This window comes from Panthera pardus, unplaced genomic scaffold (genome assembly GCF_024362965.1).
Source record: "Panthera pardus isolate Hobbes unplaced genomic scaffold, ASM2436296v1 HiC_scaffold_18, whole genome shotgun sequence".
NCBI lineage: Eukaryota > Metazoa > Chordata > Mammalia > Carnivora > Felidae > Panthera > Panthera pardus.
In genome coordinates, this window is record NW_026526743.1 from 11366457 (window position 1) to 11650001 (window position 283545).

The 283545-nt window shown below is 44.9% G+C and overlaps 14 protein-coding genes, 1 long non-coding RNA gene, 1 other non-coding gene and 1 pseudogene across 36 annotated transcripts in view; 11 read left to right on the forward strand and 6 right to left on the reverse strand.

Annotated features, from left to right (window-relative positions):
• Positions 1-515: 515 nt before the first annotated feature.
• On the reverse strand, positions 516-11416 carry LOC128772458 (zinc finger protein 416-like). Of its 3 annotated transcripts, none has more exons than XM_019436932.2 (3): positions 11162-11416; positions 8343-8469; positions 516-4066 (listed from the first exon to the last, which is right to left on the reverse strand). In XM_019436932.2, exons 1-3 carry the CDS (start codon positions 11192-11194, stop codon positions 2487-2489), a joined length of 1740 nt encoding a protein of 579 aa, XP_019292477.1. In that variant the 5' UTR covers positions 11195-11416; the 3' UTR covers positions 516-2486. The 3 variants fall into 3 exon arrangements, with proteins under 3 accessions (XP_019292477.1, XP_053762223.1, XP_053762224.1); XM_053906248.1 differs by lacking the exon at positions 11162-11416 and adding an exon at positions 7019-7076 and having other exon boundaries at positions 8343-8456; XM_053906249.1 differs by lacking the exon at positions 8343-8469.
• Positions 11417-12734: 1318 nt separating this feature from the next.
• LOC109259362 (zinc finger and SCAN domain-containing protein 4-like) lies at positions 12735-54265 on the forward strand. The gene is made up of 4 exons (XM_019436970.2): positions 12735-12822; positions 52243-52706; positions 53137-53302; positions 53394-54265. The coding sequence occupies exons 2-4, from the start codon at positions 52311-52313 to the stop codon at positions 54134-54136; spliced, it is 1305 nt and encodes a 434-aa protein (XP_019292515.2). The 5' UTR covers positions 12735-12822; positions 52243-52310; the 3' UTR covers positions 54137-54265.
• LOC109259372 (vomeronasal type-1 receptor 1) lies at positions 14877-15794 on the reverse strand. The gene has a single exon (XM_019436997.2). It carries the CDS (start codon positions 15792-15794, stop codon positions 14877-14879), a length of 918 nt encoding a protein of 305 aa, XP_019292542.2.
• A 13822-nt stretch (positions 54266-68087) lies between the features above and the next one.
• LOC109259371 (vomeronasal type-1 receptor 1) lies at positions 68088-71884 on the forward strand. Its single transcript, XM_019436996.2, has 2 exons — positions 68088-68971; positions 71569-71884. Exons 1-2 carry the CDS (start codon positions 68088-68090, stop codon positions 71882-71884), a joined length of 1200 nt encoding a protein of 399 aa, XP_019292541.2.
• A 4951-nt stretch (positions 71885-76835) lies between these two features.
• On the forward strand, positions 76836-113576 carry LOC109259357 (zinc finger protein 530). Of its 9 annotated transcripts, none has more exons than XR_008423392.1 (5): positions 76836-77088; positions 79691-79817; positions 81278-83856; positions 85036-85077; positions 113356-113378. XR_008423392.1 is itself a non-coding variant. In XM_053906286.1 (5 exons), the coding sequence occupies exons 1-5, from the start codon at positions 77056-77058 to the stop codon at positions 113574-113576; spliced, it is 1011 nt and encodes a 336-aa protein (XP_053762261.1). In that variant the 5' UTR covers positions 76836-77055. The 9 variants fall into 9 exon arrangements, 2 of the variants coding, with proteins under 2 accessions (XP_053762261.1, XP_053762262.1); XR_008423391.1 differs by having other exon boundaries at positions 85033-85077; positions 113356-113373; XR_008423390.1 differs by lacking the exon at positions 113356-113378 and adding an exon at positions 95633-95696.
• LOC128778102 (U2 spliceosomal RNA) lies at positions 107693-107878 on the reverse strand. The gene has a single exon (XR_008423482.1). It is a non-coding gene; the product is annotated as a U2 spliceosomal RNA (small nuclear RNA).
• Positions 113577-113645: 69 nt separating the features above from the next.
• LOC128778052 (zinc finger protein 211-like) lies at positions 113646-115238 on the forward strand. Its single transcript, XM_053906310.1, is given in 2 exon segments — positions 113646-113878; positions 113880-115238. Coding segments are annotated over 2 exon segments (897 nt in total). The 3' UTR covers positions 114544-115238.
• A 4615-nt stretch (positions 115239-119853) lies between these two features.
• Positions 119854-128456, forward strand: LOC109259374 (vomeronasal type-1 receptor 1-like). Its single transcript, XM_053906313.1, has 3 exons — positions 119854-120241; positions 121506-121682; positions 127776-128456. Exons 2-3 carry the CDS (start codon positions 121673-121675, stop codon positions 128360-128362), a joined length of 597 nt encoding a protein of 198 aa, XP_053762288.1. The 5' UTR covers positions 119854-120241; positions 121506-121672; the 3' UTR covers positions 128363-128456.
• A 6244-nt stretch (positions 128457-134700) lies between these two features.
• ZNF134 (zinc finger protein 134) lies at positions 134701-141528 on the forward strand. Of its 4 annotated transcripts, none has more exons than XM_019436976.2 (4): positions 134701-134960; positions 136954-137035; positions 139015-139114; positions 139752-141528. In XM_019436976.2, exons 3-4 carry the CDS (start codon positions 139075-139077, stop codon positions 140984-140986), a joined length of 1275 nt encoding a protein of 424 aa, XP_019292521.1. In that variant the 5' UTR covers positions 134701-134960; positions 136954-137035; positions 139015-139074; the 3' UTR covers positions 140987-141528. The 4 variants fall into 4 exon arrangements, with proteins under 4 accessions (XP_019292521.1, XP_019292519.1, XP_019292518.1 ...); XM_019436978.2 differs by lacking the exon at positions 134701-134960 and adding an exon at positions 135952-136573; XM_019436974.2 differs by lacking the exon at positions 136954-137035.
• Positions 141529-154529: 13001 nt separating this feature from the next.
• On the reverse strand, positions 154530-160183 carry LOC109259335 (ornithine decarboxylase-like; annotated as a pseudogene).
• Positions 160184-173574: 13391 nt separating this feature from the next.
• LOC109259350 (zinc finger protein 211-like) lies at positions 173575-225103 on the forward strand. Of its 3 annotated transcripts, XR_008423387.1 has the most exons (5): positions 173596-173913; positions 174472-174510; positions 175342-175468; positions 182988-185040; positions 224965-225103. XR_008423387.1 is itself a non-coding variant. In XM_053906263.1 (4 exons), the coding sequence occupies exons 1-4, from the start codon at positions 173881-173883 to the stop codon at positions 202647-202649; spliced, it is 231 nt and encodes a 76-aa protein (XP_053762238.1). In that variant the 5' UTR covers positions 173575-173880; the 3' UTR covers positions 202650-202730. The 3 variants fall into 3 exon arrangements, 2 of the variants coding, with proteins under 2 accessions (XP_053762238.1, XP_053762237.1); XM_053906263.1 differs by lacking the exons at positions 182988-185040; positions 224965-225103 and adding an exon at positions 202618-202730 and having other exon boundaries at positions 173575-173913; XM_053906262.1 differs by lacking the exon at positions 224965-225103 and having other exon boundaries at positions 182988-186975.
• Positions 202725-209212, forward strand: LOC109259363 (zinc finger and SCAN domain-containing protein 4-like). Of its 2 annotated transcripts, none has more exons than XM_019436971.2 (3): positions 202725-203117; positions 203638-203803; positions 203895-209212. In XM_019436971.2, exons 1-3 carry the CDS (start codon positions 202725-202727, stop codon positions 204635-204637), a joined length of 1302 nt encoding a protein of 433 aa, XP_019292516.1. In that variant the 3' UTR covers positions 204638-209212. The 2 variants fall into 2 exon arrangements, with proteins under 2 accessions (XP_019292516.1, XP_019292517.1); XM_019436972.2 differs by having other exon boundaries at positions 203722-203803.
• Positions 214167-214766, reverse strand: LOC128778068 (uncharacterized). Its single transcript, XR_008423455.1, has 2 exons — positions 214660-214766; positions 214167-214364 (listed from the first exon to the last, which is right to left on the reverse strand). It is a non-coding gene; the product is annotated as an uncharacterized LOC128778068 (long non-coding RNA).
• On the forward strand, positions 214612-220671 carry LOC128778050 (zinc finger protein 154-like). 3 transcript variants are annotated; one of them, XM_053906274.1, is made up of 3 exons: positions 214612-214873; positions 217054-217180; positions 218504-220671. In XM_053906274.1, the coding sequence occupies exons 1-3, from the start codon at positions 214841-214843 to the stop codon at positions 219889-219891; spliced, it is 1548 nt and encodes a 515-aa protein (XP_053762249.1). In that variant the 5' UTR covers positions 214612-214840; the 3' UTR covers positions 219892-220671. The 3 variants fall into 3 exon arrangements, with proteins under 3 accessions (XP_053762249.1, XP_053762250.1, XP_053762248.1); XM_053906275.1 differs by having other exon boundaries at positions 217059-217180; XM_053906273.1 differs by lacking the exon at positions 214612-214873 and having other exon boundaries at positions 216437-217180.
• Positions 225104-238406: 13303 nt separating the features above from the next.
• Positions 238407-247680, forward strand: LOC109260990 (zinc finger protein 551). Its single transcript, XM_019439488.2, has 3 exons — positions 238407-238637; positions 241418-241541; positions 243081-247680. The coding sequence occupies exons 1-3, from the start codon at positions 238605-238607 to the stop codon at positions 244748-244750; spliced, it is 1827 nt and encodes a 608-aa protein (XP_019295033.1). The 5' UTR covers positions 238407-238604; the 3' UTR covers positions 244751-247680.
• Positions 247681-261879: 14199 nt separating this feature from the next.
• Positions 261880-270041, reverse strand: LOC109260989 (zinc finger protein 154-like). Of its 3 annotated transcripts, none has more exons than XM_053906285.1 (3): positions 269972-270041; positions 266719-266845; positions 261880-265396 (listed from the first exon to the last, which is right to left on the reverse strand). In XM_053906285.1, the coding sequence occupies exons 2-3, from the start codon at positions 266750-266752 to the stop codon at positions 264009-264011; spliced, it is 1422 nt and encodes a 473-aa protein (XP_053762260.1). In that variant the 5' UTR covers positions 266753-266845; positions 269972-270041; the 3' UTR covers positions 261880-264008. The 3 variants fall into 3 exon arrangements, with proteins under 3 accessions (XP_053762260.1, XP_053762258.1, XP_053762259.1); XM_053906283.1 differs by lacking the exon at positions 269972-270041 and adding an exon at positions 269813-269925; XM_053906284.1 differs by lacking the exon at positions 269972-270041 and adding an exon at positions 269813-269919 and having other exon boundaries at positions 266719-266840.
• Positions 270042-278449: 8408 nt separating this feature from the next.
• The window catches only part of LOC109260991 (zinc finger protein 211-like), a 9677-nt gene continuing 4581 nt past the window's right edge, over positions 278450-283545 (forward strand). The window contains exons 1-2 of the mRNA XM_019439491.2: positions 278450-278699; positions 282664-282790. Of these exons, the coding sequence (XP_019295036.1) occupies positions 278667-278699; positions 282664-282790 (160 nt within the window). The 5' untranslated portion in view covers positions 278450-278666. The remainder of the gene's footprint in view (positions 278700-282663; positions 282791-283545) is intronic.

Below are 283545 nucleotides of genomic sequence, written 5' to 3' on the forward strand. Positions count from 1 at the left end.
GAAGTTATACAAGTGGCAAATACACATAAAAATCCTCAACATCATGAAACATCAGAGAACTGCAATTAAAACCATAGTGAGTTGCTATTACACTCCTGTTAAAACAGCTAAAATTTAAAAAGACCTGTGGGGCACCTGCGTGGCTCAGTCAGTTAAGCATCTGACTTTGGCTCAGGTCATGATCTCACGGTTCGTGGGTTCAAGTCCCCGCGTCGGGCCCTGTGCTGACGGCTCAGAGCCTGAAGCCTGCTGTGGTTTCTCCTTTCTCTGCCCCTCCCTGTCTTGCACTGTCTCTCTCGAAAATAAATAAGCATTAAAAAAAATAAATTTAAAAAGACTGACAATACCAAGCATCGGCAAAATGTGGAGGAACGGGAGCTTATGTACTATTGGTGGAACACAGACGGGTATAACCAGCTTAGATCAGTTGGCAATTTCTTAAATATTGAAACATTCACATTCTCTGACTTACTGGCGTAAGAGAAACAAAACACACATTCATATAAAGAATCATATGCCTATATTCACTGAAGCTTTATTTCTAACAGCACTAAACTGGAAACAATCCAACCGCCCATTAACAGATGAATGGATAAAACAAACAGTGGCAAATCCATAAAGTAGAATACTATTCAACAATAAAAAAATAAACATTCATATAAACAACATTGAGGAGTCTCAAAATAATTATGCACTGTGGAAAATATCAGAAAAGAGTAGACATTTTATGATTCTATTCATGTAAATTCTAGACAATGCAAACTAATATGTTAAAGACAGTACATCACTGGATCCCTGTAGGTCTGGTAAGAACAAGGAGAAATTATAAAAGGGCATGAGGTACATCACAGTTGTTCATTGTCATGATTATGGTGGTTTCATGGGTTTATACGTATGACAAGAAATTTCAAATTGTACACCTTAAATATGTGTAGATTATTGCATGTCAATTATGCCTCAAAATTTCTAAAAGAGTAGTTCAGGGGTGCCTGGGGGGCTCAGTCGGTTAAGCGCCTGACTCTTGATCTCAGGTCAGATCTTGCTATCAGGGTCATGAGTTCAAGCCCTGCTTTGGGCTCCATGCTGAATGTGAAGCCTTCTTAATAAATTGTTCAAAATAAAAAATCTGAATTGCCCACTTTTTGGAAACCAGCAGGTTTAACAACCTAATACTCAATGGACAATCTCCATTCTTTCATTTCTCTGCCTTTAGAACAATGGACGGCCCTTGAGGGCAACAGCTCAGGAAGACAATGAGAATTCACAAACTCTAGATTATTTGCTCTAACAATGACTTCAGCTACAGAAGACACACAGCTGTGGTGGTCCTGGAATTCCTCACAAGCATAGTCACTGGAACATGCAAGGATGCACTTTTAGAAGAGGCATACACCATCTGGTTTGCTGCAGGCCCCTCCCCTGCCTGTTAACCACATCAAGAATATTAGTACCAGTTATGGTTGAAGGCTGGCTCCTGTTGTCTGACAGTGATGCCAGTCTTCAGAGTTATAAACATCAGGACACTGACTCCTTTGTAGAACCTGGTGAAAAGCTTCCCCTCAACAGCACCCTCCAGGAGCAAGAGAATAGATTCACACCATTCCTAAAGGCACCGGAGCTTGGCAAAACAAGGGACCCCTCCTTAGAGTGTCCTATGGTCTCAGCAAGTATGGAGTCCACAAATTAGGACTATGAAGCACTGCACTGGTTCCTGGGTCTTGTGCAGCAATGCAAATTAGGCTAAAACTGGAATGAGAGCTACTCTCGGTCTTTATGTCGTCCCTGCTGAGGTGCACAAAGCTGGGGCCCCCACAAAAGCACATCCACAGAGTTCAATTCTGTTTTCCACTCACGCCAAACAGTGAACACCCCCCCCCCAAGATTAAAGGTACATTAAACAATAAGGCCTTTATTACTGCACAAACCAGAGCAATGAGGTAGATAGTTACCGGTTGATGACCTGAAGACTAGAAAAATCAATTACAAGTGTCATGTGAAACCAACAATTTCCATGAAGTAGGTAAGCCTTCCCTGCAAGTTTCCAACAGAGCCCACTCTTGGCCCAAACTGAGTCATATTCATACTTAACCAGAAAAGGGAAATGACTATAAGGGCAAAGACTACTCAAGATTTCCTCCAGGGAATGGGAGAGGCCATAGACATTTGCCTTGCCTTAGGCACACTGGGGTGACCGATGAAGCAGTGTACAAGGTAGTAAAGTGGGATGACTTCTACTGGAAAAACTGGCAGTGGTGGCATTCGGGTAAGGGCCCTGGGTGGTCTGGACCGTGCAGTGCAGCCCCCGTAAGCCTCACACATGCCTATAAACTGAGGGGATATTTCGCCTCCCTGGATGCTTGGAGGTATGAGGTTCAACTTCAGGCATGTGGCTCCCTCACACAACTATTTAGGGCCATTAGAGTGAACAGGGAGACGGCATGTTTCCTTCAAATCTAAGCCCATTTTCAAATGTGGACTTTCTGGTGTTAAACAACATTGGAGGTTGGAATGAAGGATTTCCCGTATTTCCTACATTCACGGGCCCTCTCCATGCTGTGAAATTTCTGGTGGAGATTGAGGCTAGAGCGTTGGCTAAAGGATTTGCCACATTTGCTGCATTCGTAAGGCCTTTCTCTAGTGTGAACTACCTGGTGTTGAATGAGAACAGATTTTTGCCTGAAGGATTTTCCACATCGGCCACACTCATAAGGCCTTGCTCCTGTGTGAATGTTGCAGTGTTGAGTAAGGCTGGTGCTTCGACTAAAGGATTTCCCACATTCATGACACATATAAGGCCTTTCTCCAGTGTGAATTCTTTGGTGTTTAGTGAAAATAGCTCTTCTGCTAAAGCGTTTCCCACACTGGCCACACTCAAAAGGCCTTGCTCTGCTGTGAATTCGCTGGTGTTCAACAAGGCTGTAGCTTTGTGTAAAAGATTTCCCACATTCAGCACATTCATAAGGCCTTTCACCAGTGTGACTTCGGTTGTGCCGATAAAGTTTGGATTTGGATCCAAAGGCTTTCCCACATTCTCCACACTCGTAAAGCCTTTTACTGGTGTGAATTCTCTGGTGTCTAATGAGAGCAGCTCTTTGGCTAAAGGATTTCCCACACTGGTCACACACATAAGGGCTTGCTGCGGTGTGAATTCTCTGGTGTCGAACAAGGGTGAAGCTTTGTCTGAAGGATTTCCCACATTCACTGCACTCATAAGGCTTTTCTCCAGTGTGTGTTCTCTGGTGCCTCACAAGATTGGATTTGCACGCAAAGGCTTTCCTGCATTCCTCACACTCAAAAGGCCTTTCTCCACTGTGGATTCTGCAGTGTTCAATAAGGTTGGAACACTGACTAAAGGATTTCCCACATTCACCACACTTGTACGGCTTTTCTCCAGTGTGAACTCTCTGGTGTATAATGAGGGTGGCCCTTAGCCTAAAAGATTTGCCACATTCGCTGCACTCGTAAGGCCTTTCTCCACTGTGGGATCTCTGGAGCTGAACAAGTGAGTACCTGCAGTGAAAAGCCTTCCCATATTTGCTAGACTCATAAACCCTTTTTCTAGTAGAGACTCTTGGGTGGTGAACAAGGCTGTGTTTGTGGCTGGAGGCTTTCCCACATTCACGTGATTTGGAATGACTTTCTCCACAAGGAAAGGCCTCCCCGCACTTGGTGATTTTGTTTGGCTTCTTACTGTTGAGAATGACCTGGTGCTGGAGAAGGCCCAAGGTGTCCGGGAACTCCTTTCCAACTTTCCTCCAGGTGAAGGGATTCCCTGACACATGGAATATGCAGCTCTTTATAAATGAAGCCCTGCCCACATCCCTCTTCTCTGCATTGTGATGCTCCCGAAGCTGGTACAGGTCTGCACATGCTCCATCTACATACACTTTCTGCCCAGGTAGATGGGCCAAGTGCAAAATGTCTTTCAGGATTGGGACACATTTCTCACAGGGGTGAGTCTTCTGGATGGAGGCACCTGCCTTTGGAATCCTGACCTGTGACAAAACTTCTATGGAAACACTCTGTTCAAAAGGTGTCTCTTCATCCTCCATTCCATGCCAACAAACTGAAAAAGGAGAAATACTGATGAGTCATGCTGACGATGGTGGGAAAGTATTAATCATGTTTGTTTTTTTTAAACTTTATGTATAACATGACGTTTTCTCATTTTACAAAACATTGATGGTAGAAAAGGTAGTGGACCTGAACAACACTACAGAGCAAATGGAGCTAATAGACATATGCAGAACATTCCAATGAACGGCAGAATACACATTCTACTCAAGAGTGCAGGGAACATTCTCTAGGATAGATTATATGATAGGTTAAAAAAAGTCTTAACAAATCTAAGAAAACTGAAATCATATCAAGTATCTTTCCTGACCAAAATGCAAGAAAAAGTAGAAATTAATAACAGGAGGATAACTGGGAAATTCACAAATATGTGGAAATTAAAGAACATACTCTTGCACAACCAGTGATTCAAAGATTAAATCAAAAGGGAAATCAAAAAATATCTTTGGGCTCCTGGGTGGCTCAGTCGGTTGGTCATTCGGCTTTGGCTCAGGTCATGATCTTGCAGTTTGTGAGTTCGAGCCCTGTGTCAGGCTCTGTGCTAACAGCTCAGAACCTGGGGCCTGCTTTGGATTCTGTGTCTCCCTCTCTCTCTGCCCCTCCCCTGCTTGTGCTCTGTCTCTTTCTCTCTCTCAGAAATAAAGATTAAACATTTTTTTAAATAAAAAAAAAAAATATCTTGAGACAAATGAAAATATAAACAATATACCAAAATTTATGGGATCCAGCAAAAAAAGTTCCAGAGGGAAGGCTATAGCAGATACATATCTATATTAAGAAAAAATGAAAGATCTTAAGTAAACATTCTACCTTTGCATCCCAAAGAACTAGAAAAGAACTAAGCGTGATGTTAGCAGAAGGATGGAAATTAAAAAGGTCAAAGTGGAAATAAATAAAATAGAGACTAGAAGGACAATAGGAAAGATCAAAGCTAAGAATTTTTTTTCAAAAAGATAAAACTGACAAACTTTTAGTTAGACTAAGGAAAAAAAAGAGAAGACTCAAAACTAGAAATGAAAGAGAGGACATTACAATTGATACCACAGAAATACAAGGATCATAAGAGATGACTATTAACCACTATACATCAACTAATTGGATAACCTAGAAGAAATGGATAAATTCCTAGAAACAAACAACTACTAAGACTTAATCATGAAGAAATAGGAAATCTAGACAGACTGATAATGAATAAGGACATTGAGTCCGTAATCAAAAACTTCCCCTTTAAAAAACAAAACAAAACAAAACCAAAACCTTCACCCAAAAGAGAAGTGCAGGATTTGATGGGTTCACTGATGAATTCTATGAAACACTTAATGTCATTCCTCATCAAACTCTTCCAAAAAACTGAAGGGAGGGAATACATCCAAATTCATTTTACAAGGCCAGCATTACCCTCAGACCAAAGCCAGATAAGGATACTACAACACAAGAAAATTACAGACCAATATCCCTGATGTACCTAGATGCAAAAATCCTCAACAAAACATTAATAAACCAAATTCAACAGCACATTAAAAGGATCATACGCCACATCCAAGTGAGATTTACCTCTGGGGTGCAAAGATGGTTCAACAAACACAAATCCATAAATGTGATATACTACATTAACAAAATAAAGGATAAAGATCTTATCATCATCTCAAAAGATAGAAAGGCATGTAACAAAATTCAGCATCCTTTCATAAACAAAAAACTCAACAAATCAGGTATGGAAGGAATGAATGTACCTCAACATGATAAAGATCACATATGACAGGCCCACAGCCAACAACATACTCAATGGTGAAAAGCTGAAAGATTTTTGGTGAAGATCGGGAACAAGACAAGGATGACCACTCTCACCACTTCTATTCAACATGCTACTGGAAGTCCTAGCCAGAGTGGGCAAGAAAAAGAAAAACTTGTTAAAATAAATTAATTCAGTAAATTACGTTGCAGGATACAAAATCAACACACAAAAATCACTTGCATTTTATACGCTCACAAAGAAATTAAACAATCCCTTTTACAAGAGCCTCAAAAATAATAAAATACTTAGGAAGAGATTTAATCAAGGAGGTGAAAGATCTATATGCTGAGAACTATAAAACACTAATGAAAGAAATTAAAGATACAAATAAATGGAAAAATATCCCTTGTTCATAAGAAATCACATTCTCAAAATGTCCATGCAACCCAAGGCAATCTACAGATTCAATGCAATCCTTTTCAAAATACCAAGGGCATTTTTCACAGAAGTAGAAAAACAAGCAAAATTAGGGTGGAACCACAAAAGACCCTGAATAGCCAAGGCATTCCTGAGCATGAAGAACAAAGCTGAAAGCATCACACTTCCTGATTTCAAATTATATTACAAAGCTATAGTAATCAAAACAGTATGGTACTGGCATAAAAACAGACACATAAGCCAACAGAACAGAACAGAGAGCACAGAAATAAACCCCTAAATATATGACCAACTAATCTTGACAAGGGGGCCTTGGGGAAAGAGGAAATGGAGGAGTGATGGTACAAAATTTCAGTTATTAACATGAGTAAGTTCTGGAGACCTACTATACAGCAGTTTATAGCTAACGGTACCGTAATGTGCAATAGTTCTCCCTTATCTTTGAGGGATACATATTCCAAGATCCCTAGTTGAGACGTGAAGCTGCAGATAGTACTGAACTCTGTCTACATTACACTTTTTCGTATACATGCACACCTATGATAAAGTTTAATGTATGTTAGGCCGAGTAAGAAATTAACAATAGTTAATTAAGAAAGTAGAACAATTACAATAATATACTATAATAAAAGTTATGTTAACGTGGTCTCTCTCAAAATTTCTTACTGTACCATACCTTCTTGTTGTAAAGATGTGAGATGATAAAATGCCTATGTGATAGGACAGACGAATGACACAAGCACTGTGACTTAGCGTGAGGCTACTACTGACCTGAAGATACATCAGAAGGAGGATCATCTACTTCCAGACTGCAGTGGACTGTGGGTAACTAAAACCGTGGAAACAGAAACCATGGGTAAGGGGGGACTACTGTATATTTAAAATTTGCTAACACACTCACACACACACATTCACACACAAATGATCAAGATAATAATAAAGGGTTGGGAGGAAATTTAGGGAGGGATGGATATGTTTATGGCTTTGCTGATGGTAATGTATTTATGGGTATATACTTATCCCCAAACCCATCAAATTGTATCCATAAAATATATACAGTTTTTAGACATGTCAATAATTCCTCAGTAAAGTGGTTTAAACATCATTTACTAAAAGGCACCAAAGCCGAAACCTCATCAACCTAATCATTACTGGGGCTCAAATTGTTATCTGGGGAATCCCACTACTTTTACACTGTACTCCTATACTCAGGAAAGTAACCAGATATAAAACAGAAACAGATATGCCTCATTTGAACACTAGCCTTTCCTAAATTTCCCAGTGTCTTAAGACCCAGAAATATCCCATGTTGGGCACAGATGCTCTAACATGATGAATACACTTAAATTAATGTAAGTCTCTGACAGAGATGGGCTCAATAAAATGAGATCCCATAGCCCCCCACCTCCAACCCAGGTAAAATGTTAATATGGCCCAATGTAAGTTAAAACAGGGCCTCCAGGGATTAAAACTTGTTATATAAAATTTAATAAATAAAAGAGAGTATCCTCACTACTCCTCTGTCCTACAACTCGATTGTACCTGTTCTTAAATCTAGAAAAATTAAAGGGTACCTCATGGTGGGCTACTGTAACCTAAATGTTGTTCTATCCACCAGGACCCCATATCCAACATCAATATCATTTGCCCTTTGTGTTTCACATTTTATAGGCATTGACAAAGGGATGATTACTAACTAAAGTCCACAGTTTACATTAGGGTTTATCCTTTGTGTTTTACATTTTACCAACATCAGTATTGTTAAAACCACTGACTCTATCCGTAATTAAGCACTTGGGACACAAGGTGCCATGGACACAGTCATCTTGCCAGGGAGAGAGCAAACAAAGTTACGGTGCGTTAGGCCGACAGCAAGACTCCTGAATCCCAGACCCTTCCCTGCATGCCTGGAGCAATGGGACTTAGGTCTTCTCAGGGCAGTGCCCACAACTATGGTCCGCCACATGACATGTGTGCCAAGAAAATGGCGAAGCGAGCAGGACCCATGGTTTGGCTGCAGAAAGGGCAGAGCTGCCCGGGAGGTAAAAGACAATGGACAAAAACCAGGATACTGGGGTGCGTGTGAAGGCCTTACCCAGCGAAGCTATAAGTGCCAAGTTCTCCAGCATCGCATCGTGGTACAGGCGTCTCTGAGCCTCATCAAGGAGCCCCCACTCCTCCTGGGAGAAGTCAATGGCCACGTCCTCAAAAGTCACACAGCCCTGCCGTGATGGGGACAGATCATTCCTTGATCAGCTTTTTTACGACTCTGAGTTTCTTCACCCGGACATTCGTTCCATGCTCCCTCTCCTTCCAGCGGTCCCCACTATGGAAGACATATCGGGCCCTGGAGCCAGAGAGACCTGCTCTCTTCTCACAGTATCATGATCATTGTCACTGCCCACAGCAGCAACCGGCATGTGGGCAGGGAGGTGCCATCTAAATATTGAGCCTGGCATTAGGACATACGTCCTCTTGTCTGGGGTCTCCCAGATTGTGCCTCCGAGACACAACCAAACACGGGCTCACTCTCCACCCTTACGTCCTCAAAGTCACGGCCCTAGGTCCTTCAGTTCATGCTCTCTCTCCATGAAACTACTTCCACCACACCTCTCTCATAGTCTTGCTCTGGAAACCACTTCTCCCCTCCTACCCAGAAGCATCACTCTGCTGATGGCAGGCATTACCTGCTTATGACATCCAGGTGGTGTTTGGCAAATTCCAAAAGGACCCAGCGCTACCCCAGACTTCCACTGATCCCTGCTACCGGAGGGGACAAAACCCGCTCGCAGGCCTCTCCACCCGGTTCTGCTCCTTGCTTCAACCCCAGCCACCAAGAACCACCTGCAGATCTCAGGACCCCAGGGCTCCCTTCCACTCGTGGTGCATGTGATGTCCCATCAGTCACTGCCTTCCTATCCATCAAACCAGCAAAGCCCAGCCCTGGAGGTCTCTTACCCCAGCCCCAGCGACGCTCCTAGATGATGACTTCTGCCCCGGTGCTAATTTGCCAGCCTGACTGAAACAGCTAGGATACACCAAGAGACACAATAAATTCCTGGTAAGTCCGCAGTACGAACAAACACTAGCGTGGGCCTCAGTGTCATCTTGTCTCAGTTACTCTTGTGCGCCTGCATTCCCCTTATGTCCATGCTTCCTGTGGAAGCCCTGGCCACCTGACAGGCTGTCCTCTCCCACAACCTTCCCACAGCCATTTCTCCCCCTCAGCTGTGTTTATGAGGCCCAGCACCCCACCCAGATGCCCAGGCATGACACTCAGTCACAGCTCCCAGCTTCCCCTTGCTGGGCAGCCAATACCTTTATCATGATGACAAGGATCCCCCTCCTAACTGTGACCCACAGCTACCCCCTGGTGCAGACACCACCACCTTCTGGATGTCTCCCTATCCAGACCTTTGTGGCCATCTACTAATTGTTCTCCACACGTGTTTCTCTGAAACATCTCCGAGTCTTAAGATAGCCAAAAACAAAACTCATCTCCCCAGTGAGAATTAATCTTACTACCAACTTTAATATCTTGGTTAAGGGAGTTTCCACCCTTCCAGCTGCTGAGCCCTACAACTCTTTACCTTTTTCTCTCTCTTTCTCAAAATCTGAAATTCTGGCCAGGCCTAATTTAAAAACTGATCCAGAATCCAACCAGCTCTCCCACTTCAACAGCCAGCACCCCGGTACAACCACCAGCACTCACCTCAAGGACTGCAAGTTGCCTGTTTTTCCCATCATCCCTGGCCCCCCCAAGGGTATCTGCTCTCCCTCTTCCAGGCTGCAGCCTCAGGGGTCCTGATGAGACCGAGGTCAGATCACCTCCCTCTGCTCCAAACCTCCTATTTTCCCCATCACCTCCAGAAGAGACACCGAACTTTTCACGGAGCCATTCCAGGCCCGACCCCTTCCCCTCTGCTCTCTGTTCTCTCTTCTCTCTCATGAGAAGAAGAGGAACTGCAGTTCCTTGAACAAACACACCTTCACCTCCTAGCATGAACATATTCCAATACCTCTGTCTGGAACAATCTTTTACCTCACTGTATTGGTTGCCAGCAATAGGGACCTCTCCGTATAACTTCCAGCCTGGATTTATGACCCTGGGTCTCCAGGCCCAAGAAGAGTGGAAGAGTGCCAGGCAAAGAGACTCAGGACACAATTCCAGAGACCAAGATGGGGGCTCAGGACCATTGAGGGCCTGGGATATCCTTCACTCACCTTCATACAGTCCATAAGTGCTTCTCTGGTCTTGGTAATCTGTGCAAGGAGGAGGGTCACCAGAGGGATGTAACCATGGCAGGGCTCCATGGGCTCCCCTGCACCCCTGCCCGGCCCTGGAGCCAGGTGACCTGGGATGACTGCATTCTCTCTGAGCCTCAGTCCCCAGTGCTGACTCTTACAACTGCGTGACCTTGGCCAAGGACTCAAACTCCCTGTGCCTCGGAATTACCATCTTCTTTCCGGTCTGTTCTAACTCTGAGTAACTTTTTGAAAACTTTGAGAAGCCTAATTCAGATCTTGTGCCTCTTCTATTCACAACCCTCCATGGCTCCCGGCATCCTGAGAATTAAGTTGAAACTCTTCATCTTGGCACTACAGGAGCATTTGCTCCTGGATCAATTGCCCCTGCAAACCGGTCTCTCTGCCTGTAACACTCTCACATCTCATCAACGGTGGCTTTCAGAAACGGGGACGAAGAAAAGAAAACAGAAGAGAAGAGAAGAGAAGAGAAGAGAAGAGAAGAGAAGAGAAGAGAAGAGAGAAAGAAATGGGGACGTCACACATTATCTCCCCACTGACCCGGACCCCTGGGCCTGGGCCGTAGGGACGCGAGCAGGCACCTCGTGTTCGGGCCTTTAGGGCCTGGGTGGAGGAAGGGCGGGGAGGACCCAGAGGCCGCGCGTTTACCTGAGTCGGGTCCCGGGGCGCGGCCGCCGCCATCCGACTCTGTAGGTACAGAGGGGTCCTAAGAGGTTGGCGACAGAGACGGGACTCGTGCACAGTTGTCAACCACCGCCTCCGACCCTAAGACCAGCTGCTGTGCAGTGGGGACAACCCCACCCCTACCGCCTTCTGGCTCTCACCACCGCGGACCCGACCGCACGCTCCTAAAAGTCCCAGATCCCGGCTGCCCGCGAAAGCAAAGCGACTGCAGCCTCAGGGGTGCCGGAAGTCCCGCCCCGAAGCTCAGGTCCACACGCGGAAACTCCCCTATTTCTGCGCGTTCATTGGCTGCACGCTCTGGGCACGCGGCACTGGCAATTATGGGTACTGTAGTCCCCACGGTGGCGCTCGGCACGAGGTTCGCGGAGCCCCGAGGCCACGTTTGCTCGCGGAGTACAGACACCGTCTAGGAAGGTGTGAGGAGAGGCCCCGGGACGGTCCCCTCGCGGAAGCTCGACCCGCACCCGGGCGCCCCTCGGCTGAGCGGGGTGGTCGTGGGCGACGTGGGTGGTCTACCCCGGGGAAGCGCCCAGTGCCGGACGTGCCTACCCCCTCCCCAGTCCCGGAGCCGCGTCTCAGAACGAGTTAAAAGACCCGGATCAGGCCCGGCGGCACTGTGTGCGCTTCCCGCGGGTCGCCCACAAAGGTCGGGATTTGGCCTCGGCGGGCACAGGTGCGCACTCTTCCCCTGGAGCCGCGCGGACGCGTCGCTGGCGGCTCAGGTCTGCGGCCCGAGGCGGGGGCGTTTTGCCCCCGGGATCCGCGGCGGAAATCCGGCGCCTGGAGCCTGAGGGCCCCGGAGGAGCCCTGTCGGGAGGAGCCCGACACCCAGGAACGTCCGCGCGCGCCCGCAACTCCCCGCTGTCCTTTGGGGGGCCCTCGGCGGCAGCTCGCGGCCCTCACCGCCCCCGGGACCCGGGCGGGCGCCCCCTGGAAGCCCCTTGGGTGGAAAGGGGGAACTCAGACTCGGGGGCCTCTGACGAGGTGCCCACGCCCTCTAGGTGTGTCCCCGGACTCCCGCGCTGCCCGGCCCTCCAGCCGAGCTTCCATGGGGCCCACCGGCACCTTGGGGTCTGAAGTTCCATCTCCGCTGTGCCCAGCCCACGCTGTCCCCGGTCAGATGCGACCTCAGATCACACCTGGCCCGCTGACCTGATGAGCATGTCTGTCTGCGGAGGGAAAGAATTAACCAGGTTCCCTCAGGGAAACAGGTGCACTGAGAGCCCCAAGCGGAATCTACCCTCAGCGTGGGCTCCTGCTGCATCCAAGACCCACCTGCGCCTGAGCCTAAGTCCATGCAAGCAAGGCCCCACCCGGGACAAGTCCCCGCCCCCCGTGCGGCTTCCCGCAGGGGTGTCTGGAAAGCAACCCAAAGCAATGGTGAATGCTTTTAAAACAGAAACTTGAAAAATACTTGATAAGTCAAAGGGTGAGAACCGCTTGTGGGGTAGTAGAATGGGGTGGCAACCTGAGTGTAAACAGCAGGGGGGTGATTGTTGCCTTTGTTCCCTGCAGGGTTCTAATAGCACCCTCACTGTGTGGCCTGTGCCATCTGCAGCGGTTCTCAGCCCCAGCAGTAGTAGTTCTTTGCCAGCCTTGTGAAGTCTCATCCAGCACCTGCACAGGTTAGTTTTTTTTTTTTTTTTTTTTTTTTTTTTTTTTTTTTCCAGACACCTTGGCGACCCCACGCAGATTACTGAGGTTTCTTCAGTGCCCATACCCCGTTCTCTGTTGGGCTTACGTAGGGATTCCAGACTCCTCCTCACCCTGAGCTCTGAGTACATGGAAATCCACAGAGTACAGCATGAAACTTCTAACCTATTTAAGGGCTGGAAGAAATCTTACTTGAAGTAGGAGCCGCTTCTAGAAGTCTTACTTGAGTTAGGAAGGTTATCTTTTGAGTTGAATAAAGGAGGAAGAAAATCCCAAAGTAACGGGCTCAAGCCATATATTACCTTTATTTCTAACAGGATGTGTCTGTTTCCTGTTGGGTATATATTTTGCTATGTGTAGTTTACTCACACTGGAAGAAAGATGGGTTTCCTTGACTTCATTTGGGGAATGGAAAAGAGAATGGAGGAGGGAATTTAATGTGTGGGCTGCAAGGTTGATTGGGATGGGCAGTGGGGAAGATGATTCTGGAGCATCAGGAAATGGAATAGAGCATTAAGGAGGTGATAGAAGCAAGAAAATTTTCCTTCTAGGTGTTAGTCCCTATTTATATACTGATGGAAGGTCAGTAGATAGGGGAAAATAGGTGAGGAAAGGGATCATGGAAAACAGCAGGTGTGAATTACTTAAAATGTTAACAGAATGGTTCATTAGGGAAATTTTATCCAGAACCATGATGAGGTATCACTCCACATCTACCAGGATGGCCGTGGGGCAGAAATGGTATTGACAAAGCCTTAGAAAAATTGGAGAAATTGGAGCCCTCATCTGTTGCTGATGGGAATGTAAAATAGTGCAGTGTGAGATTGAACAATGTGAAAACCAGTTTAGCTGCTCCTCAAAAACTTGAATGTGGAAATACCATTGGGCCTAGCATTTAACACTCCTGGTATCCAACCCAAAGAATGGAAAGCAGGACTCAAACAAACACTTGTACACCAATGGTCATAGCAGCACTCTTCACGATATCCAAAAGGTGGAAACAATCCAAGTATCTGTTAACACAGGAAAGGATTTAAAAAATGTGGTATTTTATACAATGGAATATTACTCAGCCACAAAAAGGAATGAAGTTCTGATACATACAACAAGATGGGTGAAACTTGAAAACATTATGCTAAGTGATTAAAGCCAGACCCAAAAAGATAAATATTATGATTCCATTCATAGGAAATACCCAGAATAGTCAAGCTCATAGAGACTGAACATAGGTTAGAGGTTATAAGGGCCTAGGTAGAGAGGGGAATGGGAAATTATTGGTCAGTGGGTACATATTTTCTGTTTGGTTTGATTTTTTTTTAAGTTTCACGTGTCCAGCTATAAAATAAATAAGCCACAGGGACAAAGATACAGCATAGGGAACAGAGTCGATAATATTGTAATAACCCTGCATGGTGATAGATGGTGGCTGCGCTTACGGTGAGCGTTGTGTAACGTATAGAGTTGTCAAATCACTATGTTGTATACTTGAAATTAACACAACTTTATCTGTTGTATTATTTTCATATATAAATTGTATTTTCACACATATATGTGAACTAGAAACAGATAGTGTTAATGGTAGTAGACACAGAACACTGCAGATTTACTTAATGCCACTGAATCGTATACTTGAAAATAATTAAAATGGAAAACTTTATATTACATATAATTTACTGCTATATATACACCAAAACACCTGCAAAGTGAGAGATTTTGTCTAAATCCCCAAACTCACAATTTTTCCTCTGTTCTATTTCAAAATTTCATGGATTTTTCTATGGATGAAGCTAAAACAATTTGAGTAATGTTTGTGTAAACAACTTACATAATATTCACGTGCTCCTATTATAGGGTTCATGAGTTCTAGGACCTAATTGTTTCAGTCTACACAGCATAATACTTTCTTATCAAAAATCTGAAAATTATTGATCCCTAAATATTAGCAGATGATGGAAAGAATGATTGAATTTCCCGTAGAGAACAGTCTTATGGTCTCAGCCAAATTAGCAAAAGCTGTTTACCTCGCCTAGCCAATAAAACAGAACCAGTTTTGCAGTTTACCAGTGACACGAGTATCACTGAAAATGAGCACAAAGGGACTGAATGTTGAGAAACATAAAGACAAAAATATAGAGGCATCCACCAGCCACTGGCCTGAAATAGCAAATAGAATCATCCAAACAGACAAAAGAGAAGACAGTGAGTAAAAAGAGAGAAAGCAGCTCACAAGGATCAAAATGGTGTGTGTGGCTCTGGCCTCGGGAGAAGGTCTAGGAGAATGGCTATTGCTGCGAATATATTGGACCTGTTGCCTGTGCCTGTGTAGGAAAATAACCATGGAGCCACTAGCCCAGACCATGAAGGCCAAACATGCAAGGTCAATTGTAGAAAATAGGGCTGTCACTATAAACTTTAAAAATCTGTCTGGATTTAATGAGGAGCAGTATTCATAATTTATCTTCACACTAAGGTTTTTACTGTGCGTTGGACCAGCCATTTTAATAGGAACAAAGATGCTTACCAAGAGATGCAGGATCCAGCAAAGGCAACAGCACAAGTAAATGCACTTTGAGGATCTCCTTCTGAGCTCCATCGAACTAAAGACATTGAGGCGAAGCCTAACGGCTTGGAAGCCACTGAGGAGGGAGGTGGTACTGAGGCAGACCCCCCTGGCTACTCTGTGGAAGTAGAAGAAAAACTTACATCCGGCCTCATTCAGGAAATATGTTGCTCCGAAAGCTGCCATTATATGAGGGATCCCTCTGGAGAAAAGCACCAAGGAGTTGGCTAAGACCAGTTGATTGAGAATCACGTCTGTGGGTCTCACCTTGTGTCCAGTGAGCAGAGTGAAGTTATAAAGACAAAGAAGGGAGGAGTTTCCAAGGATTCCCACTCCCAGCTGAGTGACTAAGGTAATCCCGATTTGCCACCTGACAGAAGCCATCACGTCATCTATGGAACATTGGTTTTAGTTGCAGCCAGAGGAATGCAGTTTGACAAACAAAAAGAAATATTTACCACCAAACCCAGTAGCCTCCAGCGCTAAGCTTAGCACATTCTTTCTAAATTTAAATAAACACTATAGGGGTGCCTGGGTGTCTCAGTCGGTGAAGCATCCAACTTCAGCTCAGGTCATGATCTCACGGTTCATGAGTTCGAGCCCAGCGTCTGGCTCTGTGATGACAGCTCGGAACCGGGGGCCTGCTTCAGATTCTGTGTCTCCCTCTCTGGCCCTCTCCTGCTTGCGCTTTGCCTCTCTTTCTCTCTCAAAAATAAACAAACATTAAAAATTTTTTTTAAAGAAAAAAAATAAACATTATATATGTATGCTTATGGGTACAGAGTCTATTCCTGAAGGTTCCACTTGGAAACAAATGTCTGTTCACCGGAACACGGTGAGTGATTTATGGCCCATCTGCACAACAGAGTTTTCCACGCCTGTGAATTGAGTGAGGAGGATCTCTAGTCTGTGCTCTGCAGTTATGAACTGTGTGTATTCTGAAGTGAGAAGCAAGGTACAAAACTGTGTGTAACGTGCTAAGGTTTCCCCAAGTGTGTGGAGGAGTGACAATATGGACACAGAACATATATAGGATGGGGCTAATTTTAAAGCCAGACTTGTAAGGAAGAAATGTTGTCATAGTGCCTTATATGTACAAATGTACATATTTCACATAATTATTAAATAATGTTAAATTAATTGTTTTAAAAGCACTAAATTCAAATGTTACAAAATTTGACTGGCTATCCACGTGGCTGTCCCTGTATGTAAAGGAAATACGAATAGGGAAATACATTTCAAGTGAATTGAAAATTAGAATTTTGAGTGTATATCCTGAACGGGGATAAATGGAGGCAAAACTATCTGTCCAAATCTTAGCTTTCGTCTACATATTTTACTATAATGTATTTGTATGGTATTTTGGGAACAAACATATTCATATAAATGGGAAATAAATCTTTCCCTGTAAGACAAAACAAATGCACATATGAAACCAAAGACTCTGAGTAAAAGTCCAAAGCCTACATTTGACAGAAATAATACCAACTCCTATAGTATTGGTTTTAACTTGCATGTATTTCATTTTTCTTTTCATTGAAAAAGATCTAGAAATTATAGACAACTTCACGACAGTGCCTAATTCTAGCGCCCAGTTTATGGACACCTAATACAGTTTTTCCGTATAAGAAGCAGTGTGGTTTAGGAAAAAAGAAAAAACTGACATATTCCAGATCTAGGGCAGGAACCTCCAAAGATCATCCCCAAACTTCTTGCTTGGCAAGGGAATAGAGGAAACCATCAGTGCTGAGGGTTACTTTGGGAGGTGGCAAGGTCTGTCCTGAAGAAGCTGTCACTGCCCCACTTTGGTGCAACGGTAACTTGAAAGGATTAGACATAGATAAACCAAAGGCATATATAGACAAGTAATGCAAAGGTTAATGCCGGAAGATGTTAGGGAAACAACTAATTATTCTGAAAACTGGTAAAGGGTGACTATCAACCGTTACCCCTGCATTAGCTGAACAGCCTGCGTTTTTCATTAAGAAATGTCTGTGGAGGCACACAAAAAAATGGCCTGTTTGGATAAGACTTGAGGATGTCAGATAAAAATATTTCATCATGGGAAAAGATTCAGAGATACGAAATTAAATAGTAAAAAATCAATTCAACAACATTTGAGGAGAGACTTCCTCATGAGGACAATCCCTTCTTCCAGAGTCACTGATGTTTCAGTCTTGGTTGATGAAGTATGAAGACTTCTTCAGATTGCGAAGACACAAAGCCAGCATGCTGGGCAGCAATTTACGGAGTCACGGTCTTCCTGGCATGGATTAAGGAGCGATAGCTGTAAGATAGGTTTCAAGTTCCGTGATTGAAAACTGAGATGGTTATACACTTGAGAAACATCGGAATTGTTAATTAGGATAAATCACATAATTTAGAATAGTCCCAAATCAAGACAGTTTAAATTTTCCTTTTTAGGCAATAGCCTTTTCCAAGGTGTCAGTGGATAGTGAAAGACTAGTGGAATTTTGGAAAACAACATTAAAATAAACTAATATGAGGGGAACATTGATTGAAAACCAGAAACTGTACTTAAGTCATACGATTCATTTTGAATAACAACAAAGAAAACCATCATCCTAGATGGAAATTTTTGGAATGTTAACAATAAAATTCACACTAAGAAGTATGTTACTGAATAAAATTCCAATGAAAATGTTAACATTTCTCTTTTTTTAATATTTATTTATTTTTGAGAGAGAGAGAGAGACGGGAGGGGCAGAGAGAGAGAGAGAGGGAGACACAGAATCCAAACTAGGCTCCAGGCTCTTAGCTGTCAGCACAGAGCCCAATACGGAACTTGAACCCATGAACCATGAGATCATGACCTGAGCTGAAGCTGAATGTTTAACTGACTGAGCCTCCCAGGTGACCCCAAAATGTTAACATTTCAAAATTTTCTCTATTAACATCAAACGTATGCAAAATTTTAAATGTTTAATGAAAAGAACTTTCCTTACTATATATAAAGTAAATAATAACTATGGGTTACTACTGGCAAAAACCAAATATGGAATAGAATAAGGAGATTACAAATTATCTATGTTTGCAGGTATTTATGAGATAAATTTATAGAAGTTTATATATGATAAAAGTTAATGCTGAACTATTTTGGACAAATGAGTTTTTTAATATATGGTAGTAAAATATTTGGAGACCTAGTTAAGACATCACAGGTATGTTTTTTGAGCTTTAATCTTAAGAAAATAAATAAATACTGGATCTAAACCTAAGAAATGTCTAATCTCTTAGCTAAAAATATGTTCTCTTTTTGAATTTATTTATTTATTTTTTAAAATATTTTTTAAAGAGAGGGAGTGTGTGAGTGGGGGAGACAGGCGGGGGGGGGGGGAGAGAGAGAGAGAGAGAGAGAGAGAGAGAGAGAGAGAGAGAATCTTAAGCAGGCTCCATGATCAGAGCAGAGTCTGGCACAGGGCTCAATCCCACGACCCTGGGATCATTACCTGAGCCGATATCAAGAGTTGGGCACTCAGCCGACTGAGCCACCCAGATGCCCTGGTAGTAGTATATTTTCATAATTTTGGCTGAGCCAAGTATTACTAAGCATGCACCAAAACTGAGGATTTAAAACATTTGTAGCACATTTGTATTTATGTATAGTTAAGGGGCTCCTGGGTGGCTCAGTTGGTTGAACGTCCAACTCTCAATTTCAGCTCAGGTCATGATCCCAGGGTCGTGGTATTGAGCCCTGCATGGGGCTGCTTGCTGAGTGTGGAGCCTGCTTAAGATTCTTTCTCTCTCTCCCTCTGTGCCTCTCCCCTGCATGCTGTCTCTAAAATAAAAAAAGATAATAATTAAAAGTGTTTTCATGCTTATACTGTTTTTTTACTGAAAGACCCCTCAAACAAATAGAAAAATGAAACTCAAAGCAAGCATTTGAATATGTAGAAGAAGCAATTATAATAATCTCGGTGCTTCTTTGGCAATGTAAATGAACAGGCAACTCTTAGAAAAGAAAGCATACATTATAAAATGTGTTTTTCTCATAAACATCAGAAAAAAACAAATTACACTAAAAATGACATTGTACTTTTTAAATGCACACATACTCTTGCTGAAATTTCATTAGGGTCGGTTTCCTCTAGAAAAATTGCATCATTTTTATTGCATATCAGAAAAGATACACAATTTGGAGTTTTCTTATTGGCCTGCTGTGTTACACATTTTAAAATGTGTAACTGACTGTGACCTCGGGATATTCAGATGCGCCAGTGGAATCCCCTTTCACTGTCTCCTGTGTACTCCACCCTGACCCTCAATAAAGGCGCTTGCCTAGAGGTCCTCCTCCGTTTCCTCTTCCATCCCCCACCTTCTCCACCTGCTTGGTTGAGTCAACCCCCTTGGCTCTTCCACCAATGACCCCCTGGTGGTGTGCCCGGACTCTGTCTCTGTAGGACCCGTGACTATAATAAACTGTTTTTCTGGCCCTCTCTTGTGTCTGGCTGAACCTGACACACCATGTCATGACAGATACAAAACAGCTGCAAATTTAAAATGTTTTGAAAATCATTTAGAATACTGAATACATAAAATTTTACCTGATATATTTTTTTCTCTTGTTTTCTGGAATGATTGTGCAGTTTGAGATTAAAGTAAATGCTGTGTAAAATACATTTCAATTCTATTTTAGTAACTGAAATAGAGCAGTTTGTATTTAAGTGTGGGGGAGACACCTCAGGCTTGGTAAACAACCTAATGGACTAGTGATAAGAGAGTCCGTGGGGTGAATAGGAGGAAAACACCTCACTAGTAAGTATCCATCATATTCCTTGGACATTGATAAATATGTTTCATAAAAGAATGCAGAAGGTGAATTCACTCAGCCGTAAATCAGCAGATGTGACTTAAGAGAGATCTTAGTGACTGAATATAAATTGGTCTAGAAGGATCCTCAACAAGTGAAGCAGGGTTAACTGTCTGGGCTGGGAAGGAGGAAAGGGGCAGGGGAGGGGGTGTCAGAGTGGAAATCCACCTGAAATTTATGCATGAATTGATTTCCTAAAAATTTCATGGTGAAATTCGTAGTTTTTAAATTTAAAATTTTATAATTAAAAAAAGTTTGTTTATTTTAAGAGAGAGAGAGAGAGAGAGAGAGAACAAGGCAAGGGAGAGAGAGAATTCCAAGCAGGCTTGGTGCTGTTAGTGCAGAGCCTGACATGGGGCTCGATCTCATGAACCGTGAGCTCATGACCTGAGCCCAAATCAAGACTTGGGGGCGGGGGAGGGGGGGATGCCTGGGCGGCTCAGTCTGTTAAGCATCCGACTCTTGATGTTCCCTCTCTCTCTCTGTGTCTCAAATAAACATTTTTTAAAACCCTACATGAGAGTCCTATAAATCTGAAATTGCCGTGGTTACTGATCATTCCAGCCCTTAAAGACTTCAGAAGTACAAAGGCAATAAACGATCTTGACATTCCCATCATCATAGGGTGTTGGGCAACAAAGGGAGGATCCAAATTAAGTGACTCCTGCTCTTAGCGAGGGGGTGTGAACTTCCCCGTCAAACAAGTTCTCCAGTCAGAATTTTATTTTATTGTTTTATTCTTATCTTTTTAGTTTGATAAACACACATCTTGGGGGGTAGAGAGAGCAATAGGTTAACAGCAGAAGGATGGGTTAACAGCAAGAAGCAATAGGTTAACCAGCAAGGCACTTTTACCATCCGCTGGATTACACAGCAGGGTAATACTACTATCAGAAGACTACTGAAGTCTCTGATTATTCCTCCCTCCCTGCTCCAGCCCCAAATCCTACAACCATTAGGCACAGTGTTCTTCAAATAATAATCTCTCTTAACTGGGAGATGAGATTGGTCTTTTAATTCTGTAAACAGAAGATAAATATTAACATTCTTCTGATGACAAAGTTTCAACCTTTGTCATCACAGCTTCAGTTAGTACAACAGGCTCACCAGAAAATCTAACAAGTAAATTCGTGTTCTAGCACCTGTCACGCAGACCCCAGGCAACTACTCAGAGGCTGGAGTTTGTTGTCATTATCTGTTGGGCACATATCTACTGTGTGAAGTCTTTAGAGGCTGGAGTTCATTGTCATTATCTAACTGTTGGGCACATATGTACTGTGTAAAGTCTTTAGAGCGTGTCCTATGATGTTCAGCATCTTCAGAGAGAAATGAAAGATTTCATAGAAGCTGTAACTCTGAGGAGAGAGGAGAAATGCCAGGTAGCCGTAAAGAAGGCGGGTAAAGGCAGGATGCCTGGGTGGCTCAGTCAGTTAAGCATCTGACTCTTGATTTTGGTTCAGGTCATGATCTCATGGTTCATGGGTTTGAGCCCCTAGTGGGACTATGTGCTCACATTGCAGAGCCTGTTTGGGATTCTCTCTCTCTCCCTCTTTCTCTGCCCCTTCCCTTCCCTGCCTCCTCTCTCTCTCCCCCACTTCCTCTCTCCCTCTCTGAAAATAAATAAACATTGAAACAAAAAAGAATGTGGGCAAGAGGGTGGTAGGTGTCAGATGTTCTCAGGAAATGTCATTTTTCACTAGACACAGAAATATGTTTGTGTTTCAACCCATAAAACATAGAGCAAGAGAGAGCATGTGTGCACTTTATATCTGTGTTTTTTACTGGATTTTTGTGATATAACTCTCCTATGAATCTCACACTTATCTAAAAAGAACAAAAACAAAAACTAGACACTTACCCCAAATAACATTTGGAATCAGGACGGCAGGTGTTCGGGAAGCATCTGTGCAGAGGTGGAAAGGAGCATCCGAACCCAGCATAAAGGTTTGGGACTCCATGATCTCATCTCCATGGTGTAAAGTAATTATCGTGTCACCAGTAATTTTGGTGACAATACCTGCACAGGGAGTTGAGATTTTCAATGAAAAACATTTGCAGGTTGTACAAATTACTGAAAGCAATTAATGTTGAATTACAAAGTTTTCTATCAAAAGTTTCAGGGATAACTAAGGAACAACTTAATTGTGAAACATTTAAAAAATAAATCTCAAGGAACACTAAGGAGGCCAGACACCATTGGGATCTCTTAAGTTGGAGAATGAAACCAAACACTTCATTATGCAAGATTATTAATCATTTTGGAAGTTTGTCTGAAAATATGATTCCTTTCCATTCCTGAGCTCACTGTGGGTACTGACTGAAATGAGTAGAGATTTAAAAAAAAAAAAAAATAGCTGGGTGGTTCAAATAAACAGAAATCTGTGATGTTACATTCATTAAGTGTTTTCCAAGATATTTATCAGAGTTCTTATGTTGGTTGGGCACTTTGGTGGCTACACTGGACCATCACTGTACAAAACACAGAAACTAACTTCTTTAAAAAGTGTTTTTAATTAATTTATTTTTAGAGAGACAGAGAGAACGAGTGGGGGAGGGGCAGAGAGGGAGAGAGAGAATCTCAAGCAGGCTTCGCACTGTCAGCACAGAATGGAACCCCACATGGGACTTGAACTCACGGACCATGAGATCATGACCTGAGCCAAAACCAAGAGTCGGATGCTTAACCGACTGAGCCACGCAGGCACCCCAGAAACTAATTTCTTTTAGAGAAACAACATTAAATAAACCAAGCTTTTAAATTCTTTTTTTTAATGTTTATTTATTTTTGAGAGAGAGACAGCGTACAACTGGGAGAGGGGCAGTGAGAGTGAGCGGGAGACATAGAATCCGAAGCAGGCTTCAGGCTGTGAGCCATCAGCACAGAGCCCCACGCAGGGCTTGAACCTGCGAACCGTGAGATCATGACCTGAGCCAAAGTCAGATGCTTAACTGACTGAGCTATCCAGGCGCCCCTAAATTCTTTAATTTATTATAGGTCATTGTGTTCTATGGAAAATGGAAAAGAGCAGAGCATGGGTGATGAAAAGTTCAGTGGTCAAGGAAGGGTGGCGACATTAAGTAGGATATTCATAGTAAGACTCTGAGGGAAGAAAATATTTTAAAGAGGTAAGGGGGCAGGTTTGATTCTTCCTTTTAAATCTTTCAGTGCAGTGTTTTCCCTTGCATTAGTGTAGCCACCCAGGTGCTCCTCCAGCTATTTTCTTTATGGTGAGGTCAGATATGTTAAATTATATTTAAACCTCTATCGAACTTATGTGTGCTACTTCTCTTTCTTGCTGAAAAGACCATTTGCATGGATTGGCATTTCTAACTTTTAATTTTGATGCAATTTGAAACGTACAGAAAAGATGCGGGCAAGGGAAAGAGAAAGTTTCTGTGCTCTTTAAGAAGATTCATACTGTACCTAGGGGCGCCTGGGTGGATCAGTCAGTTGAACACCGACTTTGGCTCAGGTCATGATCTCACATCTGTAGGTTGGCTCTGTGCTGACAGCTCAGAGCCTGGAGCCTGCTTCAGATTCTGTCTCTCCCTCTCTGTCTCCCTGTCCCTCCCCTGCTTGTGCTCTGTCTCTCTCTGTCTCTCAGAAAATAAAAATAAAATGTTAAAAAAAAAAAAAGATTCACATCCTAGGGGTACCTGGATGGTTCAGTTGGTTGAGCATCTGACTCTTGATTTCGTCCCAGGTCATGGTCTCATGTTTTGTAAAATTGACCCCCACATTGGGCTTCAGGCCGGTAGCACGGAGCCTGCTTTGGATTCTGTCTCCTCCATTCTCTGCCCCTCCCCTGTTCATGTTCTCTCTCTCAAAATACATAAATAAATAAATATTTTTTTAAAAAAAGACTCACACCCTCCTACTCCTACACTTCTCTCTTACTTCCCTTAATATTTTTCCAGCTTTATTGAGATTTAATTGACATATAACATTATGTAATTGTAAAGCATACAATGTAATGATTTGATACATTATATATTGCAAAATGATGAACAAAATAGCATTAATTAACACCTCCATTACCTCACATAATTACCTTTTTTTTGGGTGTATGTGTGATGAGAACATTTAAGGTCTACTCTCTTAACAACATTCAGGTATGTAATATAGTATTATTAACTAAAGTCACCATACTGTACATGGGGTCCCCAGAACTCATTCACCTTAAAACTGGAAGTTTGTACTCTGATCAACACCCGCCCCCTTCCCTCACCTCTCAGTTTGTGGCAACCACCATTCTATTGTTTCTGTGAGTTCAGCTCTGTTAGGTTACACGTATAAGTGAGATCATGAGGCATTTGTCTTTCTATGTCTGACTTATTTTACTTAATATAATGCCCTCAAGTTTCATCCATGTTATTGCAAAATTTTCTCACAGCTGGTTTTCCACTATATATATCTCTTTGAGATTCTGATTTCACTTACTTTGAATATATACCCAGAAGTAGCATTGCTGAATCATGTGTTTTAATTTTTTTGAGGAACCTCCATACTGGTTTCCATGGTACCAATATCCATCCCCACCAACAGTGCACAAGTATCTCTTTTTCTTTCTTCTGCTTTATCCATTCTGTTGATGGTCTCTAGAGCATATTCATTTCATTTATTGTATTCTTCAGCTCTAGAGTTTCTTTTTGGTTCTTTTTTTAGGATTTCCATCTTGTTAAACTCCTCATTTTATTCATATATTGTTTTCCTGATTTCATCGAATTGTTTTTTCTGTGCCATCATATACATCATTGAACTTCCTTAAAACACCTGTTTTGGATTCTTTATCAGGTAAATCACAGATTTGGGGTCAGTTATTGGAAAATTACTGTGTTCTTTTGGGGATGTTATGTTTCCTTGATTTTTCATGTTCCTTGAAGTCCTGCATTGTTATCTTCTCATTTGAAGTAGGAGTTACCTCTTCCAGTCTTTACTTGCTACTTCAGGAAATAAATACCTTCTGTCAGCCCTGCTAAGGATTCTGAGGTTTTCTCAGAACTTCTATAGGTACAACTCCCAACTCCTCCACACTTCTTGGCTCCTCTTGTAGCAGAATACTTAAACTTGTATGCCACCTCTCCAGCCTCTGTAGCCAGGCCAAGGTGCTCACAGCCTCCCTTTCGTTTTTGTTTTTCCAAGAGTTGTGCTAAATGCTCAAGGTTGTGGTCTCTCCTAGACCCACAGATTCACTGGCTTTCTGCTTGCATTCACTAGCGATCTGCAAAAGCTCACTCTTTCGGTTGTTGAGAGTGTGGCTCTCAGGGATGTGGCTTCAGGGTGGAGGTGTGCGAGTGAGACATGTGGATTGCTGGGGGTGGCTGTGGGTCAGTTGAAGGGCTCTTCGGACAACGCATCCCCAGCAGCTCATGGGAGGGCCTATTAATGAAGTCCAGGCTCAGTAAGGTCCCTGTCCCTCTTATACGTTCTGTCCTGACCCCGTGACCACTCTTCTCCCAACCTCTCACCACCCTCCAGTAGTGTGACTCATAGCTCAGTCCTCCGGATGGGATGAGAGACAGATGGGCCTCTTTGGCAGCATTCTGCACAGCTGTGGAAGCCAGGCACTCACGCATGTGTTCTCACTTCCCCCCATGGGAGAAATAAGGACCAAGAAGGGCTCTCTTGGCACTCAGCTGTGCCACCTGTGGGGAGGAGTGACACAGATTCAGCCAGTGTTCCTCTTACCCTATCCAGTGACTCCAATGCCAGATTTTCTTTTTTGGCTCCAATAGTGTGCTAGAACTTCTTCACTGGACCCCTGGACTTTTACAAAAGCTATCTCCTCCACATGTGGTTGTATAAATCAGTGTTCTCCAGGGGTTCCCAGGCCATAGCCAAGAGGGAATGAAGCCAGTTCATGGGCTACTTCAGGGTCCACAGTGAGACCGAGGTCTGTAAGCCCAGTGCACCAGTGGGCAAGACTCTGGTTCCCTTGGTGTATAGTGCTGGTGATGGAATCAAAGCTGAACAGGGCCGTAGCTGCGTCTCCAAAGCTACAAAGCTGTTTCTGGCTCTGTCTCCAGGACCATCGTTGATAAGTCAATTGCCCATGTGGGGCTGTCTCCTCTAAATGGCTCTCCTCATTCCTGGACTGCACTGGATTTCTCAGTCTCCTATCTGAATCCTACAGTTCCCACAAAGACACTTTTTTTCCATGGATGACCACCAAATTGTTGTTGAGGGGGCAGATGCGAGGTAGGGATGTCTCATTCTGCCATCCTGCTGACGTCACTTGCTCCCTTACATTTATTTGACATTCTCATCCATGAGAAGCTAAAAGAATGCTGGCTCGGGGCGCCTGCGTGGCTCAGTTGGTTAAACATCCAACTTCGTCTCGGGTCATGATCTCGCAGTTCGTGAGTTCAAGCCCTACATCAGGCTCTGCACTGGTGTTGCAGACCCTGTTTGGGATTCTCTCTCTCTGCCCCTTCCCCACTTGAGCTCTCTCTGTCTCTCTTAAAATAAACAAATAAAATTTAAAAAAGAATGTTGGCTTATTGTTTCATTAAGCTTTATATTTTAGAGCAGTTTCAGATTTACAGCAAAATTGACAGGAAGGTACAGACGTGTCCATTATACAGCCCCCTCACACACACACACATCTGCACAGACCCCCCACAGTCAAAATCCTGTCCCAGAATGGTACTTTTGTTACAACAGATAAACCTACATTGACACATCATTACTAACAAAATCCAACAGCTTACATTAGGGTTCTTTTTCTTCCCGGATGCCTTTCAGCATTGACTTCTGACAACTTCATTATAGTGTGTTTTGGAGATGTTCTTTTTGCGTTGAGATGGTGAAGTGATCTATTACCTTTGTGAATGTGTCTATCTAGTTCTTTCCTGAGGTTTGGGAAGTTGTCAGCTATTATTTCTTTAAATAACCTCTTTGTCCCCTATTCCTTCTGTTCTCCTTCTGGTATACTCATTATTTTTATGTTGGCTCTCCTAATGGAGCCTGATAGCTCTCAAATGGTTTCTTTGCCTTTTAAAAAATCTTAGAACTTGAATAATTCCAACAGTTCCATCTTCTAGATTGCTTATTCTCACTAAAATGAACTATTGGGACTTCATCAAAATAAAAAGCTTTTGCACAGAGAAGGAAACAATCAGCAAAACAAAAGGCAACCGACAGAATGGGAGAAGATATTTGCAAACAACGTATCAGATAAAGCGTTAGTATCCAAAATCTATAAAGAACTTATCAAACTCCACACCCAAAAAAACAAGTAATCCAGTGAAGAAATGGGCTAAAGACATGAATAGACACTTCTCCAAAGAAGACATCCAGATGGCCAACCGACACATGAAAAAAATGCTCAACATCACTCATCATCAGGGAAATACAAATCAAAACCACACTGAGATACCACCTCATGCCGGTCAGAATGGCTAACATTAACAATCCAGGAAACAACAGATGTTTGCAAGGATGCAGAGAGAGCGGATCTCTTTTGAGCTGCTGGTGGGAATGCAAATTGGTGCAGCCACTCTGCAAAACAGTATGGAGGTTCCTCAAAAAATTAAAAATAGAACTACCTTACGACCCAGTAATTGTACTACTAGGTATTTATCCAAAGGACATAGGTGTGCTGTTTCGAAGGGGCACATGCACCCCAAAGTTTATAGCAGCACTATCAACAATAGCCGAAGTATGGAAAGAGTCCCAATGTCCATCGATGGATGAATGGATAAAGAAGATGTGGTGTCTATATGCAATGGATTATTACTCGGCGATCAAAAAGAATGAAGTCTTGCCATTTGCAACTACGTGGATGGAACCGGAGGGTATGATGCTTAGCGAAATTAGTCAGAGAAAGACAAATATCATATGACTTTACTCATATCATGACTTTAAGACACAGAACAGATGAACACAAGGGAAGGGAAGCAAAAATAATATAAAAACAGGGAGGGGGACTAAACATAAGAGACTTTTAAATATGGAGAACAAACAAGGTTACTGGAGGGATTGTGGGAGGGGGGATGGGCTAAGTGGGTAAGGGGAATTAAGGAATCTACTGAAATCATTGTTGCACTATATGCTAACTAACTTGGATGTAAATTAGAAAAATAAATTAAATTAAAAAATAGATTGCTTATTCTCTCTTCCTGCTGATTGGATCTTTTCAAATGCATTCTTCATCTCATGTATTGAGTTCTTGAGCTCCAGAATTTGTTTGGTCCTTTTTTTTTTTTCTTTAGAATTTCAGTATCTTTGGCAAAATACTCCTTTTGTTTAATTTTTTTTTTTCCCAGAGTTCATTGAATTTCCTTTCCGAGCTCACTGAATTTTCTTCATAACAGCTATTTTGTATTCTCTATCAGTCAGATCCCAATTTCTGTGACTTTGACTTTTGGTTACTGGAGAATTGTCATTTTCTTTTTGTGATACCATATTACTGTGATTTTTCATAGTATGTGATAAAATGTGCCTTTGCCACTGCATTCGAAGTAGCAAACACGTTCATCACAAGTAAAGTTTTGTTTCCTTTGATTGAACAGTTCAACAGGTTGGTAATTAGAGGCCTTTCTTTTGTTTTCCAGCAGGTGACGATATAACACAAGTTTTTGGTTTCTCCTAACTGAGCTGCCACTGGGCTATACAGTAGACCCTTGAACCATTCTGGGGGGTGGGTGTTAGGGGTCCTGACCCCCACTCAAAGATTCACTTATAACTTTGAACTCCCCCAAAACTTAACTTTTCTGATAGCCTACTGTGAGCCAGAAGACTTACTGGTAACACAAACAGCTGATTAACACATATTCTGTATGTTTTAAGTATTATATACCCTATTCTTATAATAAAGTAAACTAGAGAAAAGAGGTTATTAAGATCATAAGGAAATACTGTATGGTATTTATCGAAAACATTCTGCACAGAAATGGATCCATGCATTTCAAACCTGTATTGTTGAAGGGTCAGTTGTATTTGGTAGTGTGCCCTTTTCCACCCTCCATCCACTGTGCCGGAGGGGTCACAGGCACTGCCACTGGTCCTGGAACATGCCTGGATCACGGGCACCAGCAACACTACTCCCCCGTTTCTGCTGCCTCCCTGAAGTCCAGTCCACCCACCTTCAAATGTACAGATGTGTGAATCTCTCTGGCATGCTGTTGTGCCATGCCGGGGAATCTTGAGTTATGGGTGAACAACTGGTTGTCAATTAAAGGGGAAAGACACGGGAATGGCTAATGCTTCTGTGATGCCAACTCATTCCCCAATTTTCTTTTTTAGTCTCTAGGTTCCTCTGAGTCAAATAAGAACAACCTCTGACATCTCTAAATTGATGAAATGGTTTCTAGTAATATAAGTTTGGCTCTTATTTTCCTCACTCAGAATGGAGCTGGGATCCTTGGAAATTCTTTGCTCCCTTGTCTTTATACTTTGCTCACTGGGCGCATGTTGAGACCCACAGACTTGATTTGTTTGTTTGTTTTTTAATGTTTATTCATTTTTGAGAGAGAGGGAGCATGAGTGGGGAAGGGGCAAATTGAGAGAGAGGGGGGCAGAGTATCTGAAGAGAGTTCTGCGCTGACAGCAGCGAGCCTGATGTGAGGAACAAACTCACGAACCATGAGATCATGACCTGAGCTGAAGTTGGACACTCAACCGACTGAGCCACCCAAGTGCCCTGCCCCAGTCTTGATTCTTATTCAGCTGGTCTTAGCCAAAAATTTGGTTCTTTTCTCTAAAGGGATCCCTCAGACAGTGGCAGAGTTTGGATGGAAAAATTTCCTGAGTGATGTTGGATGTAAACTTATTTTCTATTCTACAGAGTGGGTACAGGGTTTCCCCTCAGTACTGCCTGCCTCCTCAGTTGTTTCCTGGCCACTGAGCTGTGCCCCAGTATCTCTAGATGTATGGAGCTCAGAAGGAGATCCCCAAAGTACATCGACTTCTGCTGTTTCCTCTACCGGATCTTGAATCTCAGGTTAAATACTTTTGTTGCTATGAATGTTACTGTCCCAAAGAAAAACAAAAACATGAGTATGGAGAATATTTAGGGATACTGAGTGTCACCATTCCAGAGAGGTTTATAGCATCACTACCCACAGTTACATTCTCCGGATGTACTATGTTTGGGCCTCATGGTGTGGACCAATAGCTCATGGTCCGTGTCCTGCACAGGCACAAGCAGCGAGTCCAACACATTCACAGCCTTTCTTCCAAAACTTCCCATGAGGTTAGAGCCGCACGTCCTATCCTGGTCCTGGTGAGCTCCTTTGTCTCATTTTACTGTCTGTCTTCCCTTCTGACACATTCATTGGCCCTGATCGTAAATCCAAGCTGGTGGCTGTTGCCCATTTCTGTTCTGGTGTCTCCAAGATCCCCAGCGTTCAGCCCCTTTGTGCTCACCACTAGTGACACGCGTGCCTCTCGGTTCTGCTTTGCCTGCTTGGCAAGGAAAACCGTTCTGGTTAGACGCCTATAGGTTTTCTAAGCTCCGCATTTGGATCCATTGTCCATCATTTACAAAAATATTTCCAGTGAAACCTGGGTACCTAAAATCAGGCTACAAGTCTGTTATTCTGTGACAAATGAGAGCAATTAGTGGGGCGCCTGGGTGGTCAGTTGGTGAAGCGTCTGATTCTTGATTTGGGCCCAGGTTGTGATCTCACATGTGTGAGATCGAGCTCTGCAATGACAGCTCGGAGCCTGCTTGGGTTTCTCTCTCTCCCTCTGTCTCTTCCCCTCCCAAAATAAATAAATAAACTTAAAAAAAAAAAAGAGAGAGCAATTAGGGGTGCCTGGGTGGTTCAGTTGGTGAAGCCTCTGCCTCTTGATTTTGGCTCAGGTCATGATCTCACAATTTGTGGGATTGAGCCCCGCGCCCAGCTCTGCACTGACAGTGCAGGGCCTGCTTGGGATTCTCTCTCTCCCTCTCTCTCTGGCCCTTCCCCACTTCTACACTCTCTCTCTTTCAAAAATAAATAAATAAATAAACACTAAAAATAGAAGAGCAGTTATATTCATGCCATCTACAACTCAGAGTAGAGCCATCAATGAAATCATCTACACCAGTCGATCTCACTGTGCTATTGTATTCAGTATGGGAGCTTTGGATATATTTGAGATCATGTAAAGTATGATTTATTTATTTCACATAACCATAAATTTATTTATTTCACTGCAAATTCTTGCAAATTTTGGTGGAAAGAGTTGAGTTCCATTGTGTATTTGTTTTCCTTTTTTTTTCCCATGTTGTTACCTGAAAAAATTATGACTTTTTTTACCCCAAGTGGAGTCTAGCTGTTCCAGCAGATGGAAGATTGCCTGAACTGATGCCTGCATTGGAAGTCGTGTAGAGTCCTCAAGGAACTTGAGAGATCCAATGTTTTAGGGGTACTGATAGTGAGGGGAAAGAGGCAGGGGCACAGTCGGGCCTGTAGCTCCATCAGATGCTGTGGTAGGGTGAAGACCTGGAAAGTGCATCCTGAGAAATAGCAGGCCAGTGTCTGGATTCGGTCAAGCGGGTGACACAGTGTGTTCTGCTTATTGTACGTGACTCACACAGTCAACTGGAGTAAATTAAATTCTTTTATAAAAATGGGACGCCTGGGTGGCTCAGTCAGTTAAGCGTCTGACTCTTGGTTTCAGCTCCGGACGTGATCTCATGGTTCATGAGTTCAAGCCCCGTGTCAGACTCTGAGCTGATGGTGTGGAACCTGCTTGGGAGTCTCTCTCTCTCTCTGTCCCTCCCACGCGCTCTCTCTCTGTCTCAAAATAAATAAACTTAAAAAAGTTATTTTATAAAAACTCATATTTTCCAAACATTCAAATTCAAAGTCAAATGCTTTCATATTAAGTACAGTTTGAAAATGCTATATTTTCATTTTGTGATGGTTGAGCTTAGATGAACTTTTATATATTTATTCCTGATCTTATACACTGAAGGGCAAAACATCGAATGCACTTAAATTTCATTTTCCTTTCATCCTTTACTTGTAGAACCACAGTAAAAGCTGGTCTTTGCCTGGTTACTAATTGTATTCTAGTCCAGGCTTTCTTCACTTTGGCATAGTTAAGCAGTCAAGCGGTCTCCAAGCAGTATGCTAGTTTGGCCACTCTGCCATAGATGTCACCAGTAAAAAAGCAACAAAGCACATGAATTTAGACTTCATTACTTTCATAGACAGCATAAGCAAGGCCAGCATGTTGTCAGTTTCCCGTGACCCTTATGTCACAAGATGACACCCGATCAAAGGGACCAGATGATGGTGGTCTGATGAACAAATGAGTGATGGGGACAGTCATTGAGGAGCCTTTTCTATACTTAAAGTATTTCCAACTGCAGCTGTACAATAAAAGAAGGAAACCAGGCAGGCAGAAGAGGGGCTGTTCCATGACCAGTCACAGGGTGAGAAATGGCCTTGTGACAAATCCTTTCAAGACTGTCTGTCTTTCCATGGTGCTGGAAAGATCACAAGGTTTTTAGTCAACATGTGGGTCAGACTGCTGTTGAGTCTTTTCTAACGGGCTATGCAGATCTGTATAAGTTTGCCAGGGTGCCATGGTGCCACCACTTCTCCCAGACATTGTGTCCATTTGGGGCTGGATCTTTGTTTTTGTTTTTTTTTTTTTTTTAGCCTCTCTTGTGCACTGTAGAATGTTGAGCAGCAACCCCGGCCTCCATGCACTAGATGCCAGTAGCACCACCATTCAGTTGTGACAACCACAGTTGTCTTTGGGTGGCCCTTGCAAGTGGGGGCAAAATTTCTCCAAGTTGAGAACTCCTGCTCAAGTTAGTTAAGGCTCCTCATGCCTTCTGGAGGATTTTTAATAGAGTATAATTTTCATAAATGTCATCGTTATTTTATGCTACTGTTTTGGATTCCTGCATAATGTACGTGTTTTATTTATTTCACTGTCGTAGACTCTAAGTCTAAAGTTCTCTCTTGGCCAGCAAGAGCGGGATGCAGGATGAAAAACGAGAGATAGATAATGTCTGGGAAAAGACAAGAGCCCTGAATAAGGGGCCTTGCCCCGTTTTTATTAGGATCAGAAGGCTTACAAACATGGCAGTAGACGTGCACAGAGAGACAATGAATCTGTGAACATTAACTTGGGGACGTGAGGGAAAGGGGGTCTTGAAGATATTTGGGGTTAGGGGTTTGGGTTAATACAAAACAAAATCCAGGCACTGGGCAGCCTGGCGGAAGGTTGTTTACAGGGGATGTGAGGCAGCACCTCTGTTTATCTCAGCCTAGGGAATGAGACAGGTTGGACACGTGACCTCAGGGTTGACAAGGCACCTTTTCTTTTGTTAATCACCTCCGCTCTGGGCAGCTTCACCTGCAGCAAAGTGCAGTGGTCTATAGCCCAATTTGCCTGCTTACTTAACTTTGTCCTTCCTTCCTGTGAAAGCAGGTTTCTGCTATAGTATTCAATTGGGGGACGTTTTTGCCCTGCACGCCTAATCTTGCTTACCTCATATACCTTTGTATTGGATGCCTTTGCACCCCCTGTCTATTCTCGGTGCCTCTGCACCCCCTCTCTATTCTGGGTGCCTTCGCATCTCCCTATTCTGGGGTCCTGATCTTGTTTACCCAAACTCGGGTGGAGCATCCTGTGGCTTTGTGCTTCTTTATGCCTTGTTAACCCATTGGTGTAAGCCCGGGGGATTCCTAAGCTTATTCTCCACATTTCACCAACAGTTTGAGCTTATTAATGTATTGATGTCTAAATATTTTTTCTAATTTATTGATGTCTTATATTTTCCTTCGTTTTTCAATGCTATCATTAAAAAAACTTTATATATTCTGTGAACAATTATCGTGCTCATGTTTATGGATTATATTGTAAGGGAATCCTCTTTCCATGACCTCAATTCTCCCAAGATTTGGAAGGACAGTGAACTTTTTTCCTAAGTGTAAATAAAGCTCATTACAAAGCCAAGCCAGATGGGTATAATGATCAGCTTCTGCCTATTATAAATAATTTGGTAAATGTTCAGTTAAGATGCACTATCTAACTTAATAAAATTTACACTTCTCAATACTTAATTTTACCTTTAATTATTTTTTTAACTTTTAAAAAATGTTTATTCATTTTGAGCGAGAGACAGAGACAGAGCAGGAACAGGAGAGGGGCAGAGAAAGCAGGAGACAGAGAATCTGAAGCAGACTCCAGGTTCTGAGCTGTCAGAACAGAGCCTGATGTGGGGCTCGAATTCACAAACCACGAGATCACGACCTGAGCCGAAGTTGGATGCTTAACCAACTGAGCCACCCAGGCACCCCAGTTTTACCTTTAATTATTAAAATTTAATAGCTTATGGTCCTCTAAGAGAACTCATTCTTATTCCATAATGATTAACTTTTATTACCTAAATTTAAAATATTTTTGTCTTTGCTCAGATCACTTAACTGCAAACGTGAATGGTCTTATTTTTTTTCCCAGTTTTTATCATAGTAAACATTATTTCTCTCTATTTATCCAACTATTATCCTCCTCTTACTTTAAGGATGTTATAACAATTTTAAATTTTCCTTGCTACAACAGTAGTTTTATGGAAATGTTGTGTAGTTCATATGACACCTTGAATATTATTTCATTTCCAGAGAATGAAAAACCATATGTATTGTACCAGATTCCTACCTTTTTACCCCTTGGCCAAATGCTCTCCTTACTCCCTTCTCAGTTATTTTGTCACATATGGATCTTGGTTCCATTGACTCTGTGATGATCCCATCGTAGTGACACCATTCCTTCTCCACAGAGCTGAGATTTCATGTTGCATCACCGTAATGATTCCCTTGGAAAGAGACTCTAGAACCTTTGTCTCCCACATAAAAAAGTTCTGGTTAATCATATCTCAATCCTGTTGGACATAAACTCTCTGCTTCTTCTACTGCCATGCTGTAATGATGCTGTAAATAAACAGGCACCAGACTGCCTGGTTTTGATATAAATTTATGGAGCTAGATATCAAGTGGTATCGTAAGCGCTGCACACCTGAAAGTTCTCCCTGAAATGTTTGATACCAAATATTCTAAGAAAGTCCTCTCAGGTCTACTCTCACCACTCCCTTTATATTCCAGACATCCCTTATGCTGTAGTGATATCAAGATCTCATAATTCTTTGAGGATTTAAAAGCAGAAAGATAGGATTTTCCCATGTGTTTCTACCACCAATTGACAACTTACCTCTACCCACATTCTCTGTCTTTCCTTTTGTTACAGCAGAAAACAGATCTTTCTGTGATCAAGATCTTGGCTTCTCAAGGACTTTATACCTACAGCTAATTACCTTCTCTCTATACCGTTAACCATTTTTCCTCCTTGCAGGTTATTCCTGACAATGTTAAAACGGTTGCATCACCAACACAAAACATTACATGGGTATCTAACTTCCTCCAGCTGACACTGTACTTCCCCTACTTCTCATCATAGCGAAAATTGTACTGGAGAGTGGCCGTTGCTTGTCTCCTCTTCCACTACCCACTCCGAGGAGGTCTATGTCCTTTATAGTGAATATTCTCGTTCCCTAATTTATGGTTACACCAATTTATTGCTCAACAGGTCTTCAGCAGAATTAACGTTCTTTGTAAGCTTGACCCCATATTACAAATTGAATGCCCTTTACCCTTAGAACTAAATTCAAACTCCTCCTGTTCAAGAAAATCTTACACAAATTATCTTCTGCCTTTAAAAAATATCTTTTCTATTTGCTTAATCATTTATTGAACAGGTAGTTATTGAATGATTACTATATTCTGGCCCTGGAGATTCCACAGTGAACAAATAAGCCGAGTTCTTTTTTTTTTTAAGTTTATTTATTTATTTATTTTAGGGGGTGGGGGAGGGAGAGCACAAGCAGGGGAGGGGCAGAGAGAGAGGAAGAACCTAGAGCCTGAAATTTAGGCATTTCAGATTTCAGACATGCAAACATTTTCCCAGCCAGATACCAGACACTCTGCCTGCCTTGTCCTCACCCTCCTCATCCCCCTGTCTCACCACCATTGGGTCTTCCTGCCTGGTCCCTGAACTTCTTCACCTCCTACCACACACTTGAGGGCTTGAACCCCTGAGAACATCATAGCCTTTCCTGTCACAGGCTGGCTGCTCCCTTCACGGATGCACCCCCTTCCCAGGTCATCCCAATTTGCCTGCCTTCCTTTTGGGACTCCTTTTGACCATATGGTGCTCCCTCTGTTTCTATCTTCTTTCTTATTACACAATCATTATTGAGCACCAGTTACAGTTGTGGTGCTACTTCTAGGGATATAAAGATTTAAAAATATGTCTTCCTATGACAGGTTATATTTTTGGCTGTTTTGTGCTGTTTCTTTTTTGTTTCCTTTGATTTTTAGGTGTTCTCCTCAATCTGATCATCTATCTTGCTACTAACCTTAAAAATAGGGGCGCCTGAGTCAGTTAAACATCTGACTCTTGATCTCAGCTCAGGTCTTGATCTCAGGGTTGTGAGTTCAAGCCCCTCATTGGGCTCCACACTGGGTGTGAAGCCTACTTAAAAAAAATAATTAAGGCGTACCTAGGTGGCTCAGTAGGTTAAGCTCCCGAGTCTTGATTTGGGCTAAGGTCATAATCTCATGGTTCATGAGAGATCTAGCCTGGCATCTCTGTTTGGGACTCTCTCTCTCTCCCTCTCTCTGCCCCTCCCCCCCGCAACTAAATTAAAAATAAAATTTTTAAAAAATATTTTCCTTCTCTTTTTTTTATTATTTTTTTTAACGTTTATTTATTTTTGAGACAGAGAGAGACAGAGCATGAACGGGGGAGGGTCAGAGAGAGGGAGACACAGAATCCGAAACAGGCTCCAGGCTCTGAGCTGTCAGCACAGAGCCCGACGTGGGGCTCGAACTCACGGACCGCGAGATGGTGACCTGAGCCGAAGTCGGCCGCTCAACCGACTGAGCCATCCAGGCGCCCCAACATTTTCTGCATTTTTAAAAAACATATCTTCTTATTTCTGGTGACTTTTCCCTTTCCTTATCTCCTTAATTATTTTTATATGCTTATTTTAATGTCTTCATTATTCTTTTCCTCCCTTTGTTCCAAGTAGGATGTGTTGTTTAATATGGACTTTTTTTGGATTGTGCACTTCCTCCGTCTCTAGTTACTTACCCTGGTTATATGAAATCCTGTCTCCTGTGTGCGTACACAGGAAGGAATACAGTTCAGCGTGTGCTCTGTTAGATCTGGCTAGTGCGTAGTGACAAGGGGATCGGGGAAGACAATCCAGCTCCCTCCACACTGGGTGGCCCGGCTGCTCAGTTTTCATCTTTACGTGGCCCCAGGGAAGCAGCACTGGGCAGAGGTGTGTCCAACCCACGGTCATAGTCGCCCAAGTCGGCAAGCTGAGTAGGGATAGTATGGTAGCCCGGGGGCCACTGATCACTTTGACTTGCCGACATCCTCAAACCCCCTCGACATCACCATCTAGTCCGGCAGTAAAAGAGGTAGCTGCTGCCCCAAGGTGATTTAGGTGAGCAATTAAATTGAATTAAAGTGATTTTCTCAATTCCTCCCTTCCCTGAAGCCTTTGACTTCTGTCCTTTGACTTTGATTTCTAGATAGGCTTTGATTTCCCCCAGGGCTTTCTCACAGGCCTTCTCTAGTTTCTAGCATCTGAGTGTCCACTAGCGTCTCATTTCTCTGTGGTGATTTGGGGACATAGCCAGTCGCTCACGTGTCACTTCCCTGCAGCTCTCTCGAAATACCTACTCCATAATTCCCTCTGGTCCAGTCTGATTCTCCCCTCCCTATTGCTGCCATACCATTTGGGGGAGGCTTTTCACCTTCTCTTGCTGGAATATGCGTCTAAATTGGACACATACTGAATAGACCTCCCAAGTGCCAGTTCCGTGTAGACTGCTGATAGATACAGTGGCAACATAACAGATGAAAATCCCCGCCCTCTGTTTGACTAAATCCCATGGTGGAGGTAGGGGAGTGATAAACAAAAAATAAGAGAAATGGGTAGAATGTTGAGCTTGCCCAGCGGAGGTAAGGGATAAGGAGAAAAATCAGTGGATGGGGGAAAGGGGACTTTCAGGGCTTAGCTGCAAGTTTTAGAAAGCATGTCCAGCCCGTGAACAAAGACCTGGCAGGAATGCAGGAGGGCTGGGTGGGGACGGTGCACCCAGCAGAAGGAAGAGCTAATAGAGGCCAGCGATGGGAGCAGAGCTGCTGGATCCTGGACCCCGTGTGTGCCCGGTGAGGCTCAAGCAGAGCAAGGGGGCCAGAGGAGGGGCTGAGTTGGACAGGGCGCGGGGCCAGGTCACCAGGGTCTCCAGGCTACCGTTAGGAATCTGGCTTCTGCTCTAAGTCAGTACTCCTCAGAATGTGGTCAGAGGACACAGCCCATCTCCACTCTCTTCTGTCTGCAGCCAGGCTGGTGCAGAAATGGTGACCAATCATTTAGACACCGTTAGAGCAAGTTGACCGTGTGTTACATCTAAAGACATCAAAGGCCTTCCATTGTGGGTAATGGCTTTCTTGTTGATTTTATATTTCTAGTAAGTTATTTAATTGCATCTTGTGAAAGTGAGTCCATGACAGATGGGAAGGAGTCCCACCAGGAGTCCCTGGTGAAGGAGGGGGGCAAGTCCTTCACTGGAGGCGGTTGGGAAGTTCCACAATGATAGGAGGAGCCAGTCAGACTTGGTTATAACAGGGTCTCTCTGGTGGCTGTTTGGAGAATGGGCTGAAGACGGGCTGGAGGAGAGGCCGGTGAGCTGACCTCAATAATCCGAGAGAAAAGCGTAGGGGCTGGGCTGAAGGTCCTGGCTGTGAAGGGGTTAAAAGTCGCTTGATTCTGGATACAACTTGAAAGCAGAGAGAAGATGGCAATGATTATGTTGCCGCCCCAGTCCCTTGTTGAACACAATCCCTTTTGCTACCCAAACCCTCCCTCATCTACGAGATGGTCTCGTTCCATGTGAGTCAGGAAGTGCTGAGTTTCATAGAATCTCTTCTGTCGCCTTTCTTCCTACTCAGTGCAGGACAGACCCCACCAGCCAGAGTTTCCAACCAGGAGCCTCACACCAATGTAACTTCCCCTTCACACTGTCCTGACATGAAGTCTCTCAAATATGGTGTACTTTCTCAGCAGAAAATAAGCACCTGTCTCTCCCTTTCCACTGAGGTGATTTTTGTTTTAGTCCTGTGGTCTCTCTGCTCCACTAGGAACCCCACTTCTGGGGTCCCAGAGCACCCTCTGATTCACTAGCCTGGGATTGACATAGGGAGGGAGAATATTTAAAAAAAAAATTTTTTTTTTAACGTTTTATTTATTTTTGGGACAGAGAGAGACAGAACACGAGCTGGGGAGGGGCAGAGAGAGAGGGAGACACAGAACTGGAAGCAGGCTCCAGGCTCCGAGCCATCAGCCCAGAGCCCGACGCGGGGCTCGAACTCACGGATCGTGAGATCGTGACCTGAGCTGAAGTCAGACGCCTAACCGACTGAGCCACCCAGGCGCCCCAGGGAGGGAGAATATTAACCTTGTTCTCCGCCCTACTTGCAATCCACAAATCTCATAAAATTAGGAAGTAGTTGGGGCGCCTGGGTGGCGCAGTCGGTTAAGCGACCGACTTCAGCCAGGTCACGATCTCGCCGTCCGTGAGTTCGAGCCCCGCGTCAGGCTCTGGGCTGATGGCTCGGAGCCTGGAGCCTGTTTCCGATTCTGTGTCTCCCTCTCTCTCCGCCCCTCCCCCGTTCTTGCTCTGTCTCTCTCTGTCCCAAAAATAAATAAAAAACGTTGAAAAAAAAATTAAAAAAAAAAATTAGGAAGTAGTAGGGGCAGCTGGGTGGCTCGTCAGTTAAGTGTCCGGCTTCCGCTCAGGTCATGACTTCACGACTCCTGAGTTCGAGCCCCACGTTGAGCTCTGCGCTGATAGCTCAGAGTTTGGAGCGTGCTTCAGGTTCTGTCTCTGCCTGTCTTTCTCTGTGTCTCTTTCTGTCTCTCTCAAAAATAAACATTAAAATTTTTTTAAAAAATTAGAAAGTATTAGCAAGTTTGTAAGAGACTCACTTAAGACTAAACTTGGCCAGAATTTATGTGGGATTAATGTTAATTTTTTTTAATGTTTATTTACTTTTGAGAGAGAGAGAGTGCAAGAGGAGGGAGGGACAGAGAGGGGAACAGAATCCAAAGCAGGCTCCACGATGACAGCAGAGAGCCCGAAGCAGGGCCCATCAAACTCATGGATTGGACTGTGAGATTGATGAAGTTTTGGGGTGATGGGTTTGTGGGGTCCGGGGTCGACACCCAAAAAATAATTTTTTTTTTTAAATTTTTTTAACATTTATTTATTATTGAGAGGCAGAGAGACACAGAGTATGAACAGGGGAGGAGCCGAGAGATGGAGAGACACAGAATCTGAAGCAGGCTCCAGGCTCTGAGCTGTCAGCACAGAGCCTGACGTGGGGCTTGAACCCACAAACCGTGGGATCGTGACCTGGGCTGAAGTTGGATGCTCAACTGACTGAGCCACCTAGGCACCCCTAAAAAAAAATTTTTTTTTTAACGTTTATTTATTTTTGAGACAGAGACAGAGCATGAACGGGGGAGGGTCAGAGAGAGGGAGACACAGAATCTGAAACAGGCTGCAGGCTCTGAGCTGTCAGCACAGAGCCCAACGCGGGGTTCGAACTCACAAACCTTGAGATCATGACCTGAGCAGAAGTCGGCCACTTAACCGACTGCGCCACCCACGCACCCTCCCCCCACCAAATTTTTTTAATGTGATTTTATTAAATCATGGGGACAGGGCCCATGGGCAGCAAGTGTGTGTGTGGGGGGGGTGACCGTTTTATGGAATCGGGAAGATACAGTCAAAGGGAGTTTCCGAAGAGACTTTCGCAGGCTACAGACTTACTGGAGGCCTAGCTATTGTCAAACTAAGGTTGTTTTTCCCTCTAGCAAAGCATTAACATTAAGACAGTAGGGAGTTCCTGGACTTTAAGGCCAATTGATGGGATTGTCTTTTTCTTGTGAACTGGTGGAGACTCTTATTTTGTTTGTTTGTTTGTTTTTTGTCCTTACCTGTTTTGGCATAGCCGGGAGTGTCCAGGGAATATCATACATGTCCCACCTGGTGGGGGTGGGGTTTGCTGGTAGCCTGAAATTTGCCCTCAGCTTGCCCCATGCCCCTGCATCAAGACTGTGGCCTGAGCTGAGTCGGATTAACGGACTGAGCCACCGGGGCGCCCCGTGAATGCTCATCGTTGTACGCCCACTCAATTGCGAGTATTGTTACATTTCACTGCAGAAATATTAGTGTGTTTGGTGGTGGCCAATTGCCCCGCCCCCAGGGGTGTTGTGTAATAAGGTATTGGAGAGGTGGAGCTTAGGTCGGATGAAAATTCCATCAACAGGACGGGTTTTATCCAATCACATCTGTAAATGCATCCCTGACCCCAGACCCTATAAGAGGGAGGAGCCTCCGGAAGGCCCATCAGATGAGCCCTGTGCAGAGTGTGAGTCACACCGCAGCTCGGCGTTTAGCCCAGGCTCGCCCGGTTTGAAGTTCCGTCTTCCTCAGGAGGTGAGTTTCCAGAATGAAAGGGAAGTTTCCAGTTGTGTGCTTTTGTTTTGTGCATGTGTATGTGGGCATAATCACTGGGGGAAAATTCCTAGGTACAAAAATACAGGGCTTCTTCAGGCATTGGGCATGGTCTATTTTGACAGTTGCTCTGGCTCAATAAGGGCTTGATATTGTGAGTCTATGAAAGCCTGGTTTGACTGAAAGAGAGTTCTTCCTCGAGAAAGTCTTTTTGTATGGCTGTTGCCTTGTTAATTTTGTTTCTAGTAAGTCGTTTTTATGGCATCTTGTCAAAGTGTTGGTCCGCAGCACATGGGGGTGGGGGCTAAAATGTAAAGGGCAGCTGTCAGCTGTTTAGCTCACCTTACTGAGTACTTCCCTCTTGCTGGGGGCTGTTCGCGTGTTCTCCATATGTCGACTCATTGAGCTCCAGTGACAACTCTAAGAGAATTTTTTTAATGTTTATTTATTTTGAGAGAGTGCATGTGTGCATGCCCCCCCCTGAGCTGGGGAGGGGCAGAGAGAGAGGGAGGGAAAGAGAGAGTTCTCAGCAGGCTCTACACCCAGTGGTTCCATCTCACGACCGTGAGATCATGACTTGAGCCTAAATCAGGAGTCGAAGGCTTAACTGACTGAACCACCCAGGCGCCGCAGTATGAATTTTTTTTAAGATACAGATCTTTGAATTACTTACTATATATAAAATTGAAAAGGACAGAAAAATAAACAAATTACATGGAAAATAGATTTATTTTTTTTAATGGGGTGTAATTGAAGATTTACTCTCTCAGCAACTTCAAAATGTGCCCTATGATATTATTAACTATAGTCACTGTGCTGTATGTTATATCCCCATGACTTATTTATAGCTGGCAGCTTGTACTTTTTTTTTTAATTTTTTTTTACGTTTGTTTATTTTAGAGAGAGAGGGAGACACAGAATCTGAGGCAGGCTCCAGGCTCTGAGCTGTCAGCACAGAGCCCGATGAGGGGCTGGAACTCACAGACTGTGAGATCATGACCTCAGACAAGTGAGCCACCCAGGCGCCCTGAGGCAGCTTGTACTTTTTGATCCCTTTCATCCATTTTGCCACCCCTCACCCCTTCCTTCTGGCAATTACCCATCTGATCTTTATGAGCTTGGGTTTTTGTTTTAAAATGCCACATACAGTGAGCTCGCATGGTATTTGTCTTTCTGTCTCAGTCTGACATGTGTCATTTAGCATAATTCCCCAAGTCCCATGCGTTTTGTCGCAAATCACAAGATTTCATTCTTTGTTACGGTTGAATAGTATTCTGATTATGTATATTTATATATAAATATTGTAAGTAAATGTAAAATAAAAATATAAATGTATGTATCACATGTTTATCCACCCCTCCTTTGACACGTAGGTTGCTTTCACATCGTGGCGGTTGTCAACAGTGCTGCAATGAACATGGCAGTGCAGATACCCTTTTGAGTTAGTGTCTTCGTTTTCTTGGTGTAAAAACCCGGAAGCGGAATTGCAGGATCATATAGTAGTTCTGTTTAATTTTTTTAGGGACCTCTATACTGTTTTCTGCAGTGGCTGCACCACTTTACATTCCTACCAACCGTGCACCTTTTTTCCTCGTCTTCTTGACTCGATCTTCCAAGCATCGTGCCTATAGTTGCCCATAAAATGTGGTTTGCAAATAGAAATGAATGTCAAGTAATGGCAAACTCAATTTCATCTGTACTGGCTTCCACATTCCATTGGGAAAGGGCAGGGATCAGAAACACAGATAAACATAAATTTATAGCTTTGGTAAAAAGCAGTGAAGCAGAGATAAATGTTCACAAGGAACAGTAACTTTATAAAGAAAAAAACCCCAGCAAATGTAATAAGGGAAAGTTTCCTAAGGGATGTATCATTGGACTGACACGATGGTGTAGCTAGGGGTGGCCAGACAGACCGTCTGTGCATGATGTAGGAATTTTCAGCACGGGAGGAGTCATTTCTATGGATTTCAGCCTATCTCTTTTTTTTCTTCAAAATTTTATTTAAAATTTTTTAAATTTTATGTTTGTTTATTTTTGAGAGGGAGAGAGACAGAGCATGAGTGGGGGAGGAGCAGAGAGAGAGGGAGACACGGACTCCGAAATAGGCTTCAGGCTCCGAGCTATCAGCACAGAGCCCTATGTGGGGCTCGAACTCACAGACCGTGAGATCATGACCTGAGCCAAAGTCGGCGGCCCAACCGACTAAGCCACCCAGGTGCCCCTCTTCAAAATTTTAAATTCCAGTTATTTAACATACAGTTAGTTAGTTTCAGGTGTAGAATGTAGTGACTCCTGTAACACCCAGTGCTCATCCCAAGTGCCCTCCTTAACACCCATCACCTATATAACCCATCTCCCCCACCCACCTCCCCTCTGGTAACCATCAGTTTGTTCTCTACAGTTAAGAGTCTGTTTCCTGGTTTGCCTCTCTCCCCCCACCTCTGTGTTCATCTGTTTTGTTTCTGAAATTCCACATAGGAGTGAAATCATATGGTATTTGGCTTTCCCTGATGGACTTATTTCACTTAGCATGGAACTCTCTAGCTCCATCCACGTCATTGCAAATGGCAAGGTTTCGTTCTTTATGGCTGAGTAGCATTCCATTATATATATATATATATATATATATATATATATATATACACACACACACACACACACACACACACACACACACATATATACATACGCGCACACACACCACATCTTCTTTATCCATTCATCAGTCAGTGGACATTTGGGCTCTTTTCATATTTTGGCTATTGTAGATAGTGCCGCTATAAACACGGGGGTGCATGTAACCCTTTGAATTAGCATTTTTGTATCCTTTGGGCCTTTGGATAAATACCTAGTAGTGCAATTGCTGTATTGAAGGTAGTTCTATTTTAACTTTTTTTGAGGAACCTCCATACTGTTTTTCAGAGTGGCTGCACCAGTTTGTACTGCCACCAGCCACAGTAAGAGGGTTCCCCTTTCTCCACATCCTTGCCTGTGCTGTTAATTTTAGCCATTCTGACAGGCATGAGGTGATATGTCATTGTAGTTTTGATTTGTCATGATGTTGAGCGTCTTTTCATGTGTCTGTTAGCCCTCTATGTCTTCTTTGAAAAATGTCTGTGTCTTCTGCCCATTTTTTAACTGGATTATATGGTTTTTTGGGTGTCACTTTTACATGTTTTTTTAAAATATATTTTGGATACTGTCAGATATGTCTATTTACAAATATCTTCACCCATTCTGTAGGTTGCCTTTTAGTTTTGTTGATTGTTTCCTATGCTGTGCAGAAGCTTTTTATTTTGATGAAGTCCCAATAGTTTATTTTTGCTTCTGTTTCCCTGGCCTCAGGAGACATATCTAGTAAGAAGTTGCTACAGCTGATGTCAAAGACTTTACTGCCTGTGTTCCCCTCTAGGATTTTGATGGTTTCCTGTCTCACATTTAGGTCTTTCATCCAGTTTGAATTTATTTTTGTGTGTGATGTAAGAAAGTAGTCCAGTTTTATTCTTTGGCATGTTGCTGTCTAGTTTTCCCAACGCCATTTATTGAAGAGACTGTCTTTTATCCACTAGATATTCTTTCCTGCTTTGTTGAAGATTAATTAACCATTTAGTTGTGAATTCATTTCTGGGCTTTCTGTTCTGTTGATCTATGTATCTGTTTTTGTGTCAGTACCGTACTGTCTTGATTACTACAGTTTTGTAATGGAACTTGAAGTCTGGAATTGTGATGCTTCCAACTTTGCTTTTCTTTTTCAAGATTGCTTTGGCTATTCAGGGTCTTTTGTGGTCCCATAAAAATTTTAGGATTGTTTTTCTAGCTCTATGAAAAGTGTTGGTGTTATTTTGATAGGGATTGCATTAAATGTGTAGGTTACTTTGGGTGGGAAAGACATTTTCACAATATTTGTTGTTCCAATCCATGAGCATGGAATATTTTTCCATTTCTATGTGTCTTCTTCCATTTCTTTCACCAGAGTTTTATAGTTTTCAGAGTACAGATCTGTTATCTCTATGGTTCTTATCCTTTCTTTTATTAATGTGGTGTATCATGTTGATTTGTGAATATTAAAACACCTTGCAACCCAGGAATATATCCCACTTGATCGTGGTGAACGATTCTTTTAATGTGTTGTTGGATTCAATTTGCTATTTGAAAATTTTTGCATCCATGTTCATTAGGGATATTGGCCTATAGTTCTCTGTTTTAGTGGAGTTTTTGTTTGGATTTAGAATCAGTAATGCTTGCCTCATAGAAGAGTTTGAATTTTTTCCTTCCATTTCTATTTTTGGGGATAGATTGAAAGGAATGGGTGTTAACTCTTTAAATGTTCAGTAGAATTCCCCTGGGAAGCCATCTGACTCTGACTTCTGTTTGTTGGGAGATTTTTGATTACTGTTTCAATTGCTTTGTGTTATTGGTCTGTTCAAGTTTTCTATTTCTTCCTGTTTCAGTTTTGGTAGTTTGTACATTTCTAGGAATTTATCTATTTCTTCCAAGTTGTCCAATTTGTAGGCATATAATTTTTCACAATATTCTCTTATAATTGCTTGTATTTCTGTGATGTTGGTTGTTTCTCCTATCGTTTGTGATTTTATTTATTGGGGCCCTTCCTCTTTTTTTGATAAATCTGGCTAGGAGTTTATCAATTTTATTAATTTTTTCAAAGAAATCAGTTCCTAGTTTCATTGATCTGTTCTAATTTTTTTTTTTTTTAGTTTCTATATCATTTATTTCTGATCTAACCTTTATTATTTTCCTTCTGCTGGCTTTAGGCTTCGTTTGTTCTTTTTCTAATTCCCTTAGGTATAAGGTTAGGTTGTTTATTTGAGGTTTTTCTTCTTGAGGTAGGAGTGTATGGCTATATACTTCCCTCTTAATACCACTTTTGATGCATCCCAAAGGTTTTGGACCATTGTATTTCATTTTCATTTGTTTCCATGTATTTTTTTAATTTCTTCTTTGATTTCCTGGTTGATCCATTCATTGTTTGGTAGCATGTTGTTTAACCTCCATATATTTGTGGTTTTTCCACTTTTTCTTGTGGTTGACTTAAAGTTTCATAGTTTTGGGGCGCCTGGGTGGCGCAGTCGGTTAAGCGTCCGACTTCAGCCGGGTCACGATCTCGCGGTCCGTGAGTTCGAGCCCCGCGTCAGGCTCTGGGCTGACAGCTCGGAGCCTGGAGCCTCTTTCCGACTCTGTGTCTCCTTCTCTCTCTGCCCCTCCCCCGTTCATGCTCTGTCTCTCTCTGTCCCAAAAATAAATAAAAAAACGTTGAAAAAAAAAATTAAAAAAAAAAATAAAGTTTCATAGTTTTGCGGTGGGAAAACATGCATGGTATGATCTCAATTGTTTTGTACTTGTTAAGCCTGATTAGTGACCTAATATGTGACCTATTCTGGAGAAGGTCCCATGTGCACTTGAAAAGAATGTGTAGGGGCACCTGGATGGCTCAGTCAGTTAAGCATCCAACTCTTGATTTTAGCTTGGGTCATGATCTCATGGTTCATGGGTTTGAGCTCTGTGTCGGGCTCCCGCACTGACAGTGTAGAGCCTGCTTGGAATTCTCTCTCTCTCTCTCTCTCTCTCTCTCTCTCTCTCTCTCTCTCTGTCTGCCCCTCCCATGGTCAAATAATCTTTAAAAAAAAAAAAAAGAATGTATATTCTGCTTTAGGATGGAATGTTCTGAATATATCTGTTAAGTACATCTGGTCCAATGTGTAATTCAAAGCCATTGTTTCCTTGCTGATTTTTAGCTTAAGTGGTCTAAATGGGATATTAAAGTACCTTACTATTTTATTATCATTTCATTCCTTTATGTTTGTTTTTAGTTGTTTTATATATTTGGGTGCTTTCATGTTGAGGATATATTGTTACTCTAGGTTTCTTTTGATGTCCATTTGCATGATAAATGTTTCTTCATCCCCTCACTTTCAATGTGCAGGTATCTTTAGGTTGAAAATGAGTCTCTTGTAGGCAGCATATCAATGGGTCTCATATTTTAATCCATTCTGATACCTTTTGTCATTTGATTTGGAGCATTTAGTCCATTTACATTCCGAATAATTGTTGATATGTATTTAGTGTCATTTTATTACTTTTTCTCAGTTTCTGGAGATTTTCCCTGTTCCTTTCTAGTCTTTGTCACTTTTGATCTTTCCCACTCAAGGAGTCCCCTTTAATATTTCTTTCAGGACTGGTTTTAGTGGTCATGAACTCCTTTAGTTTTTATTTGTCTGGGAAACTCTTTATCTCTCCTTCTATTTTGAATGATAGCCTTGCTGAATGGAGTATTCTTGGCTGCATATTTTTCCCATTCAGTACATTGAATATATACTACCACTGCCTTCTGGTTTGCCAAGTTTCTATGGAGAGATCTGCAGGTGGCCTTATAGGTCTTCCCTTGTGAGTTAGACTCCTTTTGTCTTGCTGCTTTAAGGATTTTTTTCTTTATCGCCGTATTTTGCAAATTTAATTACAACATGTGTTGCTGTTGGCCTGCTTTTGTTGATTTTGATGCAAGTTCTCTGCACCTCATGGATCTGGATGTCTGTTTCCTTTCCCAGATTAGGGAATTTTTAAGCTATTATTTCCTCACACAAACCTCTTGCCTCCTTTTCTCTCTCTTCTTTGGGACTCCTATGATATGAATGTTATTACATTTGATGGAATCACTGAGTTCCCTAAGTCTATTCTAGTGATCTGTAGTTCTTCTCTCCCTTTTGTGCTGTTTCATTATTTTTCATTATTCTATCTTCTATATTACTTTTCCCTCTGGTTCTTCCATTCTTGTGGTCATTACATCTAGATTGTTTCAAATCTGTTACTGCTTTTCATTTGTTTTTTTTTTTAAACGTTTATTTATTATTGAGAGACAGACACAGAGCATGAGCAGGGGACCGGCCAAGAGATGGAGAGACACAGAATCTGAAGCAGGCTCCAGGCTCTGAGCTGTCAGCACAGAGCCGGATGTGGGGCCTGAACTCACAAACCGCGCACAAACCACGAGATCGTGACCTGAGCTGAAGTCAGACGCTTAACCGACTGAGCCACCCAGGCACCCCTTTAATTTCTGGTTTTTAACTTTTATCACTGTGGTAAGGGCTTCCCTGAAGTCTTCCATTCTTTTCTCATGCCTAGCAAGTATCCTTGTGTTTGCTGCTTTAAATTCTCCATCAGGCGTATTACTTATATCTGTTTCAATTAGATGTCTGGCCATGAACTTTTCTTATTTCATTTGGGATGAATTACTTCATCTTGGACATTTTGTCTCTGTCTCTGTCTCTGTGTGTTAGAAAAGCCTGTTTTGTTTTCTGGTCCTGAGAGTAATAGCTTTATGATAAAGAGGCTGTTTGGTGTCCAGGGGCTGACGCTTCAAAGAGTGTCCCTGGTGTGTGTGTGTGCACTCTGCTGCTGTGTTTTGGCTGCTCCGTCCTTCAGTCCAGTCCTCTGCAGATGCTCTCCTTGCCTGCGGTGGGCAGTGTTTGGGCCTTGGCCAGAGTGTGGGGGAGTTTTAACTAGGTGTGTTCCGGTCTGATTGTTAAATGAGACCTGATGCTACTTCCACTAGAACTGAAGCCTTGCAGAACTTTCTGGTTGGGAAGCATGGTGTGGGCAGGGGTTTCTGCTGGTCTTCTGGGGAAGGGGCCCACTTGGCTGGCCCTGAGGCCCACTTGCCTGAGAAGGCCAATGCAGGCAGAGCACAGTGGGGCAGGACGTGATGTAAGTATGTTAGGCAGCCAGTGTCAGCATTGTCTGGGTTACTGAAGTTGGCTTATGCTGAGGGGCAGGGGAGGGAAATGGGCCAGTTCCTTTGTCCCTGGAGAGGGGTCTCCGCGTTTGCTGCTCTTTTTAGGAAGCACTCCCAGAAGGGTGAATAATTTCCCTTCATGCATCCCAGTCATTTTTCAGATCGCTGTTTTCATACCGTCAGTCTCAAGGTTGCTTGCCTGCCTGGGGCCGCGCAGTGCACTTCGGGCTCTATCCCAGCCAAGCCTGCTGACTTTTAAAACTCCAGACTTTAGGGACCTGGTATGGCGGGGTCCTGTGCTGGTCTTCGAGGGGAGGGTCTTGCCATGTGGGGACTGAGGGAGGCTTGATGGAGGACAGGCACAGCAGAGTGCTGCTATGTAGAATTTGGAGCAAAGCAGGCTAGACAGCCAGTGTCTGGGTTAGTCACCCTCAGCAGGTGTCTCTGCCCCTATGCTGAGGGGCAGGGGAGGGAAATGGTGCCTGCCAGCTCTTTTGTCCCCAGAGAGGCATCTCTGGGAATGCCATCTCTCATGGATGGGCCCCAGGATGCCTGCCTTCTCTCCAGGAGTAGGGCAGCGCCCTCAGATCTCTATCCCAGCCAAGCCCACAGACCTCAAACTCCAGCCTTCGAGCCCCGCTGGTTGCAAAAACACAAAAATCAGCCCCTCCCACATTCCCAGCCAAAACAGCTTTGGGGAAGTGTTGTCCTTGTGCATGTGCACTCCACTCTTTCTTCTCCTCTTTCTCCGTGACCGGGAAACCACATCTCTGTACTTCCTACTTCCCGATGTGGCCTCCTCTCTCCCTCTAGTTGTGCAGTTTGTTCTTGCAGTCCTCAGGTCAATCTCTTGGGTATTCAGAATGATTTGATAAGATCCTCCTCCTACTTTGCCATCTTGGCTCCCCCACTCCTCAACCTATCTCATTTTATTCACCTTCTTTACTTTTTCTAATACCTTATTGTCTAACAATAATTGAAAGAACATGCTTTATACTAGATCATGGCCCTCACGTAATTATTATCACGTCAGTGTCATTTTTCACAAATCAAGTAACTGAATACGTCTCAGTATTGGACACTATTCTGTTACTTAAAAAAAAATTTTTTTTTTTAGCATTTTTTTCATTTTCTTGAAAGAGATAGAGTGCGAGCAGGGGAGGGACAGAGAGAGAGGGAGACACAGAATCTGAATCGGGCTCCAGGCTCTGAGCTGTCAGCCCAGAACCCAGTGCGGGCCTCAAACCCACGAACAGTGAGATCATGACCTGAGCCGAAGTCGGAAGCTTAACCAACTGAGCCACCCAGGCGCCCCTGTTCTGTTACTTTTTATCTGTCTATCTTTGTGCCACTATGCCACCACCTTAACTATTATAGTCTCATAATAAAATGTTATTTGGTTGTGTAAATCCTCCAAATTTATTCTTCAGAAATAAGTTGCTGATATATTAAATTTTTGCCTGTTGGTGTCCATGTATTTTAGAATTGCTTTGTCAATTTCTCTCTCTCTCTCTCTCTCTCACTCTCACTCTCTCTCTCTCTCTCACTCTCACTCACATACACACACACACAACATATTTTGGATTTTCCTTGAAATTGTATTGAATATATAAATCAATTTGGAGAGAACTGACATTTTCTATAATGAGTCCTTCAACCAATCCATAAATATGGCTTTTCCTTCTCAATATTATTTTGTAGTATGTGTGTAGAGGTTTTAAATATCTTTCATTACATATGTTCATAGGTGTTTGATGTTGGTCATTGAAGTGATAAAATTTTTACTTTAATTTTATCTGCTGTCTTATTAATAGAAATTTATTTTTGGAATATCGGCCTTGTATTGGGAACCTTGCTAAATTCACCCAGTCTAATATTCCTAGAATATTTTGGATTTTTCTTCTAATAAAATCAGGCCATCTATAATAGTTGATGTTGTTTCTGATCTTATTTCACTGATTAGGTACCAGTCAAATGTTACAAAGAGTTAATAATGGGCTTCTATTTCTCAATCTCAAGGGCAAAACTTTTAAGAATAATTTTTGCTGCAGTTATGTTGTAAGTGGTTTATCACACAATGGAAGTTCTCTTCTACTCCTAGTGTACTAAATATCTTTCTCAGGATTGAGTGCTGACTTTTATTACTTGCTTAATGTATCTACTACTAAGATGATAGCATATTCTGTAAATTCAATCGTGTGATAAATTACATTCCTTTTTGAGATTTAACCCAAATTGTATATAAAAGCTAAAATCCACCAATTCGTGATATATTATTTTCCTTATATATGACTGAGTTTGATTTGCAGATATTAAGGATTTTTGCATCTATGCTCAAGAGAATTATTGGCCGGTAGTGTTTCTTTCTTTAATGTACTTGTAAGGTTTTATTATCAGCAAGGTTAATTAACTTCATTAACTAAAAGAGAAGTGTCTTTTTCTATGATTTTGGTAAGACTAGCATTATTTCTTTCTTAAATGTCTCAAAATTCACCTATGAAGTAATATGGGCCTGAAATTTATACTTTTTTTGTTAAAATTATGCCAGTGATATGATTAAATATATATCTCTTCTATTTATAGCTTGCGGTTTTTAAACATCCGCCACTATGTAACATTTGACTGTTAGCTAACTAGCTAACTAGCAAAATAAGATGAGAAAATGTATCAAATATTATAGATGTCCCGATTTTGTCTTGAAACAGATCTCCAGAAACACAGGACTTCACAAACTGAATCCAGAAAGTTGAGTCTCTGATAAATATTACTAAGAATGGATTTAGATTTCAGAACCTCGTTTCTGTGTGACCCATCCATGGATAACCTTGGATCAGGAAATAAAGACTTTAAACCCAGCCAAGGACCTGCTCTCCAAAAGGCAGAGGAGATCTCTGAGCTCCAGGACACCCAGCACAACTTATTTCAAAATGGCAACAACTCATTTGCAAAGCAGGAACTGCAAAGACTCTATAAATCATTTTACTTGTGGCTGCAGCCAGAAAAACACAGCAAAGATGAAATTATTTTTCAAGTGGTCCTGGAACAGTTTATGATCAATCGACACTGCAGTGATCGGTCTACATTGAGGGAGAAGTGGGAATCAGGTGGCAGAAACCTGGAGAAATTCATGGAAGGTCTGAGTGATGGTTGCATGAAGCCACCTGGCTTAGTGAGTACAAAGTTCTTCCCCCTGGAGTGAGGGTCCAAAAAGAGTAAGGAATAAGTAGTAGGCGACAGCTGGAAGTAGAGAAGGAAGTTATTGTAGACCCAGTTATTAGTCAGATCACACTCTTCCTCACCAAGGGGAATCTTTACCAACCTATGTGAGCAAAAATAAAAAGTGTTACAGTCATTCCTTGTGGGACATATAGGAACCAATATATTAATTTATTTAATTGCATTTTATTGATGAGGTGGTAGGAACTCACTGAGAAGTTGTCAGTTGGGAAAAAACCTCAAAGGTGAGGAGAAATGCCTTGACAAGAGCTGCCTCTTCCCACAGAAAGCCTTAGTGTTCATCTTTTTCATTAGGGAAGACATACTAATGAAGATTATATAACAGTGATCATTGGTTTTTTTTGTTTTTGTTTTTGTAACAGGTCCACGTCCACATGCAGGGACAGGAAGCCCTCTTTTCTGAGAATATGCCCTTAAGAGAAGTCATTGTTCATCTCGCCAAACAGTTGTCACCAGGAACCCCAACAGGAGAGAATATGGGGACACCGTCCTGTACTCCCCAGGATACTTCCCTGACAATGGGACGAGGTGAGTGGGGCAGGCCAAGGTACCGGAGGAATGTTCTATGTGGACTTCTTCCTGGCTACAACTTCACTGAGTCACATTTTTGCCCTCACAGGAGACGAAGATAAAGAAAATGGTGGCAACATTGACCAAGTAAATGACGGTATTACTAGTCAAGGCAATGAAATCCCTTCCCTGCTCATCATCCAGGAAGAGGGCTGTCCTAGGCCTGAAGACGACAGTGTTTCTTTGAAGAATCCAGTCAGCTCTGGAAGAACAGGTCTAGCTATCTCCGGGTCCCAGGAGGGGTGCCCAAAAGGACCCCCTTATCAAGATATCCTTATGGAACTGGGACCAGGGTTTCTCTCTCAGCCAGTCAAGGTCACCCCTGAGCCTGTTCCTACCCACCAGAATGAGGGAATCTCCACATGTGAGGGACTCCAAGAAAGATCCCATGAAGCCCCCAAACCACATAGATGTGAAAAGTGTCCCAAGATCTTTAGGTATTTCTCTCAGCTAAAAGCCCATCAGAGAAGACACAATAATGAGAGGACATTTATTTGTGGTGAGTGTAACAAAGGCTTCTTCCAAGCATCAGACCTACGCGTGCACCAGATGACTCACGCAAGAGAGAAGCCTTTCACGTGCAGCACGTGTGAAAAGTCCTTCAGCCACAAAACCAACCTCCAGGCTCATGAGAGAATCCACACGGGAGAGAAGCCCTACGCGTGTTCCCTTTGCCGGAGAAGCTACCGCCAGTCATCCACCTACCACCGCCACCTGAGGACTCACCAGAAAATGGCCTTCAAAAGTGCTCCTTCCACACCAGAAGCTTCCTCAGCTGCAGCCCCAATGTAATGTACACAAATGTATATGCAAGTATGTATATTTCCATCGTACTTCTCTGTTTGGAAGATAATTTCTAATTTCCTGATCGTATTCTCCATTTCCTGTCTTACTCCATTAAAATATAACTTTAAGGAGGTCGGGGAATTTGTTTGTTCACTGAAGTATTTCTGGTACCTAGAAAAATGGCTGCCACATTTCAAATGACCAATGACCATCTATTGAATGAATGTGTAATATTGGTGTTTATTCCTTAAAATCCAAGAATGTTCAGCCCCGGCGGCTCCCATTGGTCAAGTGAGGCTTTCTCTCCTGCTCCCGTCCTCTGTCCACACTCTTTATCTCTTGTGGGCTGCATGCACCTAAAGACACTTTCCAGTGTGAAAGTGAACTTTTATATTTAAGTTATATAATCAGTTAATTTACTGGAAATGTTAATGGCTAAATGGACCTGCATAAGACTAAAAGTTGCAGAATGCTATTTGAGTGATAGAAACCAGAAAGGTAGAATGTTTTCCCCTTCATTTCTTCCAAAGATAGCAGGTATGGGGGGATAGGGTGGGAGTTATTTTCAGAACAGGTTTGAAAGTGTGGTTTGGGTAATAAGAAAGCTTTTTGTGCAACACTGAAGCAAAAGTGCACATGGTGACACGTTATTTTGGATACTTTTGTGAGCTATCGTCCTCCTGGAAATTGGAGTTTGGTACCCAAAGTGGGCCCACTCCATGGTGACTTAGAGAGTACACACGGTGGAGTTGCCACACATGGTCAACTTTATTTGTACAAACACGGACAGATCGACAATGATCCTCAGGTGTCCACCCAGCGTTTCTAGCCAGAGCTCGCGGTTAAGGCTTTCAGGGAATCTGTTTCTACCCAAGTCTTTGTAAATTTGGCACCGAAGGTTAAATTCCCAGCGTGAAAAGGTCAAAACGGAGAATTATGGGAGTTGTCTAGCCTGCGGCCCACGGTGCTCTCTGGGAAGCTCCCTCCTCGGTAGCAAAACCTGCGCAGGGATGGGATCTCTTTGGTTTGCGGAGGAAAGGGCACTCAAAGTGATTCCCCAGGTGGCAGCGAGCAGGGGCGGGGTTGGAGGCGGCGGCTGGAGGCCCCGCGGAATCTGGGGGAGGAACTGGCCGGTGAAAGTCGAGGCAGCACCAGGTTCTCCGAAGACTTCTGGGACTTGTAGTCCTGACGTCCAGCCGCGCGCTGCGCATTGGGTACTGTGGTCTCCGGTGAGCTCTGCGCAGGCACGCGGTGGCTGTGGCTGGGAATCTCCGCCCCGAGGGTGGGGGGTCCGGGTCTGAGCTCCGGGTTAGCCTGTGTCTGGAATTTCTGTGTTCAGAGAAAGTCCCCTGGGTGTTTGGCAGCAAGGTAAAATTAGGATGTGCAGTGCGCCCGTCCGCAGGTCCTCAACTCTTTGCAAGGCCAGAGGTCCCACTCCTTGAGAGTGACCCGGTGCCCCCACCCTCAGGCTCCTTCCCTGGAGCAAGCCCTGACTCCAGGAAGACTCACAGGGCACAGGTCCACGTCCCCGGGAGGGCCTCGCTCCCCAGGTCGGGGCCCAGGAGCCGCGGTTCGTGTGGGCTCTCCTAGAGAGAAGCTCGTGAGGTCTTCTGCACAGACGGCCTGTGCTTCAGGTCCCCGCAGCCACGTGGGATCCGAGGTCGCACGTTGGAGGCGACAGCAGAGGAAGGGGCAGAGTCAGGTCGGCGGCATGGGGAGAGTTTGGGAGTACGGACCACCACAGCAGGGATTCCAGAGGCCACGGTGCCACAGCACGGACCGCAACAAGCAACCAGGGGAGATACACAGACCGGAGGAGAAGCTTGGATGGTATTGGTAAGCAGCGCGGAGCTCCTAACAACGGCCCGGGAGGCTCTCTCCCTGCCAGTCCCTGAAGAGGTAATTCATAGTGAGTGGGGAAGACGGCAGCCAATGACCGAGGACATAGCTCTTCTAAAGTTTGCATCCATAAGTATTCCCAAGGATATGGGTGTGCACCTTGACAGGGGACAGAGTTTCAGAAGGTCCAGTTTTGTGTCCCTTATGACTCCGCCCACCGCCAGAGCAAATACTGTTGAGATTTTCGGAATGCCTATACACTTACCCGAAGACCCTTGATGCTGGTACAAGCAAACGGATTGAGGAGAGAGATCACGTATTTCAGGGATATGCCCTTTATGACCCAGCATTCCTTCCTGGTGACTGGAGAATATGATCGATTATTTATTTATTTAATTCAATTTTATTTGTTTTATTATTTTATTTATTTATTTTATTATGTTATGTTATGTTATGTTATGTTATGTTATGTTATGTTTGTTATGTTATTGCCACTAAGCCAGGGCTTCTTCCAAGACCTGAAGAGAGGGATGGTGAAATAAATGTAGCACTTTCAGGGGCGCCTGGGTGGCTCAGTCGATTAAGCATCTGACTTCAGCTCAGGTCATTATCTCACAGTTCATGAGTTCAAGCCTGGCGTCGGGGCTCTGTGCTGACAGCTCAGAGCCTGGAGCCTGCTTCAGATTCTCTCTCTCTCTGACCCTGCCCTGCTCACACTCTGTCTCTCTCTCTCAAAAATAAATTAAATTTAAAAAAATGTAGCACTTTCAGATCTTCTGGGTTCCTAAGAGGTATGGGAAATCCAGAATTTATGTGCAACTAATTATTTCAGAGCTTTATTGAGGTGAGATCGACAGGCAATAAACTTCATATATTTTATTGTGCAATTTTATATACATACAATGGTGAAACTATCCCCATGATCATTATGAACATCTATCACTCCCAGAGTTTCACCTGGCTCCTAGATAATCCGTCTCACCGTGCCTTCCATGACCACCCTTCCCTGGACAATCATTTGCTTTATTTCAGTATAAATTAGTTTGCCTTTTGTAGATTTTTTTACAAATCATAATTACTTCTCTTGTGGTTTATTTCATACTACATAATTATTTGAGATTCATTCTTGTCATTTGTGTGAGTGTGGGTTCCTGGGGGTCTACAGGAAGTCCAATCCATCTGTAGTATAGATTTGTAAGTCATTTTGAAACAACTCCTATTGTGCCCCTGTGCCACAGAAGGGAATGAATGCTTCACTATGGTGCATCCGGTCATCATGCACATGGAATTGCCCGTTGCAAGCAGGATTCTCTTCAACCAAATCATAAAGTCCAAAGGCCCTTGCTGTATTCCACTGTAAATTTAAAATGTACAGGTAGGGGGCGCCTGGGTGGCTCGGTCAGTTGGGCGGCCGACTTCGGCTCAGGGCATGATCTCGTGGTCCGTGAGTTCGAGCCTCGCGTCGGGCTCTGTGCTGACAGCTCAGAGCCTGGAGCCTGTTTCTGATTCTGTGTCTCCCTCTCTCTGACCCTCCCCCGTTCATGCTCTGTCCCTCTCTGTCTCAAAAATAAATAAACGTTAAATTAAAAAAAAAAAATGTACAGGTGGGATTGAGCCAGATGAGCTTCAGAAGACACAGCAGGCTGCACGATCAGGTACTTCAGACTTGCTGTAACCCGCCGCATCAGTGATAACACACGCAGTTGCCTCTCCTGGATGTCCTGGACAGCCCGAAGAAAGAAAAGGAAGCCCTGACTCTGTTGCTACATGTGTCATTTGGCTTATGAATAAAGTAAACATGGATACTGACTGCATCACGCACAATAGGGACATCTCTGAATGATGGGGCAGGGCTGCAGAGGCCTCTGTGGATTCCAGCTGGACCTCTTCCATGGCTTGAGGAAGTCTCCTCACTGCCCTTGGCTTCCACTACCTCCAGTCTGAAATGGGAACATTATCATTATCTCCCCTGTACTGAGGGAATTGGGGAGAGCTCAGTTACGATGTGTGTCCCCAGTGACAAGCATCTCAGTGCCTCTCTTGTGAGGTGGGTGAGGACAGTTCCAATCCTCTGCCCGTGTTCCCAGAAATATAGTCTGCAGTTGCTAAAATGGAGCTAGCAGTGACAATTATCAGATATACTTCACATCCTGGTTTCTGTGGATTCACTGGGATGATGGAGGACCATGAGCTGAGATACTTGTGCACCACTGCAGGCCTCCCTGTTCACAGCCAGGGGGAGCTGGATTTAACCAAAGGGATCTGAGTTTAAATCCCACATCAGCTTCTTAGACTGGGCACTCTGTGTGACTTGATAGTCTGCCTGAGCCTCTGGCCTCACATGACTGTGACGTGGAAATTACATTGGTGTTTACTGTGGGGGCTGTGGGTGGATTAATAAAGATAATCACACTGAGCGTTTGTCTTGGCCAGGCACTCCAGCATTTGCTTTTTCAACATTTAAATTTTTTTAAATGTTTATTTACTTTTTGGGAGAGAGACACACACACAGAGTGCAAGCAGGGGCGGGGCAGAGAGAGAGAGGAAGACTCGGAATCCAAGGCAGGCTCCAGGCTCTGAGTTGTTGGCGCAGAGCCAGACGTGGTTATAGAACTCATGAGCCGTGAGATCATGACGTGAGCTGAAGTCAGATGCCTAATGAACTATGCCGCCCAGGCGCCCCTGAATTTTCAACATTTTAAAATTCTCATAACACCCTGATAAAGTGAGAACTATTGTTATATTCATGAGGAATCGTGGCTCAAGAAAATCAAGTGACTTAAGGTGACACGGTAGCTGAGTGTTTAGAACAGATTCAAACTGCAGGAGTCTGGCTCCAGAGCTGAACACATCTGATCCCTTTACTACAGCATGTGAAGTCTTTAGTCTGTGAGGCTTGGTGAGAACCAGGGAGGCTCAGCTACCATTGCTGTGGTTCTCCTTGTTGGAATTATCATAATCATATTCCCTGTTCCTCTGATGTGCCAGATCACTTATTGTCTGCCCCCACGATCCTCATAGGAATGCCATTGTCCTCTCCAGTGGATTCCCCAGGGGAGGATTTTCTCTCAGCCACAACTGCGTTAGGTCTGAAGTCTGTGTCCTTCCCCAACTCTTGAGCCCAGCATAGGCCTTGGTGATCTAAGGCTGGGTCTCTCTACCCCTTCACCAGAGACTGACAGGCTCTGATCCCCATCCAACAGCACAAGGCCAATGCCACTACATCTGTTTGACTTCCCAGGTTTTGGATACCTTCAAATATGTGGCCATTACCTTCACCCAGGAAGAGTGGGGACAGGTGGACCTGGACCAAAGGGCCCTGTACCAGGAAGTGATGTTGAATACCTGCGGGTTTCTGGTCTCACTGGGGAAGGGCTCACCTCTCTACCCCTGGGTGGGGGGACCCCAGCCTTCTTGATTCCTGGCTGATAAATGTCACAGGAGCCACCCTCCCTCCTCTCCAAAGACCCTGCAGTTTTCTGGCTCCTTCTCTTCCTACCTGGTCTTCCTGTATCTGCATCAGGGATCATTGGGATAGAAACAATGTCCTTCTAAACACCAACCCTCACCCCAGTGCCCGGCATGCTCAGGCCTCAGCCTACAGTCCATGTTCTAGATTACACAGGAGGGAAGCTGACTGGCCCAGCCTGGTTGGGGCAGGCGTCCCAGGACCCAGTTAGCAAGGCTGCGAGTGATGGGCTGTTCTCAGAAAAGAACAGAGGACTGGGTGGTGAGAGAGAATCTAAAGACGTATCTCTGAAAACTCTTGAATAACAAGATTTAGAGACCTGAGCTGGTGAACACGATTGACTTTCTGGGAGGGTGGTGTGCCCAGGGAGGGCCATCCCCCCATAATTTGCCTAATGCATTGCTTCCATCTGGCTGTTCTTGAGTTGTAGCCTTTACAATAAGCCAGTAAATATAAGGAAAATTTTTTCCTGAATTCCATGACCTAGTCTCAAAAATTACCAAAATTGAGAGGCAGGTCATAAGAACCCTCAAATTTATAGCTGGGTTGGAAAAATGTGTGGGTAGCCTGGGGACTCAGGCCTTTTGACTAGCGTCCACGGTGAGGACAGTTTTGTGAGACTGAGTCTTTAAACCTGGGAAGTCATGCTGACTCCAAGTAGTATCAGAATAGGATTGACTTGTAGGACACCCAGCTGGTGTCAGAGAATTGTCAGCCAGCAAAGTAACTTCCTAAGGAGGTGCCAGATCCAATGGCCTATTGTGCTTCTTGTGCCTTATCAACTGCTCTTGATTAACCAAAACTAGCTCCTTGGTCTATGGATGGCAGTTCCAAAGTAAACAGCATCCTTTTTAGAAGGTGGCCGCTCTGATCGAAGACAGAAAAATCGGTGCACTAGGCTAAATTGCATGCTTTGTGCTTCTATACTTGGGTTTTTACCAATTCATGGGTGTGACCAATGGCATGATCCGCTGGCCTGGCCTGACCAGGCAGAAGGGCAATGGAAACATATCCTATTGAAGTGATTCCCATATGGAGCACACACCTGTGGTAATCTGCTCCGGACTGATTGTTCCTGCCCCCCAATTAGTAATTTAATAGTTTAATATCTAACCACCAATGTGGCTGTACAGAGAGAGGGCCTCTTCATAAACGTTAAGTGAGGTCATAAGGGTGGGACACTGGTATGATAGGATTCCTGTCCTTATAGGAAATGATACCAGAAAGCGTACAAGTGCTTTCTGCCCACCTCCCCACCCCCTTCGTGTCTAGAGAACCTCAATAGTATTCCTATCCGTTGTGGTGACATCTACTGAACTAATGTAATTTAAAAATGAACACATAAAGGTTCAAGAGGGTGGCCCCTCACCTCTTTAAAATATTTGCTTCAGTATCATCTTCCCTACGATTCTTACTATGAACATCAGATTTAATGTTGCAACCCTTCCTCGACCACCAAAGTTTTCATCATTCGGGCTCTGCGTTATTGTTTTCATTTTCTGTAGAACATAACACCTTCTAATAAACTAAAGAATTTAACAGCTTAATTTTTTTAATGCTTTCTTTCCCTCCACTAGAAGATGGGCTCCATGTTTGTGCACTGACGCTCCAGCGTAGCCACCAAAGTGCCCGACAGACATAAGAACCTCAGTAAATATCTTGGAGAATGCTTAATGGATAGAACATCACAGGTTTCTGCTAATTTGAAGCACCCAGCTATCCTTTTTATCTCTACTCATTTGCTGCTCTCCCTTCAATTTCAGTACCTGCAGTGAGCTCAAGAATGGAAGGGAATTATATTTTGAGATAAATTTTCAAAATGTAGAATAATCCTGGATAAGAAGGTGCTCAGTTTCATTCTCTAACTTGTCAGATCCTAATGTTTTCTGGCATTCTCAGTGTTCCTTGAGTTTTTTTTTTTTAACATTTCAGAGGCAAATTGTTCCTTCGATATCTCTGCAACCTTCAATAGAAAACCTTCTAATTAAACACGATCTCCTTCGATAATTTGTACAATCCGCAGATGTTTTTGAAAGATAATCTCAACTCCCTGTGTAGATGTTGTCACTGAAATTACAGGTGAAAGGATAATAATTATCCACCAAGGAGGTCAAGGAGATGAGATCACGGCACCCCAAGCATTTAGATCAGGTTCAGACGCTGCTCTCCACACTGGCACGCATCTTGCCGCAGCACCCATCGTCCTGATTGCAAATGTCATCTGGTAAGTGTCTATTTTTTTTCTTTTTTAGAAGAATGTCAGATTCATAGGAGAATTCTACAAAGTAGAGGGAAAACCACAGAATAATGTGTATGTGTACATGTATGTATGTTTTCTGGCATTGAAACAGTTTTGTATAGAGCGAGCAATGATTCTTTCTGAGAACATCTGCTACACACCATCCTTTTGCTCGCCTTCCGTAGGGCTGCCTGGCATCTTTCCTCTCTCCTCACAGTTACAGCTTTTGTGAAATCTTTTGTTCGCCCCTGCCTAAAGAGACTAAAGCTCACGGTGTTCACTCTACTATTTCCCAGTGCAGACCTATAAGGCTGAGCTCCCAGCCCTGAGTTGTTAACTGCAGTCTGTGTGCCAGGAGCTAGCACATTTAATTTTGTTATATTTTGTTATGAGCCTGTTGTACTAAATGGATGTGTAGTAACATAGGTCTAAACTTTCTGACATCGGTAAAAGAGAGTAAACATATATCTTCTTTTTTTTAAATTGAAGTTATTTTTTTAATGTTTATTTTTATTCTTGAGAGACAGAGTGTGAGCAGGGAAGGGGCAGAGAGAGAGAAAGACAGCATCTGAAGTAGGCTCCAGGCTCTGAGCTGCCAAGAACAGAGCCCGATGTAGGGCTCTAACTCATGAACCGTGAGATCATGACCTGAGCTGGTCTGATGCTTAACCGACTGAGCTACGCAAGTGCCCCACGTTTATCTTCCATTTACAGAACTAAAAGAAACTGAAGATTTCTGGAGGGGAGCTAGGTGGGGGATGGGTTAAAAGGGTGATGGGCAGGGACACTTGGGTGGTTCAGTCCGTTGGGCATCTGACTTCGGCTCAGGTCATGATCTCAAGGTTCATGGGTTCCAGCCACATGTCCGGGCTCTGTGCTGACAGCTCAGAGCCTGGATCCTGCTTCGGATTCTGTGTCTCCCTCTCTCTCTGCCCCTCCCCTGCTCATGCTCTGTCTCTCAAGAATAAAATAAAACATTAAACAAACAAGGGTGATGGGCATTAAGGAGGGCACTTTTCGGGATGAGCACTGGGTGTCAAACGTAAGAGGTGAATCACTGGGTTCTACTCCTGAAGCCAAGACTATACTGTATGTTAACTAACTAGAATTTAAATTTAAAAAATAAAAAATAAAAAAAGAAATTAAATTATTATTTGAAGAACACTGTGCCTAATGGTTGTAGGATTTGGGGCTGGAGCAGGGAGGGAGGAATAATCAGAGACTTCAGTAGTCTTCTGATAGTAGTATTACCCTGCTGTGTAATCCAGCGGATGGTAAAAGTGCCTTGCTGGTTAACCTATTGCTTCTTGCTGTTAACCCATCCTTCTGCTGTTAACCTATTGCTCTCTCTACCCCCCAAGATGTGTGTTTATCAAACTAAAAAGATAAGAATAAAACAATAAAATAAAATTCTGACTGGAGAACTTGTTTGACGGGGAAGTTCACACCCCCTCGCTAAGAGCAGGAGTCACTTAATTTGGATCCTCCCTTTGTTGCCCAACACCCTATGATGATGGGAATGTCAAGATCGTTTATTGCCTTTGTACTTCTGAAGTCTTTAAGGGCTGGAATGATCAGTAACCACGGCAATTTCAGATTTATAGGACTCTCATGTAGGGTTTTAAAAAATGTTTATTTGAGACACAGAGAGAGAGAGGGAACATCAAGAGTCGGATGCTTAACAGACTGAGCCGCCCAGGCATCCCCCCCTCCCCCGCCCCCAAGTCTTGATTTGGGCTCAGGTCATGAGCTCACGGTTCATGAGATCGAGCCCCATGTCAGGCTCTGCACTAACAGCACCAAGCCTGCTTGGAATTCTCTCTCTCCCTTGCCTTGTTCTCTCTCTCTCTCTCTCTCTCTTAAAATAAACAAACTTTTTTTAATTATAAAATTTTAAATTTAAAAACTACGAATTTCACCATGAAATTTTTAGGAAATCAATTCATGCATAAATTTCAGGTGGATTTCCACTCTGACACCCCCTCCCCTGCCCCTTTCCTCCTTCCCAGCCCAGACAGTTAACCATGCTTCACTTGTTGAGGATCCTTCTAGACCAATTTATATTCAGTCACTAAGATCTCTCTTAAGTCACATCTGCTGATTTACGGCTGAGTGAATTCACCTTCTGCATTCTTTTATGAAACATATTTATCAATGTCCAAGGAATATGATGGATACTTACTAGTGAGGTGTTTTCCTCCTATTCACCCCACGGACTCTCTTATCACTAGTCCATTAGGTTGTTTACCAAGCCTGAGGTGTCTCCCCCACACTTAAATACAAACTGCTCTATTTCAGTTACTAAAATAGAATTGAAATGTATTTTACACAGCATTTACTTTAATCTCAAACTGCACAATCATTCCAGAAAACAAGAGAAAAAAATATATCAGGTAAAATTTTATGTATTCAGTATTCTAAATGATTTTCAAAACATTTTAAATTTGTAGCTGTTTTGTATCTGTCATGACATGGTGTGTCAGGTTCAGCCAGACACAAGAGAGGGCCAGAAAAACAGTTTATTATAGTCACGGGTCCTACAGAGACAGAGTCCGGGCACACCACCAGGGGGTCATTGGTGGAAGAGCCAAGGGGGTTGACTCAACCAAGCAGGTGGAGAAGGTGGGGGATGGAAGAGGAAACGGAGGAGGACCTCTAGGCAAGCGCCTTTATTGAGGGTCAGGGTGGAGTACACAGGAGACAGTGAAAGGGGATTCCACTGGCGCATCTGAATATCCCGAGGTCACAGTCAGGAAAGGCAAGACGGGGAAGTTGTGGCAGGGCCCAGCCTTCAACTGATGCACCCAGTCACCTGGGTGGGGTGTTCGGACCCTGGTTGTGGAGATGTTGAAGCAGCAGCAAAATATTAACTTTTAAAATTTACAGTATAGCAGACCGATTTTAAAAGATCCATTTGTGAATCTTTTTTGATATGAAAAATGATGCAATTTTTCTATCAGAGGAAACTTATCTTAAGATGAGATTTCAGCAAGAGTATATGTATATTTGAAAATGTCAGTGTCATTTGCACTGTAATTTGGCCTTTTCTGATACTTATGAGAAAAATACATTTTTTAATATATGTGTTCTTTTCTCAGAGCTGCCTGTTCTTTTACATTTCCAAAAGAAGCACTGAGATTATCATAATTACCTTTTTTATGTTCTACATGTTTAATTTTTTAAGTTTTATTTTCTATTGGTTTTAGGAGTCTTTCAGTAAAAGATACTACAAAAATGAAAAGGCTTACATTTTTTATTAAGAAGTGTGATAAGGGGCTCCTGGGTGGCTCAGTCAGTTAAGCATCTGATTCTTGACTTCGGCTCAGGTCATGATCTTACGGTTTGTGAGTTTAGACTGCTTGGGATTCTCTCTCTTTCCCTCTCTCTCTGCCCCTCCCCTGCTTGCTCTCTCTCAAAATAAATAAACTTAAAAAAAGTGTGATAAAAATGTTTTCAGTTCTTAAGTTTGGATACATGCTTGGTAATTTATTCAGGCAAAATTAATGCAAACATACAATATTTTTTCTAAGAGATTTACATTCTTTATGTTTAGATGTAGTATTTATTTTCTCTAAGATTGAAAGCTAGAAATATCTTTAAGACTTCACCAAATCTCCAAATATTTTAATACTGCATGTAAAATACCACTTCTCCCAGCTAATTCATCATTTAGTGTTATCATACATAAGCCCCTATAAAAATATTTGCAAACATAATTTGCAAGCTCCTCGTTCTATGCCATGTTTGGTTTTCACCAATAGAAACCTCTGGCTATACTTTATATACTAAGGCAAGTTGTGTCATTAAATTGTGTGTATTTTTGACATTTGTGGAGGAAATTTAGAAATGTTAATATTTCTTTGGAATCTTATGAGACAACATACTTAATAGTATGAATTGAATTAGTAAGACTGGAAAGATTTTCATCTAGGACAACAGTCTTCTGATACTAAATGAATACTATGATTGATTTAAAATACAGTGTCTGGTTTTTATTGTTTTCCTCAAATACTTAGTTTTTAATATTGTTTTCAAAATTCCATTTGTCTTTCACTAATGCATTTTTGCTTATACATTTAAGAAGACCGTTGCCTATCTTAAGGGGAAAAAATGGCTGTCTTGATGTGTGACTATTCTAAATTATATTATTGATCCTAATAACAATTTCTGTGTTTCCAGAGTGTTTCTCAAGTGTGTAACCATTTCAGTTCGTGATCATGGAAACTGAAATACATCTCACAGCTGTTATTCCTGCCTTGTTGAAACAACCATGCCAGGAAGATGGTGACTCAGTAGGGTGCTCTACATCATGAACATATTTTCATGAACATGGACACATTCTTCTACTTTGTCATCCAATATTGAAACATTGCATCTGGAAGAAGGAATTGTTCTTGTGAGGAAGTTTCCCCTAAACTATTGTTGAGTTTTCTATTATTTTGTTTTGTATCTATTTTTACCATGATGGAAAATGTTTTCATTGACATTAATTAGTATCATTTAAAACAGACAAGTTTGGGGGGACTGCCCAGAGATTTCTTACTGTGAAACATAGTCCGTACTGCTATTGCAGGAGAAATAGTTGATATTCCCCTTTATCCATTTTCCAGGAATTAACTGCTTCCTCAACATCTTCCAGCAGTTTTGCACTTATTTTTATGTCATTTATATGGATTTGGTTTACATAAATCAATCATTTGGAGTTACACTGTTGTACCAACACTTTGCAAGGGCACCTTCATCAGGTGGAATCCTGTGATCTCTAAAAAGTGACCTCAGTGTTCTTTCCTTGCTTCCCTTTTATGACAAGAAGTTTCAGTTGTATCTTGGAAAGTTCCTGCCCTAGACCACGAATAAGCCCCCACTTCCCTCAAGACACTCTTTATGTACACAAGAAAATGGATTAAGAGACCATAAACTGGGTGCTAGAAGTAGGCATTGTTACAGCATTGTCCATAATTTCTAACTTTTTTTTCAGTTTGCGGAAAAAATGCATATATGTTTAAAATCAAATACTATATGAGTTAATATCAATTGTTCCTACCAAATACGTGTTTTAGTTTGGTTCAAGTTCTTAGGTTATATATTTATTTTTTTCTGACATAGAAAGCTTTATTTTCCATTCATAGTAATATATTTGTTTCCAAAATAGCATCCCAATACTTTTTAGTAAAATACATACACAGACTTTAAGATTTCCTTGCAGGTAGTTTTACCTTAATAGAACTTCCTAGGAAAATAAAGCCAATCCCATATTTTCAAGTCACTCAAAATGTGTCTTTGACATAGAAAGAAAGCCAATGGGGTATTCAGTTACTTCTTAACCTTTGAATTTTGTATTTTAAAACATTAGTTTGCCTTAAAATTGTTTAATAATTATATGATATGTGTACATATGTACAAATAAAACAGTATAACAAGATTTTTCTCTAAAAACTAGCTTTAAAATCTGCCCCATTCCTATGTATGTTCTGTGCCTACATTTTCATTCCTCCATATACATGGGAAAAAAACCTTTAGCATTCTCTACACAGAGCTCTCCATCTAGCTTTTCATTTCAGAATAGATACAGTTTATAACCGTAGGTCAGACTGTAGAGATCCTCCTCACTCAATTTGCAGGCATAGAAAACTCTATTGTGCAGCTGAGCCATGATGTGTTTACTCGGCTCCTGTAGGTAGACCTCCGAAGTGTTTTCAAGTGATGGTGATGGTCACATACTTCATTGTTTTAAGACTTTCTTTTCTTTCTTTTTTTTTTTTTTTTTTTTAGGAGTTTTAGGTTCACAACAAAATTGAGGAAAGCACAGATATTTCCTTTGTATTTCCTGCCTCCCTACATGTATAGCCTCTTCCATTATTTGCATCACTTACCAGGATGGTACTTTTTTTTTTCACCAAGGATGACACTACCTTGATACATTATAATCACCCAAAGTCCAGAGTTTACTTTAGAATTCATTCTTAGTTCTGTCAATTCTGTGGGTGGACAGTCCATTACTATAATATCCTACAGTAATATCTATTATTATAATATCACACAGTATATTTTCACTGCCCCCCAAATCCTCTATGCATGCTTATTTATTATCCCCTCCCCCTCCTCTCCAATCCTGGTCGACCACGGATCTTTTAATTGTCTGCATAGTTTTGCTTTTCCAGAGTGTCACATGGTTGGAATCCTACAGTGTGTAGTTTTGTTTTCGGAATGGCTTCTTTCACTTAGTAACATGCATTTGAGTTTTCTGCGTGTCTTTTCATGGCTTGATAGTTCAATTTATTTTAGTACTGAATAGTGTTCCATTGCCTGGATGCACCACAGTTTATCACACATTTTTCTTTTGTTTTTCTTGTACTTGAAGCCATTCATCTGGCTTCAACTAAAATCAACGTCTCGTAGGTATTGATGCGATGGCTGCCACCAAGTGGGAAATAGGAATCCTCTTCCTCACTCAGCTGGGAGTGGGAATCCTTGCAAACGCCTCTCTCCTGTGTCTTTATAACTTCACACTTCTCACTGGACACAAGGTGAGACCCACAGACTTGATTCTCAATCAACTGGTCTTAGCCCACTCCTTGGTGCTTTTATTGAGAGGGATCCCTCAGGCCATGGCAGCCTTTAGATCAAAATATTTCCTGAATGAGGCCGGATGTAAACTTCTTTTCTATTTCCATAGAGTGGCCAGAGGGGTTTCCCTCAGCACTACCACACTTCTCGGTGTCTTTCAGACCATTAAACTATGTTCCAATTTCTCTAGGTGGCTGGAGCTCAGAATAAGATCCCCCATGTTCATTGGTTTCTGCTGTCTCCTTTGCTGGATCCTGCATCTGTTGGTAAATATTTTTGTTCCTATCAAAATGATTAGTCCTATGAGTGGCAAAAATTTTAGTGTGAGAGTAAGTTATGGATACTGTTCCTCACTCAATCCAGACAGATTTCTCAAATTTGTGGTTGTAGCAATATTCTTCCTAACTGATTTTATGTGTTTGAGTCTCATGGCCTGGGCCAGTGGCTCAGTGGTCCTTTTCCTGCTCAGGCACAAACAGCGAGTCCAACACATTCACAGCCACAGCCTTGCTCCCAGACCTTCTCCCGAGGCCAGGGCCAGTTGTACCATCTTGATCCTTGTGAGTGCTTTTTTCTTCTTTTACTCACTGTCTTCTCTTTTGTTTGTTTGGATGACTCTATTTGCTATTCCGGGCCAGTGGCTGGTGGATGCCTCTATGTTTTTGTCTTCATGTTTCCCAACATTCAGCCCTTTTGTGCTCATTTTCAGTGATACTCGCATCACTCGGTTTTGTTTCATTTCTTGGCAAGGAAAACATATTTTCTAATCTGATTGTGACTGTATGACTCTGTTCTCTACATGAAATTAATCATTTCTTCCACCAGCTGTTAGTATTTAAGGGACTAAAAATTTTCAGATTCTTGATATAAATTTATTATTCTGTGTAGAGTGGGGCAGTTAGATCCTGGAAACCACAATCCTATATGAGTCCTAACACGAACATTATTTATGTGCTTACACAAAGAGTATACTGTTTTAGCTTCATCAGTGGAAAAGCTGATGACATTCTGAAATAGTATAACAGAAGTAAAATTTTGAACTTAGGAAGTGGATAAAATCACTCAGTTTGGGTATTTTTGAGAGGGGTGGGAGAGTCGTAAATTTTATGTAATATTAACTTTGCCATGTAAATAATTTTCAAGTATATAATTCAGTAGCATCAGGTAAATTTGTAATGCTGTGTATCTACTGCCACTATTTCCAATATATTTTTTTTTATATAATTTCAAACATAAATTGTGTATCCATTAGGCAATAACTCCCCATTCACCCCTCACTCCAGCCCCTAGGAATCTCTCATCATTCTGTTTTTATGAGCTTGTTTATTCTAGATATTAGTGTTCATGGAACCATATCTTTATCCTTCTGTGCCTGGCTTATATCACTTAGCATAATGTTTTCAAGGTTCATTCCTCTTATGGCATGTTTCAGCATTTTATTGCTTCTTACCACTGAAAAATATTCCATTGTTTGGGCATGCCACATTTTATCCATTCATCTATTGATGGACGCTGGGTTGTTTCCACTTTCTGGCTGTTGTGATTAACGCTGCTATGAACATGGGTGTACAAGTATAGATTTGAGTCCCTGCTTTCCATTTGTTGCAGTATATGCCCAGGAATGGAATTTTTTTTGGTCAGATGACCTATCTCTATTAAGCTTAATGAGAAGCCGTATTCTGCCTTCTCACTTTGCAACATTTTATATTCTCATAAGAAGTGTACAAGGGTTCACGTTTCTCCACAGCCTCGGCAACAACTTGTTATTTTACCCTTTTGAAAATAGTCATCTTGGTAGATGTAGATTGGTATCTCATGGTGGTTTCATTTGTATTTCCTTAATGACCTATGGTGTTGACATCTGAAGTAATTTACTCCTGCTGTTTCCATTGTCCTTTTCCTCATTTGTTTTCCCTCTCTTCTGTGTAACTGTATAAACTGTATAAACATGTACTGATACCTACTCCGCTCAGATGAAACTCTGCCTCCTTTCACTTCCTGAAAGCTCTATCCCATTTCTCAAAATGTCCCTCCCAGTCAGGTTTGCAGCACACACGTTAAATTCCTTTCCCCACTCTCTCTTCTGTTCTCCAAATGAAGTCAGGGAAACCCATCTTTCTTCCAGTGAGTAAACTCCACGCGGTAAAACAGATATCCAGCAGAAAGCTGACGCCCTCTATTGGAAATAGAGGTAATCTATAAAATGAGTGGAAGCTGTCATTTGGGGATTTTTCTTCCCTCTCTTTCAGCTCACAAAATAACTTCCCTAACTCAAGTGAGTCCTGTTATAGAAGGGGTTCCTCCTGCTTTACATAGGATTTTCCTTCTGCTTTAAATCAGGTCTGAGATTTCATGCTATATGGTTGACCCTTGAACAACACAGGTTTGAATTGCATGGGTCCAGTTATATGTGAATTTTTTTCAATACATACAGTACAGTGCTGTAAGTGTATATGTATATTTGTTTCTTGTTCGTTACTAACATTTTTTTCTCTACCTTACTTAATTGGAAGAATACAGTATATAATACAAACAAAAAAATGTAATCAACTGTTTATGTTATTGGTAAGGATTCTGGTCAACGGTAGGCTATTAGTAGTTAAGTTTTGAGGGAATCAAAAGCTATAGGGATTTCAACTGCCGTGATTGGAGAGGTGGAGAAAGTTGAGGGGCTGGGGAAATGGGAGTTGGGGGTGTCAGCGCTAACCCCTCCTCATTCAAGAGTTAAGTACACTCTGGAATTCCTGTGTGGTCCTGACAAAGTGGGGTATGGGCAGGGAAGAAGCCTTAGAAACCTGCATGAGGTCATAGAGAATTTGGCAGAAAACTAAGGTGCAGGGCAAGGCTGGGAAAGGATAGAAAACAGCTGGCAGGGTGCTGAGAACAGGCTGGAGGATGCACAGGCCTCACAGTGCGGGTAGTATTAGAATCCTGACCAGCCAGAGGGGAGACACCCCCCTGAAACACTCTAGATGGTCATTGGAGACCCTAGAAATGCCGCACTTTAGGTGTAACAGGGTGCCCTAATATTTATTTATTTATTTATTTATTTATTTATTTATATCATATATGTCATATCATCTATCATATATCATATGTATCATCCCTTAATCTGAAGAAAGTGCTGGGCTCTCACTGATCCCCCTTTCCTGAGGGAACCTGATTTATTCTTTCCCTCCGCGGACAGATATTCTCATCGGTCAGTGGGTCAGGTGTGATCTGAGGTCCCATCTGACCAGGGACAGCGTGGGCTGGGCACAGAGGGGGTGGAACTTGAGACCCCACAGCGCCACCCTCCGCCAGAGTTCCCCCTTTCCACCCAAGGGGTCTCCAGGGGGCGCCCGCCCGGGTTCCGGGAGCGGCGCAGGCCGCGAGCTGCCCCGAGGGCGCCCCGAAGGACAGCAGGGAGCTGCGGGGTCCTCCCGGCAGGGCTCCCCCGGATCTCTCAGGATCCAGGCGCTGGGTTTCCGCCGCGGATCCCAGGGGCGAAGGCCCCTCCCACTTCGGGCCGCATACCTGGCCTGTGTGGGCGGAGGCCAAATCCCGATCTTTGCGGGCGACCCGCGGGAGGCGGCTGTTGGCTGGGATCCGGCGAGTTCTCGGCCCCTGTCGGCGGGAACGGACTGTACACTTTGCCTAAGGCTTCTTCGAGCCTTGGTGCTCGACTCACAGGGGTCGTTTCCGGCCTGGAGGCTGTTCTCTCCCGTCCTGACCCCAGTCCCTAAGCGCCCGGGACTGACTCTGATGCATCGGACTACGGCCACATGACGCGCAATCACACGACAGTCGCTTGCCGTTGGGTCCGTGTGCACCTGCAGTCCCGGGGAGCATCCGAGCCCGGTGGAGTCTGAAGAAATACACGTCTAAACACTTCGGTGATCACCTGCCCACAAGACTCGCAGAAACTGGGTTTCAGCCCACTTGGGGAGCGGAGCTCAGCCTCTGCTCTCGGACAAAGCAGCGCTACTTCCCAGAGACCCTCGCGGGGCCGGTGACCTTTGCTCCGCAGTGACAAGTGCGGAGCGCCCCTCGCGGAGACCAGCAGTGGTCCTACACCATCCGAAAAAGCCTTCTGCCCAGCGGAGACGCTAAGCCAATGAGCGTTCCGGATGGAGTGCTTCCGTGTTAGACGTAGGCTGGGGGCGGGGCTTCCGGCGTCGCTACCGTGGTGTCCGCACGCACACGGCCTGCGGAGTGTGGGGTCCCGCCCAAGGTGCTGAGGCCCGAAGACCCGAGTGGGACTTAACTGAGCCACCAAGGCGCACCGAAGGCACAAACAGGTTTCTAAATCCCCTCGTGTCTTAAGACTTGTGTGGCATAAGTGCCTGACAGTAAGCATGAGGATTATAATGCAGGTTAAGCTTTTGATTGCCAAGGCATCCATTGCAAAGACATCCATCTGAAATACACATATTGCCTACCGTACAACACAGCTACTAACAAAACAACTAAGTTCCTCCTTTAGAAAGCCATGAATAACCTGGAGAACTGATTGCCTTTGGGACCTCGCTTTTCTCTCTTGAAACCCTAGTGTCCAGCCCATTCTTCTTCTTTAAATCCACCTGCAAAACCTGGGCACCCCGCCCTTGGGCACCAATAAAGGCAGAGCCCCGGGTCGGAGCTTCCTCTCTCCCTCTCTACCCTTGACCCGCTATGTGGCCCTTGGCATGACTTGTACCCTCTGGGACCTGTGAGGAAAAAATCTTGTCCTTTGAAGTTCCCTCATGGTTTTTGCTGAAGCGCAACTTGCAGTCATAATAAGAACTGTAAGAGCCAGTCCACCTACCAACATTGGCTCCATGGGGCTCACCACCAGTACGATGGCCCAAGCAAGGACCTCAGGCATTAATAGCAGTAGAGTCACTTTTGATAGGCTGAGACAGACATAAGAGACTTGTGACTGTCCAACTGAGAAATAGTTGGTAATTTTCAAATCTCTTTCTCTGTTTCTCCTTTCCACCCAAAATTAGTGTTGGGATTTCCCTGCACACCGGTCTATTTTCCTTTCACCTACTCCACCTGAAGTTACCCCCTTGGTCATCTTATCCAGTCTCATCTTTTCGATACTTAGAAGCTTACAAACTAAGTGTTCAGAGTTAATCCTGACAACACTGCTCTCGAAAATTCTCGAGATTTGCCTGCCGACTTGACAGCTATATTCACATGCTCAACAGGCATCTTGTACTTACTATGTTGGTGTCTGAATTCCCGATCTTCCCTCCTAACCTGTTTCTACTGCTTTCCCACAATCTCAGCTGATGGCAATTCCCTCATGTATGAAGTTTGAGAGTCATATTCTGTACCGTTCCTTTGCTCATGCCAATTGAGCAACCCAATTGAAAATCCCTTAGGAATGAAAAGAAATGACTTCAAAACACATCGAGTACCTAACGATACTGTGTCCAGTACTGCCCCAACTTTGATTGCAGACCTCATTACCTCTCACCTAGATGTCTGTGATAAGTCACCCGGCTAGTCATCTATCTGCTGCTAACCTTACCTCTTTTTAGGTTCTCAGCCTGCCTTCTCCTCATTTCTCATTCAGACACTTAGCATGATGTTCCAGTCCCTGTCATGATTCCTCTATCAACCAGGATAAAATGGAAAGTTCTTCCAGTGATCTACAGTGCCTTTCATGATCCAACTGTAGCTTTTACCAAGCCGTTCCTCACTCACATGCTTTCAGTTGCATTATCTTTCTTACTCTGACTGGAACATGAAAGGTCAGCACTGGCCCAAGGCATCTGTTCTAGCTGTTTCCTCTATGGAACACAAGGCTATACACAGAGTTCACTCCACGGTCTTCAAGGCATTCCTTAAATATGCTTTTATTAGTGGAGCATCCCACTCAATTCTCTTTTTCTCCAGCTTTATTGAGGAATAGTTGACAAACCCTCTTCGATATCACAACCCATCTGCAGTCACTCTCTTGCACTTCTCATCATTGTTATCTTTTTTTTTTCTGTTTCAAAGCACCTGTTCACTTAAAAGATAGTATGTTGTTTATATTTATTTTTATTAATATCCTTAATATGATTATAAGCAACATGAAATAGGGTTTGTTATCTCATTTGTTTCCTGACACATTATGCACACCCAATAAAAAGATTAATGCACCACGTATGCTCAGTAAATGTTTCTTTAATGTTTACTTATTTATTTTGAGGGAGAGAGAGAATCCCAAGCAGGCTCTGTGCTGTCAGCACCGAGCCTGATGCAGGGCTTGAACTCACGAAGCATGAGACCATAACCTGAGTCAAAATCAAGAGTGGGACGCCTAACCGACTGAGGCACCCAGGCGCACCACAATAAATGTTTATTGAAATAACAAAATGAGACACCACTGTCTCCTTGTTCATCTTTATTACCCTGGAAAAGTTTTTTTAATTCTCTTTCTCTATGTATCCCTCAAATCTGGTATTTTTTTAATGTTTGTTTTTGAGAGAGAGAGAGAGAGAGAGAGAGAGAGAGAGAGAGAGAGAATGCACAAGCAGGGGAGGAGCAGAGAGAGACAGGGAGACACAGAATTCAAAGCAGCCTCCAGGCTCTGAGTTGTCAGCACAGATCCTGATGTGGTCTTGAACTCACAAACCATGAGATCATGACCTGAGCTGAAGTCGGACGCTTAACTGACTGAGCCACCCAGGCACCCCTGAAATCTGCTATTTTTAAGCGTCCATGGGAATTGTAAAATATCACATTTGGAGAAGCCCTCAGGATGGCAGGAACCCAGAATGCAATCTGCTCACTATTTTACCTTGTTTCATAGAATGGAAGGTCCTTTGGTCACCTGCTATTGATATTTATCTCAATAATACCGGGGAGAATACATATCTTTAATTATTGAGATATGCAGTCTCATCAGTTAGAGGTGAAATGATAATAACTTCCCAGAAAGAGATGAGATGACAGATACACAGGCCTTTATTTCAAGGCTCATATACTTATTTTTACATGTATGTGGATACCACCATGACAACCACCATCCTGGCAGCAAATGGTGATGTGGTAAATACGATTTCCAGATAAGTGTCAAATTTAAGAAAGAACATATTATGAAAATAATAAAGAAATACTGTCTTGAAAATCAATACTTCTTGCTTGCGTTGGGACATAAATACAAGGAGAGGCACGTGGCTGGTGTCTGAGGAACCCAGAGACATGTCATCCTCTTCTACTTGCTTTAGGGCTACCTACTGTTCTGTGTTCTCTCTGATAGCCTGAGTTCATCTTTTGTCTCTGTCCAAACTGACTGATCCTCACAATATCCACTCTGAAGCCTTCGTTATGCATGAAGTGAGGATCAGTAAGAAAATGTGTTTAACTCACAGCTGCTCTATAGCCATTGTTGGCATATACATGTTTTTCTTTTCCGGGCATAATTTGCTGACGGAAGTTGGTAGGAGTATTAACTTTTTTTTTTTCTTTTTTTACCTTTTACTGATATTTTCCCAGCGCTATCCTGCCACTATCCCTGAATGACTACATAACCGTTATTAATGGGTTTCAGTGATTTTCATTTCACAACTGTTTCTGAGATCATCTCAACTCCCCATACAGACACCATCCCTGCAGTAGCAGCAGGAACGATAATAACTTCCCGTCAAATGGATGAGATCTTCGTGTCCCAAACCTTTACTTCATAGTCTGGTATCCTCTTTGCCCAGGTGCCTCTATATTAGCGAACACTATAGACACTGTCCTTTTCCAAAATGACATTTGGTAAGTGGCTCTCCTTTTATTATTGTTTTTAAGTTTATTTATTTTGAGAGAGATAGAGCATGAGAAGGGGAGAGGCAGAGAAAGGGAGAGAGAGAATCCCAAGCAGGCTTCGCCCTGTCAGCACAGTTGTCTCTTCTTTTAAATACTCGCCAGATTCCTAAAAGTAATTAAATGTGGCTAAGGATAGGGAGTAACAGATAATATGGATACAAACCCGTGTTCCTCAGTGAGTTGGACACAATCACTACCTATACGGCCAGCAGAGAGATTTTCTGTGGGAACCAACAAAAGAGTTCACCTTTGTCCTCCTGCTCTACGGCAGTCTAACACTTTGTTTCCTCTCTGTCCTGTCCCTGTGCGGAGTCTTTTTCTTTTGTTCCTGACCCAGCGTACTGAAACTCACAAAGCTGACTCTAACGTTTCGGGCTAGAGGCATTTGAAAAGAAAGAAGATAAACTATTAGGCTCCACGTTTTGGGTCTGCACGACTCTGTGGAATGGACTGAGTCACTGGGAGCATCTGATATACTACTTCTAGAATCCGAGAGAATGCTAAGCTTCAAGGAGTCCGAAATAACTTCTCTAAACACCTAGGTGATCAGTTGCACACGACACTCCTCAGAAATCTAAGAGCAGCCCCTTAAAGGAGCGAGGCCCCTCCCCCGCCCTTGGGAGACGGAGACACCACCTCTCAGCACCTCTCCCTCCTAGTCTGCGGGTGAGGGGCGCCCCGCGCCAGGGCTTTTCGTGCTGTGAGAACTACACTACCCAGAGGACGCTGCGCCGGGCGTCGTCGTCGTTTAGCCAATAGAGGCTCACGAGAAGGGCAATTCCGTGTGTTCCCATCGTGTCGGGGCGGGACTTCCGGCGTCCTCCTCGTGGCGGTAGTTTTGGCTGCTGTGAGCTGTATGTGCTGGGTCACGGACTCCTGAGGTCGGGTGGTGACTGAGGGGACCGAGGAGGCGCGAGGGGAGGCGCTGACCCCGCCGCGCAGACTGGCGTCCGCGACTCCTCAACGCCGCCCGGGCTTCCCCGCGCCGGGGCCGGGACGGGGACCGCTGGCCCGGGTGTCCGCTCCGCCCAGAGTCAGATGGCGGCGACCGCGCGCAGGGACCCGGCTCAGGTAAACGCGCGCCCCCCCGGGCCCCCCTCTCCCCCCCCGCCCCAGACCCTCCAGGCCCGAGCGCGGGGCGCCTGCTCGCGTCCCTGCGGCCCAGGTACCGGTGTCCGGGCCGGGGAGGCGCTCGCGTGTGGGGACCCTGTGTCTGAGCGCTGGCACGACAGGGTGCGGGAGCGGGCTGCAGGGGAGGGGTCGGCTGGTGCAGGGCTGCAGGGGGCGCCGAGGGGGAGGAATTGGGGGGTGTGGGGTCCTCCCTCTGCCCTCAGGGGAACAGAGGGTGTGCGGCGGGGTCACGGGGGGACTGGCAGGTGGCCATCAGAGGCTGGGAGCCATTGAGCATTGTGAACAGGAAAGGCCTCACCTGAATTAGCCTTTTTAAAAAGTTTTTACAAGGTGCTAAGGGGACCAGACCGGAGGAAGGATGATAATAGGAAGCACAGAGAGGTTTTGGTCCCTGTCCAAGGTCATACAGTTGTAAGACTCAGCTCTGGGGACTGAGGATCAGAGAGACTGTAGTTATCCCAGGTCACCTGGCTCCAGGGCCGGGCAGGGGTGCAGGGTAGCCCCGAGCCCATGGAACCCTGCCATGGTCACCTGCCTCTCCGAATTTTCCTCTTCACGCAGACCGTTATCAGTACTGAAGCACTTATGAACCCTGCAGAGGTGAGTGAGTGGATGGTGTTCCAGAACCTCACTGGTCCTGATTCCTCTCTTTATCTCTGTGATTGTGGTGTCCTGACACTCTTCATTTATCATTCTTCCAGGCCTGGGGACTGGGAACAGGTTCTAAGCCCAGGGTCCTCAGACCAGGCTGGGGGTTCTGTGGAGTGGTTCCTGTTGCTGGCAGCCAATAGAATGAGGTGTGGAGGACGGTTGCCCCAGTATAGTACCAGTGTCTGCAGCCCTTTGGAGGCGAGACTGAGCTGAACAAGGGTAGCTCAGTGTCCTTTCTCATGGGAACAGAGAGCACAGGGGCAGGAGTCAGACCTGGGATGGCCCCCTGAGAAGTTGGGTGTCTACTCTGGAGATGGTGGGAACAGTGGGAGCTTTGGAGCAGAGGAGGGATCTGTTCAAGCTCTTATGCTTCCTGCGGCTGCAGCACAGAGAACAGACTGGGCGAGTGAGCGAAGTGGCAGGAAGACCAGGGAGGAGGGTACTGCAGTAGTCCAGTGAGCGCTGATGATGTGGACCAGTGCGGTGGCCTTGGAGGGGGTAGAGATGGCTGGATTCTGAATCAGGTTTTTTCAGTAGATCTGTGATTTTCTGATTTTGAAGGTGAGAAAGAAGAAAGTAGAAGGGTTTCTTAAGAGGGTCCCACCCTCCTGACCTAATCAAAATCTGATCACCACCCCAAAAGGCTCCACCTCCAAATCTCCAAATTCTATCACACTGGGGGTTAGGGCTCCAAACATACCACTTTTGGGAGAATGCGTACATTCGGTCCGTAACACAGTGGGTCACGTTGAGGAGGGGTAATCCCAGTCATGATGATGTTAATAGTAGCCTCGGAAGGGGTGAGTGAGGTCAGAGGCTGGGTCTCGTGCTTGGTCACCTAGTTGGGGGGTGCAGACCAGTGTCTGCGTGTGGGTCAGTGAAAGAGAGGAGTGGTGGGAACAGTGCGGGAGAGTGGATGACCTGATGGGAGCAAGGCTTCTGAGAGGTGGGTGCACATGGGATGATGCAGGAGTGTGGGAGTAATGGAGGCAACATGGTGGTGAGGCCAGGACTGCTGCTTACTCACTGCTCTGGGGTCACCAGGACTTTGTTGTGACCTTGGTGTGCCTGGGGACTTTCGGTCGGGCAGCTGGATTAGCTCGGGGGCCAAGTGCTCATGTAGGAGAATCTCTGGACCTGGGGTGGAAAGGCTCTGGGACTGGCTCTGGATGAGGGTTGGACAGAGAGAAGAAGGCTTGACCGGCGAGAGCCGATCAAGTGCGGCATGAGTGGAGGAGGGTCATGAGTGCTGAGATCCACAAGTGGTTCCGTGTGGCTGCGGTTGAAGCGAGGAACCGTCAGGCAGGGAGACCTACGGAGCAGGACTCTGGGCTGCCTCTGGCAGTGGGACCATTGGAGGTGTGCTGCTGTAGTTCTGGAACGTGTTTGAATTTGCCAGACTCTATGCCATGGAAGAAGGATGGGGGGTGCCTGTGGTACAGAGCAGGGAGAACTAGGAGAGAGTGGGAAGTGAAGGCCCGAGGGCCCTGGCCTTGAGAACATAAGAGAGAAATGGGAGCCCACACCCTTGGTTACGTCTGGGACATCTGATCTGGAGAATTGCTTAGCGAGAGAGTGTGTCCCTCTTGGGGAACTTGGCAGGGTGGTCTCAGAGAAGGTCTGGCCTGGTGAGTGGCAGCTGCTGGAAGGGGCCTGACATCAGAATTTTGGTATCGTCTACCTGCCCACCTGCCCATCGTTGCTGTGGGTGGACATGGTGATCAAAGGGACCAGAAGGAGACAGTGTGCATCAGATGCCCCAGGGCCTGGTGTCTTCTCTGAGATGGGGATGTGGGGAGGTGGGTGAGCAGGGGAAGGATGAGTGGGTGGATGAACTTGGGAATCCTAGGGGAGAAGCTGATTATGGAATGAACTGTCCCCACTCTGGCAGAGTTGTGTGACTTTCGAGGACGTGGCCGTGTACTTCTCCCAGGAGGAGTGGGGGCTCCTTGATGAGGCTCAGAGGTTCCTGTACCACGACGTGATGCTGGAGACCTTTGCACTTACAACATCCCTGGGTAAGGCCTTCATCTTCCTCTCAGTGTTGTGAGCTGCTCTTTCTCCCTCTCCCAGAGCTAAACCTTGGCCTCTGCTAACTTCCCCACTTCCTTGGCATGTGTGCTGTGGGTACCAGTGCTAAGCTATGTTCACTGCCCCAAGCGGTGCCCTCAGCAAGCCGCCCTAATACCTGCTACCCCACCGTGTGCAGGGAAGGGTCTGGGAATCTGGGAGTCCCACAGTCACCCGAATGGATCTCACATTGCTCACCCTCTCCCTGGTGGGATGACTGTGTCCAGATTCGTGGCATCTTGTGCCCCAGGTTTTGCCTCCTCCTTTTTTTTTTTTAAATTGAGATATAATTGACATGCGACATATTGGTTTCAGGCATACAGTGTAATGATTTGATACTTGTATATGTTGTGGAATGCTTACTACATTACGTGTAATGAATGTTCATCACCATACAGAGTTGCAGATATTTTTTCCTTGTGATGAGAACTTTTAAAGATTTCCTTATGATTGCCTATATCAGGAATTGTAAACATCGTCATGGTCCCTACTTACGTGGTCCTTAGACCTTTCTTGAAAGACCGTGCTTTGAGATTTTAATTGCAGTGTTCCTTTCTGTGGTCCGATATTTCCTAGTTGCTCTGGGCTGGTGCTGACCCCTCACCTGTCCTGTCTTTCCCTAAGGACTTGCCTCACTCAGGTCCTACGTAGTTCTCCAACTGGGAGTCTGAGGAGGGTGCTGGCTGCTTCGCAGGGTGGACTTGGCCCGGCGGTCTCAGAGAAGGCCTGGCCTGGTGAGTGGCAGCTGCTGGAAGGGGCCTGACATCAGGGCTGTGTTTAAAGTATACCAGGAACCCGCCCTGTGTTCACCAGCGTTTCGGTGCAGGTGCCACTGGACACATCATTTCTACACCTTTTTTCTGCATACTCTATGCTTTTCTGACTCTGAGTCACATTTCATCTGTGACTTCTATTCCTGGCTGTCCCCGGCTTTCTGACCTCCATCACTTGTTCCTCTCCACCACGTGGTCTGCAGTTCTCCTGTACGTAATGTGTTGTGACGTGTGCACATATCCTTAAATTGTCCTTGAACACCAGATACTCAGTTCCACTGGTATTTCCTTGGGCCTGGGCAGAACCATCGTTCTCAGTAGCGCGGACTTGTCCCCAGACAACAAGTTCCTGCTGAAGGCTGTTGGCATAGGAGTGAATTAGTGATCCTGCCTCCCCTCCCTGTGTGGCACCCCCTACTTGTGCCCTTTGTCCCAAAAGGTCTCCCTCATTCTGTCATCTTTAGAGGCCCAGTACTGCAAAGCAGCCCTCCCTTCAAATTGGTGCCCCATTCTGAAATTATACCCGTGGATTCTGTCTTTGGTTTGAAAGTATATTTTTGACACACATTTTTGATGGGACTTCCCTCTCTTCCTCAGAGGTAAAGTATACTTTATCAGCATTTCTCTGCTTTCAGATTGTTGGTGTGGAGCAGAGAATGAGGAAGTACCTTCTGAGCAGAGTGTTTCTGTAGAAAGAGTGTCACAGGTCAGGACTTCTAAGACAGGTTCATCAATCCAGAAGACTCATCTCTGTGAGAATTGTGTCCCAGTCTTGAAAGACAATTTGCAACCTTCTGAGCTCCGAGCGGCATGTTCTGGGCAGACATCATACTTGGGTGGGGCGACCAGAGGCTTCTGGTTTGGTGCAAACCTTCACCAGTATCAAAAGCATGACAGTGGAGAGAAAATGTTCAAAATGGATATGGACAGTGCCTTGTTAGTGACGAGCTGCAGATTCCACGTGTCAGCGAGGCCCTTTGCCAGTGGGGAAGGTGGAAAGGACTTTCTAGCTCCCTCAGGCCCTCTCCAGCACCTGGATATGCCCAATAGCGAGAAGCCCCAGAGCAGCATTGAGTGTGGGGAGCCCTTTACCAGCGGAATAAGTCACAAGTGGATCAAATGCAGGAGAGCTTTCAGCAACACTCACACTCTTGACCACCAGAGATTCCACGATGGAGAAGGTCTTGACGAATGTAGCAAATGTGGAAAAGACGTCAGCTGTAAATACAGACCTTTTCAGCACCAGAAAATTCACACCGCAGAAAGATCTTACAAGTGTAGTGAATGTGGGAGGTTCTTTAGTCGCAAAACCCATCTCATTCGACACTGGAGAGTTCACACTGGAGCAAAGCCTTATGAGTGCATAGAATGTGGCAGATCTTTCAGCCAGAAATCTGACCTCATTCAACACCAAAGAGTTCATACTGGAGAGAGGCCGTACGAGTGCAGTGAATGTGGGAAGTCCTTTATCCAAAAATCTATCCTTATTAAACACCTGAGAGTTCATACTAACGAAAGGCCTTACAAATGCACTGAATGTGGGAAATCATTTACCCAAAGTTCTGGCCTTCTTCGCCACAAGAGAGCTCACGCTAGAGCAAGGCCTTATGAATGCACTGAATGTGGGAAATCGTTTAGTTGTAAAACCCACCTCATGAGACATTGGAGAGTTCACACTGGAGTAAGGCCTTATGATTGCATTGAATGTGGGAAATCTTTTAGTGAGAAATCTGTCCTCATTCAACACCAAAGAGTTCACACTGGAGAAAGGCCTTATGAGTGCAATGAATGTGGGAAGTCCTTTAGCCAGAAATCTGTCCTCATTCAACACCAAAGAGTTCACACTGGAGAAAAGCCGTATGAATGCGGTGAATGTGGGAAATCCTTCAGCCGTAAAACCCACCTCGTTCGACACCAGACAGTTCACTCTGGAGCAAAGCCTTATGAGTGCAATGAGTGTGGGAAATCCTTTAGCCAGAGCTCTGGCCTCCTTCGACATAGGAGAGCTCACCTGCAGTGAATGAGAAATCCTTTAGCTGCAAACTCAGCTCAGTCAACACCAAAGAGTTCTCACAAAGTGAAACAGATGCAGAGAATGTGCCCTTTCCTTACTTAGTTTAATTGTGGTGGAGGAAAGCCTCTTGAACCATCTGCCTGAACTGAATTTTATAGATCTGAAAACATCTACAGACTGGAGATTTCCCTGTAAGTTTCAGTTATGCGGGAAGCATGTACAACCTGTCCAAGCTCCTTGCCAGGTTGATGTCACTACCAGTTTCGGTGGCAGCAGCCACTTCAGCTCTACCACGTGGCCAGTCCCCACAGTGTGCGTCAGTCACCTTGGTCTGCTTGTCAAAGCTGACCTCTGCTCTCCCATGTGCTAGAGGAAATCAAGAGTATCCTGAGCCTTATGAGATCTTCATTCCCTTCTCTCTTGACAAGTTAGCACGTGGATTTGACCCTCTGTTGGCCTCTAGAACACTATCTGGGTTCTGCTGATGGCCTGCGCAGAAGAACTAGATTTTTGAGAGATCTAACTGGTCTCAGGGAGTGCTCTTGATGAGGTTTTCCAGCTTCCAAGTCATCGAACCGGAAACTGTCGCACAGCTTTGGCTGGTTTGTGCAATACTAAAGGCCTTTCTGTTTAAGCACCTTTAATCTTAGAAACTCTGTCCACAGTGTAGGGTAGCTTGAAGGACTGCCAACTTGAAGTGGAAAGTTGTGAGGGGATGCAAACGTTGGTGCCTCAGAGGGGACAGTGTGATGGTAGAGTGTAGTGCTCTCCAGTTGTATCATAGTCTGCGTTGCTGCCAGGACCTCCTAGGAAAGACTGCTCTGTGGTCCTGAGTTTTTGCCTGGATGCCAGAGGTCACCCTGAGAAAGGGGCAGTTGTGACAACACCCGTGCTTTTGGAGACAACGTGAAATTTTCCTTGTTCACGGGCTACCTCAGTGCCCAGCAGTGCTGAGGAAAATCAGCCCCAGGTCGTGCAGAGGAGCTGTGCACCCTGATACCCAGAGCTCAGTAGGCCAGTGTCGCTGGCTGTAAGACTGCAGGGGCAAGGGAACCCATAATTGGCACAGAAACACTATCAATAGAGCGTGGAGGAGATTGCCGCAGGGTACGTGGAGTGCGCCTCCCCCGGGTGTGCACCCACAGGTGTTTCGGTGACTGACTGCAGGCTGCGAGTGTACAGAAATCTCAGGATCTCCAGGTGGGTTTATCTTGTGTGGCTGAAGTCATTGGCAGACCAGGGGTTTGTGGGTTCCTGTAGCCAATCTGAGCTGTTAACCTCAAGGCCGTTGCTGTACAGGCAACAGAAGAAGGCAGGGGAGAAGGGAGATCCTGTACTCTGGGGATATGGCTATTGTGACCCAGCTAGCAATGCCCTTACTCTGGTGGAAATGGCTTTCACTGTTGGCCAGCATTAACTGCCACTGAGGAAAGGCTGACCCTCAGGCATGAGTGAGACAGTGGAGTCAATACAGAGTTCCCAGACCTGATGTTCTGAAGGGTGGGAGATTTGGATTTTTACTGTGAACCACTTCTGAAAGCTGTATTAAGTTAAGGCATAATAAACATAGACTAAATTGAACGTATTTAAAGCATTACAACATGGTGAGTTTTGACCTGTGTACACTTAGGAAACCGTCACTGTTAGCAGTGATAATGAGCATGTCTGTCACCTGCATGTTTTCCTTTCTCCCTTTTATAATCTCTCTCTGGCCCTCCAGGCAACCATTGATTTGCGTTCTTTTAAAATTGATTGCATTTTTTGGGGCGCCTGGGTGGCTCGGTCGGTTAAGCGTCCGACTTCGGCTCAGGTCACGATCTCACGGTCCGTGAGTTAAAGCCCCGCGTCGGGCTCCGTGCTGACCTCTCAGAGCCTGGAACCTGTTTCAGATTCTGTGTCTCCCTCTCTCTCTGCCCCTCCCCTGTTCATGCTCTGTCTCTGTCTGTCTCAAAAATAAATAAACGTTTAAAAAAATAATAAAATAAAATTGATTGCATTTTCTAGAATTTATGATTAACCATAAAGTGTTTGCTCTTTTTTTCTGTTTTCTTGATGCTGCGTTGAGAATCCTAAATGGTGCCTGTATGAATCATTTATTCTAATTTCTGAGTAGCTTTCTCTTTGATGTGTCATCAGCTGCATTTATCCATTCATCTGTTGATGGATATTTGGATTATTTCCAGTGTTGAGTTTTTGCAGATAAAGCTGGTGTAAACATTTGTTTATAATTCTTTATATGGATATGTGTTTCATTTCTCCTATTTTAATGACTCCTAGTGCACTGCCTGAGTCATGGGGTAGGTAAATATTTAACTCCTTTTTAAAAATTGCCAAGCAGTGATCTAAAATGATTGTGTCTTTTTGCATTTCCACCAGCAGCATGTGAGACTTCCAACTCCTTCGCACCCTTGTCAGTGCCTGGTAAGATTGACTTTTTAATTTCACCTTTTTAAAATAAGTATTGTTATCTCATTTGTTTTCATTGTATTTCCCTAAGGATTTATGGTGTTGAGCATTATTTCATGTGTTTGCTGTTTATCTTTTTTAGTAAACTGCCTCTTCTTACCTGTGGACTATTTTCTCTCTTATGAAATTTGGTTATTTTCTGTTTAGTTAACAAATAAGATGAAACAAAACAGACTTAGGTTGGAATATTCTTTGTTCTTCAGTAATGTGGGCAACTTCTTTGCTGCATGGAATAGTTGTTTTTGAATACTCGAAGAATATTCTGTCATTTTTTCTTTATGGGTATTCTCCTTGGGGGGATATGCACAAGGTAGTGGCCACCTATACGATTTATTAGCATACTTTCCATCACTTTTTAAAATATTTATTTTATTTTTATATTTTTATATATTCTCGAGAGAGAGCTCATGCACATGTACAGGGGAGGGGCAGAGAGAGAGTGGGGACAGAGGATCTGAAGCGGGCTCTCTGCTGACGGCCGGCTGACAGCAGAGCGCCCGGTGGGAGGCTCAAACTCACAGACCGCGAGATCATGACCTGGGCCGAAGTGGGACGCCTAACTGACTGAGCCACCCAGGCGCCCTTCCGTCACTTTTCTAGGCGTAGACATTCCATATATTGTATTCAATAATACGATAAATTAAGCCTTAGTTTTTAGCATTTGCTGACTTTCTTGGTATAAGTTCTCCCATGATGACCAATTTCAAACTGCCGACATGATGTCCCCAAACGGGGTTGGGAAAAGTTGGCAGTAGCACGCCATTCTATTTCTACCCTATTGATAGAGTACCCACAGATGGCCTCCGGACCGCATGTGATACGAAAACAGTAAAGTGATCAGGGAGTGACACTATTTGAGTATTTGTGACTTCAAGTTTGGCTGATGTATAATTGACTAAAATGCGCATGTTTAAAATGTGTATTTGGACGTTTTGATTCATAAAAACAAAAGCTTCCTTGTGCGCTTTTAAAATTCATTCTCCTCCTCTCTCTCTAAAAAAAGGAAAAAAAAAAAAAGATAAACCAGGGGTACCTGGGTGGCTCAGTTGGTTGAGTGGCCAACTCTTGATTTCAGCTCAGGTTGTGATCCCAGGGTCATGGGATTGAGCCCCTCATTGGGCTCTGTGCTGAGCTTGAAGCCTGCTTAAGATTCTCTCTCTCTGCCCCCCCTCCTCCCCAACTCACATGTGCATGCTCTTTCTCTCTCTCTCTCTCTCTCTCTCTCTCTCTCTCTCAAATAAAATAAATTAAAGATAATCTTCCCAACATAGAATTACTAATACAAGGACATATTCTACACTTTTTAATGGCTACTTTCAAATATACACAGAATGGAAAAGATTATGGACCCTTAGTCTTCTATCATTATTTAGGGTCATTCTTGTTTCATCTCCCTTCATGTATATCAGTGAGTTATTTTACCCACGAAACCCAGACATCATGGTGGGGTTTTTTGTTTTGTTTGTTTTTAATGTTTGTTTATTTCTGAGAGAGAGAGGGGCAGACTGTGGGCAGGGGAGGGACAGAGAGAGAGACACAGAATCCGAAGCAGGCTCCAGGCTCCAAGCTGTCAGCACAGAGCCCCACGTGGGGCTCAAACTCACAAATCGTGACATCATGACCTGAGCTGAAGTTGGACTCTTTTTTTTTTTTTAATTTTTTTTTTTTTTAAACATTTATTTATTTTTGAGACAGAGAGCATGAACGGGGGAGGGTCAGAGAGAGAGGGAGACACAGAATCTGAAACAGGCTCCAGGCTCTGAGCGGTCAGCACAGAGCCCAACGCAGGGCTTGAACTCACAGACCGCGAGATCATGACCTGAGCCGAAGTCAGAAGCTTAACCTACTGAGCCACCCAGGCGCCCCTGAAATTGGACTCTTAACCAACTGAGCCACCCAGGCGCTCCCAGACATCATGGTTTTTAATGCAATGCTTTTCTAAAACGTTAAGAGTTTTTTTATAATGCAAATAACTTTCTCGTGTAATAAAAATACTGTAAATTGTGATAAATATGAAAAATTCAGTGATGAATTTTACCCATTTTCTCAAAAATGCATTTGATTTTTCAGGCAGAGTAGTCACACTCAGGATGTAGAATGTGTTTTGCAGGTCTATTAACCTCTAGATACCGCTTCTCTTTTATTTGTATTTATTTATTTTTAAAGTTTACTTATTTATTTTGAGAGAGAAGAAGAGAGAACATGCACATAAGCAGGGGAGGGGTGGAGAGAGAGGGACAGAGAATCTCAAGCAGGCTTGAGTGTGTGGAGCCCGACACAGGGCTCAATCTCATGGACCATGAGATCATGACCTGAGCTGAAATCAAGAGTCAGATGCCCAACCAACTGGGGCCACCCGGATGCCCCTTATCTCTTTTTTGTTTACTTGTTGAAGTGATGAGCCACGTGTCCATAACAGTTTGAGGCATTCTAGATTTGACTCCCTGTATCTCATAATGTGCTGACCCTTCCCCCAAATTTCCCGTGCACTAGATACTGATGAGTGTTTGAGGTCTGGTCCTGGCAGATGGGTGCCTGGCAGTTGCATAACCTGGAAGCGTATTCAGGCATCGGATGGGATGGATGTGTGGTGATGACACTGTAGCGCAGCCTGGGGACACACATGCTCAGATCTGGGGGACTCTGTGTGTCAGGAGTGCGATGCTGATAGTCCTTAGCGCTTCCTGGCCATACCTGACATAAACCCTGGGAACACGTGTGACAGATGTGCGACGCTGACATCCTCAACACAGTGTGAACCCGTGTGCGAACACCATATCCACGGCACAAACGGTGTGTGATGGACACGAGGCATGCACACCTGGGATATGTAAAACTCACCAGCGACCTAGGACATAGGTGGAGGCATTGAGGTGACGTAGCAAGCCCGGGGACACAGAGGGTACTAACGCACCACAGAGACTCGTGGGGCAGGCATGTTCTAGGGACGCTGCAAAGCCTGGTGGGTGGGCCACACAGTCATCGTACAGTGTCCCTTGGACCAAGGACGATGTGGCGGGGGCAGCCCGGTTTGGAAGGAACAGCCCCCTCCTCTGTCACTGCAGGTCTGACAGTGCGCTGATGGGAGCACAGCAGGTGCCTGTGCAGTCATCCCTGTTTCCTTAAGGCCCGGGCCATAGTCCTCCACGCGTACGGGGGATGCTTTTAGAGGGCGCACGGACATGTCTTCACGTGGCATGGGTGGGCACTCCTGCAGCCAGCCCTCTCCATTGTCGTTCCCCTGATTGGCCTCAGGAGAAAGTCTGGGTTTAGTGCTGAGTCTGCGTACCCCTCTACACATTACTAATTTCCCTTTCTGCTAGCCGGGAGCAGTCCCGAGGAGGCCCCATGAGCTTGCTGGGACGTAGTAGCATTATTTTGATTTTATTGTTGTGTTTTCATGGCAACTTATTCTTTATGGCAAGGAAAATTTTTTCCCATTTACCAGAGCTCTGGAAAGAATATAATAATTTAGGAAAAATAAAATATGTGTCACTTTAAAGAGATAAATTAGTAAACACAAAACAAAATAAAACAACAGCCAGAGCTAACATGTCCTAAACACTGACCACGTGCCTGTCCTGTTCCAGGCCCTGGGATGTCTCGCTCAGTTTTTTCTCCCCATATCTGCTGCTCAACAAAGTAAGCAAAATGTGCCCGCTGCAGGGAGTGCCTCACAAAGCTGAGCTCACTCACAGTAAGTGACCTGCCTACTTGGTGGCAGCTGTCTTCTGACTTTGATGGTCAGGATTCTTTAGGACTGTTGGAAATGTTTTTGGAAATGTTGGGGAGTGGACGATACTTGGCATCTGGGTAAATGTGCTTATTTTATTCAGTATAGAGGAGTTTGCCTTTTTCAGAATTTCATATAAATCGAGTCCTTTCTTAGGTGGTTTCTTTTATACGGCACAATTATTTTTGATGTTTATCTCTGCTGTGTCAAGAATAGTCAGATTTTGCTTTTCTTTTAAAAAAAATTTTAATGTTTATTTTCGAGAGGGAGGGAGAGTGTGAGTGGGCGAGGGGCAGAGAGAGAGGGAGACACAATCTGAAGCAGGCTCCAGGCTCAGCTGTCAGCACAGAGCCCGACGCGGGGCTCGAACCCACGAACCGCGAGATCATGCCATGACCCGAAGTTGGACGCTCAATCGACTGAGCCGCCCAGGCGCCCCGGTATTGCTTTTCTTTTGAGTCGTGTAGCGTATAGGTCGATACTTTATACTCTGCGGATACCACGCCTTTTGTGCATTCGTCTGTTCATTAGCATTTGGATTGTTTTCAGTTCCTGGCTCTTAAGATAAAGCTGCCACAGACATTTATGTGAAGTCTTCATGGAAATATGTTTCATTTCTTTTGAGTTCATACCTAGGAGTATCGTGCCTAAGTCAGAGGGTAGTTGGATGTTTGGGGGTTTTTTTAGGAAGCTGCCGACTGTGTTCTAAAGCGGGTATGTAATTTCACGCCCCCACCAGTAGCGTGAGTGTCTTTTCCCTACAACCTCATCAATATTTGGTATAATTAGTCTTTTTAACAACGTTAGCCATTCTAATGTTTCTTGAATCCTTGTAAAAGGGGAGAGAGGGGGAGAGAAGCCCAGGGCTTGTTAGGCTTCTTTGATTTTGAGAGAGAACTTTTCCTCCACCAGGAAGGAGGACCCCTCACCCACTGGGGCCACGAGAGGTGGCCAGCATTGGGATCCTAGAGTGCCCATTCCTGCCGCTTGGGCCACAGCATTCGGCGGGGACCTTTGATGTCTCCTCATGTTCCCTCTGCAGGCTGGGTGGATTGTCCTCCCTCTTTGCTGACCAAACACACTGAACTTGACAGTGTCCACTCGAGCTTTGCTCCCTGTGAAGGGCGTGGAGACTTGTACTCACAGCTTCCCAGCGGGCACTGAGTGTCCCTGTAGCTTGTGTTTCTGTGTGTATGTTTTGTGGTCTTTTGCGTGTGTGGTTTGCAGTGGAATGTGTAGGAGCATTTCACTAAAGCGGACTGTTCTCCTTCCTCTCAGATAGCATTCTGTACCCGAATTTTCCAAGTTTCTCTGGAGATATGCATACTCAGCATCACTGTGAAGGCTAAAGGAGTGAATTTCGGTGATAAAGTTTATCCAAGAGGAGTGATGCTGTTGTATTAATCATTATTTTCTGTACATTTTGATATTTTTATATCTTAAATAACCTTTTGGCTGGGGCTGGCCAATTCTTGGTGATACCAGAGGGCCCAGCCGGGAGCGTGTCTCTGCTGTGCAAACGGACCAGTCTAGAGCCACACCTCCTCCGTGTGGCCCACGCACCCCACCAGGCAGTATTCCTCGGCCTGGGTCACTCCAGGACCAGGTGCCAGGCAAGTAGGGACCATCCCTGGGCCTGAAGCCTGCTGAGGTAACTCCAACCAGCCAGTCCTAACCTGCTCCCCTGGCCTTGCCTCGCCTTCTCAGAAACCCCGGGAAAGTCTTCTGGCCCAGGTTCTCCCCTGGCTCGTGCTTCTTGACCCAAACTTGGTCTTCCTTCTGTGGCTCTGCCTGGCTCTTCCTTCGGTGGTGCTGACCTCTGTCACTACTCGGGCACCTTTGTACACGGAACAGGTGCAGTGAGGGCCGTGGCTGCCCGCCCGGACATCCCAGGCTGCAGATGCTTCCCTCGGGAGGGCGCAGCTAGCCGCCGCCACTGCTGCTTTCTGTGCCTGCCGTGTGCCACCGTGACGTTCCAACCTGAACCGTAAGAGAACCTTGGAGGCGCGCAGCTCTGGGGTCCGCTCGTGTCCTAGGTGCTGGGTCCAGGTTGGCGGTGGCTGTAGTTCCCTAGGTTGGTGCTTTACCTGGAACATCATGGTCCGCTGGGCCAAACCTCATTTGACCCTGAGTTCCTGGCAGTGACCTGGGGTATTTGGGTGTCTGGCAAAGGCTCCCACAAGGAAGCGAGAATAGGCTTCCTCCAATGGGGCTGTGTTGGGGTTGAGTCTGGTCAGCCTGCCCACCGGTGCTGAGGTCTGCAGAGGGCTCCTGGGCTTGCCCTTCTCAAGGGCATTCCTTGCGGGGAGTCTGGGTATTGGTCCCCATGAGCTATAGATCTGCTTTCAACCAGGCGTGGGTCCCTGGGATTTGCAGGGGGCTGCCGGGGCTGCCTAGCACCGAGGGCTGTCCTCCTCATGGGAAGCCAGAAGTAAATGTTTCAAAGGCACATCCCTTGTTGCTTGCTTTACTGTTGTCACAATCCGTCCCCCAACCAAGTAGGATATAAGGGATCCCATCCTTGGACACTTGTGACTCCTGTTAAATTTTCAAAAGGTAAAAAGAAAAACCAGCACTCCCCCTTAAGCACCTGAGGCTTCTCTGCTCGTTAGACACGACAGATGTCCCTGTCACTGCTGGGGCCCTTGTAGGTGCCGCTGCCTGGTAACGAGCTAGGAGTCTCCGTAAGCCAGAGGTCCCCGAGTCAGGATGCTGCCCACATTGCTCTTTTGCATGTAGACCCCGGCCCCTCTGAGGGCGATTGGGACCACGAGGAGCTGGGCCAATAGACATCCAAAAGGGAAAAAAGGAAAACACTGGGGGACATACAGGAGACAAAAGGGGAAATGGGGTGGGGAGTATAAACAGCTGCCTAGAGACAAAGTCATTCTAAAAGATTTTGCCTAAGGAAAAAAAAATGAGGGGGCACCGGATGGCTCAGTCCGTTAAGCATCTGACTCTTGTTCTCAGCTCAGGGCTTGATCTCAGGGTTGTGAGTTCAAGCCCCGCATTGTGTTTGTTCTGTGCTGGGTGTGAAGCCCACTTAAAAAGAAAATGGGGAGATGAGCTGTCCAGGGGAGAGTTGGCCTGGGAGCACCAGGCCCCTTAGCTTACCCCCATGCCCCCTTTTTTCTTGTAAGCCCGAGACACAGAGTAAAGAAGTCACCTTCAGGCAACTCAAAGCGTGAATCAGAGGTAGAGACAAAGGAAAGAGGAGTAAAGATTGCTCTTGAGGCAGCTGCAAGCCCGAGTTTGGGGGGACTCCACCCTACGTGCTGAGCAGATGCCAGGACTAGTAGCAAACAGTGCCAGCCCTCAGTGACTTGTTTAAGAAACACACCCTGAGGTAACAGGGAAAGAGAGTAATAATGTATACGTATGTTTAATACTCTAACATTCATATATAATAAGTTGTGTGTTCATATATGTTATAGCAGAGTGCTGCAATGTGACCCCATTTAAGAATTAAAAACCTCAAAAAAAAAATTAAAAATCCAGAATTTATACACTAACAAATTTCTGTAACAAAAAGGTAAAAAAAAGAGACTGATTAGGTTTTGTGCCTATAAAACCTAGATTCTTTTTTTTTTTTTTAAATGCTTTTTATTTTTGAGAGAGACAAAAAGAGTGTGAACAGGGGAAGGGCAGAGAGAGAGGGAGACACAGAATCTGAAGCAGGCTCCAGGCTCTAAGCTGTCAGCACAGAGCCCAACGCGGGGCTCAAACCCATGAACCGTGAGATCATGACCTGAGCCAAAGTCGGACGTTTAACCCACTGAGCCACCCAGGTGCCCCGTAAAACCTAGGTTCTAAAGGTACTTTAACATTTGCTAAAATGCACCAAATGACAACTCCGTGGACTTAATTGATACTGTTACTTAAGAATATTCTGGTTACATCTGAGGATCCCACTAAATTTAAATGTTGTGCCCTTTGTCGCCTTAGAAAGTAAATAAACAAACAAAAAGTAAATAAACATAAAATTGGAGGAAAAGCGAGTATGCCTTGGTAGCCTTGCCTCAATTTCCCATAGTCATAGGACCCATTGCTTTAAAATCGGGTATGGACACTCTGACAAAATAATGAATTAAAGCCTTTAACGGTTCCAAATTGACTTGATAAAAGGAGACACCATAATGCCTATTTGGAATATTAACATGGCCCAATGTAAGTTAAAATAAGACCTTCAAGGGTTAAAACTTACTGTGTGAAGACTAGTTGATAAGGGGGTGGTTTCCCCACTGTTCTACCACTTGACAGCCCAGTTTTGCTTTTTCTGGATTCTGGAAATAACTGGGTTCCTCGTGATGAATTTCTACGGCCGGGATGCTGTGGTCCCATCCATGAAGGCCCCATGCCCAATATTATTAAAATTACTGATTCTGTTAATCGGTAACTGATCAGTATTTTGTGCTTGTAGATTTGGCTGACGTGTTCTGTTTATTTCAGCCTATTTTAACCGCCTCTCAAAACGCAGTTTGTTTCCACTTGCAACGGGGACACAAGACTTTTCCCAGTTCACACACGGGCTACAATGACAGCTCTGCCATCAGTCTGCACACGTCCACCTTTCTCCAAAAGCACAGGTGTGACACTACATTGATGCTGTCCTCCTCCAAGGAGACTCACTTGACACACTTATTGAGGACATGGAAGTCCAGCGTCGTTTAGTCCTTTGGGTTCTAGTGCCGACATACTCCTCGTTACAGATCTCACTTCCAAATTCAGATCAGCAGGCATTCCTGCTGCCGCCCTCGTAAACTCGTTTCCTTAGAGGCTTTGGCAGCCTCGCGCCTCCTGGGGTCTAATACTTTGGATGGGCATTAGTTGTTCGAGGGCTTCTGACACAAGAAACCCCCTCTCCACCTTGTGCCGTACACCATTAAAACCACAACGGGGGTGGTGGGGGAAGCCACAAGTGACTGGCTATGTGCCGGGCCGTTCTGGAAGTGGAGGCTCACATAGACCCTGAGCTTGTGACCCTCCACACCCAGTTGCCGTTGCATTTTGGGTCATCGAAACACCACCCCACAGGCTCCTCTGTTTGTATGTGAACACCAGGAGGCCATGTTCCTCAGCCTCGGTCGTCCCAGGGCCAGTCCGCCTGGCAACTCAAAGACCACCCTTATGACTCAGAACCCGCCAAAATTACGCAGACTAGTCATTCCTAAAGTGTTCACCCTGCCGTGCCTTATGTTTTCTTCAGAAACCCCCAGTAGAGTCTTCTGGCCTAGGCTCTCCCTGGGCTCCTACTTCTGTTTTATGACCCAAATCTGGTGTTCCTTCTGTGAATACATGCCCTGCCTCCCACTTCTAGGGGGGTTGTGAGGGACATGAACGTTTTCTTTCGGTGGCATTGACCTCTCGTGTCATCACTTATACATTATGCTTTTATATGTTAGCACCTGGCACAGAACTACTGTCAATAGGTATTTTAATAATCTCTATAGAGTTAATGAAATTACAGTTAAAATTCTTAAATTTTTTTTTCCCAGGGGAGTTGAAAAGCTTACTTGGAAACTAGTATTAAAAATAAGCATATGGCCAAGAATAGTCAAGACATGTAACGAGGGCTAATCATGTATTTTCTGTGGTTTGTTATTATGACAGGATATTTTATTTATATCCATTAAGGCAGAACAGATTCTTGGGTCCTACTAAATGTACCCCTACCCCCTCCCAACCCCCCCCCTCCCCCGCCAATCTAAAAACTCCTTTATTCCTACATAGAGATAAGGGAACATATTGAACTTGTACCAGAGTATCCTGAGGAGTAAACTGAGATACTTGAAGAAACTAGTGATAATAGAAGCAGAAGATTAAAGCATTTTAATACTTTCTTGCAGGAAACATTAATGTTTTTTTATTTTGAGAGAGAGATTCCCAAGCAGGCTCCATGCTGTCAGAGCCCAATGTGGGGCTTGATCTCATGAACTGTGAGATCATTACCTGAGCTGAAATCAAGAGTTGGACACTTAACCAACTGAGCCACCAAGGCACCCCTGTTCTTATATTTTCTTCTAGAAAAGTTTCAGACGTCTAGAAATGTCATAATAATACTCAGTGAACACCAATACACCCTTGAACACCCATCACCGAGTGTTTACACATTAGTAACATGCTCATTCCCATCTAGCACCCCACAATACTTTTATGTTTATCATCTAAGCATCATAGCAACCGTGTTGCTATCAAGTTTAGGAAATTTAACATCGATAAACGGTATCTAACAAACACTTCCATTTTTACCAATTGCTAGAGATATTTTCGTTGTAATCTTTTCTGATCCATGATCCATTCTAGAGTCGTAGATTTTGTTATGTATCTCAGCCTCTTTCAGTTTGGAGCACTTCAACCTTTGTCTTTCATGGAACTGCCTTTTTGAAAATTAATGGTTATGGGGCACCTGGGTGGCTCAGTCGGTTAAGCGTCCATCTTGGGCTCAGGTCACGATCTTGTGGTTCGTGAGTTCAAGCCCCTTGTCGGGCTCTGTGCTGACAGCTCAGAGCCTAGAGCCTGCTTCAAATTCTGTGACTCCATCTCTCTGCCCCTCTCCCACTCACGTTCTGTCTCTCTCAAAAATAAATAAATGTTAAAAAAATTTTTTTCAAAGGTACAGAAAGAGTACCATAAAGCCATCTAAATAATAGTCCAGAAGGGACATCATTGAGGACCAGACTAAATGAAATGAGGCCAAAGAAAAGACACTCATGTTCTAAATTTCTATTATTTTCCTACTTTTAATCATGTTTTGTAACATCTCCTTTTCATCCTGAGATGCCATGAAAGCATGGTGTCCACAGGACCCGAGACGACTTGAGTCCAACCGTTCTATACAAGCTTCACAGAGACTCTGGGAAAATCAAGGTTATATGAAATGATTTTGGGAGAAGTTGACCATGCAAGGAAAAGGACATTAGGTGAAGCAGCCAGACTGCAGCCAGTGGAGAGAAGAGAGAAAAAAGGGAGAAAACCATGCTGGCTAAGAGTGAGTCTCACAGAAGAAAGAGCTCATGAAAATGGTCTGACTCTTACAGAATAAAAGAGTGGAAGAAAAATAGGAATGCTACACACACGGAGAGTACTATTGACACATATATACTGATTCAGTGACGTCTTCAGTCAATTGAATAAATAATGAAAGTGAGATTCTAGTGATTGATAACACGGTTATCAAAAGAAGATTCAAATACAGAGAACAGCAAGACTTTAAAGGATGAAGAGTAAAGGTCAAGTGAAATATCCTGATTCCAGGATGGAGAATATGAACAAAAGACCAGAGGTAGACAGATGAGGAAACAGACTGAACAAACAGATGACCGTCCACAACAGCAAAAGACCTCAGCAGTCAACACAGAGCAGAAGATGGATGTAAAATGGACACATCCCGTGTGATTCTTAGAAGGAATGAAGTATACAGAGGAAACTCTCCTACTAAAGGCTTCTTTTCTGAGGACTGATTCTGAGAGAGCTTAGGTGAGGAGCATTAAGGAGGAGAGAATAGGTTCAGAAAGAAAAGTTGCAGAAGAATTGAGACACACGAGAATCAGCACAGCCGTAGCCTCCTTAAGGGGGTTACAGTAGCATCACTATCTTTACTAGAGTTTGTGACCCCACGTACCAGAGCTCTGACATCAGTCACCCTCATGAAAGCTGTTTCTCATGCACACTTCACAAATTGCCCAGTCCCACCTAGCTCAGCACCAGGTTTATGTGGCCCCTTTCCCTTCCAGCCCTCCCAATCCCACTGGAGCACAGGGAACATTGCCGGGACGCATATATGGAGTTTCTGACTGGATTGCAACTACGAGCAAACCCAACTTTGAAATTCCACTCTTCTGTTCAAATATTGTGTGATGCCCCATGACTGTTCTGAAGGTATCATCAAACAGCTAGCTTACTTCTGCAGTTGTGTTTGGAATTTATTTGAGGTCATCCAAGTGGCACCAAACACTTCTGGACTCAGTGGCAGCAACTTGAGACCCAAGTGACTTAAGAGTCTTCTCCTAGTGAAACTGCAGGGGGTGGGGTGGGGGGGAGAAGCTTTATCGTAAATGTATTCCTAAAGTCTTTACTAGCCCATGCAAGAATGAGAGGGGAGAATGGGATCTCATGTTTTTAGGAGTTTGTGTATTTAATCAAATAAAGCTGAGAATATATTTAATGACCATGATGTTTCAAATGATTCTAAAAGGAGAGAAGGGTAGAGACAGGAAATTTAGCAGGACTTATAAGAAAGAGAGGTTGGTTTGTTTTTGTGAGAAAAATACCCACTTCTATTCTGCTGTTATGGGATGTGTACTGCAAAGTAGAAGTGAGAATACGTCCCTTTTTTGTGCCTAGCTGTTGGCTAAATTACAAATAATTTTATGAGGCACCTGGGGGGTTTTGTCAGTTAAGCATCCTGACTGTTGATTTCTGTTCAGGTCATGATCTCACGGTTCTTGAGATGGAGCCCTGCGTCAGGCTCTGCGCTGACAGCACAGAGCCTGCTTGGGATTCTCTGTCTCCCTCTCCCTCTGCCCCTCCTCCTCTCATGCATGAGCGCTCTCTCAAATAAATAAACAGTTAGAAAAAAAAAAAAAAGGGGTCAGGCTCACCCTGTCTTGTTCCTGACTCTGTTCTCAATCCGACTTGTCCATAAGTGCTTAAATATATGGGAGGAAAGGTGAATTTATAAATGGACAGTATTCAGAGACCTACTTTCTAACATTTGTAGTGACCTGACCAGTGTATGGAAATAGTTTCTTTTGCATAGTGGGCAAAGTGGAGCCTAAAGAGAAAGGAGCACGAGAGGACCGAGGGTGGGGGGCATACAGCAGTCAGTGCACTGAGACTCACCAGCCACAACTGGGTGCAGCAGAGTGAGCCAACCAAAAGGCAGAGGGATGAAGACAGCGAGGTAATGGAGACAAATGTGCTTACCTGGATGAGGATGCTCTGGGTGACTTTGGTCTCAGCAGAGCATTTGGGGGACAGGTTTTAGCTGTGAATGTGGAGAACGTCCTGCATACGTCTGTACAAGATGAACACCACAGAGCCGCTAGCCCAGACCATCAGGCCCAAACGCAACACATCAGTGGGAAAAAAGAACACTAAATACAATACGTATATATTTCTGTTAATAAGTGTCAAACCAGCACACCAGGTCTGTTCTCTGTGATTGGCTTTCCCTTGCGTCTGTAATACGCAAAGGAACATACTATTTACCAGCATGTGGGGGGTCCAGCAGACAATAATGGAAAACCTAAGTTCGAGCTTCGGCCTCGAACTTCATCCGCTAGGGTATGCTAGGGCTAATTGCGTAATTTCCTTTTCAGACTGCTTTCCCTTCTCCAAGAGAGGTTCTTTTAAGGACCACAGGTATTGTCCATCACTGTGTGATGATCCTTTAATCACATCCAGGGTTCAAACGAAGAGCAGTAAATGTCTACATTTTGACGACTGTCTCTCAAGTACATAGCGGGTGCCTGTGATCAGAGAACTTACCCAGTGTCGTATCCCTCATCACACACATGGAGGTAACAATAGTATGACTCCTGCTGATCCTTAAAGCGGAGTCTGAAATTCTAACTACAGAATTACCATTTGGTAACTAGATGCCCTCCTTGCCAACCAGTGACACTGATGATCACACCAACTGAAATAGGAGGAGTCAGAGACGGACGTAGGATTTCTTAGCTGCCGCTGTGTTCAGAAGTGTGGTTCATGCCTAGAAAATGTCCTATCTCTATGTGTGGAAGCGTGTGTCAATACCAGTACCACCCTGATAAGCAGAGTTACTTTGCAGACGTTACACGTTGTTACTCCAATGCAGAGACCTTTTCTTCTGAGCCTCTGTCTCAGACTGGTATACAGAGAGTCATCCACAGTGTTGCCTTTTTTTTTTTTTTTTTTTTTTAAAGGAGGCTGGACCTGTGGTCTGTGGTGACAGTCACAACAGAGGATGGGAGGTGGGGAATCAGTAAATCCCTGAGGCATAATTTGAAATTCTCTGATCTCACCTCACGTTATCCAATCACCTGGTGCAGTGACGGCAGTGCCTGTCTGGGAAGTTGAGAATAACTCTGGAAAGCTTTTTGTCTGTTCTGTCAATTAGCAGGAACAATTCATAGTGGTTAATGCCCTCCCGAGAAGGGAAAGACATTAGTGAGAGAAACTTTCCTGTGATCTGTGGAGACTGACAATCTGTCCCCAGAGGGGGGGACAATGAATAGTGAGATCTAGGTCAGGAGATGCTGCGGACCGAGGAGAGAGTCTGAGTGGACTATGTCCTTCCATGATAAAGTTTGTTCCAAATTTATCATTAATATTAACCATTCTTTGGACCTCAGAGAAGCATCCTTATTCATGATGTGAATAACAGAAATAACATCTTACAAAAGAACCAGAAAATGAGTTGATAAGGGGAAAAAGGAAAAATGGGAGACTATGGGATTGATTTCAAGAAAAGAGCCTAAAGCATCAAAAATACTAGAGTGGCTGTAGAAGATACTAGAAGGCTGGGAAGTGACCATAAACGTTTGCCGGCTGTGCTAACACTACTGCCACAGGAGTTGTAGGTAGAAGCCTATTGGCAGCAGGCGGCCTGCAATGAGAGAGAGAATGGAATGACAGGGTGCAGGAAACCACTCTGGGTTACTAAAGGAAAAGACCTAAAAATCTCTTCCTCTCCCTCGACCCCTCCCATACAACTAATTGAAGTGCACGAGAAGTGCAGAGAGAAAAAAAAAAAAAAAAATGGCCAACTCTCTCAACTCCTCAGTCGACATTACTAGTCAACGTATGAGTCAGAGCATGCCAGTCTTTTGGTTAAAACCCGGCAGCGTTTCTCAGTTTTTCTGAGAAAAGGCAAAATGCTTGCAGCGGCCCGGAGAGCCTCGCGGGACTTGGCGCCGTGTTTCCCCGTGGCCGCTTCCCCGACCAGCTCCTTCCGCGCTCCCGGTCCCGTGGGCACGGGCTGCCGGTTCCGCCGAACACACCAGCGCCCGGTGCCTCTGCTTCGATCACACCTCCTCAGCTGCCCACCGGAGCAGCCCCTCCTCTCTTTTCAAGTCTTGGCTCATATCAACGAGGCCTCCCCTTACCACCCTACTTAATAGCTCGTCCTGTCCCCACCCCCACCCCCGCGCTACTCTCTACCTGGTCGGGGCAGTTTCTGGTTTCCTTCTGCGGTCTTTCTCATACACTGAGAAGAATGGGCGACCTGTTAGGTGCTTCACAGAGTTGAGTGAACATCGCCTAAAGGTTTCTCCACTTCCTCCTGGTTCCTCTCGAACACTGGCAATTCCTTCTCATCTCCCCCTCGTTCTTCTCCTCTTCAAACCTGTTACTGTACGTGGTTCCCGGCAACAAAACGTAACCCTAGTTGGGAGATGCGACCGTCAAGTTGGCCGCAAACGCAGCCCTACCTCGTCCTCAGCGTCCATCCCCCCTGCCCAGACCTCACTGCCCTCACCTCCCCTGTCGTCTCCATCCGGCCCTTTCAGGCCTTGTGGTTATGCTTGCCCTGGCTGCTCCCGCCTCCGCTCTCTCTGGACAAATTAGTACTGATTAACAGGGTGTAGCAATTGAAACACTTCACAAACTTTCTTCGGAGACAACCTCAAGTCCCTGTACAGGCAAGGTCAGTGCAGTTACAGATGACACGAGTCACTTCCCAACTAGGGGCCGACCTGGAGGCCCGAACCTTTACCGTGAGGGTAAAATGCCCCCTTTCCGTACGTGCCCTATGACCATGATGGCCACTGTCCCTCCCAAGGAAATGATGTAATTTGGTAAATAGATTTTCTTTTTTGGCAAAACACAGAAATAGAATATTTACTAGAAAACCTAATATACCTGAAACTAATATAATACTGTATGTTAATTATACTGGAATTAAAAAAGAAAACCTAATAAATACCATGTGGAAATTTAATTATCTTGCTTCTCCTGAGGTTATAATATGAGCCCTGATAATTATGGATAAGAGGCATATTTTCTGAGGGTTCCTGAAATGTTCAATCTTTCTCACCTTCCTGTCCCAGGGGTGCCTGATATTAACCCCTGTCTTGTCTTCTATTGCTGCATCTGGAGTCTTCTTCCTAAGTAAATACATTGAACTCATTGTTTTCATCTTCTTACATGTAAGACATGTAAGAACGTGCTCAGCTCATAACTTCTGAGTATACACCTATTATCTCATGACAGGTGAATGATTCATTGTGCGTGTGCGTGTGCATGTTGTAAATGGGGGAATGAGTTCCCTTGTGGGAACTTTAAGAATCACTCAAACAGGGATGCAGAAATTACACTCACGGAGGCGTATGCAATAAAGGGTTTGTTATATTCACATATCCTAGACAAGGGAGACCCCATACCCCACTCAAGGAGCCATATTGGAAGTGTGCCCAGGGATAGGGCTCAAGCAAGTATGTGGGGAGCCCAGAAAGAGAGTGAGGACCCCTAGGCAAGTGTCTTTACTGAAGGAAATGGGGGGATACAGAAGCAAAAGGCATGAAGGGACTTTACTGATGTGATTGAATGCCCCTAGGTCACAGTCAAGGGAGGGCAAGAGGAGGAACGTGTGGCAGTGACCAGTGATCACACTGTATGTACAACTGGTCATCCGGTGGGGTGCTCATAGTCTATTTGTAGGGATGATGAGGCATCAGAAAAATTTGAAGTTTTATCAGTTTACAACACAATCTATTTTGTGATGCCTCAACATCATTAACAATACTAACTAGGATGGGTACCGCTTGTCATCTGGGTTGTGGAGATATTAAGGGTCAGTGATATTGCTTGACTTAGCCACATAGACAAATTTATTGATAAGGGTGACAACAAGGAAAAGTCCTATGAGGCATCTGAGGAAGGTTTGGAACCAGTGGATGAAGAACTGTGGAAATCCTCAGTGTAACCATTGCACACTGGCATATGGTTTCGTTAGGGAAAATATATTTGGGGGGGGGGGGGTCAGCACATAAATAAATAAATAAATAAATAAATAAATAAATAAATAAATAAATAATCTTTTAAAATAAAGTGCTGTGCCTGGGGTTTGGGGCTTAACAGAACCCACAGTTGCCATTATTAGAGTATAATGTACCCATGAGAATGTGTTGTTGTGCTTAACCAAAGGGAAGGAATGGTTGTGTGGTCATGGTTGTAGATTATGGTAGAAAACTGAAGGAGTATGGTAGGAAATACATCAAAGAGTGGGGGACTTGTTTGAATGATATGAGGCAGGTACCTCCTAGGGGAAGCAATAATTTCTCTTAATTTTAGGAAATTGCATATGTAGTAGCAATCTCTACCAAATTTCCCATCGGGCACAGGAGCATAGGCATGTACACTTTAGTAGAGAGCAAAGAATATACCAGGACCAAGGGCCAAGTGGATAGCAAGCTCAGAAGATAATAACATCCCTAATATCAAAGAAAGGAAAGCAATAAATGTCTTGTGTCTAGTTTGTGCTCTAAGGAGATGCAATTTCTAGGTGTTGCTGGAGGTTTTAGTGCCTGGGTGTAGCCATCTTTGATGCAGGGGTGAAGTCGTTTCCAATAGAGAGGCCTTAGGTTTGGCCATGTCATCTGAGACAGCGTCATCTCAAGTGGTGAGATTTGGGGTCAGAGTGATGTGGGATGGGGGTATCATTTCCCAGTGGGCACCCACTCAGCAGATGTGGGTCCCAGCATTTGCCACATTGACCTGAAGCAATGGCTTGTTTTGTGGTCTTGGGCCTCTGGTTTGTGAATTAATGAAAAGTAGACCAGTAATGATAAGACCGATGTCACAAGAATGTATTGTAAACAAATGAAAGCACCCAAAGCAGAGTAAGAGGATCCACGGTTAACTCAGTGATGCCCATCTGTACCTGACAAGGTTTTGTAGTGGACTTTTAGGTTCAAATGGGTCCCATTTCTAATGGGAATCTGCCTGGCCTGTGGGATCTTCTGTGGTTAATTTGTCCCAGGCAAGTGTGGGTCCTCCATCTGGCCTCCAATGCTTATGGATAAATAGGTTAAGGACCAGAGCAAGACAGATAATATTAGGGGTGTAAACCTAATATTGGGTTGGACTGGAATTTGAAGAAGAGTTGTCTGAGGAGACCACTCTGGCTCTCAGTTAAGCCAGTTATCTGGGAACTATTAGGGACATGGAAGTTCTATTGACTGTCTGTTGCAAGAAGCCAGCATTACGTATTTTGAGAAGTGAAAATGTATGTCTTGCTTACAAGTAGTACAGTGATGGTTTTAACTGTGGATGGAATAAAGTATTCTGGCAATGCCTTGTATTGTGGCCTTAGGATATATAGAGGCATGTGTGACTTTGATTTATATTTTGGGCATCTGTGAGTCAGGAGATAGCCAGAGTTATTTACCTTGAAGGAAACATTTTTTAGGTTATAGCCCAATCATTTATAATAAATATGAAGAGGGGCCATTGCAGGCCAGGGCCGCTGGTACTGAGATAACTACCCGATATCTGGCCAGATGTGCTGTTTCTTGGGTCCCACCCTCATCAGGGACATCCTAGCTAAGGGATGGAAAGCAGCAACACTCCATTGGGCTCATCACCTACGATGGTTAGCGATGTCATTTACTCCTACATCTGTTCATTCAGTTAATCCCAAGGGGTTCCCCGTGTAGCCAAGGGGTCTGGGGGAGGGTTAACCACCTTCACCCTGGCATCTGGAAAGGGACTGAGGGCAGCAGAGGTCACCTCCTCCAACAGATGGAATATGCCATAGGGCCTCGATTTGGTTCCATCCTGTCTTAGGGAGGCCTCGGTAGCTGTGCGATGCCTGTGGGGTGCTGTTTCCATGCCCCACAGCATAATGGAAAGCTGGAGGTGGAGGGCCACAGGCTCTCTGCTGAGAGTCTCCCCTTCCAGCAAAGCTTGGTGTGTGGCTAGTTATTTGTTGTTTTAATGATGCATCTACCAAGGCTGAGAGGGGTAGTTTTTTGCATCAGAGGCACTGGGGCAGCTAATGGCTGTCATACTGGTCCAGACACACCAGAAGGCAGGAGAAGAGGTTGCCAAAGCCTCTTAGTGAAGGAGTTTCTGAGGACACCAGCAGAAGTGGCTGTTGAGTTTAATTTATAAGTAAAATTTGTAAATGAGGACTATGTTGCCACCAAACCCCAAGGACTAAATGTTGGACTTTTTAAAAACTTTTTTTTAAAGTTGATTTACTTATTTTTGAGAGGGAGCATGAGAGGGAGTGGGGAGGGGCAGAGGAGAGAGGAAGAGAGAGAATCCCAAGCAGGCTTCACACTGTCAGCGCCGCCCCACATGGTGCTCGATCCCATGAACTGTGAGATCATGACCTGAGCCAAGATCAAAAGTCAGAAGCTCAACCCCCTGAGCCACCCACGTGCCCCTAAATGTCAGACTAAATATGTGCATCAAATGAATCTCCTTGAAAGAGGATGTCATCAATATAATGTCACAACCATGCTTTTGGAGGGAGGTGGATGTCAAGAACTGTGTGCAAATTGTGTGTGATGGCAAAGCTGTTGGGATAGCCCAGGGATGGACTAGCAAAGATTTATTGTGTCCCTTTGGAAATAGAAGCAAACTGCATTTGGGGGCCTATTAAAATAGGCTGAGCTGAACAGAACATGTTAGCCAAATCTATAAGTGCAAAATATTTGCCAGTTATTGATTGAGTAGAATCAGTACTTTTCATAATCCTGGGTGTAGACAGGATTGTAGACAAGAAGCAAGAAGGTTGTAGACATCCACCAGGCATTGTCTCACCACCCCCAAGATTTAAAAGCAGGCAAAACTGGGCTGGAAAAACAGATGATCACCCCTTTGTTAATTGGGTTTCATATAATAACGTTTTTAAAATTTTTTGTTTATTTTTGAGAGAGAGAGAGTGCCAGCAGGGCAGGGGCAGAGAGAGAGGGAGACACAGAATCTGAAGCAAGCTCCAGGCTCTGAGCTGTCAGCACAGATCCCAAAGCAGGGCTCGAACTCACAAACCATGAGATCATGACCTGAGCCAAAGTCCGCCGCCTAACCGACTGAACCACCCAGGTGCCCCTCACGTGATACGTTTTAATAGTGAAGGTCCTGGTTTAACTTATACTGGGCCATATTAACTATTTTAGCTGGGTGTTCATGGGGTCTCATTTATCAAACCAATGTGCAAGTGTCAAAACTTCTTTAATTTTATTATTTATTATGTAGAGCATCTCTGCCTAATATGAATATTTTAGGGCAACAGCTACTATAACTATGGGAAAGACTACAGTTAAAGTGAGGCATAACCATTAAAAAGTTTTCCATTTAGTCACTTACTTTAGGTTATAGGGGGGTGCAATAGATAAATTGAACGGGGTCCTCAGTTGAAACAACGCTTTGAGCCCCAGGATTGATTAAGTGCATAACGTTTTGTCTGTTGGTGCATTTCAGCACATGTTCATTTTGTAGAACTAGATTGCACAGGCAGGAAAGCCAGTCAGTGCCAGTTTGATCTTTTTTTGTTATAGAAATTCTTCAGTGTATAAATTTTGGATCCTATTGGATCAGATTACGGAACTTGTTAATGCGTATGCACGCCAACACACGCAATTTGTTTGCTCGCCTTTTCTCTTTCTTCGCCTGTATCTAGGGGTCTGTTTTTAAAGCAGTTAGTAGTCTAGAGCTAGCATTAAGTTTGCCACACCTGGCATTTGCTTAGTGCCTAGGGTTTGTAAAGTTCTATTTTCCCCTCCTCTTGGGCTCATAGTCCCTAAAGTGGCACACACACCAGCACCCCCCCCCCTTTGTTTTTTTACTCTGCTCCTGTCTCTGGTTGATAAGCTGAGAGGGGAAGGGGGAGGAGAAAGGGCCCCAGTCTCTCTGGGCTGCAGCCTTCCCTGGGAAGGCCCCAACCACAGGATAATCTGCCCTTTCTGCCTTTTTTCTTTTTCTTTTTCTCTTTTTCCTTTTCTCTTCCTGCTTCTCCTCTTAGCAAAACCTTTAGAATGGCTCTTCTCTGTGGGTGGCTAATTGATTCCCCCCTCGATGGCTGTCCACCTGACCGTGTTCCCTTGGTTCTGAGTGGCTCCCCCTCCAGCAGGGTGTCCCCAGCAGCCTCAGAGGTGTTGGGGGCCACGAGCGACCTTGGGAGGGATGCGGGGTAGGGTAGGGGCAGCCTGGACCCTTTAGGAGGGGCTGGGGAGGGCTTTCCAGGGACGGGCCACCTGTCCCCGAGGGCTGCTGCAGGCACCGAGCTTGGCGTACGAGTCCTCCGCCCTGCAGCGCTCTGGGGAGGTGTGTGGCTCAGTGGCGGGGGACCTCCTGACATTGCCGTCACCAGAGGCGCGCTGAGAAGTATCGCTTCGCAAGCCGGGTGGCTGGGCGTCCTCATCCCGGTGCATTGTGGGGACGTGGACAGGGCCACTTGGGTGCACGCGGAAGGCAGGGGCAACAGGGCAGCACAGCAGCCCTGAAAGCCAACAGGGGGGCCTTCCCGGGGGATGGGGGTGGGGGGAGCCAAGCAGTAAGTGCGTGGGCAAGGGCATCTCTTGGGGACTTCTCCGAGTTCCGATCATCCCCTCCTTGTGGGCCAAGTGGAGGAGTAACCCCCCTTGTGGGGTCTTCAAGGGTCATTCCCACACGGCAGCAGAAATTACTCTTGGGGAGGTACGAAATTAAAGAATTTTATTATACTCACAGGTCCTAGAAGAGGGAGGCCAGGTGCAGTCGCAGAGGCCAGATGGGAGGGGAGCAGAAAGGAGACAGAGACAGAGACACAGAACGAAGAGAGACAGACAGGAGTCAGAGACGGGGAAAGCAAGAAGGGGAACTTGTGGCGCAGGCCAGCCTTATCACTCTGGTGCATTTGGTTACCTGGTGTTCACCTGGTGTGGGGATGTTGGAGCATCAGGAAAATATAAAGTTTAAAAATGTTAGTGGAGTGTGTGTGTGTGTGTGTGTGTGTGTGTGTGTGTGTTGTTCTTGTTTGATGGTTTTATCTTATGGACCATGCTCTGTTTGGGTGTCTGTAATAGCATTTCTCTAAAAACAGTGAGTGATAAGCATGAAACTGAAAACCTCCACCTTCTTTCTGTTGTATTTCTGGGTGCAGGATTCTCTTTATTGGGCCTGTGACATTACATTTGTAGTAAATATCTGTGGCCAAAGCAAAGAAGGTTAAATTAACTTCCATCTCCTATTTAGAGAAATAGAAGTCATGTTAAATAAGAAGTGATATGAAGGTTGCAAGAGTTGGAGAGCAAGAATGAGCAGGAATTGCAGATGGGGTTTGGTCTATGTGTGACCCTGACATATAGCCAGATGTAAAGGTGCTTTGATATATTCCGAACTAGGGACTTGCTTTGGATCTGGTGAATTTATTGGGATTTCTAAAGTCTTCATCCCTCTCAGCCTTTGATCAGTGATAACTTAGTCTGTTCTACCTGCTTAAATCCCAGCCAGAAAAACTGTGTGGTGGGCATTTTCCTCTTACTGTCCCTGAAAGAAAGATACCCCTAGTTTAGTCCCTAATTCTGTCTCTACAGTAAGTACTTTGATCAAGGAAATGAGATAGGACTTGATTTGTCCATGAATGACTGCAGTTCTTAAATGGCATGTTTGTCTAGAATTCACCAACATTCACAGAACTTTTATAGACTCAATTCACCTTTTTTATTTAAAAACTTTTTGTGTCTTTCATCTCACACAGATTGTACATTTTTACATACTCTCTAATTATTTTTAGATTCTATTTTTGGCATTGCTTACTAAGTATTTGCCATAATTCTTGTAAGAAATACACACAGTTCTAAGTGGTTTATTTGTGTGTTCAGTACACATTTGTTAGAGCAGTGAGTAAACATGACCCCTCAAATTCTGTTTATGTTTATTCTTTTTTTTTTTTTAACCAGGTCAATGTGTGGAGTGGGCGGGGCAAGCTCCTATTCCATCTCCGTGCTCCAAAAATTCATTTAATATGTTGTCCTCCGATAGAGGACATATCAGATATTAAATTGATTAGAACAGATACTATACTTGATCTTAGCCATAAGGCTGAGAAGCAATTATGTTTATTCTTCTGGCTACTCTCAATGACCTCTTTAAGTCTCCAAGCTGGTATCGCTCAATGTGCTCATGAATGAAAAAGAATCACCTTTTGGAGACGATATCTTCTGAGTGACCAAGGTTCCAGCACAAACACATGCTCAATGGATTCTAGCTCTTCTCAGACTTAAATGACTTGCTAAATTTCATTAAAGTCTGAAATTTTTGCAACCTTCACTGATGGTTCCTGTCACTAACTTTAAAGAACTACATAAACATTATTAAAACTCTGTAATTTCTATTTCACTACTGTCTTTCTGAGATAATCTGAATTACCCTTGCAGAACTTTCCCTTCAGTAATAGCAGAAATGATCATTTCCCAGCAAGGCGATGAGATCATGAAGTTAAGGTGCTCCCTTCCTCTTGAGATTCAGATACCCCCTTAATATTGGGGTTCAGATGGCCCCCTTTGCACTCGTGCTCCCAGTGTGAAATTAGTCGCTCTCCATTTGAGACACACGGCAGATTCCTTAAAGGAATTGAATATCTTGGAATATGGGGAAAGAAGTATTCTACGGATTAAACACTGGGATTAAACACTGTTCTGCACTGGATAGGACACAATCACAATATACAGGTGGGAGAGACGTTTTCCGTGGGATCTAGAGGCAAAGCTTCACCCTGCCCAGTTTCTTCAGGGCAGCCCACATCCCTCTTCTGTCTGTTATGAACCCGTCCACTCTTTTCCTCTTGTTCTTGACCAGATGCACTGACACTCACAAAAGTGACGCTAATGCTTGAGGTTACATGTGTATGAAGAAGAATACGATAATGTCGATTACTTTACAGCTAAGAATGTACGTATTTTTATGTCGAAATGACTTCATGGAATGATATGTGCATTTGTATCAATAACAGCCTTTGGTAGCACCTAAAATACTCTTTTTAGTCTCGGGAGCCTGCTGAGCTTCATGGGGTCTGAAAGCATGCTTCTGAGAACTTTTGGAGATCGCTTGCAGGCAGCACTCCCCACAAATCTGCGTAAATCCCTTAAGGAAGCCTCCGGGATCTTCGCATTCCCCGCGGAACCTGAGCCTCTGGGACTGTTCTGGTGCGGAGCATCTTCGCCAGCGCCTCTACTACATTACCCAGAGGGCTCCGCGCCGAGAGGCAGCGGGCTGAGCCAATGAAGGCCCAAGATAAGAGCTCTTCCGTGCGCTTACAGCGCTTCGGGCGGGACTTCCGGCGTCCTGGTTGTGGCGGTCGTTTTGGGTGTTCCTGGGTTTTTTCCGTGGCGACCGACAGGGAAGGGGCGGGAAGAGGCGCCGTCCCCGGCGCGCCGACTGGGGTTCGTGGCTCGGCGACGCCGCCTGTGCTGCCCCGCGCCGGGCCCGGGACCGCGTGGCCGGGACAGAGTCCAGTGGCAGTGGCCGCGCCCAGGGACCCGGCTGAGGTAAACTCGCTGTCCCCGGGCCCTCCCCGCCCTCTCCCCCCGACAGACCCTCCAAGCCGGAGCGCGGGGCACCTGCTCGCTCCCTGCGGCCCAGGTCCCGGTGTCCGGGCCCGGGAGGCGCTCGTGGGCGGGGACCCCGCGTCTAAGCGCCGGCGTGACGGGGTGCGGGAGCGGGCTGCAGGGGAGGGGCCTCTCGGTGCAGGGCTGCAGGGGGGCCCAAGGCGGGAGGATTCAAGAGTGTGGGGTCCGCCTTCTGCCCTCGGAGAACGGAGGATGTGCGGCGGAGTCACGGGGGAACTGGCGGGCTGGGGCGTGGTAGGGGCGCTGGGACCCATGGATGGTTGTGAAGACAAGAGGGACACGGTCTGATTTAGGGGTTTAAAAGTTTTCCAGGAGCTGCTCAGGGAGAACCGACTGGAATGGGGGTGATGAGGACAGCGAGGCACAGGGAGGTTGGGTCCAAGCGCAGAGAACTGGCAACGGGGAGCGCTGAGGACTGAAATTCAGACTTTAGTGTTACAGCCCTAGGTCTGGCCTCCAGGGCTGGAAAGATGCACGGGAGGTTCGGGCCGGTTGAAATACACCGTGGTCCCCAGCCTCTGTGGCCTCTATGGCCTGCTTCTGCCTGTAGGGCCCCGTGGCTGAAGTAGCACTCGTGGAGGGTGTCCCTGGGCCTCGCTGGTTTGGACCTTGCCCATGTCAACTTTGGGATTGTGGTGTTCCGGGACTCTTCACCTGCCTCTCTGCTAGCCCTTTTGGTGTGGGGATCTGGGAGAAATCCCACCGCCAGGAAGTGATCTAGACTCGTCCTGAGTCCAGGCTGAGGGTTGTATGCAGGAGTTCTTGTTTCTGGAATGGAAGGAGGCGTAGAAGGTTATCCCAGGAACAGGTACCAGCGTGTGCAGGTGCTTGTTAGTGTGGGAACAGGGCACAGCATGTCTTCTTTCTCTTAGGAACAAAGAGCAGGGGGCTGGAGTTAGTCTTGGAAATGGCTGCCTGAGAAGTTGGGCAACTATAACGGACGTAATGGGAGATTGGGAGCGGAGGAGGGAGATGATCGTACCCAGGTCCAGATAGGCTCCATCGGGTTGTAGAGTGGAAAACAGACTTTGGGGGCGAGGGAGGAGGATGGGTGACCAGGGAAGAGGGTACTGGAATAGTCCAGGTGAGTGTTCATGGACCAGAGTGGTAGCTGTGGAGGTGGGAGAAGTGGTTGGTATTCTGGATGCATCTTTCAAGAAGGGCTGATTTTGAGGGTGTGAGAGAGAGAGAGGAAGGAGTGAGAGATGACACTAGAGTGTTGGTCTTAGCAGCAAGAAGGGTGGAAATTCTATCAGCTGAGACTGGAAAATCCGTGGTAGTGGTTTTCACTGGGGGATGGCAGGAGCTCAGAGAACAGACGACTGTGGCATCGAGTGGGCAGCTGGACACAGGTCTGGAAATCTGGGGTGGGGCTTAGGATGGAGACACCCAAAGGGGTGGCTAGCATGTGTACCAGGCCGTGGATGATACTTAGAAGATGGAATTCAGGTCATGGCAGTGGTGTTATCAGCAGGTCAGAAAGAAGATTAAGAGTTCTGAGGACTAGCTCTATTGCTTGGGTACCTGGTTGGGGGTTAGGAGGATCATAAATACAGATGTAGGAGAGAAGTGGCCACGAAGGGAGTATGTGGGGAGGATGGTCTTGGCAGGTGACCAAGACTTCCGAGGGAAGAGTGGACCGGAGACAGATTTGGAGGCGTCGGATTAATTGAGATAAGATGGGTTTACTGTGACTTTGTGGTAAGCTTTGGTAGGTTCTGGGGGTTTTGCTGGTGGGTAATGTCTGGGATAAATGTGGTCGTCTGTGAGAATTACTATGCCTGGTACCGGGATGGCTGGGCTTTGAAGGAGAGTAAGGTGGAAGGAACATGGTTGTGGCTGCTGAGGGGACAGCAAGTGCAGCACAGAAGTGGGAGAGGGTCACGGGTATCTGAAATTCACATGTGGTGCTATGTGACTGACATTGAAGCAAGGACTGGAGACAGGCGGAGAGGCCTTCAAAGCAGCATCCAGGGCTACCCCTGGTGTTGGGATTCATCAGAGGTCTGGGGTAGTACTGGATCCTGTTTGGATCTGCCCAGTTCTTTCTGGATGCCACGTACCAGGTAACCTGGCGCAAGTCCAGAGAGAGAGATGCATATGGTGTGGGGCAGGGAGTTGGTGGTGGCTGTGGGGATGCAACTGTGGGGTCCGAAGGCGTGAGAGGGGTGCATGTGGAGAGAGGGATATGAATTGATGGTCCTGGGTCCTGGTACTGGAAACTTAAGGGTGATGGGTGACCCCAAATTTTATTGTGAGTCATGATAACAGAGGACTCCAGGGAATCGCATGGTAGGGAGAGATGCGGTCCTGGAATCCTCGGGCATATTCCCGAGTGTAGATGGTGTCTCTATGCCTACCTGGCTGCACTTGTTGAGGGCTGGGCATTTGGTTAATAGAACCATGAAGAAAGAGTAGAACCAGCAGAACTGGGTTTCTCTGCTGAGGTGGGGAGCTTGGGAAGAGGATGGGCATGGGGTAGATGTGTGGGTTTGAATTGTGGGTCCTCAGGAGGCTGTGGTTTCATCTGTCCCCAACATGACAGGACAGTGTGACTTTGGAGGACATGGTCATGTATTCTCCTGGGAGGAATGGGGTCTCTTTGATGAGGTTCAGAGACGCCTGTACCACAATGTGATGCTGGAGAACTTGGCACTTGTAATCTCCCTGGGTAAGGCCCTCACACCCACCAGTGACCTGGGTAGTGACTTTGCCTTTCTGCTTTTCCCGAGGGGCCGCTGTGTCTTTACATCCAGACCATGGCCACCGCGTCCTTCCTCGTCTCCTGGGTAGGTGCTGTTGTTGCTATGACTGGGAGGTACTGCCGTCTTCTCTCCCTGCTACCCCGGTACCCGCTGCCTTTCCTGGTAGGAAAGGGTTCTAGGGAATCCTAGGCAGTCTTGGCCATCAGCCGAATGGACCCCACCTGGCTTGCCCCCTCCCTAGCTGCGTGGCTTCTGCAGATCCCTGGTACCTACTTACCTCAGGTTTTGCTCCCTCTGACAGTCCTGCACGCCTGCACGTGCCAGGAATTGCCGTCACTGACACGGACACTGCTTACATGCACGATGAGCTGTTCTGTGAGACCTTTGTCTGAGGTTCTTTTTGTAGCGTTCAGTTTTCTTTGCTTTGTCATGTCATAAGCTGGGCTGGTACAGGCCACCTACCTGTCCTGTCTTTCCCTTAGGACTTGGTTATCCTAGTCCTGTGTAGTTGCTCCATTAGGGGTGTCGGGGAGAGTTCTGGCTGCTTCACAGAATAGATACCACTCCCGCCAAGGGACAAGGGGCTGGAGGGGGCCTGGCCCTGCTGAGTGGCAGCTGAGGGAAGACATGACATCGGGACCGTGTTCACATCATACCAGCAATCTGTTCAAACCAGTGTTTTGGTGCCATTTCCACTGGCCACACCTCATTTCCACCTTTTCTTCCCTGTTCTTGACGCTTGGCCAGTTTGTCCTTTTTACTGACTTCTGGCCCCTAGCTGCTCCCAACCTCCTGGCATCTGTCTGCTGCCTGCTCCTTTCCACTGCTGCCTCTGCAGGGCCCCCGCATTGGCTCGTGCGTAGCGGATGGTGAGCGCGTATCCTCAAATGTCCTTCAACACCAGCTACTCACTAGCAATCTGACTTTTCTGTTCCTGGACCAGAGCTTCTTCACAACACTCACGTGTGAGCAGCAGCCCTCCTGGGGGTCGTCCTCAGAGGAGCAAGTCGGAAACCCCGGCTGCCTCTCTCCACCGTGCTACATCCCATTCCTCCTCGTTCCGCCTTGCGAGGCCTTCCTACTTCCGTGACCTTTTAGAGTCCAGTACTGCAAAACAGCCCCTTCCTCACCTTGCCTCCCAGCTCCCTCATCCTGAAAACAGCCTCACGCATTCATTCCTGGGTGTGTCAGGCACATGTTTGTAACGTGGCTGCCACCCGTCCCCACGTGTACTTGACTAGCATTTCTCTGTTTTCAGATTATTTTTGTGGGATAGACGATGAAGAGGCCCCTTCTGGACAGAATGTTTCTCTGGGAAGAACACCACCAAGCAGGACTTCGGGGCCAAATCTATCCACCCAGAAGCTTCATCTCTGTGAGATGTGTGTTCCTGTCATGAAGGATATTTTGTACCTGGCTGAGCTTCAGGGAACACATACCAGGCAGAAATCCTACACACGTGTGGCACGTGGGAAATGATTCTGTTTCAGTGCAGATCTTCGCCAACACCAGAATGAGCACGGTGGGAAAAAGCCCTATAGCAAGGACATGGACAGGGCTTCCTTTGCGAAGACCTGTAGAGGCCATTCATTAGGGAAGCCTTTCACCTGTGGGGAGGTTGAAAAGGACTTCCTGGCCAGTGTGGCCAGTGCTGTGAGTATACACAGCAGTACTAAGTGTGAGGAAGTCTTTCGCACTGGAAAAAGTTCTTACAGATGTGGCGAATGTGGAAAAGCCTTCTGTCGTAAACGTACCCTTGTTCAGCATCAGAGAATTCACACTTAAGTGCAGTGACTGTGGGAAAACCTTCAGCTACAAGCATACATTTGTTCAGCATAAGACAGTCCACGCTGGAGTAAAGCCTTTTGAGTGCAGTGAATGTGGAAAGGCCTTCAGGTTCAAGTATAAACTTGTTCAGCACCACCGTACTCACACTGGAGAAAGGCCTTATGTGTGTAGTGAATGTGGGAAAGCTTTTGGGTGCAAATCCAAACTTGTTCGGCACGAGAGAATTCACACCGGAGCAAGGCTTTGTGAGTGTGCTGAATGTGGCGAATTTTTTAGACAAAGCTCCGGCCTTGTTCAATATCGGAGAATTCACACTGGAGCAAAGCCTTATGAATGTGGCGAATGTGGAAAGTCCTTTAGCCAAAGCTCTATCCTCATCCAGCACCAGAGAGTTCACACTGGAGAAAGGCCATATGAGTGCAATGAATGTGGGAAAGGATTTAGACAAAGCTCCAGTTGCATTCAGCATCGGAGAGTTCACACGGGAATAAGGCCTTATGAATGTAGTGAATGTGGGAAGTCCTTTAGCCAAAGCTTCAGCCTTATTCTACATCGGAGAATTCACACTGGAGAAAGGCCTTATGAGTGCAACGAATGTGGAAAATCCTTTAGCCAAAACTACAGCCTCATTCAACACCATAAACTTCACACTAGATAAAGGCCTCAGGAGTGCAGCCAGCACAAGAAAGTTCATTAAACAGTCTGCTCTAACACCAAAACTTCACGACCCACGTTAGTTTTATGAATCAGCAAATGTGGAAGAAGTTCAGCCAAAGATCTAAACTCATTGAGCATGAGAAAGAAATTCCACTTAAGATGGTGGCCTTAAACCTTCAGCGAACGTGCTCTTTGTTCAGCGTAACAACACTAGAGAGCATCTGTGCAGAGCCATCTGCTGTGTATTCCAGTTGTGAGAAGTTTTCAGGAGCTGCATTTCATATTCTGACCTGCGCAGACCTTGCCAGAATTATGTCACTGCCAGGTGGTAGTAGAAGTCATTTTGCCTCTGACACCTGGCAGGTCCTTACGGCACGCGTGTCACCTCAGCATGCTTAGGGAAGACAGATGTTTGCACTCTGTCTCCCATCCTCTAGTGAAAATCATAATCTGATCCCCTGGGGGTTCTCATTCGCTTTCTTCTGACTAGTATGGCAGGGACCTGACCCACTTTTTGCTGAAAGGATCCAGTCTAGGAACTGCTGAGTTTGTAAAGTTTTACCTTCATGGTGTTAATTGGTCTCATGCAATATTTTTTATAGGTTTTCCAGCCTCCAACTCACTGATCTGGGACCTGTGTGTCTCACATTTGCTCTGGTTTGTGCAATAATAAAAGTCTTATTAAGTGACCTTTAATCTTAAGATTTTTGTTTATTGTGCGGGCTGGGTTGAAAACAGAATTGGGCTCTGCCATTGTGGAGAGGTGGACAGCTTTCTTGAGACATCATGGGGACAGTATGACATCACAGACTACCCATTCACTATAGTTTTTACCTTATCTGCCTTCCTGTCTGGTTTAAAAACAAACATAATAATAAATATTTGGTGTTTGTCCCTACTTCCTAGCACAGAGATTCTAAAACCCTTGGGACTTCCTGAGTGATAAGACTGTCTTTTGTATGATAGTGAAATGACTCAAGATGGAGGCCAATAAAGGAACTTCAGGATCGGGGCTGGTCACCAGACATTAGAAGGTTTGAATTTTAAGCCCTACCTTTGACATCTGGGGATGGGAAGGTGTGTGAGAGGTTGAGTTCATCCACCAATTGCCAATGATTTAGTCAACCATGGCTATGTAATGACACCTTGTTAAAAACCTCTAGACAATAAGGTTTCACACTGTCCAGCCAGGAGGGGAGTGCACACTGATTCCACTGGGATAGGGGTTCTTGTGCTTGGGGTTCTTATGGAATTCACCCTGTGTACTTCTTTATCCGGTTGTTAACGTGTGTCCTTTATAGTAGACTAATAGTAAATATAGCATTTTCCTGAGTACTGTGAGTTATTCTAGCAAATTATCAAACCTGAGTGGGGACTCAAGGCAACACTAAATTTGTAGTCAGACTGGCAGAAGTGGGGTTAACCTGGGACCCCATTTGTGGCTGCCATCTGAAGAGACAGTTGTGGGATGGAGTCCTTAACTGTAGGATCGAGTGGGGATAAGTGTCAGAATTGAATTGAATTGAACACCCAGTTGGTGTTAGAATGACACATTTGCTATCAGAAAAAGCCAGATACTGCATAAGGCCTTCTAAGAAAGGTCTGTGGTCCTAATTTGTGACCTGAGTGCCAGGATTTTTTGTAGGACCAAAGATTGCCCTGAGGAGGGCACAGTTGTGACAACCAACAATGCTTTTGGAAGTAAAAAGGCTAGGACGTCATAATTTCGCCCAGTCATAGTGATAGAAATCAGCAGTGTTTGAATTATGCTTGAACCTGACGTTAAGGCCCGATTTTTTAAAATGAATTAGAAAGGGACACCTGGGTGGCTCAGTCGGTTAAGCATCCGACTTCGGCTCAGGTCATGGTCCTGTGGTTCACAGGTTCGAGCCCCACGTCAGAGCCTGGAACCTGCTTCTTGGATTCTGTGTCTCCCTCTCTCTCTGCCCTTCCCATTTGTTCTCTCTCTCTCTCTCTCTCTCTCTCTCTCTCTCTCTCAAGAATAAAACATAAAAATTTTTCTTAATGAATTAGGACAATACATAGTGCTTAATCTTACTCTGACTGAAATCACTGAGATATATGAGTGTTGAAACCAGTTTTAAAAGTTCTCGTCAATAATTACCATTAAGCTCAGAGTTCAACTTAAGGCTTATCTCTGCATGGAAATTTGATTGAGACCATTGATGGTGACTTCCTAATTGCGCAACGTCCACCTACATTTTTATCAGCCCAGAGAAACTTTGCATTCTCCGTGTTCCATTTGCTCAGACACCATATCAGAAACAAAGCCTCACTAGTTCTCTTTTGTTTTAAGGAGAACACATGTTGCAAAGCTAAGCTAGGAGTCTAAGGTGTTTTGTTACTGGTTTTTTACCCCAAATCTGCAATCTTTAAGGTGACATCCAGATGCTAAGGGCTCCTTGAAATCTTATTTTTGCTTTGTCACTAACCCCACTTCAGTTGTGTGGACTCAGTAGCATCTTCAGGGTGCGTCATAGGCTATTTGTGGCAGAGTACCTGGTTCCTATTTAGGGTTCCAATGGGAACTTTCCTTACAGCGAAACCACTGGATCCAAACAATTAGGGAAGCATACTTGCCCCCTACCCCAATGACCGTCGGCCCAGTGGCACATGGCAGCCATTGATATCACAGAGCATACGCTGGCCACAGGTAGAGGGAAAGCCAGATCCACCATCTGGGGTCACAAACACGTTCTCTACCATTTAGAGCCTTGTAACTCCCTACACCACAGCAGTCAATGCTCTAACATTCCACCGTTGCCATCAGCTAAAAAAGACTATATTTTGATTCCTTCCTAGGCTTGTTGCCACTACCTTCAAACCTCTCATCCCTGAGTTGGGGAATCCAGATAATCCAGGACCTCTGTTCTATCCTGCATTGTCCTAATAATTACCTGTAAAGAGGTCAGTCTGCTCAAAGAGCTGATGTTATGATCTGTCACTTAAAAGCTTCCCAAAGCCTGATCAGGACCTTACCCGAATCCTCCAGCTGTCCTCTGGAGGAGGGCAGCTCCTTTTCCTCTCCCGTTACTTGCCTGTCCACCTTGGTGGGTTCCTAGCTCAGTATAGTCATGAAAATCTCAAGAATGCCAAATAAATCAATTTTTAACTTTGTAACGTTCTTCCAGGATTACTTTTGTCTATGTTAATATTCTGCCACCTTTATACAGAGAATAGAAAATCATTATTTGGGGGGCACCTAGGTGGCTCAGTCGGTCAAGCGTCCGACTTGGCTCAGGTCATGATCTCGGGGTTCATGAGTTTGAGCCCCGTGTTGGGCTTTGTGCTGACAACTCAGAGCCTGGAGCCTGCTTTGGATTCTGTGTCTCCCTCTCTCTCTGCCTCTCCCCCACCTGTGGTCTCTCTCTGTCTCTAAAATAAATAAACATAAAAATCATTATTTGGTATCATTTGACAACATCTTCTGCCTCATAAATCTAAAACAATTCTCTTATGGGCTCCCTGTGTTGAAACGGAAATGATGCCTCCCTTCAATGTAGGGTCAATTCCTTGATTATTGACACTTAAAGATGACCTCCCCATGTCTTAACTTTTAAGGGGTTTTGTTCTTGGTCTATCACATCTCTTGACTGACAAACCCACCCCTCACTGATCTTCAGTCTCTTAATCGCCTTTACAAAAAGTACAAAAGTACAAAAATCAGTAAGTCTGTGTACTTCATAAAATAACTACCCTTCACTCTGATCTAGTACATTTTCTTACCTAGCTTTGCTCTCCCTCACTCTCTATGGCTAAATTTTCACAAGCACTTTCTCTCTCTTTTTGTTTTTTATCTCAACTCCTGTGTGTTTCCTACTCATTCGTATGAAAGTTTGTCTTCACAGCTTCATCATCATCAATGAACTTATGAACACATTAATGACATTTAAATTTTTCCTTAAAGTTTTTTTTAGTGGCTTTTGGCACCACTGGGTTTTTGTTGTTGTTCTGTATTCTTTTTTTTTTTTTTTAATAATGTTTATTTTTGAGAGAGAGAGAGACAGAGCATGAGCATGAGCAGGGACGGCCAGAGAGAGAAGGAGACACAGGATCCGAAGCAGTCTCCAGGCTCTGAGCTGTCAGCACAGAGCCTGACGCAGGGCTCGAGCTCACGGACCGTGAGATCATGACCCGAGTCGAAATTGGATGCTCAACCAACTGAGCCACCCAGATGCCCCTGTTGTTTTGTATTCTTAACTGAATATGCTGGCTCGAGAAGAAAAAAATATATATTCTCTTAGTATTGTAATGAATGAGGGTCCAATTAACAGTCATCTCTTAATCTGTATCTGCTTTTTGGTGATCTTATGCAATGGCATGATTATAAATAATATGATAAGCTCAAAACTTTAAAGTGTGTATCTCCATTGAAAAATACAGCGCTCAGCTATCTAATGATCTATTTGCAAAACCTATTTCTGGACATCTGGTAGACATGACAGACTCCACACTTAAACTTCTCCGAACTCTCTTTAAAAAATTTTTTTTAAATAAACTATTTTTTAAAGAGTAGTTTTAGCTTCATAGCCAAATTAACAGGAAACTACAGAGATTTCCCATATATCCCATGCCCTCACATACACATAGTCTGTCTCATTATTAACTCCAGCACTACAGTGGTGCAGTTGTTATGATTGATGAACCTACAAAGACATGTTATCACTCAAAGACCATGATTTACATTAAGGTTTACTCTTGTACATTTCATGGGTTTGGATAAATGTATAATGACATGTGTCCACCATTATAGTTATACAAATTAGTTTCACTCCCCTAAAATTTCGGTTTACTGCCCTAAAAATTCTCCACCTAATCGTCCCTCCCTCCTGCCTAACCTCTGGCAACGACTGATATTTTTATTGTCTCCATAGTTTTGCCTTTCCAGAATGTTATACAGTTTGTAGCCTTTTCAGAATGGCCTCTTTGACTTAGTAATATGTGTTTAAGTATCCTCCACTGTCTTTTCATGGCTTGACAGTGCTCGCTCTCTCTCTCGTTCTAAGTGCTGAATGATATTCCATTGTCTGGACAGAGCACAGTTTATTTATCCATTCACCTAATGAAGGACATCTTGATTGCTTCCAAGTTTTGCCAGTTGTGAATAAAGTTGCCTGTATACATCCGTGTGCAGGTTTTTGTGTGGATGTGTTTTCAACACATTTGGGTATATACCAAGGAATGCGATTGCTGGATTGCCTGGCAAGCCCGTCAGTCTTGTAGGAAACTGCCAGACTGTCTTCCAAAGTGACTGTGCCCTTTTGCTTCCCTGCCAGCGACGAATGAGAGTGCCCGTTGCTCCACCTCCTCACCAGCATTTGGTGGTGTCCGTGTGAGCTTGCTTCTCACTCTGCTCTGACCGCAGCTGTCCCACTCTCACTTGATAGCGACTCCATCCTTCCAGTTGCTCAGACTAAAAATCCAGGGCTCGTTCTCGACTCATTCCTTTTCTCGTACCGCAGAACCAGTCCTACAGGAAATCTGATTGGGTCTACTTTCAGAACATATCATGAATCTGACCCCTTTGCGCCGCCATGCCTGCCCTCAGCCTGGTAAGAGCCACCATGCCCTATCTGAATTTCTGCAGCGGTCATCAACTGATCTTGATCCTATGCTTTTTCTTCTCAAGTCTGTTGTCAACGCTTCAGCCAACGTGACCCTTTCAAAGTATGAATCAGGTAATGTCCGTATTTGAGCAAGATCCCAGAAGCCCTCCTCATTTTACTTGGAGAAAATTCAGAATTCTTACAAGAGCTTGAGGAGCTACACAGGTCTTTAGCCCATGTTTCTCTCCGACCACTTTTTTTTTTTTTTTAACGTTTATTCATTTTTGAGAGACAGAGAGAGATGGAGCATGAGTGGGGGAGGGGCAGAGAGAGGGAGACACAGAATCCGAAGTAGGCTCCAGGCTCTGAGCTATCAGCACAGAGCCCAACACAGGGCTCGAACTCACGAAATGCAAGATCATGACCTGAGCCGAAGTCGGACGCTCAACTGACTGAGCTACCCAGGCGCCCCTCTCTCTGAGCACTTTTAAACCCTGTGGCTCATTCATCTCATTCCATAGGCATCAGTACCAGACTTTGCTCGACACAATGATACTGGCTGATACCTGTGCTTGGGTCATATACTCAAAAATGCTGCATGGCTTACTTCATCTTTATTCAAGTCTTGCCTGAAGTTTCCATTTGCCGTCAGGTCTCCCTTACTACTCTACCCTCTCATTCCCTGCTCATCCCCCAACTCCATTTTACTCCCCTTCAAGGCACCTGTCATCATATAGCATACTGAATATTTACTATTTATTAGATAATACTAGATATTAGATATTATTATTATCTAATACCTGTTTCAATACAGGTAAGTTCTCTTCTACCTTCCCCCTTCCTCTTGCCCTCTATAGATCACTTACACCAAGGATAATGTATTATCTACATTTCAGGTGCTTAACATCTGTTTATTGAAGTAGTAAATAAAAGTTGCCTTGGGAGTGCCTGGCCGGCTCTGTCAGTAGTGCATGTGACTCTTGATCTTGGGATTGTGGGTTCAAGCCCCATGTTGGGTGTAGAGATTATTTAAAAATAAAATCTTTTTAAAAATTTGCCTCACTTTCTTCATATTCATTTTTAATACTTTAGTAATTTTTACTTAATGGTTCTTTCTTTTCCTCTTTCAGAATATGGGCAGTGTAAGAATCATATTTGAGAGGTAACATCCTCAGGTTGGCCAGAATCACAGACCAGCCTTGAATGAAGCTTCCTTCTGTCACTTCACACACACACAAGGTGAGCATCCTCATCTCACCTGTCATTTCCACCTGATACTTTTCAGAAAACTTAGCTTTGTTTTCCCGTGGCTGTTCCTGCTTTTTCTTTCTTTCTGAGATAATTAATCACTACTAATAGCTCCTAGTAATTTGTAGCTTTTACTTTTTTTTTCCAGAGGTAATTTCAACTCTCCATGCAGACACTGTCACTGCAATTATTGGTGATCATCACTTCCCAGCAAAGAGATGAGATCATGGTGTCCCAGACCTTTATCTCGGATAAGATACCACCTTTGCACACATGCTCCAGATTGGACTCTAAAATCTGCTGGTTTGGTGGGGAATGACATTTGGTAAGGAGAACTTCCTTTTAGATCAAGAGAGAGTCTTAGAGAAAAATGATACTGCTAAGAAAACATTTTAAGAAATATTGTGTGTGAATATAATCTTATTTTCCTGGGGAGAGAAAATGGGCACAAATATATACAGAAGGGATATTTTCTAAGGGTTCCTGAGAAGTAGAGACCCAACATTCCTGTCTGGAGGCTGCCTGATGTCTGTCTTCTGCCTTCTTGGTCATAGCCCTCTGAATTTTTGGGATTTGGGAGCAGAAATCATCGGATAATATTACTGTGTTAAAATCTACATGTGACCCTGACATTTAACTAGAACTTTCCCTGAACTTTATCAGTTGCTTTGAATCCATTGTGATTTCAAAAGTCATTATTCAAACTCAACCTCACAAGCAATAATAAATTGGTCTGTTCTAACCACAAAGATCCTAGTCAGGGGAGCTGTTAGTAAGATTATCCTGCCACTTTCCCAGGAAGTAAAATGTGTCCAATACAGTTCCTAATTGTGCCTCTACAGAAAGCAGTTTGCTCAAGGAATGAGATGGGGTTTTATTTGTACATGAATGTCTGTGTTTCTTAAAGGACACGTGGCTCGAGCATTCATAGAACATTTGTGCTACGTTATTTACCCAAACATTGTTCTCCTCACTCCTACTCAATTGAAATATCTAATTATTATTAAAATTCATTTTTACGATTTATTATAAATAAAACTTTATTATAATTATGATTCAAGGGCAACCCTCCTATCTCTTTCTCTTTGTTAATTTCAAATGTGTATTTTATTTAATTTTACCTGTGATTTCCTAAAATTTTCAGCTGGAGTTATAAACCCTACTACCTTTTTCCCAAGAAATATTTGAACAAATTTATATGCATATGCATACAATAAATGTTCTTTTCTTCCTCACTCTCCCTCTTCCCTAAGCTCACATGTCACTGGGTTTATGATTTGTTATCAGTTATTGTGTATACTTCCAGAAATGCTTTGATTCATTAGCATGTACTTTCTTAGATTCCAGTGTTTCCCAAACGTTAATGTCAGTTATATAATGAATTTTAATTTGATAAATTATTGCCTATTAATATTATTATTAACAAATATTATTTGTTAAAGTTTATTTATTTATTTTGAGAGAGAGAGAGAGAAAATGCACGTGCATGTATGAGCCAGCAGAGGAGCGGGGGGAGAAAGAGAGAGAGAGGGATAATCCCAAGCAGTTTCCATTCTGTCAACGCAGAGCCCGATGTGGGGCTTGAACTCACAAACCCATGAGATCATGACCTGAGCTGAAATCAAGACTTGGCCACTTAATCAACTGAGCCACTCAGGCTCCCCGATAACAAATATTATTACAAAACTGAAGACCACTCTTGTTTGATGTATCCTAATTTAATTCTCTGGAAACATCTAACATTTAGAAGGTTATAAAAAATTGCTATCTAATTAAATGTGGATAATAGAACTGAACATTTTTACCTAATAATATTTTATATATAGAAAGATCCTACTCCTATACCATTATACAAATTTTTAGACTGATAAACCATAATTAATTCATTTAATCTTTATCTAGGTGAGGTTATGTGAGATTACAATATGATAATGTAAAGTGAAGATGTGAATGTGATTAAATATTTGGCACAGGAGTATATTCCTGCATATAAATGGTATCTCCTTTTAAATTTATTATGTATTTACATGATAATTTCTAAGAAAAAACATTAAAAATTTTTAAAAATAAATTCTTATTTATATAACTTTCAATGTTAGAAAATATATGATCATATATCTCATGATTAGAGGTGGCATCTAGAATGTTATTAATTGCCTCTCCTTTCCATTATTCTTAGGTAAAATATTTTCTATTATTTTGTTCTTCATCTTTATATTTTAATTTAATCATGCCTTTCATCTTATATAAATTGTACATTTTCACATATTCCAATAAGTTTAAGTTACTAGGCTTCTGTCATATGGATTGTTTACTACATACATATTTATCACAAGTCATTATTTTAAAAAATATATACATCCTATATGGTTTATCTGTTACGTTTAGGTTTTTTACTTATATATATGTTTTTATTTAATTAATTAATTAATTTATTTATTTATTTTTAAAGTTTTAATGTTTATTTATTTTTGAGAGAGAGAGAGAAACAGAGCAAGAGGGGGAAAGGGGCAGAGAGAGAGGGAGACACAGAATCCGAAGCAGGCTCCAGGCTCTAGCTGTCAGCATAAAGCCTGATGCGGGGCTCAAACTCACGAACCACGAGATCATGACCTGAGCTGAAGTTGGATGCTTAACCGACTGACCACTCAGGTGCCCCTACATGTTTTTATTTTTAAAATATTAAGACATTTAGGGTGCATCTGGGTGGCTCAGTCAGTTAAGTGTCAGGCTTTGGCTCAGGTCATGATCTGGAAGTCCATAAGTTGGAGCCCAGCATCAGGGTGTGTGCTGATAGCTTGGAGCCTAGAGCCTGCTTCAGATTCTGTGTCTCTCTCTCTCTCTGCCCCTCCCCCACTCACACTCTGTCTCTCTCTAAAAAATAAATATTTAAACAAAATTTTTTAAGTTAACATTTAAGAAACGTGTATATACATGCTTATTATTTGTATATAACGTGTATAAACGTGTATATACATGTTAAATAGCATGTAGTAGAAATGTAGGTTTCTTTTTCCACATAACTATGCAGATATCTTAATAATATGTATTAAATAAACTTTTCCTTCCCTACTGATTTTTATTTATTTATATTTTTATTAAAAAAATTTTTTTAATGTTTATTTTTGAGAGAGAGAGAGAGAGAGAGAGAGAGTATGAGGAGAGAAGGGTCAGAGAGAGAGGGAGACACAGAATCCAAAGCAGGCTCCAGGCTCTGAGCTGTCAGCACAGAGCCCAACGCAGGGCTCAAACCACAAACTGTGAGATCATGACCTGAGCCAAAGCCGGAAGCTTAACTGACTGAGCCACCTAGGTGCCCCTCAGAATAATTTTTAATACTTAACCACTATAATACAAAAATAAAAAAGGAAAGAAAGGCAAAAAATCCCAATATCCAGTAATTTTGGAAAAAATTAAAGCTGTGCTTGAGGCAGTATCATCTTCTTTTTTTTAAGTTTTTTCATTCTTGAGAGACAGAGCATGAGTGGGGGAGGGGCAGAGAGAGAGGGAGACACAGAATCTGAAGCAGGCTCTCTAGGCTCTGAGCTGTCAGCACAGAGCCTGACTTGGGGCTTGAACCACAAACTGAGATCATGATCTGAGCCGAAGTCGGACGCTTAACCTTGAGGCAGTGCCTTCTTAATACACTGCATCTTTATTGCTGAGGCCCATGATTGGCAGCCCAGATGTTACTCCTAAACAATAGATGTGTTTTGGGGCACCTGGGTGGCTCAGTCGGTTGAGCCTCCGACTTCAGCTCAGGTCATGATCTAATGGTTCATGGGTTCGAGCCCCACATCAGGCTCTGTGGTGACAGCTCAGAGCCTGGAGCCTGCATCAGATTCTGTATCCCTCTCTCTCTGTGCCTCCCCTGTTCACACTCTGCCTCTCTCTCTCTCTCAAAAATAAATAAACATTAAAAAATTTTTAAACAATAGATGTGTTTTGCTTGCCTATATCGTGTTTTCATTAAAAGCTTGGTTTTTTTTTGTTTTATTTTTTATTTTTATTTTTTTAACGTTTATTTATTTTTGAGACAGAGAGAGACAGAGCATGAACGGGGGAGGGTCAGACAGAGGGAGACACAGAATCCGAAACAGGCTCCAGGCTCTGAGCTGTCAGCACAGAGCCCGACGCGGGGCTCGAACTCACGGACCGTGAGATCATGACCCGAGCCGAAGTTGGCTGCTCAACCGACTGAGCCACCCAGGCGCCCCGAAAGCTTGTTTTTATAAAATTGAGAATATTGCAGAAACCAGCCTGGGTTTGTTGATATGGTAATACCAGTTAAAAATTGGTCAGAGCTCGGAAATACCAACCCACTTGGTTGGGTTTTGCATTTTTCACTTTACAGCTCTACCTGTGTGGCTGGCTTTGCTTTTTTTCACTTTCCTCTCTTCATAATGAGGGCACTTAAATTGTTGGTGCTGGCTTAGGAAAAATACTAAGAGAAAGAGTAAGATCAATAGCTTTCAATGAACTCATATCTGAAAGTGACAGGGTAAATACGCAAAATAAGAAAGCATGGTGCTGTAGACAATGAAAGAACAAAATTGGAGCAAACAACAAACCTAGTATTTGCCAGTTATTACAACAAATCCTTTCCAACTTTAATATAGACCTTTTCAAACATCTGCACCAGAGAAGAAGGTAATGATAGGAACCACATGAACCTGTCACACAGCTCCAGCAGAAACCATCCAGGGTCACACTCATTTCATCTGCAAACCTGCCCGGTCTTCCCTCCAGCAAAAATTCAGAGGCCCTTGTATTGCCCTCTGGACCCATCCATTATGACAGGTCCTGCCACCTCAGGGGTCCCACAGTCATTAATGAATATTGCCTCAATTTAGGTGGCGTTCCACTCTGTCCCCCTTTTCTTTTATTAGGTTAAAACTTTTACAAAAAGAGAGTTTAGATAGCAAAGAAGATCTTACTCCTTTCCCTTTATTTTCTCCTTTTCAGTGTGTTGGTCTTCTATCATCCTCCAACTGTAAGGTTATTTTTTAAAGTAGTGATAAAAATGCATTTTAAAAACCTATTTGTTTTAATTTGTTACGATTACAATTTGGAAATAGTAATAGCTGGAAATATCCCACACTTTGTCATTGGGAATCCTTCCTGTTAACTCTTGGCATCCTGTTTACATAATCTCAGTAGTTTGGGGTGGCTCTTTTGTTTTCTTCTACAATAGGAAGTTCTGAGATAGTTTCTGTAACTTCTACCCCAGATGTGGATTCATTCGTTTCTTCAGGAAGTTCTAATTATCTTTTAATAAAATGTTATGTATACACTGTATATGTATGTGCATGCATTTATGAGCATATATAGTTTGTTTGTTTTTATGTTTGCCTGAATTTTTATAATACTTTTGTCACCATATATATTTAGATAAATATGTAAAAAAAGAATTGTGGCACCAAAGCCACAAACCAGGTATATTGAGAGTGGTCTGACTTCATACTTTGTCCTGTGCTCTTTCTCCACTATCACCTACAGGTGCTCATTAAAAAAAAAAAATTTTTTTAATGCTTATTTATTTTTGAGAGAGAGAGAGAGAGAGAAAGAGAGACAGAGACAGAGTGTAAGCAGGAGAGGGGAAGAGAGAGAGGAAGATACAGAATCAGAAGCAGGCTCCAGGTTCTGAGCTGTCAGCACAGAGCCCGATGTGGGGCTCAAGCCCACAAACCTTGGAGCTGTGAGATCATGACCTGAGCCAAAGTTGGCCACTTAACCGACTGAGCCACGCAGGCAGGTGCTCATTTTTAGAACTTGTAAATGTATTCTTTTAGTTTAAAATTTTGGTCATATACACATAGATAAATGGATTGTAGTTATACTCCCTTTATTAGAAAAATAAGCTAACTGCACACAATATTCTGACACTTTCTATTTTTTACCTGATGATGTGTCCTGGAAACGCAGCAGTAGAGAGAACTTTACCCATCATGGCTGCCTAGTGTCCCATTGTGAACATACAGTATGATTCCTTCAGTCTCCTGTTGATTAACATTGGTTGATTTCAATCTTTGTAATTACAAACAGTCCTGCAAAAAATTGTTTTGCACATACGAAAGGCATGTGTAAATATTCATATATTCATATCGCGGTGAGAAATTATATGACTAAAGATGTTTTCTTGGTGTATTGAGAGTAACAAAATTTTCTATTTTAGTCTCCAGATTCCTGAGATTCAGATCAAAACAGCCACCAGTATCCCTTTTAAATTGATGAAATGGTTCCTCTAACTTAAAACTGGGTATTGTTTTCCTCACCCAAACTGGAGTTGGGATCCTTGGAAACTCCTTGCTTCTTTGTCTTTATATCTTTACTTCACTCACTAGGCACATGTTGAGACCCACAGACTTGATTCTCATCCAGCTAGTCCTAGCTAACAACTTGGTTCTTTTTCATACAGGAGTTCCTCAGACAATGGCAGCATTTGGGTTGAAATCTTTTCTGGATGATGCTGGATGTAAGCTTGTCTTCTATTTTCACCGAGTGGCCAGAGGGGTTTCCCTCAGCACCACCTGCCTGCTCAGTGGTTTCCAGGCCATTAAGCTCAACACTAACACCTCCAAGTGGTTGGAGCTCAAGGTTACATTCCCAAAGTGCTTTGGCTTCTGCTGTTTCCTCTGCTGGATCCTGCATCTCCTGTTGAATATCTTTATTTCTTTGCATGTTACTGGACCAAGAAAGAACAAAAACATGAGTGTGGAAAAAATTTATGAATACTGTAATTCACCCATTCCAAACAAATTTGTTGTTTTACTACATGCAGTCATGTTCTCCTTCATTGGTGTCACTTGTTTGGGCCTCATGGCCTGGTCTAGTGGCTCCATGGTCTCTGTCCTGCTCAGGCACAAGCAACAAGTCCAACACATTCACAGCAACAGACTTCCCCCCAAACCCTCCCACGAGGCCAGAGCCACGCACACCATCCTGGCCCTGGTGAGCATATGCATCTCCTTTTATTTTGTCTCTTTCATTTTGTCTTTTGGGTAACACTTATTGTGAACCCAAGCCACTGGCTGATGAACATCTCTGCTTTGGCATCTTCAGGCTTCCCGACCTTCAGCCCCTTCGTGCTCTATGGCAGTGACACCCGTGCCTGTCAGTTTTTCTCTGCTTCTAGGGAAGAAAAATAATTTTTCAAGTATGGTCTCTAAAACAGTAAGTTCCCTATAGGACATCCTATCATTTATTTAATCACTTTTCTTTTGCCGGTTTAAAAAAAAAAATGTATTCATTTTTGAGAGAGATAGAGAGAAAGACAGAGTGCAAAGAGGGGAGGGACAGAGAGAGGGGGAGACACAGAATCCAAAGCAGACTCCAGGCTCTGGGCTGTCAGCACAGAGCCTGACACAGGGCTGAAATCCACAAACTGTGAGATCATGATGTGAGCCAAAGTCAGATGCCTAACCCACTGAGCCACCCAGGGGTCCCTATTTAATCACTTTTTTGTGTGTTTGTATGCTCGTGTTTAATGCCAGATGATCTATTATCACATAGGGACTCAGTATGGAATAACAGCAAAAATAACCCTGGCCTCATACGGCTTATAAGATTTCCAAAAAATGAACATGGTATAAATAATATCTCAGTGATGACTTTCTAAAACTACAGGGTGCCTTGGTGGCTCAGTTGATTAAGCATTTGACTCTTGCTTTCGGCTTAGGTCATGATCTCACGGTTTCATGAGTTTGAGCTCCACATCGGGCTCTGCACTGGCAGTGCAAAACCTGCTTGAGATTCTCTCTCTCTCCCTTGCTCTCTGCCCCTCCCTCACTCACTCTGTCTCTGTCTTTCTCAAAATAAAATTTTAAAAAACTTTAAAAAAATAAAATTATATAATGCTATTCAATGGAGAATATCAGGTAATGCTGATAATGACATGGGGATTTTTGTGTTTAGTTCTGTTGATTCAAACTTTGAAGTGACATCCATAAGATTCATTGCATTGTCAAAGCATATTGAGTGAAAAGTGTTTCAAGTGAGAAGAAAATGACTGGGAATACCCCAAATTGGTCCAACACAGGTGGACTTAAAGGAATTAAAAGAAGTTTATGAGGTTTAGCAGAGTGTGGCGAGGGAGGAAGGTAGGTGGTATCTTCTGGCAGGGGTTGAAGGTGGTGTCAATGATCAAAACTTTTCATAGGAAAGATCATGGGTCTCTCAGAATTTTTGTCCACTGAAAGAATCAAAATTGTGATAAAAAATAAAAATAATTTCAGGTGCCTGGGTGGCTCAGTTGGTTAACTGTCGTAGACTCTAAGTCTGAAGTTCTCTTTTGGCCAGCAAAAGAGTGGGACGCAGGATTAAAGCAAGAGATGGCTAATGTCCGGGAAAAGATATGAGCCCCAAATAAGGGTCCTTGCCCTGTATTTATTAAGATAAGAAGGCTTACAAACGTGATGGGCATGTACAAAGAGACAAAGAAACTGTGAGCATTAACTTGGGGATGTGAGGGAAAACGGGGGTTTTGAAGATATACAGTGTTTGGGGTTTGGGTCAATATAAAACAAAATCCTGGCACCAGGCAGATGGGTAGATGGTTGTTAATGGCAGATATGAGGCACCGTGTCTGTTTATCTTAGCTAGCCTGGGGGATGAGACAGATAGGGGGAATAACCTCAGGGTTAACAAGGCACCTTTTCTTTTGTTAACCATCTCCGCTCTGGGCTGCTTTGCCTGCAGCACAGCAGTCCATAGTCCGAATTCACCAGTTTACCTAACTTGGCCCCTTCCTCTTGTGAAAGCAGCTTTTCTGCTATGGTACTAAATTGGGGGGCATTTTTGCCTCGCATGCCTAATCTTGTTCACCTTATATACCTTTGTATTGAGAGTCTTTGCACCCATTCCTATTTTGGGACTTTGTCCCTCCTTCTCTATTCCAGGGGCTCTGCACTCCCTTCTATTCTGGGGTGCCTTTGCATCCCCTCTATATTCTGGGGTGCCTTTGCACCTCCCTATTCTTGGAGTGCCAGTCTTTTTTACCCGAACTTGGGTGTGAGCATTCTGTGGCTTTGTATTTCTTTATGCCTTGTTAACCCATTGGTGTAAGCCCGGGGATTTCTAAGCTTATTCTCCACAGTTAACTATCCGACTTCAGCTCAGGTCATGATCTCACAGTCTGAGTTCGAACCCCATGTCGGGCTCTGTGCTAATAGCTCAGAGCCTGGGGCCTGCTTTGGATAATCTCTCTGCCCCTCCCCGCTTGCACTCTGTCTCTCTCTCTCTCAAAAATAAACATTAAAAGTTTTAAAAAGTAAAAAAATAAAAATAAATAAAAATAATTTAATTAGAATAATTTACTACAAATTATTGTTTAGCTCTCTTTTACCTTAGTTTACAGTATGTTTTTTCTCTTAAATAAATAAGTGATAAAACAATGCATTTCCAATTCAGCAATATTTAGGGGTCAGAGCTGACAACGAGTCTCTCCTTGACCAAACTTTAGTAGGCTCCTCAGAATCCTATTCCCAACTAGACCTCAACGTTTGGACTTCTGTGCCCATCTTTGCATTGTCCAATTGTAGCAAGAATCCAATTAAGTTGATGTAGGCAGAATCCACCTCTGCTTAATAGCTCCTTGAATATCTCATCAAATTGCTCATCCCACCATCCCCCAGTTGATACTGATCACCATGGCCTGCTTTCAGCAAGAATCCCCCTTACCCATGAAATTTCCCCTTAGTACCTTTCCATCCACTGACTCCCACACTGCTTCTTGGCTATGAACCCCTAGTTGTTCATGCTGTATTTGGAATTGAGCTACTTTCTATACTGAGGTCTCTTTCCCCCCATTACAATTGTTCCTTATTAAAATCTGCATATACTGCTTTAACTACTGTTCAGCTCTGGTTTTCTTTAATTTTTTAATGTTTATTTAATTTGGAGAGAGAGAGAGAGAGAGACAGAGCATGAGTGGGAGAAAGGCAGAGAGAGAGGGAGACACAGAATCCGAAGCAGGCTCCAGGCTCTGAGCTATCAGCACAGAGCCTGATGCAGGGCTTGGACTCGTGAACACTGAGATTGTGACCTGAGCCAAAGTCGGATGCTCAACTGACTGAGCCACCCAGGTGCCCCTGGTTTTCTTTAATAGACTTCGAAAATTATTATTTTTTGTGAAATAAAATTAATTTTTAGAAAATTTTGTCAGTTGTTGGTACTTAAAAGAAACTTTCAAAGAGTTTCATTTCATTTCACTTTTATTTTACATCTTTAATCACTTGACTTTTATGATGACTAACTTCATAAACATAATACTTGGTAATTAAAAAGTATATGTGGGTAAATGTACAATTCTGCATTTCTATGATGTCTATAACTAAAATTGTATTAAAATTAATTTTATTTGTTGTATTTTTGAGACTGCCTCATGTAAAATACAGTTTAATGTATATAAAAATAAAACCCGTACTTAAATTATATAAATACAATTTTTTAAAGTTTATTTTGAGAGACAGGGAGAGAGAGTGAGCAGGGGACAGGCAGAGAGAGAGAGAGAGATAGAGAGAGAGAGAATTCCAACCAGGCTCCACACTGTCAGTGCAGAGCCCTACTTGGGGTTTGATCTCACCAACCAAACTGTGAGATCATGACCTGAGCCGAAATCAAGAGTCAGACATTTAACCAACTGAGCCACCCAGGCACTCCTAAATGATCATTTTAGTCCAATATATTTAAGCAACACGTTTGTTATGTATGATAAATGATGATACCTTTCTGGCCTCTAGTAAACTCAAGAGAATTATTGTGCCTCAAAAAAAGAGCTGTTCTTTTTCTTCATTAGCCCATCATCCTCTAATTGAAAATCTGCACACTCTCTTTAAGAAGTTTAACTGTGTTTATATTTTTCATGGGCTCAGGTTTTATAAAAGCACCCAGTGGCTTACCTTGAATGGGGGACTCCATTACCTAGGAATGTTGACTCATTTAAGTGTTTCCTGAAGAAAATTGCATGCCCTAAATCATCCCAGGGCTAGGTGTCGGGTAACTAGAGATCACCCCTATAACCTGAAGTCCACTGGAATTGTTCAAAGTAGCCAATTCTCAGCTGTTTGCTCTGCTCTGCCCTGCCTTTCCCATGGAAAACACAATAAAGTCTCTGGGCTAGGCCTTTCCTTGGCTCCTGCTTCTGCCTCCTAAACAAATCCCAGCGTTTCTTCTGTGACCTTTCGTGGTATGCTGTGCCTCTCATTTCTAGAGACACAGTGAATAACATTAAACTTTTCTCTCAATGTCATTGACCTGTCCATGCTGTCACTAAGTCGCCTTTATAAAGTAAGACCTGGGCCCAAATCAGCCTCTCTCAGCTGTATAATACTACATCTCATGACCCATTTCTCGGCACCCTCATCTTCTTTTTCTATTGTGCCTAACACATTCCAACATTGTACATAATTCATTGGGTTTTTTTTCATATTTCATATTTCTTCCCGTCTTTCATGAATACTGTAGAGTGTAAGCTTCTTGATGGCTGAGGTCTTTGTCTCTTGTTTTCAAATTTGTTCCATGTACTTAAGATAGGGGTTGAAATGCAGTAGGTGTTTATCGAATGTTTGTTAGAGCCATGAATAAGCGTGGTATTACAGTATCCTTGTTCATCTTTCTAAATGTTTTCATTCTCCCTGAGAGTAGATAATCAGAATTTTCAAGATTGGAAAGAAATTACATTTTGGAGACTAAACCCTGTTGTATTCAGTGTCTCAGCCCCACTGTGTGCTCAGCTTCATTTTCTTACCTCTCAGACTTCAGTGTTTCCAGCTCAGTTTTTGCTGCCATCTTTCACCTGTCAAAGGTATGTCCCCCAGAACCATTTTTGAGTGTATCTGTGAACTACAGAACTATATAATAGCTTTCAGTAGTTTAAACTATCCACGTTTCTTTTTTTTTCTTCCTTTCCTTCCTTTTTTCTTCCCATCCTCCCTTCCTTTCTCCTTCCCTCCTTCCTCCTCTTCCTCCACTCACCCTCCCTCTCCTCGTCTTCTTCCTTTACCATAAATAATCTGTACTCCCAATTCAGACACTGTCCCTGTAATTGCAAGTGAAGTGAAAATTGATGTGGGAAACAAAGGCAAGAGAAAAAAATTAAATTTCCTTACTGTCTACAGCCCATTGACAAGTCCTTGAAACAGGCAGTGACCTTCCACTAGGCACTCAGCTGCCTTGATGTTGACACTTTGCTGAAGTCACAAGGCAATCTTAACATTATCCCAACCTCAAGGGTCCTGTGAGGCTACTGTAAGCATTTAGAAATTCCTATAGAAATTTTCTTTACCCCTAGCCCCCAACGTATATATGTTGGCAGTCATACTCCAAGCATATGCCTACTGATAACATCTGAAGGGTCTCATGACTGAGATTTTACTAAACAGTAATAAATGTAACAAGGTTTCTAACAGCTGCTAGCCCCTCAGGGCCCTGGAAACATTGCGTATATAATCATCACCTGTCACAACCCCAATGCAGCTCTTTCTGCCCCTGAGTCCTGTTCCCTTGCTTTAATAAAACCACCTTTTTGTACCAAAGACATCTGAAGAATTCTTTCTTGGCCATCAGCTCTGAACCCCAACATTTCCACATCAGAAATCACTTCCTAGCAAAGAAATGAGATCATGCTGTTCCAAATCTTTATTTCTGGGTTCAGACAGTCACTTTCGCACATTTGCGGCCACCAGGACCGCGTCAGCCACCGTCCTGGCACATTGGAAAGCATTTATAATGGTCCTTTCCAGATGGGTGGCATAGTCCTAGAGGGAATCAGTATATCAGCTTTTGGGCTAAGAAGGATCATTTGAATTAAAGGGTGCTGCTGCCTGGGTTGCCCTCCATCAGCACCCCCACCTGCAAGAAAGTGCCTCCCTGGACACAATAACCCTCCTGCCTCCTCCCCAGAGGCAATTTGCAGATCTGACCCCTGACCCCTGACCCAGCCAAAGCACCCAAACTTAAAATTTTCATCTACACGGATTTAAAAACCGGCAAGGAAATGAGAGTGCGCTGAGTGGACTCGAACTGACATTTGATGAGATGTGTCCACGTGGTTTTGTGGCTTTGGGAAATAGCCACAAGAACGTTTCCAAACATTTCTTTGACCTCCGCATAATACACCCAGCTCCTTGTGAGGAGCGAAGCCCCGTTCCATCCTCGGAGCTTCGAGGTACCATTTCCCAGCGCCCCTCGCGGGACCACTGGGCCCCACCCCGGCCAGGAGCGAGTCCGTGGGTGTCTGGGGCCAATTGTTCTGGAGAACCACATTACCCAGAAGCCTCTGCGCCTTGCTTGGTGGCACTCTTTAAAGCGCGCGGAAGGCGACTGGGCGGGACTTCCGGTGTCTTCCCCGCGGCGGACATTTTGTCCGCTCTCGGTGGGCCGCTCGGACTAGAACCTCGGGGTCGCTGGTTCGGCCCGTAGTGACGGAAGCGGGAGGACACGGGAGGAGACTCTGTGCTCGCCGCAGGGAGGCTCGGCGGTGGCAGCGCCCGCGAAGGCTCCGCTGCCCGCGACGGCGGCGCGCGGGTCCCGACCTGGGACTCCTCACGGCCCCGTATGGTCCTCCAGATTGTGATGGCGGCCGCGGTTGGTGGATCCGGCCTAGGTGGGTACTTTGTTCCCCGGACCTTGACGCGTTTCGTCCCTGCGCTCGGAATCACAAAGCCTCGAACGAAGGGTGTCAGTTGAGGCGGTTGCGGCCCCGCCTCCAGTGCTCTGGGCCGCGGGGCCCGCTGTGGGAGGAGCCCCCGTTTGTCACCGCCGTCGAAGTGGTCCTGGCCGAGCGACCGGCGCGCGCAGAGGCTCGGAGGGGCGATGAGCCGCGAGGGCCGGGGCAAGTGGGGCCGTCATGTTTGCAGGGGGGGTAGCGGGCGAGCGGAAGCCTTGCGTGGACTGGCCGGGGGAGCCGCGGAGCCGCGTGAGGCGATCTGGGCTCCGGGGGGCGGGACGAGCCCGGGGGCGGGGGCGCCGGTGAGGAGCCTCGGACTCCGGGAGTGTTGTGGCGGCTGGAGAGGTTGCAGGTGGAGACGTGGTTGGCAGGGTTTCCTCAGCGTCGGATGTCGGATGACGGCTGCTCTGGAAGTAGGAGTCAGGGGCTGTCCCAGGTCCGTGTCCGGTTTTTCTCCCCGGAGGTCCGAGAGAGTGCGGCAGAGAGCTGCCCCGCAGGAGTCGGGAGTTGCGCTCGGGACGTGGCAAAGCCGAGGCGCCTCGCAGGGGAGGTGTCCCACGGGCATCTGGGGAGGGGGCTGGGGTGGAGACCACTGAGGGATGAGGCCTCGGGTCGGGAGGCCAGATTCGGGGGAAGAAGATTCAGGATGTGTTTGTCGTGTGTGGTCCTTGGGGTGAGAGATCGGAGGGCAGGGAGGAGGGGGTGGACGCCCTCATTCCCTCCAGGGAGAGTCCCTGCTGGAGGAGGAGAGGGCCGGAGGGTGTGAGGAGCCTGGCCTGGGATGCAGGGGCAGGTGAGAGGCGCTCCACGTTGGCCGGTGTGTGGACCCAGCAAAGGTTCTGCGCGTGGAGCAGGGGAGAGTCAGCCGGGCGGGGGGGAGCCGCCGTAGCCCAGTCCAGGGCGCTGGTGCACCAGCTCCCCAGCTGTTCAGGTAAGGAGAGGCCGTGGACGTCTTAGAGGGGCGGCCCGCACACTCCGCAGAGGAGGGTATACCAGTAGGCCGGTTTGGTGAAGGGACACGGGTACACCCGGCTCGCAGGAGCAAGTGGGCGAAGATTAACGTGTGTAGCTGTAAGTGTATACTGATGCCCAGTGACGGGTCAAAGCGCCTGCCTCTGTCTGATTATGATGGAAAGTCTTAAGTATCACGTTTTCTGAGAAGCTGAAAAAGAAATCCCCAATTTAAAAATCCCATCACTTCATTTGCACCAAAACCATTTGGATAAAAAGCCAATTCAGAGATCTTTGATCTGTGTTAACGTGTGTGACCCAAACAGCAGCCCTGTGTAGGTGGGTACCACTACTGTCTGCTTTACCGGTGAGGACGTGGTGACACCGGTCTTTGTTCGCACAGCTGGGCGGAGGCGGCACTAAGGTCTTAGTATCTGAGGTGAGACATTCAGAAATCGTGGGCGCGGAAGGGCAGGGCAGGGGTTACAGGAGTCGTTCAGTCCGTGGTGCCCCATGTGGTGGCCTGCCGTCCTCAGCCCCCTCTTCCCTCTTACTGCCAGGTTGCTTTGAGGGTGGGAGCACCTAGGATCTCTGCATAGGTGAGTCCTCGGTCCTCAGTCAGTGCACTTGCCCACGGTCTTGGTAACCCAGTATGGCAAATGCTGGTGTCTTAGCAATGTTCACCTCCCTTGTATTTGCCTTTGGGTGTGGGGATGCTGGTGTCACTAACGGTCTGTACCTTGAATTTGGTGCAGTGGGATGAAGTGTGGAACGGTGTCCAGGTATAGGAACAAGCTTGGGCAAAAACATCCCTGGAGGCTGAACTGCGAGTGCTCAGGGAGCCTCAGGTCTCCGTTATGTTTGGTGTGATCAGCGAGCAGGGGACAGAATTCAGCTCTGGAACAGCAGCCTGTGGAGCTGGGCTGGTGGGAGCCATGGAAGGTTTAGAGCAGAGGAGTGATCCGATTGGTCTTCACAGGCTTTCTCTGGCTGCACAGTGAAGAAGATTGGGGTGAGGAAAGAAGACTGTTGATGGCTGGACCAGATTGGTGGTTCTGGAGGTGAGGGACGGGTGCTGGATTCTGGGTTTGTTTTTTGTGTCTCTTTAAGTAGGGCCAACCGGACTTTCTGATGTGGATGGTGAGAGAAAGGAGAGGACTCAGGGATGACCTGACAGCTCCCTGACAGTTTTGATGACCTGACAGTTTTTGGCGTGAGAAGGTATAAAGATGGAAAAATTCTCAATTGAGACAGCGAAGTTGGTGGTGGGAGTAACTTCCGGAAATAATATCAGGAGTTGGGCTTTGACCACTTTGAGTCTGTAGCGTCTAAAGACATCTGAGTGGAGGTTTCAGGTGGGCAGCTGGACGCACACGTTTGGATTTCACAGGAGGGATCCAAGTCCACAAAGTGGCAGCCAGTATATGGATTAGAGTAGAGCTGTGTGTCAGATTTATAGACAGAATCTTTTTGTCACAGTGGCAGTACCATTAAGGGTCTGGAGGGGGGTGGACACGGCAGAGAGGGAGTCACTTAAGAGACAAAGGGAGTGTAGTGTCCATGGTGGGGGAGATAATAGGGTCTGGCGGGGTGCGGGGAGTCTTCCAGAGAGGGGAGACATGAGATGAGTGCTGGGGCGTAGCAGTAACAGAGATGAGATGAAAGTGAGGCCAAAGCAGGCACCCGTTTCCTTTGCTGGGTGCTCCCCAGGCTTTCGTGGTGACCTGTAGTGGGACCTAGGGAGTTTCTGCCAAGCGCAGAGGTAGATTAGCTCAGAGGCTGATTGGGTCAGCTGGCAGAGTGACTGTGCTTGGGGTACAAGGCCGGTGGGTGCGGACTCTGAATGAGAACGTAGTGTCAAGTGTTAAGCCCGACTGCTGAGGACATGGCATCCTTGGTATGTAACGGCAAAGTGGGAAGGGGCTGGGCTTATCTGATGTCTGTATGTGGTTCCGGATTGCTGAAATTGAATCAAAGAATAGCGCCAGGAAGGGAGCATTTAAAAGCTGGGTTTAGAGATACACGGCACTGGGAACCATCAGCTGGAGCCAGATGTGATCTTGGCTGCAATAACCAAGAATTCTGTGGATGCCGTGTGCACATTTGCACGTGGGAGGTACCTGTGTTGTGGGTATCCATAGACCTGAGGGAGGTGTGGTCTAAAGAGTGATGTGTCCTGGAGATGGAATCTGAGTTCATAGCCTGGGGGCTTTAGAGGAGAATTCTGAGCTCACATTTGTATGTAAGAGGCCTGATCTCCGGACCAGGGGAACTGGCTGGCAGAAGTGTCTGTTTGTCCCCCACCTGTTGTTCTGGGCTGGACAAAAGGATTACTAGGAAATGAGGAACGAGTGAGCCGGCACCGATCACACAAGGGCCTGGTATCCTGTCTGAGTTGGGGAGCTGAGGAGGGAAGTGAAGGTGTGGTGGATAGACCAGGAGTCCTGGGGAGAGCTGCTGCCCCTGTGTTCAGTTATTGATGTCAATCAGGGTCATGTGACTTTGAAGGATGCGCTTGTGTGTTTCTCTTGGGAAGAGTGGCCCAGAGACTTGAGTCACACGGTCTTCCTGGGTAAGGCCCCACACACCCCAGTTTTCTGGGCCGTGCTCTACTCTTTTCCCTCAGAGGTTGCCATTTTCTTCCCAAAGCTGCTGTGGGCACTGCCATTTTCCCTCAGTAACACAGGTTTTCTGGGTGCCAGGGTTCAGCTGTGTGAACTGCCTCCTTCAGTCCCTGTGGTCAGTCCCGTGGACTACCCTGCTTGCCGTTTTCCTGGCTGTATGTGGCTCTGTCCACATTTGTGATAACCTCTGTGCTCCAGATTCTACCCTTTCCTATAATTGGCATTTCCTTGGGCCTACCTGTGTCATGAATTGTCATCATGGCCACTGCCTGTGGGGCCCATGGTGCTGATCTGCAAGACATTTCTGGTGTTCATTTTGCAGTATTTAATTGTCCTTTAATCTCTTGTGGGCAGGCTGCTCTGGGCCACTGCTTTCCTACTTGCCCTGTCTTTCCTCTACGACTTGTTTCTTCCAGATTTTTTGTGGTTGCTGAACATAGCAGGGGAAAGAACTCTGAGTGCCTGACTGAGAGGTCATGACTCTAGCCATGGCTGGAGGGACGTGGACAGGCCCTGGTGAGTGAGAGCGTGGGGAGGGAGCTTCAGGGCTGGCTTCAAATAGCACCAGAAACCTGTCCTGGGCACCACTCCTGTTTGGTGCCTAGGTTATAAACCACACCTATTTCTATCTTTTTCTCCTCGTTCTGGACACTTATTTATATCGTTTCTGTCCAGACCTCCAACCCAGGGCTGTCCACGCCCACTCACCAGTGCTCTCTGCTGCTCTTTCTGCAGTGCCGTCCTGTGTTGGACAATGCTGATGTGTCTGAGACACACATCTGTTCTTAAATTGTTTTTGAACACAAGTTGCTCATTTTAAATCAGATTTTCCTGGGCCTAGACATACATTTCTTTGTAGTGCCCACCAATAGCTAAGGCCCTTCAAAAGTCATCTGCAGAGGAGTAAATTGGATATCCTACTTGCTGGTTCTCCCTGACCTACACCCCGTCCTTGGGTCTTTGTCCCTTGTGAAGGCTTCCTCATTCTGTGACCCTTTGAGGCCCAGCATTGCACAGCAGCTTTTTCTTTAACCTGATCCCACATCTGCTGTCCTACCGACACCCCCGTGGGCTAAATACTAGACAAGTTTGTGATGGGGTTGCCCCTTCTCCAAAGTCCCCATTCACTTAAAGAGCATTTTTCTGCCCGCAGGTTATTGGTGCGCGGCGAAAGATGAAGAGGCACCTTCTGAGCAGACCGTTTCTTTAGGAGTCTCCCATGATAGCATTTCCAAGGCAGGTTCATCAACCCAGATGGCTCACCCTTGTGACATTTGTGGCCCCATCGTGAAAGACCTCTTACACCTGCATGAACACCAGGAAATATGCCAAGGACTGAAACCTTACACCTGCGGGGCGTGTGGGAGACAGTTCTTGTTCAGTGCAAACTTTCACCAGCATCAGAAGCAGTACAGTGTAGAGAAACCTGTCAGAAGAGACAGAGGCAAGACCTCATCTGGGAAGAACTGTAGGGTTTGTGAAGAACCTCACCTGTCGGGAAAGCCCTTTCTGTGTGAGGAGCAGTGGAGCCTCCAGGCCAGTCTGGGCAGTCACCAGCGACAGGCCACCCACAGCAAGAGGAAGAGGAGGACTGGGAGCGGGGAAGCCTCTCACAGCGGACAGATGCAGTACAGCTGCAGCGAATGCGGGAAGGCCTTCAACCGCAAAGACACGCTTGTCCAGCACCAGAGAATCCACACCGGAGAAAGGCCCTACGAGTGCGGCGAATGCGGGAAGGCCTTCAGCCGCAAAGCCACACTTATCCAGCACCAGAGAATCCACACCGGAGAAAGGCCTTACGAGTGCAAAGAATGTGGGAAAGCCTTTAGCCGCAAAGACAATCTTACTCAGCACAAAAGAATTCACACCGGAGAAATGCCTTACAAGTGTAGCGAGTGTGGAAAATACTTTAGCCATCACTCCAACCTCATCGTACACCAGAGAGTTCACAATGGAGCGAGGCCTTATAAGTGTAACAACTGTGGGAAAGTCTTCAGACACAAATCCACACTTGTTCAGCATGAGAGCATCCATACTGGAGAAAACCCTTACGTTTGCAGTGATTGTGGGAAATCCTTTGGCCACAAGTACACCCTCATTAAACACCAGAGAATTCACACTGAGGCAAGGCCTTTTGAGTGCATCGACTGTGGGAAATTCTTTAGTAGAAGCTCTGACTTTATTGCACACCAGAGAGTTCACACAGGGGAAAGGCCATTTGTGTGCAGCAAATGTGGGAAAGATTTCATCAGAACATCCCACCTTGTTAGGCACCAAAAAGTTCACACTGGAGAAAGGCCATACGAGTGCAACGAATGTGGGAAAGCCTATAGTTTAAGCTCCCACCTCATTCGGCACCAGAAGGTTCACACTGCAGGACGGCTTTAGGAGTGCTTTCGACACAACAGGACTTGTGTGGAGAGGGGCTTTGTGATTGCCCTTGGAGAGGAAGACACCAGTCAGATGTTGAACCTCATGTATCTGAACATTAGCACTGGGGAGAGACCTTAAGGATGCCAGGTACAGGGACACTTTCACGGGTTGCGTTGCACTTGCAGACCTGCTCAGGTTCCTTGCCAAATTTGCCACCCAGTGTCTGTGGCAGAAACCATCTCAGTTCTACCAGCTTCGTTTCTGTATGTCCTCAGGGACACCTCCAGTCTCTGGAGGAAATTATGAGAATCCTGAATTGAATGGGGTTCCTCATTCCCTCCCCACTGACTGGTAAAGGTGTGGACCTCACCCATCTTTAGCCAAGAGGACCTGAGCTGTGTTCTGGAGGCTTACAGAAGAGCTTTACTTTCTTCATGGACATTGTTGGCCTCATGTGGTACATGTGACACATTTTTCTCCGAGTCACCCCACCTGGAGAACCACTTGTCTTCTGTTGCTCTGGTCTCTGTGATAATAAAGACATTATTTAAACCATCGTTAATCTTGGACGTTCTTTTTACTGTTTGGATTGGTTTGCAGACAGTAGGCCCTGCCAAACGGAAGCGGTAAACGGTGCTTGTGGGGGCCTCCAGCTTCAGGTACCTCAAGTGGAAGAGCGGGCTGGCAGAGAACCACTCTCAGTCCAGTTCTGGTGTTGCTGACACAAGCTTTTTAGGTGAGAGGTCAGGGGTTTGTGGGCCTGATTTTGTCTGGATTTCAGCGTAATTTGAGGGTGGTGTTGAGGAAGGTTGGGGCAGCCTTCACGGTGTTTGGGAGCGGCGTGGATTGAATGTGTCTTATTTCCAGCATAGGTGCCACGTTTCCCAGCACTGTTAGGGGAAGCTGTTTCTGAGGACCTGCCAAGTTCCCGCTGCCCTGAAGGTCAGAATCCGATCTGCTGCCCAAGTCTCTGGCTGCAAGACCTACCATCCCAGGAAGGAAACAAAAATAAATTTCGCCCTGGGTGCGAGTAATTGGAATTGCGGAGACTGCAGCAAGTGGGAGTGGATGTGCCCATTTTAAAAACGTCCACAAACATTCCAGTCACTGTGACTGTATGAGATCGGGATGCGTGGAAATTCTTAGGATCTCCAGGGCTGTGTCACTCTCTGACCAAGGTCAGTGGCGGAGCAAAGAATGTAAAGTTTACCTTGATACTTGTACCTCCCTGGCTCTTTACCCAGTGTCTTTGCCGCGTGGGCAAGAACTGGCACAGACACTGTGGTCCAAAGTTGTAGTTTTTGTGACCAGCCAGAGCTTCTGGGGACTCCCTTGCAAACAGCCTTCACTGCTTGCCAGTTTTCCTTAGTGCTGAGGAAGAGGCTCTCTTCACAGGGCATTTGGAGAGAGAGGGTAGAGTCACTATATTGGTGCTCGATCTGGTGTTCCAGTAGAAGCACAAGACCCGGATGTTAGTGGAATCATTTTTTATAGTTTCATTGAGGTGTAGTCCACATGCAGTATACTGCACATACTTAAAGCGTACCGTTTGGTAAGCCTTAACATATGCACAAACCTGAGGATCACCCAGCCATGTTCTTGGACATACCTACCCCCAGAGTTACCTCATGCCCCTTCCTAATACTTCCCGTGTCTTCCCTAGGCAACCGTTGATTTACTTCCAGTATGGATAAATGTGTCTTTTCTAGATTCTTCTTTATAGTGGAACCTTAGAAGTTTGTTATCATCTCCTGTCTTCCATGCAGCCTTATTTTAAGAATCACTCCTGTTGTGTGTATAAATAGCTCGTTCTCTTCATTGCTGAGTAATGCTCTGATGGGATATACTGCAGTTTATCCCTTTATCTTAATTGCCTTTTGTTTTTTTCCCCCCAAATTCTGAGTATTCAAAACAAAGCTCCTGCAAATGTTAATATAAAGTCTTTATATGGACATTTTGAGCTGAGGAAATTTCTAAACAAAGTGTTGAATGTGCGGCCTTGTCTCTTACCATTTATGGTAAAATGTAATAGGGAAGAGATAAATGTAGGGAAGAACTATTAAACAGAAAAGACCCAAGATTTGATGATTTGGGAAATTCTTATCCTGTCTTAGTTGCAAAAGACATTGAAAGGAAGTGATTCATGGTGAGAAAAGCATGTTCTGGAGAACTAACCACAGGTGTTGCTGTACAACCTTTTGTAAGATCTCAGCAAGATCAGAAGAACAGTATGCGGGCACACGACATTTCTTTGAAGAGATTGTGACTAAGCAGGCCCCTCTGCAACCCGAGAGCACCTAAGAAGCTTAAAGGCATCCCACGGCCAGCTCAGCAAAAGTCAAAAATAGATAACGGGATCATTCAGGGGGGAAGTCTGTGGACCAACCTCTTGTGTAATGGAGTCAATCTCTGGTAGATCCAGAAGAGCCACAAAGCTCTCAAGAAATTCATTCTAGTAGAAATAACGTGGGATCTCAAAGGGACGGAGTACAAAATTAGGACTTCCAATATTCTACACACATGAAACTGGCTAAGCAAATTTCTAAACTGTAAACCTTTGTTACCTGTGATGGGAAAGGAGGACTCCGAGGGCAGAGTAGAACCCAGGGTGGGGAGCTGTGAGCCCAGTGGCCAGAGGCCTGAACCACAGAATATATTCCCAGGCCTTGGTACCTAATGTAGTTTGCTAAACTTGATTTCAAATTTTCTTGGGACTTGTGGCTTTTACTTATTTTTTCATTTTCTCCCGTTTTGAAACAATGCGTATACTGTTATCCTAGGTCCATTCCACCATTTTATTTTTGGAGCAGTTACCTTGTTTTCTAATTTTACAGACCCACAGATGGAGAGGATTTGAGCCCCGGGGTGGATTATATCCAAACCCTCACCCATACCTGATTTAGACAATTTAGATGATGAGATTTGGGTGTTAGACTTGATACTGTAATAGAATGAGACTTTTTGTGATCTTGGGATGGGCATAATATATTTTGCAAGTAGGACACATAACGAATCTGAGGACCAGACAGTGAACTGTAGTGGATGGAATCACTGCTCCCCAAAATGTCCATGCCCTAATCCCCAGAACCTGGGAATGTTCCTGCAGATGGCCAATGGGACTTCGCGTGTGTAATGTAATGCAGTTTTTGGTGAGACTTGACCAGGTGGGCTCAATGTAATCACACGAGTCTTTGAAAATGGAACCTTTCCCAGCTGCAGGGAGGCAGAGGCAGACGGAAGAGTCAGGGCTGTATAAGGCCCTTTGACGGCCCATTGCTGGTTCTGAGAAAAAAGCTAGGAGCCAAGTTGAGCATCACACATCTGATAGCCAGCGTCTTCAGTCTTGATTCAGCAAGATCAGGCCAGAGTACTGAGTCACAGAAAGAGCTCTTTGAAGAAATTATGTGACTTTGCAGATCTCAACACAACCAGAAAGCACCTTGGACGCTTAGGGATCTGTTCCACAACCACATGGAACTAAATTCTGCCAACAGCCCACACAAGCAGGAATCTGATTTCCCAGAGCCTCCAGAAAGGAACACAACCTGCCAACTTCCAGGCACAGCTGGAGCCCCAGGGCCTGGGGGAGAACCCGGCCAGTGCACTGCATTAGAGGTATGCATGCCAGGGTGGGACTTGCCTGCGGAAAGGCTTTGGTTCAGAGAGGAAGGAAGCCGGAGCCTCTAAGTGCCACACTGCTGGCTTAGGGGTGGGGTGTCAGGTGGGCACCCTGCCAGAGGCCAGGGAGAGCTCTGGTCTAACTGGCTGTACCTCTCTGGGCTCTCTGCCTCCAGGTGTACGGCCCCCCACCCCCTCCCCCGCAATCCCTAGCAGTCCAGCTCTGGGGCTCTCCATGTGCCTTATTGGCCCAGCCTGGAAATTCCCCTTTCGCCTAATGGCTTCTTGGCAGCAGCGTTGACTCCTTGGCCCTCCTGCACTTTCGAGACGTGCAGCCCCGGTGGCTGCCCTGGCCCTGTTCTGCACCCTTGGCAGCCTGCTCCCTCCGTGGCCCAGCCTCCAGGCCGGCTCCTGCCCCACTGTCCCCACACTACTCCCACCTTCCCCCTGCGTCCCTAAGGCTGCTTCCCTCACCTGCTCCTGCACCTACTGTCTACTGCACCCCGGTGTCTATAACCCACCTTCTACCACCTGGTCTTGAGTTTGGCTGGGTGCTGTAGGCCCCTGTGCCATCCCTGGCACCTCAAGGTTTTAGCTTTTCTCTGCCTCCCGAGCCTGCTGCAAAATCACTCCCTCTCCCTCACCCTATGCCACAGAGGAAACCCTGAAATAAGTGTAGTTCTATTAGATCTGGGTGAGAGGAAGTGGTCCAAAGGATCCAGAAAGTTGTGGACCTCCTCTGGGTGGTGAGATCATTCTGAGGTTTGAGGGAAACCCTGGGGTTTGCAGTACCAATGTGAACAAGAGGGCTGCTTCCCATTCGAGGGTAATAGGGGCTTTTTCCATCACAGGTGTACCTAAATCAGGGTATTTTACTGGGCACCTATAAGTGGTTCCCTAGGAATAAGTGAAGATCCATCCTCTGGTCAGATACTCAAGTCTTTCCATCAGAAAGACTGTTCTCACATGGTGACAATTTCATTCTCTGATTTTCAGGTGTTTTTCGTTTTTGTTTTTGTTTTTTTCCTGCCTGGCAAAGACTCTCATTTATTTTCTTTCCTGTTTTCTGGTCAATTTCTCTGGTCTTTGTTTCCGGCTGTTCAGCGAATCTTAAAGAATTCTTCCAGAAATTCAGGGTAGCCACTGGGACACTGCTTCCCAGTAGGGAAACTGGAGTGGAGCCCTCTGATTTCCCTCCCTTAGAGCCTGGAGACAAAAATCAGGGTACAAGACTAATGTGACTAGAATTTAGTTATGAAAGGGTAGGAGCTAGAGTTGGGAGGTACAGGGAAAGAGGAGAGGCAAAGAATTGAGGAGAGATCCACTGAAACTGTTGACCGTGTCCAGATCTATACAAGTGCAAGAGTAAACTATGTGAGGTTTAGGAAAGCACCCCTAGAAGGCAGTATACTGAATAATTCTTGCAGCTCCTGGAGGGCTGGGAATCATTTATGTTCTCATCTGCCAGCATGGAAACATCCATTATACAGTGTACAGAACAACAGGTAGAATCCTCAGAAGTATATCACCTAGATAGTGAGACTTAGTTAAACACAGACTAAATTTTGCTCTGGACTCACACTGAAAAGAATTAAAAGCAAACATTCGAAGGAAAAACAGCTACCAAGTACTTTTAGTGAAAGCCATGACAAAATCTGAGACTATTTAAAGGGACACAAGCACATGCAACACTTGCCAATGTAACGTTTATCTTGTCTGGCACCCAGTAAATTTATCATGCACACAAAGGAGCAGGAATGTAAGACATATAGCGTATTAGCATAAGAAGAAAATAGAAACAAACACCAAAAGTGACTGAAATGATAAAACTAGACAAATATGTTAAAGAGCTTTTATAAATATACTGCATTTGTTGTTGGAAGCATAGGAAAACCAATAACTTGATTAAAAGAGAAATAGATTAAAAACATACAAAAATAGATCTATGTGGAATTTATGGGGAATATATCTAACAAAAAATACACTGCATGGTATGAAAATCAGATAAGATATTGAAGAAAAGATCAGTGAGTTTAAAGATGTAGTTATAGAAATTATGCAAAATGAACCACATAGAAAGGAAAAAAATGAACAAACAGCAAAAGTGACTTGTAGAAAAATATCAGGTGGTCTAATACACTATATTTGGTATACTAGAAGCAAGAGCATACCAGGGAGGGAAGGAAGGAAGGGAGGAAGGAAGGAGGGAGGGGGGTGGGGGAGAGAGAGAGAGAGAGAGAGAGAAACGAAGGGAGGAAGGAAGGAAAGGAAAAACAAACAAACAAACTGAGTCATGCCTCTATAAAACTAAAAAACCAGAGATTGGTTTTTATGCCAGTACCACACTGTTTTAATTACTACCACTTTGTAGTATAACTTGAAATCTGGAATTGTGATGCCTCCAGTTTTGTTTTTCAAGATTGCTTTGGCTATGCAAGGTCTTTTGTGGGTCCATACAAATTTTAGGATTGTTTGTTCTAGCTCTGTGAAAAATGTTATTGGTATTTTGATAAGGATTGCAGTAAATGTGTAGATTGGGTTTGGGTAGTGTAGACATTTTAACAATATTTGCTCTTCTAACCCACAAGCATGGAATGTCTTTACATTTCTTTTCATCATCTTGAATTTCTTTCGTCAGTGTTTTATAGTTTTCAGAGTACAGATCTTTCACCTGTTTGGTTAGGTTTATTCCTAGATATATTATTGGTTCTGGTGCAATTGTAAATGGTATTGTTTTCTTAATTTCACTTTTTGCTGTTTTATTATTAGTGTATAGGAATGCAGCAGATTGCTGTACATTGATTTTGTATCCTGCAACTTTACTGAGTTCATTTTCAGCTCTAGTAGTTTTTTGGTGGAGTCTTTAAGGTTTTGTATATACAGTATCATGTCATCTGCAAATAGTGAAAGTTTTACTTCTTCCTTACCAATTTGGATATCTTTTATTTATTTTTGTTGTCTGATTGTTGTGCCTAGGACTTCTAGGACTATGTTGAATAAAAGTGGTGAAAGTGGACATCCCTGTCTTGTTCCTGACTTTAGGGGAAAATCTCTCAGTTTTTCACCATTGAGTACAATGTTGTCTGTGGTTTTTTTCCATATAAGGCTTTTATTATGTTGAGATATGTTCCCTGTAGATCTACTTTACAGAGGGTTGTTTTTTTTTTTTTAATCATCAGTGGATGTTGTAGTTTGTCAGATATTTTTTCTGCATTTATTGAGATGATCACATGGTTTTTATTCTTCCTCTTATTGATGTGACATACCACGTTGATTGTTTTGTGAATATTGAACCACCCTTGCATCCCAGGAATAAATCCAACTTGATCATGGTGTGTGCTTTTTAAAAATATATTGTTGGATTTGGTTTGCTAATATTTTGTTGAAGATTTTTGCATCTATGTTTATGAGAAATATTGGTCTGTAGTTCTCTCTCTCTTTCTCTTTTTTTTTGTGGCATCTTTATCTGGCTTTGGTATCAGGGTGATACTGGCTTCATAGAATGAATTTGGAATTTTTCCTTCTTGTATTTATTGGAATCATTTGAGAAGAATGGGTATTAATTCCTCTTTAAATGTTCGATAGAATTCACCTGTGAAGCCATCTCTCCTAGGCAGCATATAGATGGGTCTTGTTTTTTTATCCACTCCGTCACCCTATGTCTTTTGATTGGAGCATTTAGTCCATTTACATTCAAAGTAATTATTGATAGATATATATTTATTGCTATTTTGTTACTTGTTTTGTGGTTGTTCCTATAGATTTTCTCTGATCCTTTCTTTTCTTGCTCTTTCATGGTTTGTTGGCTTTCTTTAGGGATATACTTGGAATTCTTTATTCTTTGCATATTACTGCTTTTGATTTGTGGTTACCATTAGATTGGTGTAAAACATCTTATTCATATAGCAGTCTATATTAAGCTGATAATCACTTAAACCATTCTTTACTCCTCTCCTCATATTTTGGGTATATCAGCTCATATTTTGCATCCTTTTCTTTTATAGATCCGTGGACTGATTTTTACAGAAATACTTATTTTTACTGCTTTTGTGTTAAAAAAATACTCTTATTTTTTACTCTTCATACTCTTATTTATGGTCTTCCCTTCCACTCAGAGTCCCTTTAAAATTGCTTGTAGGTCTAGTTTAGAGGTTATGATCTTTGGTTTTTGTTTAAACTCTTTATCTCTCCTTCTATTCTAAATGATAGTTTTGCTGGATAGAGTATTCTTGGCTTAGATTTTTCCCTTTCAGCACTTTGAATATATCATGCCACTCCCTTCTAGCCTATGAAGTTTCTGCTGAAAAATCCTCTGATAGCTTTATTGGATTTCCCTTGCATGTAACTATCTTCTTTTCTGACTGCTTTAAAATTTTTTTTTCTTTATTGCTACTGGTGACAAAACACAAGAAACAACAGGCATTGACAAGGATGTGGAGAAAAAGGAACACTCCTGCACTGCTGGTGGGAATGCAAATTGGTGCAGCTACTGTGGAAAGCAGTGTGAAGTTCCTCAAAAAATGAAAAATAGAACTACTGTAAAATCCAGGAATCACACTACTGGATGAAAGAGTACACTTATCATGATGAAAAAAATTCAATGATTAAAAAATATATCCGAAGCTAGGAAGAGGCAAGGAAGGAATCTTCCCCAGAGCTTTCAGAAGAAACATGGCCTTACTAACATCTTGATTTCAGGCTTCTAGCCTCCAGAACAGTGATAGAATAAATTGCTGTGATAGAATAAATTCTAGCCTCCAGAACTGTGGTAGAATAAATTGATGAACTTGTTTCATCAACCGTAGGAAACTAACACATCAACCAACTTGGTCTAATTGATATTTAGAGAGTCTTTCTCCAACAACAGCAGAACATATTTTAAGGTCCACAAAGGATGTTCATCAAAATAGACCATAGCCCATAAAATAAATGTCAATAAATGTAGAATGATTAAAATCATGAAACTATATACTCTGACCATAAGGGAATTCAACCAAGACTTCATAAAAGAATACTCTGAAAAAAGCCCCCACATATCTGGAAATTAAAGAAAACATTGATAAACGATGTTTGGGTCAAAAAAGAAACCACAAGAAAAAGTAGATAATATTTTGAACCAGGTGAAATGAAACCCAATATTTCAAGATTTACTATCACTGAGATTAGAAGAAAATGTGTGTGTGTATATATATATATATATATATATATATATTTTTTTTTTTTTTTTTTTTTTTTTTTTTTTTTTTTTCAGTGCAAAAATGTGGTCTTATTAAAGCACAGGGACAGGATCCATGGGCAGAAAGCTGCATTGGGTTTGTGAAGAACAACTGATCAAGTACTCATTTTGTAAATTAAAAAGATAAGTAAATACTTTCAACATTTAAGTTAGGACACTGTAAATATAAAACAAAAACAAAGTAGACAAAAGAAAATAAATATCAAAGAGCAGAAGTTAATAAAAATAGATGATAAAAATAGAGAAAATCAATGAACCCCAAAGCTGTCATTTAACTAGATCAATGTAGTTGATAGATCTCTGTGTAGATTGTTAAGAAAAAAAAAAAAAAAAAGACAAATTACCAATATAAGCAATGAAAGATGGTATAGCACTAGATATATTAGAGATATTAAGAAGATTATACATGATATTTTAAATAACTCCAACAACTCTATGAAAACTAGAAATTGACAAAAAAGAAAAACTTTCTTGAAATACTTCAACTACTCATGGTCACTGAAGAAATGAGTAATCTGAAATGCCCTCTATTATAGACATTGAACTGGTAGTTTTAAATTTTTCCACCATAATTTCATGCCAATATGGCTTCACTAGTGAGTTCTTTTAAATATTTAAGAAATAATTCCAATTCTACTAAAATTATTAAAAAAAAAAAAAAAAGGATGGAACTCTTCCCAACTAGTTTTATGATTTTAACTTTAACTTGATACCAAAACCAGGTAATACTATGAATAGAAAACTGCTGGGGTGCCTGGGTGGCTCAGTCGGTTAAGCAACCGATTCTTGGTTTTCAGCTCATGTCATGATCTCATGGTTTCATGAGTTCGAGCCCCACTTTGGGCTCCGTGCTGGCAGTGAGTCTGCTTGGGATTCTCTGTCTCCCTCTCTCTCTGCCCCTCCCCCACTTGCACTGTCTCTGTCTCTCAAAATAAATAAATAAAATAAAATTTAAAAACAAAAATAAAAAATACTTGAAAGAAAGCTGCAGACCAACACCATACAGACACTGATGCAAAACATCCTTAAAATTTTAGGAAATAGGATATAATGATGATACATAGATATAAATTACATTACAACTCTTGTGAGGTAATATATATATATATATATATATATATCACTATAGTTGTAATACACACACACACACACACACATATACACGTGTATATACATATATAAAAATATTTCCTAAGTAAATGGAAACTATCTCTCATAATGTCGATACAATGATCAAAATGAGAAAATTTAATGTTGATCCAATAGTATTATGTGTTTCAAAGATGATATTAAAATGTCAATTATCCTATTTTTTCAAGTGCAGAATGCAATCCACTACCATTAATTATATTTTTTTCTCAAAAAACAGAACAAGATTTTCAGGCATTATTTAAATGATTACTATTATTTACCATGATTATTACTGTGATTATTATTCACATTGCTTACTATGATTAAACATTTCCTAGAGCTGATGAAGAATCAAATGCAAAATTATGAAAGCAAAACAATTCTAATAAAAATCAACAAAGTACACTGAAAGACACACCCATATCACATTGCTCCCCAGTGAAGAGAAAAGGAAGATTGAGAAATAGCCAGGAAGGAAAGATAGATGACCTAAAAAGAAATGTCCTTAAACAGAGAATAAAATTTTAAAAGAAATAATGGAAAATAGGGGAGAATCACAATGTTTTGAAGATGTAGAAATAAAATTACTGGCAACTCAGGGTTGCATATCATTTTAAATAATCCTACAAGAACGGGACCATCATGAAAATATATGCAAATAAACACTCAGCGTCTTACTACCAGCAATGCTATCAAAATGGATTTCTAAATTTGTACTTGAGAAAGAAAAGTTATCCTGGACAAGAATGGGATGTGCAAATGAATAAAAGCATTTGAAATAAAAGCATTCTAAAGCTTTGAAGAGTTTGGGGAAAGGGACTAAATAATTTTATTTTTTAAAGATTTAATTTTTGGGGGGGCGCCTGGGTAGCTCAGTCGGTTAAGCGTCTGACTTCGGCTCAGGTCATGATCTCACGGTTTGTGCGTTGGAACCCCACGTCAGGCTCTGTGCTGACAGCTCAGAGCTTGGAGCCTGCTTCAGATTCTGTGCCCCCCGCTTCCCTTCTCTCTGCCCCTCCCCGGCTCACGTTCTGTCTCTCTCTTAAAAATAAACTTAGGGGCGCCTGGGTGGCGCAGTCGGTTAAACGTCCGACTTCAGCCAGGTCACGATCTCGCGGTCCGTGAGTTCGAGCCCCGTGTCAGGCTCTGGGCTGATGGCTCGGAGCCTGGAGCCTGTTTCCGATTCTGTGTCTCCCTCTCTCTCTGCCCCTCCCCTGTTCATGCTCTGTCTCTCTCTGTCCCAACAATTAAAAAAAAAAAAAAAAAAAAAAAAAAAAAAAAGTTGAAAAAAAATAAACTTAAAAAAAAAGATTTAATTTTTTTAATTTTTATTTATTTTTGAGACAGAGACAGAGACAGAGTGCGAGCACAGGAGGGGCAGAGAGAGAGGGAGACACAGAATCTAAAGCAGGCTCCAGGCTCCGAGCTGTCAGCACAGGGCCCGACACAGAGCTCAAACCCACAAACTGAGAGATCATGGCCTGAGCCAAAGTCAGAGGCTTAACCGACTGAGCCACCCAGGTGCCCTTATTTTTAAGTAATGTCTGCACCCAATGTGAGGCTCAAACTCATCACCCTGAGATCAAGAGCTGCACGGTCCACCAACTGAGCCATCCAGGCACCCCAATAATTACTAATTTTAGATTCTGACACAACAGTAATGAAAGTGAAACTCTACAAGGTAACCTCCAAGAAAAGTGAGAAAAGGATCTTCTAGACAAGTGGAGGGTTGCATTAATTTTAAACAACTCAAAGGATAGAAAGAAAAGACAGAGGTACATCAGTTTATGATTATGAAAAAATAAAGTTAGAAATTAATCCAACCCATAAAATTTAAATTTGAAGTAGAATGACTTTTTATTTTAAAAGTCTCTTGTTAGACTTGTATAGATAGGGGCAGCCAGGATTTAATTGCTAAAGAAGCCTCACAGGATTCCAAATGACTGAACCCCAACTGCAGTTTGTTGCAAGGAAAAGAATACAATACAGCAAAAACATTTAAGTAAGAGTATCTATTCCAAGCAAGGCCTGCCTCACAGAAAAAGCTAGAGAAGTCAGATGTAGATCCAGTGGTGTTCCCTCTGTAAGTAGCTCTGCATTACTTTACTCTCAGTTCAGGAGCCACTAGTGTAGACAGAACACCTGGGAACCAGGGAACTCAAAATGAAGTTTATACACTTCTGGTCCTGGAGGCATGTTCCCTCTGTATAATCAGCCTCAGCACTGGAGAGCCTCAGGCACTCACAGACCCCAGGTGAAAACATATTAGTAAACAATATCAATAAACTTGTGTGAACTGCCCCCATACTCGCCTTGAATTTATAAGTACAAAGCAATACCAACCATCGGTACGTGGCATGCTTTGACCATGAGTCAGTGTTGTGTACTGTTTTCAGCAAAACCGCTCAGGCTAGTTCCAGACCAGCTGGACTGAACTCAGTCTACCCCTCTAACCATTGGCCTTTTCATGACCAAGACAATCATTAAAAAAAACCCACATTATTTCAAGTTCCTTTTTTTTTTTTTTTTTTTTTTTTTCCAGAGCATGGTAGTTTTTATTTCTCCTTCTGATCATATTCTGTGTTTATTTTTTTCTTTTTTCAATATATGAAATTTATTGTCAAATTGGTTTCCATACAACACCCAGTGCTCATCCCAAAAGGTGCCCTCCTCCATACCCATCACCCACCCTCTCCTCCCTCCCACCCACCCCCCATCAACCCTCAGTTTGTTCTCAGTTTTTAAGAGTCTCTTATGCGTTGGCTCTCTCCCACTCTAACCTCTTTTTTTTTTTCTTTCCCCTCCCCCATGGGTTTCTGTTAAGTTTCTCAGGATCCACATAAGAGTGAAAACATATGGTATCTGTCTTTCTCTGTATGGCTTATTTCACTTAGCATCACACTCTCCAGTTTCCCTTTTTTTAAAGTAGGCTTCACACCCAGGGTGGGGCATGAACCCACAGCCCCTCAGATCAAGACCTCAGCCGGGAGCAGGAGTGGGTGCCCAACTGACTAAGCCTACCCAGGCACCCCTCAAGATACTTTATTTTTAAAACAGGTCACAGCACTAAGCTTTCGGCCCATTCTGCCGACGCACAAGCTACAAACGCTTGCCCAGCAGCTGAGGGGCATTCTTTAGTGAAGTGAATAAAAATCCATATAAAACAAATATTCAAATAGTTTCCATAGGAACACAGATAAGTGACCCCTCTCCTAGTCTTCCGTATTGTTGCATCCGTGCAAACCCTGCTCAGAAAGACATTTCTTTTTTTTTTTTTTAATTTTTTTTTCAACGTTTTTTATTTATTTTTGGGACAGAGAGAGACAGAGCATGAACAGGGGAGGGGCAGAGAGAGGGGGAGACACAGAATCGGAAACAGGCTCCAGGCTCCAAGCCATCAGCCCAGAGCCCGACGCGGGGCTCGAACTCACGGACCGCGAGATCCTGACCTGGCTGAAGTCGGACGCTCAACCGACTGCGCCACCCAGGCGCCCCTCAGAAAGACATTTCAAAACTAGTGGTAATTAAGTGAAACGGTCCCCCCAAATCCCATAATTCAAGCTAGACTCGAAGTTAACAGCTCCAGGAGCGGCACGCACACGTTAATGCTAGCTTAACGCTAGCGTTGGCGCAGACGGCCAAAGGGGGTGGGGGGCCGGGGGGGGGGGGGGGGCGCTCCATCCTGCTCTCCCAAGCACAGGCCACACAGGTCGCAGGCAGACTGCTGGCGTCCTGCTCCTCCACTTCCGGTGGGAAGTCGTGGTTCCGGATTTCCTGCATCAGTTGCCATGTTGACCCGACATCACACGGTAGACAGTTGGCCTCTGGGCCGTTGAAAATAGAAACAGCAGCAACTGTTAAGCACCCATGTTTTCAAAGAGCGTCCAGTCGCTGGCATGCATCTCGGGCAAGTCACAGCAACGGTCCCCATATGCTGCTTGAATAATACTTGTCATCTGGTTTGGGTCTCTTCTGCAAAAGGGGCTTCATGTGTGCATGAGCATAAAGGATGCAATTAAATGATACAGATACTCCATCATTCATGTAATGCATAAAGATTTGTTCACGCGACTCCTCATCAGAGCGTGTCTGTTCCTTTACTAGGAGGTTTTTTTGTTGTTTTTTGTGTGTTTTTTTGGCAATGATATTAACTGTAAGCCTGAAAGCTGATGCAACATCATATATGCCGGGTTCAGCTATGATTCTCATCCTCGAGTCTGATGGGAAATACTTGTTCAGTGCTGGGATGATAACACTGGTGATCTCTTCACATGTAAGCTCAGGTCCAGGAAAGCCACACCGACGGACATCAAGCAGATTCGTGTTGACACCAACCTCAGCTCCCATATCAAAGACACAGTGGGCGTCAGAGATGGCCTGCACGAAGGTCTCAAGGTCGGTACAGCTGCTTCCCACACGGAAGCTGCCACCGAGGACATCAATACTTAGCCCTCTTGCCGGTTCCCAAATAAGCCTGCTGGTTTTGAGTGTGGCAGCAGATTTAACACTGAGGGGACAGACTGCTTTGGAATCATCACTGGCAACCCGCAAAACCAACCTTGCCTTTGGATGTTCCCTGGCAACCTTCATCACTCAACTTTACTAATGAAAGTCATCATCTGGACTCCATTACTGGCAGTACACTTAACCTGAGTCACTTGTTTAAGAGGATTTGTCTAGGGGCGCCTGGGTGGCTGAGTCGGTTGGGCGGCTGACTTCGGCTCAGGTCATGATCTTGCGGTCCGTGAGTTCGAGCCCCGCGGCGGGCTCTGTGCTGACGGCTCAGAGCCTGGAGCCTGTTTCAGATTCTGTGTCTCCCTCTCTCTGACCCTCCCCCATTCATGCTCTGTCTCTCTCTGTCTCAAAAATAAATAAATGTTAAAAAAAAAAAGATTAAAAAAAAATAAAAGGATTTGTCTAGATAATCCTCCCTAGAGCCATCCTGAGACTCTGTACCAATTGTATTTCAGTCTTGCACAAATTCTGTCCCAATGGCAGCTAGCTACATCTTCACTGTGGTTCTGCTATCATTGCATTTGACTTGTGTAAAAGGCCTGAGCTGCCGAAGAGCTTTTAACCACCTCAGATGTTTCTTTAGGATGTCTCCCAGGTCTGTGACAAAGAAGGCATTGTTATCATCAGAAGACGAAACTTCATTAATTTTTTGGTCCAGAATGTCCTTGGCAGTAAAGCCTTCCTCAAGGAAATGGCGGTCAAACTCTGCATTACTAAAGCTGTTCATTGTTTCTTGATGTTCCTATGGAAAACTGAGAGATGGAATTTAAAGAAACTATTGCCAGTTTTTCACAAAGGCAATTCTCTGGAATTCCAAGTCCCACTGAAAATGTGTGTGCCCTCGGTGCAGCAGTGGAAATGTTCTGATGAACACAGAATTTCTGTCTTAGAGGACACAGGCTCCGTGGGCCACGCCCCATGGAGATGTCGCCGCCAAATATGCAGGACTGCCACCCGAGGCGACTCCACAGCTTGGCAGAGGGGAGGATGAGAGGGCTGACCAACCACATAATTGGACAATTAAATGCACAGACTATGCATCATATAATAAACAGTGATTGGTACGGGTTTAAACCAAAGCATCGAATATCACCAGCAAAAGTGTCTTCCATATTTTGTTCCAATTTCATAATTACTTTGGCTGCCTTGGTCTACGTCTGTCTGTACCTTAGAGTATGCATATGTTGAACAGTTAAGAATTGTAACCGATTTATTATTCATCAATTTTAAATCTACAGGCCAATTCTACCTAGAGATAATACCCTGTGAAATGAGAAATAGAAAGCATAACCACATTAGTATGTCCCATATAGTCATAGTCAAATCAAACAAAAACTGTCCTATGAGTTTTGAAAGATACTATTAAGCATGAAGGTGGGGGAATCATAAAGCTAAAGGATGGAAATATCTTTACCAGGTAAATATTTATCAGAATATAGCTGTAATATTTCAAAAAAGAAAAATCCTTTATTTTTTTTTTTTAATGTTTTATTTCTTTTTAAGACAGAGACAGAGCATGAGTGGGGATGGGGCAGAGAGAGGGGAAGACAGAATCTGAAGCAGGCTCCAGGTTCTGAGCGGTCAGCACAGAGCCCGACGCAGGGCTCGAACTCACGAACCGTGAGATCATGACCTGGGCCGAAGTCGGACGCTCAACCGACTGAGCCACCCGGGCGCCCGAAAAATCCTTCTTTAAAAGCCATGTCGGGATATGGGGGCACCTGGGTGGCTCAGCGGTTAAGTGTTCGACTCTTGGTTTCAGCTCACGTCATGATCTCACAGCTTCATGGATTCAAGTCCCACATCGGGCTCTGTGCTGGGAGCACGGAGCCTGCTTGGAATTCTCTCTCTCCTCTTTCTCTGCCCCTCCTCCACTTGTGCTGTCTCTGACTCTCTCAAAATAAATAAACTTAAAAAAAGCTTTTAAAAAAAAGTCATGTCAGGATAGAGATGGTTGCTCTCAAGTCCTTAAAGATTCAATTTGCTGTGAAAACATGGTAATAAAATTCCTGCATGCAGCCAGACAGTGTCATGTGGGAGCTGCACAGGGGATAAAACTTCCAGGAGGAAATGACCAATCTGAACCCAACCCTGTGGTTGGTCAAATCTCTTGTTTGGTTTGAGCTACCGATGCTGTACTTTTCTTAAAAAAATTTTTTAAGGTTTTTAATTTATTTTTGAGACAGAGAGAGACAGAGCATGAACGGGGGAGGGGCAAAGAGAGAGGGAGACACAGAATCGGAAGCAGGCTCCAGGCTCCGAGCCGTCAGCCCAGAGCCCGACGCGGGGCTCGAACTCACGGACCGCGAGATTGTGACCTGAGCTGAAGTCGGACGCTTAACCGACTGAGCCACCCAGGTGCCCCTGTACTTTTCTTTCACAAGTTGCATTTAAATACTGTCTTCCCCATAAGTGATAGCCCCCACTCACTCTTTGGGCCAATACGATTCCTCTTCTTCCACGTCTCTTACTTTTGTGCAACAGTCTCTCAAGGGTATTTTCTGATATTTCCCTGTTTCCACGCCCCGAGCTCTTATTTCATTTCTGTGGGATCTCGCCCTGTCTTATAACTGATGCACCATCTGAGAACCAACAGTTCTCAAATTGATGCGTTCAGCCCAGGTTCTACTCCCAAATTTCAGACTTAGCGCTAATTCCTTACTTGACATTATCCTTAAAGGTCTAGTAGGCACCTGAGACTGAACAGGTTCATAACCAAATTCCTGATATCCCCTAAAAACCTACCCCAACATCACCCTTCCCTATTCCTTTTGATAACAACTCATATTCCAGTTGCCCAGGCAAAAATTCCCAGACTCACCCTTGGATCCTCACTTTCTCACTCTTCACCTCTGTCCCATAGGCTTCAGAATTTACCCAGGTTTGACCACTTAACGAACTTTTTTTTAATGTTTATTTATTTTTGAGAGAGATGGAGAGACAGAGTGCGAGCATGGAAGGGACAGAGAGAGACAGAGACACAGAATCCAAAGCAGGCTCCAGGCTCTGAGCTGTCAGCACAGAGCCCGATGCGGGGCTCAAACCCACCAACCAGGAAATCATGAACTGAGCTGACTGAACTGAACACTTAACCGACTGAGCCCCCGGGCATCCCCAGGTGTGACCGCTTTTAATCATCAACCTCATTCCCTCCAAGTTGGCACCCTCACCATCTCACACTCGAACCTTCTAAATGGTTTCTGTGCTTCCAGCCCCTTCCACGTCCATCCCCCACAGAGTGGCTGTGCACCGCTTCCGGTCAAGGCCTTGTACGGGCTGTGGCTTCCCCTGAGGTGCCCACACACTTCAGCGGTGTGGCCCCTCTGACTCGGTCTCTCCACCCTCTCCTCCGAAATGGCCTGGTTTTGGCCGCATCACCCTGCTGGCCCTTCCCTGGACACACCACGTGGGCTCTGGCCTCTCTGGGTGTTTGTGCTGCTTCTTCTGCCTGGAAACAAGGCATACACCTGGCTCAACCCCTCACCCTCACCTCCGGGTCTTTGTCAGATGTCGTCTGATCCGGGATACCCCTCCCGTCCTATTCTAGTTACGACGGCCGCACATGCCCGCCTCCCTATGGCACTCACCACTCACTCTATACTCATTGTCCACAGCAATGAATGATCACCAAATGACCTGTGTTTGTTTCTCATCCTCAAGCAGAATGTAAGCTTTATGAGGGATTCTTTGCCTAGTTGGTTTCCGTGTACATCTTGATGGTTTAGAAAACTACCGGGCGCAGAGGAGTTACACGTGTGTGCTAAACCACACATGTGCTAAACCACACGTGAGTGGTTTGTGGCCTCTGGCAACTTGTCCCTGCTGCTTCCTCTCGCTCGCCTCAAGGCCAGTGTGTGGGTTTCTTAGTGACAAGTGATAATTTTGGAGAATGGAATAAAGACCGTAAAGGCAGGAATCAAGCCTTGTATTCTGCTTCATTCTCTTCCTTCTCAGACTTCAGGGTCTTCTGCTGACGTCCCATGAACGCCTCATCATCTTTGAGACACCTAAAGTAAGACTTCCCTCTAGTTGTTTCTGTTCACCTCACCCTCTTGGGTAACTTTACTGATAAACATTAAGAGCTGTCAGTGCTGCGCACAAACCACAGATGTTTTTCAGAAATAATCTCAGATCCCTCGGCAGAGACCATCCGCGCAATTACAGATGAAATGATGGTCACTTCCCAGCGAGGAGGTGAGCTCACCGAGTCGCAAACCTTTATCTTAGTGTCCGGATGACCCCTGTCTACACCTGCATGGATCCTGCCCCTGCAGTCACTGGCATCGAACAACAATTTGGTAAGTAGCTGTTCTTTTCAAATAACCGTTAGACTCTTAGAAGGAAGAGAGTCCACCTCATCACCTAATATTTATAGTAGGAGCAGTACATGAATGCAACAGTTCTGCCTGCTGGGTTCGGAGTGTGAACACACACGAACAGAGGCAGGAAGGTGGTGTTCTGAGGGATTCCGAGAAACGCTGTTGCCCGTGGCCAGCTCCTCCGAGACTGGCTGGCATCACCGCTCCACCTTCTCTGCGCCCTGAAATCGCTCCCTTGTTGCTGACGAACCCACTGACCCTGAAGATATTTCCTCTAATCTTCTTCTCTGTAGACACATGAAGGGCGATGAGATAATGCTTGTCAGCTCCCACCCCTGGGTAGACGCCTGGCGCCCACTGGTACTTGGTGGTGCTGGCATCTGGTTTCTTCATCTCTGGGAGCCAGGGCCTGATTGGTCCGGAATAGAGCATCTCTGGAATTTCTACCGTCAGCGGACGATAATACACTCCCAGCTCCGTCGTACAGAAATAAGTCTCTTTAAAGGAAAAGTGACTCCAAGACTGCAGTTTTTAAAGGTGCTTTGATATTTCTATTCATTTAGGAATGTGTTAACCTGTCTGTGCTCAGAGGGCCTCCCTATCATCAAAGGGGACTCTGGGTGTCCCCCTACCTGTCCAGATGGGTTTATTATTCCAGCATTCAGCATTCTAACCAACTGGGTGCTTTCCCCTCTCCTGAGAGCAGGATGCTTTTATTTTTTTATTGGAGAGAGAGAGAGACAGAGAGACAGAGAGACAGAGAGAGGGGCAGAGGGGCAGAGGGAGAGAGAGAGAATCTTTTTTAAAAATTGTTTTAATTTTAATTTTTTTAACTTTATTTTTTTAAATTTACATCTGAATTAGTTAGCATATAGTGCAACAATGATCTCAGGAGTAGATTCCTTAATGCCCCTTACCCATTTAGCCCATCCCCCCCTCCCACACCCCCTCCAGCAACCCTCAATTTGTTCTCCATATTTATGAGTCTCTTCTGTTTTGTCCCCCTCCCTGTTTTTATATTATTTTTGCTTCCCTTCCCTTGTGTTCATCTGTTCTGTGTCTTAAAGAACTCATATGAGTGAAGTCATATGATACTTGTCTTTCTCTGACTAATTTCGCTTAGCATAATACCCTCCAGTTCCATCCACGTAGTTGCAAATGGCAAGATTTCATTCTTTTTGATTGCCGAGTAATACTCCATTGTGTGTGTGTGTGTGTGTGTGTGTGTGTGTGTGTGTGTGTGTGTGTGTGTATACCACATCTTCTTTATCCATTCATCCATCGGTGGACATTTGGGCTCTTTCCATACTTTCGCTGTTGTCGATAGTGCTGCTATCAACATGGGGCTGCATGTGTCCCTTCGAAACAGCACACCTGTATCCCTTGGATAAATACCTCGTAGTGCAATTGCTGGGTCATAGGGTACATCTGAGCTGGGGTCCCAATCCTGAGAAGCATTTTTTTGAGACAAGTCCTGCTGTCTGGACATGGCAGAAAATGCTGTTTTGCACAAGCTAGGATGACCAAGAAGGTTTATAGACTATGAGGCAAAATGGAAAGTTGATTAGGGCTGAAGATAACACTAAAATCTCATTACATTTTAGTTTCCTATGACATGGACAACAAAATTTATGAACTCTTCCTCCCCTATATTAAATAAAAGTTCAGATTTCGCACAGCTGTTCATAGCATACGTCATACCGTCATCAGGCACAAAGGGAGATCCACAGATCTGATTCTTATTCAATTTGCCTCAGCCAAACCTTCAGGTATTTTCTCAAAAAGGACACCTCAGACAATGGCAGCTTTTGGATCAAAATACTTCTTGGGAGACAGTAGGTATAAACTTTCCTTCTATTTTCGCAGAATGGCCAGATGGATATCGCTCAGCACTTTCCGCATCTAATGTGGCTTCCAGAGACAGACACAAGAGACCCCAATCCCCTGTTTTAGGACATCATTTACTGGATTTGCCCAATAGCTTTCCCTACAATGTGTAAATCTCCAACATGTAGCTTAAATTTTCCTGGAATCATATCATATGGGCTCTGTTTGGCCTTACTTCTTTTGCATGATAAATGTAAGATTGATCGACATTGTTTCATGTTCTCTGTCCTACTCATTTTCAGGGCTCTTAAGAATTTTGTGGTCATAATTCATCTAGCCATTCTCCCATTGTTGAGCCTTTGGATTGCTTCCAGTTTGGGGCACTTACAACAGTGCTATTATACAAGTTCTTGTCCTTGTATGCTGACGCATATAATCACATGTCATTCTAGGCTAGAGGTTCTCAAAACTTTTGGTCTCAGGACACTTTTACACTCTTAAATATTACTGAGAAATTCAAAGAGCTTTTCTTTATCTGAATTCTATCACTTGAGAGTCTTTCTCATTTTAAGGATAAATCCGTCTAGAATCCATATGGAATCCATCTGCAATTGATTACTTTTTATTGTGAAAGTTTTCAAGTAAACGGCAAACAGAATGAATTTTACAAGGGACAGCTGTAAGTCCACTGTGTACGTACGATTTTCTACGCAGGCATTAATCCATCTTAATTTTTAAACATTCAAAGTAAGTTACATGCATCTGCACACTCCCCCCCAAAGAATCCAGCGTGCATATCATAGAGCTCAATATTTATTCACAGTTTATCCTCTTGATGTAAAATTTAGATACAGTGATGGGGCGCCTGGGTGGCTCAGTCCATTAAGCGTCCAACTTCGGCTCAGGTCATGATCTTGCCCCGAGCCCCACGTCGGGCTCTGCACTGGCAGTGCAGAGCCTGCTTGGGATTCTCTCTCTCTCCTTCTCTGTCTCTGCTCCTTCCCTACTTGTGCCTTCTCTCTCTCTCGAAATAAATAAATAAACTTTAAAAAAAAAAGAAAGTTTCACTTTCTAGAAAAAAAAATAGATACAATGAAATGCAGAAAAAACAGAATGAAAATTCCTCAAAAAGTTAAAATAGAACCACCCTACAACCCAGCAATTGCACTGCTGGGAATTTATCCAGAGAACACAAAACTGCTGATTTGAAGGGGCACATGCACCTTGATGTTTATCTTCAACAATAGCCAAATTATGGAAAGAGACAGTGGACTCTAACATACGCACTGTATGTTAACTAACTAAAGTTTAAGTAAAATAAAATATGCTGCATGGGATGGGCAGCAGATAAAACAACTTGTAACAAAAGATCAGTGAACCTGTAGCTATGGACGTTACAGGGAAAGAACCACAGGGAAGGAGAGAGAGAAAAAAAAAAGACTGTAAATGACTTGTAGAAATATATAAATAGACACATTTGGGATGGCAGAAGCAGAGGGGTAAAAAAACAAAAAACAAAAAACAAAATTAATACAAAAGGTCTGAAACTTTTTTCCAACTTGTTGGAAACTAAGAGCTCGAGAAGTCCCAGTCAGAATAAAAGAATTCCCCATCGTAGCTCAGCACGATTAAGCGGCTGACAACTCACGCTTTGAAAACAAAACCTTCCAAATGATGAAGGATCCAACAGAGAAATTTGCTCAACCGCATTCTCTCCTTTAATAGATTTCAGCGTTCGCTGTGCGTCTGCCTCGCCGTCCCTTTTTACTCCCCCTCCCCCCGTATTTCCCAGGTAATACCTTTCTCAGATATTTTGCCACATCTGTTGGCAATCTTTATTATTAAATGTTAATAGTGTGTGGTTCTGTATACACAATTCACAAGTGTTTTCACAGATAATTTCCTCTCCCCTTGCAGACAGTCACAACTGTCACCTGTAATCACAGGTGAAATGCTAATCCCTTCCCAGCAAGGAGACGCGATCGTGGCCTCCCCAACCTTTATCCTGAGGTTCTGTTCCCGAACAGACATCCACTGTCCTGACCACAGATGCCAGCTGGGGAGGTAGCAGTTCTTGGCAGATAAGCAACATTCTTAGAAGCATTTTATATCAGGAAATCCAGAAATAACTATTCTCTGTAGAATATTTCTGCTTTCTGGGGTCAGAGAATACACATTTCTTATATATTTAGGAAAGATGTTTGCTGAGAGAACCAGAAGCCGGCCTCCACTCTTGTCCGCTGGCCCTGCCACTGCTCAACACCCCCTCTCTCGTCCTGGCGATACCCTCTTTGTAATCTTCTCTTCCTTTTCCCTGCCCGCACGCCCGGACCCACCAGCTTCGCACCACAGGCAAGTGGGGAGTAGCGACATAAGGAAGGGGACTGCCAGCCGCTGAGCTGAGGCCTGGTGCCTGAGTTTCAGGCTGTTGTGTGCATTTCTTATGGTGGCAGAGGATGTTGGGCTGAAGGAAGTCTGTAATAACATGTCTCTGCTTTTCTCTCCCGAGTAGGGGCTGTTCACATGACCCTGCCATTCAGAGGAATGAAAGTCTCACTTGGTCTCCTGTTTATAGGCATTCAAATCACACATAAAAGTAAAATACTGCTAAAGATCGTGATAAGGAACAATCAGGAAGTTTAAAACACGTCCCTCTCAATTACATTTTTAAATACCTTGCCGTTGTCATTGAAGCCTCCAAATTTCTGAATCAATCTCTCTCTTTCTCTTCCCTCTCCTCTCTCTGCCACTCCCACACTTACCTAGTTTAGGAAATTTCTTTTTCCATAAAAAAAATTTGACCGGAGACCTTGATTGACAGGCAAGTTCATCTACCTGCCCTTGAGAGCAGGAGGCACTTAACTGAATCCTCCCTGTGTCTCCACAGAACTCCTGTGATCAGGGGAAACTGAGGCATGGTCGCCTGTGAATCACCACAGTTCTTCAGGGGCTGCAGGCTCAATAACCACAGCGATGTGGTCTCTGTGGCTTAAGGAAACGGGTCATTCCATCCCAGGGCGATTGACCTGCATTTTGTGCTTCACATCCGTTTTATGATTTCTCTTCAAGACGAGTCCTAGTCTTTCCCCTTCCCCCTGCTCTTATCTCCAGTTCTGTGATATATTTTTGTTACACCTGAGAGTTCATGTCCATGGACCACAGGGGATGAGTGCTGGTGGGGTCAGCACGTCCCCTGCCCGGCACTGACACGCCCACGGGCCCACCAGCATGGTTATGAGGGGACGGTTTCTTCCCCTGAACCACAATGCTCATTGTCCTCTATTATAATTACATTGTTGACAATGTAATCGAAACTACTGAAATATGATTGTGAAAGACCATCCTTTTTTCTAAAGTGCCAAATTAAATGCCTTTTAAGCTAAAAATCGCTGGCTGTTAAATGCCATTGAGGTAAAAATGGATGCTAAATCTCTACAAGATGAAATATAGAAATCTATGATTATTCTATACTCAGATTTTCAACATTTTTATTTTTTAAGTATTTTGTATTATTTATTTATTTATTAAAATGTTTGTGCATTTATTTTTAAATTTTTTTTTTCAACGTTTTTTATTTTATTTTTGGGACAGAGAGAGACAGAGAATGAACAGGGGAGGGGCAGAGAGAGAGGGAGACACAGAATCGGAAACAGGCTCCAGGCTCCAAGCCATCAGCCCAGAGTCTGACGCGGGGCTCGAACTCACAGACCGCGAGATCGTGACCTGGCTGAAGTCGGACGCTTAACCGACTGCGCCACCCAGGCGCCCCTGTGCATTTATTTTTAAGAGAGAGAGAGCACGGGGAAGGGGCAGAGAGAGAAAGAGAGAGAATCTCAAGCAGGCTCTGCAATTTGAGCGCAGAGCCCAACGTGGGGCTCGAACTCATGAACTGTGAGATTATGGTCTGAGCCTAAATCAAGAGTCGAATGCTTAACTGACTGAGCCACCCAGGGGCCCCAGATTTTCAACATTATTAAACATTAAGGCTGTTTTGTTTTGTTTTATTTTATAGTTTGTATTTTATTTTATTTTAAGTTTATTTTTGTTGAGACAGAGAGAGTCAGAAAGAGGGAGAGAGAGAATTCCAAGCAGGCTCTGCTCTGTTAGTGCAGAGCCCAGTGTGGGACTCAAATTCACGAACTCTGAGGTCATGACCTGAGCCAAAACCGCGAGTTGGATGCTTAACCGACTAAGCCACACAGGCACCCCAACATTCAGGTGATTTTAAAGGCCTTCCAATTATTTGGTTATTTGTGGTTTTGTTAATTATACCTTATGGTAGAAAAGGTAAAAATGTAAAACTCCTATTGGAGAAATTTGACTCATAATAAAACTCAGACAAGTGAATATGTCATAATTTAAAATAATAGAATATTATTTCGATTTCATTACATTTGTGATCATTTGTGAAACAAATCTTTTATTAACTTCTACTTTTTCATACATTTGGTTGGCATTTTTTCATCATTTATTCAACTGATTAATATCAATACTGAGTTATTAATTATTTTCCAATTCTACATATTTACTTACTATATTCTGGTTTAATTTTAATTTTAGTTAAATTTTTAATTCATTTATATGAAATACAATGGCTTCTGATCTGTGCCATATGTGGTCATGATTCTCCCTATCCAAAAATATTAAAAATATACACATAATTATTTGACTTACAGTATTTGGCATTCTTTAATTTAGGATCTTGTCTTTAAAGCTCTCTGATGTGTGAAGTCAATGTTTACCTCTATTTTACCAACCAAACCTCAAATTTTTTAACTGATATAATAAGTTATCTTCACAAATAATTAAATTTTAGTTGACCTTATGTGTGTTTGTTTATGTGTGTGCATGAGGGTTTATAAATATCCTGCTATGTTTTGTTGAACTAACTACAGATTTCTATATCACTGAAAGGTGCTGCTAATACAATTTATCTTTGTGAGAGAAAATTCTCTGCATTGAATGATTTAAATGTACTCATTTTTATTGCCCAAATGCCATGAAATTTTTAGAATTTAGATTACTGTTTAATGGGTATTGTATAAATAAGATACATGCTTTATGAATCAGATTGTTTACAGTTTTCAGTTTTCTCTCTCAATCTACAGTCTCTGCTATTTTAGTTTGATATATTTTTTAAAATGTTTATTTACTTTTGAGAGAGAGGGAGAGTGTGAGCAGGGGAGGAGCAGAGAGAGAGACACATAATCTGAAGCAGGCTCCAGGCTCTGAGCTGTTAGCACAGAACCCCACACGGGGTTCTCCAGCCCTCAGACCACAAGATCATGACCTGAGCCGAAGTCAGACACTTAACCGACTGAGCCACCCAGGCACCCCTGGTTGGTTTTTTATGTATATTTATTTATTTTGAGAGAGAGAGAGAGAGAGAGAGAGAGAGAGAGAGCATGAGCAGGAGAGTGGCACAGAGAGAGAGAGAGAGAGAGAGAGAGAGAGGGAGGGAGAATCCCAAGCAGGCTCCACTGTGTCAGGACAGAGCTGACGTTGGACTCGATCTCATGAACCAGGAGATCATGGCCTGAGCTGAAATCAAGAGTCACATGCCCAACCAACTGAGCCACCCAGGCACTGCAGTTTGATCTTAATATATTAAGAATTTTTACTTTTGTCTCATCATTCCACACAATTCTTTAATTTTAGTGCTACTTTGCAAAGTTGTAATTACTCATATTCACAATAATCTCCATTCTTGTTTTAAAGATAATATTCCTGATATGCCTGGGTGGCTCAGTCAGTTAAGAATCCAAATATTGGTTTCAGCTCAGGTCATGATCTCGCGGTTTGTGAGTTCAAGCCCCACATTGGGCTCTCCCCTGGCAGCACGGAGCCTGCTTGGGATTCTCTCTCTCTCTCTCTCTCTCTCTCTCTCTCTCCCTATGCCCCTCCCCTACTTGTGCTGTCTCTGTCTCTCTCAAAATAAATAAATAAACTTAAAAAAAGATAATATTCCTGTAGACATGAAATCTGTTGATTTCTGATTTTTTCTAGCGAGTATGTGTATCATAAGCTATGCTATTAAATCTAATAATGTTTTCTATAATTCTATACTTTTTCTGGATTACACAATCATCTCAAATCTTGACATGAACACTTAAAGTTTTCATTTACAGTAACATCATCTCGCAGTTACTCTCATTTCAACATGGAAATATCACAATAAGAAATTAGCAAGTCAGCTTACTGGTAGCTGGCATGCTGGTCTGTCCCCAGTCCACTTGAGAATATCACTATATTTCAACATTCAGTACTGAACTATCTGTGCATTTCTGAGAGAAAGAAATGTTCTTCAAGAGGATCTCTCCTTAAATATTGTTAAATTTACTATTTTCTTATTTTCTTTTGTGTTTATGCATTTTTATCATTGACTAAAGATGCTTTTATTTGATGTAACACACTGGCCATCCTTAGATCTCCTCCAAAGCAGAGCAGTTTTGTGTGCCACACAGAGAGTTTTCTTTTTTTTTCTTTTTTTAATGTTTATTTATTTTGAGAGAGAGAGAAAGTGTCAGAGGGGGAGGGGCAGAGAGAAAGGGAGAGAGAGAGAATCCCAAGCAGGTTCTGTGCTCTGAGCGCAAAGCCTGACGCAGGGCTCGATCTCCCCAACCGTGAGGTCATGACCTGAGCCGAAATCAAGAGTCGGTGCTTAACTGACTGAGCCACCCAGGCGCCCCCAGAGTTTCATTAAGGTAGACTTTCCACATTTCAATATTGGGACGTTTTTTGTAACAAGATAGATTCTTCTCTTATTTTGGAAGATGTGGTTATCTAAAAAACATATCTGAATAACTGGCTGAGCTTAGAAGGGCCTGTAGATTAGGTGGGAGTTACTGTCTCCAGATGGCACAGTGCCCATGTCTCTGTATTTCTGAATATGGAACTCACTTGAATCTGTGACTCCAAAATTTAATAAAACACTTACAAATATTTTAAGAATAAAATACTGGAACAAGAAAAACAATGAATTAAAATGTACTGTCTTAGGGGCGCCTGGGTGGCTCAGTCGGTTAAGCATCCGACTTCGGCTCAGGTCATGATCTCGCCGTCCATGGGAGCCCCGCATCAGGCTCTGTGCTGACTGCTCAGAGCCTGGAGCCTGTTTCAGATTCTGTGTCTCCCTCTCTCTCTGACCCTCCCCCGTTCATGCTCTGTCTCTCTCTGTCTCAAAAATAAATAAACGTTAAAAAAAATTTTTTTTAAATGTACTGTCTTAGAATGAAACATGAGTGGGAAAAATTCATGAAATTATTGTTGGCAGGAAAAATTTATGAAAGCTGCTTTATATAGCTGTTTTATGGTGCAAAATGTCTCTTATACTCAAGAAGAGAAGAGCGTAATAAACCCCATAAAAGAATTATGAGGCTCAAAAATGAAATATTGACTCATAGCCTTCCCATTTAATCTATATCTCACCCATGTTCCTCTGATGGATCATGGAAAATCCCAGGCATGTCATTATACACAATAATAAATAATTATTAATATATCTTTAAAACATGGAATTCATTCCTGAGCAGAATATGTATATGATTTTAACACCTGCAAAAATAACAATAACATCAAATACACAGTCACATTTCACACTTTCCCAATTTTGTCAAAAGAAATATGTTTTAAAGATTTAGACCATTCGAATCAGGATTTCAACTTTGTCCCTGAATGGCATTTACCTGTTTTGTCTTTTAGGCCTCTCTTAATTAATATCTCTCCCTCTTTTATTTTCCTTACTTTTTCATTTTTATGAAGAATATGGATCATCTGTTTAGAATCATTTGCATCATTCTAGCTAATTGTGCCAATTTGATTTTGTCTCACATATTTTCTTAAATTGCCAATAAATGCATAATTAGCTCTAGAGGATAATCAAATTCAGGTTCAGCTTTTCCTCAAGGATACTTGCAGGGCGGTGCAGTGTCCTCATTGTCCACAACTGGGTGCCATTATGACAAGCTGTAACCCCTTCTGTGACGTAAGGATTGATGAACATGTCCATGTGTATAAGCAACTGTCAATATCAATTTCCCACCAGCCTGGCATCCATTGGCTTCGGCTGCTACCTGGTGATCATTCCGCAGATCTATTACCATATTAGAAGAAGGAAAATGTTAATATCCTATTACTACTTCTGCATTTTCATTTATTTTTTTAAAGTTTTTATTCAAACTCCGGTCAGTTATTATACAATGGAATATTAGTTTCAGGTGTACGATACAGTGATTCAACCCTTCCTATAACACCCGGTGCTCATCACAGTAAGTGCACTCCTTAATCATTTTCATTTAGAGTTCTCCACAGAGAATTTTTCCTCATCCTCTCTTTGATTACCCTGGGACAATTCGTACTGAGAGGATAGGAGAAATGATTCGTATTTCCCCTCCCTTTTTTTCCGGCTCACCGAATAACTAGTCAGTTCCTTAACTTTCTCAAAGCTTAACCACTGTGGCTTTCTATCACTAGAAGTAGGTGGATATTTTTTTTTTTAATTTTTTTTCAACGTTTTTAATTTATTTTTGGGACAGAGAGAGACAGAGCATGAACGGGGGAGGGGCAGAGAGAGAGGGAGACACAGAATCGGAAGCAGGCTCCAGGCTCGGAGCCATCAGCCCAGAGCCCGACGCGGGGCTCGAACTCACGGACCGCGAGATCGTGACCTGGCTGAAGTCGGACGCTTAACCGACTGCGCCACCCAGGCGCCCCAGTAGGTGGATATTTAAAATACTTGCTGTGTTTCAATCTTGTCCAGGTACTTTTCTTCAACGCTCAATGGGTGGGATTTGCTTAATTTGTGTGGAGTGGGATTCTTTTCAAGTTGAATCCTGTGTCATCCTCACCTTAACGTGACTCTGGTCATACGAGAGACTTTCCTTATGTGCTGGTTTGAACAGATGTTCCATCTCAAACAGTTCCTGCCCTAAATCTGGAATTGGCAATTTTTAAATAGACACTAATCTTTTAGTGACGAACTGCATTTGGAGAACATAGCTTAAGTAACTGGGTTGCTAATTACTCAGGAAAGATTACTCTACTCATCTGTAGATCTGTTTAATGAGAAGAGATAGAATATACAAACATGGTTTGAATCCAATATCGGGCCACTTAATGTTTACTCTTCCAAACAAATTTAAAATTACATAATTTTTACCTAAATTACTTTCCTTTTATTTTCCCTCTTTGATCAAAGCATCAGTTCTTTCTTAAATAATATGCTTACTTATTAATATAAATATGAATATCAATATTTTATTAAAATATGATTATGAGGGGCACCCGGATGGCTCAATCAGTTGAGTGTCTGACTTCGGCTCAGGTCATGATCTCATCGTTCATGAGTTCAAGCCCCACATAGGGCATGCTGTTGTCAGCTCAGAGCCTGCTTTGGATCCTTTGTCCCCCTCGCTCTCTGCACCCCCCCCCCCACCAAAGTAAATAAATAAACTAAAAAAAATTGTTTCTAATGTTTATTCATTTTTGAGAGAGAAAGACAGAGCATGAGCGGGGGAGGGGCAGAGAGAAGGGAGACACAGAATCCGAAGCAGGCTCCAGGCTCTGAGCTGTCAGCACAGAGCCCGAGGCGGGGCTTGAACTCACTAACTGTGAGATCATGACCTGAGCCAAAGCTGGTCGCTTAATGGACTGAGCCATCCAGGCGCCCCAATAAACTTTTTTTAAAGTGTACTTTTTAATGTACTTGAAGTATTAATATTTTGTTCAGATGGATTATAAATTTATTACACGGTCTGCTTTATGTATCTTGTCTCACATTTGTCATTGAATTTGATTGTTTCAATTTCATTTTGATATAATATGTAAAAGTATTTGTATTCGTCCAAAAGTCAAACCTATAACTAAATTCAGTCATGTCTAGTTTTGATTTATGTCCCTTCATACTATTTCATCTCTGCCCCTCTATATCATCATTCTTATGTTTCTAATTCATTCTTTAAGTTTTAATGCAGTTGTATAAATAATGTGTATATACTTATTTATATTCTTATTCCTTCACAGTCATCAAAATAATTGTAGAATACTAAAAACCCTCTAACTCACCTGCCCTTTTTCCCTTACAGATATGTCCTGCAGGTAACTTCAGACATGGTGGAAATAATCTTCATTTGATTTACGGCTCTAAGGAAATATATTGTATGAATGGTTCATTTATTCAAACAGCCTCCTTTATAGGGACATTTAAATTGATTCTACTATAAACCTTAACCACCATACCCATAAGCACATATTCTTAAAATCCATTTAAAGTAAGAAAATGTATTACTGAAAGAGGGGAAATATGTGTGTTACATAGTAAAACAGTAGATATAGCTGAGCAGAAACATGTTTGTTGTTGTTGTTGTTGTTATTGTTTTATCTTTATCCATTCATTTCTGTCTCAAATTAAAATCAGTATCTTCTGGATATGAAGGTGCTGGACATGCCAACTTGGAGATGGGAATTATCTTCCTCAGACTGGAGCTGGGATGCTGGGAAGTTCTGCCCTCCTTTGCCTTTATAACTTCACTTTGCTCACTGGATACAAGTTGAGACCACAGCTCAGATTGTCAACCAACTAGTCTTAGCCAACAAGACTAAGAGCCAAAGACTGACTCTTTTCTCCAGAAGGATCTCACAGACAACGGCAGCTTTTGGATTGAAATATTTCCTGGATGATGCTGGATGTAAACCTGTGTTCTATTTACAGAGTGTCCAGAGGGGTTTCTCTCAGAATGACCCGCCTTCTGAGTGGCTTTTGTTGTCTTTCTTCCATTTTGACTTTAATTGTGAATCCAAAGCAGTGGCTGGTGGACCTCTGTGCCGACAGCTTTATGTTTCCCAGCATTCAGCCCCTTTGTGCTCATTAGCAGTGACACCCATGTCTCTCTGTTCTTCTTTGACTTCTGCACCAGAAATTTTTTTCCTAATCCAGTTAAACTCTTCTGACTTCTGCAAGTGGATCAATTATATCTATATCTATATCTATATCTATATCTATATCTATATCTATATCTATATCTATATCTATCTATATAATTAGGTGATTATCAGGTACAAAGTATTCTTCTAGAATCAATGATATAATGGTGAACAAGAACAACTTGTTAACTAAGCAAAGCAAGCCTCAGGTTTATGCACAAAGTATGACAACTTGTAGGAATACATAGGAATGCATAGGCACACAGAGGGGTGTATCCACGTGCAAACGGAATTCTAAAAGGATACCATCCTGCAAACATTGCGTTTCTCCCAGAGGTAGAATTATCATCGACTTTCCACTTTTATTTTATAAATGTACATACAGTAGTGCTCCTTAATAAACAACAGTTAATTTTTTATTTTATGCATTAATAATGTAAATGTGTATTGGGGGAAATGTGCATGTATAAAAGTTTTATGTTTTGTAGATAAAAGTGTTTCTCATTGAGTTGGGCACAAGCACTGACTAACAGGAGAAGGGACCAAGGACCAGAGGCCCAGAGCCCACTAGGATAACCGGCTTCAGAGCTGCCCAGTACCCTTCCTCTATTTTCTCTGTCCTGGTCCTGTGTGTCTTTTTGTTTTTTGTCCCTGACCCAAGCCAGTGAAGCTCACAGAAATGACCTTCCCACCTCAGGCTGCAGGCATGTAAAGAGCAGTAAGATAATGTTTCCTCGCTTCCAGCTACCAGCGATGATCACTAGAGTTGCCTTCATAGAGTCTGAAATAACGTGGAAACACTTCAGGGATCGGTAGCCCTGACCTTAAAGTGCAGTTAACACTCCCAGGAATTGGCCTGCCACTGTTAAGAAGAAATGAAGTCGCTCCTCGACCTTAGAAGTATGGGGGGGTGTCACTTCCCAGAGGCCTCGCGACGCCGCTGGACCCCTTCTCCGAGACTTTCTGGGGCTCGGCAACCCCTGCCGTTGGGACTACATCACCCTGAAAACTCTGCTTTGAACGGCAGGGGCAATAACCCAATGAAAGTGCAGAAAAGGGACACTTCCGGCAGGGCGTAGCGCCTTGAGGCGGGGCTTCCGCCTTTTCCGTGGCGGTCGTTTTAGCGGTTCTGGGGTCTCCGGGCTCGGCCGGAAGGTGCGGAACACCGGCTTGGGACCCAGGCGACCGACACAGGAGGCACGAGAGGAGGCTTCGTCCCCGCTGTACGGAGGCTGGTCTGGGGTCGGGGACTTCGCTGCCCGCGAGCCCGGCCTGGACACTGCGGAGCCCGCGACCCTCCGGGTCGCTCAGCTGTCATCTCTTCACTTCGCCCACAGAGTCCGATGGCGGCGGCCGCGCGCAGGGACCCGGCTGAGGTAAACGCGCGGCCCCCGGACCCTCCCCGCCCCCCCCCCCCCCAACCCAGACCCTCCAGGCCCGAGCGCGGGGCTCCTGCTCGCGTCCCTGCGGCCCGGGTCCCCGTGTCCGGGCGGGGGAGGCGCTCGCGGGCGGGGGCCCCGTGTCTGAGCGCCGGCGTGACGGGGTGCGGGAGCGGGCTGCCGGGGAAGGGCTGCAGGGGGTTTGAACGGAAACACCCGGAAACCTGGGGTCCATCCTGCTGCCGCAGGAGACGGTTCGGGTTGAGCCGCACCTGCAGTGGCGGGCTGTGGGGTTGAAGCTCCTTTCCTAGAGCCCCGAGAGCAATGGAGAATCGCGAGGAAAAGAGAGACGTGGGTTCGAGATGTTCTCCAACGTCTGCTCGGTAGAACGGGTTGTAGGGGGCGAGGAGGGCACTGAGGCAGAGGGAGGTCTTTTTCCGAGGACACGCAGCCGGCGAGAGCCAGCCCAGAAGCCGACCAGTCAGCCCGGGATAGAAAGCCCCCCCCGGAAAATCGCCAGGGTTCGGTCCCTCAAAGACTCGCCTCTTCCCACAGGTTTCCGTGGTTGCAGAAGTGCTTTGGGAGCCTCCACAGGTAAGTGCAGGTGTATCAGTCCCTCACTGGCCCTGCCGCACATTTGGTCCAGATCTGTGGCGTCCTGTGACTCTTCACCTGCCGTTCCCCCAGCCCTTGGGTTGGGGACCCTGAAGAATTCTAGCTCAGGGTGGCGCCTAGGCCGGGGTTTATATGGTGGGATTCCCACACGGGCCCATCCGAGGAAAGAGATGCGGAAGCTCATTACGAAACAGGTGTCAGGATGTGGAACTGCTTGGGGGTGAGGCTCCGGGAATTAGGCTCCTCCTTTCTTTCTGGTGAGAGCCAAGCGTGGCAGGCCGCCAGTCGAGCTTGGAATGACTGCCTGCGAAGTTAGACATCTATCTGGAGGAGATGGAAGGTCTGGCATCCAATCTAGGTCTTAACACACTCCAGGGGCGCCTGGGTGGCTCGGTCGGTTGAGCGTCCGACTTCCGCTCAGGTCACGATCTCACGCCCGTGAGTTCGAGCCCCGCGTCGGGCTCTGTGCTGATGGCTCAGAGCCTGGAGCCTGTTTCAGATTCTTTGTCTCCCTCTCTCTCTCTGCCCCTCCCCCGTTCATACTCTGTCTCTCTCTGTCTCAAAAATAAATAAACGATAAAAAAAAATTAAAAACAAAAAAACACTCCAGCTGGTTACAGAGTGGGGCGCAGAGTGAACACAGCGATTAGTGGGAGTATAAGAAGCAGACAGCAGTGATCCCAGAGTCTGGTATCTCGTCTCATTGTGGATCTTGGGAGGACGGTGAACATGGGATAAATGTGTGAGGATGGGGATTACGGGTCTTCAGGAGCGAGGCCGTTTGTGGTTCATCTGTCTCTATCTTGGCAGGGAAGTGTTACTTTTGAGGACGTGGCCCTATATTTCTCCTGGGAGGAGTGGGATCTCCTGGATGAGGATCAGAGATGCCTGTACCACGATGTGATGCTGGAGAACTTTGCGCTCACATCCTCACTAGGTAAGGCCCTCACGCCCACCCCTGTGCCGTAGGCGGGGCCCTGCCTTTCTCCCTTCTAAGCGCAGCTTGGTCTCGCATCTGAACGATGGGTACTGGGCCTTCCCGATTCCCTGGCTGGGTGCTGTGGTTACTAGAGCTGGACTGAGTGCATACCCATTTCTCTTCCTTTATTGCCCCAATACCTGCTGCTTTAAACCCTCACAGGGAAGGATTCAGGATCAGTAGTTGTTTTTTTTTTTTTTTAATTTTTTTAACGTTTATTTATTTTTGAGACAGAGAGAGACAGAGCATGAACGGGGGAGGGGCAGAGAGAGAGGGAGACACAGAATCGGAAGCTGGCTCCAGGCTCTGAGCCATCAGCCCAGAGCCTGACGCGGGGCTCGAACTCATGGACCGCGAGATTGTGACCTGAGCTGAAGTCGGACGCTTAACCGACTGAGCCACCCAGGCGCCCCTGGGATCAGTAGTTTTGACGGTAGCCTCATGGATCTTCCCCACTGAATGGTCTAGAATGGTCTTGGCCTCCTTGTGGAAAATCGGTTGACCATATGTGCAAGAGTTTATTTCTGGAGTGTTTATTCCATTGGACTCTATTTGTCTCTATGCCAGTATCACACTGTTTTGACTACTGTAGCTTTGCAGTAAAATTTTAATTAAGAAGTATGACTCTGTCAGCTTTAGTCTTTTTTAAGATTGTTTTGGCTGTTTGGTGTCCTTGAGATTTTTTTTTCTTTTTTGTTTATTTTGAAAAGTTTTTATTTATTTATTTGAGAGAGAGAGAGTTAGGGTGTGAATGGGGGAGGGGCAGAGAGAGGGGGAGAGAGAATCCCAAGTAAGCTCCGTGCTGTCAGCACAGAGTCCCGTGCCGGGCTCAAAGTCACAAACCGTGAGATCATGACCTGAGCTGAAATCAAGAGTCAGAAACTTAACTGAGCCACCCAGGCATCGCTCCATGTGAATTTTTCCATTACTACAAAAAAAATTGGAATTTTGATAGGGATTGCATTGACTCTGTAGATGGTTCTGAGTAGTATTTGACATCTTAACAGTAATAAATCTTTAATCCATAAATATGGATGTATTCCCATTTATTAATATTTTCTTTAATTTCTTTTACCAGTGTTTTGTACTTTATTGTGTTCAAATTTTTTACTTCCTTGGTTTAGTTAATTTCTAAGTATGTTATTCTTTTGATACTATTATAAGTGGAATTGTTTTCTTAGTATCCTTTTTAGATTGTTTATTGTTAGTGTATAGAAATACAGCTGGATTTTTTTATGTTCTATTTGTGTCCTGTTGTTTTGTTGAATTCATTTTTTCTGAACATTTTTTAAACCTTTAGGCCTAGTTTTCTGTGTATAATGTATTCATAAGCAAAGATAATTTTACTTCTTCCTTTCCTTTTGGATGACTCTCCTCTTTTTTTCCCCCTTCTGTCTATAACTTCCAATATCATTATGTATAATTTTCTTCTTCCTGATCTTGGAGGAAAAGCGTTCACCATATTAGCCATGGGTTTTAATCTTTTGCTTTTATTATGGTAAGGTAGTTTTCTTCTGTTCTTAGTTTGCTGACTGTTTGCATCGTCAAAGGGTGTTAAAATTTTGATAGATGCTTTTTGTGCATCAGTTGAGATGATCATATAATTTTTTCCTCATTCTGTAATTGGATGTATTTTAATGATTAATTTTCGTATGTTGAACCATCCTTGCATTCTAGAAATAAGTCCCAGTAGGTTGTGGTGTATAATCCTTTACTGTGGCTGCTGAATTCAGTTTGCTAGTATTTTGTTAATGATTTTTTTTGCATTGATGAATCAATTATATTGGTCTGTAGTTTCCTTGTAGTGACTTTGTCTGTTTTTGATAAAGATAGGTGTTATTTCTTCATTAAGTGGTTGGTAGAACTCACCAGTGAAGCCATCAAGTCCAGGACTTTTCTTTGTCAGGAGGTTTTTGCTTAGTGATTCAGTCTCCTTACTAGTACTCTTTTATAATCTATTTTATTCCTGTTGAACTGGTAATAATGTCCCCATGATAATTTTTTATTTTACTATTTTCAGTCTTCCTTTTTTTTTCTTTCTTTTTTGCCATTCTAGGGTAAAGTTTGTCAACTTTTAAAGATTTTATTTATTTAGTTATTTTTTTTAAGTTTATTTATTTATTTTGAGAGAGAGAGTGGGGGAGGGGTGGAGAGCGAGGGAGAGAAAAGGTCCCAAGCAGGTTTCTTGTTGTCAGTACAGAGCCCAATTCGGGGCTTGATCTCATGAACTATGAGATCAGGACCTGAGCCAAAATCAAGAGTCAGATGCTTAACCAACTGACCCACCCAGGCGCCCCTTAGATTTTATTTTTAAGTAATCTCTAAACCCAGCATGGAGCTCAAACTCACAACCCTGAGGTCAGGAGTCACTTGCTCCACCTGAGCCAGCCACGTGCCCCATTTGTCAATTTTGATAGCTTTGAAAGAACCAGCTTTCAGTTTTGTCAATTTTTTTTCTTTCGTGTGTTTCTTATCTCTATTTATCTTAGCTCTAATCTTTATTATTTCTTTTTTTTTCTGCTAGCATTGGGTTTCTTTGCTCTTTTTGTAGATCTTTAAGTTGTAAAGTTAGGCTGTTGATTTGAGATCTTTTTTTTTTTTAAGTGTATTTTTTTGAGAGAGAGAGCATGTGAGCTAGTGGGGGAGGGGCAGAGAGAGAAGGAGAGAGAGAGAGACAGAGTCAGAAGCAGGCTCCAGGCTCCGAGTTGTCAGCACAGAACCTGACACAGGGCTTGAACCCACAAGCTGTGAGATCACGACCTGAGCCAAAGTGGGATGCTTAACCAACTGAGCCACCCAGGTGCCCCTTTCTGCTTTTTTAATATAAGTATTTGTAGCTATAAATTTCCCTCTTAGTGCTGCTTTTGCTGCTTCACATGATTTTTGCTAATACTGTGTTTCCATTTTCATTTGTCTCTGCATATTTTCTGATTTCCCTTGTGATTCTTCTTTGACCCATTGGTTGTTTAAAAATGATTTAATTTCCACAGATTAGTGAATTTTCCAGTTTTACTTCAGTTTTTGATTTCTAACTTTATCCCATTGTGGTTGAAAAGATGCTTTGTGTGATTTCTGTCTTTTTAAATCCAATGACACTTAATTTGCAGCTGAGCGTATGGTTTATCCTGGAAAATGCCCCCTGTGCAGTTGAGAAGAATGTATATTCTATCACTCTTGGGTAGTGCATTCTGTATATTCTGCTAGATCTAGTTGGTTTATGGTGTTGTTCACGTCCTCTATCTCCTTACTTCTGTGTGTTTATTCTATATTATCGAGAGTGGGCATTAATGTCTCCAACTATTATTTTAGAACTGTCTATTTCTCTTGTCAAGTGTCAGTTTTTGCTTCATAGGTTTTGATGGTCTGTAATTTAAAAGAGATCTTTATTTGGTCATAGGTACATAAATGTTTATAATTGTTACATATTTGTGTTTTATTTTCTTTAAAAAATGTTTTTTAATGTTCACTTACTTTTGAGAGAGAGAGAGAGAGACAGAGGTGTGAGCGGGGGAGGGGCAGAGAGAGGGAGACAGAATCCGGAGCAGGCTTCGTGCTCTGTGCTGCATCTCAGCAGGCAGTGCTCTGTGCTGACACGTGGCTCGAACTCACAGACCGTGAGATCATGACCTGAGCCGAAGTCAGACGCTTAACCAACTGAACCACCCAGGAGCCCCTATTATATTTTCTTACGTATTGAATCTTTAATTAATACAGTGTCTTTCTTTGTCTTATAACCATTTTCGATGTAAAGTCTCTATTTCTGGTATTGGTATAGCCACCCCTACTGTCTTTGGATTACTGTTCACATGGAATATGTTTTTCCAAGGTTTCACTTTCAACTTTTATTCATGTCTTTGGGTATAAAGTGGGTGTCTTACGAGCAGCATATAGTTGGATCGTGTTCTTTCCATTCTACCAATTTTGTCTTTTGTTTGCAGAGTGTAATCTATTTAGATTTATAGTAATTACTGATGAGGAGGGACCTCTGTCATTCTGCTGTTTGTTTTCTGTATGCCTTATAGCTTTTTTGTCCCTCATTTCCTGCATTACTCTCTTTTCTGTTCAGATGATTTTTTTGTAGTGAAATATTTTAAGTTGGGTGTTTTGTGTGTGTGTGTGTGTGTGTGTGTGTGTGTGTGTGTGTGTACTTTCTGGATCTCTCTCTCTCTCTCTCTCTCTCTCTTTTAGTTAACCATGGGATTATATCTAATGTGCTAAAATTATAACACAGAGTATGAATTTATGTCAGCTTAGCTTCAATCATATTTTTTAAAATTCTTCTTCTATACAGATTTGTCCCTGGTAGTTGTTGATGTCACAGAATTACATCTTCATATGTTGTATGTCCAAAAATTTAGAGCAGTAATTATTATGTATGGATTAATCTCTTAAATGTCAAGTTACAACACAATTAGCTTTTGTAATTGTCTGTATTTAATTTAACAGAGATCTTGATTTGGTCAGATGGCTTTGAGTTACCATCTAGTGTCCTTTCATTTCAACCTGAAGGACCACCTCTAGCATTTCTTGCAGGACACATCTAGTAGTAAAGAACTCCCTTGGCTTTTATGTATCTGCAAGGTCTCAATTACTGTGTCATTTTTGGAGGATGTTTTGCTGGTTATAGAATTCTGGTTGACCATTTTTTTATTTCAACACTTGAATATAGCAACCCACTGCCTCTGGCCTCAGTGGATTCTGATTAGAAATTTGATCATCTTGTTGGCGATCCCTTGTATGTGATAATCACTTCTATATTGCTGCTTTTAAGATTCTCTCTTTGCCTTTGGCTTTTGACACTTTGTTTATAATGAGCCAAGTGTGAGCCTTAGAGTTTATCCTGGTCGGAGTTCACTGAGCCTCTCAGATGTTAATATTTGTCTCTTCCGTCAGATTTGGGAAGTTTTCAGGGATTATTTCTTCAAATAAGCTCTGTGTCCTTTCGTTTCTCTCTTTTTCTTCTAGACTAATGCATTGCATATATTGGTCTAGTGATGGCCTCCCACAGGTTCTTTTGTTCTGTTTACTCCTGGTCGATGCTTTTTCTTTCTTTTCCTCAGATTCACTGATTGTTTCTTTTGCCTACTCAGAGCTGCTTTTATATCCCTCTAGTGACTTCTTTCATTCAGTTATTCTACTTTTAAGTCCCAGAATATCTTTTTGATTGTTTTTTATGTTCCCTATCTCTATTAATATTTCTGTTTTGGTCATGCAACATTTTCTTGACTTTGTCCACACTTTTTTTTTTTTTTAGCTCTTTGAGCATCTTTTAGACAGTTGTTTTGAAGTCTTTGTCTAATTGCGGCACCTGGGTGGCTCAGTCGGTTAAGCATCCGACTTTGGCTCAGGTCATGATCTTGTGGTTCGTGGGCTCAAGCTCTGTGTCAGGCGCTGTGCTGACAGTTCAGAGCCTGGAGCCTGCTTTGGATTCTGTGTCTCCATCTTTCTTTGCCTTTCCCCTGCTTGTGTGTGCTTGCGCTCTCTCTCTCTCTCTCTCTCTCTCTCTCTCTCTCTCTCTCTCGCTCTCTCTCTCTCTCTGTCAAAAGTAAATAATAAAAACATCAAAAAAAATTAAAGTCTTTGTCTAATAAGTACACAATGTGGTCTTTCTCAAGGACAATTTCTCTTGAATTTTTTTTCCCTTAGAATGTGCTAAACTTTCCTGTTGCTTTGTATGTCATGTGATTTGTTATTGTTGTTAAAAACTGGACATTTGGAGGTTGCTTTTTGTTTGTTTAATGGTTGTGGGGTGTCTGTGCTGGAGATCAGTCTGAGGTATAAACTTAAGGTCTTCTCTGTTTTTTTCTGAGACTGTGCCTTTCCCTGGGCATGTATGATGATTTTCTGTATTCCCCCATATATGTGATTGATTTGGAACATCCTAGTCCATGAATTTTTGCTTCCCAAAAGGGGAATGAGAGAAACCTGATGAAGGGAGGGGAGTAGAGGGGATAGATGTCTGTCCTTTAAATCCCCTGTAAAATCATTTTAGCCAGTGAGGGAGAGGCTTTGCAACAATGGCTGCCCATCTGTCGTCGCACCTCCAGTCATTAGAAGCAGTTTGGGCACAGATCTGTGGTGCCTGGAGGAAGGGGTCCCTGTTGCCCACCCTGGCTCTAGCAAGCTGCTGCAGAATATGTGTATGGCTGCCTGCTCTGGGGCTCAGAGCTGGAGGAGTTGGGAGGTGGATAACTTATACAATGCTCAGAGCTGAGATTGAGCAATTAAAGCAACTTAGCATATTGTAAGCCTTCAGTAGACTCTAGAGTTTCAATATAGTTATATCAGATTGATTCTGTCAGTGCCTTTGTGGTCCAGTGAAGAGACAGGTTCCTGGTGCTTGTTGTCCCACCATCTTCCCCCTAGCTGGGCCTGCAGGTACTGTTTGTAGTATCTTTCCTGTGACCGGCTGTGTGCCGAGTTGTTCCAGGCCAGTATTGGCCACTGACCCGTCCTGTCTTTCCCTTAGGATTTGGATCCTCCAGGTCTCTTGCTGGGCTCGTCCAGGTCTCTTACTCAGCTGGGGCTAGGGGAGGAGTCCTCTGTGCTTCCCAGGATGGACATAGCTCCAGTCTCCATGAGATGGGCCCAGAGAGGGCCTCACTCAGTTGAATGACAGCTGGGGGAGAGTGTGATATCAGAGCTGTGTTCAGATGACACCAGGAACCTATCGTATGTGACTTGTGTTTTGGTGCCAGTGCTGGTGGCCACAACTCACTTCCATCTTACCATCTCCATTCTTGACCTTCGCTGATGTCAGTTTTAAAAATGTTTTATTTATTTTTGAGAGAGACAGAGTGCGAGTGGGGGAGGGGCAGAGAGAGAGGGAGACACAGAATCCAAAGCAGACTCCAGGGTCCCAGCTGTCAACACAGAGCCCGACGTGGGGCTCGAACTCACGAGCTGTGAGATCATGACCTGAACTGAAGTCAGACTGACTGAGCCACCCAGGCGCCCCTGCTGATGTCATTTTTATTCTTTCTTCAGTCCTGGGCTAATGCCCACTTCTCTGGACCTTTTTTCTCACTCATTCTTCACACTCGTCTCTCCACAGTGCTTTCCAGCATTGTCGTATTCTACAGTATGCATATATCTTTTAATAATTCTTGAAAACCAGTTACTTTCTTACAGTCATATTTTCCTACATACGGACATTGACCTCTGCACAGCATCACGTGTCCCCAGTAGATGTAATCCAGCTAAAAGACATTGACAGTAGAACAAGTTGTAGAACGTGTTTCACCCCTGGCCCAACCCTTTCCTTATATGCTGTGCCTAGTGAGGCCCTCCCAATTCTGCGACCTTGGCATTCCAGTAGTGCAAAGCAGCTGTGTCCAAAACCTAATCCCAACTTCCTTTGCCTGAAAAGAGTTCTATATTCTGGTTCTGTAGTGTGTCAGATGTACCTTTGTGATGGGTCTTCCTCCTTCCCAGTAATGTCAACTTGTACTTCATCAGAACACTTCTGTGCTTTCAGGTTGTGGGCACGGAGTGGACAATGAGGAGGTACCTTTGGAAGAGAGCATTTCTGTAGGAGTGTCACAGATCAGGACTCTTGAGGCAGATTCATCTCCCCAGGAGGCCCAGCCCTTTGAGATGCACGGCCCGATCTTGAGAAACATTCTGCGCTTGGCTGAGCACCAGGAAACTTATCCTGGGGAAAAACCGTATACGTGTGGGAAACAATTCTGTTTAGCTGCCAACCTTCAACAGTATGAGGGGCAGCACACTAGAGAGGTTCCCTTCAGAAGTTATGTGGACAGAGCCTCGTTTATAAAGAGCTGTACAGTCCATGTGTCAGAGAAGCCCCTTACCTGTGAGGAGACAGGGAAGGACTTCTTAACCAGCATGGGATTTCTCCAACAACAGGTCACTCACACTGGGGAGAAGCTGAACAACGAGTGCGGGGCTATCTTTCACAATGGAAAAAGTCGTCACCACTGTGGAGAATGCAAGAAAGCCTTCAGCTGCACAGACACACTTGCTCAGGATCAGAGAGTCCTCACTAGAGAAGGGCTTTATGAATGTGGCAAATGTGGAAAAGCCTGTACCCGAAGATGTAACCTCATCCAGCACCAGAAAGTCCACACTGGAGAAAGACCTTATGAATGCAGTGAATGTGGGAAATTCTTTACCTACTACTCCAGTTTCATTATACATCGGAGGGTTCACACTGGAGAAAGGCCCTATGAGTGCAGTGAATGTGGGAAATCCTTTAGCCAAAGCTACAGCCTCAATAGCCATAGGAAAGTTCACACTGGAGAGAAACCTTATGAGTGCAGGGAATGTGGAAAATCCTTCAGTCAAAGGTCCAACCTCATTCAACATCAGAGAGTTCACACTGGAGAAAGGCCTTATGAGTGCAGTGAATGTGGGAAGTCCTTTAGCCAAAACTTCAGTCTCATTTACCACAGGAGAGTTCACACTGGAGAAAGGCCTCATCAGTGCGGCGAATGTGGGAAATCCTTTAGCCGAAGCTCCAGCCTCATTCACCACAGAAGACTTCACACTGGAGAAAGGCCTTATGAGTGCACTAAATGTGGGAAATCCTTTAAGCAAAGTTCCAGCTTCAGTTCACATCGGAAAGTCCACACAGGAGAAAGGCCTTATGAGTGTGGGGAATGCGGAAAATCTTTTAGCCATAGCTCCAACCTCAAGAACCATTGGAGAGTTCACACTGGAGAAAGGCCTATTGAGTGCAGTGAATGTGGAAAGTCCTTTAGCTGTAAATCTAACCTTGTCAAACACCTGAGAGTCCACACTGGAGAAAGGCCTTACGAGTGTGGGGAATGCGGAAAATCCTTTAGCCAAAGCTCCAGCCTCATTCAACACCGGAGAGTTCACACTGGCAAGAGGCCTACTGAGTGCAGAGAATGTGGGAAATCCTTTAGCTCCAAATCTGACTTCATTCAACACCAGAGATTCCATACTAGAGAAAGGCCTTAGGTGTACAGGGACATGTGGTTTCCTTTTAGATAATTACACTGGAGGAGGGAAGTTGTGAAGAAGCCGTCTGGCAAATTTAAGCCTATATGTCTGAAAATTCATAGTGGGGAGATCCAAGTATGTGAGAATCTATAAGGAGCTGTGTTACACTTTCTAACCTGTCCAGGGCTTTTGCCAGATTTATGTCACTGCCAGTTTCTGTGGCAGAGTTTTGTCCTCTCTACCACTCAGCAGGTTCACACAGTGTGCATCAGTTACCACCACAGTGTGCTCAGGGAAGCTCCCCCCTTTGCTGGAGGAAATCATGATTAGTCTTAGCCCTTATAGGGTCTTCATTCTCTTCTCTTGTAGAAGTTAGGGCACGGCCCTGACCCAGTTTGGGCCCAGTGGACCCAATCTGAGTTCTGCCAGTAACTTGCCGAGAAGGACTGCATTTTCAATGTGTTAGTTTTGTGTGACACTCACCTTGGATTTTCCTATCTTCCAAGTCACCAACCTGGGAATTCCCTGCCTCATACTGCTTTGGATTTTGCAATAATGAAGACATTATTGCTGGGGCGCCTGGGTGGCTCAGTTGGTTAAGCGTCCGACTTCGACTCAGGTCATGATCTCGCGGTTTGTGAGTTTGAGCCCCACGTCAGGCTCTGTGCTGACAGTTCAGAGCCTGGAGCCTGCTTCGGATTCTGTGTCTCCCTCTCTCTCTGCCCCTCCCCTGCTCATGCTCTGTCTCTCTTATGTCTCAAAACTAAATAAAACATTAAAAAAAAAAAAAAGACACTATTGCTTAAGCCACCTTTGATCTTGGGGTTCTATGCACTGCGTGAGGTGATTTGAAAACACCTGGGCTCTGCCAGCATTAAGGAGTGAACCGCTTTCGTGGGGTTCCCAGTACTTTGTGTGCCTCAGAGATGACAGTTTGATGAAAGAATATAGCTCTCTTTCCAGCTTTGGCCTAATTTATGCTGTTGCCCAAGGTCTCCTAGGAAAGACTGCAGGGCCTTGTCTTAATTTGGGGACTGGGTATCGAGATTTTTTGGTGGGCTCAGAACACTGAAGAGTCAGGAAGTTCACAGCATCCAGTGCTTCTGAGAACAACATGAATTGTTTTTCTTTTTCACGGTGGATGTCCCATAATGCTCAGTGTTGATGGAATTCTCTGCCCCAGTCCTACAAAGGAGCCATGTGCCCTGATACCCAGAATTCACTAGGCTAGTGTCATGGTAAGAATACAGGGCCCTGGGGCAACTGTAATTGGTATAGAAACACTGCAGTGGAGGGGACTGCAGCTAAGTAGACAGGACATGCCCCTTCTCAAATTGTATCAGAATGCTCCGATGACTGTGAATCTGCAGTGTTAGTGTGCACAAATCCTCAGGACCTCCAGGTACATGCATCTTTGCAGCTGAGGTCTTTGTCAAAGAAAATCTATTGGTTTTGTGGATTCCCATAGGCGTTCTGGTATGTTCACCTAAAGGCCATTTCTACGCAGATAGGAAAATAGGCATACAGAGAAAGGAGATCCCTTAATCTGTTGATGTGGCTCTGTGACTGAGCCAGCATTCTTGTTGACTCAGGTGGAATAGATTTAACTGCTCATAAATATTTGCTACCACTGAAGGCAAATCTGCTTTTCCAAGGTCATCAGGCAAGAGAGAGAGTCAACATAGAGCCGCCAAACCTAATTTTATGAAAAAAGTGGGAGATCTAAGGGTGGTTTTTTTTAAACTCTTTTGTAGAACTTTATTCAGGTATAGTTGACATGCAATATATTGCACCTATTTGAGGTGTACAGTTAAGTTTTGACATACGCATAAACCCACAGAACCTCATCATAATCATAATGAACATGTCCATCACCCCTAATGTACCTCATGTTTCTGATCTGTCTTTCCCCTGTTCAGGCAACCACTGACTTCCCTTCATTTATAATAAATTAGTTTGTATTTTCTAGGATTTTCTATTATCTGAGTCATAAAATGTTTTTTTTTTCCTTGTTTGATTTATGATTTGTAATTATTTTGAGATTCTTCAGTGATGCTTATATAAGTATTTCACTCTTTTTATTGCTGTGTAACATCTTTTCTATGGATATACCATTTGTTTATCCATTCATCTTTCAGGAGTCTTTTAGGTACCTCGTTTTAGCTATTGAAAATAAAACTGCTGGAACATTTGTATGTATGTATGTATTTTTCACTTCTCTTGTGTTAGTCACTCAAAGTAAAATGCCTGAGTCAAAGGGTAAGTGAATGTTTAACTTCTAAAGAAACCGCCAGACTGATCTAAAATGATCGTTTGCTTTTGCATACCTACCAGGAGTGCATGAGAGTCCCAGTTCTTTCACATCCTTGCCAGGACGTGGTATCAGTCTTTTCGTTCAGTCTTTGGAATTTACCCATTTAATAAGCAAGCAGTAATTTTAATTGCATTTCCTTAAGGATTTATGATGTTGAACATTTTTCTCTTGTATTTATTTGCAATCTGTAGATCTTCTTGATAAAATGTCTGTTTGTATCTTTTGCTTGTTTTTGTTCCTTGGGTGCTTTCCTGCTGTATACAATGTAATGGCCACCCCCCCCCACACACACACACTTTTTAAGTTTAATCTGCACTATTTACATATTCTCCAACATATTCTTCAATCTAGGCTTTCAATAATACAGCGTAGTCCTGGTTCGCAGTGTCTTTCAAGTTCTCTGGGGTGAGTACTCCCACTGTGGCTGATTTCAGACTGCCAGTGTGATGTCACCGAGCACAGTCGGGGAGAGTTGCTAGAGGCGCAGCATTGTTTCCGCCATCCTGAGCCAGCGGCCGCATGTAACCTGTAGAGCACTGATGATAATAAAACACAGTAAAACGATTTAGGAATCGACAAGTCTGGAAGACTTGGTTTTGTTTTTTTTTAAATTTTTTTTCAACGTTTTTTATTTATTTTTGGGACAGAGAGAGACATAGCATGAACGGGGGAGGGGCGGAGAGAGAGGGAGACACAGAATCGGAAACAGGCTCCAGGCTCCAAGCCATCAGCCCAGAGCCTGACGCGGGGCTCGAACTCACGGACCGCGAGATCGTGACCTGGCTGAAGTCAGACGCTTAACCGACTGCGCCACCCAGGCGCCCCTGGAAGACTTGTTTAATAGAGGTGTCGTTGGCAACACATAAGCCGCACATAGTTCAGAGTATACTTTAATGTTTTGATACATGCTTAACATCCCTAAAACCAAACATTTCATTGGAAACATAACGGAAGATGTATCATATTGACAATAGTGCAGTTAGATACTTCAGTTCAAGAAACAAAACAAAGCAGGAAAGATATTTGAAGTACAGGAAATTCTTGGAAAAAAGTCAAACTTTGAAAATGTTTTCTCACAAAGGATCAGAAAGAATGCAAATTAACAGTTGAGATGCAATTTGCCAACGGTTTATTTCAGGGTCAAAGCCTGTTTTTATTCTAAACCCTCTGGGAGTTTGTATGTTCTTGTTGACAGAAAAACTGTAAGTAATCCAATGTAATTCTCAGCTTCGGGTTCTATAAAATGATTGGAGAATTTCAACAAATTTAAAAACATTCAGAGGAAATGTTTATAGTTTAAAGTGTTACTATGCTCCCCACATTCTCGATTTTATCACCCATATTTAACTGAGGAGCAGACCTTAGCCCCTAATTTCTAAAGTTTTACAGTGCATATAAACTTAAGGTTTATTGCAGTCTCTCCCGTTTCAGTTGTCTATATTTGGTATGTTTTGTAACAAGAAGTACAAGTAGCACTGATGTTTGGAGAAGATAATAGTCTGTTGTCCCCTTAACCTCCGGCACAGGGGTGGAGCTCAGGGAACAGATCTTTCTAGCTATAATCGCGGCTCTCTGCAGGCATCTGGCAGGGGTGAAATGTATTTGTGTGATGATCCTCATGTATTTGAATGAAAATTTTAAAGTAAGTTCAAAGATGAAATAAGAACGAAAGGAAGGGGGTAGACAAGAGTCAATAGGCAAAACAACAATTGAATCAACTAAATAAGAGAAAATAAACTGGTAAGGGGCCAGAAATCATTTTGAAGATCTATCAAAAAATATATTTAATATACAAATTAGATACGGTTCATTGACTTGGAGTAGGAAGTAAGCAATTTTGTTTACATCTGAGAAAGCACAGTAGATACTTAAGAGTCCTCAGGGGTGGGGGGGCAGGGTAGCTCAGTCGGCCGAGGGTCTGACTTTGGCTCAGGTCATGATCTCAGGGTTTGTGAGTTTGAGACCCACATTGGGCTCTGTGCTGTCAGCGCAGAACCTGCTTTAAATCCTCGGTCTCCCTCGCTGTCTGTCCCTTCCCCGCTCATGCTCACTAGTTCGTCCTCTCTCTCTCTCTTCAAAAATAAACGTTAAAAAGGGGCTCCTGGGTGGCTCAGTCAGTTAGGCGTCTAACTTCAGGTTGGTCATGATCTTGCAGTATGTGGGTTTGGGCCCCGCATCAGGCTCTGTGCTGACAGCCTGGAGCCCGCTTCAGATTCTCTCTCTCTGTCTCTCTCTCTCTCTGCCCCTCTCCTGCTCTCTCTCTCAAACTAAACATTAACTTTGTTTTAATTAATAAAAATAAATTCAGATATAATTCACACCAAAAAAAAAAAAAAAAGCCTGTTTAAAGTATAGTTCAGGGGTGCCTGGGTGGCTCAGTTGGTTAAATGTCTGACTTCGGCTCAGGTCATGATCTCACAGTTCGTGGCTTCGAGCCCCATGTCAGGCTCTGTGCTGACAGCTCAGAGCCTGGAGCCTGTTTCAGATTCTGTGTCTCCCTCTCTCTCTGACCCTCCCCCACTCACACTCTGTCTCTCTCTGTCTCTCAAAAATGAATAAATGTTAAAAAGTAATAAATTATAAATTATAAAAGAATCCTCAAAGGTAGGGCATCTGGGTGGCTTAGTCAGTTAAACATCTGATTTGATCTCCACTCAGGTCTTGATCTCAGGGTCATGAGTTCAAGCCCCGCGTCGGACTCAGCACTGGGCATGAAGCCTACTGTAAAAAAAAAAGAATGATCAGAGGAATGGCAGCTCATGGTAGGTTACTGCTACCTTGGTCCCATCCATTAAAGCCCCTATACTCACGTAATTGAAATGAATGAAGCCATTCAGTTGTCCACTGGCAAATGTTTTGCCGTTCTATATATCCTATTCAGTGTCTATTTCAACAACCTTTCAATCACATCCACCCAGAAAGGTGAATTCAACAGTTAATCACTTTCAAAGGAGCACAATACACCTTTACTCAGTTGCCCATGGGATATCTTAGAAGTTCAGCCATCACACATCACCAATACTGGCAGAACTCTAATTGGACTCGGCTGTCCCCAGGCACCCATTTATAGCACTACACTGAGGACCTGCTCCTGTGAGGGAGCATACTAGACACACAGGACATGCAAATAATCATTGTTGCACTTACAGAAGCAGATGGACTGTTGCCCTCCCCCATGAAGTTCAGGGTCATGCCACCTCAGTGGAAGTCCTGGATTCATCTAGTGTGCCTAAGAGCCACTCTCTTCCTGACATAGTTACAAGGCAACTCCCAATTTTGTCAGTTTGGATCAGTCTCAAGCCAAACCTAGTGAAACCTAGGAATGCCTTTGGGCATTCCTTGTTCCTCTTCTTTCATCCGTCCTTGTCGATCTTGCCCCAGCCCTGATTGGATTGGGATGGAGGCCAGGTCAAGGCTTGAGTTTTTATTGTGACAAATGATCATCTCACCATCAAATGCCCCTCTGGCTATCTGTCAGAGTTATTTGGTACCTTGATAAATGTTGATTTGCTTAGCCTACGCCACAAGCTTTGCCAAATATTCCTGGCTATAAAGGGTACTTAATTTCTAATGCCTGTGATAATCTCACTCAAAGTAGAGAGATCGTGGCTCCAGGACTTACACCCACAACAGTGTGAATAGCAGAGTGGCCGAGAAAGACTAAAACTGGACTTACCTGACAAGAAATCCCACTAAGGAATGCAGGTTCCCTCCAACCACACAGTCACCCAGTCCACACTAAGCCAACGTGGTCAGTGTGCTCTCAATGCCTTTAGTTATAGCGCTCGCACAGAACAAATGCTATTGCCCGGCCTTCTGGCTTCTCATAGTTTGGCTATACCTTCTTGGGATACATAATAGCATGTCCCTGGAACACTGCAGGCCATGAGCAGACCATCTGGCAATGCAACAGCCATCTAGCTATATTTTGGCACACTGACACCCATAGTTAAATGGCCTTTTAAACACCACTGCCATAGCCAACCACTAGTTAGCACCCTAATTTTGTTCCCATCACACTGGCAAAATTCTGTATAGCAGGACATGTCATAAGTTTCCCTCTCAACTGCCTGGCCATGTTGAAGCCTATTCAGATGATCTTAAAGAAACTTTGGCCATAGCACTATCCACAACCTATTGACCTATTTGGCTGGACACATTTCCAAATCTAAACCTCGATTGTTCTCCTGGCCTTCCCTTTAAAAACTAACTCCAAGGACACCTGGGTGGCTCAGTTGGTTAAGTGTCCAACTTGATTTTGGCTCAAGTCATGCTCTGTGTCAGACTCTACACTGACAGCATGGATCCTGCTTGGGATTCCCGCTCTCTCTCTCTCTCTCTCTCTCTCTCTCACTCTCCCTCCCTCCCACTTGTGCTTGCTTGCTCTCTCCCTCTCTCTCTCAAAAATAAATAAATAAATAAATAAATGTAAAAAAAAAAAAAAGAAAAGAAAAGAAACAACTCCCAACTAGTCAGGATGATCACTATAATGTCCCGACCAAAATGCTTCCTGACAGCATAGAAATTCTTGGTTCTCAGGTCAAATGCTAAGACCAAGATTGTAGCCCCAAGGACCATTTTTCCAAATATGCCTCACTTCTGTAGGCATATTTGCTCCACCTCAGACTTCTCTTAATTTGACCTGCCCCATCACCATTTGGGGGCTAAACATCACCTTTTGACCTTCTTCCAAAAAAAAATGTTCTGGGTCTTGATTGTGGTTGTAGTTACACGAATCTACCCATGTGATAAAATCACACAGAACACACACACACACACACACACACACACACACACACACACACACATGTAAAATGATAACTCTGAAAAAGGTCTGAAGATTGAACCAATGTCCAGTTCCTGGGTTTGACATAAAGATCATGTCAGATGTTACCAGGGGGAAACTAAGCAAAAGGTAGTCTGCACTGTATTTGCGACTTCTCATGAATCTATAATTATTTCAAAATAAAACATTTTAAAAAATCATGTGTTTGTCTTGCTGAATCCCTCCCACAACTTCCCAGAATAGTCAGAATAAAATCCAAATTTCTAGTCATAGCCTACAAAACCATGTTTATCTGCCCCTTTCCCCTCATCCCTCCATCCATCACTCTCTTCCTTTACTGGCCCTACTGGCCTTCCCCTGATTCCACCACCAAGCCAGGCTCTCACTAGCCTCAGGGTCATGTACATGCTTTTCTCTTTGCCAAGAATTTTTCCTCATCTTTGCACCTGGATGGGATCTTTACTGGGCTCCATAATATCATCTGTTATTTAGTGTCTGCTTCCCTTTCTGTTCTGTACAGTTTAGTGCCCATTTTTCCACTTTTACAGACATGAATCCTGAAGCCTGGGGACAGTGGACATGACCAAGGTCAGCCGGTTGGTAATGGGCACAGCTTAGATGATTTAGAGTCTTGGTCTGTCCCGAGTCAGGCACTTAGCTACTTGCCCACCTTACCCCTCTTCACATGTGAACTGGAAGGAGATAAGAGGATAAAGAGCCAAATTGACTGAAGAATCAATCTCCTTTTCCCACCTGTCCTGTCCCAGACCCTGCCCCGTCTGCTTCACTTTAAATGAGCTTCACCATTTCCTGGTAAGGAAATTCTGGCCTTTCTTTGAAGTTCCTACCAGCCTCCATACATCTGCCCTCCAGTCACATTGTTGGTTCCCCCAACAATGGTCACCTGTGCATCCTTCTTCTTGTCCCTTGACTTACCCCTGTGTGTATCTTCCTGCCTCATCCCTGAACTTTACCTGCCACCTCCTGTCACATGCCTCAGAGCCCAGTAACTTCAGGATCTCACGTCCATGCCTGACTGAGGCCGCTGAAGCTGCCACCCATGCATCTCCTGCTGGGTCATCACATAGATTTCCCCTCTTTGGGGACTACAGGAAAACCTTGGATTGCAAGTAACTTGTCCTGCAAATGTTCCACAAGATGAGCCAACAGGTCTAAGAAATTCTAACTTGATAAACGAGTGATGTCTTGCAATACGAGTAGTCCATGACACTGAACATTACATGATCACAACTGCGCTGATGGTTCCTGAAATTCGCTTTGACGTTTGGGTGCTTTGGATTACAAGCGTGTTTCCAGAACGAATTATGCTCGGAAACCAAGCATACTGTACTTGTATCTAGATCTTGATACTCTACGTTCATTTTCTTTATGGATTCGATAATGATGTTTAGTGGCATTATGTGTTAGTCACGGTTTCAGAAACATGAAGCAGAAGAATATCCTTGCCTACAGGCGGGTCACGACCTCAGCTCTTTTATGCTTCCTACTGCATTCTTGGATCTTTTGTCTTTCAGATGTCATCTTCAGTCTGTCATCTGACTCACCAATTCTTTCAATATCTCATTCTCCTATTTATTCTACCCAGTCCTATCTTTATAAACATTTTCCATGACTGATATTTTCCCAATTTTTGTTAGCATATCTTCTTCCTGTGGCCTTTGTCTTTCCTCATCTCCTTGATTATTTTACCTTCTTATTTGAATTTCTTTGTACTTCTCTTCCATCACTGTTTTCTAGATGTCATATGTCGTTGACTACGATCTTTGTGATTTTTGTGATTTTTCCATATCTAATTACTTTTCCCAGGATGTGTGCATTGCCCTGTCTCACGTGTGTCTGGAGGAAAGGCCAAGGTCCGTGTGCTGATGCAGGGAGTACGAAACAAGGGGAGGGGGGCAGGGAAGGGAGCCCAGCTCCCGCTACACTAGGCAACCAGGAGTTTGCATCTCAGCCCGGCCAGGGTGGAGGCGTCATCCAAACTGTCATCCCAAAGGTTGGGGGAATGAGAGAGGATGGACAACAGCGCAGGGACAGCTGGCCAGCCTGACTGACGGCTCCTTAAATCCTCTTGCCTGGTATCAGTGCCTATTCCAGCACCACAGAGGGAAGCTGGTACAGGAAGGAAGGTAATGGCTATCCCGAGGCCATGAAGGTGGGAAAGGAAACCACTTTTGTTTCTTTTTTTTTTTAATGTTTATTTTTGAGAGAGAGAGAGCAGGGGAGGGGCAGAGAGAGAGAGGGAGAGAGAGAATCCCAAGCAGGCTCCATGCTGTCAGCTCAGAGCCCAATGTGGGGCTTGAACCCATGAACCGTGAGATCATGATCTGAGCTGAAGTCAGATGCTTAACTGACTGAGCCCCCCAGGCGCCCCTAAAGACACTTTATTTCATATATATTGTTGATTTCATTAACCCAGGCACCCCAAAAACACTTTTCTTTAACTTGTCATCCCTGCATCTCTGTGCTTGATCTCCCCATGTTGTGGAACAGGACTCTGAAAGTTGCTGTTCTCTGTGCTTCCCTCTAACTTCTCATTTCTCTACCTCAATTTGGGGGGGAGGGCAGCAGCCCTTGCAAGGTCCCTACCTCTCCTGGCCCCTGAGGCTGTCTTGACGTTTCTGCTCTATAAACCCTTCTGTGGTTCATTTGACTCTGTCCCTCCTGCGGCTGCCGGGTCAGTTTAGCTCACACCCTCTCTCACCTGGAATATTCATTTCAAACAGATGCATAATTAATGAGAACTTACAAGTGTCCAGCTGTACATAAACCACTCAGGATGCAGTGCAGGAAAAAAAAAAATTCTGTCTGTGAGTTGGTTCAATTCCAGAGTGACAGATAAGAAGACAAGTGGGAAGAGTATAGTTTGTCTGCTGGAGATCGTCGCTATGGAGAAAACTGAAGCAGAGGGTGACCAAAGACCTCCTGGTGGGAGGGGTCCCGAGACGCGAGGAAACGTGTCCAGCGCAGCCTAGGAGAGAAGAGCAGAGAGCTGTGGGTCCCTCCCCCAAGGGGCAGAGGGAGGGGACAATGAAAGACCCACCGTGGGAGTGAGGCCACCAGGTCCTGGAACTGTGGGGGCCTGTGAGGCTTCGGCAGAGCAAGCAAAGGGGCAGACAGGCCACTGGAGCCAGAGCGACAGGGTCTCCAGGCCACTGTCAGGATGCCGGTCACACTGTGTCCGTGACCCTCAGAATGCGGTCTGAGGGTGCCGCCGTCCTCCACACTGGCTCCTGTCTTGGGCTCCTGTCTACGCAGAGAGTAAGTGTATAAACTCAGGGCGAGGTGACACACGTTTTCTGTCTGTTGAATCTGATGACGTAAAAGCCCCTGTATTTCGTGTGCCTTTGTTTTCGTGTTGGTTTCGCATCTCTGCTAATTCATTTCTCTTGCATTTTGTGAAACGGTGGGTCTGTGACATGTTGGGGCGTAGGGAGGTCTTTTACCTTCACCAAGGGCGGCCTGCACCCTGGCAGATTGATTCTGGAAGCCATCGGGGAGCTTCAGCAGAGGGGGGACGTGGTCAGGTGGTTATAGAGGGTCCCCGGAACGGCTGCTTTGAGGAGAGAAAACTGGCAGGTGGAGAGGAGGCCAGACAGGAGCCGATCCCCGCCAGTGAGGTGTGATGGGGGCTGTGCAGCAGTCGAAGTGGTTTGACTCCGGAAATGACTTGAAAGTGGAGGACAGACGGACGATGTTTGGACTGCCTGACAGGTACCTTCCGTCAAAAATCCATTCCATCTGCTTCCCCGAGTCTCTCTCATCTTGTACGGGGTGGTCGCTTCCTCTACAAAGAGTTGGGACACAGAAGAGCCCAGTTTCCCAAAATCTATTGCTGCCACTCTCCCCTCCCCCTGCCCCCCAGTGGGTACACGGTGGCCTTCCCAGCCACATTTCAAACCAGGGGCCTGTCACTATTGTTAACTCCGCCCTCCCTGACGGTGAGTCTCAGCCATGCTGTGCTTTCTCGACATAAAATAAGAACCCAGCTCCCTTCCCGCTAAAATAATGTTTGTTTCAGTCCCTGCGGTCTTTTTGCTGAACTAGGAACCTCTCCTCTGGGGTCCTGGGGCACCCTCCAACTCACTGCCTGGGATTGACACAGGAAGAGAGAACATTAACCTTGTTCTCTGCCACACTTGCAATCCACAAATCTAGACAATTAGCATCAGCAACTTTGTGTGAGACTCGCTTAAGACAAAACTTGGCGGGAATTTATGTGAGACTAACGTTAATCTTTGCATCCCCCACTCAGTGTGTGTTGTTACATTTCACTGCAGAAATACTAGGATTTGATTGTGGCTGGTTGTCCCAGCCCCAGGGGCGTAACCTAATAACGTATCAGAGAGCTGGAGCTGGGGCGGGATTCCATCGGCAGGCAGATTGTATCCAATCACATCTGTAAATGCATCCCTGACCCCAGACCCTATAAGAGGGAGGAGCCTCCGGAAGGCCCGTCAGATGAGCCCTGTGCAGAGTGTGAGTCACACCGCAGCTCGGCGTTTAGCCCAGGCTCGCCCGGTTTGAAGTTCAGTCTTCCTGAGGTGAGTGTTCAGAACAGAAGGAAATTTTCTGATTTTGTGTGTGTGTGTGCACGTATGTGTACGTAGGCATAGCTCGGGGCGTGGGGGGAACATTCCTAGGTGCAAAGTTATGGGGGTCCCTCAAGTGTGAGGGATGGTCTATTGTTTCAACAGTTCTGTGTAAAAACCTGGGTGGATTGGGGCGCCTGGGTGGCTCAGTCGGTTGGGCATGTGACTTCGGCTCAGGTCATGATCTTGTGGTTGACTGAGTTCGAGCCCCTTGTCCGGCTCTGTGCTGACAGCTCAGAGTCTGGAGCTGCTTCGGATTCTGTCTGTCTGTCTGTCTGTATCTCTCTCTCTGCCCCTCCCCCACTCGTGCTCTGTCTCTCTCGCTCTCAAAAATAAACAATAAAAAAAAAAACCTGGGTGGATTGCAGGAGACTTCTCCTGGGAAAGTCTTTTTTTTTTTTTTTTTAAGTTTATTTATTTTTGAGAGAGAGAGAGGAAAAGCTCAAGCATGAGGGGGGGAAGGGCAGAGAGAGAGAGAGAGAGAGAGAGACACTGGGAGAGAGAGAATCCCAAGTAGGCTCCATGCTGTCAGTGCAGAGCCTGCTGAGGGGCTCGAACCCACAAATCTTGAGATCATGACCTGCACCAAAATCGAGAGTTGGATGCTTAACTGATGGGGAGCCACCCAGGCGCCCCTCGTGGGAAAGTCTTTTTGTGTGGCTCTGTTATCTTGTTAATTTTATGTTTCTTGGTAATTTACTTTTATTACGTCTTGTGAACGTGTTGGCTCACGGCAGATTGGGATGAATAGGTTGGAGCTGAAATTTAAAGGATGGGTGTCATAGGGTGCCTGGGTGGCTCAGTCAGTTAAGTGGCCACCTCTTGATCTCCGCTCAGGTCTTGATCTCAGGGTCACGAGTCTGAGCCCTGAGTTGGGCTCCGCACTGGGCGTGGCACCTACTTAAAAAAAAAGTAAAGGGTGGGTACTAGGTATTTAGCAGACTTTTACTGAGTGCTTATCATATGCCAGCGAATGCTCTATTATGTATTAACTCTTTTAGCTCCCATGGCAAGTCTGGGTGCTGGGTATTATCAGAGATCAGAGTCCTCATGACACAGACAAGAACCTGATGGCTAATATGTCTGGGGTCACACAGCTTGTAAATGCCCGATTCCAGATTAAGAACCCTGGCAGGATGAGCACCTGGGTGGCTCAGTCAGTTAAGCATCTGCCTTCAGCTCAGGTCATGATCTCCCGGTTTGTGAATTGAAGCCCCTCTGTGCTGACAGCTCAGAGCCTGGAGCCTGCTCCGGATTCTGTGTTTCCCTCTCTGTCTGCCCCTCCCCACCGCTCATGCTCTGTCTCTCTCTCTCTCTCTCTCAAAAACAAAGAAAACATTAAGAAAAAAAAAAAAAGACCCCTGGAAGGCTGGAGTTTGTTTTGTTTTGAGATATAATTGATGTATAACATTATGTTAGTTTCAGGTGTACAACATATGATTCGATATTTGCATACACTGCAAAATGATCACCACAATAAGTCTTGTTAACATCCATCCCCTTCCATAGTGTCATTTTTTTTCTCTTATGATGAGAACTTTTAACATGGCAGTCAGGGTTTTAATTCCAAAGTCTTAGCCATAGTAGTGTTCCACAGCTGTGTCTGTGCAGGATTGAGTGCATGTCTACAAGTGTGAGCGTGTGGTCCGTGTGCGCCTGGGATAATCCGGAAATGAAACTTGTGGGGAGGCCCAGAAGAAGAAGGGGGCATGGATTCTACAGGGAAAAAAAAGAGGGAGGGAGGCCAGTGTACCTGGGTACAGAGAACCAGCCACCACACCTAAGGTGGGGCCAGAGGGTGAGATGGCCCAGGCAAGGCCTCCTGAGACCAGGAAGGACTTGGTACTTTTCTTTAATGCAACAGGTAGGCATAGAAGGAGTCAGGTGGAGTGTGACCTGAGCATATGGGCATTTAATAAAAGTTGACTAGAAGCTTTGTGATAAACGGATTAAGAAAAGACAAGAATGTATTCACCGTTCTATGGGGTTTTCCCCAGAATCCTCCTGGCCTCATTAACTGACAGGATCAGGGTGGCTAGTCTGATTAGAGCTTGACACAAAAGCACAAAATGGCATCAACGAACAGAAATTAATCAGGTCTTTGTGTGCCCACATACCAACCCTACCACTCATTTTCTGAATTTGTGGTGTGAAATTTGCTGTTTTAAAAAAATACAAATTTGGAGGGGCGCCTGGGTGGCTCAGTCGGTTAAGCGGCCGACTTCGCTCAGGTCATGATCTCACGGTCTGTGAGTTTGAGCCCCTCGTCGGGCTCTGTGCTGACAGCTCAGAGCCTGGAGCCTGTTTCAGATTCTGTGTCTCCCTCTCTGTCTGACCCTCCCCCGTTCATGCTCTGTCTCTCTCTGTCTCAAAAATAAATAAACATTAAAAAAAATTTTTTTTAAATAAAAAAATACAAATTTGGGCGGGGGGGGGGGGGTCGCCTGGTGGCTAAGCGTCCGACTGGTCGGACTGGTTGCCTGGTCGGTTAAGCGTCCGACTTCCTTTCCGGTGATGATCTCAAGGTTTTGTGAGATTGAGCTCTGAGCTGGCAGCACAGAGCCTGCTTGGGATTTTCTCTCTCTGCCCCTCTCTCTGCCCCTCCTTCACCTGCACTGTCTCTGTCTCTCTCAAAATAAATAAGTAAACTTTTTAAAAACTATAAAAATACAAGTCTTTGAAATTTTAACCATCCATAAAATGGGAGGACACAAAAATAGAGCAACAATATGGACGTAGAATTAAATCTTTCATTCATTCAGCATCCCAATGGTGTGGCTACAGTTACCCAGATAATGTGATTTGTAGCCAGAAATCAATATGGAGAAATGCAAACTCAATTTCATCTCTGCTGGATCCTACCCTTGGGTGGAAGAGAACAGGAATCAGAAATAGATCAACATAAAATTATAGCTCTGAGAAAAGCAGTGAAGGAAGGAATGTTTTTCATAAGGAAGGGGAATCATTGATAGGGAAAAAAACCAGTAAGAGAAAGTTTCCTAAGGAATGTATCTTTGGACTGACACAGAGGGGATACCTGGAGGGAAGGAGGTGGAGAAGGTGGGTGAGTGGGTTGTGCAAATGTCTGTGTCTGATGTAAGAGGAGTTTCCAACACAGGATGAGATCATTTGTATGGATTCCTTTCTCTTCTATTTCATTCGCTTTATTCTCAACTTTTTCTAATATTTTGTTATTTATTCTGAGAGAGAGAGAGAACAGGCAGAGGAGGAGCAGAGAGAGAGGGAGAGGGAGAATCCGAAGCAGGCTCTGTGCTGTCAGTGTAGAGCCCGAGGAGGGATCGATCCCACAAACCGTGAGATCATGACCTGAGCTGAAATCAGGTCGGATGCTTAACTGACTGAGCCGTCCAGGTGCCCCTAAAATTGAACATTTTTATTGAAGTGTAATGCACATACAGAAAAATGAAAAAGTGGAAGTAGATAGCTTGGGGGATTTTTACAGAGAAACTCTCCTGCATAAACGACCTCCAAGATCAAGAGGTGGAGGGGCGCCTGCCTGGTTCAGTCGGTAGAATGTGTGACCCTAATTTCAGGGTCATGAGTTCAAGCCCCAAGTAGGGTTTGGAGCCTACTTTAAAAAAAAAAAAAAAAAAAAAACAGACCAAGAGGTGGAATACTGCCAGCGGAAACTGCGAGTAGAACATCTCACAATTCTGTTTAGTTCTGGGGTGGGGTCCTCCTATGCAGCCCTCCATGTGTGTACCTATCCCAGTATCTACTGTGGTTCCCCAAAGTAACCAACTTCTTAAATAATATTGATAGTATTATGCTTTTTTTGTTGTTGTTTTTAGTTTATTTATTTATTTTAGAGAGAGAGAGAGTGAGTGAGCAGGGAAGATGCAGACAAAGAAGGAGAAAGAGAAAGAATCCCAAGCAGGGTCCGGACTCCAAGTGCAGAGCCAGACACCGGGTTTGAACTCACAAACCGTGAGATCATGACCTGAGCCCAAGCTGGATGCTTAAACCGACTGAGCCAACCAGGCGCCCTTTGTGGGTTTTTTTTTTTTTTAATGTTTATTTATTTTTGAGAGAGTGAGAGAGAGGCAGAGTGCAAGCAGGAGAGGAGCAGTGAGAGAGGGAGACACAGAATCCAAAGCAGGCTCCAAGCTCTGAGCTGTCGGCACACAGCCTGATGCGGTGCTTGAACCCACAAACTGTGAGATCGTGACCTGAGCCGAAATTGGCAGCTTAACCCACTGAGCCACCCAGGGCACCAATTGTTTTGTTTTGTTTTGTTTTGTTTTGTTTTGTTTTGTTTTGTTTTGTTTTTTAAAGTAAACTCTACACTCAATGTGGGGCTTGAACTCATGACCCTGAGATCCAGGGCTTCATACTCTACTGACTGAGCCAGCTAGGCACCCCTTGTATGCTTTTGAAATAACATAAATGGGAATAAACAAAATGAATTTTTTCGTTTCTGCATTATTTCATTCAACATTATGGTTGTGGTTATTCTGTTGCATTCATTTACATCGCTATCAAATATAACTCTGTGATTTAATGATAATCTATCCTTTTTAATGTTGGACACTTAGATTGTTTACAACATGGGAATATTGTGAATTATGATGACATAAACACTCTCATTTATGTCTTTGATGCACACGAGTAGATTTTGCTGTTGAATATATGCCCTGGAGTAATACTGGTGAGCTATATCATGGAGAATACATAAATGCACATTTTGTAGATACCAGTCAAAACATGTCCACAGTGAGTACTCACCAGTAGAGACTGAGACTTCTAGGCATTCCTGTCCATGCTGACAGAATGATTTTTCTCATTCTGGCAGATATTTCTTAGAGTGTTATTGTAGTTTTTTTTTTTTTTAAGTTTATTTGTTTTTGAGAGAGAGCATGTGTGTGAGGTGGGAAGGGGCAGAGGGAGAGGAAGAGAGAGAATCCCAAGCTTTCCTGCTGAGTTCTTACTGTATTGTATTAAAAATATTTTTTTACTACAGGTTCTTAAATATATTCTTCCAGGTGGTCTTCTAGAAGCTTTATTTTACATTTCAGAGATTTAAAAAACTCATCTAGAACTAATTTTTGTAAATGGGGTAGGACGGGGGTCAGGATTAATTTTCCCCTTTCTGAATATTCAGTTGACCTAACACCGTTTATTGAAGAAAAAAAAGGCTTTCCTCTCTGCACATGCATTTCAGTGTCGTGTTGTATAGAAAGCAAGTGACAGTATAGATGTCGATCATATCAGGATAACATGCTGTTCTGTTTCCTTATCTATGTGCCATGATCATGGTCTTAATGAATATAATCTCATAATCAGTTTTGTTTTGTGGTTATGTAGATCCTGAAATATTATTCTTCTTCAGAATTGTCTGGGCTATTTTTAGCCTGTTTATGTCTAATTTTAGAATCAGCTGTCAATTTTCTCACACATACACACAAACACAAGCCACTTGCTGGATTTCCAATGGTATAGCATTGAGTTCACAGAGAAACTTGGGGATCATTGACGTTTCCCAATTGGAATTGGGTCTTGCCATCCATGAACATAGTTGTCCTTTATGCCTATGATATTTATTGATATTGTGTATTTCTGTAGAGGACTTGTACATTTTCACTGGAGTTTTTCTTAGATATTTCATGTTTAATGGTAATATATATCATTGAGGTGTTTTTTTTTTGTTTTAAGCTGCTTGTGTTATTATACAATCCAATCGATTTTGGTAAATTGGTCTTGTATCAGACATTTTGCAAAAATTCATTTTGCAAAAATTGTCTAAGATTTGTAGAATATTTGATCCTTTGTTGGCAACAAAATCAGGAAATGTATAAATAATGATATTTGATACATTTTCTTGACTTTTTTACCGGTAAAAGAGTATTCCAATGTTGCATAGAGTTGAAAGTGGCCCTCCACCTCTCAATTTCAAGGAAAAAACTTTTAAGGATAATTTTTGCTGTGTTTTGTAGAACTTTATGATATCAGGGATGTTCTCTTCCTTCCTAGCTTACTAAATGTCTTTTTTGGTAATGAGCACTGACTTTTATGAGGCACTTTTAATGTACCCAAGAAGATGATTATATTGTATTTTCCTAAATTCTCTTCATGTGGTAAGTTACATCAATATTTTTTTAGTTTAACCCAACTTTTCGTTTAGAAAGTTAACCCCACTTGTTTTGTGATCTATTATTCTCTTTATATGTCACTGAATTTGATTTACAAACTTTGTTTTCCGTGAGATATCCTGATCTGTAGTGTAGTTTTCTTTAATGCACTTGTAAAATTTTGTTATCAGGGAGCTGCTGAACTTATTAACTAAAAGGGGAGTGTTCTCACTTTTTTATGCTCTGGGAGAGTCTGTGTAGGATTAGACTTCTTTCTCTCTTAAATGTCTAGTAAAATTCATCCATAAACTCCTCTGAAACTGAATTTTTTTTTAATTTTGGCGGTGCTGAAATTAATTATATACCTCTTCTATTTCTAGCTGGCACTCTTCGAGTATCTACCAGTTGGTGAAACAGATCTTCAGATAAACAAGTCAGTACGAATTGAATATCCAAAGTTGAATCTCTCTGAGAATTCTTGTTAAGAATGGCTTTAGATCTCAGAATTTCATGTCAGGGAGAACCATCTAGGAATGTCCCTGGGTCAGAAAACCTAGAGCATAAGCCCAGCCAAGGACCAGCCATTCAGGGGGAAGAGATCTATGAGTTCCCCAGCGCTCAGCTCAGTTTATTTCAAAACAGTAATAACTCATGCGCAAGGGAGGAGCTGCAAAATCTCTACAACTTATTTCACTCATGGCTGCAGCCAGAAAAACACAGCAAGGATGAAATTATTTCTCGTTTGGTCCTGGAACAGTTTATGATCAATGGCCACTGCAGTGACAGGTCCGTGTTGAAAGAGAAATGGAATACAAGTGGCAGAAACATGGAGAAATTCATGGAAAATCTAACTGACGATGGCATGAAACCACCTGGATTAGTGAGTAAAGGGTTTTGACTCCTGGGGTGAGGGGCAGAGGTGTGTAAGGATTAAGTACAACCTGTTGGAGTTGCCTGGAAGTAGAGACAGGAGAGTCATTGTAGACCCACTTACTAGTTCTCACCAAAGAGACGCTTTACCATTGCTAAGAAAGCAAAAGTGAAAGCAGATGTTTTATAGGCATCTAGTCAGGAGGACATATAAGAGCCACTATCTAAATTGATTAGAGCCAGTGAGATGGTAGGAAGGCTCACTAAGAAGTTGACGATAGAGCAGAAACCTCAAGAATGGGGAAAAGTACCTTAACACAAGCTTGCTCTCCCCTCAGAAAGCCTTAGTATTAGGCTTGTCTCATTGGGAAAGGCACAGTAGCAAGAAATTACCATGAAATTTAAGGCCGGCAGAGATAAGAGCAGAGCAGTGGGTGTGGCAGCACACAGTAGAGGGATCCTGGGAAACTTGATGAGTGCAGGTCTTCCATGAGATCTATTTCCCCACAGTAATCAGGCTTTGTTTATAGGTCCACGTCCACATGCAGGGACAGGAAGCCCTCTTTTCTGAGAATATGCCCTTAAGAGAAGTCATTGTTCATTTCACCAAACAGTTGTCAGCAGGAACCCCAACAGGAGAGAACATGGGGACACGGTCCTGTACTCCCCAGGATACTTCTCTGGCAATGGGACGAGGTGAGTGGGGCAGGCCAAGGTACCGGAGGAATGTTCTATGTGGACTTCCTCCTGGCTACAACTTCACTGAGTCACATTTTTCCCCTCACAGGAGATGAAAATAAAGAAAATGGTGGCAACATTGACCAAGTAAATGACGGTATTACTAGTCAAGGCAATGAAATCCCTTCCCTGCTCATCATCCAGGAAGAGGGCTGTCCTAGGCCTGAAGACGACAGTGTTTCTTTGAAGAATCCAGTCAGCTCTGGAAGAACAGGTCTAGCTATCTCCGGGTCCCAGGAGGGGTGCCCAAAAGGACCCCCTTATCAAGATATCCTTATGGAACTGGGACCAGGGTTTCTCTCTCAGCCAGTCAAGGTCACCCCTGAGCCTGTTCCTACCCACCAGAATGAGGGAATCTCCACATGTGAGGGACTCCAAGAAAGATCCCATGAAGCCCCCAAACCATATAGATGTGAAAAGTGTCCCAAGATCTTTAGGTATTTCTCTCAGCTAAAAGCCCATCAGAGAAGACACAATAATGAGAGGACATTTATTTGTGCTGAGTGTAACAAAGGCTTCTTCCAAGCATCAGACCTACACGTGCACCAGATGACTCACGCAAGAGAGAAGCCTTTCACGTGCAGCACGTGTGAAAAGTCCTTCAGCCACAAAACCAACCTCCAGGCTCATGAGAGAATCCACACGGGAGAGAAGCCCTACGCGTGTTCCCTTTGCCGGAGAAGCTACCGCCAGTCATCTACCTACCACCGCCACCTGAGGACTCACCAGAAAATGGCCTTCAAAAGTGCTCCTTCCACACCAGAAGCTTCCTCAGCTGCAGCCCCAATGTAATGTACACAAATGTATATGCAAGTATGTATATTTCCATCGTACTTCTCTGTTTGGAAGATAATTCCTAATTTCCGGATCATATTCTCCATTTCCTGTCTTACTCCATTAAAATATAACTTTAAGGAGGTCGGGGAATTTGTTTGTTCACTGAAGTATTTCTGGTACCTAGAAAAATGGCTGCCACATTTCAAATGACCAATAAGTAATCTGTTGAATTAATTAATAAAGGTGTAATGTTGGTGTTTATTCCTTAAAATCCAGGAACGTCCAGCCCTATGACACAAACGGCAGTTCCCAGAGGTCATGTGAGGCTTTCCTTCTGCTCCCCTGTCCTCTGTCCACACCCTTCACCTTCAGTGGGCCGCACGTACCTAAAAAGGTGGAGAGCAGAGGCAGAAACTCAGAAATCGAACTGAGGCTTTGAAAGGGAAACTTTATGTTCAAATGATAGATTCCTTTAATTCACTGGGAACATTAACAGCTAAGCTGACCTGATATGATTGGTGATGGAAGGTTGCCGAATGCTCTTTTATTGACAAATCATTACCAAAAAAGTCAACTACTTTACATTCCTTTCTTCCAGAGATGGAAGGTATGGGGGGGATGGGGAGTCTGTTTGCAGAACTAGTTTGAAAGGGCAGTTTGGGGAGAAGAAAAGATTCCAGGCACAGCTGAGGCAAAAGCACATTTACTGGTTATTTGGAATACACTCGTGAGCCGGTTTCGACCAGGTATTGGGGCTCCATCGCACTGAGAAACCAGAAGGTACATGTAGAAAGGGCTTGAATCATGGAAGGGGGTACTCTGTGGGGTAAACTGTGACATTTCTCTCGGTGCATCTATAGCACAGAAAGCTACGCGGCCACAGATAGTGGTCCGCTGTGTGGGAAGCCCATTCACCCATCCTCTTTCCCGGGCTGTCTCCATGGGTTTGCTATTGTCAATATTCTTGCACATACCTCTTGGTGCAAGGGAAAGCTTTTGTTCGGGAAGACCTCTGTGAGGCGGGTTATGAAATAATACAAAATGTATGTGCTGGGGGGTGCCTGGGTTACGTGGCCAACTCTTGATTTCAGCTCATGGTCTCACAGTTCGTAAAATCAAGCCCACTGTCAGGTTCTGTGCTGACAGCGTGGGGCCTGCTCGGGATTCTCTCTCTTTTCCCTTCCCTCTCTGCCCCTCTCCCACTCGGGCGTACATGTTCTCTCTCTCTCTCTCAAAATAAATAAACATTAAAAAAAGAAGAACCTATGTTTAAAAAAAAAGAATGTTGAAAATATATATGTTTGTCTCTGCCCCCCAGTTCCTGGCACAGAGCTCCTAAAACCCTTGTTATTTATTTTTTGTCTTTAATTTTTAAAATGTTTCCATTTATTTTTGAGAGAGAGAGCGTGCACATGAGAAGGGGGGAAGGGAAGAGAGAGGGGGGCAGAGGGTCTGAAGCAGGGTCTACACTGACAGCAGAGAGGCCAATGAGGGGTTCGAACTCATGAACCATGAGATAGTGACCTGAGCCCAAGTTGGATGCTTAACCGACCGAGTCACCCAGGTGCCCCATCCTTGTAATTTCTTAAGTGATGACACCACTAGAAGCACCTTTTGTTCTCATATTTGGTCTTTGACCCTGGTTCCTGATACAGAACCCCTAAATCCTGTGGAATTTCCTTGGTGATAGGAGTGTCTTTCATTTCAGTGATGCAACTCCTGAGTAGCTTCAGGATGGGGCGTGGTCACCAAAAAGACCAAGCCATGTGTAGAAGCTTGGAACTTTCTACCCCATCCTCCAGACGTGGAGAGGGGCTAGAGATTGAGTTAATGATCAATCGTGCCACACAAAGTTTGGGGAACTTGGTGAACAGCCACGTGCCAGGAAGCTGGTGCACCCCCAAGTCCATGGGGACGGGACCTCCTGTGCTGGGGACCCTTCTAGATCTCGCCACAGCCTGGCAGCTTACAGATGCACCAGTACTCACAGAGACTCAAGAGACAGGCATGTCCTAGGGACGCCCAAACAACATACAGGACTGCACGGTCCCCCAGGACCGAGTGTGATGAGGGGGATGGGTGTGAAGAGAGTCTGGCTTCGAGAAAACAACCCATCCCATCTCTGCGGATGTGACGATGCACTGGTGGAAGAACAGAAAGTTGGGTGCACACCTTGGTACAGCCCGGAGTCCCACACAGGCGTGAAGACTCACAGGTGGTCAGGGAGAAACCAGCTGGGGCCTAGAAGTCTTTACACAGAAATGCTTGCCCCCAGGGCCGAGAAGCCTCACTCCAGCTGGGACAGGAAGGTAGGAGAGTTGCGGGCTTTACAGGAGGGGTGGGAACTTTCTAGCGGGTCAGCAGTCATCGTTTGGACTATTTGCAATTTACTAACAATGGTGAGGAGGAGCTATCAGGGCTAAGGTCTCCAGCAAGAGCTACGGGCAGGGAGGTATGAAGGCGGCTCTCAGTCCTTCAAGGCCTCACAACCTCCACAATACTGACAATGATAACCGGGTGACAGCTCATATGGGGGCACAGAGTGGAAGTGTCACCCAGAAGCCATATTTAGGCTTTCTCCCTCCGAGGGGAGAAATCGTTACTGATGGTGGTGAGGGGGCAAGATGGCCCGCGGGGACACCGATGACCTGGAAAGCCTCAGGTGGAAAGCGTCTCGAGCAGGCTCTGCTCCGCCAGCACAGGGCCTGACCAGGGCTGGAACTCGCAACACGTGACATCACGACCTGAGCTGAAATCAAGGGTGTAATGCTTAACCAACGGAGCTGCCCAGGAACCCTCTCTGTGCTTTTTAATTGTGGGTCCAGCTTTGTTTCTACCATTGCTGTGTCCAAGGACCCCAGTCTGGCAACATCATAATGTGCTCTCAGAATCAAATGAACTTCCATAATTTCCATACCACATCTGCCGATTTCTCTCTTTATTTCAATTCATTCTATGATTTCATTTCCAACTTGGTCCTCCAATTTCCCTTTCCCCTTCTTTTATTTTGCTTCACTCTTCTAGTCTATTACATATCTCATTCCACTCATGATTTCTTCGATGTCTCATTTCAACCTTAAGTGGGTTTATAAAATGTTAGACAAATTCATTCGTGTATAGCTTTGAGGTTTCGATCTGTTACATAACAAAATTCAACTGAGTAAGTTTTAAAGATCTTACTGGCTTTATTCAATGATTCATGAGTCAGGCAGGATCCCATCCAGTAAACAGAAAGGAGCTCCAAGGAGCTGTACAAACTGGAAGACTTTTATAGGCAGAAGGGATAGGACAAGGAAGTTACTAACAAAAAGTAGATTGTTTCAGGCAAGGTGACCTTCCTTTGGGGGACAGTAGAGCTCTATCAGGCAGATTACCTCACTAGTGCCGACCAGGTAATTCCAGATTGACCAGCTTAAGATTCCACACCTGGGAGAGGTTGAAGCCAAAATTGAGTTAGGTATTAAGTGTTAGTTTGATGACACGGGCTTAGGACAAGTGACTCTATTTGGGGCTCCTTGTCTCTTTTCTTAACAGTTCCCTCTGGTATACTCACCCACCCCTCCCTTCAACCTTCCAACCCAAGGGAATGGACACTTCTAAATTCGTAAGGATCCACAAGACACATTTCACCCTCAGTTATAAATTTATAAATATTTGTAAATATTCAGTAAAATTGGGGCTCCTGGCTGGCTCAGTCAGTTAAGACTACAACTCTTGATCTCGGCTCAGGTCATGATCTCACAGTTCTCAGGATGGAGCCCTGAGTGGGGCTCTGCACTGAAAGCACGGAGCCTGCTTGAGATTCTCTCCCTCTCTCTCTCTGCCCCTCCCCTGCTTGCTCTCTCTCTCTCTCCTTCTCTCAAAATAAAGAAATAAACTTTAAAAAACATCAACTCTTTAAAAAAAATATTCAGTGAAATATCCATTGACTTGCCTTTATCTAACCTGTTTGCTGGATTGATTATTGGTTCCATTTGTTTTAAAAATCTTACTAGTCAATATGCACGGTATATGGAAGGTCATTGCTAGCGGGATATGTTCTGCCATATTTACAATTCTGTTCCCATGGTTACTTATCAAAAGACACAGTCTCTTTATTTTGGTTATTTATTACATATAATATACTGAAAATAATTGAAATATAAGTTCAAGAAACCCCTAGTGCTTTGTTTCAATTATTTCTAAATTTAATATCCTGGAAAAACATGTTTAAAATGTTACCGAGTCTGGGGTGCCTGGGTGGCTCAGTCGGTTGAGCGTCCAACGTCGGCTCAGGTCATGATCTCATGGTTTGTGAGTTCGAGCCCTGCGTCAGGCTCTGTGCTGACAGCTTGGAGCTTGGAGCCTGCTTCGGATTCTGTGTCGCCTTTTCTCTCTGCCTCTCCCCCACTTGTGCTCTGTCTCTATCTCTCAAAAAAAATAAATGTAAAAAAAAATTTTTTTAATGTTACTGAGTTTAAAAAGGACAATAACATAAGATTAGGTAATTATATTGTATGTATCTTTATGTATTCTGCTCTCTGAGTGTTTTTCAAGCACCTTTAAATTTTCTGGCCACTTTTAGTACTGCAAATTACAGATTATATGTGATGAATTGTTGTTCCTTTATTTTTGAGGCAAGAATGTTTGTGCACAATTTCTTTCAGAGGAAACTTACCTTTAATAGACTTTCAGTAAGTGATACATGTTACATTTAAAACATACAATGTGGGGCACCTGGGTGGCTCAGTCAGTTGAGGGTCCGACTTCGGCTCAGGTCATGATCTCGCGGTCTGTGAGTTCGAGCCCCGCGTCAGGCTCTGTGCTGACAGCTCAGAGCCTGGAGCCCATTTCAGATTCTGTGTTTCCCTCTTTCTCTGACCCTCCCCCGTTCATGCTCTGTCTCTCTCTGTCTCAAAAATAAATAAACGTTAAAAAAAAATTTTTTTAAACAGGAAAAAAATAAAACATACAATGTTATTTTAACTCTAGTTAGCATTTCTTAGACATTTTTCATGTGTTTATCATTATTTTTCCTCTAAGCATTACCATTCACAGGGCACACCTGGATGGCTTGGTCAGTTTGATGAGGGACCATAAGGCAAGCTGAAGGCCAAGTACAAGCTAGCACAACCCCACCCCCACTCGCAGGTGGGATATGTGTGACATTCCTCAGGCCCTCCTGGCTGCCCAAGAAGAAAGGAAAGAACACAAAACAAACGCTTAAACCGATAGAGTCTTCATCAGTTTACAAATCTCTCATCAATGGCCTAATCTCTAGGAACTCCCTACTGTCTTAATGATAATGCTTTGCTAGAGGGGAAAACAATCTTAGCTTGACAATAGCTGGGCTTCCCCCAATCTGTAAATCCTCTTTAGCATATGGAAATACCTTTAAGAAACTCCCTCTTGGCTTTACCTCCCCCAACTCCACAGTATATAAGCACTCTGCACAGTCCCAGTGCAGCTGCTCTGGCCCACGGGTCCTGTCCCCGTGTTTTAATAAAATCACCTTTTTGCACCAAGGACGTTTTCAAGAATTCTTTCTTGGCCATCGGCTCTGAGCCCCACCATCACCCCCAAACCCCATCAGGTTGAGCCTCTGACTTTTTTTTTTTAAGTTTGTTTCTTTATTGGGGGGGGGGGAAGGGACAGAGAGAGAGAGAGAGAGAGAGAGAGAGAGAATCCCAATCAGGCTCCACTCAGTGCACAGCCTGATACTGGGCTCAATCCCACAACTTTAAGATCACCACCTGAGCTACTATCAAGAGTCAGACACTTAACTGACTGAGCCACCCAGGCACCCCAAGCCTCTGACTCTTGATTTCAGCTCAGGTCATTCGTTATTCCTAGGATTGTGGGATCCAGCCCTGAGTTGGGCTCTATGCTGGGCGTGGAGACTGCTTAAGATTCTCTCTCTTCCTCTACCCCTCTCCCCTGCTCACACTCTTGCTCACTCTCTCTCTCTCTCAAAAAAAAAAAAAAAAAGAAAAAGAAAAAAAAGAAAAAAGATTTACCATCCACATACATTGCCAGTCTTATTTGGTGTTTTACCAATGTGATTAGTTACAGCTCTGAGATAACACAGTCTGTTATGACCTCTCACACATACATTTTATTTATTTATTTTGACAGAGAGTGAGAGAGAGAGAGACCGAGAGAGAGAGAGAGAGAGAGAGCATGAGCAGGGCAGGGGCAGAGAGAGAGGGAGAGAGAATCCCAAGCAGGTTCCACACTGTCAGCGCAAGGAACCCAACAAGTGGCTCTATCTCACAAGCGGTGAGATAATGACCTTGGCAGAAATCAAGAGTGGAATGTGTAATGACTGAGCTACCCAGGTGATCTCACACATAATTTTTTTTACATTTTTATTTTTAATTTGTTTTTGTTATGTTTTGTTATATTCCACTTTTAAGCATATTTTTACTTTTATGGATTTGAATGTGCCAATTATTATTATGTCTTCCTATTCACACTTAGAAAAATTTTAATGTTTATTTTTGAGAGAGAGAGAAAGACTATGAGCAGGGAGGGGCAGAGAGAGAGGGAGACACAGAATCCGAAGCAGGCTCCAGGCTGGGCTGTCAGCACAGAGCCCAACTCAGGCCCAAACTCATGAGCCTTGAGATCATGACCTGAGCCAAAGTTGGAAGCTTAACTGACTGAGTCACCCAGGTGCCCCTATTCCTATTCACACTTACTGATGATTTGTCCAGTTCAAGATTATAAAAACCTACTATAATACATTTATATTGGAGATTTGTTTTTCCTCACATTTGAATCATTATTTACTAGTTCTAAGAGCTAAAAATGTTTCTACTTTATATTAAGCTCTAAGATGGGAGCTGAAATTTTCCTTTAATGTTTTCAGTGAGATCTCCAAATATTGTCATACTCTTATGAAAAAAAATTTTCCCCAACTAATTAATAACTGATATCAGTTCCTGATTTGATATCTGATATCTCATATCAATTCCTAGTGCCCCTCCATTTCTTTTTAAAACTTTTTTTAAAGTTATTTATTTATTTATTTAGTTGAGAGAGAGAGAGAGAGAGAGAGCGAGCAGTGGGAGACTAAGGAGGGGCACAGAAGATCCGAAGCAGGTTCTGTGCTGACAGCACTGAGACTGTTACAGGGCTGGAACCCAGGAACCATGAGATCATGACCTGAGATGAAGCCAAATGCTTAACCGACTGAGCCACCCAGATGCCCCCCTCTATTTCTTAATTGTATTGAAATTTAACCCATGGTCTAATAGATATATAAAAGGGAATATATATTTTTCTAAAGTTCTGATAGTTCCTCCAAACCTCCTCTATACTCAGTCTCAACATCTCAGCCAAGAGCAAATCCATCCTTCTGGCTGCTTGGGACAAAATTTTTGAGTCATCCCATCTCCTGTTGTATTGTGACCCAATGAGGATGCTCTTTGAGAGTGAGCTGGAAAGGAGAGTGAGGAAGAAGAAACCAGTCTCTATCCTTTTGTAGGACCTGGGTTGGATTCTGCTCAGGCTGTGCCACCTGTTCTGGTTGGCCCCTCTGACCACTAGTTCCTGTGGCTGCAGTGGCACTGATACATCAGGGCAGGCAAGTGGAGGGTTTCCAGGGCCATCTTCCACTAGACCCCCAACCCTACCCTCATGTATTTAGTGTCCTAATATAGAGGAGGGTTTTTCCTGGAAACTTCATCTTCCTCTAACCGTTATGTTAAGTCTGAGGGCCCTGGAGGGTCACTCCCAACCTAAAGTCCTGAATCCAGGCCAGAGATCATATGCTAAGTTCCCAGTGAGGAGTCCAATGGGACACAGTGTGGAAGTATGAAGTGCAGTTTCTCCCAATCCCACTGTCCCTGTGTCATCTGCATGGAGGCAACCGCAGAGAAGCGCACAGCTGCAGAGATCAGAGACCTCAGTGTGCAATCCACCTGAGCCCTTCACCAGGGCTGTGACCTGAAGCAGGTCCCCTCACTGCCCTTGCTGTCTATTTTATTGGGAATGCTAGCAATCTCCCTCCCTGGGTGTCATATTGGAAACTAGGAGAGTTCTCGGGCCCTAAAACCTCATGCACCAGCTGGTGCCGGGCTCTTGACTTCCTGGCAAGAAAGAATTCAAGGGTGAGTCAGAGTAAACAACAGAAAAAGTTTTATTGCAAGGTGAAAAGTACCACCTCAAGGACGAGGGAGAGCATGTGCAGTCAGGAGGACCGGAGTCCCGCCGGGTGTATATGGGGCTCTGATTCTGAAAGGTGGTTATAATTTGGGCACTAAATATTCAAGTGAGGTTCTGGGAATATGCGTGGATTTCCAAAAACTCTACGTATCATTGCACGTACTCTAAGGTAACAATTATGCGCAGGCACAGCCTGATTTCAATATGACTAGGTCTTTGTACACAGGCGAGCCAGGGCTGGTGCGGCAACTTCACTTAGTCAAAAGCAGTTGGATTTGAAATTGCACCAAACCAGTACATGACGATCCATTTCTCTGGTTAAGGCAATTAGTTAATTTTGGAAAGTGCATCCATTAAACTGTTTGGCCATGATAATTGCAGAAATGAGGTGTCCTTTTGGATGTAAATACCCAAGAGGCCCTGTGTTTTCTCTCATTGTGGCGCTAATCACTGTCAAGATTTGAATGTTTTATTCATTTGTTGTCCACATGGCCCCTCCTGAACTTTATTCCAGATTCACTGCATTATCCCCTCCTCTTAGAGCCCTTTCTGGGTTGCCCAATCTAAAGTTGCCCCAAATCCTAGTGTCTTCCCTCTGCTTTTTGTTTTCAGGGTCCCTAGGGCTCTTTGACATTCTCTTCACCATTTATGTAGTTCTTTTGTGGAGCTCTGACTCCACCAGTGGAACTAGAGGTCCTCTTCCCATCACTCCACAAAATCACTCAACATGGAATTATTTTGAACTAAGGCAATTAAGAAGCAGCAAAAACGAGAGGGGGGCCTGGATGGCTCACTTGGGCTTCTGACTCTTGATTTCAGCTCTGGTCATGATCTCGTGGTTCATGAGATTGAGCCCTGAGCCCCCTGTGGGGATCTGCGCTGACATCGAGTGCAGCGCAACTGGAGGAGAGCCACGGGTATCTGAACTCTAATTTAACTGTTGGTAATAAGGTTGAAGCAAGGAACATGGAGGGAGGCCTTCATAACAGGACTCAAGGCTGCCTCTGTCAGTGGGGACCATAATAGTCTGGGATCCTCTTTCAAACTGCCAAGCATTTTCTGGGCCACATATGCTGAGTAACAAGTAGAGAGGCCAAGAAGATGACTATGGTAATGGGTAGGATGGGGCTGTAGTGTGGCAGCACAGTTGTGAGACATGTGGCAAAAAGAGTGATGTGCACATGGAGAGGGAGTGTGGAACGCATCACCCCAGGGCCTTCATAAGAGTAAGACTGAGCCATGTATGGTAGTGTCTCGTAAAAGTGATCTGAGCAACTTCATGGTCATGGGTTGTTGTGGCCATGCATGGCAGGTCAAGAGCTTAGGGGCTGTCTGCTCACGTGCCTATTGTTCAGGGGTAATACAACGAACAGTGGGACCATTATGAGACAGTGAATTGAAATAGGATAATGTTTATTAGCTTCCACTGGTCATGCACACATCTTTCATCTCAAAGACTCCATGGAACAACTTGTTTATTTTCCTTGTAGCCCGCGAAACATCAGCAACGATGTATTAGGCTCCGGGAGCAGGCTGAGCTTCCCTGGGTGTGAAAATTGTGTCCAGACACTTAGGTGATCAGCGGCAGAGAGCCCTATGCAGATATACGATTACATTCTCTCAAAGGAGAAGAGAAGCCGACCAGAATATGCCTTTTCCCTTAGCCCCTCCAAGCAGAGACCTTGGTGGCTCTTTCCCTAAGAGGCCCTTTGATCCGCGGCCTCGGAATTGTGGAGACTACTTTACCCAGAAAGCCCAGAGCCTAAGCGGCAGCGTCGCTCTCCAATGAGAGCTTCAATACAGGAGACTTCCCGTGTAGCCCGTTCGGCGGGGCGGGACTTCCGGCTGTCGCTGAGGGCGGCCATGTTGGCGCTCTTAGTTTTGCTCACCTGGTGACAGGTTCCGGAGTTCCGCTTCCACAGTGACGTAACGGGACTAAGAAGGTGCGAGAGGAGGCGCCAACCCTGCTGAACCGTTAGGGGTTGGGGTCGCCACGTCTCCCGAGCTACCCCGACCCGAGAGGGACAGGGACCGCCCGCCCGGGTGACCACCGCCCACCCACAGAGTCCGATGGCGGTGGCCGCGCCCAGGGACCCGGCTGAGGTAACCGCGCGGCCCCAAGGGACCTCCCCGCCTTCCCCCACCCAGACCCTCGAGGCCCGAACGCGGGGCGCCTGCTCGCGTCCCTGCGGCCCAGGTCCGGTGTCCGGGCCGGGAAGGCGCTCGCGGGCGGGGGCCCCGGGTCTCAGCGCCGGCGTGACGGGGTGCGGGAGGGGGCGGCTGCAGGGGAGGGACACGTGGTGAGGGGCGATGCAGAGCACTGAGGCACGGAGGCTGAACTGCCAGCCGAGTCGAGTCGTAGTCTTCAGGGCCGGCAAGAGTTCGGGGAGCCTTGATCCCTGGAACCCGCCGTGGCCTCCCGCGTCCAAGACTGGACACGCCCCCATTTCCCGGGGCTGCAGGGGCGTTTTTGGAACCTACATGAACAGGTGGGCGGGGCCCCGGTCCCTGATTGGCCCGACCCCGACCCCCTTATCCTGGATTGTTGTGTCCCCTGGACTCTTAGGTGCCATTCCGCAAGTTTGGGGTCTGGAGACCCTGGAGAAACCCCAGGCCCGTGCCAGGAGTTACATGAAGGTGTTTCGGTTTGTGGCACCCAGTGTGGGGACGGTTGTCCCAGGACCTGGTAGCGAGGTGTGCACACGCTGGAGTTAACACCCAGCCGGAACTATTCAGGAAACGAACGGTCCCTTTGTTTCGGTTGGGAACAAGGAGCAGGGGCACAGGAGTCAGGACCGGAACGACCGCCTGAGAAGTTGGGTGCCTCTTGCGGTGGGAATGGGAAGCCTGGATGTGAGCAGGGACGTGACATTACCAAGGGCCTCATGGGATCCACCCCGCTATAGCATGAAGTGTAGACTGCGAGTTCAGGGAGGAGGCTACTGTCATAGTCTCGGTGAGGGTTATTGGACCAGGGCCCTGGCTTACAGGTCGTTGGAGTCGGGATGTGTGTTTTAAGAAGTAACAACTCTATTTTCTAATGTTTCACCCTGTCACGGGATGAAACAGAGGATTCAGGGATACTTCCAGGGTTTTGTTCACATGGACATGGGGATGAAGCTGTCAACGGAGATGAGGAAGTTGGTAGTTTGAGTGATGTGTGGGCAGGAGATGTTTTGGGAGCACTGAGTGGACGCATTAAGTAGGCAGCCAACACACAGCTCCGGAAATCTGGGGGGCGGGGGGTTCATAAGGGAGACCTCTAAAAATATCGTGGCTGCTGTGTGGGCCCAGGCGAGTGAGCTGGGGGTCACATCTGCAAGGAGCAGTCTTCTGGTTATGCAGGTAAAGCGATTATGGTGCCAGGAAGAAGGGGGGAGAAAGGGAGTTCGGGCTCGATACTTGGGTGATGGTGTGACTTGAGAGATGAGGGATGTAATGGCCATGAAGGGAGAGTGTGTGGGGACAGGATGCGCGGGCAGGTGGCCACGGTTTCTGGCAGAAGAGTAGACGCGAGAGGGATGCAGAGGCTGAGGAGTGACAAGAGCAAGAAGACGACAGTCAGGCCTGAGCCTGTGGAGCTTCTCCACTCTGCGAACTCTGCCAGGATGTGTGAGGACTTTGGTGCAGCTGTGGCGAGGGGCAGAACACAACAACCACGCTCTGGGCCCGTCTGGGTGCAGTGTCCTCCTCTCCCAGGCGGTGAATACCTGTGGGTAATAAAGTGCTGTCCGTCTCCTCTGTACGGGGTCGGATGCCGTGTGTTTAGTCATCCCACTGCCCTAAGATGGGACGCCCGCCCTCACCAGTGGGGTGAAGAGGAAGTGATTACAATACAAGTCACATATGGGGAGCCGTAGACCTTTCTACAGCGTGGGACAGTGAGGCGGTGTTGACCATAGGCATGTGGTTGTGAGATCCAGTTTCCAGGATTGTGTGTAGTTAGGGAGGGAATGTGCCTGATGGCCTGGGGACCTGGTATTGAGACTTATGTGACCGTGGCCGCCACAGAAGAATAGCTTGGTATGAGTGGGTGGATCCTCTGTGCCAGGTCCACAACTTGGGTACGTACTTGTCCACGAGCCTCTTGTGTCGGCAGAACCCTGTGATCAGTGGGCCCATGAGGAGGGAAGAGCACCTTGGCCCCCAGCACTGGGGCCTGGTTTCTCCTCTGAGTTGGGAGAATGGGGGAGGATGGGCATGGATTAGGGGTGGGTGGGGGAAGGGATTGTGGATCTTGGGAAAGGGGCTTTTTGTGGTTTCATCTGTCCCCATCATGCCAGGGCAGGGTGACCTTTGAAGACGTGGCCGTGTACTTCTCCGGGGAGGAATGGGGTCTCCTGGACGAGGCTCAGAGATGTCTGTACCAGGATGTGATGCTGGAGACCTTGGCACATATAACCTCCTTGGGTAAGACCCTCAAACCCACCCCTGTGCCCTGGGCTAGTCTCTGCCCTCCCCATGTCCCCAGCAGCAGTCTGTCTTTACTTTGGGACCACGAGCACTGCTTCCTTCCCCAGTTCCCTGGGTGGGTGCTGTAGTAGGTAAGGCTGGGGTCTGCGCACTGCCCTCCTTCCTGGAGTGGGACCGGCTTTCCTGCTGACGTGCAGGGAAGAGGGTGGAGTCTTGCGGTGGACCTAACGGACACCAGCTTCACTACCCTCTTCCTGCCTGGGTGACTTCGTCCACGTGCAAGGCATCTGCATGCTCCAGGTCAGCTGCCTTCTCTAGCTGACGCTTCGCCGTGCCTGCCTGTGCCCGCAATTGCTTTCTCCGCCAGAGTTACTGCTTCCCCGGACCATGGGCTGTTCTCAGGAGACCCCCTTCCAGAGTTGTCCGGGGACTCTTTAGTTCTCTTTCCCATACGCTGTCATGCGCTGGGCTGTTCTAGGCTGCTGGTGGCCACTCATCTGTCCGCTCCTTCTCCTTAGTACCTGTATCACGAAGGTGCCATATCCTTGCTCGTGGTGGGAGTGGGGCTGGATGGGGGAGCCTGTGGTGGTTCACAGGAGGTCCGGTGACCCACCCACAGGATGGCTCAGAGGCAGCCAGGCCCTGCAGAGTGGCACCTGGAGGAAGACGACGTCAGTGTTGGGTTCAGATTGCCCCCAAAGCCTATTCTCTTTGACTAGTACTTTGAAGCCAGTGGCCGTACTTCATTTCTGTCCTTCCTTGCCCTTTTATGGCGCTTTGCCGAATGTCATCCCTGTTACTTGTCAGTTCTACTCTAACTTCCAGCCCGGGGTGAGCGTCACAGCTCTGGGCTCCATATGGCACCGGTTTTTCTCACCACTCCACCTGCAGCACTCTGCACAGTGGCCGCTGTGTATTCTGTCATGAGGTGTGGCCGTGTTCTTAAGCCGTCCCTCAACACCACCTGCCCTGTCACAGTCCTGTTTCCTTGAGCCTTGACACACCCTTCTGCACGGCATTGGTGTCATCACGATCAGTTCCTTTGGAAAGTTGTTTGCAGAGGACTGAATTGTAGACCTTTTGGCTCCTCTCTGTTCCGCCACATGCCTGGCCTTCATCTCAGAAGGCCTCTCTCATTCAGTGTTCTTTGTACCCCACTACTGCTGAGCAGCCCCATCCTCAACCTCAGCCGACTCTGTGGTCCCGCAGACAGGCCCGTGCATGGGTTCCCGGGTTTGTTGGCCACACATTTGTAGCTCGTGTACTAGCCTCCCTCCCGTCAAAGTCAGCCCGCGCTTCACCAGCATTTCCTGCTTTCAGGCTGCTGGCACGGAGCAGGGGACGAGGAGGCACCCGAGCAGAGCGTTTCTGTACAAGGAGTGTCACGGGGCAGGACTTCCAAGGCGGCTGTGTCCTCCCAGAAGGCCCCCCCTCGTGAGGTGTGTGTCCCGGACTTGAGGGAACTTTTACATTCGACCGAGCACCACGCGACACCTGGTGGACAGAAAGTGCACAAGATGGGGGCGTGTGACACACAGGTGTATTTCGACACAGACCTGGGGCACCAGCAGCAGCGCACTGGAGAGAAATGCTTCGGGAGCAACAGGGGCGGAGCCTCTTCTTGGAAGGACTACACATTCTGTGTGTCCGGGAAGCCCTTTTCCTGTGGCGAGGTTGTGAGGGACTTGTTGGCGAGCTCGAGATTCCTCCAGGATCGGGCCACACACACCAGGGAGAAGTCAGACAGGAGAGCTGAGTGCGGGGCGGCCTCTCACGGAAGGAGAACTCCGTGCACCTCGGGAGAGGGCGCCAAGGACCTCACTTGCAGACACACCCTTGTTCGTCACCAGAGACACCTCAGCAGAGACAGATGCTTCATGTGCAGCGAATGTGGGAAATCTTTTAGCAAAAGCTACAGCCTCAGTGACCACTGGAGAGTGCACACTGGGGAAAAGCCTTATGAGTGTGGGCAATGTGGGAAGTCCTTTAGGCAAAGCTCCAGCCTCATTCAACACCGGAGGGTTCACACTGGAGCAAGGCCTCACGAGTGTGACGAATGTGGGAAATTATTTAGCAACAAGTCCAACCTCATTAAACATCGGAGAATTCACACCGGAGAACGGCCGTACGAGTGCAGCGAGTGCGGGAAGTCCTTCAGCGAGAGCTCTGCGCTCCTTCAACACCGGAGTGTGCACACTGGAGAGAGGCCTTATGAGTGCAGCGAATGCGGGAAGTTCTTTACCTACCACTCCAGCCTCATAAAACACCAGAGAGTTCACTCAGGATCAAGGCCCTACGAGTGCAGCGAATGCGGAAAATCCTTTACTCAGAATTCCAGCCTCATCGAACACCGAAGAGTCCACAGCGGAGAAAGGCCTTATAAGTGCAGCGAATGTGAGAAATCCTTTAGCCAGAGCTCTGCGCTTCTTCAACATCGGAGAGTTCACACCGGAGAGAGGCCTTATGAGTGCAGCGAATGTGGGAAATTCTTTACTTACAGTTCCAGTCTCCTAAAACACCAGAGAGTACACACTGGATCGAGGCCTTACGAGTGTGCTGAATGTGGAAAATCCTTTACTCAGAACTCCAGCCTCATTAAACACAGGAGAGTTCACACTGGAGAAAGGCCTTATGAGTGCAGCGAATGTGGGAAGTCCTTTAGCCATAGCTCCAGCCTCATTAAGCACCGGAAAGTGCACACCGGGTAAGGGCTTGAGGAGTACGGTGAATTTGGGAAACGTTTACCCGTGTCTTCCATTTCCGTGACCGTTCAAATATTCACACCAGAAAAAAGGCTTTATGAGTTTTGAAGGTGGGAAATATTTACGTCCGTGTCCAAGCTCCTAAAACACCACGGTGTCCCTTCAGATGAAGGCCCGGGAATGTGGCCGATGGGAGAAGGGGCTGACTGAAGTCGAGCCTCGGTGCACTCCAGAGAACTCACACTGAAGAATGGCCTTAGAAATGCAGTGACTGTGAGAAAGCCTTCAGCCAAAGGACTTACCTCATCGGAGATGACAAATTTCAAATGGGAGACCTACCTGAAATGTGCAGGTATACAGCATTTAGGTGTTCAGTGTGACAGCGCTGGAGGAGAGCCTTTCGGAAGGTGCCATTTGCCTGGGTTGAACCTCATACATCTAAACATCCACAGAAACCCCAGGGATGTGGCAGCTGCAGTGCACTTTGTTAACCTGCCCAGGGCCATGCTCCAGTGTCAGGGCAGGTCCCAGATGACCATGAACAGCCCCAGTATTGCTCCTTCCCCACTTTTCCTCTCTGAGGAGGTAGGGCATGGATCTCACCCAGTTTTGGCCTAGAGGACTGTTGGTGCATTGAAAAGGTGGACTGCATGTCTCAGGGCTGTTATTGTCCTCGTGACTCTAGAGATGGAAATCCCAGCCTCCCAAGTCACCAACCCAGCAGTCACCCTCCCATTGCTCTTGTTTGTACCATAATAAAGGTCTTACTGTTTAAGTCACTGTTAATCGTGGGGACTCCATTCACTGTGTGCGTGTAGGAAGTTAACTGTGTTTGCTAGCATGAGCATGTGAACAGATTCGTGTGCCTTAGAAGGGACAGTGTGACGGCAGAAGATAGCTCTCCAGTCAGAGTTTAGTTTGTATGGCTGCTTGAAGACTTTCAGGGAAGGCTGAAAGGCTCTGTGATCCTAATTTATAGTTGGATGCCAGGATATTTTGTAGGGTCAGAGTTTCAATCCGAAGAGTGGCAGTTGTTGGCTGTTAGGACAACGTGCAGGGCTTCTAAGCAACATAAAGTTGTTGTCTTGTTCCAAAGGGATATTGATGGTATAGTGAGTGCCCGGTGCTCTTGAAGGAAATCTATTCCCCAGGCCTGGCAGCACAGCCACAGGCCTTGATGTCCTGAATTCTGTAGGTAGCATCACTGGTTTTGAGACTATAAGGGCCATGGGCATGATCACTGTGGCACAAATTGGATTAATAGAGAGTGCAGGAGACCAACAAACTTCAGTGATCCTCTCTGAAAAGGGCATCCACAGTATTTAGGCACTGTGACCTTGAAGGATGAGCAGGTACAGAAAATCTCAGGACCTCCAGAAGGGTCTGTCTTGTGTAGCTGAGGGCCTGTCAGAAAAAATAATCTCAAGGTTTTGTGGATTCCTGTGTCCCCTCTGGGCTGTTCACCAAAGTCTGTTATAGATGGCAGCAAAATGAGGACAGACACAGGAGAGAGCTCTTAGTTCAACAGTGAGGCCTTTTTGACCCAGCCAGTGTCTTTGTTGAATGACACGGAAACACCTTCATTGCTCACCTAATTTTCCTGCCGCTGACACCTAGGTCTTCTGATGAGGACACACATGGTGGAGTCAGTATGGTGGCCCAACTTGATATCTGAAGTGTAGGCAATCCAGACTTTTTTTTCCTTTTCTTTCCTCTACTTTATTTTTTTAATTTAGTTTTTATTTTTAAATATTTACATCCAAATTAGTTAGCACATAGTGCAACAATGATTTCAGGAGTAGATTCCTTAGTGCCCCTTACCCATCTAGCCCATCCCCCCTCCCACACCCCCTCCAGCAACCCTCAGTTTGTTCTCCATATTTAGGAGCCTCTTCTGTTTTGCCCCCCTCCCTGTTTTTATATTATTGTTGTTTCCCTTCCCTTATGTTCATGTGTTTTGTCTCTTAAAGTTCTCATATGAGTGAACTCATATGATTTTTGTCTTTCTCTGACTCATTTCACTTACCATAATATCCTCCAGTTTCATCCACGTAGTTGCAAATGGCAAGATTTCATTCCTTTTGATTGCCAAGTAATACTCCATTGTATATTTACACCACATCTTCTTTATCCACTCATCCGTCGATGGACATTTGGGCTCTTTCCATACTTTGGCTATTGTTGATAGTGATGCTATAAACAATGGTGTGTATGTGCCCCTTCGAAACAGCACACCCGTATCCCGTAGATAAATGCCTAGTAGGGCAATTGCTGGGTCGTAGGGTAGTTCTATTTTTAGTTTTTTGAGGAACCTCCATACTGTTTTCCAGAGTGGCTGCACCCGTTTGCATTCCCACCAGCAGCGCAAAAGAGATCCTCTCTCTCTGCATCCTCGCCAACATCTGTCTTTGCCTGAGTTGTTAATGTTAGCCATTCTGACAGGTGTGAGGTGGTATCTCATGGTGGTTTTGCTTTGTATTTCTCTGATGATGAGTGATGTTGAGCATTTTTTCATGTGTCGGTTGGCCATCTGGATGTCTTCCTTGGAGAAGTGTCTATTCATGTCTTTTGCCCATTTCGTCACTGGATTACTTGTTTTTTGGGTGTTGAGTTTGATAAGTTCTTTGTAGATTTTGGATACTAACCCTTTATCTGATATGTCATTTCCAAATATCTTCTCCCGTTCTGTCAGTTGCCTTTCAGTTTTGCTGACTGTTTCCTTCACTGTGCAGAAGCTTTTATTTTCATGAGGTCCCAGTAGTTCACGGCAATCCAGACTTTTAATGTGAACCATATTGTTAAAGCTTCAGTAAGGTACAAATGACATGCAGTTTCCATCATTAAATTATGCAGTTTGATGTTTTGACATTCATGTAACCCATGAAGCCATCGATCATGACCATAAACCTTCCCACACCCCCATATTTATTTGTGTTCCCTGATAATCCATCCTCGAGGCAGCCATTGACTTGTCATTATCATAGATGAGTTTGCATTTTCTAGAATTTGTATGATTGAAGTCTTAAAGTGTTTAGTCCATTTCCTTGGGTGCCCTCATGTGGCACTTATTTTGGAATTCATCAGTGGTGCCTGTACGAGGAGTTCATTTTTATATCGCTGAGAAGAGTGTCCTATCGATACGACGCTATTTACTTATTTATTCCTGTTAATGGATATTTGTTTCCAGGTTCAGCTGCTGCAAGTAAAAATGCTGCAGAAATTGGATACAGCTTCGTACTGACAGGGTCCTCTCTGTTGTGTTAATCCTGGAGTCAGCGTGTGGGTGAATGTAGGGCCTCTAAGGGACCCCAGATTGTCATCTAAAATGATTCTTCCTCTTGTATTCCCACTAGCAGTGTATGAGAGTTCCATTTCTCTGGTATCTCTGCTAGGAGTGGGTACGGTTAGTCTTTTTTTTTTTTTTTTTTTTTTAATTTTTTTTTCAACGTTTTTAATTTATTTTTGGGACAGAGAGAGACAGAGCATGAACGGGGGGAGGGGCAGAGAGAGAGGGAGACACAGAATCGGAAGCAGGCTCCAGGCTCCGAGCCATCAGCCCAGAGCCTGACGCGGGGCTCGAACTCACGGACCGCGAGATCGTGACCTGGCTGAAGTCGGACGCTTAACCGACTGCGCCACCCAGGCGCCCCACGGTTAGTCTTTTTAAATGTGAACCCAGTTGGTACACGTGTAGCAGTATCTCACCGTGGTATAGGTGGGTTTCTCTCATGTTGCATGATGTTGAGCAAAGCTCTTGGACTCAAAATACAAAATACGGGAGGAGGCTGGGCATGGAGTCAAGAAGCCTCATTTACACTGTAGCAAATTCGAATAGACAAAAGGCCGAGCACTTTATCAAGTGAACAATAAAAGCTAACAAATGGTCAGTGGTACATATAGGTTAGAAGCCTTGCAGATTTACTTAATACTTGCCTAAGGCTAAATTTTCCATCCTGATTGGAACCAATCAGCATTAAATAAGGAGCACAACTGACAAACCCCAGCACTTAAAATGATATATCGTACGTTCAAGTGTTTTGATTGTGTGTAATAAAGTTTTTGGAGTCATACAAGAGCATTTCCATCTTAGAAACACATTCTGAGGGGATTAGGTGAGTAACGACATCACGTCTAGGATCAAATTTAAACTCCTAAGTGGATGGGGGTGGATGAGTGAAGAATGACCATAAAATGATAGCCTTCTCCGTTTGGGGAATATACTTGGAAATGCCATTATAATGGGTAGAATATGTCATGTTATGAGTAATATCATATGGTGAGGAGGATAAACTCAAAAGGACAGAAGGAAGCTTTTAATACCGTAAGCATGAAAAGGACAAAACATACGTTCTAGATATGAGCAGTTGAGGACAGTTATGCCTGAATTAAATTGTTTAAAAGATATTTAAAACGTAAAACTTTCTTGTCTTTTTAAGTAGCCATTATTAATGTGTGTGTTATTCCATTTTATTTGATGTAGTAGACAAATCCTACAAAGATTGAGATAGCCCTTTGTAGCTTTAAAGTAGAAACAATTAGTATTACCACAGAAAGGGGGAATGCAAAAAAGCCTTACAAAACACAAGGCCCACTTCCTTCCTTTGCAGATAATTAAATTAGGGCCCAAGAAGTGGAAGTGACTTGCAAAATGGGAAGTAAAATCCAGGGCTACTAACTCTCACTTCAATGTTTTGTTTCATGTTTACTTGTTTTTGTTTTTGTTTTTAATTTAAAAACTTTAGGGGCACCTGGATGGCTCAGTCAGTTAACTGTCTGACTCTTGATTTCGGCTCCAGTCATTACCTCACTGTCGTGAGACAGCCTTGCGTCCGGCTCCGTGCTGGGGGTGGAGCCTGCTTAAGATTCTCTCCCTCTGTCCCTCTCCACTGCTCACATGCTCTTTCTCTTAAAATAAGTAAATGCAAACGCATAACTGTATTTTTGCTGGTGCCTGGCTGGCTCAGTTGGAAGAGCACGTGACTAGATTTCAGGTTCCTGTATTTGAGCCTCACACCGAGTGTAGAGATTACTTAAAAACATGACTAACTTCGGGGCACCTGGGCGGCTCAGTCGGTTGAGCGTCCGACTTCGGCTCAGGTCATGATCTCGCGGTCTGTAAGTTCGAGCCCCACATCGGGCTCTGTGCTGGCAGCTCAGAGCCTGGAGCCTGCTTTCGATTCTGTGTCTCCCTCTCTCTCTGCCCCTCCCCTGCTCATGCTCTGTCTCCCTCTCTCTGTCAAAAATAAATAAACATTAAAAAAAATTAAAAACAAACAAACAAAAAAAATGACTAACTTCAAAAAAAGCTTTAATTTATTTAGAGCGCTTCTAGGTTTATAGGAAAATTAGGAGGAGGGTAGGCATCTCCCGCGTATCCCCTGCCCCCACACATGCAATGCCTTTCCTCCTCCATTATCAAGGTCCCCCACCAGAGTGATACATTTGTTATCTTTGATTATCATTATCACCCAGAGTCCATTGTGCATATGAGGGTTCACTCTTGGTGTGTACATTAGAGTCCGAACAACTCATAATATATAACACAGTATCACATAGAATATTTTCACTGCGCTAAAAATTCTCTGATTCCATCTATCCATCCCTCTTTTGCTCACGCATTGCCCAGGAACCACTGATCCTTTATTCTCTCAATAATTTTGCCCTTTTCAGAATGCCTTATAGCTGGAATCCTACAGTATGAATCCTCTTTAATTATTTTTAATGTTTTTTTAAATTTATTTTTTAGAGAGAGAGAGAGAGGGAGAGAGAGAGAGGGCGCGCATGCGTGAACGGGGGAGGGGCAGAGAGAGAGAGTGAGACACCGAATCTGAAGCAGGCTCCAGGCTCCAGGCTCCGAGCTGTCAGCACAGAGCCTGACAGTGGGGCTTGAACCCACGAACTGTGAGATCATGACCTGAGCTGAAATCAGACTCTTAATCAACTCAGCCACCCAGGCGCCCCCAGTATGAAGCCTCTTCAGATGTCTGTGTTCACTTACGCACTTAATATGCTCTTTAAGATCCCTCCATGTCTTTTCATGGCATGATAGTTCATTGCTTTTCAGAACTAGATAATATCCTTGTCTGCACGTATCAATGTGATCCATTCACCCACTAAGGAGACATCTTGGTTGCTCCAAGTTTTAGCAATTTTGAATAAGATGCTAGGAACCATTACTGGCAGATATTTGAGTGGCCCTGTTTTCTTTCTTTTTTTAAAAATTTTCTTTAATGTTTATTTATTTTTGAGACAGAGAGAGACAGAGCATGAATGGGGGAGGGGCAGAGAGGGAGGGAGACACAGAATCCGAAGCAGCTCCAGGCTCTGAGCTGTCAGCACGGAGCCCCAGGCGGGGCCCGAACTCACAGACTGCGAGATCATGACCTGAGCCGAAGTCGGAAGCTCAACCGACTGAGCCACCCAGGCGCCCCGAGTGGTCCTGTTCTCAACTCCATTGGGTAAATACGAAGGAGCACAGTTGCCAGGTTGTATGGTAAGAGTAACTTTAGTTCTGAAAGAAACCGCCCAAGCGTCTTGCAAAGTGGCTGTGCTGTTGTCACCAGCAAGCAATGAGAGTTCACGCTGTCCCCCATCCTCACCGGCATGTGCTGTCTTCAGCATTCCCGTTCCTCACTCTAACAGGTGTGTGGTGGCATCCTGGTGAGGATTTTTGCATCTGTCTTCATGAGAGACTGGGTCTATAGTTTTCTTCGTTGTCACAGCTTTGTTTGGTTTGGGTACTGGGGCAATGCTAGCCTCTTAGGAGTTGGGGCTTATTCCCTCTGCTTCTCCCTCTGAAGAGATTGTAGAGAATTGGTACAATTTCTTCTTTAAATACTGAGGAGAGAGCATCAGTGAAGCCATTTTAGGGTGCTACGTTCTGTTTTGGAAAGCATTCCAAAAAGAGACTGGTTCAGTTTCAAGACTGATGCAATTTGGATTCAATTGAAATTCTTGATTCAGTTTCTTCTGTCCTGTATCTCTTTGTTCTATTATTCCTGGAACTGGTAATTGACAGCTTCTGTGGTTGTCCTACAGCTGTGTCATCTGTTTCTCTTCCAAGCTTTCTGTTTGTTTTTTCCCAGTTTTAGAGGTTTTTCTGGGATATCTTCAGGTCAGATTCTTTGCTTAGCTACGTGTAGTCTACTGATAAGCCCACCAGAGCATTCTTCATTTCGGTTACACTTTTGATCTCTAGTATTTGTTTTTTGGGGTGGGGGTGGGAGGGTTGTTTGTTTGGAATTTCCATCTCAGTTTACATAGCCCATCTGTTCTTGGATGCTGTCTAATTTATCCAGTACAGCCCTTAGCATCTTAATCACAATTGTTTTAAATTCCTAACCTCCTGGGGAGCCTGGGTGGCTCAGTCGGTTAAGTGTCCAACTTCGGCTCAGGTCATGATCTCGCGGTTTGTGAGTTTGGGTCCCTCGTCGGGCTCTGTGCTGACAGCTCAGAGCCTGGAGCCTGCTTCGGATTCTGTGTGTCCCTCTCTCTCTGCCCCTCCCCTGCTCATGCTCTGTTTCAACAACAACATTATTCCTAGTCTCCCACTTCCACATCCCTATCTAGTGTGAGCCTGGTTCGAAGGCTTGCTTGGTCTCTGCAGACTTTTACATCCATCACGCCTTGTGATATTGTCTTGAGGTCTATGTGTGAAGTACTCTGTGAACGGGACTGGTGTAGACAGGAGCGGCGTTAGTGTGGGGAGAAGGAGACTGTTACGTCGTCTGTGACTAGGGGTCTGTTTGGTTTTGTCTTGTTTTATGCCTGGAACAGTGTTATGATTTGTTTGGCACAGAAGTTTCCTCTTTAACCTTTGAGTTCCTTATGAGTGGATCTTCACAGTTTCTGAGATTAAGAGGTTTTGTTTGTAGGTTAAAGATTTATTTTATTATTTAAAAAATTTTTTTAATGTTTATTTATTTTTGAGAAACAGAGACACAGCATGAGCATGGAATGAGCAGAGAGAGCGTAGAAGCAGTCTCCAGGCTCTGAGCTGTCAGCCCAGAGCCTGACGTGGGGCTAGAACTCACAAGCCATGAGATACTGACCTGAGCTGAAGTCAGAGGCTTAACAACTGAGCCACCCAAGTGCCCCAAAGATTTATTTTCTTTTATGGAATGAATTTACTGACATAAAATAGAGGTCTCAAGTCTTATAGTGAGTTTGTGCTTCTGCACTGTGCCTTGTCAGTGTCCCCCCACACCTTGGTTGGGATAGGGTGGATCGAGTGGCCTGGAGGTAGGTATATTTCCCTTCCCTCTGTTCACCTAGGCTCTGGTAAATCCTGAGCAACTTAGGCTCTGCTCAAATAGTGTGCATATTGGTTTGGTATGATTTAGAGCCATTCGTTGATGACGAAAATGAATCTGCCTTTAGAAGTAATGTGTTTTGGGGCGCCTGCGTGGCTCAGTCGGTTAAGCGGCCGACTTCGGCTCAGGTCATGATCCTGCGGTCCGTGGGTTCGAGCCCCGCGTCGGGCTCTGTGCTGACAGCACAGAGCCTGGAGCCTGTTTCAGATTCTGTGTCTCCCTCTCTCTGACCCTCCCCTGTTCATGCTCTGTCTCTCCCTGTCTCAAAAATAAATAAAACGTTTAAAAAAAAAAGAATTAAAAAAAAAAAAAGAAGTAATGTGTTTTGACAAAAGAATGAGGTTACGTGCATCAAGACGTCATCAACTCATCTGTTCTCACCAATGATAACTCAGTAGCCCAGGTGCTGAGGGTTCCTGCCGGGACTTTGCAATAAAAACATAGGAAGGAGCAAATATGGCTAAGGGCCATGTAGACCAAAACTCCTGAGAGTTGGTGAAGACCATCCCAGAGTGCTGGGTTGGACAAGGCTAACTGCTCATCTGAATAGCTCTCCAAAGACCTTAGGGCATTAGCTCCTGCCATAGTAAAGGCCACTCTTTTACAGCAGTGGGGAAGACCACAGTGGCCCTGGAAGGAGATCCACTAGCCCATCAACACTGACATCATCGTTCCCTAGCAACATGTTCTAGGAACAGGGGACTTCCCTTTGCGCTGACGGCTGGACATCAGCTATGGGTTTGCCATCTCTCCATAGTACTAACTCAGAACAAGTTTTGCCTCCACTACACGTGGACGTTACTCCTTTCATCTCCTTCTGCCTGCTACAATAGTGTGATTAATTGACTATTGATTTGGATATGTTATTTTCTTCCTTGGCTTATTAAGAGATTACCTCGTATGTCACTAGCTTGTGAAATTCCCACCGTGAACCTCTGTTAAATAAAGACAAATTCAGTCTCAGAGCATTAATTTGCCTCAAATCAAAACAAACAGTTTTTTCTGCAAGCAGACTTTACAGAGAACCATGCCTTGGCATATTTGAAAATGGTTTCTTTGGGGGAATCTGGCTGGCTTCGTCAGTAGAGCACGTGGCTCTCGATCTCAGGCTCATGAGCTCAAGCCCCACCTGGGACACAGGGCTTACTTAAAAAAGCAAACAAACAAACAAACAAAGAAAACAGGTAACATTCAAAGAAAAAGAAGAAGAAAATGGTTTCTTTTCCTTTCTGCTGTTGGAGCACAGGATTTTCTCCTGTCGCAGAAGATCACAGAACATCACGGGATACTCACTGCGAGAATCAGGTAGAACTCTACAAGTGTGTGGGAGCTCTCCACAGGGCTGGGTTCCCCAGGAAGTTTTCTCTCTCAGGCTCGTTTCCACTGAGACTCCAGCAATTGGGCAAGTACATTTCAGTCTCCCTACCCCTGCACGGGCTCCCACTGATTCCACATGTGCATTTCTGCTTCAGTATATTGTGATCTCTGTATCTGCTGGTCTCAACCGGGGCACAGCAGTTTTCCCTGTGATCGCAGTTATTTTTGGAATCGAAGAAGAGTTTGTTGGTTTGTTCAGCTTTTTCCTTGTTAGGGTGGAGAGGCGACTTCCAGTTTCTTACACGCCAGGCCAAATCCACAAGTACCCTGTTACCCTTTTGATTTCTTCCTTCTGAAAAGATAAAATTACCGACACAATGGTACTGCTATGGGTTTGAATCCTTGTGTTCCCCCAAATTTCATATGCTGAAATCCTACATCATAGAAAGGTGATGGTCTTAGGGGGTGAGGCTTTGGGGAGGTGCTTAAGTCATGAGGGTGGAGCCCTCCTGAATGGGATCAGTGCTCTATGGGAGGCTGCAGAGAGACCCATGGCCCCTTCCACCATGTTGAGAACGCAGAGAACGTCAGCACCCCAAGGAGAGCCCTGGCCCCACCATGCTGGCACCGTGGTCTCCAACATCCAGTCTCCAAGACTGTGAGAATTAATTATGTTGTGTATAAGCTACCCCGTCTGTGAAAATTTCTTACAGCAGTCTGAACAGACCAAGCCACATTTTATCATTTCTTCTGGCGATATGCAACCATACACCAAACAGGAAAACACTGTGTAATGAAGCAAAATGAAGCTTCCCCAGTCTTCCACCATTACTTATCATTTCATAGCCATTTTTGTATGATCTGTCCTCACATATACCGGTACGTTACTTAGACATTACACTTAATGCAGAAGAACTCATGGAGGATATATTTTCAACAGGTTCATAGTCCCAATAGCCATCAGACAACACATTTTTTAAATCTGGCAAATATGTTCTTGGGGCGCCTGGGTGGGTCGGTCAGTTAAGCGTCTGACTTTGGCTCAGGTCATGATCTCACAGTTCATGAGTTCAAGCCCCACATCGAGCTCTGTGCTGACAGCTCAGAGCCAGAGCCTGCTTCGGATTCTGTGTGTGTGTGTCTCTCTCCCTGCCCCTCCCCCGCTCACACTCTGTCTCTCTCTCTGTCTCTCTCAAAAATAAATAAAACATTTTTAAAAATCTGACATATTCCTAATGCTCAATTTCCTCAATTGCATCACAAATGTTGTTTCTTAAGCCATGTTTATTGCAGCTAGGACCCAGAACGTATCCTGATGCCCTACAGTTGCTCTCTCAAAAGTTATGTTAACCCACAGGTCCCACTTGCCTTCTTATTAATTGTTGAAGTTGCCGAGGGGTTTGTTCATTAGAGTTTGCCATCTCCTGGGTGCAGCCTAGTGAGTCTCTGACGCTGTCCAACCGGTCACACTGGCCCATAATCCTGCACACTAGATAGTGGTGACACAGGTGATGAGGCTTTTCTCCTGCAGGCATGTGTGATGGTGACTGGTGGGGACATACAACAATCCTCCCCCGCCTACAGATCCACTCCGCACTCGTATTTGATATGTGTATTCATCAACACTGCCAAGGAATTAATTCTGTCTCTATCTAGCTGAAGATTTTACCAGATCCCACAGGACTGTGCCTTTCAGATGCCAGTCTCAAATCCAGGTTGCCACCTGTGCTTCACAGTGACTGGCTGTAAATGAGCAGATCCCCTGACCCCTCCTCTTGCTGGATTGTCTTGCCAGGGTGGCTCACAGAACTCAGGGAAATATGTTTAGAGGCAGATGAAGTACATAGGGGGACCCAGAACGTATCCCGATGTCCTATAGTCGCTCTAGGGGGACTCATAGGGGAGGTACAGTAGGGTCCCCAGTCCAGGAGCTTTTGTCCTCATGGAACTGAGGTGTGCCCCCCTCCAGGCATGTTTACAGACCTGGAGGCTCCTCACGTCTCCTTTTCAAGAGTTTTTACAGACCTCTATATCTAAAAGGATATATAGATCTTTTTTATCCTCCAGCACACTCTCCTGGAGATTGGTGGGTGGGGCTCCAAGTTCTAACCCTCTAATTCTCGTTTCTGATGACCATTCCCCATCCTGACTGTATTTAGGGCCCCCACCCCAACACAAGTATTTAGCATAAGTTAAGGGGTGCTCACAAGGGGGCTCCGTTATGAATGACACAAGATACTTCTATTACTAAGGAGATAACAAGTGTTGTAGGAGCTCTGTGCTAGGAACAGTGCGCAGGGAACCAAGACCAAATAGATTTCTTCATATACCACATTATTGAATAAGTATTAAACTGGAATGTGATGTGCACCACAAGAAATCAGCTTAAGAATTGCAAAGACATGTAGAAAAAATCTTACTCTGTTATAGCGACAAGCAGACAGAACCCCTCTGATCATTGCATATTGTCATCACATGCATGTTTTCAAGATAAACAGTTCTGGTCCTCAAGTAATGGCACTTGACAGCATCATTTGGCCCATAGTTTATCCCAACTTTGCCTTTGTAGTTTGAGTGACCGTTTATGTTAGTTTGTTGAGTTTATGCAGAGGAAAAACAAACTTTGTTTTATCTGTATGACAAGAAGTAGTTTTTGAAATGTAACAAGGCACCCACCAAGGTTAGGGTCCTCTTTTTCCCGGGAACTGAGAGATAGGCCAAATATCTCCCTTGATGTCTGTATTTCAAAATGACAGCTCTCAAGATCTTTCCTTTTTTTTTTTTTTAAGTAGGCTCCATGCCCAAGGTGGGGCCCAAACTCATGACCCCAAGATTAAGAGTTGCACGCTCTACTGACTGAGCCAGCCAGGAGCTCCAAGATCTTTCCATTTTAAAGAAATGGCTCCCACATGCTGAGGAAAGACAATCCTGGGGCTTTCTGTGTGTTCATTCCTTCATTCATTAATTTTTAACGGATTCTCAGAAATTCAAATCCCAAATAAAGTGTTTTGACTGACTAATCTAGTTTATTTGGTTTATTTGGTTTATAAGCATTGTCAAACAACTAATGATAAACCTCTTTAGATAATATTATGTGGGTAATATAACTGTAAGTGTTCAAGGAAATTATAGGCAATTCCTAAAGTTTTAATGTCTTGGTACATTGTCATCACCTGATGTTCAAATTGTTAAAATGCTGTGTGTCACAAAAATAATCAAAATTTCTTAACTACGTTATACCTGAGCTCTCATCAGGTCTTTAGCCATGTCCATTTTTGCCTCGTGTCATTTACAGTTATTGTTCTGACGCTCTTGCAAAATATGTTTCAGCTTCAAGGAGATTCAGGAAAAGGACTTTTGAGAAATACAGGTTTCTGGTAACCTTAAGATCATCAGACTAAACTATGAACTTCCAGAACTAATGAAAAAGCTACATTTAAACAGAACAAAAAGTAACAGCATGGAACTTAATCAATTAAGGAAAATGATGATCTTTTTTAATGACTCTTGCTCAAAGCATTGCTGGTTCTCTAATGTTTGCTTTCCCAGATTTAAGGAAACTTTTTCTCTTAAGAGATCCACAACTTACAGAAATTTGTAATCAAATTAACATATTTATCTTTTCCTCCCTACCTGTAACCCTCCAGAATTCAGAAGCTCTCAGTGAGTATTCTTTCTTTTATGGCAATTATAAATTATTTGTGCTGTTCTTGCAACAAGACACCATTGGAAAGATTGGTTATATTACCAGGGCTTGGACTGGAATGTCAAAGCCTTGACTGGAATGTCAGTTTTTTAAGCTATTGTTTTTAAGTCATCTCTACAACCAGCGTGGGGTTCGCACTCATAACCCCGAGATCAAGACTGGTGTGCTCTACTGACTGAACCAGCCAGGTGCTCCGGGAATGTCATCTTTAAGAGAGACACACATAGACTCAAGTATGACCAGACAACTTTAAGAAACTCAGATTGGCCTTGTGGAGCCAATGAAGCCTCTTGGGAATGTTGGCCTGATATCTTGCTTATAGAAGTCCTAACAGCCTTACCAGATGAGTAAAGAATGCCACTTCCTGGCAGATGCAGGGACCTCAAGAAATTTGGGTGACCTCAAGAAGAGAGGAATTCACCCAAATCTACAGGTATTGCAGGTGAATCTGATGGCAAATATTTGGCTTGGTTCTTGGCTTTAGAAAGGCTATTAAAGTTCCAATCTAAAATTCTTTACAAAAAGTTCCAGCAAAACAGATTTAAAAGAAGGAAGGAAGGGGAGCGCCTGGGTGGTTCAGTGGGTTGAGTATCTGACTCTTGATTTCGGCTCAGGTCATGATCTCACAGTTCGTGGGCTCGAGCCCCACATCAGGCTCTCTGCTGTTAGCTCAGAGCCCACTTCAGATCCTCTGTCCCCCTCTGTATCCTCCCCTCCCCTGCTCCTGCACTCTCTTTCTCAAAAATAAACATTTTTTAAAAACGAAAGAAAAAATTAAATTATATACTGTTTCCAAGGATGCACAAACTAAAGCATTAATCAAATTTGAGAGTAGTATGATGAAAAAAAGAACTGGCAGCCAAAGTGCAAGTGGGTCACCAGCCAGACATTCCTTTCCAGGCACTGCAGGCTGTTTGATGGTCCAGTTAGTAACCCAAGGACAATTACTCCTTGGTGTGCTCCTCTGTGAAACACTGAATCAGTCACCACTCTCCCCACACTGTTCCATTATACCCACAGGGTTTTAATTTATAGAGGTGATGGGATGGTGACACACATAGGTTAATGCCTCTGTAAGAAGTTATTATAATTCTCAAGAGCGGGAGGGGCCCTTGGGTGGCTCAGTCGATTAAGCGTACGGCTGTTGATCTCAGCTCATGTCATTATCTCAGGGTCATGAGTTCAAGCCCCACATTGGGCTCCGCGATGGGCCTGAAGCCTACTTGAAAAAGAAATTCTCAAGAGCAGGAACATGCCATGCCACACATGGCCACATGGGGTAGCAACAGTGTTGGTCAAAAGGAACAAAGGCGTGAAGACAGAACATGGGCGCAAACCTCTCATTTGGTTTCCATGCAAAAGGCAAGGCAGGATAGGGTGAATCACTTAGGATTGGCTAGTTTGAATAATTCTATCAGGCTTTGGGGCACAGGGGTAGTCCCTAATTGTCTGTTACCTGGCCTTGCATTGATACGGAGCAAGGGAAGTATTGGTGTGATGTTTGAGAGTTAAATAAAGGAAGTGGTTGGGGCTATGACTTCGGACTGGTTGGTTTGCATATGAAAGGCATGCTCTCGAACAGGTTGTTTCATATCTCTAGGAATTAGCTATCCATAGGAGAGGCAGTCTCTTCCAAGTGTGTAGGGCTCTTAAGTTGTTGACATTATAAAACACAGAAAATAAAAAGAACATGATTAATATAGATGTAGATGTACATCTTCCACATGATCTATCCAGTCCTATCCCTAAGCCTTTCAATTTTGTCTTGTATATCATGCCAGACTAACTCAGGCATCTCAGCCTCCTTAACTATAGGCTACCACTGAATCCAAGCCAGTCAATCCAACAAGTAGGATATTAGAGTCACCTCCAGCTGCAAGAGGTAGCACACTAAATCCAGAATCTCTAGTAACTGCACCATATCAATGACTTTGGTCCAATTTGTTCATATATTCCACCCCCCTTGGTCAAATATTCCTAGAACCCATACCCACACTTGATCCCCAGGTTTCTGATAGTATATACTAGCAAAATATCACAATCCATCTTGGTCCATTATTTCCTCTTATTTCCCTGGATCATGCTCAGTTGATACTAGTTTTAGGTTGTTGTGGTGAGTCTTGTAGAGATTTGGCATTCCTTTATAGGCATCTGCCCAGGTGATATTAACAGAGGAAGGCTAGTCTCTTCACACACTTGGTAAAAGAGACTCAGATTGACTTAGGGTTCCAAATTGTCAGTTTCTTTGCATCCAACCAGATGGCCCCGTTCCAAGAGTCAGAATCCCACTTTATCAATCAATGACCTAACTTTCACATGAGAAACATTGTGAGACTGTGTATTCAAAAGTCATTGTAATTCAGCAAGCCCTTAATTTAATACTTTGATTTTCAGCAATAGGAATGCTGCAGCTACAGAAATCGGGGCTTTTTTTCAGGCTACCCTAAAATTTTTCTCTTTCTCATATTGGGAATTGAGTTGAGAGATAATGGTCTTGAGCTTACCATTTTCTCTTTGTAAGCAATAACATGAACTTGAATCCTTCCCAGACCATAGTCTTTGTAGTTACGATCACTGCCTTAATACTCATTGCAACACCCACTTGATCTCAAGGCATGTGCTGCAAGGCATGTGCTGCCTCTTCGTCATAATCAACACTAGGTAATGGATTCATGATGATGTCACTGCACACCACGGGTCATTAGCATCCCATTTCCTACTGGCTAGGTGTTCAGCACTTCATTCAAGCCCAAGGGCTTGGCCAAACCAACTCCCAAATTGCATCCTCATGGGTTTATCTACTAGGGCTACTGACAGAACCAATTCATTAATAGTTAGGATTCAATCAAGGGAAATAACCTCCACATTAATTTGAATAGGGAAAATTTAATAAAAGGATTATTAACCAAGACATTGGAGTATTGAGGAATTGCTAGGAAAAGTAAAGACAACCCTAAAAACACTGGAATAATTCAAAATAAAAATGCTCAACATCACTCATCATCAGAGAAATACAAATCAAAACCACAATTAGATACGACCTCACAGCTGTCAGAACGGCTAACATTAACAACACAGGTAATGAGAGATGCTGGTGAGGATGCAGAGAAAGAGGAACCTTTTTTTTTTTTTTTTTAATGTTTATTTATTTTTGAGAGAGAGCGAGCTGGGGAGGGGCAGAGAGAAAGGGAGACACAATCCGAAGCAGGCTCCAGGCTCTGAACCATCAGCACAGAGCCCGAGGCAGGGCCCGAACTCATGAACTGCGAGATCATGACCTGAGCCAAAGTTGAATGCTTAACCGACTAAGCTGCCCAGGCGCCCCAAAGAGGAACCCTTTTGCATTGCTTGTGAGAATTCAAACTGGTGCAGTCACTCTGGAAAACAGTATGGAACTTCCTCAAATAATTAAAAATAGAACTACCCTACATCCCAGTAATTGCACTACTAGGTATTTACACAAAGGATACAGGAATGCTGTTTCAAAGGTGCACATGCACCCCAATGTTTATGGTAGCACTATCAACAATAGCCAAAGTATGGAAAGAGCCCAAATGTCCATTGACAGATGAATGGATAAAGAAGATGTAGTGTATATACACAATGGAGTATTACTCAGCAATCAAAAAGAATGAAATTTTGCCATTTGCAAAAATGTGGATGGAACTAGAGTGTATTATGCAAAACGAAATTAGTCAGAGAAAGACAAATATCATATGACTTATATGTGGAATTTAAGATACAAAACAAATGAACAGAAGGGAAAGGAAGCAAAAATATATATAAAAAACAGGGAGGGGAACAAAATATAAGAGACTCTTAAATATAGACAACAAACTGAGGGTTGCTGGAGGGATTGTGGGTGGAGGGATGGGCTAAATGGCCAAGGGGCATTAAGGAAGACACTTGTTCGGATGAGCACTGGGTGTTGTATGTAGGGGATGAATCATTGGATTCTACTCCTAAAATCATTATTGCACCATATGCTAACTAACTTGGATGCAAATTTTAAAAATGCAACACAGAATGGTAGAAAAAGTTTGTGAATATCTAACCTGAAGGACTATACACAAAAGAAATCATAGAAATCAATTAGAAAAAAAGACAAAAAATAAAATAGGCAACATATTTGAACAAAATATTCATTAAAGAACATATATCAATGGTCATTAAGCCTAGAAAAGTTATGCAACTCTAGTCATTATGAAATTATAATTTAAAACTACAATGAGAAAGACTACAGTCCACCAAGACAAAACTGATTGAAAAGAATCATGATGCCAAGATTGGGTTCAGCTTACCTCTTTTTTTTTTTTTTTTTTTTAATCAGATCCTTCCTTTGCATACGCACTCTGAGAATGCTATAACAACTGTCACATAACAAAACAGAATTTAATAAGTTACACTCCCTTTGAGATAGATGTCAGAGTAGTAAAGGATTTGACTATATCTTAAGAAATGAAGAAATACTAAATGGATAAACACTGTTGCTTTGTGATTTGGACACAATCACTGAAAATGCAGGCAGGAAAGATGTTCTCTGTAGGAACCAGTTGCAGAAATAACTCCTTGTCCCTTACTTCCAGGGCGGCCTAAACATCACTGTTTCTTTCTAAGTCATGGCCCTGACTATAGATACATAGTTACAAAATCGACTAATCCTTCTGACTACATGCGTTTGAATAGCAAGAAAATGTTTATTACATTGTTGCTAAGAGTGGATGCATTTTGAGTCTGAAAGAGACTGTGTATATTTAAATCTGTAGCATTTGAGAATAATTGAAAGGTTGAGATCAGGTCAGGATCTCAGGGTTGGTGGGTTGAAACCTCTTCTCAGGCTCTGCCCTCACAGTGCAGAGCCTCCTTGGGATTCTCTCTTTCCCGCTCTCTGCCCCTCTTCTGCTCTCTCTCAAAAGAAACAAACAACAAAACAAAACAAAAATTTAAAGGAATAAGCAGCTTCCGTTCCCTGAAGGCTAAAGTCCTCTTATTTCTGAGACACTCGTGGTATCGGGAAAACTTTACTGGCGGAGGTCAAGAACTAGACGCTCTAGCTGAGGAAACTCCATTACCCAAACGGCAATGCGCATAAGAGTTGCGGAGTTGACCCAATGAAAGCCCAGAACAGGTGCATTTCCGTGCGACGCATCAGATTAGGGCGGGACTTCCGGCGTCTGCCTCTTGGCGGTCATTTTGGCTTCCTTCGAGTCTGTTCACTCAGAGGCTCCGGAGAACTGGGTCGGCGCCCCGTAAGGCAAGGTAGACGTTCTCCCGGCTGCAGAGACGCGGCTCTGAGCCTCGGAGGCGGCGGCCTCGGGGTGACCCGCAACGGCCTGGGATCGAGATCTCCGCGCCCCACAGCTGCGCTCCGCCTACAGAGTCCGATGGCGGCGGCCGCGCGTAGGGACCCGGCTGAGGTAAACGCGCGACCCCCGGGCCCTCTCCGCCCTCCCCCACCCAGACCTTCCAGGCCCGAGCGCGGGGCGCCTGGTCGCGTCCCAGCGGCCCAGGTCCCGCTGTCCGGGCCGGGAGGCTCTCGCGGGCGGGGACCCCGTGTCTGAGCGCCGGCGTGACGGGGTGCGGGAGCGGGCCGAAGGGGAGGGGTCGCTCGGTTGCAGAGACTTAGAGGTGCGGCGGGGCCGGGAGCACTGGGGAAGCCCAGGCTCTGTTTTGTGTCTACAGGCAACAGAGTGTGAGGCGAAGGCCTTAGGAGTTGTACCTTCTTTCTCGGGACGCTGGGAGCCACGAAGAGTTGGGGACAATAGAGGGACGGTGTCCGAGATCGGGTTCTTACAGGTTTCCTGCAGCTGCTCACAGGAGGGACAGACGGGAAGAGGGGTGATGATAGGAGCAGGAAAGTTGAGTTCTGTAAAGATCGCCTAAGTGGCGACAGTGCACTGAGAGCAGGAGCCCAGAAGTAGCGCGCTCGTCTTGTCTCCGGATCCTGCGCTGGGCTAAGGTACTTGGCCACCTGAGCCCGTGGATCCTGGCTTAGGGGTGCTGGGTTGTGGAGCTTATTCTAGGGCGTCCCTAGACCCCACCCCCGCACGTGCTTTGGGATAATGGTGTGCTGTGACTCTTCTGCCAGTGCTCCAGTCGCCGGGTCTGGGAACTTGGAGGAGACATCAAGCGCACGCTGGGTCCTAACTCCAGGCCCAGAGTTACAGAGTGGTTCCTATTTTTGGCAGCCACTGCAGTGAGATATGGAAGGGGTCCCAGGCATAGGTACTAGGACGTGCAAAGGCTTGGAGAGTTCGGGAACCTGTGGGTAACCTTTTTTTCTCATGGGAGCTGGGAGGAGTCAGGTCTGGACACCCAGGTGTCCGGTGCTGTGGGAGGGGTTGGAGCAGTGAAGGCAGGTGATCTCCCTGCGGCTGCAGCATGGAGAGGAGTGCAGTTGTGATGGTGGTGCTGGGAAGGTAAGGGAGGAGGCTACTGCAGTAGTCTGGGCCGGTGTGATGGTAGCCAGAGCAGGGTGGTGGCTGTGGGGGTGGGAGAAGTGGCTGGATTCTGTGTCAGTGTTTGAGGTGTGGCTGCCTGGGTTTTCTAATTTTGAGGTACGGACAGAGAGGGAGGGCTCAGAGGTGACGAAGTTTTGGCTTTGGCAGCTGGGAGAATGGAAGCTCCATCAGCTGAGATGGGGAAGCTAGTAAGAGTAATTTTCATTGGGGACATCAGAAGATTTCTTTTCGGTCTGTTAAGGGTACGAGATGTTTCAGGACAGGTCAGGATGTAGGCTTCTCCAAAAGGTGGTGGAGAGTGCGGACCAGGGAGGAGCTGTAGGTTACTTAATAGGAGGAATCCTGGGGCACCTGGGTGACTCAGTCGGTTAAGCACCTGACTTAGGCTCAGGTCATGATCTCACGGTTCACGAGTTCCAGCCCCACGTCAGGCTCTGTGCTGATGGCTCAGAGCCTGGAGCCTGCTTCGCATTCTGTGTCTCCCTCTCTCTCTGCCCCTCCCCCCCCCCAGCGCTCTGTCTCTGTCTCTCTCTCAAAAATAAATTTAAAAATCATTAAAAAAAAATATAGGGATTCCTGGTCAGGATGACAGTGGTAATAGTGGCTCAGGAAGAAGAGGGTAGGCCTGAGGACCAGGTTTCCTGCCTGGCTCACTGGTTGTGAGATGTGGGTGCCACAACACAGATCGGGGAGAGAAGCGATCATAGAGAGGGCAGGGGAGACTGCATGGTTTGGGATGTGGCCAGGGACTCCAGGGGAAAAGTGGACATGAGACAGACGTGGAGGCATAGGAGTAATTCAAACAAGGTGACATTGAGATGGGGGCTGGTGCTTATTCACGTCTGCAGACTCACCAGGATTTCGTTGTGTCTGGTGGGGGCTTAGGTGTTCAGGTGAGGCTGGTGTATTTGCTTAGGAGCACAAGTGGTCATTTATGAGACTCACTGGGCAGCTGAGTCTTGAACGCAGGTTAGACGGAGAGAAGAAACATGTGACTGGAGAGGGGACATAAAGCGCATGCAGGACAAGTGGGGGAGAGCCATGGGTATCTGAAATCTGCTTTCATTTTTAGGTAGTGGGGTTGGAGCAAGGAACAGGGAGGGAGGCCTTCACAGTAGGACTCAAGGCTGTGTCTGTCAGTGGGGACCATCAGAGTCTGGGGTAGTATTTGATCCTGTTTGAAACTGGGCCACATATGCTGAGTGACAAGTAGAGGCCAAGGAGATGACTATAGTGATGGGTAGGAGTTGTGGGAGTGCCGTTGTGAGAGGTGTGCCAAGAGTGACGTGCACATGGAGAGGGAGTGTGGACGCATGACCCCAGGGCCTGGAATTGAGGTCGTAAGGATGAAGGATAATGCCACAATTTTTCTGTCTTGGAGGGATGATCCAGAGGACTTCAGCGGTATTGCCTGATAAGACCAGAGTCACAGCATTCACACCCTCCTTGTATAGCCAACTTCTCTCCCTAACCTGTGTTCATTTGACACCAACTACTTTGACAAGAGGCAAGATGGCTACCATGCCAGGTCCACAGTTCAGATATCCTCTCTCTGCCCATCTGCCTGTTGTCGTGAGAAGACATAGTATCAGTGGGAGCGTGAGGAGAGGCCTGATATTTCCTCTGAGGCGTGGAGTAGAGTGAGCCAAGGATGGATGTGGAGGGCGGGGGCCATGACGAACTTGGACTCCTAGGAGAGATGTTGATCATTGAGTGAACTGTCCACATTATGACAGGATGTGAACTTTGAGGATGTGGCCATTGACTTCTCCCAGGAGGAATGGGGGCTCCTTGACGAGACTCAGAGACTCCTGTACTGCGACGTGATGCTGGAGACCTTTGCACTTGTAGCATCTCTGGGTAAGACTGTTACATTGCTCCTGGTGTTCTGAGGTGATGTCGTGCCTCCCCCTCCCCCCCCCCCCCCCCCCCGAGTTAGCTCAGTCTTTCCCACAGCTGGATCACGGGATCTGATTTCCACACTTTCTTGTTAATGTGTGTGGTGGGTGCCAGCGCTGAGCTGTGTATAGTGACCAGAGCAATGGACTCCCTAATCATCCCTCACACCTGTTGCCTCAGAAAGTGCAGAGGAGGGTCTGGGAGTCTGGAGTCTTGCAGTCAACTTAATGGATCCCACCTTGCTTGTCCTGTCCCTGGCAGGTGACTGTTTCCAGATCCATGGCCTCCAGTTTTGCCCCCTTTCTCTAGCTAAGAGTTCTGTGTGACTGCCTGTGCCAGGTCATGGCCGTAACATGAACCATGGGCTATTCTTGGTTACATGAACCATGGGCTAAGACCCTCCTTGAGCTGTATTTTGTAGTATTTTTCTCCTGAATATTACTGCATGACAAGTTGCCTGGGGCCAGTGGTGGCCACTCACCGTGCGTCTTTCATTAAGACTTGCATCATTCAGGTTCTAAGGAGTTACACAGTGGAGAGTGCGGGAAAAACACTGCTTGTTTCACAGGGTGGACATGGCAAGATGGTCTCACAAGAGGCCTGGCCCCGGTGTATGGCAACCGGGGGTGGGCATGACCTCAGGGCTGTGTTCAGATCATACCAGGAACTTGCCATGTGTTCAATGGTATTTTGGTGCAAGTACCACTAGCCACATATTGTTTCTACCTTTTCTTCTACATACTTAACACTTTGCTGACTTGTCATTTCATCTGAGACTTCTGGCTCCTGGCTCCTTCCACCTTTGTGGCCTCCATGGGCCACCAGTTCCTCTGCACTGCTCCCTCTACAATATTCTCCAACATTGACCTGCACATGGTGTCATGAGGTGTGCACATATCCTTACATAGTCCTTGAACCAGCTGCTTAGTTCCAGTTGAATTTTGGGGGGGACAGGACACAACCAGCCTTCCCACACAGCATGCCCATGTCCCCAGCAGACAAGGTCCTACTGAAGGAGGAGTGAGGAGGCAGGAATTTCTCCTCCATGTGGTGCACCCTATGCTTCTGTGCTTTGTCTGTTGAGGTTTCTTCTGTTCAGGTTTCTTCAGAGGCCCAGTACTGTCAAGCCGCCCCTACCTCAGCCTGCCTCCAGCTCCCTTGTTCTCACAGCAATTTCATGGACCCAACTTGTGTCTGGTACACCTTGGTAATGGAGCTCTCTCCTCTCACCAAGTCAGCATCTCGTCAGCACCTCTGTGCTTTCAGGTTGTCGGCATGGGACGGAAGATGAAGGGGCCCCTTCTGAGCAGACTGTGTCTGTAGGAGAGTCCCAGTTCAGGGCTTCTCAGGCAGGTCCATCCACCCAGAAGATCCACCCCTGTGAGATGTGTATCCCAGCCTCGAAGGATATCTTGCACCATGCTGAGCCCCAAGCAAGATGTCCTTGCCAGAAGCCATGCTTGGGTGGCACGTGTGTGAGATGTTTCTCTTTCCATGCAGACCTTCACCAGCAACAGAGGCATGGCAGTGGGGAGAAGCCCTGGAAAAGGGATGTGGACAGAGCCTCGTGTTTGAAGAGCTGCAACATCTTTGTGTCAGGACAGCCTTTCACCTGTAGGAAGGTTGGTGAGGACTTCCCAGCCACCTCAGGACTTCTGCAGCACCAGACCACTCCCAACAGTGAGGAGCCACACAGGGGCAACCAGAGTGGGCAGGCCTTTCACAGTGGAAAAAGTCACTACAGCTGTTGTGAATGTGAAAAAGCTGTCCGCCACAACCATGCACTGGATCAGCATCAGAGTGTCTGCTCTGGAGAAGGGCTGTATGAGTGTGGCAGATGTGGGAAAACCTTCAGCTGCAACTACAGATTGGTGTGGCACCAACAAATTGACAGTGGACAAAGGCCATATGAGTGTGGTGAATGTGGGAAATGCTTTAGCCAGACTTCTGACCTCATTAAAGACTGGAGAATTCACAGTGGTACAAAGCCTTATGGATGCAGAGAATGTGGACAACTAATTACCCATAGCTTCAGTCTCAGAAAACACTGGAGAATTCACACTGGAGAAAGGACTTATGAATGCAGTGAATGTGGAAAAGTCTTTATCCACAAATCCAAACTCATTCACCACCAGAGACTACACACTAGAGGAATACATTATGGGTGTGGTGAATGTGGGAAATCGTTTAGTTACAAATCCAACTTCATCGAGCACCATAGAGTTCACACTAGAGAAAGGCCTTATAAATGCAGCGAATGTGGGAAATCCTTTAGACAAAGCTCTAGCCTTTTCCGACACCAGAGAGTTCACACTGGAGAAAAGCCATATAATTGCAGCAAATGCGGGAAATCCTTTAGACAAATCTTTAACCTCATTCGGCATGGGAGAGTTCACACTAGAGAAATGCCTTATGAGTGTAGTGACTGTGGGAAATCTTTTAGCTGCAAATCTGAACTCGTTCAACATCAGAGAATTCACAGTGGAGAAAGACCTTATGAGTGCAGTGAATGTGGGAAGTCCTTTAGACAGTTTTCTAACCTCATTCGCCACCGGAGTGTTCATACTGGAGAAAGGCCTTATGGGTGCAGTGTTTGTGGGAAATACTTTAGCCGCAAATTTATCCTTATTCAACATCAGAGAGTTCACACTGGAGAAAGACCTTATGAGTGCAGTGAATGTGGAAAATCCTTTACCCGCAAATCTGACCTCATTCAACATCAGAGGATTCATACTGGCACAAGACCTTACGAGTGCAATGAATGTGAGAAATCTTTTAGGCAACGCTCTGGTCTTATTCAACACCGGAGAGTTCATTCTGGAGAAAAGCCATATGAGTGTGGGGAATGTGGGAAATCCTTTAGCCAAAGTGCAAGCCTTATTCAGCACCAGAGAGTTCACACTGGAGAGAAGCCTTATGTGTGTATCGAATGTGGGAAAACCTTTAGCCAAAGCTCTAGCCTCATTCAACACCAGAGAGGTCACACTGGTGAAAGGCCTTATGAGTGCAATGAATGTAGGAAACCCTTTACCCACAAATCTGACCTCATTCAACATCAGAGAGTTCACACTGGAGAAAGGCCTTATGAATGCAATGAATGTGGGAAATCATTTAGCCGCAAATCTAACCTCCTTAGACACCGGAGAGTGCATACTGGAGAAAACCCTTAATTGTGCTAGTTATGTTTTATTTCTTCATTCAGTGTACAACACTAAAGGAGACTGTGTGTGAGAGACATTTTCCTGAATTTAAACATCTTTTATCTCAACATAAACTTTGTGAGATTCCTCCTAAGTCTGAGGTACATGCAAGACTTTAGGAGGATGCATTGTATGGTTTCACCTGTCCAGCGCTACTGCCGTATTTATGTCACCGCCAGCTTCTGTGGCCGAGGGCATTCACCTCTACTACCTGGCCCATCTGCACAATGTAGGTCAGTCATCACCCAGAGTACGCAGAGAAGCTAGCCTCTTCTGTTTTCCCATTTGCCTGAGGAAACTGTGAATAGCCTGAGCGCTTAGGGAGAGCCTCATTCCTTTCTCTCTGACTTTAAGGAGCAGACCTGACCCAGTTTTGGTCCAGAGGACCCATCCTCACCTTGCTAAGAAGGACCTATTTCTTTTCAGGAACGCTGTTCTCACATTATGCTTGTGATGAATTCTTCCCGGTTCTAATTCACCAGCATGGGAACTGCTTGCTACACATTGGGTTGGTTTATGTTCTTTTGGTCAAGGTCTTTGTTTCTGCACCTTTGATTTTGGTGGTTGTATTCACTGTGTGAGGTGATTTGAAAGCAGAATTGTGATCTATCATCAGGTAGAGACCAGCAAATTTTGTGGGGATCCCATACTTCCTGTGTTTCAGGAAGGACGGTATGATGGTGGAAAATAGCAGTTGTCCAATATTGGTCTAGTTTGCATTGGTGCCCAGTGCTTTGAAAGAAAGACTGCAGGACTTTGTGGTGCTTAGCAACTTGGTGCCGAGATTTGGGGGGAGGTCAGGGGTCACCCGAAAGAGGAGACCTTTGTGGTAACAACCTCCCTGTGCTTCTTTGAACAACATAAATTATATTCTCTTGTTTGCTGTATATATCACATAATTCCCACCAATATTCAGGGGACTTCTTCCCCAGGTCCTGCAAAGGAGCCATGTGCCACGATGTACAGAATTTCAGTGTCATTTGCTGTAAGACTAGAAATACAGGTGGAACTGTAATTGGAACAAAAACATGGATTCATAGGGCATAAAGGAGACTGCAGTAAATTAGATGGAATGTGCCTTACCTAAAAGTTCATTTCTAAACATTCTAGAACTGTGACTTATATGATTGATGTGTACAGAAATTCTCAGGACCTCCATAACTATTTCTTGTAGCCAAGGTCATTGATGAACTAAATATTCTAAAGGTTTTGTGGATTCTCATAGCCTCTCTGGGCTGTTCAACAGGTCATTGCTCTAGAGTCAGGAAAACAAGGATAGAGAGAAGGCTGAGCCTACTGTCCAAGGATGTGTCTTTCATGACCCAGCCATCATTCTTGTAGATTCAGGTGGGAGCAGTCTTCATGCTGCCAATATTTGCTACCACTGAGGGAAGGCTGCCCCTCCCCAGGCATGAGGGTACAGATGGTGGAGTCCATATAAGGTTGCCAACCTAATTTCCTAAAAAAGGATATCTGGGCTTGTATTTTGGACCACTTCTTAAAGCTCTGTTAAGGTATAATCTGTATAGTTGACACTCAAAAAAATACACTTATCTAATGTTATCAATTTGGTAAACTCTGACATATGTATAAAGTAATGAAACCATATTACTCATGAAAATGCACATATTTGTCATGATATATTTACTTTGTGCTCATATAGTGTCTCTCCCTGCCTTATCCAGCCTTCCAGGCAACCATCAATTCTCTTTCCTTTACATTAGGTTAGTTTGTATTTTCTATAATTTAAATAGGCATTATTAAGTATATGCATATTTTTTGTACTAGTTTCCTTCATTCTGCATACTTATTGAAATTCAACAATGATGCTTATTTTTATTGCTGAGTAGCGTTCTGTTCTATGAATAATGACTTTATCCATTTATCTGTTCTGGACAGATGGGTTATTTCTGGGCGTGGGGTGTTTACAAAAAACGCTGCTATGAATATTTACATTCAGTTCTTTATGTGGATATATGTTTTATTTCTCTTGTTATAACTCTTGTTATAGTAACTAAAACTGTTACCGTGTAGGTGAACGCTTCGTGTTTTAAGAAATGTGAAACTGTGTTCTATAATGGTTACTCTCTTTTGCCTTCCCGCCAGTAGTACATGAGAATTCTAGTTCTCTGGGAACCTTGACACTAGATGTGGTCTATCTTTTTAAATTTTAGCCCTTGAGATAAGTGTGTAGCCATGAAGCCACGTTGGTTTTAATTCCAATTCCCAAATTATTTCATGATGTTGAACATTTGTCATGCATTCTTTTTATCATCAGTTTATCTTCTTATCATCTGTTTATCTTCTTTGGTAAAATGTGTGCTTGTAACCTCTTAACCTATTTTCTTTTTATGTACTTATGTATTTATTACATGGAACAATTGTTTTTGAATACCAGATTTTTCTCCCTCAACTTTTTGTCCTCATAATTGAAAAGCCACATGCACTAGATTTATACGTTTAATCTGCATTAATACATCTCTGCTTTCTTAACTCAGTGACACATTAAATCAAGCCTAGGTTTTAGTCTTTGGCAATCCCTGGCATAGACACTCCCCTCATGGTAAATGCAAATCGCCAAAGTGGTGTCACTGAACATGGAGTTGGTAAGATATTCCTAGTAACCTCTCATTATATTCTATTCCCAAAGTACTGATACAGTACCCACTAATCTCTTCAGGAACATAGGTAATAAAACAATAAGAATGACTAGTAAGTGGCAAGTTTTAAACACATGTTTTGCAAAAAGAGTTTAAGTATGATTAACTTAAACTGCACATATTTTAAATGTACATTTTGATATTTTCATACGTACTTACATCCCATTGTAAATGGCTGTTTACAATATGTCCATGGATAAGACTGTTAAGTCCCATTAAACCTGTCACAATCCTCCATCATTATTTATCATTTTCACGGTCGTTCTTCTATTTATCCCCATGCATACTAGTGGGTTATTTTACTTGTAATCCTAACAAGTCAGTGCATAACCTCTTAAGAATTTCCCAAATCTAAGGACTCTCATGACTCTGATAACTTGAATACACAAAACATATTTTTGAATATATATGTTAATGCTGAATTTTATTAATTGAGTTAGTTATTGAAGGCAGTTTGAACGCAGTTAGGATATTATGGCTTTTATTACATGTGTTTTTTTAAGTCTATTCACTTAACCTCTTTTATTTTGTTTGCTGAAAAATTTGTCACGGTGTTAATATTTTTATATAGTTTAATATTACTTCTATAATTAAAAATCATGAGTTGCCCTTGAATAATCCAGATCTGTACAGTACAGACATGTACATAAACTATACTTCTTGATGCTTAACACAATTAGACTTCTCTAACTTCCATCTATCAAAACATTGTTTCAAAGTTATTTCTTCAGCAGTTTACAAATTCACATGTCTCTGTTTTTAAAAATTTTAAACTTTTCTAATAGGAAGTTGAAATCTGCAAATCAAAAGCCTGTCTTCCCTTGTCAGTGTGTACATATATCAGATCATCACTTTAAATATAATTTTATTTGCCAGTTGTACTTCTATACAGGTAAAAAAAAATAAAAGATTGAAATCATGCAAAAAGCCTTATCTGAACTAACATTGAGAAATAGAGCAATGGAAGAGGATCTTTTAATTCATCACATGGAACAAAAATACAGAATATGTTTATTAATTTTTCTCTGAAGACAACACACTTTGTGTTTGGAGACATAAAAGATTATTGTGAGTTTCTATATTCCTTTAGAATATAAGGGTCAGATATTGCTGCCAGGGACCATCAGGGACACACTAATCTTACCAGCTCTTTTAACTATAGTCCAACCCTTTTGGCCTTAATTTGAAGTGTAGCCATTGTCTTTTCATAATTTTCATGACCATCAAAGAAAGTGGGCCATTCATCTTGATGGGTTAAACTATTGCCAGTGTTATAATACAGCCTTTTGGATTTCCTGCTAACTCAGCTTCACCAATGAATACATTCACTGAAGTTATGCCAGTTCCTACTGGAATCCCAGTCACAAAATACAGAATGTCACTACATTAAAAAAGTGCATGTTGTAGGGACACCTGGGTGACTCAGTCGGCTAAGCCTCTGACTTCAGCTCAGGTCATGATCTCCTGGTTCATGAGTTCGAGCCCTGTGCCAGGCTCTGTGCTGACAGCTTGGAGCCTGGAGCCTGTTTCGGATTCTGTGTCTCCCTCTCTCTCTGCCCCTCCCCCACTCGCACTCTGTCTCTGTCCTCTCAAAAGTAAATAAACATTAAAAAAAAAAAAAAAAAAAATAAGGGGCACTTGGGTGACTCGGTTAAGTGTCCAACTTTGGCCCAGGTCATGATCTCACAGTTCATGGGGTCAAGCCCCGTGTCAGGCTCTGTGCTGACAGCTCAGAGCCTCGAGCATGCTTTAGATTCTGTGTCTCCCTCTCTCTCTGCCCCTCCCCTGCTCGTTCTCTGTCACTCTCTGTCTCTCAAAAATAAATAAACGTTAAAAAATTGAAAAATCTATCCCAAATACATCGTAGCTTTGGCATAATTTTAAAAAATAGTTTATCTAGTACAGGGCCGGCCTGTAAGCATACATCTATACAAATTATTACAAAATGTAAATTAATATAACTGCTGGAAGGTTGACTGGGTGAATATGATAAAGTACACCCAGTGGAAGACCAGGTCTCAAAGCTCAAGGAAACATTCCTTGAGAATATATTTTTATGTCTGGAATGAATACTGTGCAGTGACTTACTAAGTATAGAGTGATGGGAAGAATATTCCAAAGAGAAAGTAGGTGAGAAGGGATCATGCTTGTCTAGACCTAGAAGTCAAGGCCATGGTTCAGAATCACAGTTTAACAAATTTGGGGTTTTGTTTGTTTGTTGGTTGGTTTGTTTTTGGTAAAACAACTATAAGCATGATTCTGTTTGCCAGGGTAAAGAGCTCATCCCTTGTAAAGCATGACAAAATTAATACTTCCCTTTCTGTTACGCTATGTTAAGACAAATCATTTCTTTTATATCCTATAGTATCAGTAAGCAGACTTTTGAAATGTATTATAGTCTTCATTTCTTCTTAAGCCTTAAATTTTCCATATTTTTATATCCTTTTCAGATCAGGTCTTTACATTTATTCCAACCATGTTTTTGCATCTCTTGGTTCAATCAAAGATGGAGAGATTGATTCTGTAGTATGCGTGTAGAGCACAAGAATGAATGATTTACAAAGTTTTCCCACATGGGATTTGAGAAGTCATTGACAATGCCACAGATTTCTTTTAATGTTTTTTTATTATTATTATTTTAAAATGTTTTATTTATTTTTGAGAGTAAGAGAGACACAGCACAAGCAGGGGAGGGGCAGAGAGAGAGGGAGACACAGAATCCGAAGTGGGCTCCAGGCTCTGAGCTGTTAGCACAGGGCTTGAACACGTGAACTGCGAGATCATGACCTGAGCTGATGTCGGCCACTTCCCAGGCACCCCTATTTATTTTTTATTCTCAAGTTAGTTAACATACAGTGTAGTTTTGGCTTCAGGAGTAGAAACCAGTGATTCAACACTTACATGTAACACCCAGTGCTCATCCCAGCAAGTGCCCTTCTTAATGCTCATTACCCATTTAATCCAGTCCACCCACCCCATCACCCCTCAGTTTCTTCTCTGTATTTAAGAGTTTTATGGTTTGCCTCCCTCTGTTTTTATTTTTCCTTCCCTTCCCTTATGTTCATCTGTTAAGTTTCTCAAATTCTACATGAGTGAAGTCATATGATATTTGTCTTTCTCTGATTGACTTATTTCACTTCGCATAATACCCTCCACTTCCATCCACGTTGCAAATGGCAAGATTTCTTTCTTTTTTGTCACAGAGTAGACAAAACTGTCATCGGTTGATGGACAGTTGGGCTCTTTCCATACTTTGGCTGTTGTTGATACTGCTGCTATAAAGGATATAGTGTATGTGCCCCTTCAAATCAGCATTTTTATATCCTTTGGATAAATCCCTAGTAGCGCAGTTTCTGGGTCGTAGGGTGGTTCTGGTTTTATTTTTTGAGGAACATCCACAGTTTTCAGAGTGGCTGCACTAGTTTTCATTCCAACCAACACTTCAATAGGGTTCCCCTTTCTCCTAATGTTCGTTTATTTTGCAGGGGGGCGGGGGGAACAGAGGATCTGAAGCTGGCTCCACATTGACACCTTTGGTGCTGACAGCAGCGAGCCCAGTGTCAGGCTCGAACTTATGAACTGTGAGATCATGACCTGAGCCGAAGTCAGAGGCTCAACCGACTGAGCCACCGACTTTAACAAAGCCAGGTTGAATGTCTATTTTCCAGAAGTGTATCTCCTGCACAAAAATCTATAAACTCCAGGAACACTGAGGAATTTTAGCCAGCTTAGAATTCTGCCGATGGAAGAAAAAGTAAAGAAAGGAGGTCTACAAATAGGATACTGAGGGACAGGGTTGAGAAGGATATGCCAGGGAGGAAGTTTTAAGCTTATCATAAAGTACCTAATGTCAGAGTTCAAAGGGGACCTTTCAAAACTGTTTATATACAGGACAGAAAGGAAATAAAATATTGGTTAACGAATAACCTTTCTATACTTATTATGAACAAATATCCTAGTACAATTTAGACTCTTATGTTGCCTCCCTGAATGATTATTTAGGTACGGTATCTTTTTTAGGTAGATCCATCAGTTGCTAGAATGTCATCTATATTCTTGTGATTTCAGGTGTCTCAAATACAGATTAGATAGAAGAGGCATAATTCTCCCTGTTGAAAATGTGGAGACACTCTCCCCTTCCCTTTTCTCATAGCATCTAGCTTAGAGAACTTGTCAGAACTACATCATCCCAACAACCCATCCCTTTGAGGACCACACAGGCCTTTTACCACCTGGGCTCCCTCATACCTGCATTCCTGACTTATATTATTTAATTTCAAAAAGAACTTCCTGTCATACAAACAAGTTTGTTTTTCCTCTGGTGAAGTCAAGAAACAAACACACATGTTTACCCCAACTACAAAGGTAAAGTTAGGACAAACTATATGTAACAAATGATGCTGTCAAGTGCCCTTACGTGAAGACGAGTTCTATTTACCTTGAAAACATGTATGTAATGGGTTCTGTCTGCTTCTCCGTATGACATTGAGATTTTTTCTGCAAGTATTTGCAAATTTCGTAGCTGATTACTCCTGGTGCACATCACATTCCAGTTTAAAGTATTAAACACATTACTCAGTAATGTGGTATATGAAGAAATTTATTTGGTCTTTCTCCATTGTGCACTGTTCCTGCCACAGAGCTCCTACAACACTTGTTATCTCCTGAGTGATAGTAATATCTTGTGTGTTGTCATAAGGAGCCCATTTTTTAGCACCCTTTAATTTATGCTAAAGACTTGTGTTGGGGTGGAGGCCCTAAATACAGTCAGGATGGGGAATGGTCATCAGAAACGAGAATTAGAGGGTTAGAACTTGCAGCCCCACCCACCAATCTCCAGGAGAGTGTGCTGGAGGATAAAAAAGATCTATGTATCCTTTTAGATATAGAGGTCTGTAAAAACTCTTGAAAAGGAGACGTGAGGAGCCTCCAGGTCTGTAAACATGCCTGGAGGGGGGCACACCTCAGTTCCATGAGGACAAATCTCCTGCACTGGGGACCCTACTGCACCTCCCCTATGAGTCCCCCTAGAGCGACTATAGGACATCGGGATACGTTCTGGGTCCCCCTATGTACTTCATCTGCCTCTAAACATATTTCCCTGAGTTCTGTGAGCCACCCTGGCAAGACAATCCAGCAAGAGGAGGGGTCAGGGGATCTGCTCATTTACAGCCAGTCACTGTGAAGCACAGGTGGCAACCTGGATTTGAGACTGGCATCTGAAAGGCACAGTCCTGTGGGATCTGGTAAAATCTTCAGCTAGATAGAGACAGAATTAATTCCTTGGCAGTGTTGATGAATACACATATCAAATACGAGTGCGGAGTGGATCTGTAGGCGGGGGAGGATTGTTGTATGTCCCCACCAGTCACCATCACACATGCCTGCAGGAGAAAAGCCTCATCACCTGTGTCACCACTATCTAGTGTGCAGGATTATGGGCCAGTGTGACCGGTTGGACAGCGTCAGAGACTCACTAGGCTGCACCCAGGAGATGGCAAACTCTAATGAACAAACCCCTCGGCAACTTCAACAATTAATAAGAAGGCAAGTGGGACCTGTGGGTTAACATAACTTTTGAGAGAGCAACTGTAGGGCATCAGGATACGTTCTGGGTCCTAGCTGCAATAAACATGGCTTAAGAAACAATATTTGTGATGCAATTGAGGAAATTGAGCATTAGGAATATGTCAGATTTTTAAAAACGTTTTATTTATTTTTGAGAGAGACAGAGAGAGAGACAGAGTGTGAGCGGGGGAGGGGCAGGGAGAGAGACACACACACACAGAATCCGAAGCAGGCTCTGGCTCTGACCTGTCAGCACAGAGCTCAATGTGGGGCTTGAACTCATGAACTGTGAGATCATGAGCTGAGCCAAAGTCAGACGCTTAACTGACTGACCCACCCAGGCGCCCCAAGAACATATTTGCCAGATTTAAAAAATGTATTGTCTGATGGCTATTGGGACTATGAACCTGTTGAAAATATATCCTCCATGAGTTCTTCTGCATTAAGTGTAATGTCTAAGTAACATACCGGTATATGTGAGGACAGATCATACAAAAATGGCTATGAAATGATAAGTAATGGTGGAAGACTGGGGAAGCTTCATTTTGCTTCATTACACAGTGTTTTCCTGTTTGGTGTATGGTTGCATATCGCCAGAAGAAATGATAAAATGTGGCTTGGTCTGTTCAGACTGCTGTAAGAAATTTTCACAGACGGGGTAGCTTATACACAACATAATTAATTCTCACAGTCTTGGAGACTGGATGTTGGAGACCACGGTGCCAGCATGGTGGGGCCAGGGCTCTCCTTGGGATGCTAACGTTCTCTGCGTCCTCAACATGATGGAAGGGGCCATGGGTCTCTCTGCAGCCTCCCATAGAGCACTGATCCCATTCAGGAGGGCTCCACCCTCATGACTTAAGCACCTCCCCAAAGCCTCACCCCTAAGACCATCACCTTTCTATGATGTAGGATTTCAGCATATGAAATTTGGGGGAACACGAGGATTCAAACCCATAGCAGTACCATTGTGTTGGTAATTTTATCTTTTCAGAAGGAAGAAATCAAAAGGGTAACAGGATACTTGTGGATTTGGCCTAGCGTGTAAGAAACTGGAAGTCGCCTCTCCACCCTAACAAGGAAAAAGCTGAACAAACTAACAAACTCTTCTTCGATTCCAAAAATAACTGCAATCACAGGGAAAACTGCTGTGCCCCGGTTGAGACCAGCAGATACAGAGATCACAATATACTGAAGCAGAAATGCACATGTGGAATCAGTGGGAGCCCGTGCAGGGGTAGGGAGACTGAAATGTACTTGCCCAATTGCTGGAGTCTCAGTGGAAACGAGCCTGAGAGAGAAAACTTCCTGGGGAACCCAGCCCTGTGGAGAGCTCCCACACACTTGTAGAGTTCTACCTGATTCTCGCAGTGAGTATCCCGTGATGTTCTGTGATCTTCTGCGACAGGAGAAAATCCTGTGCTCCAACAGCAGAAAGGAAAAGAAACCATTTTCTTCTTCTTTTTCTTTGAATGTTACCTGTTTTCTTTGTTTGTTTGTTTGTTTGTTTGTTTGCTTTTTTAAGTAAGCCCTGTGTCCCAGGTGGGGCTTGAGCTCATGAGCCTGAGATCGAGAGCCACGTGCTCTACTGACGAAGCCAGTCAGATTCCCCCAAAGAAACCATTTTCAAATGTGCCAAGGCATGGTTCTCTGTAAAGTCTGCTTGCAGAAAAAACTGTTTGTTTTGATTTGAGGCAAATTAATGCTCTGAGACTGAATTTGTCTTTATTTAACAGAGGTTCACGGTGGGAATTTCACAAGCTAGTGACATACGAGGTAATCTCTTAATAAGCCAAGGAAGAAAATAACATATCCATATCAATAGTCAATTAATCACACTATTATAGCAGGCAGAAGGAGATGAAAGGAGTAACGTCCACGTGTAGTGGAGGCAAAACTTGTTCTGAGTTAGTACTATGGAGAGACGGCAAACCCATAGCTGATGTCCAGCCGCCAGCGCAAAGGGAAGTCCCCTGTTCCTAGAACATGTTGCTAGGGAACGATGATGCCAGTGTTGATGGGCTAGTGGATCTCCTTCCAGGGCCACTGTGGTCTTCCCCACTACTGTAAAACAGTGGCCTTTACTATGGCAGGAGCTAATGCCCTAAGGTCTTTGGAGAGCTATTCAGATGAGCAGTTAGCCTTGCCCAACCCAGCACTCTGGGATGGTCTTCACCAACTCTCAGGAGTTTTGGTCTAAATGGCCCTTAGCCATATTTGCTCCTTCCTATGTTTTTATTGCAAAGTCCCGGCAGGAACCCTCAGCACCTGGGCTACTGAGTTATTATCGGTGAGAACAGATGAGTTGATGACGTCTTGATGCACGTAACCTCATTCTTTTGTCAAAACACATTACTTCTAAAGGCAGATTCATTTTCGTCATCAACGAATGGCTCTAAATCATACCAAACCAATATGCACACTATTTGAGCAGAGCCTAAGTTGCTCAGGATTTACCAGAGCCTAGGTGAACAGAGGGAAGGGAAATATACCTACCTCCAGGCCACTCGATCCACCCTGTCCCAACCAAGGTGTGGGGGGACACTGACAAGGCACAGTGCAGAAGCACAAACTCACTATAAGACTTGAGACCTCTATTTTATGTCAGTAAATTCATTCCATAAAAGAAAATAAATCTTTGGGGCACTTGGGTGGCTCAGTTGTTAAGCCTCTGACTTCGGCTCAGGTCAGTATCTCATAGCTTGTGAGTTCGAGCCCCACGTCAGGCTCTGGGCTGACAGCTCAGAGCCTGGAGACTGCTTCTACGCTCTCTCTGCTCGTTCCATGCTCATGCTGTGTCTCTCTGTTTCTCAAAAATAAATAAACATTAAAATTTTTTTAAAAATAATAAAATAAATCTTTAACCTACAAACAAAACCTCTTAATCTCAGAAACTGTGAAGATCCACTCATAAGGAACTCAAAGGTTAAAGAGGAAATTTCTGTGCCAAACAAATCATAACACTGTTCCAGGCATAAAACAAGACAAAACCAAACAGACCCCCAGTCACAGACGACGTAACAGTCTCCTTCTCCCCACACTAACGCCGCTCCTGTCTACACCAGTCCTGTTCATGGAGTACTTCACACATAGACCTCAAGACAATATCACAAGGCGTGATGAATGTAAAAAGTCTGCAGAGACCAAGCAAGCCTTCGAACCAGGCTCACACTAGACAGGGATGTGGAAGTGGGAGACTAGGAATTTAATGTTGTTGTTGTTGTTGTTGAGACAGCGAGAGACAGAGCATGAGCAGGGGAGGGGCAGAGAGAGAGGGACACACAGAATCCGAAGCAGGCTCCAGGCTCTGAGCTGTCAGCACAGAGCCCGACGCGGGACCCAAACTCACAAACCGCGAGATCATGACCTGAGCCGAAGTTGGACACTTAACCGACTGAGCCACCCAGGCTCCCCAGGAGGTTAGGAATTTAAAACAATTGTGATTAAGATGCTAAGGGCTGTACTGGATAAATTAGACAGCATGCAAGAACAGACGGGTTATGTAAACTGAGATGGAAATTCCAAACAAACAACCCTCCCACCCCCACCCCAAAAAACAAATACTAGAGATCAAAAGTGTAACCGAAATGAAGAATGCTCTGGTGGGCCTATCAGTAGACTACACGTAGCTAAGCAAAGAATCTGATTTGAAGATATCCCAGAAAAACCTCTAAAACTGGGAAAAAACAAACAGAAAAGCTTGGAAGAGAAACAGATGACACAGCTGTAGGACAACCACAGAAGCTGTCAATTACCAGTTCCAGGAATAATAGAACAAAGAGATACAGGACAGAAGAAACTGAATCAAGAATTTCAATTGAATCCAAATTGGCTTCAGTCTTGAAACTGAACCAGTCTCTTTTTGGAATGCTTTCCAAAACAGAACGTAGCACCCTAAAATGGCTTCACTGATGCTCTCTCCTCAGTATTTAAAGAAGAAATTGTACCAATTCTCTACAATCTCTTCAGAGGGAGAGGCAGAGGGAATAAGCCCCAACTCCTAAGAGGCTAGCATTGCCCCAGTACCCAAACCAAACAAAGCCGTGACAACGAAGAAAACTATAGACCCAGTCTCTCATGAAGACAGATGCAAAAATCCTCACCGGGATGCCACCACACACCTGTTAGAGTGAGGAACGGGAATGCTGAAGACAGCACATGCCGGTGAGGATGGGGGACAGCGTGAACTCTCATTGCTTGCTGGTGACAACAGCACAGCCACTTTGCAAGACGCTTGGGCGGTTTCTTTCAGAACTAAAGTTACTCTTACCATACAACCTGGCAACTGTGCTCCTTCGTATTTACCCAATGGAGTTGAGAACAGGACCACCCGGGGCGCCTGGGTGGCTCAGTCGGTTGAGCTTCCGACTTCGGCTCAGGTCATGATCTCGCAGTCTGTGAGTTCGGGCCCCGCCTGGGGCTCTGTGCTGACAGCTCAGAGCCTGGAGCTGCTTCGGATTCTGTGTCTCCCTCCCTCTCTGCCCCTCCCCCGTTCATGCTCTGTCTCTCTCTGTCTCAAAAATAAATAAACATTAAAGAAAATTAAAAAAAAAAAAAAAGAAAGAAAACAGGGCCACTCAAATATCTGCCAGTAATGGTTCCTAGCATCTTATTCAAAATTGCTAAAACTTGGAAGCAACCAAGATGTCTCCTTAGTGGGTGAATGGATCACATTGATACGTGCAGACAAGGATGTTATCTAGTTCTGAAAAGCAATGAACTATCATGCCATGAAAAGACATGGAGGGATCTTAAAGAGCATATTAAGTGCATAAGTGAAAACAGACATCTGAAGAGGCTTCATACTGGGGGCGCCTGGGTGGCTGAGTTGATTGAGAGTCTGATTTCAGCTCAGGTCATGATCTCACAGTTTGTGGGTTCAAGCCCCACTGTCAGGCTCTGTGCTGACAGCTCGGAGCCTGGAGCCTGCTTCAGATTCGGTGTCTCACTCTCTCTGCCCCTCCCCCGTTCACGCATGCACGCCCTCTCTCTCTTTCCCTCTCTCTCTCTCTCTCTAAAAAATAAATTTTAGGGGCGCCTGGGTGGCTCAGTCGGTTAAGCGGCCGACTTCGGCTCAGGTCATGATCTCACGGTCCGTGAGTTCGAGCCCCGCGTCGGGCTCTGTGCTGACAGCTCAGAGCCTGGAGCTGTTTCAGATTCTGTGTCTCCCTCTCTCTGACCCTCCCCCGTTCATGCTCTGTCTCTCTCTGTCTCAAAAATGAATAAACGTTAAAAAAAAAATTAAAAAAAAAAAATAAATAAATTTTAAAAAACATTAAAAATAATTAAAGAGGATTCATACTGTAGGATTCCAGCTATAAGGCATTCTGAAAAGGGCAAAATTATTGAGAGAATAAAGGATCAGTGGTTCCTGGGCAATGCGTGAGCAAAAGAGGGATGGATAGATGGAATCAGAGAATTTTTAGCGCAGTGAAAATATTCTATGTGATACTGTGTTATATATTATGAGTTGTTCGGACTCTAATGTACACACCAAGAGTGAACCCTCATATGCACAATGGACTCTGGGTGATAATGATAATCAAAGATAACAAATGTATCACTCTGGTGGGGGACCTTGATAATGGAGGAGGAAAGGCATTGCATGTGTGGGGGCAGGGGATACGCGGGAGATGCCTACCCTCCTCCTAATTTTCCTATAAACCTAGAAGCGCTCTAAATAAATTAAAGCTTTTTTTGAAGTTAGTCATGTTTTTTTTTTTGTTTGTTTTAATTTTTTTTAATATTTATTTTTGACAGAGAGAGAGAGACAGAGCATGAGCAGAGGAGGGGCAGAGAGAGAGGGAGACACAGAATCGAAAGCAGGCTCCAGGCTCTGAGCTGCCAGCACAGAGCCCGATGTGGGGCTCGAACTCACAGACCGCGAGATCATGACCTGAGCCGAAGTCGGACGCTCAACCGACTGAGCCGCCCAGGTGCCCCGAAGTTAGTCATGTTTTTAAGTAATCTCTACACTCGGTGTGAGGCTCAAATACAGGAACCTGAAATCTAGTCACGTGCTCTTCCAACTGAGCCAGCCAGGCACCAGCAAAAATACAGTTATGCGTTTGCATTTACTTATTTTAAGAGAAAGAGCATGTGAGCAGTGGAGAGGGACAGAGGGAGAGAATCTTAAGCAGGCTCCACCCCGAGCACGGAGCCGGACGCAAGGCTCAGTCTCACGACAGTGAGGTCATGACTGGAGCCGAAATCAAGAGTCAGACAGTTAACTGACTGAGCCATCCAGGTGCCCCTAAAGTTTTTAAATTAAAAACAAAAACAAAAACAAGTAAACATGAAACAAAACATTGAAGTGAGAGTTAGTAGCCCTGGATTTTACTTCCCATTTTGCAAGTCACTTCCACTTCTTGGGCCCTAATTTAATTATCTGCAAAGGAAGGAAGTGGGCCTTGTGTTTTGTAAGGCTTTTTTGCATTCCCCCTTTCTGTGGTAATACTAATTGTTTCTACTTTAAAGCTACAAAGGGCTATCTCAATCTTTGTAGGATTTGTCTACTACATCAAATAAAATGGAATAACACACACATTAATAATGGCTACTTAAAAAGACAAGAAAGTTTTACGTTTTAAATATCTTTTAAACAATTTAATTCAGGCATAACTGTCCTCAACTGCTCATATCTAGAACGTATGTTTTGTCCTTTTCATGCTTACGGTATTAAAAGCTTCCTTCTGTCCTTTTGAGTTTATCCTCCTCACCATATGATATTACTCATAACATGACATATTCTACCCATTATAATGGCATTTCCAAGTATATTCCCCAAACGGAGAAGGCTATCATTTTATGGTCATTCTTCACTCATCTACCCCCATCCACTTAGGAGTTTAAATTTGATCCTAGACGTGATGTCGTTACTCACCTAATCCCTTCAGAATGTGTTTCTAAGATGGAAATGCTCTTGTATGACTCCAAAAACTTTATTACACACAATCAAAACACTTGAACGTACGATATATCATTTTAAGTGCTGGGGTTTGTCAGTTGTGCTCCTTATTTAATGCAGATTGGTTCCAATCAGGATGGAAAATTTAGCCTTAGGCAAGTATTAAGTAAATCTGCAAGGCTTCTAACCTATATGTACCACTGACCATTTGTTAGCTTTTATTGTTCACTTGATAAAGTGCTCGGCCTTTTGTCTATTCGAATTTGCTACAGTGTAAATGAGGCTTCTTGACTCCATGCCCAGCCTCCTCCCGTATTTTGTATTTTGAGTCCAAGAGCTTTGCTCAACATCATGCAACATGAGAGAAACCCACCTATACCACGGTGAGATACTGCTACACGTGTACCAACTGGGTTCACATTTAAAAAGACTAACCGTGGGGCGCCTGGGTGGCGCAGTCGGTTAAGCGTCCGACTTCAGCCAGGTCACGATCTCGTGGTCCGTGAGTTCGAGCCCCGCGTCAGGCTCTGGGCTGATGGCTCGGAGCCTGGAGCCTGCTTCCGATTCTGTGTCTCCCTCTCTCTCTGCCCCTCCCCCCGTTCATGCTCTGTCTCTCTCTGTCCCAAAAATAAATTAAAAACGTTGAAAAAAAAATTAAAAAAAAAAAAAAAAAAAAAAAGACTAACCGTACCCACTCCTAGCAGAGATACCAGAGAAATGGAACTCTCATACACTGCTAGTGGGAATACAAGAGGAAGAATCATTTTAGATGACAATCTGGGGTCCCTTAGAGGCCCTACATTCACCCACACGCTGACTCCAGGATTAACACAACAGAGAGGACCCTGTCAGTACGAAGAGCTGTATCCAATTTCTGCAGCATTTTTACTTGCAGCAGCTGAACCTGGAAACAAATATCCATTAACAGGAATAAATAAGTAAATAGCGTCGTATCGATAGGACACTCTTCTCAGCGATATAAAAATGAACTCCTCGTACAGGCACCACTGATGAATTCCAAAATAAGTGCCACATGAGGGCACCCAAGGAAATGGACTAAACACTTTAAGACTTCAATCATACAAATTCTAGAAAATGCAAACTCATCTATGATAATGACAAGTCAATGGCTGCCTCGAGGATGGATTATCAGGGAACACAAATAAATATGGGGGTGTGGGAAGGTTTATGGTCATGATCGATGGCTTCATGGGTTACATGAATGTCAAAACATCAAACTGCATAATTTAATGATGGAAACTGCATGTCATTTGTACCTTACTGAAGCTTTAACAATATGGTTCACATTAAAAGTCTGGATTGCCGTGAACTACTGGGACCTCATGAAAATAAAAGCTTCTGCACAGTGAAGGAAACAGTCAGCAAAACTGAAAGGCAACTGACAGAACGGGAGAAGATATTTGGAAATGACATATCAGATAAAGGGTTAGTATCCAAAATCTACAAAGAACTTATCAAACTCAACACCCAAAAAACAAGTAATCCAGTGACGAAATGGGCAAAAGACATGAATAGACACTTCTCCAAGGAAGACATCCAGATGGCCAACCGACACATGAAAAAATGCTCAACATCACTCATCATCAGAGAAATACAAAGCAAAACCACCATGAGATACCACCTCACACCTGTCAGAATGGCTAACATTAACAACTCAGGCAAAGACAGATGTTGGCGAGGATGCAGAGAGAGAGGATCTCTTTTGCGCTGCTGGTGGGAATGCAAACGGGTGCAGCCACTCTGGAAAACAGTATGGAGGTTCCTCAAAAAACTAAAAATAGAACTACCCTACGACCCAGCAATTGCCCTACTAGGCATTTATCTACGGGATACGGGTGTGCTGTTTCGAAGGGGCACATACACCCCATTGTTTATAGCATCACTATCAACAATAGCCAAAGTATGGAAAGAGCCCAAATGTCCATCGACAGATGAGTGGATAAAGAAGATGTGGTGTAAATATACAATGGAGTATTACTTGGCAATCAAAAGGAATGAAATCTTGCCATTTGCAACTACGTGGATGAAACTGGAGGATATTATGGTAAGTGAAATGAGTCAGAGAAAGACAAAAATCATATGAGTTCACTCATATGAGAACTTTAAGAGACAAAACACATGAACATAAGGGAAGGGAAACAACAATAATATAAAAACAGGGAGGGGGGCAAAACAGAAGAGGCTCCTAAATATGGAGAACAAACTGAGGGTTGCTGGAGGGGGTGTCGGAGGGGGGATGGGCTAGATGGGTAAGGGGCACTAAGGAATCTACTCCTGAAATCATTGTTGCACTATGTGCTAACTAATTTGGATGTAAGTTTTTAAAAATAAAAATAAAATTAAAAAAAAAAACAAAATAAAGTAGAGGAAAGAAAAGAAAAAAAAGTCTGGATTGCCTACACTTCAGATATCAAGTTGGGCCACCATACTGACTCCACCATGTGTGTCCTCATCAGAAGACCTAGGTGTCAGCGGCAGGAAAATTAGGTGAGCAATGAAGGTGTTTCCGTGTCATTCAACAAAGACACTGGCTGGGTCAAAAAGGCCTCACTGTTGAACTAAGAGCTCTCTCCTGTGTCTGTCCTCATTTTGCTGCCATCTATAACAGACTTTGGTGAACAGCCCAGAGGGGACACAGGAATCCACAAAACCTTGAGATTATTTTTTCTGACAGGCCCTCAGCTACACAAGACAGACCCTTCTGGAGGTCCTGAGATTTTCTGTACCTGCTCATCCTTCAAGGTCACAGTGCCTAAATACTGTGGATGCCCTTTTCAGAGAGGATCACTGCAGTTTGTTGGTCTCCTGCACTCTCTATTAATCCAATTTGTGCCACAGTGATCATGCCCACGGCCCTTATAGTCTTAAAACCAGTGATGCTACCTACAGAATTCAGGACATCAAGGCCTGTGGCTGTGCTGCCAGGCCTGGGGAATAGATTTCCTTCAAGAGCACCGGGCACTCACTATACCATCAATATCCCTTTGGAACAAGACAACAACTTTATGTTGCTTAGAAGCCCTGCACGTTGTCCTAACAGCCAACAACTGCCACTCTTCGGATTGAAACTCTGACCCTACAAAATATCCTGGCATCCAACTATAAATTAGGATCACAGAGCCTTTCAGCCTTCCCTGAAAGTCTTCAAGCAGCCATACAAACTAAACTCTGACTGGAGAGCTATCTTCTGCCGTCACACTGTCCCTTCTAAGGCACACGAATCTGTTCACATGCTCATGCTAGCAAACACAGTTAACTTCCTACACGCACACAGTGAATGGAATCCCCACGATTAACAGTGACTTAAACAATAAGACTTTTATTATGGTACAAACAAGAGCAATGGGAGGGTGACTGCTGGGTTGGTGACTTGGGAGGCTGGGATTTCCATCTCTAGAGTCACGAGGACAATAACAGCCCTGAGACATGCAGTCCACCTTTTCAATGCACCAACAGTCCTCTAGGCCAAAACTGGGTGAGATCCATGCCCTACCTCCTCAGAGAGGAAAAGTGGGGAAGGAGCAATACTGGGGCTGTTCATGGTCATCTGGGACCTGCCCTGACACTGGAGCATGGCCCTGGGCAGGTTAACAAAGTGCACTGCAGCTGCCACATCCCTGGGGTTTCTGTGGATGTTTAGATGTATGAGGTTCAACCCAGGCAAATGGCACCTTCCGAAAGGCTCTCCTCCATCGCTGTCACACTGAACACCTAAATGCTGTATACCTGCACATTTCAGGTAGGTCTCCCATTTGAAATTTGTCATCTCCGATGAGCTAAGTCCTTTGGCTGAAGGCTTTCTCACAGTCACTGCATTTCTAAGGCCATTCTTCAGTGTGAGTTCTCTGGAGTGCACCGAGGCTCGACTTCAGTCAGCCCCTTCTCCCATCGGCCACATTCCCGGGCCTTCATCTGAAGGGACACCGTGGTGTTTTAGGAGCTTGGACACGGACGTAAATATTTCCCACCTTCAAAACTCATAAAGCCTTTTTTCTGGTGTGAATATTTGAACGGTCACGGAAATGGAAGACACGGGTAAACGTTTCCCAAATTCACCGTACTCCTCAAGCCCTTACCCGGTGTGCACTTTCCGGTGCTTAATGAGGCTGGAGCTATGGCTAAAGGACTTCCCACATTCGCTGCACTCATAAGGCCTTTCTCCAGTGTGAACTCTCCTGTGTTTAATGAGGCTAGAGTTCTGAGTAAAGGATTTTCCACATTCAGCGCACTCGTAAGGCCTCGATCCAGTGTGTACTCTCTGGTGTTTTAGGAGACTGGAACTGTAAGTAAAGAATTTCCCACATTCGCTGCACTCATAAGGCCTCTCTCCGGTGTGAACTCTCCGATGTTGAAGAAGCGCAGAGCTCTGGCTAAAGGATTTCTCACATTCGCTGCACTTATAAGGCCTTTCTCCGCTGTGGACTCTTCGGTGTTCGATGAGGCTGGAATTCTGAGTAAAGGATTTTCCGCATTCGCTGCACTCGTAGGGCCTTGATCCTGAGTGAACTCTCTGGTGTTTTATGAGGCTGGAGTGGTAGGTAAAGAACTTCCCGCATTCGCTGCACTCATAAGGCCTCTCTCCAGTGTGCACACTCCGGTGTTGAAGGAGCGCAGAGCTCTCGCTGAAGGACTTCCCGCACTCGCTGCACTCGTACGGCCGTTCTCCGGTGTGAATTCTCCGATGTTTAATGAGGTTGGACTTGTTGCTAAATAATTTCCCACATTCGTCACACTCGTGAGGCCTTGCTCCAGTGTGAACCCTCCGGTGTTGAATGAGGCTGGAGCTTTGCCTAAAGGACTTCCCACATTGCCCACACTCATAAGGCTTTTCCCCAGTGTGCACTCTCCAGTGGTCACTGAGGCTGTAGCTTTTGCTAAAAGATTTCCCACATTCGCTGCACATGAAGCATCTTTCTCTGCTGAGGTGTCTCTGGTGACGAACAAGGGTGTGTCTGCAAGTGAGGTCCTTGGCGCCCTCTCCCGAGGTGCACGGAGTTCTCCTTCCGTGAGAGGCCGCCCCGCACTCAGCTCTCCTGTCTGACTTCTCCCTGGTGTGTGTGGCCCGATCCTGGAGGAATCTCGAGCTCGTCAACAAGTCCCTCACAACCTCGCCACAGGAAAAGGGCTTCCCGGACACACAGAATGTGTAGTCCTTCCAAGAAGAGGCTCCGCCCCTGTTGCTCCCGAAGCATTTCTCTCCAGTGCGCTGCTGCTGGTGCCCCAGGTCTGTGTCGAAATACACCTGTGTGTCACACGCCCCCATCTTGTGCACTTTCTGTCCACCAGGTGTCGCGTGGTGCTCGGTCGAATGTAAAAGTTCCCTCAAGTCCGGGACACACACCTCACGAGGGGGGGCCTTCTGGGAGGACACAGCCGCCTTGGAAGTCCTGCCCCGTGACACTCCTTGTACAGAAACGCTCTGCTCGAGTGCCTCCTCGTCCCCTGCTCCGTGCCAGCAGCCTGAAAGCAGGAAATGCTGGTGAAGCACGGGCTGACTTTGACGGGAGGGAGGCTAGTACACGAGCTACAAATGTGTGGCCAACAAACCAGGGAACCCATGCACGGGCCTGTCTGCGGGACCACAGAGTCGGCTGAGGTTGAGGATGGGGCTGCTCAGCAGTAGTGGGGTACAAAGAACACTAAATGAGAGAGGCCTTCTGAGATGAAGGCCAAGCATGTGGCGGGACAGAGAGGAGCCAAAAGGTCTACAATTCAGTCCTCTGCAAACAACTTTCCAAAGGAACTTATCGTGATGACACCAATGCCGTGCAGAAAGGTGTGTCAAGGCTCAAGGAAACAGGACTGTGACAGGGCAGGTGGTGTTGAGGGACGACTTAAGAACACGGCCACACCTCATGACAGAATACACAGCGGCCACTGTGCAGAGTGCTGCAGGTGGAGTGGTGAGAAAAACCGGTGCCATATGGAGCCCAGAGCTGTGACGCTCACCCCGGGCTGGAAGTTAGAGTAGAACTGACAAGTAACAGGGATGACATTCGGCAAAGCGCCATAAAAGGGCAAGGAAGGACAGATATGAAGTACGGCCACTGGCTTCAAAGTACTAGTCAAAGAGAATAGGCTTTGGGGGCATCTGAACCCAACACTGACGTCGTCTTCCTCCAGGTGCCACTCTGCAGGGCCTGGCTGCCTCTGAGCCATCCTGTGGGTGGGTCACCGGACCTCCTGTGAACCACCACAGGCTCCTCCATCCAGCCCCACTCCCACCACGAGCAAGGATATGGCACCTTCGTGATACAGGTACTAAGGAGAAGGAGCGGACAGATGAGTGGCCACCAGCAGCCTAGAACAGCCCAGCGCATGACAGCGTATGGGAAAGAGAACTAAAGAGTCCCCGGACAACTCTGGAAGGGGGTCTCGTGAGAACAGCCCATGGTCCGTGGAAGCAGTAACTCTGGCGGAGAAAGCAATTGCGGGCACAGGCAGGCACGGCGAAGCGTCAGCTAGAGAAGGCAGCTGACCTGGAGCATGCAGATGCCTTGCACGTGGACGAAGTCACCCAGGCAGGAAGAGGGTAGTGAAGCTGGTGTCCGTTAGGTCCACCGCAAGACTCCACCCTCTTCCCTGCACGTCAGCAGGAAAGCCGGTCCCACTCCAGGAAGGAGGGCAGTGCGCAGACCCCAGCCTTACCTACTACAGCACCCACCCAGGGAACTGGGGAAGGAAGCAGTGCTCGTGGTCCCAAAGTAAAGACAGACTGCTGCTGGGGACATGGGGAGGGCAGAGACTAGCCCAGGGCACAGGGGTGGGTTTGAGGGTCTTACCCAAGGAGGTTATATGTGCCAAGGTCTCCAGCATCACATCCTGGTACAGACATCTCTGAGCCTCGTCCAGGAGACCCCATTCCTCCCCGGAGAAGTACACGGCCACGTCTTCAAAGGTCACCCTGCCCTGGCATGATGGGGACAGATGAAACCACAAAAAGCCCCTTTCCCAAGATCCACAATCCCTTCCCCCACCCACCCCTAATCCATGCCCATCCTCCCCCATTCTCCCAACTCAGAGGAGAAACCAGGCCCCAGTGCTGGGGGCCAAGGTGCTCTTCCCTCCTCATGGGCCCACTGATCACAGGGTTCTGCCGACACAAGAGGCTCGTGGACAAGTACTATCCAAGTTGTGGACCTGGCACAGAGGATCCACCCACTCATACCAGGCTATTCTGTGGCGGCCACGGTCACATAAGTCTCAATACCAGGTCCCCAGGCCATCAGGCACATTCCCTCCCTAAGTACACACAATCCTGGAAACTGGATCTCACAACCACATGCCTATGGTCAACACCGCCTCACTGTCCCACGCTGTAGAAAGGTCTACGGGTCCCCATATGTGACTTGTATTGTAATCACTTCCTCTTCACCCCACTGGTGAGGGCGGGCGTCCCATCTTAGGGCAGTGGGATGACTAAACACACGGCACCCGACCCCGTACAGAGGAGACGGACAGCACTTTATTACCCACAGGTATTCACCGCCTGGGAGAGGAGGACACTGCACCCAGACGGGCCCAGAGTGTGGTTGTTGTGTTCTGAAAGAGCGAACACGGGGCGCCCGGGTGGCTCAGTCAGGTGAGCGGCCGACTTCGGCTCAGGTCATGATCTCGCGGTCCCTGAGTTCGAGCCCCGCGTCGGGCTCTGTGCTGACAGCTCAGAGCCTGTGAGTTCGAGCCCCGCGTCAGGCTCTGTGCTGACAGCTCAGAGCCTGGAACCTGTTTCAGATTCTGTGTCTCCCTCTCTCTGACCCTCCCCTGTTCATGCTCTGTCCCTCCCTGTCTCAAAAATAAATAAAAAACGTTAAAAAAAATTAAAAAAAGAAAAAAGAGCGAACAGCCAGGAGCCAGAGGATGCAGGCTTCATTGGACAGAGAGGGTGGGGTGTCTCCTGCACTGTCAGAGGACGTTATCCGCCCATCTGAGTCACTCCACGGGCTGGCAGGGAACTGAAACCCACACGAAGGGCTAAGCAGCACACGCACCTTCGAGGAGAAGGCTGTGTGGCCCGGAAACCTCACCGGCAGCACAAGAGGGAGGAGGAGAACTTCCACTCAGGCCAAGTGAGTCCCTCCTCCTTTCAGCACACACAGAGATAGGGCATCACAGGGGTCTTCGCTCTAGGCCTCACACCACAGTGAGCACCAGCTTCCAGAGTGTGCTCGGTAGAGACAAACAGGATCCAACGCCACTCTAGACCTGCCGTGGTTTCCACTAGTGGTGGCAGCCCCAAGATCCTTCTGGGCAGGCCACCCTGCCTCAGACCGGCAGGACCTAGTGTCTGTCATAGGTGACCAGGTCGGCAGGTCACAGGCGACCTTACCCTCCAGCATGAACCAACACTCCCCCTCGCCACGGCTGCACCAAAGTCCCCACGCATCCTGGCAGAGTTCGCAGAGTGGAGAAGCTCCACAGGCTCAGGCCTGACTGTCGTCCTCTTGCTCTTGTCACTCCTCAGCCTCTGCATCCCTCTCGCGTCTACTCTTCTGCCAGAAACCGTGGCCACCTGCCCGCGCATCCTGTCCCCACACACTCTCCCTTCATGGCCATTACATCCCTCATCTCTCAAGTCACACCATCACCCAAGTATCGAGCCCGAACTCCCTTTCTCCCCCCTTCTTCCTGGCACCATAATCGCTTTACCTGCATAACCAGAAGACTGCTCCTTGCAGATGTGACCCCCAGCTCACTCGCCTGGGCCCACACAGCAGCCACGATATTTTTAGAGGTCTCCCTTCTGAACCCCCCGCCCCCCAGATTTCCGGAGCTGTGTGTTGGCTGCCTACTTAATGCGTCCACTCAGTGCTCCCAAAACATCTCCTGCCCACACATCAAACTACCAACTTCCTCATCTCCATTGACAGCTTCATCCCCATGTCCATGTGAACAAAACCCTGGAAGTATCCCTGAATCCTTGTTTCACCCCGTGACAGGGTGAAACATTAGGAAATAGAGTTGTCACTTAAAACACACATCCCGACTCCAACGACCTGTAAGCCAGGGCCCTGGTCCAATAACCCTCACCGAGACTATGACAGTAGCCTCCTCCCTGAACTCGCAGTCTACACTTCATGCTATAGCGGAGTGGATCCCATGAGGCCCTTGGTAATGTCACGTCCCTGCTCACATCCAGGCTTCCCATTCCCACCGCAAGAGACACCCAACTTCTCAGGCGGTCGTTCTGGTCCTGACTCCTGTGCCCCTGCTCCTTGTTCCCAACCGAAACAAAGGGACCGTTCATTTCCTGAATAGTTCCGGCTGGGTGTTAACTCCAGCGTGTGCACACCTCGCTACCAGGTCCTGGGACAACCGTCCCCACACTGGGTGCCACAAACCGAAACACCTTCATGTAACTCCTGGCATGGGCCTGGGGTTTCTCCAGGGTCTCCAGACCCCAAACTTGCGGAATGGCACCTAAGAGTCCAGGGGACACAACAATCCAGGACAAGGGGGTGGGAGTCGGGGCCAATGAGGACCGGACCCCACCCACCTGTTCGTGTCTGTTCCATAAACGCCCCTGCAGCCCCGGGAAATGGGGGCGTGTCCAGTCTTGGACGCGGGAGGCCACGGCGGGTTCCAGGGATCAAGGCTCCCCGAACTCTTGCCAGCCCTGAAGACTACGACTCGACTCGGCTGGCAGTTCAGCCTCCGTGCCTCAGTGCTCTGCATCGCCCCTCACCACGTGTCCCTCCCCTGCAGCCCCCTCCCGCACCCCGTCACGCCGGCGCTGAGACCCGGGGCCCCCGCCCGCGAGCGCCTTCCCGGCCCGGACACCGGACCTGGGCCGCAGGGACGCGAGCAGGCGCCCCGCGTTCGGGCCTCGAGGGTCTGGGTGGGGGAAGGCGGGGAGGGCCCTTGGGGCCGCGCGGTTACCTCAGCCGGGTCCCTGGGCGCGGCCACCGCCATCGGACTCTGTGGGTGGGCGGTGGTCACCCGGGCGGGCGGTCCCTGTCCCTCTCGGGTCGGGGAGCTCGGGAGACGTGGCGACCCCAACCCCTAACGGTTCAGCAGGGTTGGCGCCTCCTCTCGCACCTTCTTAGTCCCGTTATGTCACTGTGGAAGCGGAACTCCGGAACCTGTTACCAGGTGAGCAAAACTAAGAGCACCAACATGGCCCCTCTCAGGAGACAGTCACCACGTGCCGCCCCTTGGTATTGTCTACACGGAAGTCTCTCCTCTAGCTCTCACTAGAGGACGACGCAGCACCTCGGCTCAGGGCTTTCTGGATCAAGTGGTCTCCACAATTCCGTTGCGGCGGACAGGGGCCTCTTGCAGTAAGGAGCCAAGGTCTGCTTGGAGGGGCGAAGGAAAAAGGCACACACCGGCAGGCTTCCCTCCCGTTTGACAGAATGTAACCATGTACGAGTGCATGGCTCTCTGCCGCTGATCACCCAAGTGCTTGGAGACTTATTTCAGACCAGAAAAGGGCAGCATGCTCCCTGAGGCTGAGAATATTGTTGGTGATGCTCCCAAAGGCTACAAAGCAAAGAAACACATCGTTCTATTGAGTGTTTTAGACACAAAATGTGTCCACACCTAATGGAAGGTAATAAACAGTATCTGATTTCAGTTCAATTGTGTGCAATCCAGAGCATTAAATTCCCTTGGTCAAGAGAGAAAATACTCCAGATTGTGCCACATTAGTAAAGATAAGAGGAAGGATGTTGAGCCGCCAGAATCCCAAGTACACAGATGTGACTGTCTCTCCTTGCACAGTATTTAATTAGGACACTGTACACTTTTTTTTTTTTTTACTAGATCCAGGCCTTGGCAGGAACGAGAATCCTTTTCAGTTGGTTTGGCAAGAATCTCCCCTCCTGAATATCTGATCACCATTGATACCTGATTAAATTTCCTCGATCCTCGGCATCACACAGGTGATCTCTCATTATAGTGACCTGCTTTCAGTTAGTATCTTTTAGGTGAGTTTAGGAGGAATTTCCCTAATCTAGTGATTTTTTTTTTAATGTTTATTTTATTTTTGAGATGGAGAGAGACAGAGCATGATTGGGGGAGGGTCAGAGAGAGAGGGAGACACAGAATCTGAACAGGCTCCAGGCTCTGAGCTGTCAGCACAGAGCCCAATGCGGGGCTCGAACTCACGGACCACGAGATCATGACCTGAGCCAAAGTCAGGCGCTTAATCGACTGAGCCACCAACGCGCCCCTTAATCTAGTGATTTTCTATCACTCACCCTCCCACACACACCTGAACTGTGCTCTTTGGCATAAATACCAACTTTTAAAAAAATGTGAAGTTGAGTCCAATCTCTCTTGCCTTTACTGCAAATTCCCATTGTCCCTACACCTGTGGGAGTTGTCCTGACTGAAGTTTGTATTACTGTTTCAACAAGTGTCTGAATAATTCTTCTTTAACAGATCTGTGTATTCCCAAGAAAACATCTCTCCTGCCTGTAGAATCAACTGTTCTGTCCCATTCACTGAGAAACACTTTTATCCAATTCATATGTCTTATTTGATATCCTGAATACATTCACTTCCTTTTAGGAGTCTAGCATCAATCTCAAACAGAGATCCATGAGAGAAAATGCTACTTTGATTTGGTACAGTGGCTGCAATATTCCAAGCTGGAGCCTGTATGCAAAGCTTGTATGCAATATCTACCTGAAGATACTGGGAGTATCTTAAATCCATGATTTCACTGCTGAAGTGTTATCATATCTTTTGTGATGCGAGGACTGTTTTGATTGAAGAATTGATATGATCTCAGGAGAACATTTATAAAATTCAAATTACAAAGAGCTATTATTAATGTGTGTGTAGTGACTCAACAGGGGTGGCAGAAATAGCCCTGTTGAAACATCCGTTGAAGGTCAGAAAAGGTAATGTCTCAGAGAAATTTTAGCAGTGATGTCTCAAAACCGAACAAATCAAGCTGAGCATGGGACCAGAATGGCCACTCTGAAATTTTGTCTCCAAAATACAAATCTCCACTCTTGAAAAATTTGAGCAGTACCAAGCATGGAAAAAGTTAAAGGGGGGCATTTAGAGTAACCAGAACTGTACCAAATATACAGGGAAATTGAGATGTCATGTTTATTCCCTTGTCTCCTTCATGATCTGTGAACAAATATTTGGTTTTAGGCACTTATTTTAGTTTCATGTGAGATACTACGTCGTAAGATACATAAAGACCCTTGCAGTCACGGGAGCCATGTTGTATTCAAGAAAGAAAGACCAGGAACAAAACGAGTAACTTTGGAAATAGGTACTACGTTAGAATGTAGAATGTAATATTACTCAGCCCAGTGAGGGAGGCTTCCTTAATAAGAAGGGAAAACACTTGGAATTGTGAGGGATGAACTGTATGGATATGTTTGCGATAAGTTCTAGGCAGAATAAGCAGTTGTTGGATAATTCAGTCAGTGCAGTCTTCGTAGATCTCAGCAGTGGAGGGCCTGGGACTCATGCCCAGCTGGCCATTCCTTTACTTGGCTCACTACAGACACACTCAGGGTGTGTGGGTGAGAAATCTTGGCTCTCCCTCTCCGAACCTGCAAATCTCCATCGTGGTGGACTGGGGCATGGAACCAGTCAATGCCACTTTTCCTAGACCTCTGGTTTTCAGAGTTTGATCCCTGGACTTCACCCACAGTGTCACCTACGATCTCGTTTGAAATGCACATTCCGAATCCTGAACCCACATCTACTGAATCAGGCACACTGTGGATCAAGCTCAAGAATGTGTGTCTGTGTGTGTGTGTGTGTGTGTGTGTGTGTGTTGATGGTTTTTTTTTTTTTAAGTTTATTTATTTATTTTGTGAGAAATAGCAAAAGCAGAAGTGGGGAGAATAGAGAGGGGGAGAGAGAGAGAATCCCAAGCAGCTGGGCTTGAACTCACGAAACCATGAGATCATGACCTGAGCGGAAACCAAGAGTTGGATGCTTTACCGACTGAGGCACCCAGGTGCCCTAGGAATGTGTGTTTTAACAAGCTTCCAAGTGATTCTGATACATATTGAAGACATTTCCACCATTCTGCTGTGTGTTCTGCCAGAATATGTACCTACATTTCTCCTCATTAACAGACATTCTGTCTACATCTGTAGGCCTTTTAAACTGAAGTTGGTGGGGTGCCTGGATGGCTCAGTCGGTAAAGCATCTGACTTTGGCACAGGCCATGATCTCATGGTTCATGAATTCAAGCCCTACATCGGGCTCTGCGCTGACAGTGCAAAGAGCCTGCTTTGGATCCTCTGTGTCCCTCTCTCTGCCCCTCCCCCAGTCACGCACAGTCTCTCTCTGTCTTTCTCAAAATAAGTAAACATTACAAAAACTTAAAAAAAAGAAACTGAAGTTGGCAAAAACAAAGAGAAAAAAAACAAAAAACCAGATATGTACATATTTGTTTTCCTAATACAAGAAAGTATAAAATATTTTCTATCTTTTATTGAAGGAGCCCTATACCATATATAATTATAAAGTAGTATGTCAAAAGTCTCAGATAATTAAATCTTCCGGAGCGAAAAATGTTTGAAGTATAGTATCCTTTTAGAATGGCTTGTGCACATGGATTCCTCTGTGTATGTCTGTATGTTAAAATATGTACAAGGTGCTTTCCTTAGTAAAAATAAAGTCATGTTTTGTGATAGATCAGTACTTTGTTGTCTCCCTTAACAGTGTATCTTGGATTGGGGCGCCTGGGTTGCTTAGTCGGTGAAGGGTCCGACTTCGGCTCAGGTCATGATCTCACAGTCTGTGAATTTGAGTCCCGTGTCTGGCTCTGTGCTGACAGCTCAGAGCCTGGAGCCTGCTTTGGATTCTGTGTCTCCCTCTCTCTCTGCCCTTCACTTGCTCATGGTCTGTCTCTCTCAAAAATAAATAAACATTAAAAAAATAATTGCTTTTAGGGTGCCTGGGTGGCTTAGTCGGTTGAGCGTCTGACTTCAGCTCAGGTCATGATCTCACCCTCTGTGAGTTGGAGCCCTGCGTCGGGCTCTGTGCTGACAGCTCAGAGCCTGGAGCCCACTTCACATTCTGTGTGTCTCCCCCTCTCTCTGCCCCTCCCCTGCTCATGCTCAGTCTCTCTCTGTCTCAAAAATAATAAAAACATTTAAAACGTTTAAAAAAAATAATCGCTAAAAAACAAAAAACAAAAAACAATGTATCTTGGACAACCTAAAGCTACTTCAGGCTTTTATATCTGATACCTCCTAAAGGCCACACTTAGTAGACCTGAAGCTGCCTCTTAAAAAACTGGTTGCCTTTCATTGCACGCTCCGTGGCTGGTCAGCTGCACTGAAGGAGCTGGGCCTACCTACTGATTGCCCCTCGGTCCTTCCAAAGTCCCTCCTCAAAGGCCATGGAAAACTTTGTGCAGGTGCTTAGGGTCATTCCTTGTTGCTAGAGAAGTGGGATTTGTGAGAATAGCTCTGGCTCACAGAGACATGTGGCTTGGGGAAATCAAAGATGTAAGGGCAGAGGTCAGGAAACTGATTCCTAGGGGCCACCTGGTTACCCGTGGTATGGAGCAGCAGCTGTGTTCTGCTCAATAACTAAGGGTAAAAGCTACCAGTGGAATTGACAAATGGATCCAACTCTAGGGGTGCCTGGGTGGCTCAGTCACTTAAGTGTCCAACTTTGGCTCAGGTCATGATCTCATAGTTTGTGAGTTCGAGCTCCACGTCGGGCTCTGTGCTGACGGCTCAGAGCCTGAAGGCTGATTCGGGTTCTGTGTCTCCCTCTCTCTGCACAGAGACTTGTGCTCTATCTCTGTCTCTCAAAAATATATAAATGTTTAAAAAAAAAGGATCCAACTCTTGGAAACTTGGTTTTGTAGATGTATAAAAAAGTGGAAACAAATTAAAAAAAATATGCAATCCCTTGTTTATTGCTATGTGTAATAGCTAAAATGTAATTAAAAGAGAGGGCTCTGGCAGAGGGAAAGCATGGAACATGAAGTTGCACATCCTTCCATCTTCCTTTCAGGGCACTACCCAAAGCTACACATGGATGTAGAGCCCAGAGAGCAGAGGGTGGAGGAAACAGAGATCTAGGCTGAAGGATATGAAGGCAACAGGAAATCCTGCTGCTTAGACCTTAGGGGAGGGAATCTCCCTGGACAAGGCTGATCTATGGCCTCAGTCTGGGCTCTTTAGGTCCCCCTCACCCCAGAAGCAGAGAGCATCACTCTTTCCCAGCAGAGGTCAGGTGCAGACAGGGTGATACGATCCACTGAATCCCATGTTCCTCTTCCAGAGGCTGAGTCCTCACTTCTCACTCTGGAGTCTAACTCCCAACCTTTGCCACCTGGACAATGACCCTGCATGTAGGGGGACAATCTTGGTTGAAGTCAGCAACCATCTTTCTGACGAAAGAAGGAATGGTGCAGCTCATATTGTCCCCATGCACAGCTGGACTGGCCATGGAACACATAGATGCAGGCCCAAGACATAGGAATGTCTGCTTACCATTCAAAGGAACACAAGGGGATGCAACCACACTAGCTTATGCACGTACAAGTAGTTAGTTCAGGCAAGTACGAGCAGCTGATCAGCACTATCCTAAACACGTAATCACCTGATGTACCTGATGAAATCTGTAACGTAAGAAATGAATCCATTTTCTAGATTTTAAATCTCATGAGATAGAACAGGCCTCCGTGGGACCAGATGGAAGGGCACCGGAAGTAAGTAACCTCTGTTAACATGACTTCGTGGACTTTCAATCGATAGCATCCACCTTTTCCAGAGATCCCTTGCCCCATTAGGAAGTGCAGGACTTTGAGCAGTAGCTTCCTGTGTTTCTGGGCGCTGCCACACCAATAAATAGCTCATCTTTCTTCACTTTGAAAGCTGGGTGTTAGTCCTCTCTGGCTTGCTGTGCATCTGGCAGACGAACCCTCCCGTGGTTCAGCTACACCCTCTTAGGGACAGGAGGCAGCCAGCATGATGTGGCCCTTGCTTCTGCCTTCTGGACTCTGAGGAGGGCGCCAAGACCCCACAGCACCCCAACCACAGGGATCTGGAACCTAAGTCTGTGTCAGTGTCACCAGCCTCCTGGCCTTAATGCTCGGGACCAGTTCTCAGTACAGGGGACTCCTGAGAGTGGCTGGGTGGACAAGGGACTACCCTAGAAGTCTCTACAGTTTTCTGTGGGCTTGGAGGAAGGGCACTGGGGGCACATAGGAGAGATCTGTAGGCTGGGCCAGCCAGTCAGCCATGGAGCAGGAGGACAATGAAGTGCACAGCAATCTTTAAAAAGAATCAGGTTTACAGGGCACCTGGGTGGCTCAGGTGGTTAAGCGTCTGACTTCAGCTTAGGGCATGACCTCACAGTTTGTGAGTTTGAGCCCCGAGTCGGGCTCTGTGCTGACAGCTGAGAGCCTGGGGTCTGCTTCGGGTTCTGTGTCTCCCTCTCTCTCTGCCCCTCACCCACTCTGTGTGTGTGTGTGTGTGTGTGTGTGTGTGTGTGTCAAAAATAAAGAAACATTAAAAAAAAGAATCAGGCTTAGGTCTAGTAAATGTGGAAATAAGAAGCAGTGGGTGTCAAATGAGGAAGTGGCTTTAGGTTGTCCAAGATATTTAGTTAAGTGAGAAAAGCATAGTGCAAATGTGTATACAAAATATGTTTTTAGGAGGGTGTAGCTCAGGGGTAGAGCATTTGACTGTAAAATATATTTTTAGTTTTACCACAACAAACACCTTTTATAGAAACCACTTTGAATCCACGGATGCCAACAGAATTACACACATATGAGCAGACACAATTCTAAAAGGATAACACTATACAGTAAGCCTCAGCTTCTCTGTTCATTTTTACAATTCTGTCTACTCTGTCTACATTGTTTCTTTCCTGCACTGATAATGTACAATGTTTTCAAGAATGAAGAAAGAGTTCATCTTGGAGAACCATCAGAGTGACCATTCTGGTTATGTTTTCAACCTAATTATTCCTGTTCTCAGACACAAATGCTGAATCTTCCCTAAGGTCTTGGGGCGCCTGAGTGGCTCAGTCGGGTAAGCATCTGACTCGATTTTTGCTCAGGTCATGATCCCACAGTCGTGAGATGGATCTCCACATTGGGCTCCACACTGGGCATGGAGCCCGCTTGGAATTCTTGTGCGTGCTCTCTCTCTCTCCCTCTCTCCTCTGCCCCACTCACGCGCATGCTCTCTCTAATTAAAAAAAAAAAAAAAATCTTCTCCGAGGGCTTAACTTTTTCCCCATCCACTGATGTTTCACCAGAGTTCTGTCTGCCACCACCCCTAATTACTACATAGTCATTGGTTAAAAACTTTTTGTAATTTGCATTTTGCAGCTATGATTCTGAGATAATACCAAATCCCCATACAGAACAATCTCTGCAAGAGAAATGATAATCACTTCCCAACAACGAGGTGAAATCATGGTTTTAAGTACCCAGGTACCTCATGGTGGAGAACAGCCTTTGCCTACATGCTCCATCTTTGAGCACTGCAGCCACTGTCCCCTCCCAAAATAACATTTATTACATTGTCCTCTTTTGAAGATGCTAGATTCCTAAAAGGAACTGGGTTTATGCCAGGATATGAAGATATTAAATGGATAAAAGTATTGTTCAATGAATTGGACACAAAAAAATTAATGATCAGACTAGGGAGGTGTTTTCTATGGATGCATTAAAAACAAAAAACCAAACCAAACCAAACCAAAACAAAACAAAAAACTCTTATTTCAGGGCGCCTGGGTGGCTGATTCCGTTGAGCAACAGTCTCTTGATTTTGGCTCAGGTCATGACCTCATGGTTGTTCAGTGGATCCTGTGTGGGACTCCCTGCTGAGTGTGGAGCCTGCTTAAGGTTCTCTCTCTCTCTCTCTCTCTCTCTCTCTCTCTGCACCTCCCCTGCTCACTCCCGCTCAAGCTCGCTCTCTCTCTCTCTCTCTCTCTCTCTCTCTCAAAACAAACAAAAAAAATCTCTTACTTCACAGTGGCCTCACATCCATCCTGTGTCTTCTCTGTCATTGCCCTATACGGAACATTTTTACCTTGTCCATGACCAAACATACAGATTGACAAAACTGTCTGTAATGGTTCCGGGTGTAAGTATTTGACTTGTAGGACGATAAGGTTTACTAGGTTCTGCTTCCAGCGACGTATTTTGTATCTAACTGACTCTAGGGAATATTATGTGCATTTGGATCTGTAGCCTTTGGGAACATATGAAATATCGTTTTTAGTTTTGGGACCATGCTGAGCATCAGGGAATCTGAAATAACGTCTCCAAACACTTGAGTGATCAGTTGCAGACGTCACTCTCCAGAAATCTGGGTATGGACCCTTTAAGAAGAAGCGGAGCCCCTCTGGCCTGGGACGTAAGCCCCCGATTTCCTGAGCCCTCGAAGGGGAGCCGCCTTTCCTCTGGGAGGTCCATAGGAGTGTTTTAATCCTGGCGCTGGGTGCCTGTGAACTACATTACCCAGAAGAGCGCGCGTCGATGGACGGCATCTCTGACCAATGAAGACAGAAAAGAGAGTCGTTTCTCGGTGTGCGCCTAACGTCGGGGCGGGACTTCTGGTTTCATCCCCCTGGCGGTATTTTTGCCTCTTTTCATTAGTCTTCACCCGCTAATGTTCGGGACCGAGGCGACTAACTGACAAAGCCCGAGGAGAAGCGGTGTCCCCGCCTCGCAGACGGCTCCACGAGTCGGCGACGCCGTCTGGGCTACCCCGTTCCGGGGTCGGGATAAGGACCGCGGGCCCGGGTGTCCGTTCTCCCAGGGGGTCCGATGGCGGCGGCCGCGCGCAGGGACCCGACTGAGGTAAACGCGCGGCCCCAAGGGCCCTCCCCGCCCTCCCCCACCCAGACCCTCGAGGCCCGAGCGCGGGGCGTCTGCTCGCGTCCCTGCGGCCCAGGTCCCGGTGTCCAGGCCGGGGAGGCGCTCGCGGGTGGGTACCCCGTATCTGAGCGCCGGCATGACGGGGTGCGGGAGCGGGCTGCAGAGGAGGGGTGGGATGGTGCAGGGCTGCAGGGGGGCCTCAAGGGGGTGGAATCGGGGATGTGGGGTCCGCCTTCTGCTCTCTGGGAACAGAGGGTGTGCGGCGGGGTCACGGGGGTACTGGCGGTCTGGAGGGTTGTCCCTTCATGTGAGGATTCTAGACGCCAAGGAGAGTTCTGGCCAAAGGAGGGACACAATCTCCGTTTGGGATCTAAAAGTTTCCCAAAGGCGGTTCAAAGGAAGAGCGGGCCGGACGGGAGTGATGAGGACATTGAGGCATCGGGAGGTTGGATCTTAGTTCAGGAGACACAGCTGGCAAGAGGGGACACAGCATTGAGGCACAGACTTTAGACAGCCAGCATGAAGTCAGTCGCCTCCAGGGCCAGGGTGTACGGGAAGTGTGAGCCCGTCGAACCCAGCCGTGGATTCTATTTTTCTATATTTCTATTTCCTCTATTTCCAGCCTCTCTGCACAGTTTCCCGTTGCGGCAGAAGCGCTGTGGACCTTACGCAGGTCATTGGGGGGTATTTCAGCCCTTCGCTGGCCCTGACCCCCCACCTCCATATTCTCTGGATGTGGTGTCCTGGGGCTCTCAAGTGTCATTCCCCCCAGGCTTGGGTCTGGGGGCCCTGGGGAAACCCCCAGCAGAGGATCCTAAGTCCTTGTTGGCCTTTATGTAGAAGCATTTCCATCTGTGGCAACTGACCTAAACAGGTGTGGAGAGTTCTGCCAGGAACCGGTTCTAAGATATGCAGGTGCTTAGGGGTCTAACCGGCTGAGGGTGTTCAGAAAACCACAGCTGTCCTTCTATGTGGGAACAGGAGCAGGGGGACAGGAGTCACGGCTGGAACAACGGAGAAGTTGGGTGTATATTCTGGAGGTGATGAGGAGGTGTGAATCAGAGGCAGAAAGCGATCTTTTTTTTTTTTTTTTAATAAAGTGGATGTTTATTTATTTATTTATTTATTTTTTTTTTATAATTTTTTTTTAACGTTTATTTATTTTTGAGACAGAGAGAGACAGAGCATGAATGGGGGAGGGGCAGAGAGGGAGACACAGAATCGGAAGCAGGCTCCAGGCTCTGAGCCATCAGCCCAGAGCCCGTCGCGGGGCTCGCACTCACGGACCGCGAGATCGTGACCTGAGCTGAAGTCGGACGCTTAACCGACTGAGCCACCCAGGCGCCCCAGAAAGCGATCTTAATAAGGCCTTCCCAGACTCCATCTGGCTGCAGAGTGGAGAGCAGACTGTGGGACCGAAGCAGCAGGAGGGAAGATGGGGCTGCAGGATATGCCAACGTCCAGGCGAAGGTTAACGGACCAGGGTTGTGGCTTAGGAAAAGTGGTTGGACTCTGGATGCATGTTTGAAAAGGGGCAACTGAATTCTCTAATGAGGGAGAAGGAGTGAAATACAGGACTCGGGGATGACCCCAGTGTTTTAGGCCTTAGCAGCTGTAGGAGTGGAAGGTCCATGGTCTAAGATGAAGAATGCAGCAGAAGTAATATTCGCTACGGGGAGGGGAGTATCAGGAAGTATTTGATTTAGGTATGTTGAGAGTCTAGGGTGTTTCAGAGCCCACCGAATGGATGCATGATGTGGGCAGATGTGTGCATAGGTCTAAAAATCAGGGGAGTGTTCAGGATGGAGGCATCCAAAATGAGGTGGGTACAGGTGTGTGAGCCATGGTCACTTTTTTTTTTTTTTTTTTTTTTAATGTTTATTTATTTTTGAGACAGAGAGAGACAGAGCATGAACGGGGGAAGGTCAGAGAGAGGGAGACACAGAATCTGAAACAGGCTCCAGGCTCTGAGCTGTCAGCACAGAGCCCGACGCGGGGCTCGAACTCACAGACCGTGAGATCATGACCTGAGCCGAAGTCGGCTGCTTAACCGACTGAGCCACCCAGGCGCCCCCATGGTCACGTTTAAGGGGAGTGATCTTCGGTCGACCTGGGTGGGTCAGTCGGTTGAGCGTCCAACTCTTGATTTCAGCTCAGGTCATGGTCTCAGGGTCATGGGATCGAGCCCCCTGTTGGGCTCTGTGCTGGGTGTGGAGCCTGCTTAGGGTTCTCCCTCTCTCTCTCTCTCTCTCTCTCTCTCTCTCTCTCTCTCTCTCTGCCCCTGCCCCCCTCGTGCACATGCACGCATATGCCCCCCCCCCTCAAAAAATAAGAAATAAAAGGACGGGTAATCTTTAGGTTATGACTGTAAAGCTGCTTGGGGACCAGGTAGAGGAGGGTGGGGGCCATGGGTGAGTCTCTTGCTTGGGTACCTGGGCGATAGGTTAAGGCTTCACAAACACAAATGAGGCAGGTAAGTGGTCCTGAGAGCAGGACATGCCGGGGACAGATAGTCTGGCAGGTGGCTAAGGCTTCCAAGGCAATGGTGGACATGAGGTGGATGCAGAGACAAGGGATAGATAAGCGAGGCAAGATGTCACGCAGACTAGAGCAGGTGTTCATTCACCACTCTGTGCACTCACCAGGATTTGGTGAGGACTTTGTTGGGGCCTGGGGTGCTTCATTCAGCCCGGAGGATAAGGTCAAGGGCAAATGTGGTCATTTGTGAGAGTCAGTAAGGTGGGCCACTGATGGAGCTGGGCTTTGGATGAGGGTTAGGCGGACCCAGGAAGGTTGTGGTTGCTTTGGGGACAGGAAGTGCAGCACCTAGTGGAATAGGGCTGCGGGTATCTGAGATCCCCAAGTCTGAGGCCAGGAACAGACCCAAGCAGTGAAGCCGTCATAGGAGGATGAGGGCCTGTGACTTTGTGCGAGTCCTGGGAAGTCAATAGCAGTATTCAGTCCTGTCTGAATTTGCAGAGCATCCCGTGGATGCCGTCGTCGGTTGTGGTGCAAGGCCTGAATCTAGGATCCAATACTGTGTGCTGCACCCATGTCCGGGAACCGTGGGGGCCTCAGACGGTCAGCGTGCTGCTTCCCCTCCCCACTCTGCTCCCACAAGTAAGATCTCCCAACCAAACAGCGTTTTTATCGAGGGATCAGGAGCAGTTCCTGTGTAGCCCTCTAGTTGGTTTCAGTTCCCTACCTGCCTGTGGAGTCACAAATCAGTCAGTGACCTCTTCCCACAGGAAACAGGGGCCCCTCTTTCTACTGCTGTAACAAAGCTTGGATCTCACAACCACTGGCTGTTGGCTCTTTCCCAGAGTGCAGCCCCCGTGTGGCCCTGTGTCGCGTGTGGCGTCCCCCTCTCCCAGAGTGTGACTGTATATGGTTAGAAAACTGTAGATGTCATCTCTCCGGTGGTAGGCGCCCTGTGTTTGCCATCCCCATAACCCTAGCACACAACCCCACTCTCACCAGTGGGGTGAGGAAGAGGTGGTGGAGATACCGTAATACACAGTAGTGAGGCCAAAGAGATGCGTAAGGTGTGTGGGGCAGCAAGCTGGTGGTGGCCGTGTCTGGGAATGTGAGGGATGTGCAGCCTCGAGAGTGATGTGTACTTGCAGAGCGTGTATGCCTGGTGCCCCAGGGCCCTGGTATTGAGAATTACGTGATTTGTCCGTATCAGGGGACTGCTTAGCAGAAATGAGTGAATGCTTCTGTGCCAGACCCTTGTTTGCTACTTTTTTATCCTCATCTGCTCATCACCGGTGCCTGTAATCACTGGGCCTGTGAGGAGACAGTGGCACCAGCGGTGCTGGGGCCTGGCTTCTCTTCTGTGTTGGACGCTCGGGAGGAAGATGGGTGAGGGGTAGATGTGTAGGGGATGGATTGCCATCTTGCGGGGAGAGGCTGTTCATGGTTTCATCTGTCTCCATCTTGCCAGGGCACTGTGACCTTTGAGGATGTGGCCGTGTACTTCTCCGGGGAGGAATGGGGTCTCCTTGAGGAGGCTCAGAGACGCCTGTACCAGGATGTGATGCTGGAGAACTTGGCACTTGTAACCTCCCTGGGTAAGGTCTGCACACCCACCTCTGCCCTGAGCTAGCCTCTCCCTTTCCCTTTTTCCCCCAAGGGCAGGTCTGCCCTCTCATCAGGACCATGACCGCCGCTTCCTTCCCCACTTTCTTGAGTAGGCAGTGTGGTTGGCTGGGCTGAGGTATGTGCACTGCCTGCTCCTTGAGCAGCCCCAACACCTGCTACTGCTAAGCCTCTCAGGGAAAGAACTAGGGTCAGGAGTGTTCCAGTCACTTTGCTTGCCCTCTCCCTGCCAGGTGACTCTTCTAGTTACAAAGCACCTGAGAATCCCAGGTTCTGCTTTTTTCTTCTGGCTAACATTTCCTCATTCCTGCTTGGGCCAGAGGTTGCCATCACTGACCTCATCACTGTTACGTAGACCACGGTCTGTTCTTGCAGGACCCTCCTTGGAGGTTCTCTTTATGATACTTAACTTTTCTTTCCCTTGTGCTGCTGTGCACTGAGCTGTGCTTGGTCAGTGCTGGCTGCTCACCTCCTGTCTTCCCCTCAGTACTTGCATCATCCAGGTGCCACATAGTTGCCCATCTTAGGGGCGGGGGAGGGGTGGGAGAGCCTGCTGTGGTTCACAGAAGAGATATGAACCCAACTAAAGCAGGATGGGCTCAGAGGGAGCCTGGCTCTGAACAGTGACACACCTGGGAAAGGGCAGGACCCCAGGGCTGTGTACATGTCATACCAGAAACTTATTCCGTGGGACTGGTCTTTCGTTGGTAATGACAGTGGCACCCAC

What these genes read in the sequence shown, in the direction of transcription:
- LOC128772458 (XM_019436932.2), bottom strand. Translation starts at nt 11,194, where the DNA reads ATGGCGGCGGCCGCGCCCCGGGACCCGACTCAG. An exon ending in CGCCCCGGGACCCGACTCAG is followed by an intron (nt 8,470 to 11,161) that starts GTAAACGCGCGG and finishes CCATCACGGCAG; the next exon opens with GGCTGTGTGACTTTTGAGGA. An exon ending in GGCACTTATAGCTTCGCTGG is followed by an intron (nt 4,067 to 8,342) that starts GTAAGGCCTTCA and finishes CTCCTTTTTCAG; the next exon opens with TTTGTTGGCATGGAATGGAG.
- LOC109259372 (XM_019436997.2), bottom strand. Translation starts at nt 15,794, where the DNA reads ATGGCTTCTGTCAGGTGGCAAATCGGGATTACCTTAGTCACTCAGCTG.
- LOC109259362 (XM_019436970.2), top strand. Translation starts at nt 52,311, where the DNA reads ATGGATTTAGATTTCAGAACCTCGTTTCTGTGTGACCCATCCATGGAT. An exon ending in GCATGAAGCCACCTGGCTTA is followed by an intron (nt 52,707 to 53,136) that starts GTGAGTACAAAG and finishes TTTTTGTAACAG; the next exon opens with GTCCACGTCCACATGCAGGG. An exon ending in TTCCCTGACAATGGGACGAG is followed by an intron (nt 53,303 to 53,393) that starts GTGAGTGGGGCA and finishes TTGCCCTCACAG; the next exon opens with GAGACGAAGATAAAGAAAAT.
- LOC109259371 (XM_019436996.2), top strand. Translation starts at nt 68,088, where the DNA reads ATGGCTGCCACCAAGTGGGAAATAGGAATCCTCTTCCTCACTCAGCTG. An exon ending in AGTGATACTCGCATCACTCG is followed by an intron (nt 68,972 to 71,568) that starts GTTTTGTTTCAT and finishes TTTCCACCCAAG; the next exon opens with GGGTCTCCAGGGGGCGCCCG.
- LOC109259357 (XM_053906286.1), top strand. Translation starts at nt 77,056, where the DNA reads ATGGCGGCGACCGCGCGCAGGGACCCGGCTCAG. An exon ending in TGCACTTACAACATCCCTGG is followed by an intron (nt 79,818 to 81,277) that starts GTAAGGCCTTCA and finishes CTCTGCTTTCAG; the next exon opens with ATTGTTGGTGTGGAGCAGAG. An exon ending in CGCACCCTTGTCAGTGCCTG is followed by an intron (nt 85,078 to 113,355) that starts GTAAGATTGACT and finishes CTCTGTTTTCAG; the next exon opens with ATTATTTTTGTGGGATAGAC.
- ZNF134 (XM_019436973.2), top strand. Translation starts at nt 134,912, where the DNA reads ATGGTCCTCCAGATTGTGATGGCGGCCGCGGTTGGTGGATCCGGCCTA. An exon ending in GGTTGGTGGATCCGGCCTAG is followed by an intron (nt 134,961 to 139,751) that starts GTGGGTACTTTG and finishes TTCTGCCCGCAG; the next exon opens with GTTATTGGTGCGCGGCGAAA.
- LOC109259350 (XM_053906262.1), top strand. Translation starts at nt 173,881, where the DNA reads ATGGCGGCGGCCGCGCGCAGGGACCCGGCTGAG. An exon ending in CGCGCAGGGACCCGGCTGAG is followed by an intron (nt 173,914 to 174,471) that starts GTAAACGCGCGG and finishes CTCTTCCCACAG; the next exon opens with GTTTCCGTGGTTGCAGAAGT. An exon ending in TGCTTTGGGAGCCTCCACAG is followed by an intron (nt 174,511 to 175,341) that starts GTAAGTGCAGGT and finishes CTATCTTGGCAG; the next exon opens with GGAAGTGTTACTTTTGAGGA.
- LOC109259363 (XM_019436971.2), top strand. Translation starts at nt 202,725, where the DNA reads ATGGCTTTAGATCTCAGAATTTCATGTCAGGGAGAACCATCTAGGAAT. An exon ending in GCATGAAACCACCTGGATTA is followed by an intron (nt 203,118 to 203,637) that starts GTGAGTAAAGGG and finishes CTTTGTTTATAG; the next exon opens with GTCCACGTCCACATGCAGGG. An exon ending in TTCTCTGGCAATGGGACGAG is followed by an intron (nt 203,804 to 203,894) that starts GTGAGTGGGGCA and finishes TTCCCCTCACAG; the next exon opens with GAGATGAAAATAAAGAAAAT.
- LOC128778050 (XM_053906273.1), top strand. Translation starts at nt 216,955, where the DNA reads ATGGGGGAGGATGGGCATGGATTAGGGGTGGGTGGGGGAAGGGATTGT. An exon ending in GGCACATATAACCTCCTTGG is followed by an intron (nt 217,181 to 218,503) that starts GTAAGACCCTCA and finishes TCCTGCTTTCAG; the next exon opens with GCTGCTGGCACGGAGCAGGG.
- LOC109260990 (XM_019439488.2), top strand. Translation starts at nt 238,605, where the DNA reads ATGGCGGCGGCCGCGCGTAGGGACCCGGCTGAG. An exon ending in CGCGTAGGGACCCGGCTGAG is followed by an intron (nt 238,638 to 241,417) that starts GTAAACGCGCGA and finishes ACATTATGACAG; the next exon opens with GATGTGAACTTTGAGGATGT. An exon ending in TGCACTTGTAGCATCTCTGG is followed by an intron (nt 241,542 to 243,080) that starts GTAAGACTGTTA and finishes CTTTCCATGCAG; the next exon opens with ACCTTCACCAGCAACAGAGG.
- LOC109260989 (XM_053906283.1), bottom strand. Translation starts at nt 269,845, where the DNA reads ATGGCGGTGGCCGCGCCCAGGGACCCGGCTGAG. An exon ending in CGCCCAGGGACCCGGCTGAG is followed by an intron (nt 266,846 to 269,812) that starts GTAACCGCGCGG and finishes CCATCATGCCAG; the next exon opens with GGCAGGGTGACCTTTGAAGA. An exon ending in GGCACATATAACCTCCTTGG is followed by an intron (nt 265,397 to 266,718) that starts GTAAGACCCTCA and finishes TCCTGCTTTCAG; the next exon opens with GCTGCTGGCACGGAGCAGGG.